At 39.3% G+C, this 288358-nt stretch overlaps 4 protein-coding genes and 1 pseudogene across 4 annotated transcripts in view; 2 read left to right on the top strand and 3 right to left on the bottom strand.

Moving 5' to 3' along the window:
• LOC148801389 (eukaryotic translation initiation factor 6-2-like) overlaps positions 1 to 6216 on the top strand; it is a 7828-nt gene extending 1612 nt beyond the window's left edge. Inside the window, exons 3-8 of the mRNA XM_088901970.1 lie at positions 1004 to 1100; positions 1196 to 1281; positions 1374 to 1418; positions 5005 to 5135; positions 5688 to 5798; positions 5882 to 6216. Of these exons, the coding sequence (XP_088758096.1) occupies positions 1004 to 1100; positions 1196 to 1281; positions 1374 to 1418; positions 5005 to 5135; positions 5688 to 5798; positions 5882 to 6139 (728 nt within the window). The 3' untranslated portion in view covers positions 6140 to 6216. The remainder of the gene's footprint in view (positions 1 to 1003; positions 1101 to 1195; positions 1282 to 1373; positions 1419 to 5004; positions 5136 to 5687; positions 5799 to 5881) is intronic.
• An 11905-nt stretch (positions 6217 to 18121) lies between these two features.
• LOC104610251 (WD repeat-containing protein 26 homolog pseudogene) lies at positions 18122 to 19080 on the bottom strand (annotated as a pseudogene).
• Positions 19081 to 55203: 36123 nt separating this feature from the next.
• Positions 55204 to 57315, top strand: LOC104610250 (Protein kinase superfamily protein). The gene has a single exon (XM_010276785.3). It carries the CDS (start codon positions 55560 to 55562, stop codon positions 56625 to 56627), a length of 1068 nt encoding a protein of 355 aa, XP_010275087.1. The 5' UTR covers positions 55204 to 55559; the 3' UTR covers positions 56628 to 57315.
• Positions 57316 to 141971: 84656 nt separating this feature from the next.
• SAR1 (SUPPRESSOR OF AUXIN RESISTANCE1) lies at positions 141972 to 247164 on the bottom strand. Its single transcript, XM_010276784.3, has 28 exons — positions 246858 to 247164; positions 241257 to 241506; positions 228571 to 228703; positions 228172 to 228436; positions 214219 to 214279; positions 212221 to 212378; positions 200218 to 200300; positions 189100 to 189204; positions 188903 to 189000; positions 169404 to 169524; positions 164741 to 164923; positions 164460 to 164652; positions 163702 to 164276; positions 155314 to 155476; positions 154784 to 155061; positions 154501 to 154688; positions 148068 to 148144; positions 147629 to 147954; positions 146944 to 147012; positions 146518 to 146836; positions 146216 to 146347; positions 145931 to 146039; positions 145784 to 145855; positions 145515 to 145638; positions 144282 to 144389; positions 143808 to 143942; positions 142586 to 142759; positions 141972 to 142494 (listed from the first exon to the last, which is right to left on the bottom strand). Exons 2-28 carry the CDS (start codon positions 241442 to 241444, stop codon positions 142453 to 142455), a joined length of 4479 nt encoding a protein of 1492 aa, XP_010275086.1. The 5' UTR covers positions 241445 to 241506; positions 246858 to 247164; the 3' UTR covers positions 141972 to 142452.
• Positions 247165 to 264084: 16920 nt separating this feature from the next.
• LOC104610248 (Tetratricopeptide repeat (TPR)-like superfamily protein) lies at positions 264085 to 266155 on the bottom strand. Its single transcript, XM_010276783.3, has one exon. The coding sequence runs from the start codon at positions 265766 to 265768 to the stop codon at positions 264287 to 264289; it is 1482 nt and encodes a 493-aa protein (XP_010275085.1). The 5' UTR covers positions 265769 to 266155; the 3' UTR covers positions 264085 to 264286.
• Between the last annotated feature and the right edge of the window lie 22203 nt (positions 266156 to 288358).

The raw sequence follows: 288358 nt of genomic DNA, 5'->3' as shown, positions 1-288358 counted from the left end.
CTAAAGACTGTACTTTATTTCTTTTACAAATAATTTCAACTTATAAGTTGATCATTTTGGTGCCTTCAAAATGCTGATTATTTTCTAATATCTTAATCACATGGTATTTAGCCTTCAACATAAAGCTATGGCATGAAAACATCTTGCCTTCTCTCCTTATCAAAAAAAAAAAGGAAAAAGAAAATAGGGTATGAAATTCTTCTAAAACTTCTATAAGATTTCCTGCTTAGAAACCATATCGCCTTGGGTTTTATCTTTGTCCATTAGAAAAGTTGCATTTTTGAACTTGAAAAGGTCTCTCAGTCCAGGTTGTGTTCTCTTTAGGGTGACTCTATCTCAGTTTTTTTGGAATTACAGCGACTGATTTCACAAATGATTGGAGATCAATTATTTTGAGTTATCTTTGTATATCATTGTAAGTCATAATGATTCTATTTGAGTAGTTCTTATTTTCAGTTGTGTATGGAGGGTGACTCTCTCCCTCCCCTTGCATATTCATATTACCATATTACTTTTTGCCAGCTTATCAAAAAAAAAAAAAAAAAACCAAAGAACTCTCATCAGGGATAGGGAGGTAGTGAATACTTCAAAGTGGAAAGGATTGCCTGATTTTTCTCATTCAGCCCCAGTTGTCACCTCCCCATTAACTGTGATTCTTGTAATCAGGTTTTTACTCTCAACTCCTATTTGGATGACTAAGAAAGAAAAGAAGAGTCAGGAAATTCATAGGTCCTTAGTGCATCATTGCCCTATATTTGTCATCATCTGATGGACTGGACCCTTATTCTTAGTGAGTTCAAGGGTCTAAATTGCAGAATTTTTGTTTATATCTGGTCTCACATTTTGGGTGTATCGGGTGGTAACTTATGAAGCTTTCCGCTGTGGTCTTTCTGTATGTCTCTGTTTACACTCTTATTTATTAATAGTTTTTGATTACCCTTCCAAAAATAGAATCTGGTACACCTTCAAGAATTGGTCTTAACAACCAATCAAATCTGTTCAGGGCTTCAGTTTGAAAACAACTGTGAAGTTGGGGTTTTCTCCAAGTTGACCAATGCATACTGTTTGGTTGCAATTGGAGGATCAGAAAATTTTTACAGGTCAATACATCTGTGCTGTATGAACCCTGATTCATTTGCAGTATTTTTCTCCTTAGTTTTAAGACAATGCTAACGGCTTTTTGAATCTCCCACAGCACTTTTGAATCTGAACTAGCTGGTGTTATTCCTGTGGTTAAAACATCCATAGCAGGCACTAGAATTATTGGGCGGCTATGTGCTGGTAGGAAACTGAAGCTATTTAGGTTAGAAGCTCATATATTATATATTCTATCAATTTTCATAATTCATCTTATACCTTACCTCTGTTGGCAGGAAACAAGAATGGGCTCCTCTTGCCACATACTACCACTGATCAAGGTAACTTCAAAACTGGAAAAAGGTTATTCTTGAGGATATTGCTGTATTTGTCTTCTCCATAGTTAACTGTTGATCAACACTGTTGGGGAGTTGGGCATCATGTGTGAGGAATGAGAATTGAGATATTTTATCTGGTGTGCATCTGCTACTATGTTGTGGTATCTTCATTAATTTTTTTTTTAATGAGGCAATAGTGCCATTAGTAAGAAGTGCTGGTAGAGGTGATTGTAACTACCGGATGTCAGTATCTTTATCCGTTGATGGTGAATAATTAGCGAAATTGCAGTGATTCAATTCAACTGCAGGAGCATCTGAACCCTAATGGCACACTAGGAGAGGATTGATTTGTTCCTTAGGCTTAGTTTGGGAAGAGGGCAAATACAAATATGTGCAGTGCAAATAACTTGTCGATAAAATATGTACAGTGCAAATACAAGGTTTAGAAATAACTTACCAAAATAATAAATACAAGGTTTAGAAATATGGTATAAAAGGTTTTGTACTGAACATGTTTGCATTTGAACTCCTCCCATACTGTGTGGTAATTCCTTGGATGACTACCTGCAATGTAAGCCCATTAACATTTGTTTATTAAGTATAGTTGTCAAAGGCAACATCTAGGTGACAAGGCACTCTTGGAGGGTCATCACACTTAATCTCCTACTACTTTTGTAGTTTATATATGGCACCATGAAATGCTTTTATATTCTTTATTTTTTTTTAGATTATAATAATAAAATTATGCATCATTTAACTAAAATGTTCATTTTGTGGGCTTATATACTAGTTTCCTTTTATTATTTTCTTATTTGTTAGTGATTAATCAACACATCTATTGGTGTATGCTGTCTTGAACCCTCAAGGACTTCAAAACCTGAACCAATAAGGAAGAACTTTCTTTTCTTCTTTTCCTAGGACAAAAACAGGGGGTCAACCCCGACATTTTCTGAATTTTCTTTTTTTTTTCCCTTCTTTTTCTTCTCATGAATATGTTGATTTTCATATGTTTTAATATGAAGCTTATGTTTTTTTTATGAAATTTATAGATTATTGTTAATGAAAGATGGTTGTTTCTTGTTGGTTGTTATGGAACCCAGCGAATTACTGTATGGTTCATGTTTTTTATTTCAAAGATTCCATTTCCTAGCCTTGGTTTATAAGGGAAGAATTTGGAAATATTTTAGCCATGTATTCAGGCTGCTGTTATTTGGATTGTTTGGGAAGAAAGGAATTCCAGATTATTTTCAAGGAAGGAGAGGAACAATGAAATTATTCAAGAGGTGATTTGCTTCAGGGTATTCCATTGGCTTAAATCTATGGGTCTCTTCAACAATGTTTCATTAGACGATTTATCAAGAAAGTGGAAAGAAATTGCTTTTTCAGCCCCGGTTCAGGAGGTACCAGTTCCAGTCCCCCCCTCCTGCATGTGGATTTTACCAAATGGGATGAGAAAGGGAAAATAATTTCCTTGTTCTCAGGCCCAGTAGAAGAGGGTGACTCTTTTTAGAGCTGAGATTTCGGTGGGCTTTGAAGGTGTTCAGAGAGCCAAGTACTTAAATTTGAGGAAGTTGATTTTGAAGGAGACTCCAAGCTGGTGGTAGGATGGCTAAAGGGAGACAAAATTTTTTTGTGGTTGTACAACAATGAGAAGAAAATATTCAAGTGGCTGTCAAAAGACATGGAAGTTAAAGTGGTTTGGGTTAAGAGATGTGCAAACTCTGTGTGTTAGCAAAGCAAGGGGTGAATAAGGAGAACTTGTTTTGGGCTCAACTGTAATCTTTTCTGCTCTGGTTTTCTTGCTTGGGGGAGATAAGAGAGGTTATTTCTTCCCTTTGTATTCTTTTTTCTAATTAATGAAATCCTTTGTTATTGATAAAAAAAACCACATTAAAGTTCCGACCTCTAGGCAAATCATTCATCTTTATCCCATTGAAATCTTTATTGATCTGAGCCCAGTGAGCAGCCCTTACGGCTGTAAATTCAATGATTTCCTCCACTTGCTTGTATTTTTCAAAGATTCTTCCATTCTGTTCAGACCACAAACCCTATCGCCTTGCCCTTTACTCACTGCCACTATTATTTCTATTCTTTTTTCAATTAATATGCATGCTGAATGGTATATAAAATTAATGAACTAGCCAAAAGTCGGTTCTTTATATTATAAAATCCTTATCGCCTAGGTGTTGCTTAGGTGCCTGCTTAAGCGACTAGGCAACTAGGTGGTCTAGTGTCGCCCAGAATTGCTTAGATGTCTTGACAACTATTGAATCGAGTTGAATTTTAATAGCAGTTCCTTTGAAAACTGAGTTGCTTTCAGGATAGGAGTCTTTAGAAATGGTAGGGCCTAGGGGTGTTGTAGTGGCTTTATTCTCTGGACCAATCGGGGTTGCAAATTCTTCATCAGTTGAATTCTCTGATCTTCTGCAAGGCTTAAAGTTGGCAAGGCTTCTAAGTTTGAGACACTTAGAGGTGGAAGGTGATTCCCTATTGGTAATAGGGTGGTTGATCAACAATAGTGTTAGGCCATGGACCCATAAACAAGTAATGAGGAAAATAAGGAGGCTAGTGGGTGAGGTTGAGGGTACTTTTGGAATGGATCAATGGATTAGTAAATGCAATGGTAGATTCACTTGGCATAGCAAGGTGTACAAAGTGATCAGTTTTGTTGGGCTAATCTTTTCTCTTAGTGTGTGTGTGTGTCCCCCCCCTCTAGCCGTGCTTTCTTTATATTGAACACATTTGTAAAGCTCTTTTTTGGTAATAAAATAAAATTTATTGAAATAAAAATTAATTTACAGAGGAGAGTGACCAGAAATCACTTGAAAGAAGAAAGGAAAAACAAGAACTTCTACTCCCACCTGACCAACCAGACCTTTGTTTTGTTTTTTCTACTCGCTAAAACATTCTTCCTAAGCTCCATTGAACAAGAATGGTTCTTAGTAGTCCTTTCCAGTTCCAGCACTGTGTTCTTCTCAAAGAGTTGGACATCAACCATTGCAGTATCTCTTTCACTCTCAGCTTCTTTCTGTGTGGTTGCACTCTAGTCATTGTGGTCTTTCTGAAGCAACTGTTTAGTTGCGCTTAAGTCATTGTAGTCTTTCTCAAGCTCTTCACTGTGTTATTGATATAAAAAATGTTAAAAACTTTGAGCCTCCATGTGGTTGTGGTTTTTTGGATGTTTCTCTACACAAGCTCATTCATGTGAATGAGTGCTTTGTAGGAAGTTTTAATTTTTTAGCATCAATTAGATTTTTCAATTCTTTCTTATTTTGGCTTATCTAACCACATATAATGTTTCTTGAGCCTTTAAGATGACAATATTTTGAATCTTTTTTGATTATCCATGCAAGTCCAGTTCTGAATTTAATTGTTACTCAGACCTGAAATCTTCCATGTCAACAACGTTTCTAGTTCTTTAATGTGATGATGGACCTACTTGCATGGAGAATTCAAGATATTATCATCTTAAATTTACAAAAACATAAAATGCTATTTACAGAATTTGTCTCTATGGATATGATCTATTTCATATCTACAACTTGTTTGAAAATAAAACACGATTTTTTTTGTTTACCTTTTATTGCAGAACTTCAGCATTTGAGGAATAGTTTACCTGATCATGTTGTTGTACAGCGCATTGAAGAGAGATTGTCAGCGCTTGGGAACTGCATAGCTTGTAATGATCATGTTGCTCTTGCACATACTGACCTTGACAGGGTAAAGTTATCTCCATTTTTTATAGGTTTTGCATTTTCCATTTACTATTTGTTCTGCCAATTTATGTGATTTATAAGGTTGAATCAATTTGAGGCTAGGTTTATTGTAAAAATTCCACTTTATGTTTTATGCTTGTTCGTGAAGAATCATCCCTTCTAAGGGCTAAGGATGTCATTAGGAATAACATTATGTGTCTGAGGACGTAAGGAAAAATATTGTGAATGATTTGAAATTAGGTTTTCTCCATATTTGTGGAAGATACCCTTTCTCAAGGGCTAAATAGATCCATCAGAAGGAAAAATGCTATGCCATTTGAGGTCTTAGGAAAACACCTATTAGAATTTAGATGGATCGGGGTGTAGGAGGTGTGCAGCAGTGGTTTTTTGTTAGCTTGAGATTCATTTTGATTCAATGGGATTACAATCTTGTAATAGTTAAGACTGAATTATTTGGCATGGAGGCATACTATCATTTTCTAAATTTGTGTTATATCATATTAATTTGCTAGAACACTTATCCACCGTGCTCTTTCTGGTTTAAAAAATTTGCCAGGAAACTGAGGAAATGATTGCAGATGTTCTTGGAGTAGAAGTGTTTAGGCAGACAATTGCAGGAAACATTCTTGTTGGTAGTTATTGTGCCTTCTCCAACAGAGGTGGATTGGTATGTTACGTAACAATTCTTTATAGTTTATGACTAAAAGGCATCATGAATTTCAGCAGTTCTTCTGAAAAATGTTAAAACAGGTCCATCCCCATACATCGATTGAAGACTTGGATGAGCTTTCCACACTCCTTCAAGTACCTCTGGTGGCTGGGACTGTAAATCGAGGAAGTGAAGTCATTGCTTCTGGCATCACAGTGAATGACTGGACAGCATTCTGTGGGTCAGACACCACAGCAACAGAACTCTCTGTAATCGAGAGTGTCTTCAAGTTGAGAGAAGCCCAACCAATTGCAATTGTCGATGAGATGAGGAAATCATTAATTGACACCTATGTCTAGTTTCTCATCTGCTTTTTCGAACCAATTGTACCAGAGCTTGTCTTTTTAATATTACAATTCTATTGTGTTTGAATCAATTCAAATTTTGCTACTTTTAATATGGATAAGCGATCATATTCCTGCTAAAGAATGAAATTAACATGTTGAGTTGCTGATGCAACAAACAAGGTTCAAAGTATCGTTACGTATCGGCCCATATTGGGTGTATCGGGGGTCTGACCGGTTCACGGGATGGAGTGGTCCTAAACCGTCTCCCCCGAGCTAATTTTGAAAAAAATAAAATAAAAAAGGAGTAAAAAAGTAAGTATCAACGCGTATCGGTCGTATTGATGTTTTGAACCTTGGCAACAAACAGGATGCCTAACATGCAAATGCACAAAAAATATGAAATATCATCATCATAATCATCATCATCATATGTATGCTTATTTGTTTATGCTCCATGTCAATATTACCTTTGTTTCTTGTATAGTGTGGATGCCGATACGTAGTTCTGGATTTGTGCACATTACGCAAAAGGGGGCTTACCCTTTGATGGATCCACCTAGGAAACATCGGTAAGGGGCCAACTAGACCTGCAATTGGGTTCAAGTCAGTTTTCGGGTCACTTCAAGTTGAGTCAGATTTCGGGTTAGGGTTGACCCATGGGTCAGATGGATCAATAGTTCAACTATCTTAATCAACTGGTTTTCGACCAAATCAATGGTTACCAAAAATACAGATTCAATTGTTTGGTTCAAATGGTTTGAATAGTTCAACTGTGTGGATCAACATTGGTTTGAAAATAGGAGAACGAGCAGCAACCTGTCTCCCAACTTGACCCGGATACTTTTCAGGTTGGGCCGCCTTTGAGTTAGGATCACTGGACCCTAACCTGCTTTTTTCAGATTGGGTCAGGTCAGGTTCTTGGGTTCGGTCGACCATCATGATCCAACGTGTATTTTCATGATGCATCTGGTACCATTTCATCACACCTACATCTTGTTTTTCCTTATCTGTTGGTTTATTTGACAACCATTAACCTTGTAGCCTCATTAATAGTCCATTCAAACCACCTTTGATCCGAAAATTGAGGCGTAGGTGAAGATTGAAATCACCAAATCCATGTTTTAAAAACTAACCCAAAGGGGTAGGGGTGAGCAAACGGTCTATTAACTTAAAAATCAAACTGAATAAATCAAGATTTTTTGTTCTGTATTTGGTTATTTTGGTTAAAATCGAATTTCAATACTATATATTTTAATATATAATGTAATACAATATATTATATTTTATACATATTATATATGTAATATATGTTAATATAAATTATAGGTAATAAAGTTTGGTTAATTTGATTTTTTCGGTTAACCAAATTTCTAAACCGAAATAACCAAAAACCAAAAAAACTGAAATCTTGATTTTTTGATTCAGTTTTTTGGTTTTAACCAAATAATGCTCACCCCTAGAAAGGGATGGACCAATGACTATCACAGTGTAAAAGTTGAATAGTATATATAAAATAATATAGCAACCAAACTAGTTGAATAGTATATATAAAATAAATATAGCAACCAAACTTGCTAAACAAATTAATGTTTCAACCATTGGGTTTACAAGTCATTGGCCCTATTAGTTTTTGAACCACTCTTGACTGATACAATACAACTGGTCAGCTGAACACAATGTTTTTGAACCGTTGTTGACCCGAATGGTCAAACTGTTTTGCCTGGGAATTGTTTAGGCAACTTGTTCTGTTTTACCTCAAATTCGGTCCTAGCTAAAAAATTGTTGAATTGGTCAATAACCCATTCAATGTTTTTTGACCATTATTTTATCTTAATTATTATTATTATTTTTTAATTTTGTAGAACATGCCATTCATTTGAATTAGGTTGTTGAACCATCGATCTGTGGCCAGGTTTCAATTCTAGGTCGTTTTTTAAAACATTGGCTAAACAAGTTAAAAAAACATTGCTTCTATTGGTTTTCCCTTTTAAAATTAGTGAGTCTAAACATTGCTTCAAAGTATCAATATCCTAAAAGAGAAATGGTAGGATGTAGTGGAATTATTTAGATATGCATGGATAGGATAGGGACCTAAGCTAAAATTTTAACATGAACCTACCATTTTAACCCAAAACCAAATAATTAATCCATGAATGGTAAATTTGTTGCAAATTAATATGTATAAATCTTAAATGATACATAGTAAGTTTATACATATCGGAGATACAAACACATATCAGGTAAGCTTAATATTCAAGATATTTAATTCTTACACATTTTTACAAGTATTTATACATAATTTGTATATCTTAATTAAAGTAAATTGCAGATAGGTACTCTGTACTTGAGGGTAGTGTCACTTTGGGGCCTAAGCTTTTAAAGATACCGCTTTAATATTTGAACTTTTAGAAATATACATTGAAGTCTAACTCTATTTTTGCGAATGTAAGGATTCTCATTCTTAACGTAGGGCCCATCAGGAATGGGAAAGGGATTCCAAATCCACCCAACTAAACGGTCGGTTCTGATTTTGATTCCAGACCACTATTTTTGCGAATCAAGTGGACCTTAAAATATATGTTTCTGGAAGCTCAAATACTAAAGTGCTATATTTAAAAGTTTAAGCACTAACCTAAGGCCCCTATTTAAAAGTATCTAAATAGGTATTATTCGACACAATTTGATATCTATTAGTTTTGGAGTTTACCAACATGTGGCTAGGTGGATGGCCCCATTTGGTGTCATTTCATGATTGAGATTGACTGTATATCCATCCACATTAATCCATACTCAAACTTTCATGGCTGTTATAAACCATTACAATGCATGATTGAGATTGACCATTAAAAACTAGGGTACCTCTGAAATTTTTGGCTGTTGTTGAAACCTTCTCTAAAGTTTAACAATTGCAGTCATTTCCTTTGATTTTTTTTTTTTTTTTTAACATAGTTGCAAGTTGATATCTTCTGTAAGAATTCTTTAAAAGAAGGCATGAAAATGTTTAAAATACCCATACGCTTACCTTGACCGAAATGTTTATTTTCCAAATTTTCTCTATATATGAATTGTTACTCCAAACCCTTGCAATCTCTGTTCTGAAATTGATTTGGTTTTTAAATTTGGCCTTAGTGGAACCAGCCTTGGAACTGAACTTAACTTGAAATAAATCCCAAAGTACTTTAAAGATGTGAATATTTGAATCCAAATACTCTTGGTTACAAAGACCATGGTTTCACTTGACTATTTAGCCACTTGAGTGATTTTATCATTTTTCTTCAATTTAATAGTTGAATGTGTATAATAAGTAATGTAAAATGTTTTCAAAATTTAAATTATAATGACAATTTTTAACCTATATATATATATATAACCTATAGAATAAGCTATTCAATTTAATCAAGATTTTAAAAAACAACCTATTCCATTTTTTTTTTCAATAAAGAACACTTTTCATGGGTCCTAGAACCAACCCTAGAACTACCAAGGCCACAAGGCCCAAAACTGACTCTGGAACTGGTCTAAACGGAATAGGTTTCAGTTCCAAAAAAACTTGGAAAGGTTATACCTTGAAACAAAAAACTGACCCATGCTCACCCCTAATTCATTGGCATTTTTACCACCAGAAAACTGAACCCGTCTTCAATTAAGTTTTATTGTTATATTTTTGTTATGTTGGATTTATTTAATTTCCCTTATGATATCCACCTATATCTTAATTTTTACCACCAGATATCCCAATTTGCACAAATTGGATTCTTCACCTTTTTCCTCTTTAGGCATACTCTGTCTAATTTAGGAATTTCGGAACTACTGTTAGACTTTTCCCATAGGCATGCTAGATGGATTTTCATGGTAAGGACTAAGCTTGGCAGAGTAAACAAACATGCCATTTTGTGTAATTTTTTTTTTTGGGAAAATTCTCAAATCAGTACCCTGTATTTTGGCTTGAGTGACAATTTGGTCTCCGAACCTTAAAATGCAACTCAGTACCCGAACTATCAAAATGTGACAATCCAGTACCTTCCGTTAATCAGTTCGTTAATCAGCTGTTAAGTGATATTTGAAAAGTCAAAAATGCCCTTCGAATGCCATCTAATTCTTTTTACCAACCATCCAAATGTTGACAAAAAACTAAAGTCCCAAATCCAAACTTCTTCTATTCAAAATAAATTGGTGACTTTGGAAGAATCTAGAATTTGGGACTATTCATTTTATTGTCAATGTTTGGATGGTTGATAAAAAGATTTAGATGACATTCGAAGGGCATTTTTAACTTTTCAAATGTCACTTAACGACTGATTAACGGCAAACAGGTAAAATACAAGGTACTAGTCGGAAAATTTTCCTTTTTTTCACTATTCATGAGTTAAGCAGCCAGGTAAGCTCTTGGTGCTAGGGAGAAGAGGGTTTGCAGGTTAGCAGACTCCCTCGTACACTGCCTACTATTAGCTTCAAAGTATCGAAATGATACATCTCGTATCGGGTGTATCATATCAAATTGGTCACCAGCCGATGGACCTGTTTTAAGGTTAATCCCAAAACTAACTGTTTTAAATTTAAATGTTAAATGATGTTTAAACCTAATCCCTCTCCATTTTATTAAAAAAAATCTAAAAATATGATATGCACGTACAAAGTATGGATAGACCCCTTCCGCTGTATCGAAGTGTACCAACACTATTCACCTTATCTGCTCAGAGAAAATTTTTAAGCCAAAAAGGCAAAGTTTCATTCATAAAATGCTCATATTACAATTAGAGAACAAACTAAACTTGTTGTGCAAAGTAGTAACCATGAGCACCAGAAATAGCTCAAGAAAATCTCTTCAAATGGCATAAAGTCAAGAAACGTAAAAAAGGAGGCATTGGGCCTCCAACAGAGAAAGTAATAACCGCAGCTTCCTCGGCCACATCAATAGAAGCAGTCAAGGTTCAAAAAATCGGGAGCAAAAGAATTTGTAGAACTAAAACTTTATAATCGTACCAAAATAATTCCTAAAAGCAATAGGACTTTTGCTTAAAAATGTGGTTTACTCCTAATTACAGTAAGTTCCCTGATAGAGCTATTTGCATTTAATAACTCTCCTTTTTTCATGTCAAAATCCTGTGATATATACTATGTTTCTTCAAACAGAATGCTATTGTGCTTTCACCTCTTTCCTTTGAAATATGTTATCTTTTATGACAAAGTTTCACAGCAAATTACACTGTGACTTGTGGCCAGAATCTTAAGTACCTTACACTTCTTATCTTCAGTTGTGCATAGTAGATCTTACATCATTCCTTTTTCAGAATAAAGGCATCATTTTTATTTGGATCATATCATCCAAAGTCCCTATTTTTGTTGTATTTATTTCTTTGTACTGCTATACCTGTATATTTTTTTCAAGGGGGGTTTTCTCTGCTTCTGGAATCAATACAATTACTTATTAGAAAGAAAGAGGAAAATCTGGATAACTTTTTTTTGATTAACAATTATTAAAACAAAAGAGGTGAAACCCCGATTCCAAGAGAAAAGGCCTGAAGACCAATACAAGAAGCAGCCCAAAGCTGCTCTAACACACACAATCTCTTTAATCATGCTTACAAATTAGTCATGGGTTTGCACCCCTGCAAATCAAATCCTCCCTAGCAACCCATGGTCTTGCTAAAGCATCAAATCTAGGGTTGTCCTTTGCATTTGGCTCAACAATGTCATAATCTATGGTGGAAACGTCTCAAATCTAGGGTGAAAACCCCGTTGCAAGGAAGGGATTATTTGAGGTGGAGGGATGGGGTCGAGGAAGGGATTTTCAATTGATTAGGCCTGGTTTCACCCTTTAATATAGTTTTCTGATTTCTGTATTGAAAAATTGATTATTTAATATCTGATGAGCTTGGGCACAATTAAGAGAGAGAGAGAGAGATTGAAGTTGAAAGGTCTCTGCTCACATGTTCCATACATGTGCATACCTTCAATTCTCAACCTTGACTCATGGAGATGACTCATGTGCCTTTTATCTCCCATGTGATATCAAATCAAAGGGTGATTCCAGGTGTTTTAATGAGAGAAAAAAAAAAGAAAGAGAGAAATTGATGACTACAATGGAGATGAAATCAGCAGTTTTACCCATGACTGATGGATTTCACAACATAATACTGTGATAAAAGCACCATCATCAGTAGGCAAGAAACACTGTAAGTCTGTAACAAATTCAAATTTCATAAGGGGAAAACTTTTTTTTTTTGGCTTTTCAGACTGTAACTGGCCCATCTGATGCCGTAAGGCTCATTTTAGGAGTACAAATATAACTATGTAGGGTGCAAAACCTTGTATTTTGTATGTATTTGTACTCTTTCTAAACTGGACCCAAAGAATACAAATACAAATATATTTTGTACATAATTAAATTATTGTCTCATGTTTAATGCATTTGTAGATGCAAGGTGTTTATTTGTTATCTAGTATTGATTTCAATTACTTCAGTTCAATTTGTTTGTCCTCTGGACTTTAATATGATTGTCATACCATTGTCCCCAAAATTGAAATTGACCTAAGAACTGATATACTGATCTAGGTACACTTGGCGCCTAATGGATGATTAGAAACTCTACCAAATGGATTAAAATTGATAATGTTTATAGGAAATTCCATCATACAAAACTATAAAAAGAAAAAAATCAAATTACAAAATAAAGTCCAAGAAATGGATTATTTCTTGACTTAATTACTTGGGGAAGATACATTCTCTTTTGGGGTACAAGGGAACATGGGATGCATATTAGGTATTTTGCATGAATAAAGATGAGTTTTAATAACTGAAATTAGCAGTGAAAAGGTAGTTCTTTTCTATATCTTTGATGCCAATTTCCTACTCCCTGTTCAAATTCTTATGTTTTGGTCTATGTGTCATCAGGTGCTACTTATGGGAGAAGGAAATTGAACTTAAGGAGATGAAAGAGCAACTGAATGAACTCGTACGCCTACTACAGCAGAGTGAAGCACAGAGAACAGAAATTGAAAAGCAGCAAAAGCTGACAATGGAGAATGGAGAAATTGAAAAGCACAAAGAAAAGAAATTGAAAAGCAGCAAAAGCTGAGAATGGAGAATGGGGAAATTGAAAAGCACAGAGAAAAGAAATTCTTTTGCAAACCAAGAATTTATCAAATTAAAATTAAGATGTATTTGTGATTCAAATATTTTGAATGGAGAATGTTTTCTTAAATTTTATTTGTAATTGATGTTTTTCTATTTTCATATTTTATTTCGACTTAAATGAATACAGAGAAGAGAAAGCAGGTAATTTGAAGAAAATTAGAAAAAATAAAAAAAATAGGTTATTTGAAAAAATATATATACTTTTAGTGGTAGTTGTGACTGCCGCTAAAAAACACGCGCCAAACTTATAGTGGCATCCGAATCAGTATTAGCGGCAATCGCGGTTGCCGAAGTTAGCGGCAGTCGAACCAACATTAGCAGCAATCGCAGTCGCCACTAAAAAACCTTTTAGTCATAGTTTAAAATTTATACCGGCAGCCATAAAAACTACCACTAGAGATTCTAGCGACAGTTCTTTTAGTGGTAGTTTGCCGACTGTCGGTAAAGTCGGCAACAGTAGTTTTGGGGATTTTTCTTGTAGTGATTCGAATCTGATCCCACACTGTTCATGTTGAATCCGATTCGATCCGAAGATCCAATCGAATCTGATAGGACTCGATTTGAATTTAAATCCTATCGATAAGTCGGATCTTTGAATCTAATATGATCCAACTTGTTTTCTTTAAAAATTAATAAATTATTAAAAGAAAAATAAAATATACTATTTTAAATAAAGTAAAAACAAAAAATACAAATTTTCTTTAATTATTTTCATCATATATATACATGTTTTTTATAAATAAATAAATAATATAACAAATTTATAAAAATATAATATAAAAAGTATATTTATAAATAAATAAATAACATATATAAATATGTATTATACATATATTTATATTTATATTTATAAATATATAATATATATCGGATCGGATCTTCTCAGATTGGATAGGAGGGTGATCCAAATCCAATGTGACTTTTTATCAAATCCTATTATCCGATCTGATCCAATTCGAAGATCTGAACAGAGAAATCCTCGGATCAGATCATCATCCGATCCATTTACATCCCTACTCAGCAATGAATGGAGGGCAAGAGTGTGCGTAAGAAATGAGAAAATTAGAATGGCAAGTATATTTAGAGTTAGGCTTTTGATGGAAAGCTGTAAACATGACTGTAAATCACTATTGCGTAAAATGGAATACATATGAATCGTACGCTATAAATCAAATCACATAAATCAACAAAATAGAAAATCTGGCACAGGAAATAAAATATGTGGAAAAGTATGGATAGGCCCAATGCAGATTTTCTATTTTCACCACAACTGTAAACATTCAAAACGTCGATAACCCAATGCAGATTTTTTATTTTCACTACAGAACTCTGTAAACATTCAAAATGTCAATAGCCCACACTTTATGCACCAATACGCCTGTGAATTGGTATTAATTCTAAGCTGACACTTACCCTAACAATAATTTGGACTTACAAATTCTAACCCTGGGCTGAACCGTCATTCTCCATCAGAAGAAATACTTGAGATCAGTTAGGATGCATGATGAAGGATAATAATATACTTTAAGCAATGCCTAAAATGAATTTTATAGCAGCGTTGGAGAGTCTTGCTAACTTTATTGCTTGTTCATAGCCTTTTGTGAAAATTTTCAAAGAAAATGTTATCTGAACATCTTATCTTTTCTTTCATTTTTTATTATTTTTTCAGGAAAATTACTTTTAATGCAAACATTAGCGAGGAATCTCTTTAATGTAACAGCTTACAGGTCTCTAGAAGCTTTGCACAAACTAAAAACCCACTAAAAACCAACTTTAGCTTTTCATTGATTGCCAGATAAAAATTGACATGCGGAACAAATTTACTTTACACAAAGTACAAGATATGGGTCTAACACTTAGAGAATTTTATATCGAATTAATGAATCAATCAATGAATCATGACACAATATGAAAATTAAATTATGATATATAATAAAATTATCCCAATACATGTGTGTGAAATGTTGATTCTATTTTTATTGGCTGAGATTAGGAAGAGTAAGGAAATGACATCCAATTCATTCAAAATTATCATATAAATCAATTGGATGGTACGCTTAGCTATGTTCAAGGTTCAAAATATCGATACACCTGATATGCTAGTAGGGGTGTATCGGGCAAATCGATACTGTTTTTTTTTTTTTACTTTTTTTCTAAAATTGGTTCGAGGGCCGTTTTAGGGCTCCTCCACCCCCTGAACTGGTCAGACCCCCGATACACCCATTATATGGGCCGATATGTGTCGATACTTTGAACCTTGGCTATGTTAGGTTTGGAGGAAAAGGTAGGGAAAGATAGGGAAACCAATACTAGGGTTGTAAAGGTTTTCTTACCTTTCCTTACATTTTCCTTCAAACCAAATATAGCTTTGATGTTTCCATCAAATTCATCCAATTGTACCAAAAAGGAAACAAATTCATTCAAAATCATCATATAAGCCACTGAAACAATGAATTGAAAACTTTTATTTTTATTTTTATTTAAGGGTAAATTGCTGAAACCTTCCTTGAAGTTTCTGACTGTTTCCGAATCCTCCTTAAAGTTTGGCAATTTAAATCGCCTCTGAACTTTTTTATACAATTGCAAGTAGATCCCCTCTATTAAAATGTTCTAAAAATGGGCACAAAAATATTAAAACAACCCATGCAATTATGATTGAGACTGCTCTTTACAGAAGAAGAAAACAATAAAAGCTTATAAACAAAAAGAAAATAGAGAATTTAAAATTGCAGCTTTACATTTGAGGATCAATATGAAGGGGAATTGAAAAATTAATCAATTTCAAGAAAGAGGTTGGAAGGGCTTGAACTAGTCATTCATATGAAGAGAAAATTAGAAAATAAACATTTTGATCAAAAGTAGCTGTAAGGGTATTTGGACATTTTTATGCCTCTTTTAAAAGACTTTAACAAAAAGGGTCTACTTGCAATTATATCAAAAAATTCAGAGAAGATGATAATAATTATCAAAACTTTAAGAGATATTTCAGCAACAATCAAAAACTTCACGGAGGTTTCAGCAATTCACCCTTTATTTAATATTACACAATGGTCACCTTAAAAGTTAAAACAACTGGTACATGGTAGCACTTTATGTGAATCTCCCGACGAAGGTGCTTACCCAGTAAGTTCATTCTTCCATATTTGGCAACTGACTAGCATTTTCTATTAATTCTCAGATACCGACACGGCTATCAACACAACAGCTCATCCATGCATGCCTAACTTTTCTTGCTCTCAGAAGCTGAATTAATTCACGACAACCTGGTTTAGATCAACAACCTTAGCAATTGAATATTTTATTGTGTAAGCTTATGTATTTCTTTGAGCACGAATCTGATTTGGATTAATTGTTTTTACTTTTTACACATATAATCGGTGTTGAATTCCTTGCTTGGGTCAACCCAGATAAGATCATTAATTTCAGCCTATTTAATTCTGACCAGAAGGATTAAATGATATAGCAGGTCTCATCGTCCAAAGGACCGGAATTTCTTCCCGGCCGGTAATCTGATAAGTACTTGCTACAGCGGCCCCAGTAGATTATACACCTGAACCGAGCTGGGGACGAACGTTTTGACTGGTGGCTTCTGAGGTCCATCGTGCACTGTTTGTGGTTCCTAAATTTTCAATCTTTATATCACCTTAATTTAGGAAGGTTGCTTCACTCTTAAGATACCCTTAAAGAAATTCCCTTGTTGGTAAGGAAAAAAGAATTTGGGCTTTTGAAACATTATGATTCTTTTATGCATGCTCTTAGGTTTTTTTGGGTGCCCATGACACATCTTCCCTATGCCCCTTCTTTTCTGGCAAAGGATTTCAAGGTTGGCCCTTCTCTAAAAATCAAAGCCTTTTGTTGAAAAGCAGCATTGCAAGTTACCAACCCTTGTAAGATGCTCCAATATAGACAGAAGTTATAGTGCCTCTCACTTCAAGTTTCAGGAGTGGGGAAAGCACTAATCACCTGTTGCTCTTTCCCCTATGTTGCAAAAGTGCCATTCCTAAAACCTTTTAAAATAACTGGTACAATCCTCAACTTGGTGATGAAACTTTTCTCCTCCAATGTAATTCAAGCTCATACCAAATGAGGTAAGATTCCTTGGCACTGCATCATAGAAGTTGTATGTGGCAGTGAATGCAAGAATCCTTGAGGATAAAGAGCAAGAGGTGGATGATGTAATTGATTTGATTAAGCTTTTGAAGCAACTGGTATTATCCCCAACTCAGAGATGAAACTATTTTCCTCCCATATAATTCAATCTCATACCAAACAAGGTAAGATTCTTTGTGTTGTACAAGAGCAGTTATATTATGGAGTATTTGGTATGAATGAAATGAAAGAACCATAGAGGACAAAGAGCAGAAGGTGGAGAATATGATTTGGCAACTACTTGAGAGTTAAGATGCTTGTTCTTCTTCAAGGTGTCAGACTGGTATCCCATCTCAACTTTTCAAATCTGATAGAAGAAGGAAACTGCCAAGTAGTTGTCTTACAATTGTCTTCAACAGATTTAGGTCCTTGTACTCTTGATCATTTGATTAGACTATTAGAGAAGAAAGGTAAGGATATTGGTGTCCAACATGAACTGCTTTGCTTTTTCAAATGGACCACAATATCTGAAAATAGCCTTGCTGACATGTAGCAAGGGCTGGGGTTGAAAGAGAAATATTGGCTTGGGGGCGCAAGCTCAGGGTTATTTTGTAACAGAATGCGATTAAGGAGGTTATTTTACAGGGCAGCCTTGGACTGTTTTTTGCACTGGTCCTAACCCTTACATATCCATACAAATGGAAGTGATGTTTCTTTCTCGTTGGTAATTCAATCCAATTGGAGTAATTGTATCAAAAAATAAATAACTAAGACTGACCTATGATAAAAGTTGATGACATCTTAACCATCTAATCATTGTCATTGATAAATCACCAATCAAGCCAAAAAATAGAAATAAGATAAGAAAGCATGTTTGGCATAAAAAGAAATAACTGACCTCATAGCCTCTGCAAATATAAGTTCTTACCTGCAGTGTTTGAGAAGGGATCTGATCTTTTTCACATTGGTGATCTGAGTACAGTGACAATGAACCACTCAAGGAGTTGTGGAAAACACAAGATTCACATTGCACATTAAGAGCCTGTTCAACTAAATGCTCCAATCTTCTTTCTGGTATCATAACCATGGGAGGAAGCAATTTCTGCAATTTCTCCACAAGCTTCGACCTTGATTTTGCACTCACACTGCCTTGACTGGAACACCCAAGTAACACAGACTGTGAAAGAGACATAATGCACATAGAAAGCTCATGCACTCGGTTTTTGTTAATTCCAAGAGGTTCTATCTCTATCCTCAGTGTCTTCAAAGCACCCATGACTTTTCCCTTGTCCAGGAGCTCAAAGAACTTGTACTCAAAAATCAAAAAAGATGCAGACTTCACAGTTCCTTCATCAATAAGACCAATTTTGTGTAATGTAGCCACACTCTCATCCCAGTTCCCATCAATTAATTGCTGCCTAAACAAATCCACCATGGAGGAGTGCAAGGGTATCCCTGACTCTTCCTCCAGAAGAGCCCCACTCCTGTCATAACCAAGGGAGTACAAGGCCTTGGTAATGATCCTGACAAATTCCACTCTTTCAATAAGTCCTTGAGTACCAACCATCTGTTCGTCCCCTTGGGAAGGTAGAGGTCGAGGCATCAAGTCTCCCGAAGAGCCAGTAAGGGTCTCTGCAAGAGATGAATTATTCAACGGGCTCCTCAATTCTCCAGAGGATAATTTCACACGTTTTGAGGGTGGTTCATCATCCTCTACACCTCCCATGAAATGCCCAAAATCAGCCCATATATATCCAACCCCAGAAACAGGCTAAAATATTTAGCTGAAAAGCAGGGGAATTTGATCTCAGACGCCTCCAGATGAAACACCAATCAGAGGACACGCAACTAAATATAAGCAGTGAAATCATGGAGTTCAAATCGTAAGGAACGATTTGAACAAAACAGACAACCAAGGAAAAATAAATTGTTCTGGGCACCGATTCAAAAACCATTCAAAGAGAAAAACAAATATTTACCAATTAACTCAAAGGGGGCTCAAAGTCCCAAACCCAGAAGAGAAATCTCAAAGCATACAGAGAGAGAAGAGGCCAAAACTATCGATAAAGAAAAAGGAAAAAAAAAAAAAAGGAGCTTCGCGTTAATATTGATACATGTGTCCTGTTTTACAAATAAAGGAACAGAATTGATCAAAAGCGATCAAATAAATCATCTGCTGGGTTTGTATAGTACAATGGATAAAACGTAAAAGTGCAGCCAGCTTGTTTACTGCAGATATAAAGGAAAGGGTGTTTGGGAAAGGACATTGGGTGGGATATCTTCGAGTGGAGGAAAACAGTTCCTGGAGACAGTAGAAATAATTTAAATAATGACAAATTAAAGAAATGGAAAAAGAAGGCTGAATTCCAGAATAAATTGATACATTCAAAGCATTTTGTGTGTGTGCGCTTTTGTGAGATATGATGAAATTTATAACTCAAAAACGGCATACATTTTCCGCCCAACACATCCCCTACCTCAGATGGACCTGGTGTCATTCTCTTTAATAATAGTTTTGTTCCTAAAAAAAAGTTGTTTGGATAAGCTCATAAGCTACAGGATTTGTGATTTCAAAGCCCAAAAGCATAAAGCCATGATATTGGGTTATGTACTTCGAGGCCGAAAAGTGTTTTGGCTTTATATTATTATGTTTTTTACTTTTAAACATTTTTTGCCAAATGCTCAAACCACCTTTTTACTCAATTTTTGTTTCTCACAGTTTAAGACTCAAAAGTAAAAGATTATTCAAACAGAACCCATTTACATATAACTCAAATTTTCCATTAGCACATCAACGCTGAGATTAGAATTTGAGAAGAATCAAGATATAACTTTACATTACACAATTTATAAATTATGATTATTTGATGTTTTCTTTCCATGTTAAGTTTTAAATTTCCATATAACAAATTATAGTGTCACTTCACCCTTTTTCTTGCTAAAAACGGCCTAAACACAACATGAGTTTTCATAAATTAATTTAAGGGTCGTTACTAGAACTTATAGTTTTACAGGGGTGTCAATTGGACTGGATTTGGTCCAATTCGATCCAGCCCAATGTGAGACCATTATAAATGAATCAGGTCCAATCCAATCCAATGAATGTTTTGGACCAATTTGGACCGGTCCAATTCAATGTCTTGATCATCCAATCTATTCAAATTCATTTTGATTTAAATTGGTTTCAACCCAAACCCGGTCCATTGACACGTATATTCTTATCTTATATCAATGGACCAGATATTGGCTTAATCGAACCCAAACCAATATAAATTTATTACGGACTGACTAGGTCCAATCCAATCTAATAAATATTTTGGACCGAATTGGTCCAATCCAATATGTCTTGTTGGTCCATCCAATCCGTCCAAATTGATTTTAGATTGGATGGGGTCCAATCCAAAGCCGGTCCATTAACATCCTTAGACCTACCTTATAGTTTGTATTTTACAAGAACACCCCTTATAGTTTGCAACCTATTTACTTAATGGACCTTTCATTAAGAACTATTTGTTTTGCCTTCTGAAAATAGTAACATGATCGTCTAAACTAAGTGGAAAATGTTTAAGGGCATGGACCCATGGTTGCTTATTCCAAAAGTACCCTTAAACACTATTTTATATAGAAAAAAAATTTGACAAAATAAAGAAAATTAGTTGATCGTGCTTTACTAAGGGGAAAAAATGAAATTTTTGTTTTTAGTTTCTTTTGATTAAATTTATTTGAATGGATGTTAGGGTTAAAACTATCATTTTTGACTTTCATATAATTGAAAATCGATTAAATAAATTGATTGCAAATTATAGGGGATGTTTTAGTAAAACACCAATTATACCATAGGTTTTAGTAAAATCATGAAAATATAGGGAGTGTTTTAGTATTGACTGGTTATAGGACATAATTACATTTTATTAGTTTTGTCTTGTTAGGTAGTGTTTTAGCTTCATCATGTTTGACCTTTAACACTTGCATCAAGGTTTCTATGAATTTTATTCTACTTGATATCTTGGATTTGATGGGTTGAAAGAAAGGGGTGATTGTTTCAACTTTCAAATTCCAACTTAAAGTCCCACGTGAGTTTGAAAAATCAGGATATATTTTGAAATTTTGAAAGAAAATAAAGGGTAAAAGAATCACAAGATATATTTAAGTCTTTTTTAAAAATTCAAAGTACATCTTAAGTCTATTTATGAAAACTCAGGGTATGTTTAAGTCTTTTACCCAACACTTTAAGGGACCATGTTACCACTTTCCTTTACTTGGTGAAATATCTTTATATAGTACCTTGCCATCTTCTCTCGTAAAATACACTAGCAAGTAAATTCATGCAATGCATATTGCTGAATAGAAATCAGGTAAGGTTAGGCCTAGGCCAAGGTCCATGTTAAGGTTTAGTCTTAGATTGGCCATAACCTAACCCAATTAATCCATCTAATTTACAACCCTTACTTATATTAAAGAGATACGGTGGCTTGGGGTGAGCACTATTCGATTTTGGTTTTGGTTAAATCGGTTCAGTTAATTCGATTTTTAGTTTCAATTTTTAGAATTAAAAATTCTGTTAACTGAAATAATCGAATTTTCTATTATTATATATAATATAATATATAATATATAATATGTAAGATGCAATATATAATATATAATATATTATATATTTATATATTAATATATAATAAAATGAAATTCAATTTCATAATATATATTTTATAATATATAATATATTATATGTTACAATATAGATATATATAATAGAGTATATATTATTAAAATTTGGTTTTAACCAAAAGAACCAAAAATTTCAATTTTGGTTATTTCGATTTTTCTATAATTTGGTTTCGATTCAATTTTTAATTTTTTAGTTCAGTTTTTAAACCAAATGCTCACCCCTAGGGATGGCAATTGGCGGGTTTGGGTTGAGTTCTCAATCTAATCGTCTAACCTACTAACCCATTTAGGGAAAATTAAATGGGTTGGGTTCAACCCAAACCCTCCTTGACCCTGATGTTGTCCAATCCGAGGTGTCTCAAACCAAGATCGCAGTTAGCTGATCCTACCAACTAGCGAAGCCGAGGTGGAAGGATGAAGCCGCACACCAAGAACTGAAATAAGAAAATAGTTAGAAGCCCGAGGAGTTATTCCCCAGGTAGGTACTCTGACGCTCAAGTTAGTCAAGAAATGGTGGATGATCGGGATGAGCAGTTGAGAAAAACATGCTGGTCCGAGTAGGAGGCTGAATAACAGTATGGGTGCTGAAGAGTCAAAAGTCCTTTACCTTGAGCAGGAGTTACCTTTTTATAGCCGAAGATCTGTGTCCTGTTCAGATGAGGCTTCCGGGGTTGCCAAGATGAGGTTGTCCGCCGAGGTCTTCGAGATAAGACCTAATCCCCGGCAAAGCTGTCATCCTTATCCATACGGGGCTCTCCTTCTTGGTCGCACTTATCCATCTTGCGTGGCACCGACGTGGTTGAAGAGATTAAGACGGTCGTAGAGATGACACATGGCACCCGGGGCCAGCTCAACCATAACCCAAACAGACCCAGCCCAATCCGTCTGACCCATTAATCCTATAAATACACAAATTACCATGGTTTTAAAAATTGAATCAGAAATAGAACCACTTTGGCCACCAGTTTCCAAGTCAGCAGTTCGACTATCCAAGTCAACCAATTCAAACGTTTCAAGAGTAAATCTCATCTACCCTTTGGATTGGAATATTAGGGTAGGATGGATATAAATATTATGAAAGAGTGAGAGTGAGAGGAGGGTCTGTCAGTTGAGAGAAAGGGAAAGAAGAAGAATAATAGAGGAAGAAGAGGTGTGGCCGTGTGGGCGACCTATAGCAGCAACAACAACAATGTCTTGCAGCAGCAACAGATTTCTCTCTCAAACCGCTCTTGCAAATATGTAATCTAAGACCTCTGACAGATCTCATATCTGAACTAACCTCTCAAATCTCTCTCATATATCCCACCTCTCTCTCTCTCCCCCTAGGGATGCAAACGGATCAAATCGGATCGGATTCAAACTAGGGTATATTTGAATCCGATTTGACACTGTTCATGGCTGACCCAATCCGTTTGTATCTGATAGGCAAGGATTTGAATTCGAATCTGATTTGTTTTGTTTTCTTAAAAATTAATAAATTATTAAAAGAAATATAAAATATACCAATTTAAATAAAGAAAAACAAAAAATATAATAATTTTTTAATAAAGAAAAACAATATAAATAAGTAAATGACATATATGTATTATATATATTTATATAAATAAACATATAACATATATTGGATCGGATAGGGGGTGATCTGAAGATCCAAATAAGTGTGACCCGAATTTGACTAAATAGGATCAAATCTCGGATTGGATTGAATCATGATCCGATCCATTTGCACCCCTACTCCCCCCCTCAAATCTTAGAGATCAATCTGTTTCTCTGCTTTTTTGTTATTTTATTTTTGAAAATTTTAAGTAAAGTGTATTGGACCGCAAACCATTGCCCAGGTTGAACGGTTCAGGGGTTTGACCATCTGGGTCAACGGTTTGTTGTCCAATTCAATGTTTTTTGATAAAATAATGGGTCAGCAAGAAAACGAAACTGGTGTCTTGACCGGTTTCCGAGCCGAATGGTTCTACCATCCAGGTCAATGATGATTTTAAATTACATAAAAATATAACATAAATTGCAGAAAATACAAAGTTATATAAAAAACATAGAGATAAAAAATAAAAAAATATAAAAGGAATACAAAAATGAAAATAACAAAATTATAAAAATATAGAAAATAAAAAACAAAAAAATATATATAACAAAAGTTATAAGCAAACATAGAAAATGAAAAAAAATAACACAAATTATAAACAAACATAGAAAATGAAAAATTAACAAAAATTATAAGAAAACATGCAAGATGAGAATTGATAAAAATTGCAAACCATATAATGGTAATGCGAAAGAAGAGCATGAACAAGGAGTAAGGAATTGCAGGTTCCGATAACTAAAAGGACAGCTGCACCATCCCCCTGACAAAGAGGCTGCCATTGGTTGATTCAGCACTGACCAATGAAGACGAAGACTCTTCCCTAGATGTCAAGCAAGAAGGAATAGAAGTAGAAGATGAGGAAGAATGAGAATGTCATTCTTCACATGCACGAGGAGACAAAAGTGAAGAACAATAGTTATTTTCCGATTTATTTTAATGTTCAACTATTAATGATGCTTTAAAAGGATTGGTTAGAGTCAAATTTCTTTCTTGAGACAAGTAGAGTTGTAGAAGAGAAGATCAAAATGAATCGATCATTAAAATAGATATATTTGAGTATGTGTGTTAACTATGATCCACATCACCCGACCTCCGAGTTAATGGTTGGGTTGGGCGGATTAGTGGGTTAGGTTGAAAATTTTCCACCCTAGGAGAGGGTCAAAAGGGATTAAGAAAAAATAAAGAAGGAATGAGGGATATGAAGGAGCAACATTGAATAATGGCCTTTTTGACTACAAAATTAAAAAGTTTAGACTAATCAAATCCACAATGTCTAGCTTACCGGTCTACTGCATGTCTACATCCCTACTTAAAAATTAAGCAATTTTATAATGAGTTGCACTTCAATGAAGATGGCTCTCACATATAACTGAAAGATTGGGTAGATTATATGCTTCCTAAATCTTGTGAAGTAGGGATATTCATGGTCTGATTTGATTCAGTTTGGAGAAGATGTCAGATCAAATCAGTAAATTATGGTTTGAATTTTTTTTAAATAAAACCAAATCAGATCAAACCATTCTATTATAGTTTGGTCTGGTTTCTAATATGGTTTGGGCTATTCTATCGTGCTTAACCTAATTAGAAAGCCCAAATAATTTGCATGTCTATATAAATAACAAATATAGTTCAAATATCAAATTGAAATGTTAACAAGTGTCACCTATTACTATAATATATTGAATGTTAACAACTTCTTGAGCATCAAATTATAAGTTAAAAATTGAAAGAAATAACAATAATATATTGAATGTTAAATGAATACATACCTACATACATATGTTTAAATATTAATAGATATAACATTATTAATAATTCGGTTTAATATGATTTGTAGTTTGGTCTGGTTCCTAAAATTTAAAAACCCATATTAAACCAAAAAGTTATGGTTTGAGGAATTCTCACACCAAATCAAACTGTTTTAAAACCAAACCAGACCATTCTATCTCTTGGCGCTTGTCAGATGATTGGAGATGGATCTAGAGCGAATGCGTGCGCAACTAGCTTGGTCCATGGATTCCCACTATCAACTACTATTATGGTGAACTCTCTCATTAGATCTGACACTTGGTTTTGGAATCATAGCAGAATTGCTGAACTCTTTAATCCCCATAGCTGATCGGATCTTTAAGCTCCCCTTATAGCAATGTGTACCCATTGCACATGGCACTATTCCATGGGTTCTTACCCCAAGAGGCAATTCCGTCACCAAATCGGCTTATCTAGAACTGGTCAAATAGTTGGGAACGAACTCTTTAGTTGGTAGGGATAGAAATTATGGTCTTTCAAACTCTCCCCCAAGAGTTCTTACCTTCATGTAGAGATGTCTATCAAACTTGTTTGGTGTTCGTGCTACCCTGCATGACTAGGAGAAGTTAATGAATATATCCCTCATGCCCTGCTTTGCACTGATGCACAGGAACCTATGGAGTTCTTAATTGGGTTTGGTGGGCCTCTAATCTATCTTTGGGATCTGATGAAGTTATTTGATTAATTGGATTTTCATCTCTAGTGATAGAGATTTGGAAGCTTACTCACCGTTTTAGGAAATATGGCCTTTATGGAAAGCTGGGAATAAATTATTGTTTGAATGAAGTTGAAGAGAAGACCAGCCAACCATCTTCCATCATCGCCTCTACTGCTCTAACCATGCTGAAAGATTACAAAGTGTATGGAGACATTGAACCAATTAGGGAAGATCGATCTTCCCACCTTTCCAACAGTCCTTGACAACCTCCCTCGGTTGGGTATATTAATGTAAATGTGGATGCAACTATTTCAGTTACCATCACTAGTATTGGTGTGGTTTGTGGTGACTTGTTGGTGGGTCTGGGTCATCATGTGGCCGGCTTATCTGAGTGTATTCTCCCTTTGTAGGTAGGGGTGTCAATCGATCGGTTTTGGGTTGGACTCCGTTTAAATCATCAAAACCCATTTGGACGGATTGGATGGACCATAAGATATATTGAATTTGGATGGATTGGATGGACCAATATGATATATTGGATTGGACCTGGTCCGTCCATAATGAATTTATATTGGATTGAGCCAATATCTGATCCATTGATAGAAAATAAGAATATAGGTGTCGATGGACCAGGTTTGAGTTGAAACCAGTCTAAATTAACAGGAATTTGAACAGATTGGACAGTCTCTGGACTGGTCCAAAATGGTCCAAAATATTCATTGGACTGGATTGGATCAGGTCCATTTGTAATGGACTCACATTGGACCGGATCGGATTGGACCAAATCAACTCCAATTGACACCCCTATTTGTAGGTCAACTTTTGGTGAATCACATCACAAGCTTTCCTAAACTAGTCTTTAGTTGCCTAGGTCTCTTAATTTCGGGAGAATTATATTAGAGGGAGATGCTTTTTGGTACTTTTTCAATGCCAATGTTTGAGATATTGATGTCAGTGGAAATGTCAATCATCCAAATATAAGAAACATGTCGAAAATGTTGAAAATATTCTAAAAGTTAATTATAGGCATGTCAACAACATTGTGAAATACACAAAAATATAGAATGTTGTCTTAGGAAATGATAAAATTAGCATAGGTATACTTTTTAAATTATTGTTTTGTTCCCAATCATTAAACAAAGATAAGAAGCTAAGGTTGTAGACAAAATAATACATTGTAAAGTTGTCTCTTAAATCTTAGAGTCAAAAGCACATCATAGAACGAGGTCAAACAAAATTTAGGCTATGTTTGGGAGTGCTTATGTTAAAAATATGTGCTTAAAAAGTGCTTATTCAAATAAGCACTTATTTGCATTTGGCACCCAATTTTAAAAAAATAAGCATTTTTCATTTTGGGCATTTGGTAGTCTTTTTCTCCAATAAGCGTATTTGACTATTTTGTCCTTCATTTTCTTTCAATTTTTCAAAATATACCATTGTGAAAGTACTTTTATTAAGGTCTTATTCTATAGGGATAATTTTGGAAGAAAAAAATTGAATAACGTCTTATTGTATAAGCACTTAAAAAAAGCTGGAAATTTGGACTTAAAAAATAAGCACTTATTTAGGACTTATTTCCCAAACACCAATAAGTGCTTAATGATGTGGTCCCGGCCCAAATAAGCGCTTATTTCGAATAAACACTGATTTTTAAGCACTCCCAAACATAGCCTTAAACTCATAGAAAAATGCAAATGGTTCTAATAGATCAACCAAATAATCAATAATGCTAACAAAAATCAATATTAACTTCATGTTTGAAAAGAATATCGAGCTAGCTCAAAGTATTAATCATGTCTATTAGGTGGGTAATAACTACACATTTCTACAATACTACTAATTAAGCACATGCATTGCATGTGAGAAATTTTTCTTCATATTAATTACTTGAATTTTAGATATATCATAGTTAAGATAGAAATTTGAAAGTTAATAAAAGTGACAATATGATTAAAAATAAACTTAAATGCTTGTACCAAATAACGATTATTATTATTATTATTATTAAATTTTGTGTTCCATTTCTACCATAAATAAAAGAGAAAATCTATGATGCAGAAAAGATATGGTAACCCACCCATGAATTTTGATAAATAACACCATGTTCCTTACCACGTTTATGATTCTGATTTATCAGTCAATTGTTTTTCGGATATCTTATCTTTTCCATATCATAGTCGAACCCTAAATAAAAATAACATTTATTTTAACAATTATTTTTATTTAATATGATGAATATATAACATTATAAATGTTCTCAAATGTTTTTGACAAAATTCTGTACATTTTCATTTTTGGTGTTCTATCTTTTTTTAAATATTTATTATTCAATTATGACATCATGGGTTTCTTAGAAAAGTTGGACCATTGACCCACCACTTAAATAAGAAAATAGTTTTGCTTTTGGATTAGTTTTAAATTAGGAAAATTATAGTCAGAACTGGCTATACATTTAAAATTAGGCTACAGGTTAGTCTATAAATCAACAAAACTCTGACAATCGGCTCTACATTTCAAATTATAAAGAATCCCTACCATGTCATTGGAGGCTTATGTGGCTATTGCTAACATGAGACTCTTAAACCATGTTGGACACAATAAAAAGTTTATACTGAAATTTCCCTTTAATGCTGGGTGATTGGAAAATAAGAACATGGTTTTTAGCCTCTCTCTCTTTCTCTCTCTCTCTCTTCCACTCTCTCTCACTCTCACAGTCGTCTCTCTCTACTCAACGGCTTTATGATTTGAAAATAAATAAAAATGGTTTTCGGTTTTTGTATTTATGTTCTCTATATCAATTTCTCTCGTTCTTTCTCTACCTATCATTCTCCCTCAATGTCTCTCATTCTCTTTCTCGAGCAATCTCTTTTTTTCTCATAATTTCTATCGTTCTCGCTTAGTTTCTTTCACACTCCTCTTGTTCTTTTTTTTTCTTACACACTTATATGGTATTAATCAAACCATATAAAAGAACATGAGACCAACTTGGTATAGTTCAAAAATCATTACACCAATTTGATAAAAGTTCACAAGAAACTCTTGGCTATGAAATTTACACTAACTTGATAGAAATTTATAACTTGATTGTACAAGTGGTTGGTCCCTTTAGTTCTTTTATACGATAGAGATTGAGGGAGAAGGAGATATTAACCAAGAGGGAGAGTGAGGAAGAAGAATGAGAGAGATTGAGAGATTGAGAGAGAGAGAGAGAGAGAGAGAGAGAGAGAGAGAGAGAGAAACCAAGGTTTTGATTTGGCTACATACCAAAGTTGAGAGAGTGGGAGATCGAGAGATGACTAAGAGAGTGAGAGAGAAGGGGGGAGATCAAGAGATAGAGGGAGCGGGAGAGAAACTGAAAACCTATTTTCGGTAGAGGCTTTTTTTTGGGCCCAACATGGATTAAGAGTCCCATGTTGTCAACAACCACATAAGCCTTTGATGGCATGGCATGGGTTTTTATAATTAAAATGTAGAGCTAGTTGTTAGAGTTTTGTTGGTTTCTGGACTAACCTACAACCTAATTTTAAATGTATAACCGGTTTTTACTATAATTTTTCCTTTAAATTATATATTTTGTTTACATTATATAAATAGTGTTTACTTATCACACTTAATTTTTGTTTGTCTATGACATCATTTGACCCAAACCACTAATCCACCACCCAAAAAGAAAAATAGTTTGATTTTTAGGTTGATATTAAATTTTGTATTACATTTCTATTGTTCCACGATCTGACTACTCCCAGCTGTAGGGCGATCTGGCTTCCAATCGAGCAGCGAGCTGGATGAATCTGCAAGATAGTGAATCAGAGAACCTGGGGTGGCTAACCCGGCAAGGTTGCTCTGATGCTTAACTTAGTATATGTGAGTTGAATGCTTTGGGAATTTGAGAGCTTGAGAGCTAGAGAGTAGAGTAATCATGCGTACCTGGGCCCTGGAGGGGTTGTTGCTCTTATATAGTTGAGCTGCTGTGGGTTTCACAAAACGGTTCTGGGATCTTCAGCCTAAGTGGATGAGATCCGTTTCCGCTTTAGTCGGGGAGTAACGTATTAGCCAATGAAGTCCATCGTTTCTGCCCGATCCAGGCGGGGAGAGGATAAGGCCTGCCGTTACGTAGCGTGATCCCGTGAGGTTCGGAGTCTGCTGGAGAAACTTCTGGAGTCGTTACATGGCGATTCAGGTTGTTATCCCCGAGCTGATACTCTTGAACTGGATTAAATGCCGAGGTGCCCCGATGCCGAGGTGAGTTTTGGGCTGAGGTGGCTGAATACTTGAGCTCAAACGTTGCGAACTAGGCTTGCCAGGCTAAGCTTTCATCCCTTAGTCAGGTCGTGTCCACGTGTCCCCTTCTCACTAGGTCGGGCCAAATAACCCTTCATCAATTGCCCCCACTCCCCGAGCCAGGGGTTTCAACCCGGTGCGGGGAGTTCATGACGAGTCTAGGTGGATTTGGCACGAGGTCTAGGCGGCTTGACGGGTGAATCATTGGTTGGACCTGTTCGGTCGCCCGGCTCAACCAGGAATAACCCTGGTCGTGTCTAATTTACGCGCGGACGTCACGTCGTTTTATAAACTCCACGGATGTCAAAACGTGCGCTAAATCAATTTCAATCTCGGGGGTCGTGCAACCAGTTTTCCTAGGAGCCATTGGATCGTGTTGATCTCGACCGTTTATCCCTGAATACACTGGCTATAAATAGGGGCCAAGGGGCTCATTTTCTTTACCACAAGCCCGCTAATCTGCAATCTAAGGTCACGCTCGAGTCCTTTAGTTTGGTGTCTTTCCGAGGTCACCTTCATTTCTTCGGTCTTTCTTTTGGTGAGTCCCCCTTTGCTCTCCCTTTTTCAATTCCGTGTCTTTCTATCATGTCTAGTTTCAGTTTTGATAGCCTCTTAGACGGAAGCGATGAATCCACTGGAGCCGAGCACCTCGGCTCAAGCCATAGATCATCGTCCTACCGAGGAGGTTACTTCAGGTCAGGATGCGGTCCACGGTCCTCCCGAGGTGAACTCACCTCGATGGGAGCGAGAAGCCTCTGGTAACCTGGCTTCCACCTCACATTGAGGTCAGCTGCTAGATAACTTTGGCTCGTCGACAATGACGACGGACAGGCTCCTAACCTTAGTAGCCCGGTACAGACTTCCCAACGACCTCGTCTATAGCATCCCTTTAGGTAACTTCCCTTGGGAACACAGTCACGACGAGATCGTGATATTTGAGGAACAACCTGCAACTGGTCTTCGTCTTCCACTTCACCCTCTCATAGTCGAGATCATAAAGTTGTTCAACATCACCATAGAACAGTTGCACCCGAACTCCATCTGCAACGTCATAGGGACCATTTTTCTTTTCCACGACTACAATCTTCCTCTTGACCTCGACATTTTTTCTTCTATTCTTTTCATCAAGAAGAATTCGTCTTGTGTTCTGCTCGAGCACAGACGAACTTATTACATGTCACCTCGTCCTGGCTTCAAACTCTTGCACGAGCTCCCAAACAAGGTCCCGACCTGGAAGAGGCACTATTTCGTGGTCCGCAACACTGAGGGGTGGCCTTTCCCAACTCATTGGAGGGCAGCCATCCAGGACCCCAGTGTTAGGTTGGACCTGAAGACAAGAGAGGCACTCCGATCTTGGGCGGAGCTCGGCCTGAAGTTTGAAGACTTCGTGACCGAGGAGAAGCTCGCGTAGGTCGGTCTGAGTCCTGGTAGGTCGTTGTTTGTTGTATTTTCTCTCTGCTTTACTTCGGTATTGTATCTGATAGCTCATTTTTTGTCACAGCTATCATGGACATCCCCGCCAACGAACTCTTCGGGAGTATGAAGAAGGGGAAAAAGAAGAGAGCCTCAAAAAGGGTTCGCATTGAGTCCCCACCAGCTGCCATTCTAGAGCCTGAGCAGCCATCAACTGCCAATCAGCCTCCAGTAATAGATCTGGTCGAGGAGGACTCGGGCAAGCTCTCCCCACCCCGCATGCCCAAGGAGACTACGTCTTCGGAGCCCGCCCCGGCAGCTGCCGCTTCTTCAACGACGATGCAACTCAGAGTATTTTGACTCCAAAATTTGGCCTCCTCAAGAGCAAGGGTGCAATATTTGCTAAGGAGGTTGCTAGCTGGGCTAAACTGCCGGTTGCTTAGCTCGGAACTTGAGCGACTACTCACTGCATGGTGGTAAGTTCTTGGACTTGTCTTCTTCAATCTGTCTTGTACTTGGATTTTTATATTCTAACGCTTGTTTTCTTCTCTTGGTAGGTGAATTCCACAATCCACGCCTTGGCTTATCAGTCTGAGGTGAACTTGAAGCGAGCCCTCGCAGCCGAGGAGTCTTCCCGTAAAGCTCATGCCGAGCTAAACTTAGCCTGTAATGAAAATTAGTAGCTGAAGAACAATGCGCGGTCTAAGAAGGAGCTGCTCACGTTGCTGATGTTGGAGAAGAAGGAGCTCGAGGAGCGTGAGGCGGCCTTGAAGAGGGAGCTCGAGGAGTGAGAGGCAGCTTTGAAGAGGGAGGTGGAGAACCTTGAGGCTCATGTGAAGGAGCGAACCGAGATACTTCTTCAGGCAATGGAAGAGGCCAAGGCTAAGGCTGTCGAGGAGTACAAATCTTCGGCAGAGTACCAGAAAGAGATGGTTGAGGTGGGGACGGCGAGCTACCACAAAGGTTTCAAACTTAGCAGGTGGCTGACCCGACATGAGTTCCCCTAGCTCGACCTCAGTGTCATAACCTTTCAAGGATCACAGAGGAGATGGCCATCGAAGTTGCCCAAGATTTGGAATCCGAAGCAGAAAGTGATGGCGACCTGCTCGATAAGGATGGGGAGACTAGTGTTGGTGAGAGCCGCATGGAGACGGATCCTCCTGCCGAAGCCTTTAACAAGGATGAGGAGCCCCAAAGTGACTAGATGCCTCTTTTCTTGGACCCCCTTCTGCAATATACCGAGCTTGGTGCATTGTAAATTTTTTTTTTGTACTCGACATGCCATATCAATGAAATACAAATATTTTTTGCAATCTTTGTGCAAGAATTTCTTTTTCTTATAAGTGTAGATAATTGGTGAACTAAACCAAATAGGAGTAGATTTTTTCAAAGTGTAGGTTACCTCGAATTGTCGAGCTAATGAGCTAGACTCCAAGTAGGGATAACTTCGTATCGTTGTACGCCGAGGTGGGCGAACACTGTAGGGTATATACCCGACTTGTTTGTACATGGGCTACTCATTTAGGTGTTGGTTATCCCTTAGTGCCGAGCCATCAGGCCTGACTTCAAATGGGATTAACCTGTTATTATGCGCCGAGGTGGGCTAGACGTAATAGGGTTTATACCCGAATTGTCTATGCCTCAGGCATGAGAACTAGTCTGCCTATGCCGAAGAGGCGACTAGGACTTATCATAGTGTCGAGGTCTTATGTCAGCTCGGCACTATGGCCCTTAGGCTTCTAGGAGTGACTCGCAATCCTCTCTCCAGTTCAGTGATCCTTCTTGACTAGTTCGGTGGTCACAAGTAGTACCTTCTTAGGTTGTCGATGTTCCACACTCGAGGTACATGCTTTCCTTCCAAAGTCTCAAGCTCGTACGTGCCTCCCCGAACGTCCGTCTTACTCGGTACGGACCTTCCCAATTTGGTCCGAGCTTACCACTATCGGGCTCAGGTACCATAACCTTTCGAAGAACTAGGTCACCGACGCGGAAGTGTCATTTTCTGACCTGGACTTTATAGTACCGAGCTACTCTCTATTGGTAAGCTGCAATTTGGATGTAAGCCAGGTCTCGTACCTCTTCTACCAAGTCTAGGTTGGTACGGAGTTCGTCATCATTCGTCTCTTTGTCATAAGCCTCCAAGCGGAGTGTGGGCACCTCGATTTCTGTTGGGATCACTGCTTTTGTACCGTAAGTGAGATTGAAAGGGGTTTCACCTATGTTGGTCTTAATGGTAGTTCGATAGGCCCAGAGGACACTAGGCAGTTCGTCTACCCACAACCCCTTGGCTCGAGCTAGACGAGCTTTCAGTCTGTGAAGTATTGCTTCGTTAGTGACTTCTGCTTGCTCGTTCGCTTGGGGGTGTGCCACCGAGGTGAAACTTTGTTGAATTCCCATTTCGACACACCAATTTTGAAACTTGATATCCTCGAACTACTTTCCATTATCGGAGATGAGTATCCGAGGTAGCCCGAAGCGACATACTATGTTCTTCCAAAAGAAATTTTGTATGTTGCGGGTTGTGATCGTTACCAAAGGTTCAGCTTCCACCCACTTCGTAAAGTAGTCTACTGCTATGACTAGAAATCTCCACTGTCCTGTCGCTGGTGGGAATGGACCAAGGATGTCGATTCCCCACTACACGAAGGGCCATGGGCTAGTGAGGTATTTCAGATCAGCAGCAGGTCGATTGTGGATGTTGCCTTCCCTCTGACACTTGTCGCACTTCTTGACGAGCTCGAGTGCATCTGCCTTCATCGTGGGCCAATAATAGCCATGCCGCAATGCCTTATGTGCGAGAGCCCTACCCCCCAAGTGTCCGCCGCACAAGCCTTCATGGGTGTCACAGAGTACATACTCGGCCTCTGAGGGTCACAAGAAGCGCAGGTAGGGGAGCGTAATGGACCTTCTGTACAATTGTCCGTCTATAAGGACGTACTTAGCTGACTGGCACTCTACCCTTCGGGCCACATTGCGTTCTACAGGTAGGGTTTCGTGAAGCAGGTAACTTACGAGTGGGTTGGTCCAGCTCGGTTCCGCTTGTGCCACGGGAGCGACCTCTCCTGCACCCCCGAGAATGCTAGGCCGAGGTGAGTCCTCTATATACACGGTCCGCATGGTGTTACTACTTGTGTTGGCTAATTGGGACAAGACGTCGGCCTCAGCGTTCTCAGACCTTGGAATCTGTCTGATGAAGTAGGAAACGAAGGTGCGCAGGATCTCTCTAACTTTGGCCAAGTAAGCATCCATAGTGGGGTCACGGGTTTCATACTCACTGGTGACTTGGTTGACCACGAGCTGTGAGTTGCTGCATATGATGAGGTGCTTTCCCTTCATTTCCCTTGCTAGGTTTAACCCGATGACCAATGCTTCGTACTCTGCTTTATTGTTTGATGCCTCGAATCCAAATCGAAGTGTGTATTCCAGCTTCACCTCGCTTGGGCCGTACAGAATCAGTCCTGCACCGCTTCCCTGCTAGTTGGATGAGCCATCAATGTGGAGAATCCAGGACTCCTCGTCCCAGGTTGGACTTGCTCTGACCGGGACTGGCGCCACACTGGTTGAAGCTTCTGTCATGTGTTCGAGATTGGCCAGCTCGGGAGTTGCGGTACTGAACGTGCATTCCGCCACAAAATCGGCCAAGGCTTGGGCTTTGATTGCCGTCCGAGGTTCATACCAGATATCATACTCACTTAGTTCGATAGACCACTTCGTCAATCTGCCAGACACCTTGGGCTTGAGCAGAATCTATCTTAGAGGCTTGTTGGTGAGGACGACGATAGTGTGAGCTTGGAAGTACGGGCGAAGCTTGCGAGCTGCTATGATTAGCGCGTACGCTAATTTCTCGATCTCCGAGTACCTGGTTTTCGCAACTTGCAAAACTTTACTAACATAGTAGATGAGTCGTTGGACCCGATCTACTTCTTTGATTAGTACCGAGCTTACCACCTCGTTACTCGCGGAGAGGTACAACTTTAATACATCCCCCTCCTCGGGTCGAGTCAAAACTGGGGCGGTACATAGGTATCTTTTCAGCTCGTCGAATGCGAGTTGACATTCTGTTGTCCATTCGAAGTCCTTACTCTTTTTTATGACTTAAGGGTAGGCAGCGATCTGTCGACTTGGACATAAAGCAGCTCAGGGCGGCTATCAGGCCAGTCAGCCTCTGAACCTCTTTTATTTTGCGGGGTGGTCTCATATCTAGGATGGCCTTTATTTTTTCTGGATTGGCTTCATTGCCATGTCGGTTGACTATATAGCCTAGGAATTTACCCGAGGTGACTCCGAAGACACACTTGTTTGGATTTAATTTCATATTGTATTTCCGCAAAATTTGAAAAACACTTTGTAATTCATTCAACAGGAAATTTGAAAACTGGGTCTTCACGACCATGTCATTAACATAACATTCGATTTTATTGCTGATTAATGGCTCAAAAATTTTATTTACAAGGCGTTGAAAGGTTGCCCCGACATTTTTTAGTCCGAAGGGCATGACAGTGTAGCAATACAACCTGAGCTCAGTTATAAAAGCAGTTTTCTCTTCATCGGCAGGGTCCATCCTAATCTGGTTGTAACCGGAATAGGTGTCCGGGAAGCTCAGCAACTCATGCCCTGTGGTCACGTCCACTAGGCAGTCGATCTTGGGCAGCAGGAAGCAGTATTTTGGGCAGGCTCTATTTAGGTCGGATAATCAACGCACATGCGCCACTTGTCGTTGGCCTTTTTTACCAGAACTGGGTTAGCTACCCGGCTCGGGTAATGGACTTCCTTGATGAAGTCTGCCGCTAGGAGCTTCCTGACCTCTTCATCGACTACCCTCCAGTGTTCTGGGGCGAGATTGCGCTTCTTCTGTCTTACTGGCCTGACTAAGGGGTCGGTATTCAATTTAGCCTGATTGAAGCACCGATCAAGAGAGTTTTGGCCGGGTCATTGGTTGAGACCGGGATGTGGACCGTCTCCTTTGTTGGGGTAGCTCGCTCATCAACATATTCTGCTAGTCGCTCAAGCTCGACATCATCTACTAGCTTTGCTTTCCCCTTGAGAGCAGCTACGTAACATTTGCGAGATTCAAGCTGGTCACCTCGCACAACTCCTACTCCATAGTCCGTTGTGAACTTCATCGCCAGATAGTAGGTGGATACTATGGCGTTATAGGGAGAGGGAGTCAAAACCACCAGAAATGTGTTCTCAAACCTCACGATATTTGGCCATGTGCCGACCTCTACGGGTACCGTGACTCGTCCAAGAGGTCTGACCTCCTCACCGCTGAAGCCTACCAGGGGAGTGTCTGCCGGATTTAGATCGCTTTGCTGTATCTGTAGCTTGTCAAAAGTTTCCTTGAACAATATATCCGCCGAGCTACCTGTGTCCACCAGGATGCGCTTGACTTCAAAGTCGTTGATCCTCAGTTTTACCACTAGGGCATCATCATGATGATACTGGATCCCGCGTGCATCGTCCACTGTGAAGTATATTGGTTCTTCATGCCGAGGTCGCTTTGGTGGATTTTCCTCTTCATTTTCTAGCTCGCGGACTGAGGTTTGTCCGACTGCCGATGTACACCCCATGATGATGGACCCACCAGTAATCATGTTGATTACCCCGCGGATCGGTTTTTTCCTTGGGCAACTATTGCGTCGGTTGCTCATTTTGCCTACTGGTCTTGGGGGCATTCCTTCTCTGGTCCCCCTGTTGGTCTGCTTACTGATCTACTTGGCCTCTTTCTTCTTGCTGTATGAAAATTTTTAAGTATCCACGGTGGAAAAGCACCTCGATCTCGTCACAGAGGTTCCTGCAATTTTCTGTGTTGTGCCTGTGGTCTCTGTGGAAATGACAGTAGACATTGCGGTTCCTTGTTGCAGGATCTCCTCTTAACTTAGGAGGCCTTTGACGAAGGAGGAGTCCTTAATGGCCATTAGGATTTCTCCTTGCTTAGCGTTCAATGGTGTGTAGTTCATTCTTTCAACAGGTGGGGTCTTGGAGCGCCAACCTGATTTGCGAGTTCACGAGGGAGATCGACTTTTGGATTTGTTTCTTCCCTTGCTCGGGGACTTGCTCTTTCTTCTTTTTTGTCCACCATTACCTGTTTCTTCCTTGTCTCTTTTCCTTTTTTCTGTTGGGTTGTCAGCCTTCTGATTGATTTCCTCTTCGGTATCGATGAACTGATCAGCTAGCTTGAGGAATTCGTTGATGTCCTTTGGTTTTTTGGCCACCACATGCCATTTAAACTCCCTATGGGTTATTCCTTTCTTCATTGTCGTGAGTCTTACCGCTGGGTCTAGGTCTGGTATCTATAGGCAGGTGTCATTGAAGTGCTTAATGTAGCTTTTGATCGATTCTCTTTCTCTCTAAACTATGTTGAGAAGGCTTTCATGTGACCTCAGACACTTCTTGCTAGTGATGAAGTGCGAGGTAAATAAATCTGTGAATTGCGACCAGCTTTTGATTGATCTCGGCACGAGGTTCCGATACCAAGTTCGAACTACCCCTTTAAAGGTAGTGGAAAAGGCCACACACATGCAAGATTCATCAGCCCTAGCTAGGTGCATCTGGGATTGGAAAGAGTCCACATGGTCATTAGGATCGAAGGACCCATCTTACTTGTCTAAAGGAGGCATCTTGAAGTCTTTAGGCATCGAGGTCACCAAGAGCTCGGGAGACAGGGGAGACGACTTGGAAAGTAGGGGAGGAGTGGTCTTTGTAGCCACCGAGCTCACTTCTTCCTTACCTTTGGCTTGCCCTTCTTGTTGGCTTGGCTTTGTTAGCTGGTTGTTCTGAGCTGAGGTACGGCGTGCCTTGCGACGTCTCCGTTGTTGTTTCTTTACTGGCTCGACATTGGTGCTGCTGACTTCAGTGTGCTCCGGTACCGCTCTGTCGCAAGGTAACTCCTAGTTCCTTATGGGATTCTAGGGCTGGCTGTCACGGACGGAGAGGCCCTATCTCAAGTTCGCACCTTGAACCCCGAGCTGGTTACCTACTAATGAACCGTCATTTTCTTGCTGTGAATGCCGAGGAGGATTGGTCCTATTCGGTTGAGTATCCCTGGACCTATTTCCGAGGTTCCCTTGCGAGGCCAGTGGAGTAAGCTGACCATCTCTTCTCCCACGAGGTGAGACCTGACTCCTGAGAGGAATCGAGACTTGGGAGGTCTCTTCGCCCCGGTTGGGAGATTGGCTTATATTCTGGTTAATCCGAGGCCGGTTCTGATTCTGATGGGCCCCTGGGTGCCGAGGTGGAACTGGCTGCTGGTTCTACGGTAGTGGAGGGAATTGGTGCTGGTACTACTGGTGAAAAAATGCTGCCGGTACTGTTGAAATTGTTGGACCTACTGCATCTGGATCTGGATAGCTCGGATGCACTGAACCAGGTCGTTGAACTGGGACTGCCCGACTCCGGGGGTAACCACAAAAGGCTAAAAAAAAGTTGCGCCTACCACTGGGGGAAGTGGGGTGTTCACCTGTGTGGTGTTTGGTGGTGCGGTTAGCGTTGGAACTCTAGACGCAGTAAGCGAGATGGTGAACTGGCCGGTGCACACCGTAGGGAGTTGGGGTTGTCCCCCGGAGACGTTCATCTCGTTGCTTTTCCCGACATGACTGGAAGATGCCGATGACATAGAAATAAGGTTGGTAATTATAAAGAATGGGGATGACTTTTCGGTCGTTTCCCACAGACGACACCAATTGTTGTTGCGCGATCTGACTACTCCCAACTGTAGGGCGATCTGGCTTCCAATCGAGCAGCGAGCTGGATGAATCTGCAAGATAGTGAATCTGAGAACCCGGGGTGGCTAACCCGGCGAGGTCGCTCTGATGCTTAAGTTAGTATATGCGAGCTGAATGCTTTGAGAATTTGAGAGCTTGAGAGCTAGAGAGTAGAGTAATTACACGTACTTGGGCCCTGGAGGGGTTGTTGCTCTTATATAGCTGAGATGCCGTAGGTTTAACGAAATGGTTCTGGGATCTTCGGCCTGAGTGGATGAGATTCGTTTCCGCTTTAGTCAGGGAGTAACGTATCGGTCAATGAAGTCTATCGTTTCTGCCCGATCCGAGCAGGGGGAGGATAAGGCCTGCCATTATGCGACGTGACCTTGTGAGGTTCGGAGTTTGCTGGAGAAACTTTTGGAGTCGTTACATGGCGATTCGCCCGAGCTGATATTTCGGTTCTTTAGTTCCGAACTGGATTGAATGCCGAGGTGCCCCGACGCCGAGGTGAGTTTTGGGCCAAGGTGGCTGAATACTCGAGCTCAAACGTTGCGAACTAGGCTTGATAGGCTGAGCTGTCATCCCTTAGTCAGGCCATGTGTCCCCTTCTCGCTAGGTCGGGCCAAATCACCCTTCATCAAATTCTATCATTGAAAATTTTTTTCTTATGTATAATACTTATTTTTGTTCAATATAATGACTGCATAATATTAGAGATGTACCCAATTTTATTTTTTATAAATATATAACATTAGATATGTGCCCAAAATTTTCTTTATTTTTGTGATTCTTTGTATTTTCTATTTTTAAAAATTTTATTATTTGACTATGACATCATTTCATTTCTAGGTAGATTTTAAATTTGGCAATCCATTTTCATCATTAATAAAATACTTCTTACATTTCATACTTATTTATTTTAAAATTTTTATTATTTAATTATGGAATTATTTATTAATCTATTTGACCCCAAATGATCGAATTGCTTTCCCACCACTAGGAGGGAAGAAAACGGTTTTGTTTTCAAATATAAGATTTAGTGAGAGAGAATAGAAAAATATTTTTATTTCCAATTGGTTTTAAATTTTACATTCAATTTCCAACATTAATAAAAACTTTTCTTATTTATCATACTTATTATTATTTAATATGTATGTTAAAAATGTTCCCACTTTTTTAATTTCTATATATATTTTTTTATTTTATTATTTAATTGTGGCAACATGGATTAACCCATTTGACGTAAAATGGTTTGATTTGTTACTACCACTTAGATGAAAATTCTATTTTTTCTAGGTAGATTTTAAAAGAATAAGCTTTTATGTTATTATAATTATTAATTTATTAAGTATGGATTTAATTAATAGAACTTAATGATGAGAAGAAACAAAAATGACTTAAATATAAGATTCATTGAACATGAATGCAAGTTAATAAATTAAATGTTGGATTTATTGAGAGGAAATTGAATGCATTGAATATCATAAAATTACCTCTTTTCAACTTATTTAATATCAATAACCGATTACCCTATATTCCCTCACTTTTTATCAATAAATTTGAATGTAGAGGGATAAATTTTGTCCTTAAAAAAATTTTAAAAATATTCTTGAGGTCATTCATGCTTTTTAAACTAGTATAGATTATCACCAATTTACATTATAATTTATTTGTTGTAATCGGGTTAGTATTAATAGTGTTCATTAAAGAATATATCGATTTTAATAAAATTTTGTATTGGTACCTATGAAAATGAAAATATATTGTGAAAATATTAGGAAATTTATTAACATTTAAAATCATATTAATTGCTTCTTGGGGGAATCTTCCTCTCCCATATGTATGCGACTGAAAAGAAGTGGCTTCTCCCTTCTTTCAATTCGATCTTGGTTCATGGTGCCAAGAGGTTGCTCATGCCCTTACCAAGCTTGGCCTTTTCTGGCAATTAGTTACTTCTACTTGTCTTCTTTTGAAGCATTTGTAAATTCAAGACATTCATGAAGAATGAAATTCTGACCTTGGGTTACAATGCTGACACCTCAACATAGACAACAATCAAACAGGGGGTGGAGAATTAAACATACCACTCCCCAGCAGCAGTAGTAGGCACATAAGATTAACTAGGGAGAATATGAGCCACCTCACTCACATGCACTACTGCAACTGTTTCAGTGACTCAAAACACTTTAACTCCCACACACAAGATCCTCAAAAAGCAAAGCACACTGATAAGGAATATTACAGGAGTAGACATAAAAAAGGATTGACCAACTCCAAATAGTCAGTCATCAGTTCAGAACACATCATTTCACACTGCACTTACTCTTTAACAGAACATAAGCTTCCAAAGTCCAAAGACAAAGAGCCCATTCAGCTTTGATTGAGCAAAGTTAACTGAACACCAATTACTCGAGTGACTCATTACTCCATTAAGGTCAGGAGAAAAGGGTCAGGGTGGGGTTGGGTCGACGGTACCATTGGGTCATTGTTTTAGATTTAGGGTTGGATCATTATTTTAAATCTAGGGTTGAAAGCAACATTTTCTCCCTCATCTTTCTTTAGGCTATGTATATGTTTTCCTATCTTTTCTTTCCTTTCCCTACCATTTCCTTTAAACCAAACATAACCTTAAGGCAGCGGCGAACGAAACCACCGAACCACAACCACCATTCAAAGTGGCTTTGTCCAGCCAATCAGCGAACAGAACCACCATTGAAAGCGCCTATGTCCAGCATATTGGCAAACAGAGAACAACCGGCCGACACTTCCGTTTTAGCTCATTGCATTATCTTCTTCCCCGATTCAACAGATCTCTCTCTCCCCGCCTTCTCTCCCTTCTCGAACTCAGTGGCTGCATTCATTAAATGACTACACGATAATTATTTTTCGAAGTAGGACTCTGTTAAACTTCTCATCACCTTCAATAGCCATAGTTTATTGCTCATAAAAATAGATCCGCTATTAAACCGGCGGCTTTGCCATTGTTGTCACCATTGATACTATCAATATCCATAGCCGTCCGACAAAGACACAGGGTTGCAGAATGCAAACACCAACTTGTCCTTGCAGGAACAAACAAGAGTACTCCGTTTTTTTTTTCCTTCTCGGTTTTGACTCAACGAGGCTCTTTCTAGATTTTGACATAACAAAGGATCATCATGTGAGAAAAGCATTTTTTCTTTAATCTTTTATGTTTTATATATTTTTTTATTGTTCTACATTTTTTTTTGCAATTAATACTTTTTTTTTACAATTTTACTTTCATTTTCCTCAAACATATATTATTAACAATTTTATCAATTTCTGTTTTTGGCAGATATAATATAATATGCAAGTTTCTGCATTTTCTTCTAATTTCAGTAATTTTTGTATTTTTATGATTTTTTTTGCAAACAAAATCTGCAAAATTTACATTTTCTGCAAATTTTTGCATTTTTCTGAAATTTCTGCAATTTCTTGCAATTTTCCTGTATTTGTTTCTGTAATTTTTTATGTTTTACATGAAATATATATTTTTTGTGGTTTTATGCATTTTTTTCCTTAAAAAATTGAACTTTTGTGGCGAATGGGCTAATTGGTCAATATGGGTGGGTTGGTACTCAACCCACACCCAACACAACCCACCCATTTGCCACCCCTAGCCATTCCAATGATGTGGGAAATATATGGTATGGAAAGAGTTTTGACCGATCAAAATACACCCATGAATTTTGATAAATAACACCCGATTCACTATCACGTTTATGATTCCAGTTTATTGGCCAATTATTTTTCGGATATCATATATTTTCCATATCATAGTTGAACCCTTCTTTCTAATCTAACATTTATTAGCTACCATATTTATGATTCCAGTTTATTCGCTACCACATTTGCCACCCCTGATTCTCACATTGTCTCGCCATTTGATGGAAAAGTTCTTTACATTCTAATCTAACGGTTAACAAGACATTTCAACAACCTGAGTGACAAAAAAAAGAAAAGAAAAGACAAATACGACTCTAAGCTATTTAGGTGTGTTTGACAAGGTTGGTTGTGTTTTTGAGAACAAAAACAACTGCTAAATAAAAAAAAAATTATATTGTTTTTGGTGATGTAATAATTGTTTTTGTTTTCAAAAATAAAACCAATCATATTGTAAACACCCCCTTAATTAGGTATGCTTTAAAACTGTCTAAGGACCTTTTCCTTTCTTTTCCTTATCTTTTCTTTCAAACCAAACACAGCCTAAAATAAATATCTTGCCATTTAAATCAAAGCAAATGGGTTTATAATAGTGGATGTAACAGAGACTGAGGCTCAAATTTGTCTTCAGACCTAGTCTCTCTAATGACATTGACACGGCTTACACGATTAGGCTCCTATCAAAACTGCTTGGTAACTATTAGGTCAGAAGACGCCAAGTAGTTTGGTGGACTAGAGAGTGGAGAGTGGAGGGAGACTGGTCGATGGGCCTTATTTAAGAATGGGCTGGACTCTTTTCACAAATCACCTGCAGGCCTACGTTTGATAGAAAATAAGAGAGAAACGGAAAGTTGAGAAACACCTCTTAAAAAAATTGTGAGATTATTGAAGAGCTTTCCCTTAATTTTCTTTTTCTCTCATATTTTCCTCGATCTTTACGGCTTTACTCTGTGGCTTTGTCTTCTATTGATGCTAATTCATTTTCTACTGCCATTTATACCCTTTATACCCTCGAAGGGGCTATCTTTGTAATTTTGGGGGTCCTCCGGCTCCTTGGTTTATAATACAAATTAATTTACTTCCTTTTCAAAAAGAAAAACAACTTATATCCTAAATTATAATGCGGAAGTAGAGGCAAAACAGGTGCATTTTGGCATCCTTTATCAGAGCTAATTCATTCATTGTTTGAATACCATTTATGCCCTCAACAACAATGCCAATGCCAAGATAAAGACAAAACATGGGTACTTCTGTCCAAAGAAAAGTTCATAAGCCTTGAAAGTGAAAGGCCATTCCTACTTTTTATGGTATAAAATAAATATAGCTAGACTGATGATATTAAAGGCTGACAAACACATGGTTATGTTAGGTCCTACTCGTCATTTTATGAGAACATGCCTTTATTCCCCTAAAATATCATTTGGTTTCAGCTTGGCTTTACATAAACAATCTTTGTAACTTATTTCTATCAATTCAAATATGGCAAGACACTTTTTACAAGGGATTTCATCATAATATTCTACCCTTTATAGCTTCTTTTTGATTTTTTGCAGTTACCACTTATTTCTTTTCTTTTTTATTTTCCTACTCCATGGCCCAACCCTCTCTACCCATTATAACACCTCCAACCTTAGTGACAGCGGAATTTGATCCCAAATAGCCACTGCAACCAGCCAGAGACTTGCCATGCAACTTAGCCAGTTGGCATCCTCTTTTTTACACTTACGACTTGTGCTCAACAGTGGATGATGAGTACTCAAATACTCAATTGCCTTTAGCTTTTTAAAATCCTTCCATCCAATTATCATTTCAGACTTCGTTGCAAATATTTATCTTTCAATAGATGTCTGTATATCATGATGCCCATCTACAGGCTGACAGATTTGATATCACGAAGGTGTTGTTCTCATTTTAATAAAATGTTGAACTATATGGAAGACTGTAAATTCGTATGTCATGGAGTTTGCCTATACATCATCAGGTTTCAGACTCATGAGGAAAGATGTTGAATATGGTGCACCGTTGATGCAATTTATAGGAATTCTTTCAAAAGTTTGTGCAATTAAATGATCAAATGGTCCGATCTATATATAGCTAGGCTTGATGAAACATAGGAGGCGTTCTTCAATGTGAATTGTTTTTATTGTGTGAGTTTCAAAGGCAACAAAATCGTCTGGTTTAAAAGCAAAATGGTTCTTAACATAAAAGCACAGGAAATATGTTCTTGAAGCTGCATTTGGTTGTTACGTTGCATATTTATTTATTTTTTTTTCGATTCATGAATGCAAATACGGTTCACATTTTAAACCATTTTTTTACTTATCTTGTTTGTTTGCAATCAGTGCAAAATGTGGGCCCATCATTAAATGTTCTAACTATCTTATGCTCCAATGCCTTAACTTTGCTCAAAAAGTTAATTATAAAAGAACACAAAATTGTATCCCAAAAATAAGTACGGTAATGCTCTCTTCTCAGAGTACAAAAGTGTCAGAAAATATATTTTTGATATGATAATAATTACCTTTTTACATATCAAACAAACGCTTGCAAATGCAAACCGGGGTACATAAATACCCCGGTTCAACGTTTGTATCGCAAACAAACGAAGCCTGAATTTCTGTTTTGAAAGAACACGCTTTCATCTAGTTATATAATATCTTACACTGTACAATTTATTTTGTTTATAAAACCATCATTTTGATGGTTTCAAAAGCATGACCTGCTCTAGAAAATTAGGCTGTGTTTGGAAACGATGCAAATATGTAGAGTGTAAAACGGTTCATATAAATTGCAAAGTTGGGTTAGTTTTGTATTGACAAATTTACCTTCTTACCAAACAGACTTTTAACTGTATTGGATGCAAACACAAATTCCAATAAAGCATATGCTTTTTTATCAAAAGCCCACTTGAATGCAAATTTACTTCTTTTTTATTGATGTACTTTTACATCTTATTATCAATATAAATATGCATTGATCTGTCATTTGTCAATGCAAAAATGTAATGTGGCTAAACACAAAGAAAAGTGAACTAGAGTGCAAATTTACCCTGAACTAGGATTTACACTCTATTTGTATCCAAACGCAACCTTAGGCTACACGGGGTATGGCGGATTGTGATCAACCGGCTCCAACATTGTGGTATAAATTAAGGAGGTTTTGGATGACATGCCTTAGTAGGTTGAATAAATGCAAATTTGGAAAACATACTAAAGAAACACAAATTTAAGGGAAGAAAATGGTTAGTTGTAGAGTTGTTTTCTTAGTGCCCATTTAGGAGGGATTAACTGTGTAAAGGGAAGACCAATCCAATTTTTGAAGTCCCATGTCAGAGGCGCATAAGAAGAGTTCTATATAAATATGAACTCTATCATATTATCTCATCAGCTGTTGTAATACTATCTCTTCCTCTAATTTGTTGTACTTTATCTCCTATTTTATAGCCTTGTAACTATTTCACATATAAGTCCAAAGCAACACAGATGTCTCTAGTGTGAGAGACATTTTATGGTACCAGAGCACAGGTCGAGCATGGCTTCTTTCTTTGCAACTTCAAACCACAGCAACACTGGTGTAAGCGGGATGGTAAGGCTGTAAAGAGATGGTCTCCTCGAAAGGCGAATATGATTGACGATTGATGAGGGGAAGAAGGAGAATTGCTGGAGAGCGGGGGAACAAAAAGGCTATGGAAGCCTGTAGGTTAGGGATCTAGAGACAAGTCTCGTGCGTGGGTTCTTGGGTCTCTCCCTTTTATAGAGGAGATCCTGAAGCCATAAGGAGAAATATCCAAATAAGGACTTTTCCTTGATAAGGAAGAGGATTAGAATCTTCTAGTTCTGATTGGGAACACCACATTGAGGTTTTGTCACGTGTCCAGTAAGAATCTTTTGGGACTAGGATTTCCTCTTCCCTTTGGGATTCTCACGTGCTATGTTTTGGATACAACCCTTTATGGGTTTTCGGAAGCTACATGATGAGGACAAAGTTCTTCTGGAAGCGTTGACTTGTCTAAGTGACATGACAGTCACAATGGAGTGAGCCATTTGTAGCCCATTGCTGAGAGCAAGGGAATATGCTTCGTTCCCCTGGCTCTATCTGGTTGTTGGGCAATGTATTCAACTTATCGCAGGTGTGGGTGACTCGCATTTGCTTCCTAGATCACCCATCGGCCATTCGGAGGGCCTAAAGCGACTCAATATTTTTAGATTGCCGGTAGTCGTGCTACTTATTACAGATGATTTTCTATTGTATCTTGTAACATTACTATTCTCATTGCGACTTAGATTCTCTGTGTATTTGTAGTTCAAGGTTCTTATTGCAATCTCTGCAACACCAAGCTACATGTATTTACAACTGGATTTTTTACAGATATGGCCTCTATGCAAAACTCAAATTTCTTTCTCAGCATTATTACTCCCTTAATCTCCATCAAAATAGCTAGCTAGATGATGACAACTACCTTGTTTGGAAATCTTAGTTCATGCCCATCCTCAGAGCAAGATGACTTCTAGGGTTCATGATCAATAGCATAACCAAAGCACCACCCAAGACTCTTGACATTGATAAGGATTGGATGTCAATCCTAAGTTTGTCAACTAGGAGACACAAGATCGGTTTCTCCTCAGTTGGATCATTTCTCGTCTCTAATAGAACTTGTCATGGCACATGTAGACTATGTAGCTGATGAAGCACGATCTGGTAGCTCCTAGCTAGATGGCAGTTCGGACGTCGGTTGCCTAGCTAGCTGGTTGAACTGTAAGGCAGGAAGGATCAGAGAACCCGGGGTGGCTAACCCAATGTGGTCACTCCGATGCTTAAGTTAGTATTCTAGCTGTATGCGAGCTGAAAGCTTGAATGTATGAGAGCTAGTAAGCAATAATCGTGCGTACCTTTTTTTCCTCCTTTGTGAGGTTGAGGGTGAGGCCCATATATAGGTGTTGCTTGGCGTGGTCTTCAAGCAATGTGCTCGAGATCTCCGGGAGGTCGTGCCTAACTGGCTTGAAGTCCTCGGAGGTAGCCGTGCACGTAGACCAGTCTTCGCGCCTTTTTCGGTTTCCTCCAGAACATTCGGTACAGGGGCCAACTTCCTAGAAACTCGGGAGTGTCGGGATATACATGCCAAATCGGTCAGCGAGCACGTCTCACAGGTCTTCACCTGGACCTCAATTAGGTTGGCAAGCCCTCGAAGGAGGTCGCTCCTCACGTTGAGGTCACTTCGGCTGGTGATGAGGTGCTATAGGTTGGGCCTAGACGAGGAGCTGCAAGCCACCCTGAGTTGTGGACGAGGTCACCAGCTAAGTTCCCATCAGGTCGGCAGGGTAGGTCGCCAGGGAATGCTATGGGCACTGAACTTGCTTGATTGTCACGAGGGGGGGTTCTCAAGGTTCATCATGGATGGTCTTGCCCCCTAGAAATTGATTCTTCGTTCTTGATGTTGGTGCTGCTTGAAAATGTCATTGAGTTAATAAAAATGGAAATTAGAAGATGAAACCTCAGCTTTCTAAAAGGTGAGAACTTAGCTTTTTGTAGTGTTTCCCACAAGCGGCGCCAATTGATGGAGCGTGATCTGGTAGCTCCTAGCTGGATGGTAGCCAGATGCTAGTTGCCTAGCTAGCTGGTTGAACTGCAAGGCAGTAAGCATCAGAGAACTCGAGGGGCTAACCCGGTGTGGTCACTCCAATGCTTAAGTTAGTATTCTGGCTGTACGCGAGCTGAAAGCTTGAATGTATGAGAGCTAGTAAGCAATAATCGTGCATACCTTTTTTTTTTCTCCTTTGTGAGGTTGGAGGTGAGGCCTATATATAGGCGTTGCTTGGTGTGGGTTTCACGCAATATGTTCGAGATTTCCAGGAGGTCGTGCCTAATTGGCCCAAAGTCCTCGGAGGTAGATGTGCACGTAGACCAATCTTAGCGCCTTGTTTGGTTTCCTCTAGAACATTCGGTACGGGGGACAACTTTCTAAAAACCCAGGAGTGTTGGGATAGTCATGCCGAATTGGTCGACAAGCACGTCTCGCAGGTCACCACCTGGACCTCAATCAGGTCGGCAAGCCCTCGAAAGAGGTCGCTCCTCATGTCAAGGTCACTTCGCCTGGTGACGAGGTGCCACAGGTTGGCCCTAGACGAGATGCTGCAAGCCACCCTGAGTTGTGGACGAGGCCGCCATCTAAGTTCCTACCAGGTTGGCGGGGTAGATCGTTAAGTCGGTGGTAGAGGCAGGCCACCAAGTCGGCAGTAGAGGCAGGTCGCCAGGTAAGACTCCATTACTTTGGCTAAGGCTAATCATCGCCTAGTTGGTGCCGATGTGTCATTCAACTGTTCTGAGATACCATGTATCTTGATGTCACTGGAAGGCCAAATCCGCCCTCATCAGTAGCAATACCTCCTATGAGGTTTGGTTGGTTTATATATGCTTGAGAACTCTACTTTGCAAAATCTATCTCCCGAGTATTAATTACAACTGAGATTTGAACTCAATGAATTGAAGAAAGGTATTGGCAATCGTTTGGCAACAATAGGTGAAACCTTGTCCAATATCAATCTTCTGTAACAAATCTTGATCGTGATCACACTAACAAGTTAATAATGGAAAAAGCATAACCTGGGTTCTACAAGTTCCTCTAATTAAGGGGCCAAAATACAAGAGAACATATTTACTTCCACTTGGATGCCTTCTCTAGCAACTCAACCTTCAATGCTAGGTTGTGTGCTTCTTCAACTAGCTAATCTTGTCCCACTCTTTAATCAGAACGCAATTACTAGTTTTACTAACTTCTCATTAAGAACTTCCATCATGCATATTGACAACTTGCAATTGACTTCTATGATCCAATCTAGAAATTAGTCTTCAATATGCAAGTTGCTATTGAATACATGGACATCCACTTTTAGTCTATAATGTCCTCATAGTTCTACTGGTTTCACCACATTTGATGTCATTGATCTCATCTTCATCGGTATGATCTGATCTCCTTTGAGGGAAGGTTGTTATTCTGGATGCACAAGGACTAGTCGGTAGTGTTCATATATATCTACCAGGTTGTTGTTCGGGGGAAACTCCCTGTCATGATTCTTGTTGACAGGTCAGTTCATGACGGAACCCAAAAAACTGATTCGATAGTCCACTTAAGAAAGAAGAAAAACTTTAAGGCCCCGATTCGCTGGGTAAGTTATTTATCTAGATAAATGCATTTACCCATATAAGTGTTTCCTATAATGACTGTTTTAGCCATAAAAGGCATTATTAAAGTGTCAATTTTGTCCTTCCAATTATTGGCAACTTTCCCCTAAGTAAGAAAGTTATTTACCACCTTGGAGATGGGTATCACTTAGTTGGGTAAGTGATACAAGTAAGTGATACGTAAGGAAAATACATTTTCCATGGACCCTACATAAATATGAAAAAAGAACATGGGTTTCTTGTCTCTGGAAATCCAAAAAACGAATAGACCCCAAGAGTCACAAGGAGATTACACTCATCGCTTAGAAATCTATGATTGTGTTTGGTATATATATATATATATATATATATATATATATATATATATTGTTTTTCTAACACAAACGTTTTGAGTTATCAATACAAAATTGGGTACCATTCTTATTCTTTAAGATACGTCAAATTTAGTGTTTCTATTATAAATGCCAACACATAATCCAATGCTTATATTTCTTTAAGTAAAAGTGGTTATCGGATGTGATGTGACAAGACAATTTCTCACAAATTTGTATTAACCAATATAAAGTGTTGCAAGTAGAAGTGGCAATGATACCAAATACAACCTATATCTTTTCATGCCAAGAAAATGAGAAAAAATCACACCCTCCATTGGTTTTAGTGTGTGTGTATATAGATTTTTAGCTGTGACTTGCTTGATGTATGGGCTTTGTTAAATAAAGTTGAAGCAAAAATAGCCCCTTGTGTCCAATCCGTGCATTATGTTTTATTGGTTTAACTAATTATGATATTTTTTAGGATAAATTGTTGAAACATCCCTTGAACTTTTTGACATAGTTGAAAGTAGATCCCATTTGTTAAAATCCTTTAACAAGAGGCACAAAAATGTCCAAAATAGCTATGCAATTACTATTGAAACTGGTTTCTACAGTAAAAACAATACATACTTTATGAATAACAACAAAACAAAGAAAAGAGTTTAAAGTTATAGTTTTAACTTTGAGCTAATGATATGAAGAGCAAATTTGGAAAACAAATCAATTTTAGAAAAGCAGTTGGAAGGGCTTGGGGTAGTGATTGATATGAAGAGAAAAATTGAAAAATAGATATTTTGATCAAAAGTAAATACATGGGTATTTTAGACATTCTCGTGCCTCTTGTTATAGGATTATAACAAAAGGGGTCAATGCAACTGTGTCAAAAAGTTTAAGGGAGGTGGTTGCAATTATCAAACTTTAAGGGAGGTTTCAACAAAAATAAAAAATTTTAAGGGAGGTTTTAGCAATTTACCCCTTTTATTAACTAAATTTTAGACTTTTATTTGTTTGTGGGTTGGGCTAGACTTGCTCTGGGCTTGAAGTATTAGGCTCAGATTTGTCCGTGAAATTTGTGGGTCTGACGTGGGCCCAGGCCCAGGTTGTGTTGAAAGGATCACCCCTAAGCAAAGTGTGCTTGATTTATTAGTCATTTAAAAATAGAAAATTTCAAAAAAAAAATTCAATTAATTTCCAGCAAGAGAATTAATTGAATGAATTATCGGAGGAAAGAAAGAGTTAATGGCATAACTAATGGATAGAGATAATCAAAAGAACTAATGGGAAAGGGAAGAAAGAGCTAATGAGGAGAGACGAGAGTCTTAAAGATTATTGTCTATTTAAGTTGTTTTGTTCAATTTTAAAAATAAAATTAAAAAAAAAGCCACAAAATAGAGAAGGGTGGGGAAGAAAGGAGAGACATGATTATGTCTCATGCTTTATTTTAGTATTAACGGTGTCACACGGGAAAAAGATGTAAAGGCTTATTATGCTTAAAACTTATTACTCTGTGGCAGTAATAGCAGCTTTTGCACTATCTACTGAGCTTTGTAATGAAGTTGAGCAATGTACGAGAAATTTCTTCTGGAACTAAAGCCTATTGCTTGGGATAAGCTGCAAGTAAAAAATCGTGTACGTTGGAGAATCATCACTAAATTAAGGACAACACATGCTAGGTGAAGCATTTTAAAGGAAAGCATTACCCCTGTGGTGATCAGGCTACAGATTCTTTGTTGTCGAAAAGCATTTGCAAGGCCAAATAGAGTTGTCAATGGCGGGTCTATCCCACAGGATCAAACCAATTATGCTGGTTTTAGTTCTGTAGTTTGTGTCTGGTTTATCCGATATGTTGTCAGATAATTGGGTCAGGACAAATGTTTTTGAACCACCGTTGATCCGGATGGTTGGACCGTTTGGCCTGGAAATCATTTAGGAAATCAATTCCGTTTTATCTCAAATCCAATCTCTGGTAAAAAATCGTTAAATTAATCAACGACCTGTTGATCCAGGCGGTTGAATCATTGACCCATTCAACGGTTTTTGGCCATTTTTTATTTTAATTATTTTTTAATTTTGTTATCAGAATGAGCCATACATTCGAATTGGACAGTCGAACTGTCGACCTAGAAACCAGTGGCCATAACAGTTTTGGTTTTGAGTCATTTTTTAAAACATTGGTCAAGATAGATTCTTACTATTCTGAAACATTTTTGTGATTTCCTAGTTATCTTGTAATTTTTGGTACATTTTATGTCTAAAAGGGTAAATTTAATAGATGGTATATAAGATAATTTTGGATAAAAATGCATGTTTTTTTGCTACAAAAATTACTTATTTTATTAACACATAAACAGTTTGGAAAGAGTGAAATAAAAATATGCACAGTGCAAAGCCTTGTATTTTATATTTCTAAACCTGTACTTGTACTGTACATATTTGCATTTATACTTGTCCCAAACTAAACCTAAGATTATATTATTAAAAAGAAAGTTCCAAGTTATTATTATTATAGATAATTATAGATGTCAAGTATAATTGGATGTAATGGGTCAGACCCAATTATCCCTATTAATAATTGATTTGGTTTTGAGTCTATTTTATAGAACAGATTAATAATCAGTTTAGGACTGGTCCGTCCTGTCCCAAATCAGACCCGACCCATTGACAGTTCTAGGGCCAAATATGTATTGATGGTGGGGTGTTGTAGGCAAATAGCGGATGGTAAATGTATTCAGATTTGAAGAAACTATAATCAATTTGAATGGATTGGGTGACCAATAAAATGTATTAAATTGGACCAGTCCAGAAGATAAAATTAATAGTGTCAATGGACCAGGTTTGGCTTGGATTCAATCTAAATTAAAACCAATTTTAACAGATTAGACCATACAGACATTGAATTGAATCAGTCCAGAATAGTCCAAAGTATTCATCGAATTGGGTCAAACCGGGTCCGTCTACAATAAATTTATATTGAACCGGGTTGGAATCGACCGATATCCAGTCCATTCACAACCCTAACCATAGCCTCCATAGGTCTCAAGTACGAAGGAATTCACTGAGAGTAGGCCTGCAATTGGAATTCCAGAATTGTATTTCATATGCGACCCAATTGGAAGGATGAATGGACGTGTCTCTTGCAGTTGCATGGTACTTACTACTTTGTGAGATTCCTCTACCTTTTCCACTAAGTGGAGGGAGCTCAACCCCAAAATTATTTGGGTTTTGAGGAGCCATCACTCAAGTTCTATTAAAAATGAGAACTTAAAAAAATCCGGAATTTTATAAAAAAATTCTTTTTTTTTTGCTACTGCTTAATCCACAAAGTTAGGAAAAATAATAAATTTGATTCATACAAAGTATGCAACATATAAAATATCAACATATAATAAACAAATAAAAACAAAAAAAGTGAGAGAACAAAAGCGTGCCATCTCAGCTAGAGAATTTTATTTGACGAGTAGGTAAAAGGGAAGATTCTGGTGTCGATTTGACATGAAGTTAGGTATCTACCAATTCAAAGTAAATATCTTGATTAAGCAGACAATGAGGTGGTCCACCAGACACAAACTGATATATTCCCATTTCCCAGAAATCTCCCTCAAGATATTCTTATATCTTTGTATTAGCCAGCTGGTAAAACTTCAAGATCAAACAAAGAAAATAAAAAGTATAGGGATGTATGTACCAGCAGGGCAAGAAATGGGATAGGTATTTATGGATACAATGGCTTTTAATAAATCGAATTTGGGTTATTGTAGTACTTCAATAGACAAATTAAATAAAGGGTAAATTGCATATAAGTAAGGTTTTTAAAATCGAACCAGTTAGGGGTCTGGTTCTCGGGTAGAGGCCCGATCGTTCAAACCAAACAAATGACTTGTATGTGATACCTAAGAGATGGCAATTTTTCCTCAATGTGGAAAAGTTATTTATCCACCTAAGAGATGGGCATGTGATACCTAAGAAAATAAACTTTTCTTACTCCCACATAAATCTGAAAAAAGAACACAGGCATTGACCAACTTTCCCCCTCTTAAAATCTAGAAAAAGAACGCCCGTTAAAATTAAACGAAAATTTTGACCACCAAAAAGCACTGCTCAAATATTTTAATTTCTTATAAAAATGCATTTCATTAAAAACTTTGAAAATTCCCAAAGTTCCTTCAAAATATTCTAAAATATTTGAAGTTTCTGAAACTTGGCAAAATTTAAAATAAAATTTCCATTACTCGTGTTAAAATTGCGAACTGCAAACTGCAAAGTGCAAACAGCGAACAGCACAGCTTTTCTCTATCTTTGTTCCTAATTTGGTACTAAAAGAAAAGGTATTTTGTAGTTCTAGTAATTGATTGGACTAGTCAGCATCTTTGCCCTGGTCCAGACAACACTCGAACAGTTCCGCCTGAACCGGGTGGGACCGCCCTAGCTCCACTCAGAATTAAGATAGGGATAGAGTAGAGGGCAACCATGAATTACCAACCAACCTAGCTTATTGGTCTTTTTCAGGTTTGCCCCTCGTTAAATTCTCTTCCATCAAAAGAATATAAATGCATGCGTAAAGCAGATGAGGACCCAACACCAGCTCAGGAGCATCTCGTTCCACCTTGTCAGAGACACTTTGCCTTTTGCTGCTGAATCCTTTGCTTTTCTTTCCTCACCAACTTCTTTTAACTCATGCTTTCACAGTCTTTTTCTTCACCTCTCAAAGCCTCTTTATTCTCTGATTCCGGGACAAACCACTGAGCTTTCTCTTGACTTCCATGTTCTGAGCTCAGAGCCATTGTCCCTTCCCCTTCCTCTTCCCACAGAGCTGCAGCAGAGGCAGAGATGACTGATCCCAACTTCAGTCTAGTTTCTGCATCAACGCTTTCATTCTGAAGAAAGAGAAGAAGAAGAAGAATGGAGGAATTCAAATATGGAGAGCTTCAAGCAGCCACTGATGACTTCTCTCTCACAAGGCTCATAGGAAAAGGAAGCCATGGATGTGTGTACAAGGGTGTTCTCAGAGATGGCAAGCTGATCGCAGTCAAGAAGCCGTCTCTGGGTCTCCAAATTCTTCAAGACAACTCGAAGATCGACCATGAAATTGAGATCCTCTCGGCATTGCGCAGAAGCCCACACCTGGTCAACATGGTTGGAATAAGCCATGACCACTTAACTCAGAAGAAGCTCCTGGTCATGGAATTCATGCCCAATGGTTCCCTTCATGACTTGCTTCATAACGTCTCCACCCCACCAAGCTGGCCCAAGCGCGCTTTCATGGCGCTCCAAATCGCCCGAGCTGTGCAAGCCCTTCACGAGGCTCAACCTTGTGTTATTCACAGAGACATCAAGTCTGCCAACATTTTGTTCGATTCCAATTGGAATGCTAAATTAGCAGATTTCGGCCTCGCAGTCCGACTCGGAGATGTTAATCAACCGGTTCCCCCTCCGAGTCAACCCGCTGGTACAATCGGTTACTTGGATCCTTGTTACACCACACCTGGGAAACTAAGTACCAAAACTGATGTCTTCAGCTACGGCGTGGTTCTGCTGGAAATCATCAGCTGCAGGCGAGCCATAGATGTCGAATGGGAGCCTGCATCCATCGTCGACTGGGCGCTACGATTGACAAACCAGGATCGGATGATTGAAGTCTGCGATTCAAGGGTTGCATTGCCCTCTTACATGGAGACTACCGTAAGGTGTATGCTTAGCTTGGCTGCTCGTTGTGTGTCGTCCAAGGAAGACTTCCGGCCGGCGATGAGAGAGATCGCCACCGAGTTGAAAACTTGTCTGGCGGAACGAGTTCGACTCCCTGTGTGGCGGAGCCTCATTTGGACCATCCTTTTGAGAAGAAGACGGAGAAAACCAGAGAAACGGATCACCACGGTAATTCGTTCAGTGCATCAGACAGATGCCCATGTTGATCATTCAGCAAGGAAGCTGCTGGTAAGAGAGGTTTTGGCCGATGCATCCCTCAATTAAAATTTTAAAATTCAAAATTTAACCAGGTCTGCTTGAGTTGACTCGGTTCGGTTCGTTCGTGCTGCCGAGTCAAGTCTTGCTACGACAGAGAGACAGTTACAGTCTTGTCGTAGCGCCGCGCTGAAACAACGAAATCAAAACATATGATGTATTACCATGGCCCCACTTTGAATTCCTGGTGGGGCCACTTCAATACATCTATGGCCACGATTCTCGATTTTAGCTGTTGTATGACGATACTATCGTAGAGTGAACCGGTTCTCCTTTCAAATTATTATTTTTGAATTTCCATTTTCTATTTTTAATTTTTATTAAAAAAAACTAATGTAAAAACACATGCTACGCACATGCATAATTTAAAGATTAAAATTTACAAAACGCCGGCAAAGTGTCTCAGACCTTTAAGTTTAATGAGCTTGATACGTCAGCTCTCTTAGTCTAAGGCCCAACTTACAGCCCATGCTTATTTATTAACCATTCCAGCGATTACGTGGCAATTCTGGCCAATCATTCTCTTGATCTTATTAATACAGTGGTTATTTGGTTATTGTTTACTTTTTTGCTTTTGATAGTTACAACGGCCAAGATGGCCCTATATACATGTAATCCCTTATTGAGAAGGAGGACATACACATATCCAATATTCTATTATCTACACAATTCGAAGTCCTTTTTTGAGTTGGTTCCATATTCCTCTTTGAGTGGTGCTCCGACATTATAGTTAGAGACATCGTGTGATGTCGCTTCTCTATTTGGCATATAACACAAAAGATCATGGCGCCTTTGAATTACTTTATATGTTCCACGAAGATGATTCATGTCCTTCAAGTGCTAAATAACTAGTTTAGAAACAACTAGTGGGGTCAGTGTGATGCATGGGACTCCTTCTTGTCCCTTGCCCCTGTAGTCAAGGCACTCTACCTCATTCCTATCTTGTTCCCGGTGGTGGGGCGGGTTCGAGGTGAGACACTCATTTCCTGTTAGGGATGAGAAATCCTCAAATTTTCCTCACCCTTAGGCAATTACCTAAAAATAATATAATTTGTGGATATCTTATAAATAGGATTATGGGAATTTGAGGGTATTTTATAAATGGAATTGTGGGATCGTAAGATTATAAAAATATGAGGAAAACTTAAAGATATTTTAAAAATTAATATTAAATCTACTGATATTTTACTAATTTATCATCGAGTAGGGGAATTATAGCAAACCTCATCCCTTCCCCGTCCCTAATTTGGAGTAAAAATATTTTCCCCGTCCGCACACTATCTCTTCACCATCCCTATTTAAAATTCAAGAACACTTGCTCCGTTTGGGGTGGGGTAGGGTAGGGCCCTAGTTTTACAGGGAAAATTGCCATCCCTACAATTCTAATAATTTTTTATAATTTCCAAAAATTATTGAAATTGTTGTTGATTAGAAAAAATGTATAGTAAATTAGTTATTTACAGTAACAATAAATTAATGTCAATTAATTTAAGTTATTTACTTTTTAACCCTAAATTATTTACTATTAATCAATGTGACGTAATTATAGTAAATTAATGTAATTATGGTAAATCATTAATTTTAATTAAAAGTAAATCATTTGTTGTTAATTAATGTAAATCCAAGAGTGGTTGAAGTCAACCAAGTGGTTTAGACTGGTGTGGATAGATTTAATAACTTTCCTAAATTATTTCATAATTATTTATTAAAATAAAAATGGTGGATTGTTAATTAAACAAATATGAAACAATTTCTAATAGATTAATTTCTTAGTTTAATTTTCCTAAATTTTAATAATTATTTAGTTGAATAATAATAATGGACTATTATTTAAATAGTTTTGGAGAATATTTTTCATAGACTAATTTCCTAATTTTTAATTATTATTTATTAAAAAGTATGGATTATTACTTAAAGAGTATCCTTGAATTATTTGGTAATTGTTAACTATAATTGTTGATTTTATAGAAATTAGTAAATTATGCTAATTAGTAATAATATCTTTTATGAATAAATAATTGTTGTATAAATTTAATGAAGATTTATTAAATTACAATGATTCATGTAAATTCCGCTAAATATTAAAAAATTGAACATTTATTAATTAACCAATGGTTAGTTTTATTAATGGTTGGTCGTTTTTGAGTGGCCAAATCCCTAACTCGACTAGATCAATTTGGCTAACCAAACAATCTCCAACCAAACTGAATTACCTAGTGGATAATCCTAATTTCAGCTAAATTAATAGTCTAATCTCTAACAAATAACAATGGTTTAATCTCCAATAATTATTGAAAATTTATAGCAAAAATACGCAATTGCTGAAAATATATTTATAACTGATGCAACGTGATCCGGGCACTCCTAGCTGGCGGACGTCTGGCTCCTAACTGGCGACGAACTGTACTTGAGAAGAGGAAGGTGAAGGATTCCCGGGGAGCTCGCCCGGTGGGAATACTCCGATGCTTAAGTTAGAACTCTAAGAGCTGTAAGAAATGCAAAGAGAGCTGAGAGTGCAGATAGCGCTAGATCAGTTTAATTACCTCCGCCCCTTGGAAACTGGGGCCTTTAAATACAGATGTTCTTGTCAAATCGGGCGTAACCGCCACTGGCCCTCTATTGTAGCCGTTATTTGCCAGGGCTGTGTAGGTAACCGCTGCAGAGTACTGCCCAATGAGAGACACGACTCGGAAAGGACAAACATGCCGCCACCTGTCGAGAGACGTGGGTGCAGCCCGCTGGGTTGGCAGGGACTGCGCCGTTAATCAGGAGACGTGGTGCAGTCTGACGGGTATGGTCTTGTCAGATAAGAAGCTTCCTGAAAATGCCACGTCCCCCAATAGCGGGCTACTTTGTAGCGAGCTCCTGGAGGTATCCCGAGGTGATTCCGCCTGAGGTTGCCATTGAGGCGGTCCTCTTGCCTAAGTATTGGAGTGAGCTGACTATCCAAGCTCACGAGCTGGGATAGACTTAGCTTGGAGTGTTCCCTTTCAGCATACTGGGGTCCTTGAGCTCGCGCTGTAGCGAGCTCGTTCCGTGGCGAGCTGTAATATAGCGAGCTGACCTACGAGGACTTTAACGAGCTCGTTACTCAGTTGTAGCCAGGCTATCACGCTGAGCTGTTACTTATGCCGAGTCACGTCCACGTGTCGCCTTCTTAGGAGGTTGGGTCAAATCACCCTCCATCAATTGCCCCCCACTCCTCGGGCTAAGGGTTCTACCTTAGCGCGAGGAGTTCATAGAGTGTGACGGGTGGATTTGACCTGAAATTCAAATTGGATTGACTGATCGCATTAAATACACACGCGGATGTCAGACGATTTCTGGACTTTTCAAATGCCAAAAAGCGCGCCAAAACGACTCTCAGTTTTGGAAGACGTGTAGCCGGCATTACCTTGATCATGGAAGACATGCAACCCGTCATATTTCAGTTTCAGAAGACGTGCAGTCAGTTTCATTATGAACCGTTGGATTCGCCTTAATCTGAGCCATCAGTTTGTGGTCACAGTGGCTATAAATAGGAGGGCCCCAGGCCTCATTTCTTTTACGCCAACTTGCCTTGCTTTCGGATTTGAGGTCACGCCTTTACCTAGTTGCTCGAGCTCTTCTCCTGTTTACACCGTCCTTCCGGTTCAGCTTTTTCCTGGTGAGTCTTCTTGCTTTGTCAGCAATGTCTGAGTACCCATACAATATCTTTCCTTGGGGCGGTAACCAAGATGACGCCCCTTCGAGCTCAGGGGGAGCTTGGGGGCAGGCTCCGGAGGCTCGGGAGGCCTCCGGCGAAATGGCTTCCTCTTCCCGGGGTAGGGATCCAGATAGCTTTGGTTCTTCCTCCATGTCGATGGGGAGACTCAGGATCTTGGTCCTTCAATTTGACCTTCCCAGAAATCTCGTCTACAGTCTCCTACCCGGCGACTATCCTTGGGAACACGGTCATGAAGAAATCGTGATCTTCCAGGAACAGCTCATTGCTGGCCTTCGTTTTCCTCCGCATCCTTTGATAGTGGAGGTTTTAAACCATTTTAATGTTACTATAGACCAACTTCACCCCAACTCAATCCGAAATGTAGTTGGGACAATTTCTTTGTTTTATGAGTATTGTCTTCCTCTTGACCTTGACATCTTCTCCTCCATTCTATCTATCAAGAATGCCTCCCCCGGAGCCCCTCCGGAAAGACATTCTTATACTTCTCTCCCCGTCCCAGCTTCAAGCTCCTTCACGAGTTGCCGAACAGGATTCCGGCTTGGAAGCGGGATTATTTTGTAGTTCGCAACCCCGAAGGGTGGCCCTTCCCGACCCACTAGATGGCCGCCATCCAGGATTCAGGTGTTGACTTGGATCCAAAAGTTCAGGAGACGCTGCAATCCTGGGCAGCGATTGGCTTCCTTTGCTCAGACTATTTGGTCGAGGACAAGCTTGTGCAGGCCGACCTGAACCCTGGTAGGTTGCCTTTAGGTCATGCTCTCTTCTTTCTTCTCTTTTTTTTTTTAGCTGGACTAATGCCTTGTGATTTTACAGCCAACATGTCTGGTGTAGATGCACATCGCCTTCTGTCGAGCAACCAAAAGCGCAGGGCAAAGAGTTCGTGCCCTGACAGAGTGTCCACTTCCGGGAGCACTGAGTTCGAGGTTGTAGACCCAACCTTCGTTCCACCATTGCCAGAGGTCCCGCCAGTTCTGGTCAAGGGAGTAGCTACGGAAGGTGGCAAAGGAGAAGGGGAGGTCCCGCCCCAAGGGCAATACCCTCCGTCTGTGCAATCTCGTCCCATCGCCTTCCTGCGGTTCCCTACCTAGGGGAAGGAGGAAAGCGTTACCAATTACATCGTGGCCATGCGGAGGAGCCGACAGGCACTACCCACGAGGAGGTCGCCGACTGGGGAGGGATGGACCCTAGGTAGCTTGCCAAGGTGGCCTCGGCTCATTGCATGGTGGTATGTGGGTGCTTCCCCCTTTTCTCTTTTCTTTTCCTTCCATTTTTTTTTACCTCGGCCTTTTGCTGGCAGGTGAACTCCGCCATCCACGCCATGGCCCTCCAGACTAAAATTCACTCCAAGGATGCCCTCACTCAGAGGTCGAACATGCAGAAGCTCCGTGGCGAGCTCGACCAGGCCCGAGATGAAATCTTCCAGGCTCGGAAGGGGAGCGAGGCTCAGGGGCTACTCATCCGGGACGAGGAAGCACAGATCGCCCGACTGTCTGAGGAGAGCGCTCGCTACTGGGAGGAGTTGTCGAGGGTGACAGCGGAGAGGGAGCTCCTTTGCCAGCAGGTCCAGAACTTGGAGTCCACACTCCGGGATCAGACTCGGAATTTTGACGCCGCGGTGGAGGCAGAATGAGCTAAGGCGGTGTGGGACTTCAAAGACTCACCGGAGTACCACGACCTCCAGGTGGAGTATGACTCGAGCTCCTACCATTCGGGATTCAAACTCTACTGATGGCTGGTCTAGAAGAAGTTCTCCGGGCTCAGCCTTGAAGGCATAACAATGAAGGGTCTGCCCCAGAGACGGCGGACATGGCAGAGGAGGAGGAGCCCGACTCTCTGGAGGACGACGAGGACGTGGAGGCGGTGGAACCTTGAGGTCGGTAGTTCTTGTTTTTTCTTCTTGACTGAATTCTGAAGTGGTTGTTCCCGGGTGTCTGAACCCGGTTTTATGCATTCCTTTTTTTATGAACTCTCTCGGGCTGTTAGACCCGGTTTTTTCCTTGTTTTTTGATGAACTTCTCTTAGGCTATTAGGCCCAATTTTTTGTTTTTTTTTTTGTTTATAAGAACTAGTAATGAGATGTTTCTTTCTTCTGCTAAGTGTTGTGTGCTCTTCACTTTTATCCGGAGTGACTTTATCACTCAAACTATTAAGGCTAAATGCCCGAAGTGGGGTTTCTCAGTCATTGTTACTCCAAACTGTTTCCCGGCACTCGGGGAGAGTTTATGGTATACCCCAAGGTGGTTATCATAGTAAGCATATGCCCGACCTGTATGCACCTGGGTTAAGTTGACGTAGGTTGTCCCTTATCGGGTTCAACTAGTACACCGAGGCGAGCTACACATCATAGGGTTCACACCCGAGCTGCCTATGCCTTCGGTATTAATACTTAACCTATGCCGATGAAGCGGTTAGGTCTTATACGGTGCCGAGGTCTTCGTTAGCTCGGCGTTTTAGCCCTTAGGCCGGGGAGTGACTTATAGTCCACTCTCCTAGAGTTCGCCCATGCCATGGAGGCGACTGGGTCTTATGGTGCCGAGGTCTTCGTTAGCTCGGCATTTTGGCCCTTAGGCTCTAGGAGTGACTTGTGGTCTACTCAGTAATTTATAGGTAATATTGCCTTAAGTTTACAATATTCCATGCCCGAGGTACTTGTTTCCCTTCTAGGGTTTCGAGCTTGTATGTTCCTTCCCTGAGCACCCGCTTTACTCGGTAGGGTCCTTCCCAATTTGGCCCGAGCTTACCAACACCGGGCTCAGACACCATAACTTTACGAAGGACAAGGTCGTTGACGCAGAGGTTCTGCTTCTTGACCCTGGCGTTATAGTACCGAGCTACTCTTTGCTGGTAGGGCGCGGTCCTAATATATGCGAGGTCCCGTACTTCATCAAGTAGGTCGAGGTTGGTGCGTAGCTCATCTTCATTTACCTTGTCATCATATGCTTCTAGACGTAGCGAGGGAACCTCGATCTCAGCTGGGATGACTGTTTCAGTGCCGTAGGTGAGGTTGAAGGGGGTCTCGCCTGTAGCAGTCTTCACTATGGTCCGATAAGCCCATAGAACAATGGGTAGCTCGTTTGCCCATAGTCTTTTAGCTCGGTCCAGGCGTGCCTTCAGTCCGCGGAGGATAGCTCTATTCGTGACTTCCGCTTGGCTGTTTGCTTGAGGGTGTGCCACTGAGGTAAAGTTCTATTGAATTCCCATGTCTTGGCACCAGTTCTGAAATTTAATGTCCTTGAACTGCTTACCATTGTCAGAGATTAGTACTCCAGGTAACCCGAAGCGGCACACTATATTTTTCCAGAAGAAGTTCTGCACGTTCCGAGTTGTGATCGTTACGAGGGGTTCAACTTCTACCCACTTAGTGAAATAATCAACTGCCACCACTAAGAACCTTCTCTGTCCTGTCGCTGGTAGGAATGGTCCGAGTATATTGCTCCCCCACTGTGCGAAAGGCCACGGGCTGGTGAGGTACCTTAGGTCGGCGGCAGGTTGGTGGTGGATATTGGCGTGCTTCTGGCACTTGTCACACTTCCTGACGAGCTCGATCGCATCTGCTTTCATTGTTGGCCAGTAGTATCCTTGTCATAGCGCTTTCTGGGCGAGAGTCCTGCCCCCCAAGTGTCCACCGCACAAGCCCTCATGAGTATCGTGGAGAACGAGCTCGGCCTCGGAAGGTCGCAAGCAGCGCAGATAGGGGAGCGTGTACGACCTCCGGTACAGCCGTCCGTCTATTATGACGTATTTGGCCACCTGATGCTTCACCCTTCTGGCGTTATTACGGTCCGCAGGGAGGGTCCCATGCAGCAGGAAGCTCGCGAGCGGATTGATCCAGCTCGGCTTTGCTTGCACGACAAAAGCGACCTCCTTTGTCCCCCCACCCCTGATAATGCTAGGCCGAGGCAAGTTCTCTATGTACACGGATCTCATGGTATTATCAGTGGTGCTGGCTAACCGGGACAGGGCATCGACCTCAGCATTCTCCGATCTCGGGATTTGCTTGATGAAGTGTGACTGGAAGTTGAGCAGAGCCTCTCTTACTTTGGCTAAGTAGGCGATCATGGTTGGTTCGCGAACTTTGTGTTCACCTATGACTTGATTGACCACAAGCTGGGAATCACTGTAGATGACGATATGCTTGGCTTTCACTTCTTTGGCTAGAGCCAGCCCGGCTATTAACACCTCGTACTACGCTTCATTGTTGGATGCCGTGAACTCGAAGCATAGTGCGTACTCCAGCTTTGTACTGCTTGGGCCGTGCATAACAATTCCGGCTCCGCTGCCCTGTTGGTTTGACGAGCCATCTACGTGAAGGATCCAGGGCTCCTCATCCCAGTTTGCGCTCGACCTAACTAGGAGAGATGCCACACTGGTTGCTACCTCACGGTGCTCAAGCTCAACCGGCCTAGGAACTTCAGGCTCGCCCGAGCTGGGGGCTTCGTGCTCGACCAGCTTGAGGACTTCGGAGCTGAAAGTGCATTCTGCGACGAAGTCTGCTAGGGCTTGGGCCTTGATAGCAGTTCGTGGCTTTTATTGGAGGTCGTACTCGCTGAGCTCAATGGCCCACTTCGTCAGTCTACCAGAGACCTCGGGCTTGAGCAGAACTTGCCTCAGAGGTTTGTTGGTAAGGACAATGACAGTGTGGGCTTGGAAGTACGAACGAAGCTTCTGAGCTGCAATAACTAGTGCATAGGCCAACTTTTCTATCTTTGGATATCTCGTCTTTGCTCCCTGCAACACTTTACTAACATAGTAGATAGGTCGTTGGACCCGATCTACCTCTTTTATCAGTACCGAGCTGACCACCTCGTCACTTGCCGAGAGGTACAACTCTAAAACATCGCCCTCCTCGGGCCGGGTTAAGACTAGTATACTAGCGAGGTACTTTTTGAGCTCGTCCAACGTGAGCTGGCACTCTTCAGTCCATTCAAAACCTTTGCTTTTAATTGCCTTGAAGAAAGGCAGGCAGCGGTCTGCCGACTTGGACATGAAGTGGCTTAGAGCAGCTATTCGGCCATTCAACCTCTGAACCTCCTTCAATTTCTAGGGTGGTCTCATGTCTAGGATGGCCTTAATTTTATCCAGGTTAGCCTCAATGCCGCGCCGGTTAATGATGTACCCTAGGAATTTACCCGAGGTGACACCGAAGACACTTATTCGGGTTCAACTTCATGTTAAATTTACGCAAAATTTCAAAACTGAACGCAAGTCTTGTATTAAATCATGCAAAAATTGGGTTTTGACGACCATGTCGTCTACATAACATTCTATTTTTCTACCAATCAATGGCTCAAACAATTTATTTACAAGTCTCTGAAAGGTTGCCTCGGCATTTTTTAATCCAAAGGGCATAACCTTGTAACAGTACAGGCCGAGCTCGGTTATGAAGGCAGTCTTTTCTTTGTTAGCTGGGTCCATCCTGATCTGGTTGTAGCCCGAATAGGCGTCTAGGAAACTCAGCAACTCATGCCCTGAGGTCGCGTCCAACAGATGGTCGATCCTGGGGAGTGGGAAGCAGTCCTTTGGGTAAGCTTGGTTCAGGTTGGTATAATCGACGCACATGCGCCATTTACCGTTAGCCTTTTTTACCGGAACGGGGTTGGCCACCCAGCTCGGGTAATGGACTTCTCTTATAAAGTCGGTTGCGAGGAGCTTCCCGACCTCCTCGTCGACTGCCCTCCATCGTTCTGGGGCTAAGTTGCGTTTCTTCTGTCTAACGGGCCTAACAGTTGGGATCGTAGAGGCTCCTCAATGGAAGCACCGATATGAAGCGTTCGAGCTGGGTCCTCCGTCGATGCCGGGATGGAGATAGTCTCTTCCGTGGGTGCAGCTCGCTCCTCGCATTGCTCCGTAGGTCGCTCTAGCTCGAGGTTGTCGGCCACCTTGGCTTTCCCTTTGAGGGCGGTGACGTAGCATTTGTGAGACTCAAGCTGGTCACCTTGCGCTATCCCAATTCTGAAGTCCGTGGGGAACTTCATCGCCAAATAGTAAGTGGAGACCACAGCACGTAGGGCATGGGTGATCGGCCATCCTACTATGGCATTGTACGGTGAGGGAGTTGCGACCACTAAGAAGTCGTGGTTGAGCCTCACTATGCTAGGCCAGGTGCCGACTTCCACAGGTACTGTAATCCTTCCCAGGGGCCTGACTTCCTCTCCGCTGAAGCCTACCAGGGGAGTATTTGCGGGCTTCAGGTCGCTTTCTTGGAGCTAGAGTTTGTCAAATGCTGCTTTGAAAAGGATATCTGCCGAGCTGCCAAAGTCAACGAGGACACGCCTGACTTCAAAGTCATTAATCTTTACCTTTATAATGAGCGCATCATCATGGGGGTAGTGGACCCCGCACGCATCGTCCACTGTGAAGAAGATCGGGTCTTCCATCCTTGGCCGCTTCGGGGGGTTCTGCTCTTCCGTAGCAGCCTCGCGAGCTGATGTTCAAGTTGCAGCTGAGGTACAGCCCGCAACGACCGAACCTCCGACAATCACGTGGATAGTCCCCTGAACTGGTCTTTCTTCAAGGGGCTGCCTCTGCGGTTGTTCTGCCTGCCTGCTGGATTTGGGAGCGCCTCTACTCTACTCCCCATGCCGACCTGCTTTATTATTATTATTATTTTGTACAAAATTTCTCAAGTAACCACGACGGATGAGCTCCTCTATCTCGTCGCGGAGGTTTTTACAATTTTTGGTGCTATGACCGTGGTCTTTATGGAAATTACAATACAAATTCTTATTTCTTACAATAGGATCTGCCTTCAGTTGAGGTGGCCACTTCACATATGGGGCGTCCTTGATCGCCATAAGGATCTTGGCCCGCTTCGCGTTCAGGGGGGTGTAGTCTGTTCTTTCGGTTGGCAGAGCTCGGAAGGGCTGACTCGGCATTGCTCCCCAAGCTGGGTCTTTCTTCTTCTTACCATTCCCTTGAATCAAGGACTCGCCTTCCCTTTTTCTTTTCTTGGACGCACTTACGTTTTTCTGGTTGATCTCCTCCTCCGTCCCTATAAACTAATCCGCGAGCTTAAGAAACTCGGTCATAGTCTTGGGCTGATTAACAACCACGTGCCATTTGAATTCTTTGTGGGTAATGCCTCACTTGGCCACGGTGAGCCGAATTGCGGGATCCAGGTCAGGTATTTGCAAACAGGCGTCATTGAACTGTTTGATATATCTCCGAATGGATTCCCCTTCTTTTTGGACTATGCCAAGGAGGCTCTCCTGAGTTCTCGGGCACCTCTTGTTGGTGACGAAATGAGAAGTGAAGACTTGCACGAACTGCGCCCAGCTTTTTATTGATCCGGGCGTGAGATTCTGGTACCATTGTGCGGGCCACTCCTTTAAAGGTGGTGGAGAAATCCACGCACATGCAGGATTCACTGGCCCTTGCCAGGTGCATCTGGGACTAGAAGGCATCAACATGGTCATTCGGATCGAAGGATCCGTCATACTTATCCAGGGGAGGAAGCTTGAAGTCCTTTGGCATTGGAACAACAAGAAGTTCTGGAGATAGGGGGGAGGGAACTGAAAGGAGAGGAGTAGCTTTTACTTCACCTGAGCTTACCTCCTCCTTACCCTTGAGCTCGGGCAGGTCGCGAGTGGCTGTTCGGCGAGCTTGTCGGTGCCTCCGCTACTACTTCGCCGGCTCAGCGTTGGTGCTGCTTGCTTCAGTATTACCGAGCTCGATGGGCTCGGACTGCTGATGATAGCTGTGAACCGAAGGGCCTTGCCTGTAATCCGTGGCTAGGACCTCAAACTGGTTTTCGGCGAGTGGGAGCTCGAACTGAGAGTGTTGAGGCGATGCGGGCCTGACTGGCTGGGAGGCCCCCGACCTGCCTGCAGGCTGCGAGGCGGGGGTGACTGGTCTCTCTTTCCTGCCATGGAACGAGGCTCGACTCTTGGAAGGATTCTGGGTTTGAGAGGTCTCTCCCCAGCGAGGATGTTCGCTCCGACGGGGGGGGCTTGGCTTGCTTCGAGGCTGGGTGCTGAGGGAACTGCTGTTGATACTGGTACTGAGAACCTTGATGCAACACTTGTTGCTGATAGATTTGAAACTACTAGAACTGTTGCATTTAAGGTTGCATAGCTCGCATGCACTGCACCAGGTCTTCAAGCTGGTTTTGGTTGGTCACTAGGGGAACAGCAGAAGGTTCAGTGAAGGTATTTCCAATCATGGAAGGGAGCGGAGCGTTCACAGGTGCCACTGTTTGAGGCACATTCAGGTTGGGAACTCCGTCCACAGAGAGGGGGACGGTGAACTATCCAATGCAGACACTGGGGAGCTGGGGTCGCTCCCCAGAAGCGTTCTGGTCGGCACCTCATCCGGCATTGCTAGAGGAAGCCATGGATGCTAAGTTCTTAGAGAAAGTTGTAGAGATTAGAGGAAGGCTTTTTGAAGCGTTCTCAAAGACGGCGCCAAATGATGCAGCGCGATCCGGGCACTCCTAGCTGGCGGACATCTAGCTCCTAACTGGCGACGGACGGTACCTAGGAAGAGGAAGGTGAAGGATTCTCAGGGAGCTCGCCCAGTGGGAATACTCTGATGCTTAAGTTAGAACTCTGAGAGCTGTAAGAAATGCAAAGAGAGTTGAGAGTGCAGATAGCGCTAGATCAGTTTAATTACCTCCGCCCCTTGGAAACTAGGGCCTTTAAATACAGATGTTCTTGTCAAATCGGGTGTAACCGCCACTGGCCCTCTGTCGCAGCCATTATTTGCCAAGGCTGCGCAGGTAACTGCTGCAGAGTACTGCCCAATGAGAGACACGACCCGGAAAGGACAGACACGCCGCCACCTGTCGAGAGACGTGGGTGCAATCCGCTGGGCTGGCAAGGACTGTGCCGTCAATCAGGAGACGTGGTGCAGTCTGACGGGTACGGTCTTGTCAGATAAGAAGCTTCCTGAAAACGCCGCGTCTCTCAATAGCGAGCTGCCTTGTAGCGAACTATCCCATAGCGAGCTGCTTTGTAGCGAGCTCCTGGAGGTATCCCGAGGTGAGTCTGCCTGAGGTTGCCTTTGAGGCGGCCCTCTTGCCTAAGTATTGGAGTGAACTGACTGCCCGAGCTCGTGAGCAAGAATAGACTTAGCTTGGAGTGTTCCCTTTCAGCATACTGGGGTCCTTGAGCTTGCACTGTAGCGAGCTCGTTCCGTGGCGAGTTGTAATGTAGCGAGTTGACCTGTGAGGACTTTAACGAGCTCGTTACTCAGTTGTAGCCAGGCTATCATGCTGAGCTGTTACTTATGCTGAGTCACGTCCACATGTCGCCTTCTTAGGAGGTCGGGTCAAATCACCCTCCATCAATAACGAAAATACAATAAATAACTAATAAAAACATTTAATACCTCTAAGTTATTGAATCGATTTCCACTATTTCAATAATATTTATTTTTTTCATTTATTTATATTTTATACTCTTATTAAAGTTACTACAGAATTTTGTTATTTAATCTATTTTTTTATTTTTTAAATAGTGTTTAAAATATGATTTAGTATTCAGTTTTTTATATTGAAAACATTTATAATTTATTTAAAAATAGTATATAAAAGATAAATAATTATTATAAAATAGTATATAAAACAAAAATAATACCTTGCCTCATCCCAAATGGGGCAAGTTTTCTCGAATCTTGAATAGGGATGGGGAAAATATTTTTGCTCCAAATCAGAGACAGGGTTTGCATATAATTCCCCAAACCTGATGGTAAACTAGTAAAATATCAGTAGTTTTAATATTGACTTTTAAAATATCTCTAAGTTTTTCCTCATATTCTTATAATGATCTCACAATTCCATTTATAAAATGTCTCGAAATTGTCATAATCCAATTCCTAAAATACCCCAAATTCTCATAATCCTATTTATAAAATATCCACAGATTAGATTATTTTCAGGTGGTTGCCTCAAGTTGGGGGAAATTTGAGGATTCCCCATCCCCGATGGGGAATGGGTACCTCACCTCCAACCTGCCCCCGCCACTAGGGACGGGGCAGAGGTAGAGTGTCTTAACTACGAGGGGCGAGGGACAGGGAGGGGTGCCACATCCCGTGTATCTTATGGGCCCCTGCTAGTTATAATTACTTTTGTGCTTTTGACAATTTTTTAAAGTTATAACATAATTTTATTATTTAATCTTTTTTTTGTTTTTGAAATAATATATAAGACATGATTTAGTTATTAATATTATTTAATTATTTAAATAATACCATTATTAAAAAATTTTAAATGTTAATTATTTATTAAATTTAATAATCCATGAAATTATAATTTATACTATTAATACATAATTTCGTTATTAATTTTGCAAAATATAAATTATTATTAATTCCAAAGTTATGAAACCTAATATAATTATTATTTTACTCTTAAGAAAATTTTTAAAATTTATTACATAACTTCATTATTTTAACTATTTAAAATTTAGTTGTGTTAAATATTTCATTATTTAAAAAATTAAATAATATGTAAAATATTTAATCTTTTTGTTATTTAAATTTTATTTCTTTAAAGTTATTATGAATTTCTTTAAATATATTGTTATTACATAATTTCATTATGAATTTCATAAAAATATAAAATCATTAATAATATTAATATTATTAAACCTATTATAATTATTTTTTGTGTTTTAATAAATATTTTAAAGTTATTAACACAATTTCATTATAATATTTAAATAATTGTTAAATATTTTAATTGAAACTTTCTTTAGATAGTTATAGATGAAAAGTGGGGGAGAGGATAAATATGAGTTAGAGATAATTTAGGAGATAAATTGGAATTAGGGAGAGATAAAGATAATTTAGGAGAAAGTGGGGGATAGTTAGTTTCCTAATAAAAAGGAGAAAAAAAAATGGAGATAACCCATGTTAGGTGGAAACTCCTAATGCTTCTAGAAGGAATCTTGCACCCCCTCTAGAGTTGCTCGGTTTTAGTAATGGAGCAAGGAGAGGACTGCTGACATGGCAAGCTCTACTTTAGCATATATATAGATATTGCTATTTCATGGGCACCTCCCAAGTTGCTCATAATTATGCAACATTAATCGAAGAAAAACCTAAAGACAATCTCTCAACCCTCGGAATTCTGCAAATTGGGTGATGTTCGGCATTGATGCCAATTCCTCTTTGTTGATTTTTCAAAAATTGATGATTTCTTAAATCAACAAATTTTCAAAAAATCACCAAATTTTGTTGTTTGGTATCATTTCTACCGTGTAAGCCGGTTTTGGGGAATTTGGATTTGAATTTGTTTGGTATTGATTCTCAAAGGTGATTATTTTTCATTGGAATTATTATTTAATGTATAGTTTAGATACCATTTAATGATTCAAATCGTAGATCCATATCAAACGGTCTAGATTACATACAACTACAACGATTGTAAAAATTTCCTAAGAACGGTTGCAAGCAATGCATAAAATTATAGAAATTTTCAGAAAATAACAATAAATAACAGAAAATGACAAAAAATTGCATAAACTTGCAGAAAATAATATAATTTTGCAAAAAATGCAGAATTTTGTAGAAAATTACAAAGCTGTGCAGAAAGTTGAAGAATTTTGTAGAAAAATAAAAAAAAACAGATATTTGTAAAAAATATAGAATTTTGCAAAAAATAAAAAACTAATAGTAAATAGCAAGAAGTTATAGAAGATCGCAAAAATGGTAGGAAATAGCAAAAAAACCGAAAATCACATAAATTAGCATAAAATAACAGTAAATAGTATAAAATGATAGAAAATTGCAAAAAAAAGCATAAAATTGCAGATAATAACATATTTTTGTAGAAATTGTAGAGCTTTGTAGAAAATTGCAGAAAATAACATAATTTAAAAAATACAAATGTTTTGCCCAAAATTGCAAAAAAAGTAATAAGAAATAATAGGAAATTATAGAAATTTGCAAAAAATAGTAGAAAGATGACAAATTGCAAAAAAAATACAAAAATTAGAAAATTGCAAAAACATCTAGAAAATAATAGTAGATAGCTAAAAATGACAAACAATTGCATAAAATATAGCATACTGTGATATTAGTCCATTACTTAATATGATATTAAGTCCACACAACTACAAGTGCAATGTATTTATTGTTGCGTTGTAGTTTTGTAATGTTGTAAGTTATGAAGCACGTTATGACAATGAACCATTGCATATTTAGGTCACAATTAGCATCACATGTTATTTAAAATGGGGAATTTATCTTTAACTACCCCAAAGCAATGCTTGATTACATTGCGCAATAACAATTATGTGTAGTTAAACAAATCCTCCTTTGACCTAAATTTACTATTATGCCCTTGAAAATGAGATAAATGGCACTTGCGAACAGTATAAGGAGTAAGGAAATTGGGTACACTAGAAAAAGCAGCATCAACAAGGTAATATTTACTTTCATTTTATTTAGTGGTGAGAATACTTAAATAAGTGAATAAATGAAAATTTATTCAAATTTTTAATTTCAATTACTTGGAGGAGGCACTAAAAACCCTACATTTGGCCCATCAATGGCTTCTGCAATGATCCTAGAGTCATGTGTTGAGTCTTCCTGCCCCATGTATACAAATGTAAATAGCATGCCAAAATTACATATTGCTAACATATTTAAAGTGCAAGCCTTCTTCCTACTCCCATAAGGAATCTTCTATACAATTGTCACACTAGCTAAAACATGTGTTTCATTCATAGCCCCAAGTAATTCTAAAGGCATAACCTGACATCATTACAACACTATATGGAAGAAAATTGAAAATAACCAAAATTGATCGATCTCTAATGGAACAAATACCTTAAACATTGGGTAATATCACTTTGAACTCCTAATAAATGTTGAAACTTCGGTGAATGATGGTGAAGTTATAAGCTCTTTCCTTAACTTATGTATCGCTATAATTAACTACATTCTTGAAGTGTGTGTTGATTGTCCAAGAAGAATGTTGGAAGCGTTCATCCATAATATGGTTTCTCTTATTCTAACCAATCATGAACAGGAAAAAGGAAAGAGACTCCTCAATTGTGGTGTTTGTGTGTTTCTTATGATACTTTTTATTTAAAGGAAAAAGTAGGGAAAGGAAGGGAAAGACAAGGAAACCTATACAAGGTTTGTAAGGTTTCCCTACCTTTCCTTTCCTTTCCCTAATTTTTTCCTTCAAACTAAACACAACTTTAGATATTCCCTCTTCCTAAGAAGATTTGCAAAGTTCTTGAACACATGTCTTTCCATCCTAAATGAATTGTAACATTTGGATGTTCAAGATCATTTAAGACTTCCAAACATATATGTATCAACTTCAAGAAAATGCCATGCATGGTTGTTTAATAATCTACGGATTATATGCCTTTGCTAATAAAGGGACTATGCAACATCTATGAACTATCATCACTTACATCATTTATGCATTAAAACATACATTTTGATTTTCATGGTAATCTAATTTTATCACATTGTAAATCTACATACAAATTCATACAAACATTAGCAAATATACATATTGCTAAATGGATGTAATGCAATAAAGCAACACTTTAACAACAAACTATCAAATTAACTTCAACATACAAGTTCTCAATTTAAAATTGTTTAAAGTATGTGGTGCCACATAGGCCATAAACTAAAGTCAATAAATAATAAAGGTTAACATATAGTTTTATACCAACATAATTGTAATCCAAACCAATGATTAAAGTATTAGTATCGGGTATTGTATCGAACCACTTGGGTTTCGATATGGGTACAAATATGGCTTGGAAATACATGGATATAGATGAAAAATATGGAGATACTTGGATATGTTGGAAAATGCATATAAATTTCATAAATATATTAATAACACTATATTTAAGGTCAAAATAACTATTATTAATGTATAAATACATATAAAAGGTATATTCTAATGGTATATGTGAAGAAATATATTACAATTAATATAGCAAAATGCAGTCATACAATTTTGTTGATAATGTACTAATCAAGAGTCCTAAGACATATATATAGACACACACACACACACACACAAAACATATGCAACTATTATATGTGAATTTTTATATCAATTATTTTCTATTTTACTACTTTTAACATTAATAAAAAAGTTAACTAAAAATTAATTCTTAAGTGTTTGGTAAACAATATTTTTATTTTTGTAAACAATAAACATGTTATTATAAAATGTAATTAAAACATCAATTAATAATTTATAAAAATATATAATCTTAACCTAAAATATATCAAGTATATTAAAATTATAAGATACATATCATGTGAAAATTCATAATTTTAATAATTAAAATAATTATTCATTTATTATTATTTTTGTTTGTATAAATTCTATGAAATAAAAAATCATTTTTTGATATAAAAGTAGATTTGTGGATTTGACAAATTTAATTTATATTATAATCTCGAGCATTTTGCAAATAATATTTTTTATTTTTTAGAATACTAAATATGTTTTTATTTAATGCAAATTAAAATATTAATTTATAATTTATAAAAAAATTAAGATACATATCTTGTTCAAATTTATAAAGTTTAAGTACTAAAATAATATTCTAATGTTAATATTTTTATTTGTATAGTTTTCTTGAGATTAAAAGTCACTTTTTTATTTAAATATGGATTTGAGAAATTATTTATTTCATTAGTTTACAATATACTAATTTTAAATATTATTGTTTTAATATTTGGAGTTTTTGAACATAACTATATGCTATTTGTTTGAATACATGTAAATTTTAGAATTGATAAAAGTTATTTCATTTCATTTATTGTCATAAGATAAATGTTGGCTTAGTGGTTTAAGGTTGTGTTTAAGGCTTAAGTTCTAGGTGATTTAGTTTTAAATCATGCCAATTGCATTTTCTCAATATAGAAGCAAAAATAAAAATGCGAATCACGTCTATATTGGTCAATACAACACAATACGAGCTGACAGGATTGAGGTGATGCAAGCCTATTTGTGATACGCGCCATATCAGATGTATCATACTGATATTTAAATCATTGGTTCAAACTAACAAAAGCAGAGGAATATATCAGCTACAACACATTAATTGCATGCACCAAAGCAAACTTTAATTCCATTGTCATTATGAGGAAAGCTTCCCTCCATTTTACGTCATACAACAATTCAATCACCTTGAAGTAACAGTAGTAGGGGAACTATGAGACTTCAAAATTTTCATTGAGAATCATAACAACTTCCTTTGTATTTGCATCTCCCTTTCCTCCTCCTCGTTCTTTCTCTTCTATTCGTATCTTCTTTGACACCATCCATGAACCAATGGCACACTCAATGCCTTGAATAGATTGTTTTTCCTTTCTCCAAAGAGTTTGGGGCGTTTTTAACTCTCTAGTGTATGGCATGCCATAGTCATCAAGAATATCTACATGGGTACTATTTATTTGTTAGTTGGAATCAACAACTTGCTTAGAGTCCTAGATGGCTAAATAGTGCCTATTGTCGGTTGCTTGCATTTCATTATAGACATATTCTATCCTTTTTCAAAACTGGCCATTCTTCATCCTAAACTTCCTTGTCTACTTGTACTTTTGCAAATATTTATATACCAATATAACATGGAAACGAGTTTGACTTCAGTTAGTGCAAAGCCTATTCAAATAGCTTTTACAACCTTGCATTGGGAATATCTCCATACTTTTGTGCTATATTTCGTGGAGAGATATTCCCAATGTAAGGTTGCAAGAGATTGTTCAAACGGTGTGAGCACAAGCTTGCGTTGACTGAAGTCGATCTCCATGAAACCTAGATTACTAGGTTTACTGTAACACTGATATTGGGACATAGTTTATGGTTTTGTTGTAAAACTTGGCACAAATGATTATATTTATTCTTGAACTGCAAGTAGACACAATTCTTATTATAGATATTAATTATTGAAGTAGTCTCTAATGTGAGCCCAATGTTGCTACCCTATTATTAGCCTTCACCATATTCATCACCAACTTGATAAAGGTTTCTTCCTTTATGTCAATCCATGGGGCTAATGAATCCACCACCACTTTGCTATCATCGTCAACGTTGCTACCCAATTCCATCATGTTTGTCACACCACAATGCATTATTGCCAAACCATCACAAGTCTTTAGTGAAAGATAATTACCCATGATTCCAACCCTAAATACCATTTCATCCTTCATAGCATTACAAAATAACATGGAGTCTAATTAGTTTCCAAGAACTACTCTGTATAACCTTCATTTCAGCCCTAAATACAATTTCTAGCATTACAAAACAACATGGATCCCACATTACAGTCTATGTGTGATTGATATCTATGTCGAGAAATCTTTTATTTAGTAGCACATAACTAAAAATCTACAAACTTGTATAGAATTCTCTTTTAATTAAATTAATTAAATGAAAAATAAATATGGAATACATAAATTATAAGATAGGTAAATTAATAGGTAAAGAAGCATTTACAAAGACTAATAAACAAAGTTAAGCCCTAAAATGCTTCTAAAGTCAAACAATAAGTCAATTTTACCCTTAAAATCTTCATTGTTAATGATACATGTTGATGAATACACCCAAACCTCCTCCACAATTTACACAACCAGCTCTCAGAGAGGCAAAACTCCATTTGAAAAATATTGGCTTCCATTCTTACCATGTATCATTACTTTGATATATTAGTTTAACTGAAATATTAATTTCCATTCATACACACATCCTAGAACAAAATTGAAGTTTGGAGGTGCAAGCACACAAGTTTTTAGAAATGTACAAAAATTCACTTTTTGAAATGGAAAATGTGAATGCCTTAACTTGAATTTATTTTTTAATAAATATGCTAGGTACTAATAGAGGCCCAATTGCTTTATCTACCAATATTGCCTAAATGTTAGAACTATTCCTTTTGTTGAATATGTTTCTTTTCAACTATTGAGCAATCTGATAGATTGTTCAAATGAGATTTCTATTTCCAATTCAACAACAAACATCTTAATGCCAATCAAGTTTATAACTAATGATATTCCATTTGTAGTCAACTCTAAGATCTCCCTGATGTTCGATAAATAGGAAATATTCTTTTACTTCTCTTTGTCATATATACGTAGTATGTGAATGAAACTCTTAGGATGAAATTTTAGTATAATCAATATGTTTTCTTAATGTTGTTTTGCACCGATTTATTCATCTATATTGAATGCTTCTTTTTTTATTTCAACAATTTTCCAATTATTTACATAACATAAAAGATGTATTATCAGCACCTAGTTTTTGCTCGGTCCCTTCTCACCCACTTTTCACACTCCAAATGCTCAATCAGACCTTACCAACATCTTTAGAATATGACAAAACCCTAGGAAACTAAATTCTAACTCATATAATCTCAAGTCCACCGTCAAATCCGCAACATTCCCTTTCGATGGTCCCGAATGTGCCACACCACCACACCTGTTACCTAATCAGACCCCATAACATGAAACAAAGCCATTTGTCATCCAATCACACTAAATTTCAACCTTAAATTCATTGATTTCGCCATTTATCCATTAAAGATTCCATTTTGATGAACCTAGCATTACGATAATTCTCGAGCCTAAAACCTATGATCCACACGTCCCTAATACGATCAAATCCTCACAACAACCGCGTAATTCAAATCCATGCCACTCCACCAAAGTCCAACTTAAAATTCCCTTATTTACCTATCCATCAACCCAAGATTCCATTTTAAGCCTTCTCATCGACCAAAATACTTATAACTTAGATCCTCACGATTCCCACATTGCCAAAGCCATCGCACACTTCCATTAGACTCCAAGGACCACAGGATACCCACCGTCCAAATTTCAGATCCAAAAGTCCCCATTTTGCTGTTCGTACGTAAAGATTTCAAATCGATCATTCTTATTGCTTACTACTCTCAAAATCTTAGATATCCATCACGACAGCTCCCCCGGGACACTCAAATCTTCCTAAAACCTTCATCAGAACCTTGATCGACCATCCACCAGATTTCAAATCCAAAAATGACCATATTGCCCTTTATCCACAAAGATTCCAAACCGACGATCCTCATTAGCCATCACTCCCCAAATTTAAGATCTTCATCGATAGCTCCCCCAAGACACTCAAATCTTCCTAAAATATCCATCATGCCCATGATCAACCACCCACCAGATTTCAGACCCAAAAATGATCGTTTTGCCCTTCATCTAAAAAGATTCCAAACCGACTATTCTTAGTGGTCGTCACTCTCAAAATCCAAGATCTTCATCGAGACACTCCATCTAAGACCCCCAAACAATAATAAAACCTCTGTCAACTTCTTGATTAACCATCCATTCAACTTCAGACCTCAAAATATCCATTTTGCCCTCCATCTAAAAAGATTTCAAATCGACAATCCTCATTGGTCGTCACTCTCTAATTCAAGATCTTTATCGAGACAACATCCAAGACCTCTAAAACCTACCGAAACCTTCATCAACTTCCCGATCAACCATCTGTCAAACTTTAGACCTCAAAATGACCATTTTGCCCTTTATCCAAAAAGATTCCAAAACGACAATCCTTATCAGCTATCACTCTCCAAATTCGAGATCTTTATCGAGACACATCATGTAGGACCTTCAAAACCTCCATCAACTTCCCGATTAACCACCCACCAAATTCCAGACCTAGGAATACCCATTTTACCCCCAATATAAAAAGATTCCAAATCGATTATTCTTGTCGCTCGCTATTCTCAAAATCTTAGATCTCCATCACGACAACTCCCCCGAGACACACAAATCTTTCTAAAACCTCCATCAAACCCTCGATTGACCATCCACCAATTATCATACCTTAAATTGACCGTTTTACCCTTTATTTAAAAAGATTCCAAATCGATGATCCTTATTGGCCGTTACTCTTCGAATCCAGGATTTCCATCACGACACACTAGTTGAGACCTTTGAACTATACCAAAACCCTCATTAACCTTTTGATCGACCATTTGTCAAATTTCAGATTTCAAAGTGACTATTCTACCATTCACTTTAAAAAAATTCCAAATGAACTATCCCTATTACCCGATACGTTCCATATTTAAGTTATCTGTCACCACGCATCATTTGACACCTCCAAACTCCATCAAAACCTCTTGATTGATGATTCGTTACATTTTACACCTTAAAATGACCATTTTACCCTTCACTTAAAAAGATTCCAAATTGACCATCCTTGTTGCTCGATACTCTCCAATTTCAAAATATCTATTGTCATGCAATTATCCGACACCATTAAACCCTATCAAAGCCCCTTGATTGACAATCCAACAAATTTCAGACCCTAAATGGCCATTTTACCCATCGTCTATAAAGCTTCCAAACTGAGGGCATTCATTGGCCGCTACTCTCTTATTTCAAGATCTGCATTATGGTACACCTACGATACACCTAGACCACGCCATCACCTTCCTAAACACCTGAATAAACCCTCCTCCATTTTTAGATCCAAAATGACCATTTTACCCTTCCATAAAGAAAAATCCCGATTTGATGCCCCTGATTTCTCGACACACTTCAGATCATGATTTCTCACTCTGACACACGCCTTGAGGCCATCAAACCCCATCATTGCCCTTTTCGGACACCTTAGAACCCCTTTGGAAAATATTGTTACAAAAATCCCCATTTTGCCCCTCCATCTACGAAGATTCCAATTCATATGATCTCGTTATTTGAAATAAACCCTAACATCTTGAGTTTTAATCTCAGCCCTTGAATCTTACACATTACACCCCTTGGACTTGCCCTCTCATTGCAAAAAAAGCCCCTTTTTGTTTTTTCACTTAAGTCTCTTCACATTTCTGGAAATCACCCCAAAGCCCTCACTAAACCTAGAATCAATCATAGCCCTATATTTGAGCCCCCTTGCTTCTCTACCCTAGGATCGGCCTAACCCTCACTTCCACACCCTAAAACCCTAGCCGCCCCCTCTAGTTTTGGTTCCCAATTTCCAATTTTAAAATTTAAATTTCAAATCCCCCTTATTCTAGACATTAAATGGGGTAGAGACAAGTAGGAGTTGTTAGACAGTGTATGCCCTTATCTCCAATCAGAATGATGTACATTATGACATTTAATGTAAATGAATAAAGTACATATTTGATTCATGTTATTATGGTGTGTTTCTGTGTAATACCCTTAAACTGGACACTTATGAGACTCGTGTTAGTTTAGAAGCTTTACAGTCGTTGGATAGATCTGGGGAGATTTATCCTGCCAAGGCTGACACTGATGTGCCACCAAGTTGGTTGGGGTGGCTTGTCTCAGCTGCCAGGGTGAGACTTGAGGTACATGCAGTGTGGGTTTTCTTGAAACCTCGAACTGGACCAGAATTCCAGTATTGCCCTGGACCTTGGAGATAGATGGGCAAAACTGGAATGTTACACCTGACCCCTAGACTCGACTATGATACTGCAGTAGGTGTTGGATTGGGCTTTCTTTGATATGCCAATCAGTGAGATCCTTAGAGGGGGTCAAAACCTAGGTATGTTGGGACAGTCCGAGAATTCATCTGAGTGGGTGATCATAGTGACAGGATCAGCCTCTTTGTCGGACAAAGTGAATGATCGGGGATGCACTCTCTTTAATGGAAACCTAAATTTTCGGTAGTTGATTTCAACCGTTGAAATTTATTTTGCAATATATATATATATATATATATATATATATATATATATATATATATATATATATATATATTATGGTTTCAAAATGTTTGCAAAAGGTTTTAATTCCCAGGATCCATGTGAGTAGAGAGTGCAGCACTGTACCTTGTAGCTGAGGGAGAGGTCCTCTCTTGTTGGGCAGTGTTTGATCATTATGGGCTGAGAGGTTAAGTGTAAGACCATTGAGGGTAATACCTGATGGGCTAATCTTGCATCTGCCCACAGTCCTTGGGTTTTTATAAGGTGGCTTGACCCAAGGACCATTCAGTGTAAATGTTGGGCCCAATAAGAGCCCATGGTGATGGGCTTAGGGGTTCACTGTTTCCTACAGTGAATTCTGCCAGGCCTTGTAACAAAGGCTGGGCTGAACCCATGTGGCTGATGTGTAGATCAATGTTTGGGTCCCACGCAATACAAGGATGTCCAACTGGGCAGCAGTTTGAAGGATAAGTGAGCACATAGACTTAATGGGCCTAAAACCCGATTCGAACTGGCTTAATGAGATTAATTAAAGAGGGGCGGTTTCTGGGATTTAGATCAGCATATAGGATAAGGGATTGTCCCTATCCACTCAGAGAGTCTAGATCCAAATAAAGATTTGGATCAAGAAACTCCTAAATAGATTATGAGGGCTGATTTTTATCTGCAGATAAGATAAGGGATTATCCTTATCTCTTAAAGAGAGTCCAAATCCAAATACAAGATTTGGATTAGGAAACTCCTAATGGGATCAGGAGAACCTCTCTTTAAGGCTATAAATAGAGGAGCAGGGCGAACCTCCAGTTCATCCATCAGTCTACTAATTCAAGAGAAAAGATAGCATACAATTGGACTGCCTCTATTTCTACTCTTGTTCTCTCCTACTATTGTCGCCATAACCAGTTCGATCTCCACTATGGGAGCGATCAAGAAAGGGTTCTTGATATCATCTTTTGGCAGAAAAGGTGATATGAAGTCATGCTCACTCGCCCTCCATCAGATTCTTACTGAAGAATCAGGTTCTTACTGAAGAGCCATCCTACTGATTCTGCTTCATCCTGCACCGTATCATCTTCGGTGGAAGCAGTCTTTGGATTCATCATTGGGCGTGAACACCTTCATTGGGGGTTACTATTACTTCGTATCAGGTATAACCCTCCACTCCCTTTTGGTTTCAGATCTGGTCCGGTTTAGGTTCAAGATTGATCCTTGAAAATGCAGTTTTCTAAAATAGGGAATGCGATTCCCACATGGGAGAGAGAAATTTTTGAAATTTCGCCCAACCTTCTTGCAGGGTTCGGCCATCCAAATGATGGATCTCTCATCCCTTCAGGAGTGATTTAAGGAGCCTTGTCTAGAAGACCCCACCCATTAGACTAGCACAAATAGATCCTAGCCCTCCAACCACTTTAGCCAAGCCCTAAAACCTTAACCATTCTCACTTAAACCCTAACTAGACACTAATCCAATTCGGTCCATTCCCAACTGACCAAACCAACCTCTCTCCATTTGGCTTTAAAAGAAAACCTAAGAAAAAATAAAAGATAAAAAAAAGAGAGAAAAACCTTCTTCCAATAGAGACCATGGAACTCTCCCTCTCACAGGCCTCCTCTCCCTCACCACCAAACTCTCCCGCTCATGGATCACTTCTCCTCCTTCCTCCTCCCTTCTACTCTCCTCTCCACCTCCTAAGCTCTCACATAGTCACTCACTCAATCCCTTCTCCCTCACCACCTAACTCTCCCTCTAGCTCATCTCTCCTCCCTCACAACCAGCTTGAAACCGATCTTCTTTTTCCCCCTCTCACTCACCTCTTCTCCTTCCCCCCAAACTCACACCCTCCCCTTCTTCCTCTCTTCTCTCTCCCTTCTTTCCCTACCACCGAACCATGATCTCTTCGTTTCTCACTCTAGCTAACTTAAACCACCGAACTAGAAATCCCTCCATCAACCATCGACCTCCATGAAGAAAACTCTCAATTTCTGCCAAAGAAGAAGGGAGAAGAAGAATAAGTGAAGAAGAAGGGGAAAGGAAAAGAGAGGGAAAAGACCACCATCCATTTTCGGCTAAGGAGAAAAAATCAGAGAGCAGCAAGGTGGGTCATTCAAAGCCTATCACTCCCAACAGTGCTATCGACTTGAGAGAAGCCACAAGCAGGGTAAACTTTTCACCGGATTTACAATTGCTATTTTCTCTTATTTTATGGTTTATTTCTTTTTTTTTCTCTCTTTCATTAGGTATTTTTTTGCCTAGGAAGGTATTTAGCCAACTTAGAGTATATTTTCTTTTCTTGAGAAAAGGTTAACACAACTAATCAGTTTATTTCTTCTCATTCCCTTGTTTTTTTTTTCTTTTCTATTTCTTTGTGTAAGCAAGAGTGTCTAGGCCGAATTTCTGTAATATGCTAGTCCACCATGGTACTTGATGATTTATGTTTTGAGGTGACTAGTATGCCTAGCTGAATTCATCTTGATAATTTCATAACCAGTTAATAGCTGTTTGATTCCCTCTCTTTGTTGTCCCTTAAGTTCTTTATAGATTGTTTGAAGGTTTCACCTTAGGTTTGTATATGTCTAGGTTTGTGTGGTTGTAGGCTGAATATTTGATATAGAGACTAGTTTTTTTTATTTGTTCTATTAATGTTTGATTAGTGTAAATCTTAAGTTCTTTTGATGATTGGTCATCCTTATCCACTGTGAAGAGTCATTCTTGGGAGATAAGCTCCTTGAGACTTAATCTCTCTCTCCTCCTCAAGTAGGACCATGGAAGGCTTTGGATATAGGAGGGATGGTTGTGTATACAACCAGCTCTTTGCTCCTCTAAGAGCATCCCATGCCCAGAAAGAGGGAGAGGATGAGATTGTGCCTCATGAGAGGGTATCCCCTTCATGATAGGACTTCCATTGGACTGAGGGAAGACCTTAAGTTTTTATTGAAATTGGCATTCACAAGATAAGAAAGGGAGAGGGGTGCCTAACACCTTCCCTCTCCCTCCCTAGTCATTGTCTTGAGATTGGGAGTCATTTGTTTTATTTTATTTTTTTCATGTTTTTTCTCAAACAAGGGAGGCCCATCACTCCCTTGTTCAAGTTGTTGATGGGTGGCGGCTCCTCTCATGGCCATGAAGTGACACCCAATTTCAATGGGATGTTCACATGTATCATTAAAGAATTCAACTTAAATCTAACAAATAGTAGAATAGCCCCCTAATCCTATTATTCTAGGCTTGCCAAATTAGACAATACCTGAGTTAGATTCTAACACATGTACTAGCTAGAATCTATGTAAAGTAGATCCTAGTTTTGTCAAATACAAAACTTTTATAGATTCTCTTGACACAAACTTGGAATGTTTTTTCTATCAATTGGGCATTCAAAATGAATATCTCCATGGAGATTTTGCACAAGGAATATATAGTTCAACTATTTGATTAATTGCTCAAGGGGAATTCAATAAAGTAGATAAATTAAAAGGTGGATTTAGGAGTGGTTCTACCGAAGATGGCGGCGAGGTTAATTTTAGAATTCCTGAAGTGATGAGGCCAATTGTCACACTTGCAAGCACTAAAAAGACGTCAAAAGCCCAAGTGTAGCCCTATAGGTGAGGTTTCTAATGGTTAAGTGAATTGAGAAATCAAGGAAGCCAAGGTGGTAAGGATGCAAGAGCAATTGAGTGGATAGGATTGCATAAGAGAGTTACCTGTGGCTCTAGGTCCATATCTATGGTCGAAGTCTCCCTTGCGTGGGTGTGATGAGCGCTTGGTAATGGCTCCGCATATTGGGCACAATTAAGTGAGAGGCCATTAAGGCATTGACCACGTAGTCAAGCATTATCCCTCGTAAATGTACTGGGGAACGCTCAGCCGAGGTCGTAATACCTACTATTAAGGCTCTGCATTAACCCATGGGCGAAAGGATGAGGATGCCCCCTGGGGTTCATTAGATGACGAGATTACCCTTGGAGGGTTATGCCACGTGTCATGAATCAGTGCCAAGGGAGAAATTGGATATATCACTTGTCCCTACTTCCGAGCCAAGGCCGAGGTGAAGGTTGCCTTGGCAATCTTGGGATTGACCTCGGGCGATGGAAGTAGAGAGAGTCAATTTTATCCTCTTGTTCTTCGAATACCACATGTGTCTTCATTCGTTAGTAAAGGTTACGGTTCAACGCATGCTGGAGCACCAGTTTGGGTCCATCAAGATTAGCAGGGAGCGATGAATCGAGATCGTCTTGCTTGGTATCGTTTCGGTTTTCGAAGCTTATGCCATGTGGTGGGTGTGAGTGTAGGAAATTGAAGGGACACGATCTTAGATGTTGGATGCGGAAGATCACAACCATTGAAATTTTCTATAAAAGGAGAGGTTGAGAGACTGAACACCCATCATTTGTGCTTGGGTTGTTGCTTTGGAGCTTCCAAACCATCTCATCCTTGTATCCACATTCGTTCTTTGAAATCTCTATCATCTCCATCGTCCTCATCTCCTCGTTACACTTATCGGTAAGTTCTTGTCTTTACCATGTCTTCCAGTTCTAGTAGGGAAGTTTACGATCTTCCACACCTGGTGAGGCTTTTTCTACTTCTTATGAGTCTAACTTGAGCTTTGAGAGCTTTGATCAGCCTCCAAAGGTGGAGGTCCTACAGAGGAGGGTTGTAGTTCATGGGGCCGAACATAACCGAGTTGCCAGCCCGTCACTGGGGAGAGTGAAGGGTTGAGCAAGACAAGGGTTAAGTAGGGTGAAGCCTCTAGTTACATTCCCTGAGACATTCTAGAGGACAAGGGGGGCAAGACCTAAGGGAATGAGGAGGCTGATGTTGAGGGAGATGTGTTGGAACCGGATTGTGTCCATCCTACCGATGAAAAGTAATATAGAAAGTATCACATCTCTAACTTCTTTACTGTTAGGGTTCCCAAGGTTGGTGAAAGGTTGTGGTTGACTAGTAAGGGCGAGATCTATGTCCATGAGCATTACTTGCAGTTTGGGCTTCGCTTCCCTTTACATCCTATCATACCAAAGCTTTTAAACCATTATAGGATTACTCTCAGTCAGTTTTCCCCAACACAATTAGGACTATCATTGGAGCCCTTTGGTTGACCCATTTCTGAAAGGTTCCGCTCACTTTAAACCTACTTACAAATCTTTTTGTCTAAAGGAATCACCCCTCTGGTGAAGGGTGGTGGTACTTTTAGAGAATAAGGGGGAGGCTGTTGGATAATCCGTCTTCTGTGCAGTTCTAAAAGTGTAAGTATTTATTCCAATCATGTCCTGAGGGCTGGCGCTTCAGCACTCGATGGGGGAACCTAAATTCTACCTTAGAGAAGGCCATGCCATTTTGTTCCAAGGAGGGACATACTGATGAATTGCCTCAGGCTTGGAGGGTCAGTTAAAGCTGACGACTTATTGAAGGAGGAAGCTCTAGTGCAGACTAGTCTCAGTCCGACCAGCCTTGGTAGAGACGTCTCCTTAATTGATTGATTTCTTGTTAGCCGCTAGGCAATGCTTATTAACTTGGCATGCTAATTGTTTTCTCCTTATGACAGTTGAGGACGTACAAGAGGTCGTAGTGGATGAGGTTCATGTGGCCGAAGGTGATGGCGTTCCTCCAAAAGTGGTGATGACTGGGGCCAAGGGACAGATTGAGGGGGTTTAGTCTTAAAATTTTCTTCATGGATGTAGTTGGGTCTGCATGCCCTTTTGTGATACTTCTTGGGCTGAAGGGCTTCTTCTTCTTTCCTTCTAATTTCTTTTTGCCTTCTTTTTTGTAAATGGCCGTGGTTCCCTACAAACAATCAATGAAATTAAACCAGCCTTGGTGAAAACATTTGACTTGTTTCAGATGAGCCTTGGTGAAAACATTGATTGGTGAAAACAATCAATGAAATTAAAAGCACAATATATCATCATAGATAATTTAAACTGGAAGATGAAAGGACGGTGAACAGGAACTTCGTATTTTTTTTTACATAATGAGTACATCAGTCTTATATTAGGTTGCATGAATTCCAAGTACGAGGCACTGATCTTCCATTGAGATGTGCTAACTGATAGGTTCCTAGTCCTACCACTTTTGTTATTTCGTATGACCCTTTCCAATTATGGTCAAGATTTGTTCCAAGATAGTGACTTTTTTTTAGGACAAGGTTATCTTCTTTGAACTAGCACCTTCTAGTATGTCTAGGTTACACCAAAGTTCTTCATTATTCTCAGCTTCATTATAGGCATTGGTCCGAGCGGTTCACTAGCCAATCTCTATAGGGATACCTGCTTTTGTCCCAAAGGCAAGATTGAAGGGGGTCTCTCCTATGGCCATCCGAGGTGTAATTCTGTAAGCCCAAAGTACACTGGAAAGTTCTTATGTCCACATACCCTTTGCTCTATCAAATTTAGTCTTCAGGTTGTAGAGTATGGTTCAGTTGGTCACCTCGGCCAAGCCATTAGTCTAAGGGTATCCGACCAAGGTGAACTGTTGTGTCACTACAAGATTTGCGCAAACCTCCATAAATTTAGAGTCATTAAATTGTCGCTTGTTATCTATGACTAGAGTATGAGGGAGGCCAAAGTAGTAGATGATGTCTTTCCAAAAGAAACTCTAGATATTATTTGATGTGATGATTGCAAGTGGCTTGGCCTCGACCCATTTGGTGAAGTAGTCAATCCCCACTACGCAAAAGGCCATGTGCTACTAACGGATATGATGGATGTTGCTTGCTGATGGGGTGTATTTAAGTGCCATTAGCATCGGTCACACTTTTGAACTAGCTAGGTTTCATCCTCCTTCATGTATCTCTCTAAGGACATAGTTCCCCTCGCCGGTACGTAGGCATCTCAAGTAGGACAATATTAAGGACCTTTTGTATAGCTTGTCTTTAAGTAATGTGTACCAAAACCGACTTGTGTGTGATTTTTCGTGCCCCATTCTTATCTTCTGGTAATTGATTGTGGTGCAGGTAAGATAGAATGGGGTCCATCCAATTAGATTCTATCTGAACTGGGCATAAGCTTCTCATTAATGCTTGGCCAAGCTAATTCTTCAATTATATTGTTTGGCTAAGGTCTGACCCCATTAGCTAGCAAGCTTAGATAGGGTGTTAGCTCGAACACTCTTTGACTATGGCACTTGCTGCAATGTAAAGCATTGAAGCTGCATGACTATCTCTTTGAATTTGCTTAGGTACTTTGCCATACTAGGTTCTCTGGCCTGATGCTCATCATTCACCCAGTTTACTACCAACAACAAGTTGCTAAAGGTCCCGACTTTTTTCACTCCTAACTCCTTTGCTAGATGCGGACTAACTAGCAAGGCTTCATATTCGACTTTGTTATTTGAGGCAACGTAGCCAAACCAAAGTGCATACTCCACTATGTTATGATTTGGGCTTAGAAGGATAAGGCCATATCAACTTCCCTTTGTGTTGGAGGATCCATCTACATGAAAGTCTAGGTAGGTTGGAGATCTTCAAGAAATGGGGCATTGCTATTGCTGAAGGTACATTCAACCAAGAAACCTACTAGTGCCTAGGATTTTATGGAAGACCTCATCTTTTATGCAATATCATACTTTGATAGCTGTATGGTCCACTTTGTCATTTGACTTGATGTCTTAGGCTTTTACAGTATTTGCATCAAAGGTTGGTTAGATAGGACGACTATGGTTTGAGCTTGGATGTATGGTCTCAATTTCCAAGATGAAGTCACTAGTGTAAATGCAGTCTTCTCCATGTCAGAGTATCTTGTTTTGGCGTTGTGGAGGACCTTTCTGACATAATACATGGGCTTCCATGTCCCATATCTTCTCAAGCCATCATTGAATTAACTGCTTCATCTCCTATTAACAGGTAAAAGTAGACTTCTCCTGGATTTGGTCTGCTCTGTAGTGGTGGGGTGGCCAGATTATGTCTTCAGCTCTTCAAAATCTCTTTGGTAGTCATCTATCCACTAGAAGTCCTTTAGTTTCTTTATGGCCCAGAAAAAGGGTAGGATAGCTTGAATCTATACTTTCTATACTTTCTTGATTGACCTTGAAGGTTCTATGTGGAGGATAGCTTGAATCTTCTCGGGGTTGGACTCAATGCCTCGTTGTGTAACTACAAAGTCAATGAATTTTCTTGAGGTCAACCCAAAAACACACTTCATGGGGTTCAATTTCATCTTATATCATTGTAACACACCAAAGACCTCGTCAAGGTCAGTAATGAGTTGATTGTTTTTAAGACTCTTCACAACCATGTCATTGGTGCAGGCTTCAACATTGTAGTCGATTTACTCCTTGAATATCTTGTTAACCAACCTTTGATAAGTTGCATTGACATTCTTCAACCCAAATGGCATCACCTTGTAGCAGTATGTGCCATGCTTTGTGATGAAGGTGGTCTTTTCTTTGTCATTGGGATGTATTTTATTTTGGTTCTAGCTGGAGAAGGCATCCATGAAGTTGAGGACTTTGTACCCTTAGGTAACGTCGATGAGGCGATCAATCCTTGGCAAGGAAAAACTGTCTTTGGGCATATTTTATTGAGATTTGTGAAATCAATGCATATTTTCCATTTCTCCTTAGCCTTCCTCACCATAATCATAATAGCTAAGCAATCAAGGTAGTGTAACTCTCTAATGAACTTGGCTTTGAGTAATTTGTTCAAGGGAGGAGGAACCCAACTTGTATGGTTCTTTTGGGCTCGACCTCGTCTAGTGATACATTTATGAGGTCTTCTACAAGTTGCCCTCGACTAGCTAGTTCATCTTTAAGGTCAGACCCTTTGATAGGTAGGGTTTCTCTTGTTTTTCCTTTTAGTGCTACTACATAGCACTGCTTGTCTATTTCTTGATCTACCTTGACTACACAATGTCACATTCCATGGGCAATTTCATTACCAAGTCTTATGAGGATTCCACAATCTTCATTGCATGTAGGGTCAGCCAGTTGTTGATTGCATAATACGGCTAGTTGACCTTAACGACTAGGAACCCGGTTATTAGAGTGGTATGTTGAGGCTTGGCCCTTCCCGTGAGAGGTAGGGTGTTTCCTTTTGGCTTCACTACTGCCCCAGAGAATCCAACCAAAGCAACATCAATAGGCTGGAGTCAATCCAAGGGCATCGTCATCTTCTCAAAAGCCTTGTAGAACAATATGTTAGTCGAGGAACCATTGTCCATGAGGATTCTTCTTACTTTAACTTACCTTTAGATATGTTAGCTGAGGAACCTTGTAGAACTGTACTTTTATGAAAATACTTTGAAGAAAGTACCCTTATGAAAGAACTTTTATAGAAGTACTTTTGTAAAGTGCTTCCGTAAAGTTCTTTCATAAAAGTGCTTTCATAAAAGTACTTTCACAAAAGTGCTTTTACAAAAGCACTTTTATAAAAGTACCCTTATGAAAGCACTTTTACGATAGTACTTCTACAAAAGTGCTTTTATTATAAATTTGTTTTGTAAAAGTGCTTTCATAAAAGTACTTTTATAAAGTTTAACTAGGAATAATTTTATAAATGGTATTTTAAAATTCAACTAGGGATAATTTTGAAAAAAAATTGAATGAGTGCTTACTGTATAAGCACTTAAAAAAGCTGAAAATTTGGGCTTAAAAAATAAGCCCTTATTTTTAAAATAAGCACTTATTTCGGGCTTATTTCCCAAATACCAATAAATGCTTAATGGCCCAAATAAGCACTTAATTTTAAGCACTCCCAAACATGGCCTAAGTGTTATAGAAAAAAAAGGGGGCACTTGACTTAAAAATACATGAAAAGAGTGCTACTTAGGGAAGAGCATAGAGCCTCCCAACTTTTAGCCCAATTCGGATTAAGCAGTCCCAGGTTGCAGCTTGCTTCCATGGGCCTGTGTCTTGGATCTATCTTGTTTCATTTTTGCAAGTTGAAGATCAGAATAGCTAGGTTATTCATCAGGCGGTACAATAGAAGGTTCGACCTTTCTGGGATTAAATTAGCTTATTCTTAAACTATAAGCCAAAGAGAATGCAAGAGAGAGATGGATCCTGTAACCTGTGCTCGTTGTAAATATGCAAGTGGGGAAAGCATTGGCAATCAAAGGTTCATAGAAATAAATGGTCTGGCTCCTTGTGAAACAATACTTGCAAAGGAGATTCATGATGCAATATATCCATAGGTTTCCTATTCATCAAATAAACAATTAATGGTGGAGAAGGCCTTGCACCAATAACTCTTAGGGACTAAAACTTGGGCGAGGAGAGCAAGACCATTTTTGACTATTTGTTTGTGTTGCTTCTTAGTAGCTAATCAATTCTAAGCTTGAATGTATGGACATAATAACTGATGCACAACTTCATTAGACTGGAATTTCTTTATAGATTTGCCAATTTGCTTCTAAACCATGGATTTAAAATTAAGAAAAATGGAGGAGTATCCGACTTGCTTTTCATAGGATAGATCCATTAATAAAAGCCACTGACTCACTAGGGAGGGACCTCATATATCTGATACAACTAATTCAAAAGGTGCTCAAGTTGAAAAGTGATTTACCCATAACACATGAATAGAAAAATGAGAAAGATTTATTAGAAATTGGAAAATTAATACTTAGGTGAAGTTGACGCAAAGAAGATTTGTTTTTGAGTTTTGAGAAGCTTTGTGGTAGCCTTGAGTTTGAGAAACTCTTCATATATAGTGTAGAGGAAGCTCACCCAATGTTGTCAATTGATTTGTATATATGTTTTAATTTCTGGTAAATATTGGGTCATTGTGGAATCGACTTTTTGTAGAGAGGAAAAATCATCTTTAATGTTAATTGCCCTATCTGTTGATTTTGATACAAATTAAGATCTTGTCTAGTATCAACTAGACTTGGTGAATAGTAGTGGAGCCAACCACATAGGCTAGTATAGATTCAGATAGTGTAGTGAGTGTTGGATTTTAATCTCATTAGAGATTAAATCCAATGGGGTTTGATTGTGTTAGACAGTTGTATGCCCTTAGCTTCAATCAAAATTATGTACATTATGAATTTATTATAAATGAATAAAGTACACATTTGATTCATGTTCCTATGGTGTGTTTCTGTGTTATACCCTTAAACTGGACACTTAATGAGACTTGTGTTAGTTTAGAATGTTCACAGCCATTGGGTAAGTCTGGGGAGATTTATCCTGCCAAGGCTGACACTGGTGTACGACCAACTGTTGGGGTGGCTTGTCTCAGCTACTAGGGTGAGACCCGAAGCACATGCAGGTAGGATTAATAGAACCTTAGAACCGGACCAGATTTCTAGTATTGCCCTGGACCTTGGAGATAGATGGGAAAAACTGGAAAGTTACACCTAACCCCTAGACTCGATTATGATACTACACTAGATGTCGGATTGGGCTGTCTTTGATGTACCAATCAGTGAGATCCTTAGTGGGGGTCAAAACCTGGGTATGTTGGGACAGTCCGAGAATTCATCTGAGTGGGTGATCATAGTGACAGGATCAGCCCCTTTGTCGGACAAAGGTAATGATCGGGGATGCACTCTCTCTGATGGAAACAAAGACTGCCGGCAGCCGATTTCAATTGTTGAGATTTTGTTTTGCAAAATATATTTATATAAAGATATATATATATATATATATATATATATATATATATATATATATATGTTATGGTTTCGAAATGATTTGCAAAAGGTTTTAATTCCCAGGATCCATGTAAGCAGAGAGTGCAACACTGTTCCTTGCACTCGAGGGAGAGGTCCTCCCTTGTCGGGCAGTGTTTGATTATTATGGGCTGAGAGGTTAAGTGTAAGACCATTGAGGATAATACTTGATGGGCTAATCTTGCATCTGCCCACAGTCCCTAGGTGTTACAAGGTGGCTTGGCCCAGGGACCACTTAGGGTAAGTGTTGGGCCCATAGAGCCCATAAGATGGGTTTCAAGGGGTGCACTGTCCATAACAGTGTATTCGGCCAGGCCTTGTAACAAAGGCTGGGCTGAACCCATGTGGCTGATGTGTAGATCAATGTTTGGGTCCCACGCCATACAAGGAAGCCCAACTGGGCAGTAGTTTGGAAGGCTGAGTGAGTACATAACCTTAAATGGGCCTTAAGCCCATTTCGAACTGGGCTGATTTGATCAGTCAATTAAAAGGGGCAAATTCTGAGATGGATCAGCTGATAGGATTGGGCCTAGACCCTATCCACTTAGAGAGTCCAAGATCTAAATGATATTTAGATCTGGAAGCCTCATAATTAGATTAGGAGATGGCTGATCTGATCTGCAGATAAGATAAGGGTTATCCCTTATCACTTAAAGGGACTTCTAATCCAAATATGATTTAGATTAGCAACTCCTAATGGGATTAGGAGCTGATCCCTTTAAGATTATGAAAGGAGAAAGGGGCGAAAACAGTTAGTGATTGATGTTCAATTCTCTTTAGAGCTGAAAATCACAAGAAGAGAGATTTCTGCACCCTGCGAATATTCTCTTGCCGCCTCCTTCCTGTCGCCGCCATTACCTTCAGTTCGATCTCCAGTTCTTGGGAGAAATCAAGATCTGATCTTGATTCCAATCTTTTAGGAAAAGATTGGTTGGAGCTGTACTCAGAAGCCATCCAGTTGATTCTTGCGAAGGGTCAAGTTCTTTTGGAAGAACATTGCTGATTCTGCTCCATCCTGCACTGCACCATCTTCAGTGGGAGCAGATTTTGGATCCTTCCTTGGGCGTGAACAACTCCATTGGGAGATACTGTTTCTCCGTATCAGGTACATCCTCCCTCCTACTCCTTTTGGTTCAGATCTGGTTTGGTTCATGGTTCAAGATTGATCCTTGAAAATAAGTTTTCTAGAATAGGGAATTCGATTCCTTGCAAAGATGGGAGAAATTTTTTTTGAAATTCACCCAGTCCATTCCGCAAGACTTGGGCATCCATGTGATGGATATCCCATCCCTTCAGTGGTATCAAAGCCAGGTTCAAATCTTGAATCAATTTAATTCAGATCTGAACCTACGCAAATGGGCAGAAAGTGTTCTACCCGATTTGTGCAGATGTGGGTTTTGGGAAATTTGTTCCCAAAATTAATGGGCGAATAATCTGAAATTAATTTTATATAGATCTTATTATTGTTTAGAATAGTTCTTTATGATTTTCTTGATTTATGGGCTGTTCGTACAAGAGGAGATCGAATTCTTGGTTTGCGTAGGGAACCTGCAAGATTTGCAGTTTCTTGATTTATTCATTACATTTGGTTTGTAAATAATTTTTTTTTTATTTTTAGACTCAATGTATTAGGTATTCGATCTGATGTAATTATAATAGAAATTAGGTTTTCTATTTATTTTATTTTTTTGGATCGAAGATGGCAGCGCAAGGAAGGAGATTTCGCAGATGGGACATTCGCTACCTGCGATTTGCAGTTTATGAAACTGCATTATGTGATCTAACCTCTGTTTTGCAGGATAGATTGTATGAACAACCCTGGATTGACTGATTCTTGTTTTCTTTTATCAGTTCTTTTATTTCAGATTATTTTCTTGAATTAAAGATTTAATTAAAAATCAAACCCTAGACCCATTCGAACCAAGATTGGTTCAAATTGTTTGGACCGAATCTGGGGTTCGATTAAGGCTATATATCAACCCTAATTTTTGTTTAATGGGCCTAAGGATTGATAATTAATTGGATATTTAATTCGGCCCAACCTGTAAGGCCCAGTTTTAAATTGTTAAAACTGCCAAAAGCCCACTTCAAAAGAACAAGCTATATGGGCCGAACTGGGTAACCCTGATTCAGCCCATATACCTAGATGATATTAATTGTTAATATTATGGTTTAAAATGGGCTTCAAATGGGCTTTTACAGATAATTAGTTGATTGGATCAATTCCTCCCTGCATGTGATGTATGGATGTGTGATGTGCTACGTTCATGGGCCATAAGTGCTTGGCCCATGCAGATTCGATAGTGGCTCTTGTGCACACCATGGCTGAATGCACATCATTGCCATGGTGTCCCTCCTGGTCATTGGATGACCTCCCTCAATGGTGGGCCCCACACCTCCTAAAGAGGTTACGTGCGGAACCCTAGCCGATTTAGGCCCACCGAAATCTGGCTTTATGAAAGTCAGTGGGAGCCACTTTGGTTTGACCTAAAATAAACTAGGGCGTAATTCTTGTTCCCTCCAGTAAATATGAGTGCACGTGATAGGGAAATTCATGTGATAAACTCTCTAAAGGCCTTCCATCATTAGCATTAGGATGGGTCCTTCAGTAATGAGGAAACGCACCAAAAAATGGGCTATCCATTTGCTGTTGGGCTTGTCCAAGTGTTTCATAAGATGAAAGCAGCATCATAGACCGATGTGGGAGGGGCTTCACCAAAAAATGGGAACTCTCTCATGGTACCTTGGCGTTCACGAATATGATGGGTGAGCACTCACTGGACAGAAAGGTTTACCTGAAAACGGCTCTGAACCTTGTTTGACAGAGGCCAAAGGGAAAACTCATATGATGAGTGGATATGATCCTTCACAGAAAGGTGGTGGGGTTTTGCAGCTGAAACAGTTGGCTCTATGCACCCTATGTGGTTTCCCACATTTCCAGAGACAAGTCGCTGTCTCCGTCCCTGAGAAGGAGGGAAAACTCAGAGATGAACAAATGAGAATGGAACATAGATTAAAATCCATGTCTATGATTTGAACACGAATCAAGTAAGGTTGTGGACTGATATTTGTTGTTTTATCAGAAAATGGCAAATGGACAATTTGCAAAGCTTCTTGACGACAACAAGTTTAAGGGCCCAAACTATGCTGACTGGTACCGTAACCTAACGTTGGTTTTAACATCTGAAAAATTGGATAAGGTAGTCAAGTCTCCTACCCCGGAACGTCCGGGTGATAGGGCTTCTGAAGCCCGTAGGAGAGAATTCCAAGATTGGGAGGATAAAAACTCCCTAGCCCGCTGCTATGTCATTGCTTCTTTGGACAACTCAATACAGAGGCAGTTCGATCAGATCGAACTCGCTAAGGACATATTGGACAGTCTGAAAACAATGTACGAAGAGCAGAACCGTTCTACTTGGCAGAAGGTCTTGAAAATGTTCATGACCGCTCAGATGTCCAAGGGGCAAAAAGTTCATGACCATTGTCTTCGGATGATGGGATACATTAACGAGCTGGAAGCCGTTGGATTCGGGCTAGATTTTGGCACTCAAGTAGATGCCATTCTGAACTCCTTGCCCTCTTCCTTCAATGGGTTCATATTAAACTACAATATGAACAAGCTGAATGTCAGCATCCAAGAGCAGAGCAATATGTTGCAAAGGGCCGAGGACTTACTTAAGAAGGATGAGCCTATGGTGATTCTTGTTGAAGCTAACAAAACGGGCAAGAAAAAGAGGAAGGCAAAGAAGCCTCAGAAGAAGACTACCAAGCCCAAGAAGCAGAAGAAGGACAGGACAACAGATGCATGTCACTTCTGCAAACAAACCGGCCACTGGAAGAGGAACTGTCCTCAGTACCTGGAATCCAAGAAAGGTAATTTCGAATCTTGTGTCATAGAAACTAACTTATTGGTGGCTTCTGCGTCCTGGTGTATTGACTCCGGGGCTTCAACTCATGCATGTAACTCACTGCAGGGGTTCAAGGTAAGCAGAAGGCTGAATGATGGAGAAGTGATGCTCTACTTGGGGACTTCTGCAAGCGTTACAGCTACAACAATAGGCATCGTAGAATTAAAATTTAGAGAAGGAAATATTGTACTTAAAGATTGTCTTTTTGTGCAAAATCTAAGAAGAAATTTGATTTCTGTCTCAAAACTGTGTGCGGATGGATATTTTGTCTTTTTCAGTAATACGATTACTATTAAAAGAAACAATAAATTCATCGCATATGGGGAACTGGAGAATGGTCTCTATGTTCTACGTCCTTCTCTAGAAACTAACATAGCCGAAACTACGTCAGCCGAAATCCCCAAGAAAAGAGCACGTGATACAGTTAATCCCACGTGCTTGTGGCATTACCGACTTGGCCATATCGGTATTGACCGAATCACAAGACTGGTAAAGGATGGTCCTTTGGATTTTCTAACTTTAGAAGATCTTCCCACTTGTGAGCCTTGCCTTCACGGTAAGATGACAAAGAGGCCATTTAACGGTAAGCCTGAAAGATGTACAGGCACGCTAACATACTGATGTATGTGGTCCCCTGAGTGTTAGGACCCATAACCAACACGTGTATTTCATTACATTCACCGATGACTATTCTCGGTATGGTTACGTGTACCTAATGAGACATAAGTCTGAATCCTTTGAAAAGTTCAAAGAGTTCAGACAAGAGGTCGAGAAACAGTTAGGGAGAGAAATTAAGTCCCTTCGATCAGATCGAGGCGGTGAATATCTCTCTGACAAATTCAGGGACTACTTAAAGGTAAACGGGATAGTATCACAGTTAGCTCCTCCTGCTACACCATAACTTAACGGTGTTTCAGAGAGGAGGAATAGGACCCTATTAGATATGGTCTGGTCACTTCTCACCCATTCAGAGTTACCCACATCCTTTTGGGGATATGCATTAGAGACTACGATATACGTTCTGAACCGGGTTCCAACCAAATCGGTTCCTAAGACTCCCTATGAGCTTTGGACCGGAAAGAAACCAAGTGTACGACACTTGAAGATTTGGGGTTGTCCGGCTCACGTTAAAAGAACGAATCCAGACAAATTGGAATCCAAGACCAGCCGTTGCCTATTCGTAGGCTACCCAAAGGGCTTAGTGGGCTACCTATTCTATGATCCAAGTGAGCAGAAGGTGTTCTGCAGTCGGAATGCACAATTCTTGGAAAATGACTACATCTTGGACAATCTTCGTCAAGAAATTGTTCTTGATGAGGAGAGCTCAAATGCAGTGGAAGGTGTCCCACAAGTTTCAGGTAGTAACCAACCTAGAAGATCTACCCGGGTGTCCAGGCCACCGGTCCATTTTGGTTACGATCAGGATAGTTACCTGGTCGAAACCTTGACTAGTGAAGAGGATCCCGTAACTTATACGAAAGCTATGTTGGACATAGACTCCCTTAAATGGGTAGATGCCATGAGAGCTGAGATGGACTCAATGGAGACCAATGGAGTCTGGACTCTAGTGGATCCACCCTCCGGGGTAAAAGCAATTGGTTGCAAATAGATCTACAAGAGGAAGAAGGGCCCCGATGGCAGGGTTGAGACCTACAAAGCTCGTCTGGTAGCAAAAGGATACACTCAGAAAGAAGGCATCGATTATGAAGAAACCATTTCGCCCGTGGCCATGCTTAAATCCATTAGGATCCTGCTAGCTATAGCAGCTTACTATGACTATGAGATTTGGCAAATGGATGTCAAAACTACGTTCCTAAATGGAGATCTTACTTAAGATATGTATATGCAGCAACCGCAAGGCTTTGTAGTTGCGGGTCAGGAACACATGGTCTGTAAGTTGAATAGATCCATATATGGACTCAAGCAAGCTTCTAGAAGTTGGAACATCCGATTTGACTCTACAGTCAAAAAGTTTGATTTTGAGCAAAATCCAGATGAACCCTGTGTTTACAGGAAGACCAGTGGTGACAAGGTTACGTTTCTGGTTCTGTATGTAGATGACATTCTGCTCATTGGGAATGATGTGGGAATGTTAACTACGATAAAAGTATGGCTATCACAGCAATTCTCCATGAAAGACCTTGGAGAAGCCTCCTATATACTGGGTCTTCGGCTCTATAGAGATAGATCGAAGCGGATAATAGGATTATCCCAATCTGCTTATATTGACAAAATAGTCAAGAGATACAGCATGGAAAACTCCAAGAAAGGAAATGTTCCTTTTAGGCATGGAGTCTATCTCTCCAAGAAAATGTCTCCAAAGACCTCTGAGGAGATCGAGAGCATGAAAGACGTTCCCTATGCCTCAGCCGTAGGGAGCATCATGTATGCCATGCTGTGCACTCGTCTAGACATCGCCTAGGCAGTGAGTGTAGTAAGCAGATTCCAGACCAACCCAGGGTAGGAGCATTGGACTGCTGTGAAATGCATACTTAAGTACCTTCAAAGGACAAAAGAGTTTTGTCTGGTATTCGATGGTAGTTCACTACAGATCCAAGGGTATACAGATGCGGATTTCCAGTCGGATCCGGATGATAGAAAGTCTACATCTAGATATGTTTTCACGATAGGATCGTGTGCTGTTTGCTGGAAAAGCAGCAAACAGGGGTCCACAGCAGACTCCACAACCGAGGCCGAATACATTGCTGCAAGTGAAGCTGTCAAGGAAGCCGTGTGGATGAAGAAGTTCATTCATGAATTGGGAGTAGTTCCATCCAGCACATCACCCATCCCATTGTTGTGTGACAACAATGGAGCGATTGCTCAGGCTAAGGAGCTACGAGCCCACTCGAAGTCGAAGCACATCGAGAGGAAGTACCACGTACTCCGAGAGATTGTTAATAGAGGGGATATCTTGATTCAGAAGGTAGCATCAACGGAGAGTGTAGCAGACCCATTGACTAAGCCACTGACACAGAAAGTGTTCGAGAAACACGTGGAAAGTATGGGACTCCGGCTTATACCAGATTGGACCTAAGTGCAAGTGGGAGCTGTTAGACAGTTGTATGCCCTTAGCTTCAATCAGAATTATGTACATTATGAATTTATTATAAATGAATAAAGTACACATTTGATTCATGTTCCTGTGGTGTGTTTCTGTGTTATACCCTTAAACTAGACACTTAATGAGACTTGTGTTAGTTTAGAATGTTCACAGCCATTGGGTAAGTCTAGGAAGATTTATCCTGCCAAGGCTAACACTGTTGTGCGGCCAACTGTTGGGGTAGCTTGTCTCAGCTACCAGGGTGAGACCCAAAGCACATGTAGTGTAGGATTAATAGAATCTTAGAACCAGACCAGATTTTCAGTATTGCCCTGGACCTTGGAGATAGATGGGCAAAACTGGAAAGTTACACCTAACCCCTAGACTCGATTATGATACTACACTAGATGTCGGATTGGGCTGTCTTTGATGTACCAATCAGTGAGATCCTTAGTGGGGGTCAAAACCTGGGTATGTTGGGACCGTCCGAGAATTCATCTGAGTGGGTGATCATAGTGACAGGATCAACCCCTTTGTCGAACAAAGGTAATGATCGGGGATGCACTCTCTCTGATGGAAACCAAGACTACCGGCAGCCGATTTCAATTATTGAGATTTTGTTTTGCAAAATATATTTATATAAAGATATATATATATATATATGTTATGGTTTTGAAATGATTTGCAAAGGTTTTAATTCCCGGGATCCATGTAAGCAAAGAGTGCAACACTGTTCCTTGCAGTCAAGGGAGAGGTCCTCCCTTGTCGGGCAATGTTTGATCATTATGGGCTGAGAGGTTAAGTGTAAGACCATTGAGGATAATACCTGATGGGCTAATCTTGCATCTGCCCACAGTCCCTAGGTGTTACAAGGTGGCTTGGCCCAAGGACCACTTAGGGTAAGTGTTGGGCCCATAGAGCCCATAAGATGGGTTTCAAGGGGTGCACTGTCCATAACAATGTATTCAGCCAGGCCTTGTAACAAAGGCTGGGCTGAACCCATGTGGCTGATGTGTAGATCAATGTTTGGGTCCCACACCATACAAGGAAGCCCAACTGGTCAGCAGTTAGGAAGGCTAAGTGAGTACATAACCTTAAATGGGCCTTAAGCCCTTTTCGAACTGGGCTGATTTGATCAGTCAATTAAAAGGGGCGAATTCTGAGATGGATCAGCTGATAGGATTGGGCCTAGACCCTATCCACTTAGAGAGTCCAAGATTTAAATGAGATTTAAATCTGGAAGCTTCATAATTAGATTAGGAGATGGCTGATCTGATCTGCAGATAAGATAAGGGTTATCCCTTATCACTTAAAGGGACTTCTAATCCAAATATGATTTGGATTAGTAACTCCTAATGGGATTAGGAGCTGATCCCTTTAAGATTATGAAAGGAGAAAGGGGCGAAAACAGTTAGTGATTGATGTTCAATTATCTTTAGAGCTGAAAATCACAAGAAGAGAGATTTTTGCACCCTACGAATACTCTCTTGCCGCCTCCTTCCTACCGCCGCCATTACCTTCAGTTCGATCTCCAGTTCTTAGGAGAAATCAAGATCTGATCTTGATTCCAATCTTTTAGGAAAAGATTGGTTGGAGCTGTACTCACAAGCCATCCAGTTGATTCTAGCGAAGGGTCAAGTTCTTTTGGAAGAACATTGATGATTCTGCTCCATCCTGCACTGCGCCATCTTCAGTGGGAGCAGATTTTGGATCCTTCCTTGGGCGTGAACACCTCCATTGGGATATACTGTTTCTCCGTATCAGGTACATCCTCCCTCCTACTCCTTTTGGTTCAGATCTGGTTTGGTTCATGGTTCAAGATTGATCCTTGAAAATATGTTTTCTAAAATAGAGAATTCGATTCCCTACAAAGATGGGAGAATTTTTTTTTGAAATTCGCCTAGTCCATTCCGCAAGACTTGGGCGTCCATGTGAAGGATATCCCATCCCTTCAGATTGGTCAATTACATGAAAAACATGCATGCACAATGTCTTGAGATATAACTTTTTCTCTTACTAAAACTAGTTTTTAACTTGTCCCACATTGGAAAATTACAAGACTTGTTTTGAGTATTTAAATAGTAGCTCATTTACACTCTTTAGAAATAAAGAGGAGAATATGGAGGCTTTGTACCGCGCAACGCGTACGCACGCATGTGCGTACGTGTGTGCGGTGCAATGAGGCAATTTAGAGGTACACTTTCTATAACACTTTGGGCACGCCCGCATGGCTCACGAAGGGCACATTTGACTTTTGGTGCGAAGCTGACCCCATTTCCCAGGCTCTGTTGTATCCTAGGAACAGATTTGCCTATAACCCAATATTAAACTTAGTGGAACTAAGTGGGAGCAAATATCGTTCTAAAGACAGTGTCTTCAATCACGTCTCAGAGCTTCTCCTCGAAGTTTCAGCGACCCCATTTCCCAAGAATTCCACTTTCACTTTAAAGATACATGCTATAAAAATAACCCAGTTTATGAAAATTCTTATCTGGATGGAAATAAAAAAAATTCAAAATTAGAAATAGAAATCAAATCTTCTTTTCTGTAAGGAACAGACATAAGATTTATCAACAAAAAAGATATCTAAGTTAACAATAACTAATTCGAATAAAAAATTCGATACTAATAAATTCTATCGAATATAGTAATGAATTGTATAAAAAAAAGTAATCATTTAATTAAGATATCAATATTTTAATTTTATAATTTATACTTTTCGTTTATAAATTAAAAATTCAATATTAAATAGAACTTGACCAGATTTTAGGTGTGGTCCATTTTTGGATATACATACATTTTCACAAAGAAACTGTCCCGGGCTAATTATTGTGGATGATTCTTCACAATAATCGTGATGGAGAAAATACCAATTCAAATTGAATGGACTAAAAATTGACTTCGATCAAGATGATGAACCAAGATCTTGTTTGACTTGATCAGTTCGATGGAGAAAATTTCAATTGATGGCAAGACAAGATGATCTTCTTTTTGACAACATTGAAATTATACTATCTTCTAGATCCGAATCTGCAACTACTTCTTGAACCCACTGACAAAGACTCTAAAAAGCTGAAGAAAGAAAGAGCAAAATGAGAAGAGGATTCACTTCTATGCCGAGGACATATACTGAACGCCTTATCAGACCAGCTTTACAACTTCTACAAAGAACTTACATCTCCAAAAGAAATCTGGAAGGCTTTGGAATTCAAATGCAAGGTGCAAAAAGCAAGTACGAATAAGTATCTTATTGCAGAATACTTTGACTTCACCATGAACGACCATAAGCCCATACTGGAGCAAGTTCACAAACTACAGGTGATAAAGATTGTAGTGTGTAGAATGAAAGTCAACAAGTTTAAAAAGCAACTACAAAGAATCAAAAGCATACACAAGATTTATAGAGGTTTTTCCAACCCAGGCATATGTCCTCTACCTTGGCACACCACTTTCTACTTAACCAACTAGGCTTTACGGGTGCCAACAAAACCTTTACAATAGTTTAACTTTCCAGGTACCAACAAGACCTTTACATTAGTTGGACTTCCAAAGTGCCAACAAAACCTTTACACGGATAGACTTATTGGTGTTCTCCCAACCTTTATAGTGTTCAACCATAGAACACTCAACAACTATCAAAACAAACTATTCATATACTAGAATGAGCACAAATAGCATTTTCAAGCTTTTCTTCAAGGGTAAATTTCTTTTTTCAGAATCTCTTCACTTTGAACTTCTTAACACAAATCAATTCCTTGAGTTTTTCAGATCAAATTCATGCATATATGACATAAATGAAGTTTAGAGAGCTTGTGATCATTATAGAGTTGTTAAGAAGATAGAAGACACTAAACCATTCTTGTAATTGTATAAAGATTGTTCCCAACATACTTGAAGGCTTACCATAAGAGGAAGAGTCATTGAGCCTTTAAGTAGTAAAAAATCTTATTTTTCTTCGTGAAGTGATCTTCTAGTATGAGCAAGTAAACAATTGCTTCAATCCTATCAGAAGTAGGTAGTCGACTATCGGATTCAAGTAGGTACTGGCTAGAGCCAATGTGATACCAATCTCAAATGCCACAAGTAATCAACTACTAAGTCCAACCTTAAAATTTTTAAGGTTTGGGAATCGACTTCTTAAGCTTCCACATTGAATTTTCACAGTAAATCTCAATATAAGGTTTAGGGAAAACTTAACTATCTTTTCTCACTTAATCATTGGTCTCTAAGGTTTTTGTAATACTAAGGTAATTCTTAATTAGACCTTTGTTGTGTATCTTGAAAATTATTACATCAAGTCCTAAAAATATAAAACACTTAAAAACTTTAAAGCTTGATGTTTTCCCCCTCTTGTCCACAATACCATATTTCCTTTGCTTGGAAAGAAAGTTTGATCCAGGTCCATCATTTGATACAGTTGTACCTCTACGTCTTGGATCATTAGTGATCTCAATGAATTTGTTATCAAGTCTTTTCAATTCAATTGATGAATCTTCTATACATTTGTATACTTGTTTTTCACAAGATTAGTACTCTTAATGAGTTTGTTATCATCAAAACACATAGGGTCAACAAAAATATATGCTATAGATTGAAAATACAATTTGAGAATTTGTGAGTTGTGTCAATTAATTGAAAGGGGTTGTTTTATTGAAGAAAGAACTCTAAGAAAAAAATAAAGAAAGAAAAAAGAGTACGACTAAAGGGTTAGTAGAAGAAAGCTGATTGTGGTACTCTCTTTAGACCAATCATCCTTTTTATTTGTTGAACATAACTTAATGTACAAATACATGAGCACCCTTAGTAGGGAATAAAAACATAATGCAAGCCCAACAGTTCAACATCCCCTCAAGCTAAGCAAAGATGTAAATCATTCTCAACTTGCTTACATATTGTTCTAGCTTATGCTTTTGAACTCCCTTGATTAAAACATGTGACCTGCTCATCAAAGGCAGCAGATGGGAATAAGACCTCTATCTATACCACTTTCTATCATATAAAATGCCTACCCACTTCAATATACTTTGTCCTGTCATGTTGAATAGGATTGTGAACTATATTATTAATTACCTGGTTATCACAATACAACATCAATGGTTTCTCATGAAGAATGTGTAATTCATCCATGAAAGACCGAAGCCATAATAATTCAAATACACTATGAGCCATGGCCCTATATTTTGCCTCAACCAAAGACTTTGTCACCATTGTGTGTTTGTTACTCCTCCAAGACACTAACTTTTCAACCACCAATGTACAATATCTTGATGTAGACTTTCCATTGTTGATAAAATATTCCAAATCAACATTTATGCATGCTTTTAATTTCATATGCCCAAGGTTAGCAAATAGGATCCCCTTCCCTAGTGACATCAACAAATTGCATGTCTCTTGGAGAATGCATAAATTGACTAATTACACTTACTACATAGGAAATGTCAAGCCATGTCATATACAAATACAATAGTTTCCCCCATATTTCTGTAGAACACTCCACTATCATCCAATAGTTTACCCTTAGTGGTAGAGAGCTTATATTTCAAGTCAATAGGAGTGGAGGCAAGTTTAACACCAAGCTTTCTAGTTTTAGCTAGCAAATCTAGCATATATTTCCTCTAGACTCAGTTTGGAAAGAGTACAAATACATAAAATATAATACAAAATACAAGTTTTTTCACTTTACATATTTGTATTTGTACTCCTTCCACACTGAGCCCTATAAAATAGAAATACCATCTTTAAAGCAAGCAATCTCTATCCCCAAGAAATATTGTAATGCTCTAAGATCTTTTATCTCAAACTCTTTGCTAAGAAAATGTTCGAGTTTGGAAATTTCCTATGCATCATCACCAATCACAATATTATCATCCACATACACAATAGGAATGGTCACCCACTTATCCCTCACAAAAAAAAAAGTGTGCTATGACTATGTTCGAGTGTATCCAAAAGGAACATGAGCATTACGGAACCTGTCAAACTAGGCACATAGTGACTGCTTAAGTACATAAAGGGATTTCTTCAATTTGTACACCTTACCCTATATGGCTATATTTCATCACCATACACTCAGAAGGGAGAGATATGTACACTTCCCACATATCCCCATTCAAAAAGGAATTCTTCACATCAAATTGGTGCAAAGGATAATTATATTTTATTGCCAAGGATAATAGACACATTAAATTCATCTTGGTTACTTAAAAGTCTCTACATAGTCAACACCATACATTAGAGTGTAACCTTTGACAATTAATCGGGCCTTGTATCATCTAGTGGACCCATCTGCATGATATTTAATTGTGTACACCCACTTACACCCAACTAGTTCCTTCCCTTTAGATAGATTTTCAATATCCCGGGTATTGTTCTTATACAATGCTTTCATCTCAATCATGGTAGCATATTTCCATAATGGTTTAGATAATTCATCTATCATAGACTTAGGAACAAGGTGAGATGAAATGGAAGCTAAAAGGAAATGATAAGAAGGGGACAACAAGCTATAGGAAAGGAAATAGTAATAGACTTGCCTATACTTGTTTCATTGATACCTCTGAAGGAAGAAAGGAATAGAAACCATAGGAGGTGCAGAGGAATGAATAGGAATCTTAGTAGCAAGAGGAGGATGCAAGTGGAGGTTTAACAATACAAGACTCAATAGGAGAAGGAACCTTAATAAGACTGTAAATAGGAGACTCAACAACAAATGGGACTAGAAGAGAAATATTGAATAACTCAATGGAATGATCCCCCATAGAAGGATTAGTGTAGAAGGAAACCAACTCTACAAATGTGAAATCCTTAGAAATAATAATCCTTTGTGTGGAGACATACCCCCAAAAGATGCATTTTCTAGAATTGGGTTCTATGTCTCTGTGAACTAGGAATATGAACATAACAATTGCAACCAAAGACATGTAAAAAAAAGGTCCTCATTAGGGTAAAACAAACTAAATAGAGATTTAAAACCCAAAAGCCAAAATGGCATATAATCAATCAAATAAGTATCTGTAAGAACTACATCACCCCAATACCTTATTGGAACATGAGAAGAAAACAAGATTCTCCTAGAAACTTGCACAATGTGGCAACTTTTCCTTTTAGCCAATCCATTTTGTTGTGGTGTATGGGAACAAGAACTTTGATGAAGGATTCTAAATTCCTCAATATATGCATAAAGATTCTTCTCAAAATTTTCCTTAGCATTGTCAAAGCAAAATATCTTGATACGAGTTTTAAATTAAGTGAAGAAATTCATGAAATTTCTTAAGAAAGTTTGGGAACTTAATCACAAGATTTCATCAAATAAATCCAAGTGTATTGGGAGAAGTCATCAACAAATAAAAGGAAATACTTGTATCCACCCATAATAAGTAATATGGACCCCACACATCAGAGTGAATGATATCAAAATGAAATTTTGATCTTTTATTGCTCACTGGATAAGCACTTTTACAATGAAGACTAAACAAACTGACATTCTTGACAACTGTGGAAACAAAAGACTCAAAGCATAAAACAACATAACACCAAATGGAAGTTACATAGCATAATGTGGCCGACTAACAGACTCTACAAGGATGGACTCCAAAGTTACCCTTTGAGGTTAAATCTTTTTAGACACATAGTAAGTATATCTCTTTCACCTCAAGGCCACTCCAAATCACCTTCTAAGAATTTAGGTCATGTAAAACACAATGTGAAGGGAAAAATGTTATAAACAATTTAATAATTTAGTTTAACGATTTACAAAAAGAAGGTTTGTGCGAAGTTTAGGGACATTAAGGATAGAGGTTAAGGTTAGGGAGCCAGTGATTCTAATGTCTCCCTTTCTTTAATTGGAAGCAAGAGAATTATTTGCTAAGGATATCTTATTATGTCCAGATAGTAGTTGGTAGGTGCTAAAAAGATTTTTTCTTTTTTTTTTTTGTATTGCATGATTGACAAAAGCACAAATACCTAAGTGAGCAAAGGAGATGGAGAAAGAATTGCTTGTAGAACTAGATGACATCATATTCTCCAAATGGTTCAAAAGCCAACCATACTTCTCAAATTCAGCTCTCACCAATGTAGTTGTTTCAAGATGGACTTTTTTTTTTCATTAGGACTGTTGTCACCTTCATGTACTATAGCTAGTTAGCCATGTTAGCATTCCCATTCTTCCCGTTCCCAACCTTCTTGTTGTTATTATTTTGAATCTTATTGGCATAAATTAAGGATGTAATTTCCATTAAGTTTCTCTAATGTGCTTGGATTTCTTGGAGTGATCACACACCATATTTTCTCATCTATTGGCTTTGACTCCACTCCATCATGAGCATTGTACTTTATCAATGCTCCCTGAACCTGTACCTATCTTCTACTCTCTTCACTACTACTCATGGAGTATACCTATGATAATGTAACACCATCCTTAGCCAAAATGTTCTACCACACAATATCATATTCTATATTCAAGCTTGTCAGGAATTTGAAAATCCTATTAGTCTCCACAAGTTTCCTATAAATCTTTTCATCCATAGTACTCTACTACAAATTTTTTTCCAGCAAGTCTATCTGATTTTAGTAAAGAATAATAGATAGACAAAGGTTTCTCCCACTATCAAAGACTGTTAACCTCACTCTTTTACTTGAATGCCTTAGCCACATTCATTTGCTAAGTATGTGTTTTAGCCACATTATCCCACATCTCCTTGGATGAATTTGTCCAAAGATAATGTTGACTAATATGTGACAACATTGAGTTTACAAGGCACCCAATAACTATTTAATTTTCCTACATCCACTTCTCATTAGTAGGGTTCTTCTCATATGGTCTTTTCTTACTCCATGTAAGATATCCCAATTTGCTCCTACTGTAAACATGTATATGAATTGATTAAGACCAAACCAAGTAATTTGTTCCATATAGTTTTATAGTAGTCACAATGTTCAATAAGTTGGAAACAACCCCAACCAAACATGCTCCATACTCCATTTACTATTTCAAATCATCCCCAAATTGTTCCATCAGTGTGATTTCCCACCAAAAGGATGACTAAAAACAAAATAAAGGTAGAACAACCCCTAAACATCAACCTATAGTCAATTCTTCTCCCAAAAATTAGTGTTGCACCAACCTTATAACCTAAGAGAAAGGAGAGAATTGAAGCCACTCTTGGTAGGTTTTCCATAACCTTTCCCAAAGTCGATTGGTCTCAACTCTCAATATTAGTCCAAATAGCACCTACAATGCCCAAAGCGCCAGGCTCAATCACCCTAGTTAATTTCTAGGCATCCAAAAAAACAACAAAAATCTCAAAATCCTCTTTCAACTAGGTAGAAATGACAGATATAGTGAACACCTCATCTTTCCATAGAATAGGGATTGATGTGTGTATGGATTTAGGAGAAAAAAAAGAAGACGAAAACAACTCCTACCCTAATACCAAGATAAAAAAAAATAAAGAAAAGAAAAGAGTATTTTAAGTGTGTGAAAGTATAAAAGATGAAGTAGAAGATATTAGGTCAAGAGACGTAGAGAAAAATGGTGGAACTAAAGGGTTAGGAGAAAAAGTTGATCATGGTAGGGATGCAAATGGATCGGATCATATTCAAATAAGGGTATATCCAAATCTGATCTGATGAATTGCAAGTCCGATCCGATCTGATCTAGTTGGATATCACAAATATTGATTCGGAATTCAATCTGAAAAGGGTGGTGGATATCCAAATCTTATCCTATACGATTTAATTTAAAACAATAACAAATTATTAAAAGAAAAAAGAAAATATAATAGTTTAAATAAAGAAAAAAAAAATAACAATAATCTTTCAACTATTTTCATCATATGTATACATGTTTTTTATAAAAAATAAATAATATAAAAATTTACAAAACTGAAATTATATATGTGTGTGTGTGTGTGTGTTAGACAGTGTATGCCCTTAGCTCCAATCAGATTGATGTGCATATACATTTATTGTAAATGAATAAAAGTACATTATTGTTTCATGTTGATATTGGTATGCTTCTATGAAATTATCCTTTATACCTGATACTTATGAGACTTGTGTTAGTTTATAATGTTCTAAACCGTTGGATAAACTTGGGGAGTTTATCCTGCAAAGGCCGACACTGATGTGTTGTCAAAGAAGTTGGTGTAGCTTGTCTCAGCTTTTAGGGTTAGACCAAAAGCACATGCAATGTGTTTGGTTGAAACACTAAACCCGGACCATTTTCCAGTTATGCCCTATACCTTGGAGATTGATGGGCAAAATTAGAAAGTTACACATAACCCCTAGACTTGATTATGGTACTGCACTATGGTGTCGGATTGGGTTGTCTTTGATATGCAAATCAATGAGATCCATTGAAGGTCAAAACCTGGGTATGTTGAGGCAGTTTGAGAATTCACTTGAGTGGGTAATCATAGTGATAGGATCGGCCCCTTTGTCGAACAAAGTGAATGATAGGGCTTACACTCTCTCTGATGGAAACCTAAACTTCTGGTAGTGGATTTCAGTTGTGTTTCAGATTTGGTTTTGCAAAGTATATTTATATGATATATATATATATATATATATATATATTATATTTTATGAAAAATATTTTCAAAAGATATTAATAATTCCCGGATCCATCCGAGCAGAGAGTGTGAAACTGCACCTTGCAGCTAGGGGAGAGGTCCTTCCCTGATAGGCAGTGTTTTCTCATTATGGGCCAAGAGATTAAGTGTAGGAGACCATTACAGGGTTGATTACCTAGTGGGATTTATCTTATTAAAGTCCATTATCCTTGGGTCTTCATAGGATGGCTGAATTCAATGATCATTTAAGTGTTGGGCCATTTTGAGCCCATAGTGATGTGCTTAGAGGTTCATTGCGTTTAGTAGTGAATTTGGCCAAGCCTTTTCGCAGAGGCTAGGTTGAACCCATGTGGATTTATGTGAGGTCATTGAGGGGTCCCACGCCATACAAATCAGGCCTAAGTTGGCCATACAACACCCTTGGGTTGTGATCCTTGTAGTTGATGGGCCTAAGGCCCATAATTAATATCTTTGTAGTTCATGTGACATTGGGCGAATTTGGGTTTGGAATTGGGTATGGAGCACCCATCATCTTAAGAGGATAAGGTTTACCTCTTAAAAGGGTTTAGATCCAAATTAGATTTGGATAATCTCCAAATTTGATTAGGAGAAGTGCTCCATAAAGAGATAAAAGAAGAAGAGGGCGAACTAAACTAGAACACCTCTCTCTATTTTGTTCTCTCTTCTTTTTGTTTACCAAGAAACCCTAATTTGACCATAGCTATTTTGGGACTGATAGTGATCAGTTTTCTTCTGATTCTTGCAAGAAAAATCTAGAGTAATTTCATGCTCACCTTCCCTAGTTCGATCCAAGCACTTGGATTATAGTTTTACTGAAAATAGTGTTGCTGAACCGGCTTCAAGAATACACTGCGTTATATTCAGTGGAGGCTAGTTTTAGGACTGATTTGGGCGTGAACTTCAACCTTAGGATCTGTGTTTATGGTATCCATATCAGGTATACATCTCCTTCTTTGGTTGGATTCAAATCTGGTCTGGTTCAATGCAAGACCGATCAAGGAAAATGCAGTTTCTCAAAACTTAAGGAATTCGATTCCCAGAAAGATTCGGAAATTTTTGAAATTTTGCCCAACCATCTAGCATGCTTCGGCTATCCATATGAAGTTATTTGAACCCGATGAAATAGGATTGGATTTCAAAGATCCATTTCACCCCTAGATTGTGGTTCTCTCTCCAACCCATTTGCTAAAACCATAACTGTAAAGATTAAAAACAATGTGTCATCCCAACAACTCAACATCCACATTATATGCATTTGCCCCATTCTCCTTATTAAAGTCACATTGACTATTAAGGGGGCGTTTAGCAAGTCTTTCAACGGAAGATCTTCTAGTTGCTAAAGACCCCGAAGACCACAAGAGCTTTCATAGGTAGATCTAGGAAGTCCGAAGATCATTTGGTTGCAGTAATTGTAACAGATCTTATAGAAAGCTAGGAAGACATGAAGATCGTTTGGCAAAGTCCATAACAGTGATGAATAAACATGTGCACAATACACATGTGAAATATCAAGTGTGAGACCCCATAACATTCAAATATGCAAATAGTACTCTTGGGTCCCACTTATACAGTTATTTACACAAAATATTAAAGTGGGCCCATTAATGCATTCACCATAACAAAAAAAAAATCAATGTAGGCCCCACTCTCATCTTTGGCTTACACATACATCACCTGCTTGACCCCACTCATGTGTTTACCAATACAAAATATTGAACTGGGACCTACTCATGCATTCACCTATACAAATAAAACAATTTGAGCCCCACTCTCATTTTGTGCTAGCACATATATTATCTGTTGGCCCCATTTATACATTCACATGTACAAAACATTAAAGTTGGCTTCACTATGCATTCATCTACACAAAAATTTAATGTGGGCCCCACTCATGGGCTTACACATAAATAACTTGTTGGACGTATTCATGCATTCACCCATACAAATATTCAAATGTGGGTTCACTTATGCATTCACATGTACAAATGTTCAAATGTGGGACCCACTTACACATATTGTAATTGTGGACTCATGTGCATTTATTTAAAATGTTAAAAAATAGGGAAAATTCCCGATAGGTACACTGTACTTTAGGTCGAATGCCAATTTAGTATCAGAACTTTAAAACGTGACATTTAGTACCTGAACTTTTGAAATGCGACAACCTAGTACCTACGTTAATGGACCGTCAATTATGTATATCACATGACCTCATGTGCCATTTAAGACTTTTGAAAATTCCAAAATTACCCTTGAAAATAAAATACATTGTTCATCATCCTCTTTCTTAAGAAAATGAAACAAATCCCAAGCTAAGCTCTCAATAGTCCAAACCATCATTTCATGATGAAAACACAAGATCTAGGGCTCGCCGCTAGCCGCCACCATGGCTACTGGGAGGGGTGGTGTTCTTAGTACGCCATCGTAGCTGCCACCATGGCCCACGCTTGATGCTCCTAATCAAGAGAGAAAGAGAACTATGGCAGGGGCAAAATAGGAACTATGGAAGAGGAAAGAGAAAAAAGGATGCTTGTTTCATCATCGTTTTTCCTGTTTTCCATCATTCTGACATTAACCCTAAAAGGACAGAAGTGTAATAAACACGAGATAGACTTGTTATTGAGCTTCCCGTGGCACATCTATAATTGAGGGCTCCTTTAACCACTCAAATGTGCGACAGTGAGACATGGCTTGCTTTCCCTCATCATGCTGTTGTTGTTGTTTCATGAGAGATGTTTCATGAAGATCATTTTCACTCACACTTGAGTTTCTCCGGTTACTTTTGGCCTTCGTAACAAGTACCCTCGAAGAAATTGTTTCAATTGCACTAACAAAACACTTACAACTACTCAATCCACTCTTGTCGAGAGAACTTTGATTTTGCGTTGTTTTTTTTCTCTATTTTGGCCTCATCAAGATTGTTTCTGCCACCACAAGTACCATTCCTGGTATTATGATTGCTACTATTGTTACTGGTGAGGGGTGATTTGGCCTGACCTAGAAAGTAAAGGACACGTGGGCACGACCTGCCAGCAGGATGACAACTCAGCAAGGAGAGCCTAGTCAGTAGTTTGGGAGCCCGGGTGTTCGGGCACCTTGGCACAGAGCCACCTCGACAGCAAAGCCACTTCGGCACTCAAGTACTAAAGTGACACGTAATCAACTCTAGAAGCTTCTCAACAGACTCCGAATCTCCTGGGATCACGCCGCGTAACGGTAGGCCTTATCCTCTCCCCACCCGGATCAGACGGTAACGATAGACTTCATTGACTGGTACGTTACTCTCCCTCTAAAGCAGAAACAGATCTCATCTACGTGGACCGAGGATTTCAGAGTCATTTCGTGAGACCCATGGCAGCTCAACCATATAAGGGCATCAACCCCCCAGAACCCAGGTACGTGCGATTAAGTGCATTCTAGCTCTCATACTTCTCAAAGTTCTCAGCTCATAATTATTATTACTGACTTAAGCATCAAAGTGACCTCGCCAGGTTAGCCACCCTGGGTTCTCTGATTCCTCCCTTTCTTTGCAGTTCAAGTGACCTACTTGGCGATAGGCATCCGAGCTGCCCTACAGCTAGGAGCATCTAAATTGCGCACCATTAATTGGCGCCATCTGTGGGAAGCGATCGAGAGGTCATCTTAATCCTAGTCTCAATCTCACTCTCAATGGCATCCTCCAGCAATACCTGAAAGAGTCTCGACATGAATGTCATGGGGGGGCAAGAGCAACAAGCGACCATTCCCCAAGGTCCCTCGATGACCATTAGCCAGTTCACTATTCCCTTGACAGTCTCAGGGGTTCCATCACTGTCCGTACTACACACCACCCAACAGGTGAATGTACCGCTCCCCTAAGTGAACACCACATTCTCGGAGCCCTCTATGATTCCCCCTAGGGTCGGGCATTCCCAGTTTAACGACCTCGTTCAAAGTGTGCAACAGATTCATCAGTTCCAGTAGTTTCATCAATATTACTTCTACCAGTAGTACCAGCAGTAGTTCCCACCACTGTAGCCGAACTAGCCAAGAAGTCAACATCAAGGACAGACTCAAAACCAGAACTAGCATCGGGCCCATCAGAGCGTCCTCCAGTCTCCTCCCTGCGGTGAGAGAACTTCACAGGTACCGGTCCCTCCCTCAGGACGAACCCCACCACGGGGTAGAGTAGATGAACGACGTACTCCCCCAGTCTCACAAAGGGGGAACTCAAAGGACAGGCCCGAACTTAGCCAGCCCGAGAGGCATAGTCGACAGCTTCTGCAGCAAGAGAACGTAGATTGTCAGCTTGGGGCCCAAGGTGCGGGCTCGAGAGGAGACCCCTCGTCACCCGCGACAACCAGCACCGGTTACGCGATGAAGAAGAAGTGGCGAGAAGGACCCCCAATTCACCTCGCCCCATCTTTTGGAGCAAAATCGAGATACCTGACAACACTATGGCTGGCAGCATAAACGCAACACCAGCAAAGAAGCAGCAATGGCGACGACGCAAGACTCGCCATTCCTTAGCCAGGAATAGCCCACCAGCGAAGCCCAACCAATCGGTAAAGCGAAGTAGAGAAAGAGAAGAGGTAAGTTTGGTGGCCACGAGAATGGCACCTGCTCCATTGAGCCGGTCATCCCCCTTGTCACCCGAGCTCCTAGAGGCCCCAATGCCGAAAGATTTCGAAGTACCACCACTGAACAAGTATGATGGGTCTTTTGACCCCAATGATCATGTAGACGCCTTCCAGCCCCAAATGCATCTTGCTGGTGCCGATGAGGCTTGTATGTGCGTGGCTTTCTCCACCACATTTAGGGGCATAGTTCGGACCTGGTATAGGAACCTTGCGTCGAGTTCTATTAGAAGCTAGGCGTAGTTCACATACATGTTTACAACCCACTTCATCACCAGTAAGAGGTACCCAAAATCGTAGGAGAGCCTTCTAAACATGGTGCAGAGGGAAGGAAAATCAATTTGGAGCTACATCAAGCACTTCAATGATACCTGTTTGTAGATACCAGACCTTGATCTAGCAATATGCCTTATCGCAGCTCGAAAGGGAATTACTCACAAGGAATTCAAGTGGCATGTCGTAGCAAACAAGCCAAAGAACATCACTGAGTTCCTCAGGCTGGCCGACCAGTTCATCAACACAGAGGATATTAACTAGAAGACAGAAAACCAGCAAGGTGAAAAGAGAAAGAGAGAAGTGGAAGGAACGAGCAACAATAAACAGAAAAGAAAAAAGAGCAAGTCCCCAAGGAGAAGAAGCAAATCGTCGCGCTCAAGGAGCAAGTCCCCCTCCCGAAGTTACAGGTCGGGTTGGCGATCCAGGACCCTGCCAGTGGAGAGAACTGACTACACTCCCCTTAACGTGAAGCGAGGAGAGATCTTAATGGCCATTAAGGACTCCTCCATTGTCAGATGGCCACCCAGGCTATGGCGAGATCCAGCGACCAAATCGAGGAACTCATGGAGAATTGCAAAAACCTCCACGACGAGATCGAGGAACTCATCCGCCGCGGGTATTTGAAAAACTACATTTTGCACGAGGAGAAAGGATATGCGACCGATAGGGAGATCAGAAGAAAGATGCCCCGGAAACTAGTAGGTAGAACGAGAAGCCACCTCGCCCACTACCAGAAGAAAGACCGATCTGCGGGGTGATCAATATGATCACCAATGGATCCATTGTAGCGGGATGTACAGCAGCAATAGGGAAGACTTTGGTCCGAGAACTGGACCAATGGATCCATGGCTGCCCTCAAGGGAAAAGCAAAGTTGGCGGATGATGTCGAACTGGTGCAACCAAAAGACTACATCGAGGAGCGAGTTGCCCCGATGGAAGAGACAGTCCACATATCGGTTTTCGAGACCGAGCCGACCAAGACTCTCTAAATCGGTGCCTTGATAAGTGAACCGCTCTGAACACAACTAGTAAGTTTCTTACTCAATAATTTACATGTTTTTGCCTGGTTCATGATAGAAATGCCCGGAATCGACCCTAGTGTGATAACTCATAAATTTAATGTGGACCCTTTAGTCAGGCCAATTAGACAAAGAAAACGCAACCTCGCCCTGGAGCGGTGGAGGGTAGTCGATGAGGAGGTCGAGAAGCTCCTCGTTGCAGACTTCATCAAGGAGGTCCATTACCCGAGCTGGGTCGCATGTGCATTGACTACACCGACCTGAATGGAGCCTGCCAGAAGGATTGCTTCCTCCTATCCAGAATAGACCGCCTAGTAGACGCGACCTCAGGGCATGAGTTGTTGATTTTCATGGATAGCTACTCCGGCTACAACCAAATTAGGATAGACATAGCCGACCAGCATAAAACTGCTTTTGTAACCAAACTCAAGCTGTACTGTTATAAAGTCATGCCCTTTGGTTTGAAAAACACTGGAGCAACTTTCCAGCGACTTATAAACAAAATTTTTGAGCCTTTGATTGCCAATAAAGTGGAGTGTTATGTCGATGACATGGTCGTGAAGACCTAATTTTCTAGATCTTTAATCGATGATTTAAATGCTGTTTTTCAAATTTGAAGTCAGTATAATATGAAGTTAAACCCAAATAAGTATGTCTTTGGTGTCACATCGGGCAAGTTTCTCGATTACATAGTGAACCAATGTGACATCGAAGCTAATCCAGATAAAATTAAGGCTATTTTAGATATGCAACTGCCCCAAAAAATCAAGGAAGTCCAACAACTAACTGGTCAGGTAGCTGCCCTAAACCGGTTTATGTCTAAATCAGTGGACCGGTGCCTACCCTTTTTTAAGGCAATAAAAAAGAATGAAAATTTTGAATGGACCGAAGAGTACCAACTTGCGTTTGATGAGCTGAAAAGGTACCTAAGTGCCACCTTGGTTTTAACCCAACCTGAGGAAGGAGATGAATTGAAGTTATACCTCTCCGTGAGTGACGAGGTGGTTAGCTCGGTATTGATTAGAGAAGTAGACCGGGTCCAATGACCATTCTACTACGTAAGTAAGTCTTGCAGGACGTGGAAACCTGATATCCTGACATTGAGAAGCTGGCGTACGCGCTAGTAGTAGAAGTTTGGAAATTGCGCTCATACTTCCAAGTCCATACCACCGTCGTCTTTACTAATAGACCTCTGAGGCACATCTTACTTAAGCCCTATGTGTCAGAGAGGTTGATGAAGTGGTCCATCGAGCTGAGTGACTACGACATCCGGTTTGAGCCACGGTCAATGATCAAAGCCCAAGTCTTGGCAGACTTCGTAGCAGAATGCATGTTCAGCACGCCGTTCCCTAAACTGACTGAGCCCGCTAACGTGTTAGAGGCTTCAACCAGCGCAGCACCGATCCTAGTCAGAGCAATACTGACCTGTGACAAAGAGCCCTGGATCCTCCACATAGACGGCTCGTCCAACCAGCGAGGAAGCGGTGCTGGACTGATATTGTACGGTCCGAGCGAGGTGAAACTAGAGTACGCTCTCTAGTTCAGATTTGAGGCGTCGAACAATGAGGTGGAGTATGAATCACTAATTGTTGGGCTAAACTTAGCGAGGGAAATGGGTACAAAATATCTCATCGTGTGTAGTGACTCACAACTGCTAGTTAACCAAGTCAATGGTGACTATGAAGCTCGTGACTCAACTATAGCGGCCTACTTAACCAAAGTCAGGGATATCCTACCAGGCTTTAGCTCTTGTTTCATCAGGTAGATTATGAGGTTTGAGAATGCTGAGGACAATGCCTTGTCATGACTAGTAAGTACCAGCGACAACACAATGCAAACTATGTACATAGAGGACCCACTCGTTGATTATCTGCTCCACGGGACCCTACTTGTAGAACGCAATGCAGCTCGGAGGGTAGAAAGTCAGTCAGCTCAGTACGTCCTTATAGATGGATGGCTGTACAAGAGGTCCTTCACGCTCCCCTACCTACGTTGCCTGCAACCCTTGGAAGTTGAGTTCGTACTTCACAATATCCATGCGGAGGAAACTTGGGGGGCAGAGCACTCACCCAAAAGGCACTAAAGCAAGGCTATTATTGGCCCACTATGAAGGCAGACACACTCGAGCTCGTCAAGAAATGTGACAGATGTCAGAGGCATGCCAACATCCTCCATCAACCTTCTATCGATCTAAAGTACTAGATTAGCCTGTGACCCTTCGCGTAGTGGGGAATCGACATCCTTGGTCCATTTCCGCTGGCAACCAGGCAGAGGAAGTTCTTGGTCATGGCAGTGGACTACTTCACGATGCGGGTGGAAGCCGAACCATTGGTAAGCATCACAGCCCGAAACATGCAAAATTTCTTTTGGAAAAACATAGTGTTCCATTTTGGACTGTCCAGAGTTTTGATCTCGGATAACGGGAAGCAATTCGAGGACATTAGATTCCAGAACATGTGTGCTGAGATGGGGATTCAGCAAAATTTCACTTTGGTAGCATACCCGCAAGCAAACGGACAGACCGAAGTGACGAACAGGGCTATCCTCCGTGTACTGAAAGCTCACCTTGCGCGAGCTAAAGGGTTGTGGGTGGACGAGCTGCCTAGTTTCCTTTGGTTCTACCGAATTACCATCAAGATTGTGACTGGCGAAACACCCTTCAACCTCACATATGGGATGGAAGCCATGATTCTGGCAGAGATGGAAGTACCGACGTTGCAACTCGAAGCATACAAAAAAGAGGTAAACAATGACAAACTCTAGACTAACTTAGATATGATTGAAGAGGTATGCGACTTGGCTCACATTCAAACTGTGGCTTTCCAACAACGAGTAGCTCGGTATTATAATGCCCGAATTAGGAAGTGACTATTCTGAGTCGGCGACCTACTCCTCCTTAAGGTAATGGTACCTGATCCTGACGTGGGTAAGCTCAGTTCGAACTGGGAAGGTCCATATCGGGTGAGACGGGTGTTCGGAGAAGGAACCTACGAGCTCGAGACTATGGAAGGAAAACAAGTAACTCGAGCTTGGAACATTGACAACCTAAGGAGATACTATCTGTGAAACCCCAATGCAACTGAAAAACAACTAAGCCCACAAGATCACCGAGCTGATCCTAAGGACGACGAACTGGAAAGAGGACTCCAAGTCACTCCCAAAAGCATAAGGTCTATGGTGTCGAGCTAATAAGAGACCTCAGCATAATGTAATACCCAATCACCTCTTCAGCACGGGCAGAGAATTCCTAGTCACCTCTTCAGCATAGGCAGCATCCTAAGACCCAGTTGCCTTTTCGGCATGGGCTCACTAAGACCTAGTCGCTTTGGCATGGGCAACCAAAAGCCCCAGTCTCTTTGGCAAGGGTAAGGCAAAAGTAGCTCGGGCACAGACAAGTCGGGCATATACCCTACAGTGTCTGTTCACCCAGGCGTACAACGATGTTGGATTATTCCAATTCGAGTCTAGCTCGCTAGCTCAGGAGTAATCTATACTTAGAAAAATCTTTGCTCCTATTCGAGTCTAGCTCGCCAGCTCGGGAATAATCTATACTTAGAAAGATTTTTTGCACACAAGAAATTTTTGAACTATTGTATTTCATTAATGAAGCATTTCGAGTACATAGCCAAAAAAAGGAACAAGAACACGAAGATTACAACTATATAACCGAGCTCGGAGAATTGGGACATCAAGTATATACAAGGGGGTCCAAGAAAAGAGGCATCAATCAACTCAGAGCTCCTCATCCCTAATAGAAGCATCGGCAGGCTGGTCGGTCTCCATACAATCCTCAGCGGCACCATCTCCCTCTCCCTCTTCTACTATCTCGTCATCGAGGAGGTCGTCGTCGCTCTCCTCTTCAGAGTTTGGGTCTTTAGCAGCTTCGACGGTCATTTCCTTGGTGATCTTCGACGTCGTGATGGCATTGAGGTCAAGATGGGGGAATTCACGCCAAGTCAACCATCTACTGAGTTTAAAGCCCTTGTGGTAGCGCGCTATCCCGGCCTCAACCAACAATTCGTGATGTTCCACCGAAGATTTGTACTCCTCGATGGCCTTGACTTTGGCCTCCTCCATTGCACTGAGCAGAATATCAGTCTGCTCCTTGACCAACGCTTCGAGGTTTACGTTCTCTCTCTTAAGGGTCACCTCGGTATCCTCCAGTTCCTTCTTCTCTGCCATCAACAGAGTCAGCAATTCCTTCTTAGCTCGTGCATCTTTTTGCAACTTGTTGATCTCGCTACGAGATAGGTTCAGTTCGGAGTGGGAACTTCGGGAGGACTCCTCGGCCTCAAGAGCTCACTTTAGGTTCACCTCAGACAGGTAGGCCAGAGCATGGATCGAAGAATTCATCTGCCAAGAGAAGAAACAAAATCAAAGTATGAAGAAAAAAACTATGAATAATATAGCCCAAAGGTTGAGTACGTACCTGAAGGAATGGAAAGATCCATCGTATGGATGCCGGGATAAAGCTGAATAGAATGGGCGAATTTCAAAAATTTCTATCATTCCTATAACTAGGAATCACATTCCCTATTTCAGAAAACTAACTTTCAATGATCAATCTTGAATCAAGAACCGAACCAGATCTTAACAAAACAGTAGGAGAGGGAAATACCTGATATGAAGAATTAGTATCCCCCAACAAAGGTTTTCACGCCTAGAAAAGTCACCAAAACTGCTCCCACTGAAGATGGTGCAGTGTAGAATGGAGCAGAATCAACAACGTTCTTCACAGGAACTAGATCCAACACAAAAACCCACTGGATGGTAGGTGAGCACAACTTCTTTTCAATTCTTTCACAAAGAACTGAAATCAAGAACGCTTCTTGATGACTCCCACGTGAGTGGAGATGAATTGCTAAAGGCGGCGGCAACAGGGAGAAATTAGCACAGTCTCACTGTATGCTGATTTCTCTCTTCTGTGTTGTATCTGTATATCAGATGAGGTTTTTTTTAGGCTGCCGCCCCCTCCTCCTTATATAATCCTAAAGGGATCAGCTCCTAATCCTATTAGGAGATGTTGATCCCTTTAAGTGATAAGGAAGAGTCCTTATCTAATTGGCAAATCATGATCAGCCCTCCTAATTTGATTAGGAGTTTCCAGTTTTGAATCATATTCAAATTTGGACTCTTACTAAGTGGATAGGGACTTTCCCTTATCCTTTAAGGCAGGTACATATCTCAGATTCGCCCCATTCAAGCCAATCTAATTAACCCAGCTCGTATTGGGCTTTTGGCCCATTAAGTGTATGTGCTCACTTAAGCCTTCCAAATTACTGCCTAGTTGGGCTTTCTCTATATGGCATGGGACCCAAACGTTGATCTACACATCAGCCACAAGGATTCGGCCCAGCCTCTGTCACAAGGCCTAGCCGAATTCACTGGAAAGCCTAGTGAACCCCTTGAGCCCATCATATGGACTCTATGGTCCCAACACTTACACTAAGTGGTCCTTGGGCCAAGCCACCTTGTAACACCCAAGGACTGTGGGCAGATGTAATATTAGCCCATTAGGTTTAACCCTCAATGGCCTTACACTTAACCTCTCAGCCCATAATGATCAAACACTGCCTGACAAGAGAGGACCTCTCCTCGACTGCAAGGTACAGTGCTGCACTCTCGTCTTACATGGACCCCAGGGATTAAAACCTTTTGCAAACAATTTTGGAAACCTATAATATATATTATATCGCATAAATATATTTTGCAAAACAAAATTTCAACGATTGAAATCAACTACCGACAGTTTTGGTTTCCATCAGAGAGAGTGCATTTCCCCGATCATTACCTTTGACCGACAAAGGGGCTGATCCTATCACTATGATCACCCACTCAGATGGGTTCATGAACCATCTCAACATACCCAGGTTTTGACGCCCTCTAAGGGTCTCACTGCTTGGCATATCAAAGATGGCCCAATCCACCACCTAGTGTGGTACCATAATCGAGTCTAGGGGTTAGGTGTAACATTCCAGTTTTGCTCACTAATTGCCAAGGTCCAAGCCAATATTGGAATTCTGGTCCGGTTCAAGGTCTCAAGCTGATCCCACACTACATGTACCTCGGGTCTCACCCTGGTGGCAGAGACAGGCCACCCTAACCAACTTGACGGCACATCAGTGTCAGCCTTATTAGGATAGGTCTCCCCAGACCGACCCACTGGCTGTAAACGTTCTAAACCAACATAAGTCTCATAAGTGGCCGGTTTTAAGGGTATTACAGAGAAACACACCACATAACATGATTCAAATATGTGCTTTATTCATTTACAATAAATGTCATAAGTACATCAAACTGATTGGAACTAAGGGCATACAAAACTATCTAACAACTCCCACTTGCACTTAGGTCCAATCTAGAATAAGTCGGAGCCCCATACTTTCAATGTGTTTCTCAAACACTTTCTGTGTGAGTGGCTTAGTCAATGGGTCTGCAACATTCTCTGTTGAAGCTACCTTCTGAATTAGGACGTCCCCTCTACCATCAATCTCCCGCAATACGTGGTACTTCCTCTTGATGTGCTTGGACTTCGAGTGGGCACGTGGCTCCTTAGGCAGAGCAATGGCCCCATTGTTGTCGCACAGCAACGGGATGGGTGATGTGCTGGATGGAACTACTCCCAACTCTTGGATGAACTTCTTCATCCACACGGCTTCCTTGGCAGCCTCACTTGCGGCAATGTATTCGGCTTCGGTTGTGGAATCCGCCGTGGACCCATGTTTGCTGCTTTTCCAGCAAACAGCACACGATCCTATCGTAAATACGTAACCAGATGTAGACTTTCTATCATCTAGGTCTGACTGGAAGTCAGCATCGCTATACCCTTGGATCTGTAGTGATGTACCATCGAATACTAGAAAAAACTCTTTTGTCATTTGAAGGTACTTAAGTATGCATTTCACAGCGGTCCAATGCTCCTGCCCTGGGTTGGCCTGAAATCTGCTTACCACACTCACCGCGTGAGCAATATCAGGGCGAGTGCACAACATGGCATACATGATGCTCCCCATGGCAGAGGCATAGGGAACATTCTTCATGTCCTCGATCTCCTCAAATGTCTTGGGAGACATCTTCTTGGAGAGAGCAACTCCGTGCCTGAAAGGAACGTTTCCCGTCTTGGAGTTCTCCATGCTGTACCTTTTAACGATTTTGTCAATGTAAGCAGATTGGGATAATCCTATTTTCCGCTTCGATCTATCTCTATAGAGTCGAAGACCCAGTATATAAGACGCTTCTCCAAGATCTTTCATGGAGAATTGCTGTGAAAGTCATACTTTGACCGAGGTCAACATTCCCACATCATTCCCAATGAGTAGGATATCATCTACATACAGAACCAAGAATGTAACCTTATCCCCACTGGATTTCTTGTATACATAGGGCACATCCGGGTTCTGCTCAAAATCAAACATTTTGACGATAGAGTCAAACCGGATGTTCCAACTCCAAGAAACTTGCTTAAGTCCATATATGGATCTATTAAGTTTACATACCATGTGTTCCTGATCAGCAGCAATGAAGCCTTGCGGCTGCTGCAAGTAGATATCTTCAGTAAGATCTCCATTCAGGAATGCGGTTTTGACATCCATTTTCCAAATCTCGTAGTCATGGTATGCTACTACAGCTAGCAGGATCCTAAGGGATTTAAGCATGGCCACAGGCGAAAAAGTTTCCTCATAATCGATGCCCTCTTTCTGAGTATACCCATTCTGAAGGGATGAGAGATCCATCCTATGGACGCCCAAAAGATTGCGGAATAAGGGGCGAATTTCAAAAATTTTTCTCTCCCTTCAACTGGGAATTGTATTCCCCATTTAGAAAATCATATTTTCAAGGATCAATTCTGAACCATAAACTGAACCAGATCTGAACCAAAAAGGAGTGGGAAGGATTATACCTGATACGGAGAAGTAATATCTCCCAACGAAGGTGTTCACGCCCAAGGAAGGATCCAAAGACTGCTCCCACTGAAGATGGCGCAGTGTAGGTGGAGCAGAATCAGCAGTGTTCTTCTCCAAGAACTCTGTCCTTCGCAAGAATCAGCAAGATGGTACGTGAGCACAGGTTCCTTTCAATCATTTCTCAAAGGACTGATGTCAAGATCCAATCTTGACTTCTCCCACAAGTGGAGATCGAACTGGCAAACAGGGCGGCAAGAACAGGGAAGCGGCAAGAGAGTATTTGCAGGGAGCAGAATTCTCTCTTCTTGATTTCAGCACTAAAGAAAACCTGATGATCTGTGTGTGTTTTAGGCTGCCGCCCCCTTCTTCTTTTATAATCTTAAAAGGATCAGCTCCTAATCAGATTAGGAGTTGCTAATCCAAATCATATTTGGGTTAGAAGTCCCTTTAAGTGATAAGCGATAATCCTTATCTTATCTGGAGATCAGATCAGCCATCTCCTAATCTGATTAGGAGGTTTCCAGATCCAAATCTTATTTAGATCTTGGACTCTCTAAGTGGATAGGGTCTAAGCCCAATCCTATTATCTGATCCACTTCAGATTTCGCCCCTTTATTAACTAAATAAACAGCCCAGTTCGAAATGGGCTTTAGGCCCATTAAGCTTATGTTCTCACTTAATCCTCTTAACTGCTGCCCAGTTGGGCTTCCTTGTATGGCATGGGACCCAAGCATTGATCTACACATCAGCCACATGGGTTCGGCCCAGCCTTTGTTACAAGGCCTGGCCGAATACACTGTTAAAGACAGTGCACCCCCTGAAACCCATCAAATGGGCTCTACAGGCCCAACACTTACCCTAAGAGGTCCCTGGGCCAAGCCACCTTGTAACACCCAGGGACTGTGGACAGATGCAAGATTAGCCCATCAGGCATTATCCTCAATGGTCTTACACTTAACCTCTCAGCCCATAATGATCATACACTGCCCGACAAGAGAGGACCTCTCCCTCGGCTACAAGGAACAGTGTTGCACTCTCCACTCATATGGATCCCGGGAATTAAAACCTTCTTGCAAACATTTTAGAAACCATAATATATATATATATATACTTTTATATCCTATATAAAATACATTTGCAAAACAAATCTCAATGGTTGAAATCGGCTGCCGGCAGTCTTGGTTTCCATCAGTGAGAGTGCATCCCCGATCATTACCTTTGTCCGACAAAGGGGCTGATCCTGTCACTATGATCACCCACTCAGATGAAGTCTCGAACTGTCCCAACATACCCAGGTTTTGACCCCCGCTAAGGATCTCACTGATTGGTACATCAAAGATAGCCCAATCTGACACCTAGTGCAGTATCATAATCGAGTCTAGGGGTCGGGTGTAACTTTCCAGTTTTTCCCATCAATCTCCAAGGTCCAGGGCAATACTGGAAATCTGGTCCAATTCAAAGATTCAATTAATTCTACACTGTATGTGCCTAGGGTCTCACCCTGGCAGCTGAGACAGGCCACCCCAACCGACTTGGTGGCACCACAGTGTCAGCCTTGTCATGATAGGTCTCCCCAGACCGACCCACTAGTTGTGAACATTCTAAACTAACACGAGTCTCATTAAGTGTCCAGTTTAAGGGTATTACACAGAAACATACCAAGGGAACATGAATCAAATATGTATCTTTATTCATTTACAATAAACTTATAAAGTACATAATTCTGATTGAAGCTAAGGGCATACAAAACTGTCTAACAGCTCCCACTTGCACTTAGGTCCAATCGGGTACTAGCCGGAGTCCCATGCTTTTCACGTGTTTCTCAGACACTTTCTGTGATAGTGGCTTTGTCAATAGGTCTGCTACATTTTCCGCTGACGCTACCTTCTGAATCAGGACGCCCCCTCTACCAATAATCTCCCGCAGTACGTGGTACTTCCTCTCGATGTGCTTCGACTTCGAGTGGGCTCTTGGCTCCTTAGCCTGAGCAATGGCTCCATTGTTGTCACACAACAATGGGATGGGTGATGTGCTGGACGGAACAACTCCCAACTCGTGAACGAACTTCTTCATCCACACAGCTTCTTTGGCAGCCTCACTTGCGGCAATGTATTCGGCCTCGGTCGTGGAGTCTGCAGTGGACCCCTGTTTGCTACTTTTCCAGCAAACAGCACACGATCCTATCGTGAAAACATATCCAGATGTAGACTTTCTATCATCTGGGTCTGACTGGAAATCGGCATCTGTAAACCCCTGGATCTGTAGTGAGCTACCGTCGAACACCAGACAAAACTCTTTTGTCCTTCGAAGGTACATAAGTATGTTTTTCACAGCAGTCCAATGCTCCTGCCCTGGGTTGGCCTGAAATCTGCTTACTACACTCACTGCCTGAGCAATGTCAGGACGAGTGCACAGCATGGCATACATGATGCTCCCAACCGCAGAGGCATAGGGAATGTCTTTCATGCCATCAATCTCCTCAGAAGTCTTGGGAGACATTTTCTTGGAGAGAGTGACTCCATGCCTGAAAGGAACATTTCCTTTCTTGGAGTTTTCCATGCTGTATCTTTTGACTATTTTGTCAATATAAGCAGATTGGGATAATCCAATTATCCGCTTCGATCTATCTCTATAGAGTCGAAGACCCAGTATATAGGAGGCTTCTCCAAGATCTTTCATGGAGAATTGTTGCGAAAGCCATACTTTCACTGTAGTTAACATTCCTACATCATTCCTAATGAGTAGAATGTCATCTACATATAGAACCAAGAAGGTAACCTTATCTCCACTGAACTTCCTGTAGACACAGGGTTCATCCGGATTCTGCTCGAAGTCAAACGATTTGACAACAGAGTCAAAACGGATGTTCCAACTTCTAGAAGCTTGCTTAAGTCCATAAATGGATCTATTAAGTTTACATACCATGTTTTCCTGACCCGCAGCAATGAAGCCTTGCGGCTGCTGCATATAGATATCTTCAGTAAGATCTCCATTCAGGAATGCAGTTTTGACATCCATCTGCCAAATCTCATAATCATGGTATGCTGCTATAGCTAGCAGGATCCTAATGGATTTAAGCATGGCCACAGGCGAAAAGGTTTCCTCATAATCGATGCCTTCTTTCTGAGTGTACCCTTTCGCCACAAGACGAGCTTTGAAGGTCTCAATCCTGCCATCGGGGCCCTTCTTCCTCTTGTAAATCCATTTGCAACCGATTGCTTTTACCCCGGTGGGTGGATTTACTAGAGTCCAGACTCCATTGGCCTCCATTGAGTCCATCTCTGCTCTCATGGCCTCCACCCACTTCTAGGAATCTATGTCCAACATAGCTTCCGCGTAAGTCACGGGATCCTCCTCACAAGTCAAGGTTTCCACCAGGTAACTATCCTGATCATAACCATAACGGACTGGTGGTCTGGATGCCCGAGTGGATCTTCTAAGTTGGTCGCTACCTCGAACTTGTGGGACATCTCCCACTGCTCCTGAGTTCTCCTCATCAAGAACAACTTCCTGACGATGGGTGTCCAAGATATAGTCGGTTTCCAAGAATTGTGCATTTCGACTACAGAACACTTTCTGCTCACTTGGGTCATAGAAAAGGTAACCTACAGAGCCTTTTGGGTAGCCTACAAATAGGCAACGGCTGGTCTTAGATTCCAACTTGTCTGCACTCGTTCTTTTAACGTGTGCTGGACAATCCCAAATCTTCAAGTGTCTGACACTTGGTTTCTTTCCGGTCCAAAGTTCATATGGAGTATTCGGAACCGATTTGGTTGGAACCCGATTCAGCACGTAAATTGCAGTCTCTAATGCGTAACCCCAAAAGAATGTGGGTAACTCTGAGTGTATGAGAAGCGACCGGACCATATTTAATAAGGTCCTATTCCTCCTCTCTGAAACACCGTTAAGTTGTGGTGTAGCAGGAGGAGCTAATTGTGACACTATCCCATTGTTCTTTAAGTAGTCCCTGAATTCGTCAGAGAGATATTCGCCACCTCGATCTGATCGAAGGGCTTTAATTTCTCTCCCTAACTGTTTCTCGACCTCTTGTCTAAACTCTTTGAACTTTTCAAAGGATTCAAACTTGTGTCTCATTAGGTACACGTAACCATATCGTGAAAAATCATCTGTGAAGGTGATGAAATACACGTGTTGATTTCGTGTCCTAACACTCAGGGGACCACATACATCAGTATGTATTAGGTCAAGTGTGCTTATACATCTTTCAGGCTTACCGTTAAATGGCCGTTTCGTCATCTTGCCTTGTAAGCAAGGCTCACAGGTGGGAAGATCTTCTACAGCTAGAAAATCCAAAGGACCATCCTTTACCAACCTTGTGATTCGGTCAACACCGATGTGGCCAAGTCGGTAATGCCACAAACACGTGGGATTAACTATATCACGGGCTCTCTTCTTGCGGATTTCAGCCGACGTAGTTTCGGTTATGTTAGTTTCTAGATAAGGATGTAGAACATAGAGACCGTTCTCCAGTTCCCCGTATGCGATGAATCTGTTGTTTCTTTTAATAGTAATCGTATTACTAAAGAAGACAGAATAACCATCTACACACAGTTTTGAGACAGAAATCAAATTTCTTCTTAAATTTTGTACATAAAAACAATCTTTCAGTACAATTATTCCTTCTCTAAAATATAATTCCATGGTTATTATGGCCGCGGCTGCAACAGTTGCAGTAGTCCCCAAGTAGAGTGTGACTTCTCCTTCACTCAGCCTTCTGCTTACCTTGAACCCCTGCAGTGAGTTACACACATGAGTTGAAGCCCCGGAGTCAATACACCAGGACGCAGAAGCTACCAACAAATTGGTTTCTATAACACAAGTTTCGAAGTTACCTTTCTTGGATTCCAGGTAGGCAGGACAATTCCTTTTCCAGTGGCCGGTCTTCTTGCAGAAGTGACAGGCATCCGATGCTTTGTCTTTCTTCTGCTTCTTGCTTTTAGTGGCTTTCTTCTGAGGCTTCTTTGCCTTCCTTTTTCTCTTGCCTGTCTTGCCAGCTTCAACAAGCATGGCTACAGGCTCATCCTTTTTAATCAGTTTTTCAGCTCTTTGCAACATATTGCTGAGCTCTTGTAAGCTGACATTCAGCTTGTTCATGTTATAGTTCATGATGAACGGATTAAAGGAAGGAGGCAAAGAGTTAAGGATAGCATCTATCTGGGTTGCAAGGTCCAGCCCGGATCCAAGAGCCTCCAGTTCGTTGATGTATCCCATCATCCGAAGACAATGGTCGTGAACTTGTTGACCCTTGGACATTTGTGTGGTCATGAACTGTTTCAAGACCTTTTGTCAAGTAGAACGATTCTGCTCTTCATACATTGTCCTGAGACTGTCCAATATGTCTTTGGCAAGTTCGATCTGATCGAACTGCCTCTGTATCGGATTGTCCAAGGAGGCAATGATGTAACACCGGGCAAGGGAGTTTTTCTCCTCCCATTCTTGATAGTCTCTCCTTCGGGCCTCAGAAGCCCTATCTCCCGGACGCTCCGGGGCAGGATTCTTTGCCACTTTGTCAAGTTTTTCAGAAGCAAGGACCAGCATAAGGTTCCTATACCAGTCAGCATAGTTTGGGCCCTTCAACTTGTTGTCATCAAGTAGCTTTGCAAATGATCCGTTTGCCATTTTCTGATAAAAGAGCAAACATCAGTCCACGACCTAATTCGATTCATGTTCATTTCATAGATATGGATTTTAATCTACGATCCATTTCCATTTATTCATCTCTGAGATTTCCCTCCTTTCTCAGTGACGGAGACTACGGGTTGTCTCTGGAAATGTGGGAAATCACATAGGGTGCATGAAGCCAACTGTTTCAGCTGCATAACCCTACCACCTTTTTGTGAAGGATCATATCCACTCATCATATGAGTTTTCCCTTTGGCCTCTGTCAGACAAGGTTCAGAGCCGTTTTCAGGTAAACCTTTCCGTCCAGTGAGTGCTTACCCATCATATTCATGAACGCCAAGGTACCGTGAGAGAGTTCCCATTTTCTGGTGAAGCCCCTCCCACATCGGTCTATGACGCCCCTATCATCTTATGAAACACTTAGACAAGCCCAACAGCAAATGGATAGCCCATTTTCTGGTGCGTTTCCACATTACTGAAGGACCCATCCTCGTGCTAATGATGGAAGGCCTTTAGAGAGTTCATCATATGAATCTCCCTATCACATGCACTCATATTATCTGGAGGGAACAGATAATTACGCCCTAGTTCTATCTTTAGGTCAAACCAAAGTGGCTCCCACTGACTTTCATAAAGCCAGATTTTGGTGGGCCTAAATCGGCTAGGGTTCCGCACGAGACCTCATGATGAGGTGTGGGGCCCACCACTGAGGGAGGTCATCCAATGACCAAAAGGGACACCATGGCAATGATGTGCATTCAGCCATGGTGTGCGAAAGAGCCATTGTCGATTGAGCACGGGCAAAGTACTTATGGCCCATGTACGTAGCACATCACACATCCATACATCACATGCAGGGAAAAATTGATCCAATCAATTAATTATCTGTAAAGCCCATTTGAAGCCCATTTTAAATCCATAATATTAACCATTAATATTATTCAGGTATATGGGCCGAATGGTTCAACCCATATAGCTTTAAGGGTTAAGTGGGCTTTTAGCAGTTTTAACTGTTTAAAAGTGGGCCTTTACAGGTTGGGCCGAATTAACCATTTAATTAAATATCAATCCTTAGGCCCATTAGTGGGAAATTAGGGCAGACTTTCAGCCTTGATTAAACCCTAGATTCGGTCCAAACAGTTTGAACCAATCTTGGTTCGAATGGGTCTAGGGTTTGATCTTTAATTAAATCTTTAATTCAAGAAAATAATCTGAAATTAATCACTGATAAAAGAAAAACAACAATCAGTAAATCAGGGTTGTTCGCACAATCCATCCTGCAAAACAGAGGTTAGATCACAGAATGCAGTTTCACAAACTGCAAATCACAGATAGCGATTCTCTCATCTGCGAAATCTTCTTCTCTACGAAATCTCCCTTTCTGCGCCGCCATCTTCGATCCATAATTAAAATAAATAGAAATCCTATTTCTATTAATAATTACATTAGATCAAATACCTATACATTGAGTCTAGAAAATAAAAAATTATTTACAGACCAAATGTAATAAATAAATCAAGAAACTACAAATCTTGCAGGTTCCCTACGCAAACCAAGATTTCGATCCCCTCTTGTACGAACAACCCATAAATCAAGAAAATCATAAAGAACAATTCTAAATAATAATCAGATTTATATAAAATTAATTTCAGATTATTCGCCCATTAATTTTGGGAACAAATTTCCCAAAACCCATATCTGCACAAATTGGGTAGAACACCTTCTGCCCAATTGCGCAGGTTCAGATCTGAAACTAGATGGTTCAAGATTTGAACCTGGCTCTGATACCACTGAAGGGATGAGAGATCCATCCTATGGACGCCCAAAAGATTGCGGAATAAGGGGCAAATTTCAAAATTTTTTCTCTCCCTTCAACTAGGAATCGTATTCCCCATTTAGAAAATCATATTTTCAAGGATCAATTCTGAACCATAAACTGAACCAGATCTGAACCAAAAAGGAGTGGGAAGGATTATACATGATACGGAGAAGTAATATCTCCCAACGAAGGTGTTCATGCCCAAGGAAGGATCCAAAGACTGCTCCCACTGAAGACGGCGCAGTGCAGGTGGAGCAGAATCAGCAGTGTTCTTCTTCAAGAACTCTGTCCTTCGCAAGAATCAGCAAGATGGTACGTGAGCACAGGTTCCTTTCAATCATTTCTCAAAGGACTGATGTCAAGATCCAATCTTGACTTCTCCCACAAGTGGAGATCGAACTGGCAAACAGGGCGGCAAGAACAGGGAGGCGGCAAGAGAGTATTTGCAGGGAGCAGAATTCTCTCTTCTTGATTTCAGCACTAAAGAAAACCTGATGATCTGTGTGTGTTTTAGGCTGCCGCCCCCTTCTTCTTTTATAATCTTAAAGGGATCAGCTCCTAATCAGATTAGGAGTTGCTAATCCAAATCATATTTGGGTTAGAAGTCCCTTTAAGTGATAAGGGATAATCCTTATCTTATCTGGAGATCAGATCAGCCATCTCCTAATCTGATTAGGAGGTTTCCAGATCCAAATCTTATTTAGATCTTGGACTCTCTAAGTGGATAGGGTCTAATCCCAATCCTATTAGCTGATCCACTTCAGATTTCGCCCCTTTATTAACTAAACAAACAGCCCAGTTCGAAATGGACTTTAGGCCCATTAAGCTTATGTGCTCACGTAACCCTCTTAACTGCTGCCCAGTTGGGCTTCCTTGTATGGCGTGGGACCCAAGCATTGATCTACACATCAGCCACATGGGTTCGGCCCAGCCTTTGTTACAAGGCCTGGCCGAATACACTGTTAAAGACAGTGCACCCCCTGAAACCCATCAAATGGGCTCTACGGGCCCAACACTTACCCTAAGAGGTCCCTGGGCCAAGCCACCTTGTAACACCCAGGGACTGTGGGCAGATGCATGATTACCCCATCAGGCATTATCCTCAATGGTCTTACACTTAACCTCTCAGCCCATAATGATCATACACTACCCGACAAGAGATGACCTCTCCCTCGGCTGCAAGGAACAGTGTTGCATTCTCCACTCATATGGATCCCGAGAATTAAAACCTTCTTGCAAACATTTTGGAAACCATAATATATATATACTTTTATATCCTATATAAAATACATTTGCAAAACAAATTTCAACGGTTGAAATCGGCTGCCGGCAGTCTTGGTTTCCATCAGTGAGAGTGCATCCCCGATCATTACCTTTGTCCGACAAAGGGGCTGATCCTGTCACTATGATCACCCACTACCTGGAACATGTCCCACTACTCCTGAGCTCTCCTCATTAAGAACAACTTCTTGACGATGATTGTTTAGGATGTAATCCTCCTCCAAGAAATGGGCATTCCGACTACAAAACACCTTCTGTTCTCCTGGGTCATAGAATAGATAGCCCATAGAGCTTTTGGGGTAGCCTACAAATAGGCAACAGCTGGTTCGGGATTCCAATTTGTCCAGACTCATTCTTTTAATGTGTGCTAGACAACCCCAAATCTTCAAGTGTCTAACACTTGGTTTCTTTCCGCTCCAAAGTTCATATGGAGTGCTTGAAACCGATTTGGTTGGAACCCTATTCAGCATGTAAATCGCAGTATCTAATGCGTATCCCCAAAAGGATGTGGTTAACTCCGAGTGTGCGAGAAGTGACCGAAACATATCAAGTAAGGTCCTATTCCTCCTCTCTAAACACCGTTAAGTTGTGGTGTAACAGTTGGAGCTAACTGCGATACTATTCTGTTGACCTTCAGGTAGTCCCTGAATTTGTCAGAGAGATACTCGCCACCTCAATCGGATCGAAGGGTCTTAATTTCCCTCCCCAACTGTTTCTCGACCTCTTGTCTAAACTCCTTGAACTTTTCAAAGGATTCAGACTTGTGTCTCATTAGGTACACGTAACCATACCGCGAATAATCATCGGTGAAGGTGATGAAGTATACGTGTTGGTTACGACTCCTAACATTCAGGGGCCCGCATACATCACTATGTATAAGGTTAAGCGTGCCTGTACATCTTTCAGGCTTGCCGTCGAATGGCCGTTTTGCCATCTTACCACGAAGGCAAGGCTCACAGGTGGGAAGATCTTCTACAGTTAGAAAATCCAAAGGACCATCGTTTACCAACATTGTGATTCGATCAATACCGATATGGCCAAGACGGTAATGCCATAGGCATGTGGGACTAATGGTATCATGAGTTCTCTTGGGAACGTCAACCGACGTAGTTTCAGCTATGTTGGTTTCTAGAGAATGATGCAGAGCATAGAGACCGTTCTCCAGTTCCTCGCATGTGATGAATTTGTTGTTTCTTTTAATAGTAATCGTATTACTAAACAAAACAGAATATCCATCAACACACGATTTTGAGACAGAAATCAATTTTTTTCTTAAATTCTGTACATAAAGACAATCTTTAAGTACAAGTGATCATTCTCTAAAAAACAATTCTACAATTCCGATGGCCATAGCTGCAACACTTGCAGAAGTTCCCAAGAAGAGCGTCACCTCTCCCTCACTCAGTCTTCTACTTATTCTGAAACCCTGTAATGTGTTACATGCATGAGTCGAAGCCCCGAAGTCAATACACCAGGAAGCAGAAGTAACCAACAAATTGGTTTCTATGACACAAGATTCGGGATTACCTTTCTTGGATTCCAGGTAGACAGTACAGTTCCTTCTCCAGTGGTCGGTCTGTTGACAATGGTGACAGGCATCGGATGCCTTGTCCTTCTTCTGTCTCTTGGATTTGTTGCCCTTCTTCTAGGGCCTCTTCTTAGACCTCCTCTTCTTGCCACGCTTGCCTGCTTCCATAAGCATGGCGACGGGATCATCCTTACGAATCAGTTCCTCACCTCGTTGCAACATATTACTGAGCTCTTGTAAGCTGACGTTCAGCTCATTCATGTTATAATTCATGACAAACTGATTGTAGGACGGAGGTAAAGAATTCAGAATGGCGTCTACCATGGTGACGTGGTCTAGCCCGGACCCTAGGGCTTCCAGCTCATTTATGTATCCCATCATTCGAAGACAATGGTCATGCACTTGTTGTCCCTTGGTCATTTGAACGGTCATGAACTACTTCAAGGCCTTCTGCCAAGTAGAACGATTCTGCTCTTCGTGCATAGTTTTCAAACTGTCCAATATGTCCTTGGCCAGTTCGATCTGATCGAACTGCCTCTGTATTGGATTGTCCAGAGAAGCTATGATATAGCAGCGGGTCAGGGAGTTCTTTTTCTCCCACTCAAGGTAGTCCCTTCTGTGGGCCTCAGAAGCCCGATCACCTGGACGCTCCGGGGTGGGGTTTTTGGCAACTTTATCCAATTTTTCAGAAGTCAGTACCAGCATGAGGTTACGGTACCAGTCAACGTAATTAGGGCCCTTAAGTTTGTTGTCAACAAGAAGCTTGGCGAATTGTCCATTAGCCATTTTCTGGAAAAATAGCCAGACATCAGTGCACAACCTAATTTGATTCATGTTATCTACATAGATATGGCTTTTAATCTATGTCCCATTTCCATTTGTTCATCATCGGGATTTCCCTCCTATCTCAGTAACGGAGACAACGACAATTATGTCTCTTGGAAATGTGGGAAACCACATAGGGTGCATGGAACCAACTATTTCAGCTGCATAACACCACCACCTTTCTGTGAAGGATCATATCCACTCATCACATGAGCTTTCCCTTTGGCCTCTGTCAGACAAGGTTCATAGCCATTTATGAGTAAACATTTTTGTCCAGTGAGTTCTCACCCATCATATTCGAGCATGCCAAGGTACCATGGGAGAGTTCCCATTTTCTGGTGAAGCCCCTCCCACATCGATCTATGACGTCCCTATCATCATATGAAACAATCCAACAGATCCAGCAGCAAATCAGTTGGCCCATTTTCTGGTGCTTCTCCTCATCATTTGAAGGACCCGTCTTCATGCTAATGACAGAAGGCCTTTAGAGAGTCCATCATATGGATCTCCCTATCACATGCACTCATATTTCAGGAGGGAACAAGTTATGCCCTAGTTTTAGGTCAAACTTGAGTGGCTCCCACTGGCTTTCATAAAGCCAGATTTTTGGTGGCCCAATTCGGCTAGTGTTTCCCCACGTGTCCTTTTTAGGGGTGTGGGGCCCACCACGAAGGGAAGGTCATCCAATGACCATAAGGGTCACCATGGCAACAATGTGCATTCAACCATGGTGCGCGCAAGAGCCACTATCGTATCTGTATGGGCCAAGTGCTTATGGCCCATGAACGCAACACATCACACATCCATACATCACATGTAGGGAAGAATTGATCCAATCAATTAATAACTGTAAAGCCCATTTAAAGCCCATAATATTAACCATTAATATTATCTAGGTATATGGGCCGAAATTAGGGTTGAACAGTTCGGCCCATACAACTTTATCCGCGAAGTGGGCTTTTAGTAGTTTTAACAATTTAAAACTGGAACTTTACAGGTTGGGCCGAATTAAACATTCAATTAATTATCAATCCTTAGGCCCATTAGTGGGAGAATTAGGGCTAACATTCAGCCTTAATCGAACCCTAGATTCGGTCCAACTAGTTTGGACCAATCTGGTTCGAATGGGTCTAGGGTTTGATCTTTAATTAAAGATTTAATTCAAGAAATTAATCTAAAATTAAATACTGATAAAAGAAAATCAAGAATCAGTCAGATAGGGCTATTCGCACAATCCATCCTGCAAAATAGAGGTTAGATCATAGTTTGTAGTTTCATGAACTGCAAATCGCAAATAGCGATCTTCCCATCTGCGAAATCTCCTTCCTTGCGCCGCCAACTTCGATCCAAAATAAAATAAATAGAAAACCTAATTTCTATTAATATTACATCAGATCGAATGCCTATACATTCAGTCTAAAAAAAAAATTATTTTACAAACCAAATGTAATAAGAAAAAAACAAGAAACTGCAAAATCGCAGGTTCCCTACACCAAAATCACAGGTTCCCTGCAAAATCGCCTATACATTCAGTCTAAAGGCGGTGGCGGCAGGGAGAAATTGGCACAGTCTCACTGTATGCTAATTTATCTCTTCTGTGTTGTATCTGTATATCAGATGAGATTTTTTTTTGAGGCTGCCGCCCCCTCCTCCTTATATAATAATCCTAAAGGGATCAACTCCTAATCCTATTAGGAGATGTTGATCCCTTTAAGTGATAAGGTAGAGTCCTTATCTAATCTGTAGATCATGATCAACCCTCCTAATGTGATTAGGAATTTCCAGTTTTGAATCATATTCAAATCTGGACTCTTACTGAGTGGATAGGGACTTTCCCTTATCCTTTAAGGCTGGTCCATATCTCAGATTTGTTCCATTCAAGCCAATCTAATTAGTCCAGCTCGTATTGGGCTTTTGGTCCATTAAGTGTAAGTGTTAACTTAAGCCTTCCAAATTGCTACCTAGTTGGGCTTTCTCTGTATGGCGTGGGACACAAACGTTGATCTACACATCAACCACAAGGGTTCGGCCCAGCCTCTGTCACAAGGCCTATCCGAATTCATTGGAAAGCCCAGTGAACCCCTTGAGCCCATCATATGGACTCTATGGGCCCAACACTTACACTAAGTGGTCCTTGGGCCAATCCACCTTGTAACACCCAAGGGCTGTGGGCAAATGTAAGATTAGCCCATCAGGTTTAACCCTCAATGGCCTTACACTTAACCTCTCAGCCCATAATGATCAAACACTGCCCAAAAAGAGAGGACCTCTCCCCGACTACAAGGTACAGCTCTGCACTCTCCTCTTACACGGACCCTGGGGATTAAAACCTTTTGCAAACAATTTCGAAAACCTATAATATATATTATATCGCATAAATATATTTTGCAAAATAAAATTTCAACGATTGAAATCAACTACCGGAAGTTTTGGTTTCCATCAGAGAGAGTGCATTTCCCCGATCATTACCTTTGACCGACAAAGGGGCTGATCCTGTCACTATGATCACCCACTCAGATGGGTTCATGAACCATCTCAACATACCCAGGTTTTGACCTCCTCTAAGGGTCTCACTGCTTGGCATATCAAAGATGGCCCAATCCGCCACCTAGTGTGGTACCATAATCGAGTCTAGGGTTAGGTGTAACATTCCAGTTTTGCCCACTAATTGCCAAGGTCTAGGGAAATATTGGAATTTTGGTCCGGTTCAAGGTCTCAAGCTGATCCCACACTGCATGTACCTCGGGTCTCACCCTGGTGGCAGAGACAGGCCACCCTAACCAACTTGGCGGCACATCAGTGTCAGCCTTATTAGGATAGGCCTCCCCAGATCGACCCACTGGCTGTGAACGTTCTAAACCAACATAAGTCTCATAAGTGGCCGGTTTTAAGGGTATTACACAAAAACACACCACATAACATGAATCAAATATGCACTTTATTCATTTACAATAAATGTCATAAGTACATCAAACTGATTGGAGCTAAGGGCATACAAAACTGTCTAATACCACCATGCAGTGAGTTGCCGCTCTGGCCCCAAGCTGAGCGACCGGTAAATCAGCCCAACGAGCAACCTCCTCGGCGAAGACCGCATCCTTGCTCTTGAGGAGACCGAACTTCGGAGTCAAGATGCTCCAAGCTGAGGTGTCGCCACTCGATGGAGTGGTCGCCTGAGTGTGTTAGGGCTCGGAAGATGTGGTCTCCTCGGGCAAGTGAGGCGGGGAAGCTTTACCTTGGTCCTCTTCAACCAAGTCGATCACTGGCTGCTCGGCAACTGGAGGGTGCTCGGGGACGGTGGTGCCGATGTCGGAGGTGGTGGTCTCTTCGTGGAGACGAGCCTTCTTGGAGGCCCTTTTCTTCTTCTTCCCCTTCAGCGGGGATGTCAGCCCTGGCAGCTGCAAAAGGCGACGAATAGAGTAAGTACAAGATCAATATAAAACAAGACAAGGAAAACAATTATAGCAGTTTTGATGACGACCTACTAGGAGGACTTAGCCCGGCTTGCATGAGCTTCTCTTCGGTGACGAAGTTCTCGAACTTCAACCCGAGCTTCACCCAAGATCGGACTTCCTCCCGTGTCTTTTGGTCCAATTTATGCTGGGGTCCTGGATGGCAGGCCTTTAGTGAGTTGGAAACGGCTACCCCTCAGTGTTATAGACTATAAAATAACACCTCTTCCAAGCTGGGACTTTGTTTGGGAGCTCGTGCAACAATTTGTACTCAGGGCGAAGAGACATGTAATAGCTTCGCCTTGCTCGGGGACTACACATGCCAAATTTTTCTTTATAGAAAGGATCGAGGAAAAGGTGTCGAGGTCTAGGGGTTGGTTATAATCATGGAAAAGGGAGATGAGAGATGGTACTAACAATGTTACGAATGGAGTTGGTCTATGGCGATGTCAAAGAATTTGACGATCTCAACTATGAAGGGATGGAGTAGGAAATGCAGCCTGGCTACGAGCTGCTCCTCGAAGACCACAATCTCGTCATGACCGTGATCCCAAGGAAAGTTGCCTAAGGGAATGTTGTATACTAGGTTGTTGTGTAGTTTATAATCGGCGTGGCATCCGTGTGCACCTGATATGTGATTTGGGTCATTTCTTGGTCGAGCCAAGCGGTCATACAGGTGCAACCAAAGGTCCACCCTCCGTACCACCTAGACATCATACCAAATCCACCTGGCCTCGTCATAAACTCCCCGCACCAGGTCAGGACCCCTAGCACGAGGAGTGGGGAGCAATTGATGAGGGGTGATTTGGCCCGACCTAGTAAGTAAAGGACACATGAATACGACCTGCCAGTAGGATGACAACTTAGCAAGGGGAACCTAGTCAACAGTTTGGGAGCCCAGGTGTTCGGGCACCTCGGTACAGAGCCACCTTGACACCAAAGCCACTTCGGCACCCAAGTACCTAAGTGACACGTAATAAACTCCAGAAGCTTCTCAACAGACTCTAAATCTCCCGGGATCACACCACGTAACGGCATGCCTTATCCTCTCCCCACCCAGATTGGACGATAACGATAGACTTCATTGACTAGTACATTACTCTCCTTCTAAAGCGGAAACGAATCTCATCTATGCGGACCAAGGATCCCGGAGTCATTTCGTGAGACCCACGATAGCTCAACTATATAAGGGCATCAACCCCCCAGGACCCAGGTATGCGCAATTAAGTGCATTCTAGCTCTCCTACTTCTCAAAGCTCTCAGTTCATAATTACTATTGCTGACTTAAGCATCGGAGCAACCTCGCCAGGTTAGCCATTCTGGGTTCTCTGATTCCTCCCCTTCTTTGCAATTCGAGCGACCTACTTGGTGACAGGCATCCGAGCTCCCTATAGGTAGGAGCATTCAGATCGCGCACCATCAGTTACAACTCTTGTTTCTGTTCCAACGCTTTTGGTCATCCAACTCAATCTCCGACATCCGTACTACGCCCACTCGGAAAAGTCCCCATATCATCAATCGCCTATCCTGATTACCTACATTCCCCAGCCGAGCAGTAGCACTCAAATACTACAATGGAGTTTTGGGCTAGGGTGGGTATGAAAATGGTTCTTCACTCTTGGCTTGTATCTGGTGGCATTGACAGAGCTGCTACTCAACGAGTTGTGGCTTCTGCAACTACTGCTTCTATTGGTTACGCTAGTGAAACCACAAGAACTATGCTCCAAGGACTCTGACCTCAAACCGCAATGCTAAAATTTTGACTATCTTGACGCAATTCGGCCAATCCACTATCAGAGCTAACCGAGAGTCGTAAAGGTAGGATTTAGCCCTAAATGAACACGTCGTCGGCTGCACACATTTCTAATTCTGTCAAAAGAGAGGCACCCTATGAACCAAACTCAAAGTCCTCTTCGGCTTCAAGAGCTTTAATTTCCTCACTTGAATGCTTCTCTCTCTTGATTTCCATTTTACCTCGCTACCTCTATTCGCCATCTCTAGAGCTGGAATTCTTTCAATAGAAACACCTGTCGTTTCCTACGAACATGCAAGTGGAAAAAGATGGGAAGAAAGATTGAAGAAATGTATAGAGAGTGATAAAAGATATTTGAATCCTTAGACAAATAGAGTCTAGTAAAGTGGTCAAACTAAAAAATAAAAAAGAAAAACCTTTAACGAATAAATTAAGAAGAAAAAGTGGGGATTTACAGTGCAAGATGAGCCAAATTAACACGCAAGAAGCCTTGAAGAACACAACTGTAATTGCAGGGGAGGGGAGCTGTTATTAGCCTATTACCTTCCGAGTAATGACCACTCGGCTCGCTTTCATATATTTGAATTCTTATGCTTTGTGTTTGGTTTGGTTAGTGGGAAGTTGGGATCATTGTTTCTTTATTAACAAAAGGTTGATAAAGAAAATTAGATGGCACTTGAAGGGCATTTGTATCTTTTCCCGTGACACTTGACGATTGGTTAACAACAGGTACTAAATTGTCACATTTTGAAAATTTGGGTACTAAATTGTTGCATTTTAAAGTTTGAGTACTAAATTGGCAGTCGACCTAAAGTACAAGATACCTATCAGGGATTTTCCCTAAAAAATATGTAAAAACACTTGCGCATGGATTGCCACTTCTTGTCATAGTCTAAACACTTGCACATGGATTGGTGTTTGAATCTCTTTGACACTTCTTTGAGCTCCATCTTATCACATAGTAGAAAACTAGAGTCCTGTGACATTAGGTGTTGTGAGGAAGTGAGAGAGATGACTTTCTAGGGGATAGGGAGTGGGGGATTTTAGTGAAGTTTAAAGGTTTTAGAGGTCAACTGTCCAAAGATTTCAGTTATGGGGATAGGTACTCTTCCTAAAAATCACTAGAATATCTTGATGTGAGGTCATGCCCATGTATTTCAAAAGTAGGCTGCAATCAGGTAGATTTGCAATTTCTATAAAGCTGTAAAGTGAACTTTACAGTAAGTTTATCTGAGCTAGATGTCTCTCTCTAGAACCAAGATCACAATGGTTCGATAGCCATTGAGACCTGTCAAAAGAAGCAAACCTTGGAAGGTGGGTACCTATTGTTGGATTTGGATCGATGATTGGTTGCATAGCTGAACAAGGGAAAGCAAACCTTTCATCTCGTGATGATTGGGCAACATCATTCAAAATTAAACCACTTTATTATTGAAGTCACCAAATGCACTCCTGTTTGGGATAACGAGTATATTTATAAATGATCCTCACCAAATGCTTTCTTCAAATATCGGCTGGAGACGATCAATGCACAGTGAACAGAGCAACCTGACCTATCATGAGTGAACGCACCAGTGTTCTATACAATGAGGTTCACATACATCATAGAACCCAAACCTGATGAATATGGAATACTAGCGTGTTCACTCATGATAGGTTGCCCAGCCTGCTGTGCATGATTCTGTCTCCAGCCAATCCGGACTGCCTTAGGCAAAAATAAAAGAAAGGCCCTAGTTTCTATAATTTGGTGAAACTCTGCTGCTTATGTCTGAAAACAGCTTACAAATTGAAACTGATATTCTCGATGGTCATTACAATTTACAAGATATTGCAGGTTTACACTGGGACTTGACCGTAACACAAGTATGTAATGGGGAACCGATACTATGCAAAGCAGTGAAATGAAGCTTTCTTCCAAATTGTTCTAATACGTTGGTTATGAGCAATCAAAACTGCAAGGACTTGGTGCATGGACCTTATAGGCACATGACTGCTTGTCAGCTGCTTATCCCAAAAGAAATGAAGGGAAGGGGGCTTTCCTGATGGTTTTGACAGGCCAGCAAGCCAAAAAAATGCCCGGACCCTGTGAGTAAAACTGCCAGAAGACTTGTCATTTGTGTTCCCCTTGTAGCACCATTTACTTGGCACTGTAACGGTCGTGAAATCCTGGATGCTGAAATGTGCAGTGGAGAGCTACTATTGAAATTTACAATCAGAACACAGAAGACAGTGCATCATGCGAGTCAACCTGTACCTGTAAACACATGGAAGAAAATATGGGAAACTTAAAATTGCAGCTTAAGAAAATAAAAAGTCCAAAGAGAATTAAAAGGATCAAGCAATACTAGTTTCAGATGGTTCAGCAAAGCTCCATGCAACAACTTCTTGAGCTTATCACATTGCTCAATCATGTGCCCTGAACTTCTCAACTCCTCAATTTGGCACCAAAGGCGCTCAATTGACGTGTATGGGAACCAAATGGCAGACATTTTTTTTCGGTTAACTATGTCGGCTGGTCTCTGCAACAAAGATTAAACAAGGAAAACTTTCTTTAGCGTGCATAGCATGTGACAAAGGTACAAATGGCAGGCAAAAATGTAAAAAAGACAGCTTTCTACTACATTATACTCCTCGTTAAAATGCATGATACAATTCGAATTTCATACTATGTTTTTTTTCTCTTGTTTGGTTTTCATTTGTCTGGATACGACGCAAAGATGTGGCTGAAAGAATCCAAATCCAAATGCTTGAAACTAGGGGCGCAACTTGAGCAGGTTGGGTGGGTTGAAGGTCAACCCTAGGATGCAGACCTTGGGCTTCAGCCTGCCTAACCCGAGATCAAATCCAAGTTCACCAACTAGAGACTGATAAGAGCCTGACTCAATATAATTTGGGCTGGGCTAAGGTTGGGTTGGGTTTGCTTGGGCTTGGTTAGCTTTAAAAGAATTTATGAATGTATTTATGTACAACAATTTTAAAGGTTTATGTGTCCCAACAGTCTTTAAAGGCTTCTGGCATATTGGTCAAGCGTGTAACAATTAGTATCAGAGCTTATCACCACATTTCAATTTCAAACTACAGAAAGAGATACCTAGGAAAAGGGTTACCTAGAGCAGAGTGAAAGATGTCATGGAAAAGACTACCTAGAGTAGAGTGAAAGCCGTCATGTAGAGGGCTACCTGGAGCGGAATGAAAGCCACAAAAGGGAAAGGGCTACCTTCTGCAGAGTGTGAGCTGTCGTGGAAAGGGCTACCTACCGCTAGACCACAAAGTATATGTTCAATATCATTCTTTTATTGCATATTTATAGTTTATATTAAGTATTAACTAATTTATGAGATTGCATCAATATCTTAAGTTTAGAACGTATCTTTCTTCTATTGACTAGTTACTGCCTAGGGACTGAGTAGAGAGGCCAAAATGACTAGTCATTGCTTTACCTCATTGAGAAAAATTTGGGCACTCCCTTTTTTATCAATTTTGAGGCTTTCCGTTTACACGTTCTTACCTTGAATTTTAACTGAGTACAAGACTTTTGTTTATATTTACAAAAAAGGTAATAATTACCAGAGATGCAAATTCCTCAATGTACTCGATCAAAAGATTTGTAGCTTCTGCATACCGACCATAATCAACATATAGTCGAAATAGAGATGCAGGATCTGCTTCTTGTCCAGTCATCCCCCAAGCCCTTTGACGAAACTGTTGCATCCAATGAGCAGGAAAGTAGGATGTCACAGCAATCTCATAAATCATGATAGTAAGAAGCACACAGTTTGAAATGCAATACACAATTTATCCAGGAAAAAACATAACATGACATTTGCAAAATGAAGGATTATACATTTTGAAGTAGCACCTTAGTATATAGGCATGCAAGGACAATAATACAAGCTTCAAGAAAGGAAAAAGAGAGAAAGCCATTGCAGTGCTATCTTATCTTTCATCTTAAGGGTACTCAATCGAGAATATGATTATGGCTATCTTCGTGTTCTGAAAATTAAAATTGTTTACTGTTAATCCATAAGAAAAAAGAAATACCTTGAACATGTGTACTAGCCAAAGAGGCAATTCAATCTGAGGATCAGTATGCAGAAGTGTTTCTGCAACAATTACCGGTAACCTTGTGTGTAACTTCTTATATTTTTCCTGAAGTTTGTGAACAATCAAGTGGAAAACAAATAAAATTAGTAATCAGAGGCACATAGACACATGAAATAGCACAAATGCATGATATCTTATAATCATAGAAAATAGTCTATAATGCAGAAAATTTGCACCATATACTGATTTACACCGGTTAAAATAATCAAAGCTAATATCTAGAAAGGAACAGAATCAAATGTAAAAACAACTCTAGAAATACCCCAAGTTGACCAATCAGTGCCTCACACCCAGATCCTACTTGGGCCTACTTTGGAAAGAATGAGCTAACTCATTAGCCAATTCAGTGGCCCCTCTCAAAGTGAAGCCCTCCCTCTAACTCTACAATTCGCTCAGTCTGGTAAATCTTACTCTACTGCTTTTTTCTATTTTTTTATCTGGTTCTAACAAGTAATGAGGTTTTTTTCCATACCTGACTGTTAATATGGTGAACTATACTGTTACTCTTACAATATCTGGATTTATGGCTTGTAGGAACAACCAAAGCTATAATCACAATACACAAAAGGCAAGTGAGAAAGGAATACAGCAACAGAGGGTATTGGAATCTTTGCCATCCACAATAATAATGTTGGAAGACAAAGAAACAAACAAGGAGTTAAAAGAATCTCTATGTATTTGGGGCTATATCACCTGAAGGAGAGTGAAAAGAAGAATACAGTGGCTAGGGGAACTAGGGCAACATGATGATCATTATACATACTGTTTTTTCATCTCTTTCTCATAAAATTATGACAGTAACTCAAAAAAAAAAAAAAAATAACATCACCACCTTATTGTACCTGAGGCTCAGTTTGGAAAGAGTACAAATACAAGTGTAAAACCTTGTATTTTGTATGTATTTGCACTGTTTTGTATTTGTACTCTTCCAAAACTGAGCCTGAATATCAGCACTCTAATTTGCCTCCAACACATTGATGAATTTTCAATATAGGATCTTGACATAGACACAATAGTAGAAATGCTAACAGCAAATATCAACTTCATGGAGAATGATAGGAAGAACAACCCAAATTGCAGTTCACACAATGAAATCACAACTCTACGGTAAACCAATGCAACATGTCATATTATACGATACAACAATAAGCTGAGACAAAACAAACGCACAAGATAAATCTTGAGTTGTTCCCACTGGAAGTTCCCACTTGACTGCTGAGATAGAGATGCGCCTTGAATAAATGTTTCATTGGCTGATGAGGTCAGAACAAGACCTTGCATTCTGAAACTTTTCCTGGAAGATAAGCAAATTAAGCAATTCATACATCAAATACCTCTCTCATTTATGTGTGGATTTGGAGGGGGGGGTCTTTCTTTTGTTTGTTTTTCTTTTATTTATGGGATGGGAGTGGTGCAGAAAAGGGAAAACCATGTCTTACCCATTAAATGTGGAAACTACTCCATTTGGACAACATTTCAGTGCTATAGCAACAAAGATTCGTTCCAATTCACTGCAAAAAGATACCATTATTATATTCCAAGAAAGGGAAAACTTTATGTAACAGAATGGCACAACGAAGTTGCACCTCTTCAATCCTGAACCCTTCCAAAATCTCAGAAGAATTGTAAATGCTATATCATATAAATTTGTCTGAATCAACAGGTCCACAATATCTGATGAGAGTTTTTGATTTCCTGAAAAAGAAAAAGAGAAATGCAGCAAAGAAAATTTGAGTTTATATTTGTAAAAATAAATTGTTGTGATGCTTGAAATGTACAACCCTTTTTTCCTTATGGTCAATCTCCTTTCAACTCTATAGACCCACTCATTAACACATGCATGTATGCAAATACCACATTTAACTCCTCACCTGTAAATGTTGATTTTGCATTTGCACATGAAAGTAAATACTGTGCCAATGTCAAAACAAACTCATTTTCCAGCTTTTCAATATCAATATTATATTGTACCTTCTGTGATTGAACATCATTGCTGGTAACAGCTGAAAAATGGACAACAATCATTACTCAATATAAACCATAAGAACATGAATGAAAAAGAATTTCCAACACAATAATTACAGCTAATCAAAATCCTTCTTGTATGCTGTGCAACTAACCGCTTAAAAACAATGAAATAAAAGTAGTTCCATGTTGAAATACAAAAACCTACAGTTCTCATTGCAAAATGTACGGGCCCTTTTGTGTGGATAATGCTCATCCAAACAAGAGTAGCCTTCAATGTGAGGGTCGATCCAAGAATATGTGGGACCAACAAGATGCAAGGCATTGATAACTGCAGATAATCCATTCAGCCTCTCATGCAAAACTATGGAAAGTTGTTGGTCATCCTTCGGGGTAGCTTCATTCATCAAGCGAGTTGTATATCTGTACATATAACTAGCTGCCCTTCTCCAGTTGTGCCGATGCATTTCAAAAGAATAAAGTAACTTGTATGGATTTGGTTTTGCTGCAACATCTGAGCGCTCTGCCTGAAGAGTTAAATGATATCAATCTTGAAAAAAATCAGAAAGAGAATAATGGTAAAACACCAAAATGAATACATCTTAAAAATGATGTTTTTCCAACTAGGGCATACCTTTAAAGCAAGCTCTTGCTCAACTTTTTCCATTAGCCCAATAAATGGCAGTTGTCCATCACAAAGTGTCTGCAACAGTTAATAATGGAAAAATTCTATATGTCAAAGTAGGATGTTGTGTGGGTTCTATACCCATGTCAGGACAAATGAATTTACAGCCACACACTAAATAGATATGATAATACACTATCATAACAAGCATACTAGGGAAGATGACATGTCAAAGTGTTTTAAAATCCTTACATGGTAGGAGGCACAGTATCATTATCATAGCTAATCAATACAATATATAGGGAAGATGACAATGTCAAGCCCACTTATAAGGGTAGAGCAATATTGATTAGCTGGATAAGTGGATCCTGGTGAGATTGACAAAATCAAAGGCTGAAATGCGTAGACATAAGAGAACAATGGTAAATTTACCATGTAGAATCATGAATTTTGCTAATCATACTAAAATCAGATAAGATGCACAAGCAGCAGGCTGAGTTTTATATGCAGATGAAGCTTATATAGTCACTCAGCAATATATGATATCTGTTTCAATGGGTATTTGCCATGTATTAAATTTCTATCAAATTTACCTCAGGCAAACTTCAAAGAGGAAGCTGTCCTAGAACAAAAGCATATTACAAACCACAATAGAGAATAACAGAAGACTTCCAAATATGTCACAATGGATAACCTTACTGATGCCCTGCTCACAAAGAACAATTATGAAACGCCTAAGACAGATGTATTTGCTATCTTCATCTGGATTTGAAATTATAGCACAATATGCATCATAATAGCGGTGAAGATCTAGAGTAAACTTGAAGACATTTGCCCAAAGTCGCCCTCTAATAGTTGTTGCAGGTTCATTAAAAGGATCCCCATCACAGATCTCATCTTTCAGACCAAGAACTTCATCTACTTGCTCAAGTGCAGCAAGAGCAAACTGGCAAGCACCTTCACTCATATTATATTGCTCAAAAATCTGCATTGCCCACTGATAATAAAGAAGCTTCCAGACTGATGCAAAGGCAGAAAAAAGATGAGAAATGAGAAATTAAAATAAAATAAAAATCATTACAAAATACCGGTTTCACACAGAAAGTAAAAATAATTCTTTTCACTGAACTCACTATGACCAGGATTTGACAGTCCTGTTTGAAAGGACAAACTCTGTAAAGCTTGTAATGCTCCTTGTCCCGATGATGCTCTGAGATGAAAGCAAATTATAGTAATTAATAACAAGAAACTGGAACTGTGTAATACACATCTGATTAGGGAAACACCACATAAATGTTGGAGCTGAGATTGAAGAGAATCCATAGAATTCCAATAATTTTGAACTAACTATTTCTAACAATTCCAACAATTCCAATTACTCCTTTGTAATTTTTGAACTTACTATTTCTAACAATTCCAATAATTATTAGCTATGAAAAAAAATCCTGATTCACCATTTTTTGTAATTGCTGGTTTCTTAAGATTAAGCTAAAAAGTGGTTCTTTTTTTATTTCTTTTGAAGGGATACACAACGGGGGTAGCCCATCCCCCAACCCAGGTGCAAGCAGGATTCGATGGTAGCCCATCTGAACTCCTTGTAAAGCAGCAAGGAATTCAGCTCTAATGGAACCCCCACATCTACTGGACCCAAGAACACAGCAACAATATTACCATTTGCACCGCTAAGTACTCCTGCACCAACTTCATTTTAGATGAACTTTTTTCTACCTATCCCCAATATCTCCAAATGTCGTACTTACCTACATATTTTTGTATAAGACACTACATAGTATTTTTATAATTTTTATTTTATGACATTTATAATATCACAAACATACTAGTATATTAAATTATTCATTTTGAGGGTTTTCAATATTTTTACAATTATTATACCAGTTATTTTTTATTAATTTTGTATTTGTTTGGGTTCAATCAACACAGAAGTTAGAGATGTAGACATCAACCCTTACAATTTCAAACCTATATTGATAAGCAAAGAAGAACTTGGAGATTTTATCCAATCAGCACAGAAGATCAATCAAGGAATTATCATTATTATTATATATTATATCACATAATAATTAGTATTTCTCCCCCTCGAATAAAAAGAAGGGTCCGCCCCATATAATTTCTGTATTTTCTTTTCTTTCTTCTTTTTCTTCTCATAAATAAGTTGATTTTCTATGTTTTTGCATGAGGTTTATACTTATTTCATGAGGATTATGATAATTATTAGTCAAAGATTACTGCTGATTACTAAAAAACTATGAAGTATGAAGCTATCATAGGTTTGCCTTGGCACCTTGAAAACTATGCTTTTTTCTTTTTTGACAAGTGACTGTGCTTTTTTTGAAGAGAAAAAATAAAATTTCATTAGAAAAAGGAAAAGGAATACAAGAGAAAGGTGATAAGACATCACCCGAAGCAGCACACCCAAAGGACCAATCAATCAGACCTCAATAACCCCATAATAGAACCCAATAACCACACAACTTCCAAACATTAAGATTCACCCAACCAACTTCGAACAAAGACAAAGGAAAAAAAAAAAATCCCACAAAAACATAGAGAGATTTGACCAAGGTCTCAACTTGTCTCCGTTGATCTTCCTCCTTTCAGAATAGCCAATAGGCAGATTTGACCAAAAACCACCCATCTTTGGTTGGGGCCCAAATTACCTTATCCTCCATGACAGATGAACATAGAGAGATTTTAATGATTTCTTGGACCCCGTGGCCGGTGAATAGAAGTCACAGTCTATCACATGGTTTAAAAATGTAACTAATTTCCCTAATATTTCCACGACATATTTCCATTTCCATGGGTAGTGGCACGAAATTTTACGAGAATTGATATTTCTCTAATGAACATTACCAGCACTATGTGGAGTACAAGAGAGAGTTTCCACAACATATTTCCATTTCCACTTCCATGGGTAGCAACATGAAATTTTACTAGAATCAACATATTCCCCAGTGAACACTAGCATTACTACATGGAGTCCAAGGGATAGTATTATAAGTTTATAACATAAGTTGATCACAATATTGTAGATATGTGAAGTAACAATGTTATCGTCCGCCTAACTTACATGATTACCACTTGGAGCTAGCTCAAAATTCATTTCAAACACGAAGTTAAATATTAGTTTTTGTTTGTGTAATAGATTATTTAGTTGATCTAGTACAACCATTTACATTTTCTATGAGTTAAAATTTTGCTTAACTCATTCCATCATGAAGCTCTGAATCTGAAGGTTTACAAGACAACTTCAGAATGTATTCTTTTGTCTTTAACATTAGTTTCTTAGCTTTGTTTAATGATTTGGAACAAGACAATAATTTAAAAAGGTGTGCATATGCTTTCTTTCATCATTTCATAAGATATAGTTCTATATTTTGCATATTTTACAATGTCCCCACCATGTCGATAATTTTTACAATATTTCCATACGATATTTCTGACATTTCCAACATGTTTCTTATATTTGGATGACCGACATTTCCACCAACATCGACATTTTAAACATTGGTCTATCAACACTCCACTGGTGGAGGTACCATGGATGAGATCACGGGACATATACCCATCAAGAATCTGAGATCATTAGTAGAGGCGGATGTCATTTTGAAGACTAGCAAAGATGAAATCTATGATTTCAGCCAAATCTTGATCTTCGAGCTGTCTCCTATGTGCCAAATAAGGGCAGGCCTTATAGTTTCTCTACCCTCTATGAGGGTTCTCCAACTTTAGCAAGAAGGGCTTTGTTGAACAAGATCATATCTTTAAAACCCAAGCCCCCCCAACAACCATTGGGCTTTAGCCAAATACCTCCAACTCAACCATTTAATTCCCTTCTCCAAAGACTTCTACCCCCAAAGGAAATTAGCACAACTTCTCTTTAGCTTTTTACCAATCCCTTTTGGTATGTTATAGTGGGACATAGCGAACATAGGAGAGGCAACTACAACCGACCTGATAAGGGTCTCTCAACCTGTATGGCAGAGAAAAAAGTTCGTTTTTCACTACCAAAGTCAATGGGCAAACCAAGGTATCTTGATTCCCTTCTAGCTTTAAGAATCTTCATCATCCATGAAATGACTCTTCTCAGTCATGGAGAAGTAGCTGTGAAGAATGTGTTGGATGGTCGCAAAATTCTGGAAATCAGCTTTTATGAAAATGAGAGTATCATTGACAAATAACAGATGACAAAGGGTCTGACCATGCATATTTAGCTTGATCCCCTGAAGATAGCCATCCTAGACTACATTTGTGATCATGCATGACAAACACTGATCCACCATTAGGAATATGGGGAAATGGGGTCGACTTGCTGCACTCCCTGGCCCAGCTGAATTCTACCTTTCACCACTCCATTGATTAAGAAGCTGAAGATCTGTGAAGAGATACATTGCTGAACCAGATGGATCCAATCATTGCAATAGCTGATTTCAGTCATAAGAGCCAAAATAAATGGCCATTCTAATCCAGCATATGCTTTTTGCATGTCCAACTTGTTTGCCAAAAAAAAAAAAAAAAAAAAAAACCTTACAGCCAACTAAGCAAATTAAATGACAGAAAGAAGCAGATCCATTCAAGATTGCAAAGTGATAGCATGGCCTTTTATCAGTATGTTTGTGGATCACTGGAAAAGTATAGAAGCATCTCATTGTGGACCTTTATGACACACATTGAATAGGGAGCAGCTCCTTTATTACATTATATTTGTCTTGTTGGAGTTCTCCTTTTTGTCCTTTCTTGACACAGTATCAAAGCAGGGATTTAGGTAATCTAATTCGTTTACTCCTTTCCCTCTTGGTTCAAACTTCTGTTCCTCTGATTTTTCACAAAATCCAGAGAATCAGACCTGGTTGGACTACTCCATTAAGTGTGGTCTGATGGATCAAACCATCACTATTGGTGCTTGTGATCAACTGGTGAGGTGAAACCTACAAGTGTTTCATTTGTACTGTGAATGTGAAGTGTTGGACTCTTGAAATCAGATCTCTTAAGTAAATTCCAGAGTAAAAGTACGACTATTTTTGACATTCAACTAGTTGATTGATCTCACTCTCTTATTGATTAGGAGACTGTAGGCCTTTCTATGTGGTTCTTCTATTCACATATTTTTCTCCTAATAGATTATTTGGTTAATCTATTAGAGTCATTTACATTTTCTGAGTTTGAATTTTTCTTGAACTCATTCTAGAATGTAGTTTTGACTCTTAAGGTTTTCAGAACCACTTCATAATGTATTCTTTTTTATTATAACCTTAGATTTGAGCTTTATTTAATGATTTGGATGAAGATAATAATTAAAAAGGTGTCCTACACTTCCTTTATCATTTCATAAAATATCATACTATATTTTCACATATTTCACATTTCCATTATTCTTTTTCAACATAGAGTAATCTGGTCCCATCCTCTGGCCTTGCCTGCAACTAATCTTCTGTACCTTTCTTCCTAGAAAATAGCAAAAGGTAAGCAAGTCCAAAATAATCTTCACTTTGGTATTTCCTATCATTGAAGGCCAACAAGCAAAAATGTCTGCCAGAGACCTAGGATCCCCCACACTTGTCTTGAACAGACCATAGAAAAATCCCCATGTGAATTTTGAGTAAGGGCAATCAAAGCAAAGATGTAGGACATTACTTTCAACTCCTTCACATAAGTAGCATCTTTATGCTAACTCAAAACCTCTACTTTAATATGATCCAATGTTAAGATACTATCCAAAACAACCATCCGTGCAGAAGCTTCCACCCTAGGTGGGATAGGGTTTCCCTATATGCCTCTCACCTCCAATCTTTCTACCTGGTTTCTCAAATGAACTTAATAGAAAGACTTCACAGAAAATTTTCCATTACTAGATTCCTTCCATAATCTCAAGTCCCACCTTTCACCCTATAACTCAACTGACTATAAATTAGAAAGCATATCACACACTCTTCAATATCCAAATCCAACAAATGTCTTCTGAATTTTGGGCACCACACCACCCTCTCTTGAATTGAACTGATATAAATGTGGGCACAATTCACAGAATTTTACAATCCCTAGCCAATCATCTTCCCAAAACTCTATTGTTGACCCATTTCCAACCTAAGAGACAAAATTCAGTAATGCAGATTGAAATCTTAGTAGATGTAAAAAGCACTCTATTGTTGTTTAGTCAAGTGTGGAGGCTGACTACATGGCAATGACCTATGGGGTATGTAAATTGCTTTGGATGAACACCCTACTTCAAGAAATGGGATGCCAGGTGAAGCAACCAATGAATCCCAACTGTGACAAGGATGTGATCAGTGTTACCCACAATCTTGTTCAGCATGACTGAACCAAAGATAATTAAGTTGTTGGGCATATTATTTCAGAAAAGTTAGCAGCAAAGGAGATATCTTTGCCTTTTGTAAGAAAAGAGGATCAATTGGATAGTGTATTGACCAAGGCTGTTGGGAAATCATCACTTTATGATGTTCACTCCAGGTTGTGTGTGTAAGATATCCAGATACCATCTTGAGGGGAAGTCTTTACAAGTACAATAACAATCTAATGTTCTAATACATTATGGTAATACTATTATGGTCAGTGTACTCTTCTTAAATTAATACAGATTAGGGATAAACTGGTATTTATATCTATTGCCTCCTTAAATCTCTTCTATTTCTTCTCTTTCTTTTTTCCTCTACCTGAATATCAAATCTATTGCCAGTTTGCCACTACACAGATTACAACAAATACCACTGAGTTAGACTTAGTTATGGACAAGACAAACGCGATTTATTAAATATAATCAACAAATAGATTCATTTAATTAATCGATTTTAGGACAATAATTACTTAATTATTCAATTATACAATGAGATTCACTAGATTTTCATACATTTTTTACTGCCTAAGGAAAGTCCTTAATTTTTTAAATAAAATGGGAAAAATATGACAAAACGCTGATTTCAAGACTTACAGTGATTTATGTTTACCAATTAGGTTTCGAGGAAAATGTTAATTTCCACAAATCATGACTTTTTTAGTTAAATTACCAAAGAGAATTTTCAGGTCATATAATTACTAAGATTCAACATTTTAACTTTCCAGAAAATAGTTAATATTAGGATTTAGAAGTTCAGTTTCATTTTACAAAATGAAACCTAAATACTGAGTAACTTTAAAGAATTTTAAGGATTTTAACTGCATATTTATTGCAATAGATTGGAGGTTTAAAATCAGGGAAAGCTGGTTATCATTCCCATGTTTTATACTCCATTCTTAGAAACCTGTAAAATTCATTAAGTTAATGAAGATTACACATGTAGATATGCTCCCTTCTATTATACAAATTTCTAAGAGCACATCAACTTGTTGGTGTTATAATTAAGACAATAACTAATGATAAAAAAAAAAAACATAAATTTTGAAAAGCTGTTAGTCCCCACAAACACTTGTATGCACAAGAAAGTAAACAACAGCACCACAATTGAAACATAACAAAAGTAACACAAATAATTAACCACTGAACTAGCAAGGATCATTTCAAAATAAGTAAAAATGCATAAAACTTAGCACCTAAAAAAACAGCGAACAGCTTCACGAACTTTCCTTTCCTTTGAAGTTCCTTGTAATCCACATTGCGCTTGTGCAAGAAGGCAGCACCCCAAAAGATGATGGTGCATGCACCATATGCCATCAGAGCCCTGGACACTCTGGGGTATCCTTTCTTTACATGAATGTCCATCAACAATAGCAAATAGGTTCTTAAAGAAACAAAAAAAAAAAACAAATTCTAGTTAAAGCTTCAATGATACATAGATCTTAATATTAGTACAAAATGTAAGAAAAAGATATTAACCTCAACAGCTTCATATTGTCCATGCCTAAGCAGGATCAATGCAATTTCAGTTGAACGGCTGAAGAAAGATGAGGATTCTTCCCCTGTCTTACCCCAAATAATCCAGCTGCTTATGTTCCGTAATGCACTGATAATGTTGTTCGGGCTAGGAAAAGATCTTGAAGAAAGGTAGTCCCGATAATCGGAGGAACATTTTATATCAGGCAAAAGTATGCAAGCCAGTGTGAAGTTGCAAGTACCAAGCTTCTCATTCCATGATATATTATCATTATTGCTGTCTAGAACCACAAATATAAAACATGGTAACCATCATGCCAAAACTTGAAAGTACCAAGTTTTTCATTCTATGGTATTATCAGAAACAGCAAAGCTTTTTATATCTACAATATGGTTAAAAGGGATGAAGATCAATTTATAACTGTGACATGCATCTTTATATAAATACAGCAATAAGACAAACAAGAAAAAACAGAAAAAACATTAGCCACTAGTAACACTAATACATTAGAAACCCTATAGCATATGCTCACCAATATGTAGTGATGAAAGTTGAGAACTGAAATCCTGCAAGGCCTGTGATTCAGATGGAGTAGTTCCTAAGAAATGGATCACAAGCCATTCTGTAAGAATTTCTTGAACCATTGGAATCAACTCAAGTTGAATTTTAGAGATATCTTCATGTGCCATAAGGACCTGAAATTAGGAAATATAGAAAACCAAGAATGGAGAGCTTCATAAATAAAAAATACAGTTTCTTTTGAGAAAAAAAATGATTAAACAGTCATTCCTTTATAGTAAAATATTGTAATCTATGGAATTCGGAATGTCTCAAAATAACAAGGAAATGATAAAAATATATTGCAAAAGGGTGCTTCACATTTTACAATGGTTAAATAAAATATTTGCAACTTGATCTTTTTTTTTTTTTTGATCAATAACATCAACTTCATTAAATTAAGAGAAGAGAGGGAAAAGAATACAAAGGGAGATAAAATAACTTAGCTCCCCAAAAACAGAAAACATAGGGAATGAAAAGAAAAATTAAAAACTAGCCCAAAGAACAGCCTCCCTATTCACTCCTTGCTTGGCCAACCATCCGCAAATGAGTTGGCACTCCTCTTCACCCAGCTGTACTGAATCTCAATGTCCCTACCCAGCCATAAGAACCGTTTTTTCTCAGTGTTAAAGTTCCACAAACCACTGTCCTCTGTCTTCAACCAATTAACCACCACCTTCGAATCACCTTCCAGAATCAAGCGGCTAATATTTAATTCTTTTGCTCTTCGAATTCCTTCAAGCGCTGCAAGGATCTCAGCCCTAAGAGAGTCACCTTCTCCAATAAGGCCAGAGAATAAAGCAGGAGGGGGGAGGGGACCAAAACAGACAAAGAGTCCTCTTGCATCTAGCAGTGGAAGCAATCTCTTTCCAGTTTCTTAGCAAGTCATCCATAGGACAATCTGAAAACAACTCCAAAGATTTTAGCCAGTGGACAGCTCTTAAAAGGATTCGATCTAACAAATCTTCCAATATTTTTTCCTTGTCAGAAAAAATGCGTGAGTTTCTTTCTTCCCACAAAGACCAGCATACCGCTGCCCTAATACACCTCCACATAGTCTTCCCTCGCTTCTTAGGCCAACTGAAAAAAGGAGAAAACAAACCTTGGACAGTCTCCGAAGGATACCAAGAACACCCCAAATGGGAGAAAACCCACTCCCAAACTGTTTAAGCAACCTTATTGTTGGTTTCTTTTTTATCTTTAAAACCCAAAATGGTATTTGGGTTTTGTGCAGGTTGCTTAGCCATGACAAAGCAAATACGTTGACTAGTAGATCCCACTGAAATTTATAATAATTCCTAAGATTACTGATCATTATCATCATCATCCAAAACTTATTCCAACTATATGGGTCGGCCACAATAATGTTGTTTCACCATTACATTCTGTTTAGTGCCATACTCAATGTTAACATAATGGCTTTTAAATCATTGCTTACTACTACAGTTCTACCCATGCCCTTTTTGGTCTACCCCTAGCCCTTCTAGGTCCTTCAACTTGGGACAAATTACTTATTCTTACAGGTGATGTGGCTGGTCTTATATGCACGTGACCAAACCATCTTGATCTACTTCCTCTCATTTTAACACCTATTGGAGATACTCCAAGTTTCCTTCAAATAACTTTATTACTGATCCTATCTTTTCTAGTTTCCACTCATCCATCTCAGTATACACATCTCTGCCACACGTATTATTTTTATCAGCTGTCACACTTAATTTTTTGGACACATTGCTACTTGACTGCCTAACCCTCTACCTCATAAATAGCTGGCCTTACAACTGTTTTATAGAATTTTCCTTTCAATCTAAGTGGTATTCAATTATCACATAAAATTCCAGATGCACCACTCCATTTTGCCCATTTGCCCACCCTACTCTATTTCTTTGGGCAACATCCTCCTCAATCTCTCCCTTGTTATCAATTATGAAAGCAAGAAACCGGAAAAGGACATTGGATTACTCAAAAGATTCTCTTGGTCTCCAATCATAGGTGTGCCCTGATTTGAACTCCTATTATTATTAAATTTACAAATCACATATTCTGTTTTAATCTTACTTCTTTTAAAACCTCTTGTTTCTAAGGTATGTCCATAAGCTTAATTTCACATTTAATGCTTCATTATTTTCATCAATTACAACAATTTCAACAGAAAAAAGCATGCACTATGGGTCCTCCTCCTAAACATGCTTACTAAATTCATCTATGATCAATGGGGCTAGGTGTTGAACCTTGCTGAAGCCCCATTGTATCTGTGAAATTTGATGTCCCTTCTACAGGTTTTTAACATTGGTTGTTGCACTTCTTTTTTTATGAATAAGAAGATTTTATCAAAGAAAAAAGAAAAAAAAAAAAAGTTACTACTGTTTAGGGAGAGGCACAAGCTGCAACCTCTCCCAAGAGACTAAAAGAAAGACAAATTACAACTGTGCCCAATACAATTGTTCCCTATTTTCCCCTTGCTTGACTAGGCTGTCAGCTACAGCCTTAGCTGATCTCCCCACCCACTGTATACTTACACATATATTCCTGGTCAGCCACTTGACTGTTTTCACTTCATTGTAATAGCAGGTTCTGCAATCACCCCACCACCACCTTATACATATCCTTAATTAGGTCTATATATCTATTTGGCATCCCTTTGTTTTCCCAGCTCCAACATATTATCTCTGCAGAAATTCTATCATATGCTTTCTGTAGATCAATCAACAACATATGGAAACTCTCTTTTCTCTCTGAACTTTTTTATTAGTTGTAGCAAAAGGTAGATAATTTCCATGGTTGTGTGGGGATTCTGTGACTATATATATCTTATTAGTATAGTCCCTATTGTGCATTACATCACTTGTTACTTTTTATTCTTATTTCTCTTTCAGCCCTGTATGAGCATTCTAGTAATTGTACATATCTTTTAATATATAAGAGACTCTTTGAGGTGGGGATTGACTATTCTGGACACCTCCAAAGATTAATCTTGTTCTCTTCTCTATTCAGCCAAGAGTATTGACATGGTATCGGAGTGGGTTGCTCTCTGATCTATTTTCTCTTCTCTCGATCCTCACTGAAAGCAGTAATCCTATTATTCTATTAGGATTTACTGCCCTATCTTCTGTGAAAGAGATTAGGGCTGTTTTGATCAACTCTAATTACTGCCCAGTCTACTTTGTGCAACGAGCAAGTGAGTTTTTATTAGATCTCTCTTGGGAGATCTTGGGTCGAGGCCAAATTTCAGATCTAGTGTCGCTTACATCTAATCTATTCACCCTACAAACAGCATCTGATTTGGTGAAGTTTTTTAAGGAGTTTTAATCTTCTTCTTGGGGTGGCAATAGTGTACAGTTTCCTTTTTTGGACTCCAACATCTTTGGACTTCAGGTCTTCTACACCAGCCTATGATCTAAGCTTTTCTCTCCAGATGAAGGATTCTCTTAAGAATTTTTAACCCTACAATAGGGTTTTGTTTTGGAGTTTTTCTGAGGGCTGTTTCGATTAGCACAAAGTACCCCATTTTTCCTGGAAAAGACGCCTGATCGATTAGTAAATCAGTGTTTTCTCTCAATCATCTGATTCAATCAAGCTATAACCCTAGGGTTTTCTTGCTTCCCATTTAATTGTTTCAGATTTCAGATTGATATTAAGGGTTTTTTATCCCTTCTTGGATTCGACAGACCTGCAACTTGCATTTTTTGGACTGTCAACATCGAATTCTGGTATTTTTTGAGTTCCTTGACTTCCTCTACACATGGAATACTTCTCTATCCCACATGGACAACGTGGACTATTGTTGAATCTGGTTTTCTCTAATATTTTTGTATCTGGAGTCTGGACTGTTGTTTCATTGCTAAAGTGGCCTCTGGTAGAGTTAATATTGTTCCTTTGAAACTTGATGGATCAACTGATCAACCTATGGGACTGACACTGCTTTTACAGCACATGGAAATAAGGTATCTTCTACTGGTGATGATTCTTCTGTTAAAGGTGATTCCTTGGCATCTATGGTTAAGGAAAACATTCAGCAACTAGTAACATCTACTATTTCTTCTGCCTTTTCTGCTATTGACTTATTTGGTTAGTTCTATAGCTATGTTTTTCTCCTCATGTTCCGACAATCGACTCTGGAGCTACCAACCATATGACAAGAGCCTACCCTAACCAACCAAGTAACCTTACTAAAACTCATCACAAATGGTAAAATGTTAAACATCATTGCCAACCAGTAACCTTATTAAAACTCATCATAATGTTTGGGACTTATGTCATAAACATTTAGGTCACATACCTGCTAAGAAATTAAAGTTTTTGATCGAGTCTCGTTTTATTAAGAATAAAGTCCCTTCCTTACAAACCTTTGATACATCTTGTGTTTCCTGTTGTTTAAGAAAGAATCGTACTTTTCCCTTTCCTCACATAACTGAGCATGCTACCTCTTCCTTTGAGCTTATGCATAGTGATGTTTGGACTGTACTTATCACTTCTAAATTTGGATACAAAGACTCTGTATCATTCATTGATGATTGTAAAATGGTACACATGGATATACTTTCTTCACCACAAGTCAGAGGTGTTCCAACATTTAGATTGTTCCATGCTATGTTATGAGTTTAGTTTCAATCACAAGTGTGTATTCTTCGTTCAGATTAAGGGGAAGAATATACTAATGGAGACTTCCTATCCTATTTGAAGAATAATGAAATACAAGTTTGATTAAGTTGTTCAGATACTCCTTAGCAAAACGGTGTGGCCAAGCACAAGAATGAACATATAGTTAGAGTTGTGAGGACATTGATGCAAGAGTCCCATGCTCCAACTTATTTTTGGGTGGAGGCAACCAACACAGTTATGTTTTTGATCAACTATATTCCTTCCTCTATTCTTGGTAATATGTCACCCTTTCAAAAGTTGTTTGGTTGTCCTTCGAATTTATCTATGCTTTATGTTTTTGGATGCCTGTGCTTTATTCATCTCCCCCCTTGTGAAGGTTCTAAATTGTCTACACAGTCTATCATGTGAGCCTTTGTGAGTTACAATCCTAACCACAAAGGGTTTAGTTTTATGATCCCTCTGTTCATCATATTCATATCTCATGTAGTTTTGTTTTTCTTGAGCATATTTCCTTTTTTGTTGGAATTACTGAACTGCCTACACCATCTGTCTTTTGTTTTTCCAAACTTTGATTCACGGGATGTTCCACCTCCAACTAAGAAGGACCTTTTCATCTTCTCTCACAAGCGGATACGTGCTTCAGTCCCTACGTCGATTCAGATCAACATCTCACCACTACTCCTATAAGTGATACTTCTATTTCTACTACTACTTCCATTTCAGATAATCCTCTTACCTTTGTTCCTCTTCACCATTCTACTTGCATCCCTAGACCTCCTAACCGCTATGGTTTTCCTTCAAACCATAGCACTCATTAAAAGGAAGCCATGGATGCAGAGATTCATGCTTCATTTATCAAGAAAAAAATAAAAGAGATTCAAGCTTTACATTAGAACGACACTTGGTACCTTGTGATTGTTCTTCTAAATGCCTCCATTTTTGGGAATCATTGGGTTTATACCATTAAGCTGAAATCCAAAGGATCCGTTCATTGATAAAGGCTCGATTAGTTGCCCAAGGATATAGTCAAGAGTATGGCATTAATTATGAAGAAACTTTTGCTCTTGTTACTAAGATAACCACAATTTGTGTTCTCTTAGCATTGTTTGCTGTCCAATCTTGGACCATTTGCCAGTTAGATGTGAGAAATGCCTTTCTTCATGGTCAGCTAAAGGAGACAGTCTACATGAAGTATCCTCCTAGATACTATAGTGATTCTTCTTTAGTATGTCACCTCAAAAAAATCCCTATATGGTTTGAAACAGGCTCCCTAGACATGGTTTGAACACTTTCGAGATGTTGTAATTGTTGTTGGATATAGCCAGAGTTCCTCTAATCACTCTCTCTTTGTTAGGCGATGACCTCAAGGTATTACCGTTCTGCTATATGTTGATGATATGTTGACTAGGAATGATGATGAAGATTTTAGTGAGTTGAAGTCCTCCATAATTCCTTTCACATGAAGGACTTGCACCCTCTCACCTATTTCTTGGGTCTAGAAGCTCATCGTAGCGACTAGGGGTATTTTGTTTATTCCTCTGACCTCATTAAACTTGTTGGCATTACTAATGAGAAACATGTTGATACCTCTTTTATCACCAAGACTGTAACCTCACCCAGAATTTGCTAACAGCCGAACCTACTTTACCCTTCTAGGTCGGCAATCCACCCAGAAGAAACAAAAGAACAGCTCTGATAATCTTCCAAAGAATTAAACACCTTAGTGTGCAAGGCTGAAACTGAACTATCTGCTGCCCTAGAATGGGCGACAGTCAAGAAATTAGGGTCTTAAACCTAGAACCAGTCGTAGGTCAAGAAACAAGCAAAGAACTAGATCAATAACCAGAAAAAGTGAGATCTCCCAGCCGCACCTCTTAAAATAACCAGAAAAAGTACTCTTTTAATAGATCAATCACAAAGAACAGTCCAAGAAAAGAAATTTCTCAGTCGCACCTCTTAAAATAACCAGAAAAGGTGTTCTTTTAATAGATCAATCTCAAAAACTTAACTTACTTCAGTGAAACTCTGGCCGCCACCTTCAAAATCAAGTCTGAACCCTAATCTTTAAAGTTCTTCCTGTTGTCTGACACTTCCTGATTGCTGGACATCCTCCAATGCTAGCCGCACACTGCCAACAATCTCCAAGACTCAGCCGATGGTCTTGCTTTGCTGAAAGCTTCCAATTCTAGGAAGTTCTTATGTAGTCAGCCATATTAGACTACCACAAGAACTCCTATGTTGGCTCTGATACCATGTAGTCGAATGAGACTACAATCAGGCCTAATTTTATTGTTCAATTAACAAGGAAAAATTGAGAAAGAAGAAGAGGATAAGAGGAGAGGAGAGGAGGAAAAGAAGAGTTTGAAGGGGAGATTAGAAAAAGAGAGGATCTTAGATCTTCCGCCCCTCTCTTACTGTTTATATTAATTCTTAAATAAAGATAAAAGGGCTGAAATACCCTTACGGCTTACATGGAAAAAAATAAAAGACTAATAATTAAAAACTGACTTAAAGACTTGACTAAAATAACTACCAACTACCAACTAACAACCAACAGCTGACTATAGTCATACGAGTGCAGTAGTGGGGACCACATCAGTTTTCTCTACATGCACCTCACACCTCGGGTGCAAAATGCCCCTTGTGTTTCTTTGCACCTTGTGCTTTTAAAACACTGGACTAGAAAGTAACTTGAAGTGATCAAACAGTAGATTAGACATTATATAATCACTATTCATGTTTGGAGCAGTCGGGGCATTTAGGGCCTATCAATACTAATGTTGGAAGACAAAGGAGCCAGCAACAACTAAAAGGTATGTATCTGAGGGGAGGAAATATGGGCAGGCTAGCAATAGAGACCTATAACCAACCTTTGGGGGACTCTTCTGATGAGGAAGAAATCTATGAAGTAGTTGGGCAGCAAGCTCTTCAAACCTGGAACCAGCCAATGGATAGATATCCAGGTGTGGTATGCAAGGAGATGGACAAAATTATTGCAAGGATATGAGACTTCTTTATTATCATATTTCAGATGGATCGGAGGATTCTGAAGCAGATGCTCCACTAACAAAAGCTAGTCATTTGAATCTAAGCCCTCTTCACAGCATTATGGGGTAATTCAAAGGAACAATATTAGAGGTTATTTTAAAGAAAATGGAGTGCATGGAATTTCCACTAATTACAAGCATTTCTTTTACAAAGAACTAGGATTTGCTTCATTAATATTGAAACAATATGAACTCTGTTGATTTTGCTTGCAATCACGATGAACCATAATTAGACCTTAGGTTTTTTTTCTAGGAGGTAAAAGTTAGCATATACATATGTAGTTATCTCTAAAGAATACAAAGCGCTTCCCTTTGGACTTTTAACTTTGACCAGAGACACAGCAATTGGATCGTATGTCTGTTTGGAGTCCTCAGGATTTAGTCGGAAACAGGTAAATCTAGGTTCATTAGAAATATTTTCTCCTAGTAAATTATTACATAAAGGAGATACATAATATTGTATTAAATTTTGATTCACAGATTACTACTGCTGAACAGGAAAACAAGATTAATATTGTATTAAATTTTAATTCACACGTATGTCAGAAAGTGGAAACCTAAACGAACCAAGTTGTGTACTACCTTTAGAATCACTAGGTTATGTAGCATATTATGTAATTACAGCCAGGACCCAAATTATAGTAAATAACACAAATTTTGGTTTATCTGGTCTACTTTGTCAGATATCCCTTTCAACAAATAAAAAAACTGACCTGGCCACTGATATTGACAAGATAGCCCAATAGCAGAAGGATGCCAAATGCAGATTCAAACATCATTTTAGCAACTTGAGAAGCAGCCTGAACCAATATGGATGTATTCATGCTAAAGTCTGCACTAGAATCCAATCTTTCTAAGCTCTTACGAGGGACAAGAAATTTTAGGTAGTTTTCTATGGCATTCAAAACTCTGTCCCATGTGGTTGCTTTGTTATAGACAGCATGAATCATCAACAGCACATCAACTGAGAATTCCCTCTGCCTTTTGTGATCCGCTAATTCCTTTTCAAAGGCAGTATCTGCTCCAACTAGGGATGATATGTTGACTGCCTCTATTGATGAACTATATCCAGTTTCAAGAATCTTAAGTAAGCAAGGAACAATAACTTCAGATGAGATAATTGGTGCACTGGCAAGTGACTCGTAGAATACAGAAGCAGCTGCTTTGCCCAATTGTTGGTTAATTTTGCTAACACATCTAAGTACTTCAAAAATAATCTCTCGATCAAGATCATTGTCTGGCAAATCTAACCAAGAACTTACAGAATCACCATATTCATCAAAACAACCTGCCAACAAGGCAAAATTTTGAGGGCAATTATGAAAATATCATAGATAAGCAGCTGCATATCCCCTAAGTTACAATTTCGAATTATATATATATATATATATATATATATATATATATATATATATATACCCTAAAGTACAAAAGGTAAGGATCCATAGAAAAACAAGGACATCAAACATACCATAGATAAGAAGCTCAATATCCTCTAAATGACGGAATAAGGATATTGAATTTCTCCTGATCAAACCAACTGTACCAGTTGATGAATCAACCAGCAAACCATATGGTTTATTGTATTCACACCAATAATGGAAATAACGATTACAAAATTTTCTCCATGAATGGACTACTGAAATTGGATTTTCAGTGATTCCCTGGAATAACATCAAAATGCAAGCAGTGAGTAATCTGAGAGAGGGAGAAGGAGAGGGAGGGAGAGAGAGAGAGAGAGAGAGAGAGCACCTCACTCTCAATTAATGAAATGATTTCCCCTTTCAGACTGTCAACAGTTAACGACTGTAACACAACATCAGATGGTAGCTTGTTATAATCATTTATGGTTGCACTTAAAGCAACACTTTGCTGCACTCCAGGACGAAGCAACCTCCGCAAGAAAATAGAAGAGAAAAATGGGGCAATCTGATCCTGCAAGATAGCCAACTTTCTTCAAATATAAGAAATACTTTACCAGTTAAAACACAATAAATCCAATTTCAAAAAATGATCAAACCAATGTTTTAAAACATGGAGGCGTGACATGAGATGTTCCACTACCTAGAGGTGCAAGGCATAGTTCAGAATGTAAGAGGCATAAACATCCCGAACACAAGGAGGCATAAGCCTCCTTAAGAGGACGGGGGATGAGAAGGAAGAACGAAGAGGAAGAAGAGGCAGAAGAATCTCATTTTTCTTTATTTTTAATAAAAATCTTGTATATTAAGAAGAATAAAGATGCATAACACTAGTTAAAAGGGGGGATCTTGTCGAAGCGTTGGCAAGTGAGCCAGAGCGGAGCAAATTGGGTTCCATTGGAAAGAGGGGCTGGGGTGCTCAAGGTTCGGTTAAATGAACCGTGGGCTTATTTTTGAAACCGAACTGGGGTTACCGACCGAAACCAAACCAAAGCCGATCAATTAACTGGTTGACCAGTTCGATTAACCGTGGGCTTATTTTCTACAATATATATTATAGAAAATATATAAATATATGATAAAAAACTAGATATATATATATATAAAATATTATATTTTAAATAATAAATAATATATTATATATTATATATTATAAATATATATTTCTATATAATGCATATTTATTAATTTATAATGTATAGAAAATATAATAAATATGATATACATAAATATATGTAAAATATAAATATATATATATACCGGTCGGTTCGATTGTCGATTTTTTGGTTCACCCCTACCCCCAGCCAAGGGGTTCGGAGGCTTAGCTCCCAACCCACTTTCTTTCCCTTATCTTTTCTTCTCGTCCCTTTCCTTTTCTTTTCTTTCTTTATTCACTTTTTTTTTATCCTTCTTTCTTCTTCTTTCCCTTCCATTTCTTTTCCTTTCCTTTCCTTTTTTCCTTTTTTTCTTTCTTTTTTTCTTTTTTATGTCTTTTTACATAAGGTGTGCATGAGGCGCATGAGGAGTATGCCTCATGAGAAAAGCATATGAGTCGCACGCCTCTTTCACCTGAGGCGTATGCCTCAGAGGTGTCAGTGCCTCTAGCATAAGTCTTAGAGCGTCTTGGGGCGCCCCGCCTGGACGGACGCCTTCCACGCCTTTTAAAACACTGGATCAAACTTTGCAGAGGATATGAATAGGAACATGAAGTAACATATAAAGAAATAGAAGCATAGGATATAATGAAATCAAGTCATAATTGCAAACAAGATATGATTTTCTATGAGGAAATAGTTATCAAGGTTCTCCATGACATCTTAGCATGCATTAACAAAGAATATCTTCCCTTCATATGTCTTTTGACAAATTTCATTTCGATATTGACTATGAGGTTTTGTCACATAACTTGTATAACTATGCAAAAATCATCCAAAATTTGAAGAAACAAATAAATCATATCAAAGTAGTCATATAAGTTGTGTAATTATGAATAGAGTGACATTGGGAAACTACGTCAAACGCAACCTAGATTGTAACTAATCATCTCTAGAAACATCTATCATTCAATATCTTAAGACCATAATGACCAGGTTTTCCCTAGCCTTAGAAGGCCATTAAAGGATAAATTAAAGATCTCTCGTTTAGCCCAAGATGCAATATTGTGGAGCAAACACAGAAAGGAAAGCTTCTCAGTTACGTCTTTCTACATTATTTTGTGCATGACTGCTCTCTCTAGAAAGTTGGTGTAGTGCAGCAGATAGATGTTGAAAAGGTGAACATGTTCCCTGAGAAATGGATCATACAAAAGTCCTGATATCTTATGAGGCGCTTACTTTTTAGTTTACTTTCTTCTGGCTTTATATTTTCTGGATTTATAATTCTTGAGATTCTATCATCTGAGTTTCTATTCTCTGTGCATATCTATACTTCTTTTTCTATTTTGACTCTAATTTAGTAGGCAAGCCATCTGTAACAGATGTGCAAAGGCTGACTATAGGGAACAGATTTAGTTGAGAAATAAAGCATTATTTCCTTTTCTGTGGTTCTATTATTCTTCTTTCTAGCATTGATCTTTGGGGCGTACACCAAAGATTATTTGATCATCAACCATCATCCACAAAGTCACATGTCACACCTACCAACCCAAGTCTGAACAGAATTTAGAGAATAAATTACACTATTTTCATTATTCATATTCTCCCTTACATTGAAAGTATTCAACATGAAGAGATAGGTTTCCAGATGACTTCATGTAACAATGAAGAAGAAATAAGAGCCAATTTGCAGTTATTACAGGCTTACAGTTTACTTTATGCTTTTTGTGTTCAGCTCAATTTCAGAAGCCGTTTACAGACCTGCTCAATCCCATACATTTTTCCATGAAAGCATCATTTGTCAGATGCGAAAAAGACTAAATACTACAGCACCACCATCCAAGGTTCAAAATTTCGGTACGTATCGGGCCGTATCAGGAGCTTCCCAATATGCCCCTCCAGGGGGGTGTTTTGGGGTCTAACCTGGTTCAGGGGGTAGCCCTTAAACCGACCCCTCTGAACCAGGTTTAAGAAAAAAAACTAAAAAAATGGGATCAACTCACGATACAGTCCGATAAACCCCTACTGTAAGGTATTTGAACCTTGCCACCATCCCATCTACTGTATCAATATTTTGAACCTTGCCACCATCCCATCTACAGTAAAGTATTTGAAAACGAAAAAATGAAGGACGCTCTAAGGTAAAAGGAAACTTTAGATGATTTTGCGCTAATATCAGATCCTTCATCCTTGATTGACAAACAATTCATCCAGAGTTTGAAGATGTAGAAAGAGTTCTTCCAGAATGAAGCTCTAAAATACTCATCATGTTCTACTTGATGAATGTTATGTTGTTGCATTTGTTATTATATTTCTATTCGCAATTGCTGAATTTTGGGGAATTATCTGAATCTCCATCCTGTAATCTTTAACTCTAATAATTTTTTTATTTTATAACAAAAAATCTATAGTATTTTAAGAAAAATTAAAACCTTCTCTCTAAAGTTGTATTTCTTAGGTAGTCAACAGTCTCTATAGTCCATAAAAGCAAAAGATTTTGAAGACTCAAGGTCCAACTTAACCAAACATTTATTTTCTATAATTAAGTACTAGTAGTCCCAGCCAAAGAAAAAAGATAAATACTGAAATATCTAGCCACCAAAAAAAAAAAACTCTCTACATGTTAAAAGATGAAACTACCATTAATGTTTAGCAGTTTTTTTCTTATCAATAGCAAATTCATTAATTCAAAATATGAATAATTACAAAGAGGAAGACAAACTTTCTTATCTTCCAAATACAATTTGAGCCCCCAAGAAAAGAAAAAAGAAAAAGGAGAAACAATTTGAGCCCCCAACTAATCTTAACTTCCATCCCTCGCACCAACCATTTAAATTTCCTCCTCACATTGCTGTAATTCCATAAGCCACTGTTGTCTTTGTTCAGCCACCCTACCACCACCTCCGAGTCCCCTTCAATCATGAGTTTTCTGATATTCATCTCCCTAGCTTTCTAGACTCCTTCCATAACTGCATAGATCTCAGCTCTGAGGGAGTCACCCACACCAATTGGGCCTGAGAACAAAGCAGAAACAACCCCATTCTCATCCCTAAAGACATCCCCAATCCCTGGTGTTCAGGCTTCCCCCTACTACTCCCATCAAAGTTTAGTTTTAAGCATCCAGCAGGTGGGGGGGTCCAAGTTAAACTCGTAACTGTTTTGATCTGGGTACAGTTTGCAATCTCAACCCATTTCCTCAACATGTCATCCACTGTATAATCTGTGAATCTAGGGACTTCAACCACTATACAACCCTTATATGGATTAGAGCCCTCAGTTCTTCAACACCTCTCTCTACTTCTGAGAAAATCCTGGAGCATACTGCAGCCCTCAAACCTCTCCACATAGTCCTTCCCATTTTCCTATGCCACCTGAAAAAAGAAGGGGAGAATAGACTTTGCAAGTTTGATGAAGGATTCCAACTACACCCAAAGAGGGAGAAAGCTCACTCCCAAATTGACTTTGCAAATTGGCAAGACACCAGTAGGTGAAAACCAGTCTCCCCATCAGCTTTGGAAAGAACACACTAGTGAGGCGACAAGCAAGTATTGGGTCTCTTCTTTTGGAGTAGATCACCAGTGTTGAATCTTTCCAGATAGGCTTCTCAGCAAAAACTACCAACCCTAGGAGGAATTGGTCTACCCCAAACCTCATTAACAGAAAACACCCCAACCATCTAAAATATATCTCCTCAGTAGGTGAAAAATGGTAAAAAAAAAAGAGAATGTGGAAAAGAACATGTAACCATAAACAGGAATTGGATAATACAGTTCCTCTTAAATTAAGTCTGAATGGAGTTGTGTGAACAAGAAAAGAAAACAGAAGTTCCACCTTCAAGGTTCAAAGGTAATATACCACAAAAAATAATAATAAATAGAAAAAAGTATATAATCCATGTACCTTAACTGAAGGAAACAAGGAGTGGTTGGCCCAAATCACATCATCTAAAGAGTGTTCATGACCCTGGAATAATTCATCAGCAACAAAGGATTCCTGCAAGCCATAACTGTGTGTTTCCCCCCTAAAAATAAAATTTCACATTGACTATTAAACTGACATCTTGTTAAACAAATAATATCTACACCGCTATAAGAGAAAAGAGAAAAGTAATGCACGCTAGACACTGACAAAGAAAACAAAATGGAGCTTAAGTACAAAGTGCTGATGTAGAAGAAATGACTGGATATGCAAAATGTCTTGGAGAAAGTAGCAACTGATTTTGAGCAATTGTTGCTCTACAATTTACCAGACTGTTTTCTAGTTAACCCCAATATAGTGATTAACCATCAACAGACATTGTAATCTAAAGAAAACAACATAAAAACCAAAAAAGGAGGTAGTAGCAGTCAAAATTGATCAAACATCAAGAAGATATTATCAAAAAAAAAGTGATAATAGGCCTCATAGCTGGGGCTGTCAATGAGAGGCCGGGTCTGACCTGACAGACCCAAACCGATTGGGCCAGTTCTGGTTCTGGAAACTGGAACCGGCGGGTCGGCTCCCAGTCCTGATAATAGGGTTCTGATTACTATCGGTTTGGAACCGGTTCCACCTAGTCCCGAACCGATTCAGACCTGACCCGATATATATATATATATTAAATAATGTATGATATATAAAGAATATTTAATATATTAAACATAAATAATTATTTTTTATTTACTATAATTGGGTCTGTCAGGTCTGACCCGATTGTCCCGAGAACCATCAGTTCGGTTCCAGGTCCAAAAATTACAGACCCCACCGGGTCTGGGTCCGGGTCCTCAGCATTTCATGTTGGGTCGGTTCTGGTTCCAACTTATTCCGGCCCAGACCTGACCCGTTGACAGCCCTACTGATAGCATTGCCCAAGCCACACAAGAATAGAGAATACAATTCCCCAAATGAAGAAAATAAGCTTCTATTAAGAAATTGCAATTTCTGTCACTGTCCATAGGCTATATCATCATCAACATCTAAGCCTTGTCCCAACTATATGGGGTCAGCTACATGAATCCTATTTTGTCTGTCATTCAGCGCTCAATGTCAAAGTGACAGCAAGATGACAATAGCCTAGTGTAATGGTGATGATGGCAATAGTGACAGCAAGATGACAATAGCCTAGTGTCGCTTCCCCCAAGCACTAGGAGAATGAATACTAGGCAGCACTAACCAAGAGAGTGTCTCTGCCAGAGAGATTCTTCAAATGCTGTCTTGCCAATCAGTTTGACTCTGAGCAAATCAAACGTGAGGAGTTAAGTAGATGGGCATCCTCAACATGGAGATCCAAAGGGGAGTCTATGTAAAGTCTCTTGTACAAGGACAATTCCCATTCAATTTATCTTCGCACAAGGAGGCCAACAAGATCCTTACAGGTAGGCAATGGAAGATGAAGTGTTTACTATTACAACTGGTCTTGTGGGGAACAACCTTCACAAAGATGATGCAGAAGAAAAAAAAAAGCCTAAAGACTTCTGGATCAGAGATTTTGGCCTTCTGCTCTTCATTTGGTGTCCAATAGACTTACATGCCATTAGAGACACCTTGGTGGTTTCATCAGCACTACTGATAGCTTACAGGAGCTTGCTACCTATAAATGGGTCCATATGAAGGTTGTTTTTCATAACCCTCTCTCTTAGACTATAAATGTGGTGGTCAAGGTTAAGTGAACCCTCTATACCATCACCATATGACTGAAATTAGCCACTTCAACTATGTTGCTCCCCAATAATCTCAACTCAACCAAAGATGCTCTCCAACTCAATCCAACTGATAACAACATAAAGTCGCCCTTTCTACCATCACGCATCATCATCCATGAATGAGTAGAGGCCACCAACAAGTCTGCACAAGATCTGACCAAGGAAAAAGGCAAACAACCTATGGTTCTCTCTTCCAAAACCCTACCTCTTCGTGAAGATTTTTCTCTCTCCATCACCCCTACCATGATTGAACATCTTGAAAGTGATGCATCCCAGTTTGTCGAGACTTGAGATCTAGCCTCCACTGATGAAGCACTTGAAGCCTCTCTTCTAGCAGTGGATGAAATCCCCAACCCTAGCGCTTTGATATTTGCCTTATGCAAACCTCGATTAGCTGACTTAACAGGCCTCCTTAATTATCAAACCGGTGCTATTGAAAGTTTTATCATTTGAGGAGTACCCTGGCATGCCATTTAAAGGTAGAAGATGATGCAAAAGGATTTCTTATGGAAATAGAGCATTGCAGAAGCCAGCATAACGCTAAGCGAAAAAATGTGATCAACGATGGAACAAGGGGATACTCTGCCTCACCAGGTGCCTCAAAAACAAGGCTGGAAGCTTCAAGGGAGAAGACTGGAGCAGGAAAAGATGTAAGACCTGATTGTGCTAATTGAACATGACTAGCCTTCATATAATCTCATTGAATATCTAAGGACTCTCTTTACATCACAGATTGGTAATCAGTTCATTTCTTCACAACTAGAAGTTGGATATCCTTCTCCTTCAAAAGATTACACTTCAACATGTAAGACCTTATCATGTTGATGGCATTTAAGGTGACAAAACATTTGATAGGTGCTTCAGGTAGGCTACTGGTTCAACTGAGGACCTCATGATAATCTAGGACAATTTAACACTTTATAAAGTGTCATAGTGGATAGATGAATTTTCTGAATCTATCAAGTTATTGCTTGAGGGTGGCTTTTTCCATTAAGTAACCATTACCTGCAGGCCTAATAAAAATGCTCTAAGACCTTTGCTTTGGGAGGAAGTATATAACATCAAATCTAGGTCATCTCTTCCTTGCTACACAAGGGGAAATTTCAACACCATCATATTTACTTTTGACAACAAGAAAGGCTCCTCGTTGTGCAGAGTGGACTTTTTTGCTTTTTGAATATTACAATACTTTACCTTCTTTCTCAAAAAAGAAAAAAAAACAAAAAGAAAAGAAGAAGAAGAAGAAGAAAACCTCAAGGAGAACTACCAGCATGTGAGTGTAAGGATTAACTTCTTTTGTAAATCAACATGACTTGATGTATCTACCTCTGAGGGGAGCAAGATATACCTAGACCGACAATCAAGCAAATTCAACCCTTAACTCCTTAAGTAATTGGATTGTTTTCTCATTTATACTAATTTGGAGATCCACTTTCTAGCTTCTCATCAAGAAGTTCTTCCTCAACATCTTCTAATCACTTGCCACTCCTTTAGATTGAAGGCGTTTTCTTTCAAGCCCTAGGGCCTTTCCTATTTGAAAATCATTGTCTAGAAGCAGAGGGCTTCAAAAATAAAATTAGATATTGGTGGAATTTCTAAAAATCTCAAGGCAGCAATAGTCATGTTTCTACAAAGAAGATTCACAGCTTGAAGGGAAACATCAAGGTTTTGAGAAACGCTTGCTTACTTGTAAGTCCTAAGTTGAAAGAAGCTTGCTTAAAGAGAGTTTCAGAAATTGACAGGAAAGAGGAGCATACTAGCATCTCACAAGAAGAGATTTTAACTAGAGCAAGTTCACAAGAAGAGCATACTAGCATCTTCAAACTGAGGTAAGAAGATTGGGTTAGTGGTTAAAATCAGTGTTTTAAAATGTGGATGTGCAAAACAAGGCATTCCACTACCTGGAGGCATGAGGCATAGTTCAAAAGAGGGGAGGAAGAAGAAGAGGAAGAAGGATTTCATCTTGTTTTGGGGCTGCATTAAAAAGGTGTTGGAAGGATCTGGGGGCAAAGGCCCAAGCCAAGGGGGTCCAAAGGTGGAGCCTCAGGCCCAAACTTTATTTCCTCTTCTCTTTCCATCCCTTCCCTTTTCTTTTTTTTTCCTTTTCTTTCCTTCTTTCCTTCTTTTATCCTTCCCTTCCATTTCCATTCCTTTCAAGCTTTTCTGTTTTCTTTTTTTTTTTGTCTTGTGGTATGAGGCATGTATGAGGTGTATGCCTCTAACATGTGTTATGCAAAATGCGTATAAGGCATATGCATCAAAGGCATCAACACCTCTGGCATACGCCTTAGAGCATTTTGGGGCCACCTCACCTGGAGGTGTGCCTCCAGGAGTACGCCTCCCATGCCTTTTAAAAAATTGGTTAAAAGAGGGAAACAACAACACAACATTCTTACAAAAAACTAGGAAATCCTAGAATAACAACAAATATCATAACATGGCAACGATCTTGCTAATGATCTAGTGGATGTAAATGAATTGTGGTGCATTTTTTGAAAAAGCTTATACAAGGATAAGTGGCTTAGGACACCCACCATGATGCTTTTCAGTTCAAACAATTATCATAAGCCCAACAAGCTGCATTTGAAGCCTTGTTTAGCAAAACAGAGGTCTGAGAAGCTATCAATAGTTTTAACAGACACAAGGCCCCAAGACATGATGGCTTCCACTTGAATTTCTAAAAGAACAATTGGGACACTAAAATCTTCATAAAGCATTGGCAGATTTCCACAAGAATGGTTCTACTAAGGTCTCTCAACAACACATTCATTTCCCCAGTACCTAAAACGGGGGAACAGCAGACATCAAGTATTTCCATCCCATCAATTTAATAGGAAGCATCTACAAGATCCTAGCAAAGCTGCAAGCATCGAGGCTCAAAGTAGTTCTGTAAAGCATCATATCAAATATCCAAGGAACTTTTTTTGTTGACAAATAAAGGTTAGATCATAGTTTTCAAGGCACTAAGGTGAGGCTAGGCAACAGGGGGGCGCCTAGTCACCTAGGCAGGTGCCTACGCAATGGATCTTTTTTAAGTAAAAACATATATCCTAGGGTAGTTCCCTAGGTTCCATAACGATCTTTCCTTAATAATTATCCATAATTTTCATAAGAGAAGTATAAATTTCATTTTTAAGTCTAGAAAATCAATACTTTATGAGAAGAAAAAGAATAAATGAAAGAAAATTCAAAAACTATAGGGGCTGAACCCCTACTTTTATTATAGGAAAAGAAGAAAAGAAGAAGAAGAAGAAGAAAAATGTGTTGATTAGACAAAATTTTAAGTTCTTCCCTTGCTTATTGGTTCAAGTTTTGAAATCTTTGAGGGTTCAGTCAAGGATCAAAATCTAACAAGATTTGGGACAAGGGGACCCACTCACCCCACTTCTCTTCATCTTTCTTATTGAGGAGGCTTTGGCAGTCCTCACAAATAAAGCTTTGTATAATGATATCATAATGGTACATAGATCAGAAATAATAAGAAGGAAGGAAGGAAGGAAGGAAGGAAGGAAGGAAGGAAGAAAGAAAGAAAGAAAGAAAGAAAGAAGAGTGATTAGGGCTAAGAGAATCGCCGAACCTGTGTTAGGAAAGAATTAGAACATAACATATAAAAGCAATAGTACAAAACTGCCCCTCAGCCCAAGTACTTAATAAAACATACATTAAATAGCTCTCTAAACACTCCCACTCAAGCTGGTGTATGTGGAGACTCTATAACTTGATGTACCTTATTAGTATAGTCCCTGTTGTATATTACTTTTACATCTTATTCTTCTTTTCTCTTTCAGCCATGTATAGGCATTCTTGTAATTGTACATATCTTTTAATATGTAAGGGACTCTTTGAGGTGGGGGTCATTCATTCTTGACACCTCTAAGATTATTCTTGTTCTTTTCTCTATTTGGCCAAGAAGTGTTGACATGGTATCAGAGCAGGTTGCTCTCTGATCTATTTTCTCGCTCTTTTGAACCTTACTAGAAGCAGTAAACCTGTCGTATTAGGGTTGTCTTGATCAACCCTTTTCTGTTCTTTCTTCTTTGTGCAACCAGCAGGAGAGATTTCTTTAGATCTCTCTTGGGAGACATTGGTTTGAGGCCAAACTTCAGATCTGGTGTCGCCTAGACTGATCAATTCTCCCTACAAACAGTATCTGATTTGGTGAAGTTTTCGAAGGAGTTCTGATCTTCTTCATGGGGCGGCAACACTGTACAGTTTCCTTTTTTTGGACTGCAACAGCTTTGGACTTCAGATCTGGTGTCGCCTAGACCTGATCTATTCCACCTACAAACAGCATCTGATTTGGTGAAATTTTCGAAGGAGTTCTGATCCTCTTCTTGGGGCGGCAGCACTGTACAGTTTCCATTTTTGGACTGCAACCGTTTTTCGACTTCAGGCCTTCAACATCAGCCTGCGATTTAAGTTTTTCTCTCCAAATCGAAGGGTTCTCTCAAGCTCTCCTTAACCCTACACTCAGTTTCTGGTTTGGAGTTTTTAAGGACTGCCTCAATCAGCATAAGGTACCTCCTTATTCGTGAAGAAGACGTCTGATGTGTTGGTAAATCACAGATTTCTCTCAATCGGCTGAATCGATCTACCTATAACCCTAAATCTGGTGTTGTCCTAGGGTTTTCTTGCCTCCAATTTATTTGATTCAGACTTCAAATTCATATTTGAAAGGCCTTAGGCTCGACAATCTTAAAAAAAGAAAAAAAAACTTGCCTTTTATTGGGCTGTCATCTTGAGTTCTTGATTGCTGATTTTGGTTCTCTGATATCCTTGTGCCTGGACTGTTGTTTTCTTGCTAAAATGACCTCCAGGCGTTTCTTTTGTTAAAGGTGATTCTCTGGCATCTATGGTTGAGCAAAACATTCGACAACTGGTAACATCTACTATTCCTTCTACTCTTTCTGCTACTGCCTTACCTAGTGAGTTTTCCGGTTATTGTGCTTCTCCTTCTCATATTTGGATCATTGACTCTAGAGCTACCAACCACATGACAGGAGCCTACCCTAACCAACCAAGTAACCTTACTAAAACCCATCACAAACATATTGTTACTGCCAAAGGTGAAAAGTTAAACATCATTGGTAGTAGTGATCTGTCTCTTAAGCTTTCACCCACTGCATCTTTCCCTCTTACCAAGACCCTTCTTGTTCCTAATCTCACTACAAACTTGATTTCTGTTGGCCAATTAATTGATGAAGGTAAAATTCTCATTTTCTCTCAGGATGGGTGTTTGATTCAGGACTAGAACACTGGGAAGGTGAAAGGGAAGGGGCATAGGTTGGGCCATTTGTTTGCATTGGAGTTTGAGAAGCCTCAAACTGCAGCATCATCAATTTATTTCAGTTCCTCCACTTCTAGTTCCTTTCTGAATCATAGAAATAATGTTTGGGACTTATGGCATAAACGTGTAGGTCATTTACATTCTAAAAAATTAAAATTTTTGTTTGATTCGGGCCTTATTAAGAATAAAGTTCCTTCCTTTCTTGTTGCTTAAGTAAGAGTCGTACCTTACCTTTTCCTCACATATCTAAGCATGCTACCTCTCCCTTCGAGCTTATGCATAGTGATGTCTAAACTGCTTTTGTCTCTTCTCGGCTTGGATACAAATATTTTGTGTCGTTCATTGATGATTGTACCAGGTACACATGGATATACTTTCTTCGCCACAAGTCTGAGGTGTTCCCAACATTTAAGTTGTTTCATGCTATGGTGCAGGTTCGATTTCAATCACAAGTGCGTATTCTCCATTCAGATTCAGGAGGAGAATACAATGATGGATTTTTTTATCCAGATACTCCTTAGCGAAATGGTGTGGTCGAGTGCAAGAATGGACATATCCTTAGTGTTGTGAGGACATTATTGCAGGAGTCCCATACTCCACCTTCCTTTTGGGGAGAGGCAGCCAGTACAACTGTGTTTTTTATCAACTATATTCCTTCCTTAGTTCTTGATAATATGTCTCCCTTTCAGAAGTTATTTGGTCGTTCTCCAGATTTATCTATGCTTCATGTCTTTGGATGTTTGTGCTTTGTTCATCTTCCCTCTCGTGAACGTTCTAAATTGTCTGCACAGTCTGTCATGTGTGCCTTTGTGGGTTACAGTCCTGACCACAAAAGATTTTTTTGTTATGATCCCTCTATTCGTCGCATTCGTATATCACGTAATGTTGTTTTCCTTAAGCACATTTCATTTTTTGCTGGAATTGCTAGACTATCCGCACCACCTTTTTCTATTTTGCCAATCCTTGATTCACAGGATGCTCCACCTCCTTTTGCTGAGGACTTTCTTGTCTTCTCTCACAAGTGGTTCCGTGCTCCAACCCCTGCGCTTGCGACTCTCCTTCCTCCTAGTTCAGATCATCATCCTACCACTGCTCTTGTAAGTGATACCTCTACTCCAGACACTCTTCATACTTTTGTTCCTCTTCATCATTCAACTCGTATATCTAGACCTCCTGACCGCTATGGTTTTCCTTCAAACCATAGCTCTTTGTCTACTATCCTATCCTCTATAGATGTTCCTCGCTCCTACCAAGAAGCTGATAGTAGCCCTCATTGGAAGGAAGCCATGGATGCAGAGATTCATGCTTTACATGAGAATGACACTTGGCATCTTGTGCTTGCTCCTCCAGATGCATCCATTGTTGGGAGTCGTTGGGTTTACAACATTAAGCTAAAGTTTGATGGATCTCTTGATCGATACAAGGCACATTTAGTTGCCCAAGGATATAGTCAAGAGTATGGTATTAACTATGAAGAAACCTTTACTCCTGTTGCAAAGATCACCACAGTTCGTGTTCTTTTAGTAGTGTCTGTTGCTAAGTCTTGGACCATATGCCAGCTTGATGTGAAGAATGCCTTTCTTCATGGTCAGTTGAAGGAGACGGTCTACATGAAGCCTCCTCCTAGATACTGCAATGATCCTTCTTTAGTATGTCGCCTCAAAAAAACTCTATATGGTCTAAAACAAGCTCCCCGGGCATGGTTTGAACGCTTTCACGATGTTGTAGTTGTTGTTGGATATAGCTAGAGTTCCTCTGATCACTCTTTATTTGTTAGGCGACGACCTCAGGGTATTACCATTCTCCTACTATATGTTCATGACATGTTGTTGACTGGGAATGGTGTTGAAGGCATTCGTGAATTGAAACTATTACTTCATAATTCCTTTCACATGATTGACTTGGGCCCTCTCACATATTTCCTAGGACTGGAAGTACATCGCAGTGATCGAGGGTATTTTGTTGATACACCTATGGAGCTAAATCTTAAGATGTCTAAATCTGAAGGTCCATTACTTCCTGATGCTGCCTTATATCGCCAGCTTGTGGGGTCCCTCATTTATCTCACTATGACTCGGCCTGATATTTCTCATGCTGTCCAGGTTGTTAGTCAATTTGTTTCTGCTCCTCGTTAGCCTCATATAATTGTTGTTCATCGCATCCTTCGATATGTTAGAAGCACAACTTCCCAGGGACTGTTCTTATCCTCCTCTCCTATTCAGTTGAGAGCATATGCTGATGCGGATGGGGCTGGTTGTCCAAACACTCGTAGGTCCACTTCTAGGCGGTTGTTTTTAGGGTGATTCACTCATTTCTTGGAAGTGTAAGAAACAACAAACAGTCTCCAAGTCTTCCACTAAGCAGAGTACAGGGCCATGTCTTCGGTTTGCAGTGAGATTGTTTGGTTACAGTCTCTCCTTATGGATCTTGGCACTCAAGTTCCTACTCCTATTCCTCTCTATGCAAACAATACGAGTGCTATCAAGATTGCATCTAACCCTGTCTTCCATGAGAGGACCAAGCACATCAAGGTGGACTGCCACTTTATCCGAGATCTCTTCACTATTGGGTCTATATCGCTTCTTCATGTACCCTCAGACATGCAGATTGCTGATATCTTCACCAAAGCTATGACTAGAGTTTGACATCTCTTTCTTATAGACAATTTGATGCTTATGTCGAGGCATGAGTTTGAGGGGGGTGTGGAGACTCTATAACTTGATGTACCTTGTTAGTATAGTCCCTATTGTATATTACTTTTACAACTTATTCTTCTTTTCTCTTTCAGCCCTATATGGGCATTCTTGTAATTGTACATATCTTTTAATATATAAGAGACTCTTTGAGGTGGGGGTCATTCATTCTTGACACCTCTAAGATTATTCTTGTACTTTTCTCTATTCAGCCAAGAAGTGTTGGCAGTGTGTGCATGCCAAATAAGCTCAGCTTGCTAAAATGAAGTCCACAATGTAAAGCTTTAGTCCACAACTCTGCTAGTTTATCTCCCGTCTTCACAAATGGACAATCATCTACTTTAATATGCAATTGAGGTGCATAGGAAGTTTCATGGGAATCCCTATCACCTGAAGAAGACTCTTAACCCACACTAGCTCTCCTATAACTCGACTCATAACTCTTTATTCAGTTCAGCCTCAACACTAGACTTCGCAACCACACTCTGTTTCTTACTTTTCCAAGAGATAAAGGTTTCCACCCAAAAAGGTACAATATCATGTGGTAGACCTTTCTGTAGGTGATCCAACTCAATCTGCATCTGTAAAGCATGATAGATTCAAATGTCCATGATCGCTAAAGATAATTCCCATGCCTGGAAACCCTTTTAGATATTGCAAAATCCTAAATATTGCCTCAAAGATAGGAACACAACGAGCGCTCATGAATTGACTAACAACTCTAACAGCAAAAGGAATATCCAGCCTTCTGTACTGACCAAGATTATCTACCAACTCCCCCTGATTACAAAACAATTTAGAGTTTGGATCCATTGGTGTTGTAGCAAGTTTGCACCCCCAACATCCCTGTCTTCTCAAGAAAATCAAGATTATTAAGTTATGAGATCATTTCCATTGTAGTCTCTAGCTGAACTGGTCTTTCCTCAAACAACTTCTCAATTTTTAGAGGGTTAACACGCTGACAGCCTTACTAGAAATGAAAATGCCATTTGGTTAATGATTCCGGTTACTGTATATTGACCATTTGGAAGGAGAGGATTTGAAGAATCTTTGACTCTAAAGTCATTGTTTTGTAATTAGTATTCTGAAATTTTGTGAAATAGTACACAATAATGTATTGTAAGGGGAGTTTCTCCTTAAGTAATCAAATATGATTTTCCTTTTCTGCACATTCTAGGCTGAATATTACATCTACAGAGTCACCTATCAAATACGATCCGAGCAGGCTAGAGATGTCCTCTAACAGATATCACACTGCTCCCTATCCTACTACCTCTACAATACTCAAGTCCGGATCTATTGGGCACCAGCTATCGCAGATAAACTCCACTCTAGAGTTGTACGAACCACTCTTATCTAAAGTAGTAGGTGTGTAGGGGTGTGAAATCCAATTTTTTGATAAAGGTATAAAATCCAATTAGTATGGAAATCCAATTAGGGTTTTCCATACTTAAGAGCCCAAGTCAAAACAGGAGATGAATAGTTTTTCTTCACCTTGAGGTTGGAATCTCCATTTCTCCTCTCCAACATCACATTTCCAATTGCTCTCAAGTCCCTAGAAATTATCGCATAGACCCCTTCATGTAAAGGTTGGAATCTTATTGGAAAACCACACACTCTATCTAAACCAGTCACCAGCACATAGGATTTAGCCAAGAGTTCCAACACCACTAGGAAACCAACAAAAAACTGAGTATGAAAACAATTTCCAAAATAAATATTGTACATAATATTTGTGTTGCTCCAAAACTCTTTCAAAGAAAAACACTGAGAAGACCACAAGAGTGAATCTGAGAGTCCCAATTTGATCAGGACACATCAAGGAAAAACCCGAAAAACACTTCCCCAGGAATCATAGTGCCACAAGGACTCTTCCCATTTTCATTCCAAAGTCATCTAAAACTAGAATATTAAACTCCTAGTGCAACTAAAATTCCTTCACAAGAGCCCCAATTCAACTATGAGTAGGGGTGGATCCGAGCAGAGCCAAGCCGAATACTACAAAGCTCGAGCTCGGCTCGAGACAATTCTACAAGGCTCGAGCTTGAGTTCGATCTCGGTTCCATCTAGAACTTAGAGCTCGAGCTCAGCTCGAGTCAAAAATTCATAAGCTAAGCTCAAGCTCAGCTCGGCTCGGCTCGAACTCGATTTTGAGAAAAAATATTTTATAAAAATAAAAAATATATATAAAAAAATTATTTTATATTTAAAAAATTAAGAATTATAATAATTAATAATTATAATATTTTTATTATATACATATTACTTTCTATAATTTTATTATATATATTATTATATATAAAATATCAAATATATATATACATATCTATATATATTCGAGCCGACTCGTGAGCCTCACGAGCCGAGCTCTAGTAGGCTCGAGCTTGGCTCGTTAATAATCGAGCCACTGAGTTGGCCTCGAGCTCGATTAAAATCGAAACAAACCGAGATCGAGCAGCTCGTGAAAAGCTCGGCTTGTTGCCATCCCTAACTATGAGCATAGTTGTCAAGGCATCACCTAGGCGCCCTTGGTTGGGTGCCCAACACAAACGCCTTGCTTATAGCAACTAGGTGCCCTTCTAGGCAACTGGACGCCCACCTAGGCAAAAAAATGACAAGGCGATCACCTTATATAATATTGTCACATCTTACTAATATGTGTGTTAATACATTTTATTACACACTATATATATCACCTATACTTTGTTTTAATGTTTTACAATTGAAATTTAAAAGAACAAAGGGTTTTGAGGAGATTAAAAAGAAGAAAAAAAGAAAGAAGGAAAGAAAGAATAGAAGTTTAGAGAGGTTCATTTTTTCTATTCTTTCTCTCTTCAATTAAATAAAACAGAAATTCCATCCTTGTTTTTTCTATTTTACTTTCCATCTTGAATATTTATCATATAAAGTTAATAACTTTCTTTAGCCGCTAATTAATATGAAATTGTTCTATTAAATGCTTATTATAGTAGTACTATTTTTGAAATTAATATATGTAAAACGATTTTATCTTTTTGATGTGATGATTTGCCACATTTATAGAAGAAATGTAAAGTTCTTAACAAAGAGAATTGCTATTTTTTCAATTAATATGCATGCTGAATGGTATATAAAACTAAAAAAGAGTAGTCACTCAAGATTGAACAGACACTTAAAAGGAGAAGAAAAAAATAAGAAAAGAAGAGGGAGAAAAGAAAGAGAGAGAGAGAGAGAGAGATTTTGATAAAAGAGAGTTGGGTTGATGTCTTTAAACAGCCGCCCCCCTCTTAAATTTATATACATAGTATCATACTTGTAAAAGGACTGAATTGCTTACATGGCAAGATAAGATAAGATAACAAGATAAGATAAGATAAGATAAGATAAGATAAGATAAGATAAGATAAGATAAAGCTGAAAAAAAACTAATCCTAATCTTATAAAAGACAGTCCTAACCTTATCATAAAGAACTAATCCTAATCATAAATTATTGTTGACAAACGAACAGTGGGGACCACCTTAGTGAGGTCCACATTACTGTTCTCTACACTCCCCCTCAAGTTGGGAATAGATGTTTGTCATTCCCAACTTGCATAGATCTGCTTCTAACTTCTCCCTTGAAACCGCCTTGGTGAGAAGGTCTGCCAGCTGTACGTCAGAGGTGATGTATGGAAGACATACTTCTTGAGATGTAACCCTTTCTCCGATAAAACGTCGATCCACTTCAATATGCTTAGTCATGTCGTGTTGTACCGGATTATGAGCTATATAGATGGCAGCTTGATCATCACAGTACAACATCAAGGGTTTCTCATAAACAATACCTAACTCCTCAAATAATGATCTCAACCATAGGATCTCAGCTACACCATTTGCCATGGACCTATATTCAATTTCAGCACTGGAACGAGAAATAGCATTTTGTTTCTTACTCCTCCAAGAGACAAGGTTACTTCCTACAAAAGCACAATATCCAGAGGTAGATCTTCGATCATCAACACACCTAGCCCAATCAGCATCTGTGAAATCTTCTATCTTCATGTCATCATTATTCTTGAATAAAATGCCTCTGCCTGGGCACCTCTTCAAATATGCTAGTATCCTCTCAACTGCAAGGAGGCGAGTAGTCCTAGGAGAGTGCATATACTGACTAACCACACTGACTGCATAACTGACGCCGGGTTGCGTGAGACAAAGATAGAGAAGTTTTCCAACCAACCGTTGGAACATAGCTTTATCTTCAAGGGGTTCTCCACCCTCTACACTGATCTTGTGATTTTGTTCAATGGGTGTGTCAACAGGCTTAACACCTAACTTTCCTGTTTCTTCCAACAGGTCAAGAACATACTTTCTTTGAGAAACAAAAATCCCATGCTTGGATCTGGCTACCTCAATGCCCAAAAAGTGTCGTAGTTCTCCCAGATCTTTTACCTCAAACTCTTGATGAAGGAGTTGCTTAAGGGACTCAATCTCAGTATTACCATTTCCTATTATTACAATATCATCCACATATAGCAAGCAAGGTTAAGGAAGAATCCACTCTCTTAATAAACAAGGTGTGGTCTAATTGAGCCTATACATATCCGAGCCTTTCAAGGGCTTGTCTAAATCTATCAAACCAAGCTCTAGGGGACTGTTTTATTCCATACAAGGCATTACTCAACCAACAAACCTTCTTTCCTATCTCTATACCATAAAATCCAGGAGGTAACTACATGTAAACCTCTTCTTGCAAGTCTCCGTTGAGGAAGGCATTTTTAACATCCATCTAATACAACGGCCAAGAGTAACTAGCTGCAAGAGATAATAAGACTCTGATAATGGTCATCTTTGCTAATGGTGCAAAAGTTTCCAAGTAGTCAATACCATATGTCTGAGTAAATCCTTTTGCAACTAATCGGGCCTTATACCTTTCAATAGAACCATCAGCATTATGTTTCACAGTGAATACCCATCTACATCCAACCGGTTTCTTAACTTTAGGCTGATCAACTATCTCCCAAGTATTGTTTCTGATGAGGGCATCCATTTCTGCTTTTATTACATTTTTCCATTCTAGTACTTCCAATGCTTCCTATATTGTTCTGGGAATGGGAACATTGGCAATGGATGCGAGAAAAGACTTATAGGAGGGAGACAAATGATCGTAGGACAAAAACTGAGAAATGTTGTGAGCTGTAGATGTGGTGCAACGACGCTTGCCCTTACGAACTGCTATGGGAAGATCAAGATCATCTAATGAAGGTAAAGGCTCCATGGTGGGATGTCTTTCATCTGTAGTATCTGTGGTACATGGATCTGGCTCTATAGAAGGAACTGGGGCTACTATGGTACCGGGATTTGGATCTGCAAAGGAGATTGGGACTGGCCTGCACTGTTGATGTCCGAAATCAACCTGTCTCCATCGTCTGTGATAGACTCTCACATCCCTATATCTCTGACAGCCCTCCCCATTAACACCCCTCTTCACTTAATGGGATAGGTAAAAGAACTCCTAACGAGTTAACCCCATCCTTACTACTCTCCCCCTGAGGAGAAACCCTTGGATAATAGGGTACATCTTCAAAGAAAGTGACATCCATTGAGACAAATCTTTTCCTAGAAGTAAGTTCATAGCAACAATATCCCTTTTGAGTTTGTGCATAACCAAGGAAAATACATTTTGAGGCCTTAGGATCAAACTTGGAACAATGAGGGGCCAAGAATCTGAACAAAGCATATACAACCAAAGGTTTTAAGGGGAATGGTAAATAACTCTTTATCAGGATATAAGAGGGTAAATGGAGATTTCATGTCAAGAACCCGTGAAGGAATCCTATTGATGAGATATGCTACTGTAAGAATAACATCCCCCATAAACGTATAGGCACATTGGAGATAAACATAATGCTTCTGGCTACCTCCAATATGTGTCTATTCTTTCTCTCAGCAACCCCATTTTGGTGTTGTGTACGAGGACAAGTACTCTGATGGATAATCCCATGTTCAAGCAAATAGGAGGCTAATGGGTTTGCAAAGTATCCTTTCGCATTATCATATCTAAAAATTTTGATTTTGACCCTAAATTGGGTTAAAATCATCTAACGAAAGATCCAGGTTAATGTTGAAACCTCATCTCGAGAACGCATAAGATAAATCCACGAAAAACGAGTATAATCATCAACAAACAGTAGGAAATATCTGTACCCCCCCATGGCAGTGGTATGGTATAGTCCCCAAACATCAATATGCACAATTTCAAAGGGAATATTACTTCTATTATTACTTAATGAATAGGTTGTCCTGCAGTGTTTTGCAAGTTCACAACTCTCACATTGCAAACTAGACATCTGGATAGATTCAAATAAACTAGGAAACAAACTCTTCAAAGCCCGAAAAGATAAATGACCAATCCTATTATGCCAAAGCATAGCCTGATCAACAGATTGAGAAACACAGGACCTCTTAGTCTCACTATCTTCCCAATGAGGACTCCCTCCAAGCAGATAGACTCCATTTGCCTCACGGCCAGTCCCAATCACCTTCCTTGTCTCCAGATCCTGAAAAACACATCGATCCGGAAAAAAGGTTACTGAACAATTCTGGTTTTTTGTAATGCTACTAACTGAAAGCAAGTTAGTACTAAGCTTAGGAACATGCAAAACCGAAGATAAGGAAATAGCATTAGACAACTTGATGTCTCCCTTGCCAGAAATAGGAACGAGGGAGCCATCAGATGCTCTAGAATCTATTATCCATGAATGTTCTGTATTATCTATAACTGAGGCATGGTGAGCTGAGGCCCGATTACCTGAATGAGCAAAAGCTGAGGTAGGGGGTGCTGATGGTGTCTAAGGAGGTGGAGCTGAATTACCAACATCATTTTCCAGCTGAACTACAACAGCTCGGACAGCAGCTAGAGTATCTAGAGGATTCCCTCTTGTGCTAGATGAGGTTGTACTATCAGTGTTAACAGCCATATTTGCATTCCCCTTTTTGTTTCTGAATTTTGTTGAAACTAGATGTGGATGTAACTTCCAATAGGTCTCTTTAGTATGTTTAGGTTTCTTGCAATGCTCACATACTAGGTCCTTCTTAGCTTCCTTCTTCATGTCTCTTTCCTTATCACTCCCAGATTTGGGTTAACTGCTGCTAGAGCTGATTCAAAAGGTTGTTACTGTAGCATAACTTTTCTCCTAGTCTCTTTGTTGTGCACTAAGGAATAGGCCTATGACAGAGTTACATTGCCTCTTGTCAATAGTTGCTGCCTCACAATATCATATTTCGAATTTAGACCAGCCAAGAACTCACTCTATTAGTTTCAATCTGCTTTCTGTAAATCTGTGCATCCTTCTGACTTTCCCATTCAATTGATTCAAGGTGGTCAATTTCATGCCACAGGGATTTCAAGATTGAAAAATAAACAAAAACTTGTTTCTCACCTTGCTTGAGATTTTTAACCTCACATTTCAGCTCATAAGCCCTAGCAACATTACGGTGCTTACATTTTGGCTAATGTGTGGTCGCATGGAATTGCACAGCCATGTCATCACTAAATAGTTTTCCTGAATCCACTTAGCATAATTTGGATCCTCCTTATTTGGTTCATTCACATCTCCCAACAAATAGTTCAGTTTTCCTCTTCCCCCAATGGTCATCATGACTGATTGGGCCCACTCTAAGTAGTTTGAACCATCAAACGTTACAGTTGTAATCTGGAAGGTGTTTTCAGTCATGCCAACTGAACCAGTCCCAAAAACACCCTCCCCTTGGTGCTTTAACTCCATTCTTGGTTAGGGGTTAAGCAAAAATCACCTTCTATTTACTGTAACAATAAGCCTACTGGGTCTAAAAAAACTAACGACAGTAGGTCTAGAAGAAGAAATCAGATTCAAAGAGAGAAAAAAATTTCCAATTCACTGCATCACTGTATCAATCAGCCTACTAAATCTGAGAACTAATAGCAGTTGGCCTGGGTACAGAACTCCAAAAACAAAGATCAAAGAACAGAAATCTGATAGCAGCCAAACTTAAAAACAAGTCTAATCTCTTGTCCAGACACAGTAACAGTCCTGGATTTCAGGGTTTTCTCTTAAAACCATATAAGAGAAAAAGAAAAAAAAAATTCTATATAGTTGTACCTCACAAATTAAGCTATCCTTGTTACTGCCCTCAAGAAGGAATAAGACCTTACCCAGTAATTTCTGAGAAAAAAAAAACTGATCTTGATTCAAAAAATTCTTGCGGAAATTCTGATCGCCAACTTCACTTTGCTCAAAACTGATCTTGGTTCTGATCAACCCAAGAAACTTCTGAAACAGAACTGATCTCGGAGAAAACTCTTCTTGATCGCCAACTTCAATCTTGATGAGAGAACCAAAAAAAATCTGATTGGCACCTCCAATCTTGACCAAAGACCTAACCTTGATAAATTAATTCTTCCCTGATTCTTCCTGATTACAAGGACCACTTTCCAATCCTTGGACAGTTGCTGAAGACTTCTTGTAATCTCTAAGAATCAGTCGAATGAAAAATCTCAGCCCTAAATAATTCTAAAGTGATCGGCTAAATTAATTCCACATGAGAAACCCTAGATCGAATGCTCTGATACCAAGTAGTCGCTCAAGATTGAACAAACACTTAAAAGGAGAAGAAAAAAGAAGAAAAGAAGAGGGAGAAAAGAAAAAGAGAGAGAGAGAGAGATTTTGATAAAAGAGAGTTGGGTTGATGTCTTTAAACAGCCGCCCCCCTCTTAAATTTATATACATAGTATCATACTTGTAAAAGGACTGAATTGCTTATATGGCAAGATAAGATAAAGCTGAAAAAAGACTAATCCTAATCTTATCCTAATCTTATAAAAGACTAGTCCTAATCTTATCATAAAGAACTAATCCTAATCATAACTTATTGCTGACATACGAACAGTGGAGACCACCTTAGTGGGGCCCACATTAGTGTTCTCTACAGAAAGTAGCCAAAGTTAGTTATTTATGTTATAAAGTTCTTATTGCTTAAGCACCGCCTAGGCGACTAGGCACACAATGTCGCCCAGAATCGCCTAGAGCCTTAAACGCCTTAAAAACTATGACCATGAGTCTTCTGATACCCATTCCTGATGTTATGGGTGGTACTCCAATATGTGGTTCTCGAAGTAATAAACACAACCAAGATGTAAATAAATATGGTTTTAAATATCATATACATGTAAGGTTTAAAAGCAGCAAATGAATTCCAGGTTTTAAGATGAACCCGGCCAGCTACAAAGATCACCTAATAAGTGATCCAGGTTTCATTCTTAGAAATCAAGGCCTTGAAACAACAAACTAGATGTATTTTGTTTTGATTTTTTTTAAAAAGGTAAGGTATTTTATTAAATCAAATAACAGTACAAAGGAGCCTAGGCCAGTAAAGGCTGCCTAGAGCCACCTCAGATTACAAAACAAAACAAAAACAAAAAACAAAAAACATGTTACACAAAACAAAACAAAAACAAAAAACTAAAGGAAAACTCAACCATGCACAACGTGCAAGTCGGGTATAAAGTGCACAACTTCTGGGAGGCCAATAAGTCCTAGGACCTCCCACACAATACAAGGATCAAACTATGTTCATACAGAATGGTAGAAACTTGATATATGAACCAAGACTAACATTAGTTACATGCTTGTCATCTTTTATATTACATGGCTAGAAAGTTGATATATATGCCAAAAATATAAGAAACGCAAGTATGATCATAGTAATATATATGCCTCAATAGAGTTTGTTATGCTTACAGCTTATCATCGGTGTGAAACAAATTGTACAACGTCAGCACATCATCTTTAAGAATCCAAACTTTGTTAGAAGTAATAATCAAGTCAACAATCCGCCCCTGATGGAATCATGAATTAGTACAATGGATACAGTGAAAATGAGCCCTCCTTAAATTATAACAAAACAACAAAAGATCAAAGAATGAGAAACTGTGTACCTCCTCAAACGGGATTGTTTTTATGAAAGGCTCCAATGACAATGTAATTTTGTCCCCAAGACAAAATTGAAGGCTACAAATAGAAATCATTGCCATTTGCACTTCCTTCACGTTTTTATAAAGAAAAAACCCAAGTATTACTACAAACCATGTAAGCACGATACAAGAAGAATTCAATTATTAATGGAGAATACAATCAAAATCCACTTTTGGCTCAACCATAGATGTTTATTCCATGAAACAATTGATGATACAAATGGATATCCCCCATTTTCATACACGTTAACTTTTTGAAATAATAAATACCACATATTCATTTGAATTTGAGAAGGGGGAATAATAAGTTTAAGGACAAACTATGAATATTGCTGAAAAGGAAGAAAACAGAAAAGAAACAAGCAGAGACCATCTATTTCAAATGGAAGGATTCAATTTTAACAGAAACACCCAACCAGATAAGAGGCACACCATAGTGTCATAGGCTAAAGTTGATAGATGGTTTTGTGACAGTGACAAGTCCCTCAATATCACAGCATTCAACAATTTGAGTGTTGTCAAGGTATACTAGCAAATTCCCTTCCAACCGATACTCGTAATTAGCAATGTATTAGACAGAAGGAGCTTCATTCAATACATAAGGGTAGTCATTCCATATCTAAGCAAAAAAGATTTTTATTTTGCATAGGTAGTTATGGCATCATCCATAAGCATAGGTGATCAGTTTTAAATGCATATCAAGAAGAAATGCATCATCAAAATTGTTGTGTTGCTGCTTTGAATAAAGGGAAATTTCACAGTAGTCTGTGGTGGAAGCGGAGTATCCCACCACTGACCACTACCAGTGGTGCGGGGAGGAGTATGGACCCATGTCAATATTGGACCCGACATGAATATGAACCTTGTCAGGGTTTTGGTTCCCATACATATCTTATTGTATCTTGCACAGCAAGTTATCTTGTATCCTATGAGGCAAGAAAAGAGAGAGCATGAGAGACTAATAAAAAGTCAATGCTAGGGTACTTTTGAGTGTATTTGGCAGAAGGGTTTCTTGGGGAGAAGCTGTGTAAACTGCAGCTACAATTTCTACTACTGTTTTACAGTGGATTTCTTCTCCTCTGACACCCGTGGACATAGGATATAAGCTGAACCACAAAAATCTCTGTGTGCTTTGAATACCCTGTTTTTATTCTTGCTTTCTTCCTAATTTTCTCTACTTTCCAATGGTATTCTCGGGTCCTGGTTTTGTTCATTGCACAACAAAAATAACTATCTAGACACACAAATTGATATCACATCCTGGTTTGCATCCCCCTGCATACTGGTATAATTGTTATTTTCTGTTATTTAATATATGTTGTTTATGTAGTATATTGTACGGTTTAGCAGTATACGAGCAGTTTTGCCCTTTTCACAATGTTTTATAATCACCCTAATATAAATAAAAAAGAGGAACACTAACCCACTCGTCTTTCTGACTTCAAACATTCTCTTATTGTCTCCTTTGTCTTTTACTCTCTTTTCTAGAAGAGGAACACTGACACATGCTCTTATTTATTTTTGTTTGCTCTATTTCACTCGTAGGGTTGACAAAAGAAGGCGGACCATCGGATCACAGCCACATTTCTTTCTTCTCTTCTTATTCTTTGTCCTTGGTTGTAAAACCAAGTGTGGTTTTTCTTTGTCAAAACTGAACAGTGGTTGGAGGATGTGAGCAGGTTCCTTTTCTTTTTTAAAAAGGTTTTGTTTTGAAAGGTTTGGTCACAGTTATTGTTTTACAAGAGCTGTGCACCATGCAGGTGGAGATCTGGAGATCATGGATTTTGCTTGTTTTATTTTGGAAAAAGGTAATGTAAATTTATTCATCATAACCGAAAAAAGGCTGCAATTCAGACCCAAGAAGGCAGTCTGAAAAGCAACCAAAATTACAACCTCCATCAGGAGCAAGACTGAAACAAAACAGACATACTAAGATCTTTGAATTCCCCAGATGTGGAAATCCAAGAAATCAACTTGTCCACAGCTCTCTGAATTACATGATCAACATCCTTATACCTATTACAAAAGATTCTACTATTCCTTTCAGCTTCCAGGAACACAAGTGATCCTTAACTGATCACAGCAAAACCCAGTTAGCACCCAGAGCTTTAAGAAAATGCAGCCAAATCTGAAGAGAAAATGGACAATGAAGAGGATTTTGCTTCTTTCCATCAGGTTTGTGTATAGAATTGTAGAACCTGTGCTTTTTCCTTCCTCCAAGCTGAGTTACAATGGTGGTAAGACTCCTAGCAACTGTCTTCTGGATCTCCTATAGCAGTACAGGCATTTTGTTCCTCACACTAGTAAGGTCTAGTCATGTTTGGGATAGGGAGATAAGTGGCTGAACAGAGATGGTAGACGAGAAGGGTTCTGATGATTTACACCCATCTTGGCCTTGGTAGTGTTAGTTTGAGTTGAATTCTTTTTATTGGAAGTACATGACTGTTAGCAAGTGAAGCAAAGAAGAACAATAGACAGTTGGTGGAAGTTGCCAAGGGTTTACAATAAAGAATTTTTGGGGTGATGTAATCCTTAAAATAGTAGGATACTAATCAACCATATGCTAAGCAGGATTCTCTAGTATATGGCTTCTCATCAGCTCCACTATCCAAAGTCTCCACTTTTTTCTATCCCTCTTCATGTCTTTGGGCAATTGAAGGATAAGAGATTAGCGAGTGATAACATCTCTCTCTCCATTAGATTTACAAAGTGTGCAACAGATTGGGGATACATAGAAAGGGTCTTCTTTTTTGTAGGGTGTCAAAAGTGTAAATATTCCCAGCAAAAGGCTCCTATTTTGGGTGGAAGGAATGGGCCTACACAAAACCTCCTTAAAAGGAAAAACAAGAGAGATAACTCTCAATGACTTCCTCTATCTATTTTACATCAGTAGGCGATCAAGACTACAATCAGCCTTGAATTCTAATGGATTTCAGATTAGAAAAGGTAGAAGAGAAGTAAGGAAAAGAAGAAAAGAGAGGAGAAGAACAGGAGAACACAGAGGTTTGAAAGGAGGGACAGATTCTCCCATTGATCTGCCACCGCCACTCTCTTAGTATTTATAGGTTATGTTCAGTACATAGAGGAAATGACAGAACTGCCCTTAATACTTACATGACAAATAAAGCAAATAACAAACTGAAATAAATAACAACTAAAATAACAAGCTGACCACCAACTAACACTAACATGACTGAAACAAATAATTAAACATACTGTCCTACGAACACAGTGGGGACCACAGCTGTGAGGCCCACATCAGCACTCTCCCTCAAGTTGGTAATAGATATTTATCATTCCCAACTTAGATAGGTCTGCCTCTAACTTCTTCCTTGGTACAGCCTTGGTTAGGATATCTGCGAGCTGCATATTGGATGTGATATACAGGAGACACACTTCCTGTGATGAGACCCTCTCTCGGACAAAATGTCGATCAACTTCGATATGATTAGTTCTGTCATGCTGCATCGGATTGTGAGCTATATTAATAGCCGCCTGATTATCACAATACAGCATCAAGGGCTTCACATAATCAATACCCAACTCTTCAAGTAGTGATCTCAGCCATAGGATTTCAGCCACTCCCTTATCCATTGACCTGTATTCAGCTTCGGCACTAGAGCGGGAAACAACACTTTGTTTCTTACTCCTCCAAGAGACAAGGTTACCCCCCACAAGGGCACAATATCCAGAGGTAGACCTCCTGTCATCAGCACTCCCAACCCAATCAACATCTGTATAGAGATCCACCTTCATGTGATTATCGTTCTTGAACAGTATACCCCTACTCGGGCATCTCTTCAAGTATGTTAATATTCTCTCTGCCGCAAGATGATGAGTAGTTCTAGGTAGACCTGTTCATGGGCCGGGCCGGGCCGGGCTCGGGCCAGGCTTTTACTGTGTATTAACAAATTCTTTTAAGGCCCGAGCCCGGCCCTCATAAAAAGCCCGAAGCCCGAGCCTGGGCCCGGGCCCGAAATTTAGCCTATATTATTATTATTATTATTATTAATGTTGAAGCAGCTGAATAAAGAGAGAGATAGATTGAAATTATAAAGAAAAGGATAAAATGTATATATATTAAATTATAAATATATATTTTAATAAATAATATATTATTTAAATATTTTATATAATATATAAAATACATATTATATATTTTATAAAATATATAATACTGAGTCGGGCCGGGCCGGGCTCGGCCGGGCTTTTTTGACAAATCCCGAGCCCGGCCCGAAACACAGTCGGGCTTACTGTGTTAAGCCCGAAGTCAGGCCCGTGGGCCTAATTATATGACCAAGCCCGGCCGGGGTGCGGCCGGGCCGTCGGGCTACCCGGCCCATGAACAGGTCTAGTTCTAGGGGAATGCATGTACTGGCTGACAACACTAACTGCATAACTGATATCTGGCTGAGTGAGGCAGAGATATAGGAGCTTTCCAACCAACCGTTGGAACATAACTATGTCTTCGAGAGGCTCCCCGCCCTTTCACTGATCTTGTGATTCTGTTCAATGGGTGTATCAGCAGTTGACACCTAACTTTCCAGTTTTCGCCAATAGATCTAGAACATATTTTCTCTGAGAGATAAAGATCCCTTGTTTAGATCTAGCAACCTCAATACCCAAAAAGTACCATAGTGCACCAAGATCTTTCACCTCAAACTCTTGATGAAGGAGCTGTTTGAGGGACTCAATCTCACTACTATTATTTCCTGTCACTACAATATCATCCACATATACAGCAAGCAGGGTTAAAGAGGAATCCACCCTTTTAATGAACAGTGTATGATCTGACTGGGCCTGTACATAACCAAATTTTCCAAGGGCTAGTCTAAATCTATTAAACCAAGCTCTAGGTGATTGCTTTAATCCATACAATGCCCTATTCAGTCGGCAAACTTTCTTACCTGTCTCTCTATCATAGAATCCAAGAGGCAACTGCATGTAGACCTCTTCCTGTAAGTCTCCATTCAGAAAAGCATTTTTAACATCCACCTGAAACGAGGGTCAGGAATAACTTGCTACAAGGGATAATAGAACTCAGATGGTGGTCATCTTGGCTACCGGGGCAAAGGTCTCCAAGTAGTCTATACCAGAAGTCTGGGTGAACCCCTTTGCAACCAGCCGGGCTTTGTACCTTTCAATGGAGCCATCAGCATTATGCTTCACAATAAATACCCATCTACATCCAACTGGCTTCTTTCCTTTGGGTAGGTCAACTAGCTCCCAAGTGTTAATTTTCAACAGGCCATCCATTTCAACTTGCATTGCATCTTTCCACTCTGGAACTGATAAGGCTTCTTGCACTGTTCTGGGAATAGGGACATTGGCAATGGAAGTGAGATAGGACCTGTAAGAGAGAGATAGACGATCATAGGATAAAAATTGGGAAATGCAGTGAGTTGTAGATGTGGTGCAATGCCGTTTCCCTTTACGGACGGCAATAGAGAGGTCAAGGTCATCCGCAGGAGGGGAAGTGGCAACAGTGGAAGGTGTCTCAGTGGGCCCTGGGACTGTAATACCTGGATCTAGAGCCGTAGAAGGAACTGGAGCTGGCCTGGACTGCCGGTGACCGGGTTCAACCTGCCTGCATCGCCTGTGATAGACTTTCAACTCCTGATCCCTCTGACCACCCTCACCATTACAGCCTTCATCACCCAATGGAATAGGTAAAGGAACAGCCTCAGATGTGTTAACCCCACTCTCACTGTGCTCCCCCTGAGGAAAAAGACCCAAATCCCCACTCTCACTACTCTCCCCCTAAGGAGAAACCCTAGGATAATAGGGTGTCTCCTCAAAGAAGGTGACATCCATGGAGACAAACTTCCTCCCGGAAACAGGATCATAGCAGCAATAACCCTTTTGAGTTTGTGCATAACCGAGGAAAATGCATTTGGAGGCCTTAGGGTCAAACTTGGAATGATGGGGCCCGAGATGCTGAACGAAGGAGGTACAACCAAAGGTTTTATGAGGAACAGTAAGCAACTCCTCGTCTGGGTATAGAAGTGTAAAAGAGGGTTTCATATCAAGGGCCCAAGAAGGAACCCAATTAATGAGATATACTGCCGTGGGGATAGCATCACCCCAGAAGCGAATAGGTACATTGGAGGTAAACATCTAGCCACCTCCAAGATGTGCCTATTCTTCCTTTCGGCAACCCCATTCTGCTGTGGTGTATGAGGACAAGTGCTCTGGTGAATAACCCCATGATTAAGGAGGTAAGAAGTTAATGGCTTAGCAAAGTTCCTTTGCATTATCGGATCTGAGAATTTTGATTTTGGCCCCAAACTGGGTTAGAATCATCTAATGAAAGTTTTGGGTCAGAGCGGGAACCTATCTCAAGAATGCATTAGATAGACCCAAGAAAACCATGTATAGTCATCAACAAACAACAGAAAATATCTGTACCCACCCATAGAAAGGATGTGATATGGCCCCCAAACATCAGTATGCACAATATCAAAAGAATTATTACTCCTTTTATTACTCAAAGAATAAGATGTTCGACAATGTTTGGCAAGCTCACAACTCTTACATCTCAACTTCGACATCTCAACAGACTCAAATAAAGCAGGAAACAGACTCTTCAAAGACCGAAAAGATAAATGACCTAATCGATTATGCCAAAGCATAACCGGACTCACAAACTGAGAAACAAAGGACTTCTTATCCACTGGCTCTTCCCAACGAGAACTCTCTCCGAGCAGATAGCTCCCATTCGTCTAACGGCCAGTCCCAATCATCTTCCTCGTCTCCAACTCCTAGAAAAACACATCGGTCAGGGAAAAAGGTTACTGAACAGTTCATATGTTCGGTAATACTACTGACTGAAAGCAGGTTAGTATCAAGCTTAGGAACATGCAAAATAGAAGATAAAGAGATGGTATCAGATAACTTGATGTCACCCTTGCCAGAAATGGGAACAAGAGAGCCATCAACAATGGATACTCTATCTCTACCAGAGGATAAGTGATATGTAGTGAACAAGGATGGCAAGCTAGTCATATGGTCGGATGCACCTGAATCTATTACCCAACAGTGTTCAGTATTACCTGGAGCTGAAACATGGTAGGCTGAGGCTCGAGTACCTGAATGTGCAAATGCAGACGTGGCAGGGACTGATGGTGACTAAGATGGCTAAGCTGAACTCCCAACTTCCTTTTCCAACTGTATTAGGGCAGCCCGAATCGCGACTAAGGTCTCTAGGAGTGTGCCTTTTGTGCCTGCTGAGGATGCTGAATCAGTATTCACAGCCACATGAGCATTACCCTTCTTATTTCTCAGTTTTGCTGGGACCAAATGAGGGTACAACTTCCAACAAGTATCTTTTGTATGCTTGGGTTTCTTGCAATGCTCACATACCAGATCCCGTTTGTCTTCCTTCATCTTGTCCCTTTCTGTATCACCCCCTGACTTAGGTTTAACAGCTGTCAGGGCTGGGGAAAAGGGCTGAGGTTGCATCATAACTTTCCTCCTGGTCCCTTCACTATGCACCAGGAAGTATGCTTGAGAGAGGGTCACACTATCTCTAGCCAATATCTATTGCCTCACAATGTCATAATCTGAATTCAGGCCAGCCAGAAATTCAAATACCCTATTCGTCTCGACTTGCTTTCTATAAGTCCGTGCATCTTTGGGACTTTCCCACTCAAGAGTCTCTAGATGATCAATTTCATGCCACAGGGATTTCAAGGTAGAGAAGTAGACAGAAACTAGTTTCTCTCCTTGTTTAAGACTATTCACTTTACACTTCAGTTCATAGGCTCTAGCAACGTTAAGGGGTTGGGAATAGGTTTCTTTCATAACATCCCATATCTCCTTGGCTGTCTTTGCCCACAAGTAATTTTGGCTGATATGTGGCTGCATAGAGTTACACAGCAATGTCCTAACCAAGTAGTTTTCTTGAACCCACTTGGTATACATTGGATCCTCCTTGGAAGGTTCTTTCACATCTCCCAAGAGATAACCTAGTTTTCCCCTTCCCCCAATAGCCATCATGGCTGATTGGGCCCATTCCAAGTAGTTTGACCCGTCAAATCTCACAGTTGTAATCTGAAACCCAATTTCAGATACACTACCATAACTGTTGTTCCCAAAACTACCTTCTCCCTGATTTTTAAACTCCATTCTAGGTCAAGAATCAGTAATTACGAACTATTAGGGTTACTATAACAGAAAACAGCACTTGAACAGTCGATCACAATCAGAAATCAGTATGGAATCAATGCAGGTCTGATCTGAAACCAATCTGCAATCACGGTATATGCATGAAACTAGTGCAGGTCTGATCTGAAACCAATCGGCAATCACAGTATATGCATGAAACCAGTGTAAATCTGATCTGAAACCAATCGGCAATCACAGTACCAAGCAGTCCGTACAAGTTTTCACCCCCTAAAAGAGCTCGGAACCAAGAGACAGGTCTGAAACCAGCTTAGAGAGCAATCTGAGATGCTGGAACAGAATTAGGGTTTTAATCGTAGGTCTGAAATAAGTGCTCAGCCGCACTTTCCAAGGGGTCCACAGTTAGGTCTTGCCGTAGGGTCAATGTGAAACCCTAAAAACTTATCACCTCTGAGAGAAAACCCTTAAAATGAACACTTTCCAAGAAGATAAAAGAGTTCAGCCCAACAGTTAGGTCTTGCCGTAGGGTTAATGTCAAACCCTAGAATAGATCACCTCTGAGAGAAAACCCTAAAAACTATCTTGACTGGTAGCAATCTCTAGAAAATAAATAAGACTTACCCAGAGAATTCTATTCGCTACCTTCCAATGTTGCCTGAACCCTAGCCTTCTCTGATTCTTCCTGATTACCAACACTCTGCAAGCCGTGCCAAGTCTTCGAACAGCTACTAAACTCTTCTGGTAACCTCCAAGAATCAGCCAATGAACACTTCTTTATAAACTTCCAGCCCTAGATAGTTCTCATGTGGTCGGCTGGACTAGACTCACATGAGAAACCCTAGATAGGCTCTGATACCAAATAAGCGATCAAGACTACAATCAGCCTTGAATCCTAATGGATTTCAGATTAGAAAAGGTAGAAGAAAAGTAAGGAAAAGAAGAAAAGAGAGGAGAACAGGAGAACACAAAGGTTTGAAAGGAGGGACAGATTCTCCCATTGATCTGCCGCCGCCACTCTCTTAGTATTTATAAGTTATGTTCAGTACATAGAGGAAAGGACAGAAGTGCCCTTCATACTTACATGACAAATAAAGCAAATAACAAACTGAAATAACAAGCCAACCACCAACTAACACTAACATGACTGAAACAAATAATTGCACATACGGTCCTACGAACACATTGGGGACCACAGCTGTGGGGCCCACATCAGTGTTCTCTACAGCATCTTTCTATGAAATTCTAAACATAGAGAGATAGTAAATTGACAAAATTATAAGCATAGATTTTATCAAATATCATCATTTAAGTAATGAAATTAATATATTTAAAAGATTTTAATCTTTTAGATATGATGATTTGCTATTTTTTCGATTAATATGCATGCTAATTGAAAAATAAAACTACGGTACTGGCCAAATATTAGTTATATATTATAAAGTTCTTATCACCTAGGTGTTGCCTAGGTGTCCTAGTGTCGCCCAAAATTGCCTAGGCGCCTTGACAACTATGTTGGCAAGGAAAAGTGATCTTTCACTAATGATCCAACCAATTCCAATTCCAACCAATTACGACATCTTACTGAAGTAAGGGTGCAACTAATAAAGATTGTGTCTTCCCCTGAAAAAGGTGGCTATCCTCGTTTGGTCTTCCTTTTTCTCTCCAAGGGAAAAAATTAATGTGGAGCACCAGTACGGCAGCCAATCTTTAGACAGTATAGGAGGAAAGAAATTCAAGAATTAAAAGAACCAGACTAAGGAAGCAGCTTTTTATCAGCACGAGACTAAGGATCATTGACAGAGACTACTTTGGCAAGGGTGACAAATTGGAGGAAACCATGTCTAGCATTGCTTGTTTCTCCAATGATTATATCATAAGGAGGGCAAACAATTGCAGAATCCTCAACTATGATAACATGAGCAAAATAGCCCACAGACACTACCGACATATCCTCTCATTTTGATGGGTGTTCTGTTTTTAAAAGCAGACATGGCACTATAATGGCTCTTTATTCAGGTCCTCTTGGATGCGAGGACTCAACAAGGCACAATTATTGACAGCATCACAAGGATTAAGATTTCGCCAAAACATCAACTACAATAACATTGTGGCTGAAAGAGATTCTATGGTACTAGTTGACTGGTTTACCAAATATCAACAACAAACTCGGAACATGGAAAAGTAGATATCTGATGAGGGAAGTTAAAAGGCTGGGAACTGAACTGAATGTCTGAATGCAACATTTTTTTGGACAGCGAGAAATGCCAATAGTATGGCTGAAGCTTTGGCTAGACAAGGGGCCCCAAGGCATCTATTCGGATGGAAAGTTACAATCGAAAACTAATTGTAAAAATATAACACACGATTTATAAATAAGTACAGAGGGAGCTAAGCAGGATGGCCAACAATGAGGTGTATGGAACGTAGCCCCTGTACATTAATCATTCTTTAATACTAATAAAAAATCCTATTGACACCAAAATTATGAAAATTCTGTTTTAGCATAGGCCAGAATGAAATGGAGCAGGTAATAGAGTTGAACTTGTGTCTTTTCATACTCAGCAAAGCCATACACAAATGCAGTTGCACTTTTTTATGTCCCAAATACAGCTACATGTCAAATTAGAGGATTTGGAGGTTCTTTTCTCCAGTAGTGTAGCAGTATAAACATACCATCCATACCTTGAATATATGATAAAATATTATAAATTACCAACAAAGACAGCTTTAGATGATAATAAGCAATGTAACAAAATCGATCTCAATTGCACTACCATAAGCATTCAACATTTGTGGGGGAATAAATAAGATTCTTTTAGCCATATAACAATCATCATAATGGACTGTCAGCACAAACACGAAAATGCAATGCAAATTAGGGAACATGACATCATGGAATATTTTACACAGAGAAAAATCAAGTAGTACGTTATTATTGCTCTTGCAGCTGAAACATACCAAGGAACGGTATAAGATAGCTAGAGGAATTAAACTCTTATCGTTGTTAACTTCACCAACACATAACTTTGAGATTGTAGTTCCTGAAAGGAAAATCATGGTAATAGTAGTAAAATCAATTTTAGATCTCTCAGACTGATCAAAAAAAAAATATGTTTTAAAACATAACTTCTAGGGATAAATTGCCACTAAAAAGAAGGCCTCGCAAGAAGTCACAAAATATAAATGAACTTCACCTTTTGGTAGGAAGTATTCTGCAACCACATTACTTAATGTTGAAAATGAGTAAATAGACTTGCAGGTTGAAACTCTAGCCTTATCTCTTTTTAGAAGCCAGACCACACTCATTGCATAAGTAGGATTAGAGTTACTGAGTCTTCTTTAAGTTGAAATAAGGTAATGGTAGTTCAGTTTGAGTCCTACTAGGATTCTTATCAGCCTAACAGTGTCTAACAGTTTGACACCTAGGAGTATTATGAATGTAACAGTTTTATAGTTTTCAAGGCGGCGCTCACCAAAGTGTTGCCTAGGCAACAAGGCACCCTTGGCTGGGTGCCTCAGCCAAACACCTTGACTTACATCAACTAGGTGCCCTACTGCCCTTCTAGGTGACTAGGCACCTAGAGTTATTGACTCTTTTTTAAATTGAAATAAGGTAGGTAATGGTAGTTCATTTTGAGTGGGCACCTCACCCAAACACCTTGACTTATATCAACTTTCCATCTTGAATATTTTTATATACACTTATTAGCCTTCTTTAGCTACTAATTGATAACAAGACTCCGTTTGGTTTGCAGACAGGATCGGAATCGGAACAATAGAATCTCAAAGAATCGGAATCCCCTATTCCCAACGACTATTTGGTTCAGTCCAGAATCGGAATCGGATTCCAATTGTTGTTGTTAGGTACATTTGGAGTTGGAATTGGAATCAACTGAAATTTTTCAATTTTGCATTAGTCTATTTATTATGTTACTATTACTTTACTAATAATTTATGAATATATAACTATTATTGTATTAGTACTTTGTTATTATTATCTTATTAGTAATTCATCAAAAAAAAAATTAGTATCTTATTAGTACTTAATAAATAATATTTTAGTATTTAATTAATTTATGAATATTTTATTAATATTTTATCGTTTTACTATTACTAGTAATATCTCTATTATTATATTTTATTAATAATTTATTATTTTATTATTATTTTTGTTTATTATATTAAAATTAATTTATTAGTATTTAATAATTAATATGTTAGTATATTATTATTACTTTAATTATATTATACAAATATTTCATTTATATTTAATTACTATTATTTAATAAAGAATAACTTTGTTTTCATTATTACTTTGTTGTTATCATTATTAATTTAACTAATATCTTAGTACTATCATTGACTTATGAATATTTAATTAATATATTATTATTTTATTATTTTTTCTTATTATTTTAATAGTATTCTTTTATTTTTATTTATTACTTTAAAACTAATTTATTATTATTTAATAATTAATAAGTTAGTATTTTATTATTACTTTAATTATATTATATTAATATTTTATTTGTACATAATTATTATAATGAATATTTAATAAATAATATATTTGTTTTTTATTATTAATTTATTTTATTAATATATTTTTATTATTGTACTATTACGTTCATAATATTTTATTATCTAATTACTAATGTGTTATTATTATTTCATGAATTGTTCATTAATATTGTATTATTATTTTATTATTACTTTAATTATATTTTATTTATACTTTATTATTTTCAATTTGTTAACATTATATTATAGTACTATTAATTTATTACTATTTTACAATATTTTTGTTAATACTTTATTCTACTATTTTTTATGCTATTACTAATATGTTATTACTTTTTATTATTATCTTATTATAAATTAAAAATATTTTATTATTTTATTAATATTAGGGTTTGGGGTTTTGGTCATGAGTTCTTTACTTTTTGACAGACTCTAGAATGGGATGGGGGCTTAGAATTGCCATTCCCCCATATGGGGGAATCCCATTCCCCCATATGGGGGAATCCCATTCCCCAAGATTGGGAATCGAAAAAACATTCCTGCCAAACAAACAGTTAGAATCAGAATGGGCTATTCCGATTCCAATTCAATGCACCTATTCAGGAAACCAAACGGGCCAAATTGCTCTAAAAAATACTTATTATAGTATTATTTTTGAACAATAATGAAATTTATATATTTAAAAGATTTTTATCTTTTAGATATGATGATTTGCCAGTTTTTTTATCAGCGACATAAGAAAATATTCATTCATTAAGGGTCTGTTTGGTTCACAGTTGGAATTGGAATCGAAATCCATTCGAATCAGAATTGGAATGGTCTATTCCCAGTCTGTTTGGTTCAGACAGGAATCGGAATGGGAATTGGAATCAGCTGAAATGGGATTTCAATATTTCATTCCCAAGGGAGGGGGAGGGAATGGCCATTCCCGCAAATAGGGGAATGGGATTCCGATTCCATCCAACCTAACTGTTGGAATCAGAATGTCCCATTCCAAACGGGCCTTAAATTTAAAAAGAAATGGATTGCAACAAGTTGTGAGAAAGAGAAAAACCATTACATAAACAGCCACCCAATACTGTATTACAATTGTGCCCAATACATATGTTGTTATTGGACTCCTGCTTTAGCTAAACCATCAGCCATTTTCTTTGAACATTCATGTCTCTAGACAACCATTTTAAGTGTCTGAAAACCTTTATGAGCTGCCAAACAACCTCCTCACCTTTTTTCAGCCATCCCACTGTCATCTTTGAATCACCTTCAATGATCAAACTACCAATTCCCATCTCTTTAGCTTTCTCAACCCCAAAAATTACAGCTAAAAATTCTGCTCTTACCAAATCACCTAGTTCAATTGGGCCTAAGAACAAGGCACAAAATAAAACAACCCTTGTCTCTAATCACCCCTCCAATTCCTGAGGGGCCTAGAATGTCCACACTACTTCATCGAAATTCAGTTTCATCCACCCACCCACTAGGGGTGACCAGACCTCTAGGAGCTTTTTGTTTCATAGAGGAAGAGCTTGCTCTCGCCCCCCAGCTCCTGAAGATATCCTCCACCTCGAAGTCCGAAAAGAGTTTCAAGGTCTTTACCCAATCTGCAGCTCTCATAGTTAAATTCTATCACTGTCACCTTACTCCTTTGCCTCCCCCAAAAATTTTTGAGTTTCTTTCTTCCCACACTATCCAAATAATTGTTGCCCTTGTACATCTCCACAGAATCCTCCTTCTTTCCATGCTCCTAAAAACAGAAGGGCTAAGCAACCTTTCCAAACTGGCAGGAGGGTTCCACCTGCAACCAAAAGGAGAACTAGGGAACTAACCAAAAGTTGGTTCTTTATATTTTAAAATTCCTATCACCTAGGCAATTAGGCGCCCCAGTGTTGCCCAGAATCACCTAGACACCTTGAATTATGAATTTAGAGCCTATAAATATGTATAGATGTTTTACACAAAGATCAATAAAGTTTTAGTGAGTTTTCATGAGCTTATGCTAATTATGGTGAGTGATTCCCATACCCTAGATTGATTCTGGGCACCCCATGAGAGATTCCGGGAATGCTTTTTTTTTGAAGAATCAAGAAAAAAATTTATTAAAAGTAAAAAGAGTTACATCCTAACATGCTTTGTTGTCTAGATGACACACCACATACATGTTAAGTACTTGAAGGGAGCTCCAGGCCATGGACTACTATACAAGAGTGGAGGAACTCTTAGAGATAGAGGGGTACACAAATGCTGATTCGCCTGGATCTATCTGACAAGAGGATCCACTACAAGGTATTGTACCTTCCTTGGTGGCAACCCGATGACTTGGAAGAGCAAGAAACAAATTGTGGTAGCTAGAAGCAGTGCTAAAGCTGGATATAGGGTCATGGCTCATAATACATGTGAATTAGTGTGGCTGAAAAATCTTTCGCAGGAGATGGGATTCTCAGTTAACAGACCTATGAAGTTGTATTGTGATAACCAAGTTGCAGTCAACATTTCTTCTTCTAACCTAGTCTTTCACGAGAGAACAAAGCATATTGAAGTTGAATGCCACTTTGTAAGAGAAAAGGTGATCAGTGGAATGATAAATACTCCTCATGCGAGTTCAAGACTCCCTCCCTCCCTCCCTATCTCTCTCTCTCTTCTCCACTCCCAACCACCATCGTCGTCTCCGCCCCATTCTCTACCTTTGCAACTAACGTAAAATAGAACATCGTTACAACTGATTTAAAACTAATTATTAATTATTTTAATCTTTACTAATTATTTAAATATTTTAATAGTTTTTAAGATATTAATTTGCTAATCACTAAATATCTTTTAATTGCTTCATAGACTTTATTACTATTTTTATTATTATTTTAATTCTTAATAATTTATTTTTAATTTATAAATTTATACGTACTTTCCAATTTTATTCTTATGTTAATAAATTATGTTTAACTCCAATGTGCCTATTCATTTCTGGGGCGATGCTATTCTTACAGCAGTGTATCTCATTAATCGAGTTACTTCACGGGTTCTGGACATGAAGCCTCCCTTTACCCTTCTATACCCCGATAAAGAATTATTTACTGTTCCCATTAAAACCTTTGGTTGCACTTGCTTTGTTCAGATTCTTGGACCTCATCGTTCCAAATTTGATCCTAAGGCCTCCAAATGCATTTTTCTCAGTTATGCACAAACTCAAAAGGGTTATTGCTGCTATGAACCTACTTCTGGGAGGAGATTTGTCTCGACGGATGTTACTTTCTTTGAGGAGGTACCCTATTACCCTAGGGTTTCTCCTCAAGGGGAGAGTAGTGAGAGTGGGGTTAGTGAGAGTGGGGTTAACTCATCAAAAGTTCCTTTACCTGTTCCATTGAGTGATGAGGGATGTAACGGGGAGGGTTGTCAAAGGTGTCAGGATTTGAGAGTCTATCAAAAGCGGTGGAGGCAGGTTGATTTCGGTCATCAGCAGTCCAAGCCAGACCCAATTCCTTCTACGGATCCAGATCCAGGTACCACAGTCCCTTTATCAGATCCAGGTCCCCCTGAGATACCTTCCACTGTTGCTACTTTACCTTCTTTGGATGACCTTGACCTCCCCATTGCAGTCCGTAAAGGCAAACGGCGTTGCACCACATCCACAACTCACTGCATTTCCCAGTTTCTGTCCTATGATCGCCTGTCCCCCTCTTATAGGTCCTTTCTCACATCCATTGTTGATATTCCTATTCCCAAAACAGTGCAGGAAGCCTTGTCAGTTCCTGAGTGGAAAGATGCAATGAAGGTTGAAATGGATGCCCTTCTGAGGAATAATACTTGGGAGCTAGTTGACTAGCCTAAAAGAAAGAAACCGGTTGGATGTAGATGGGTATTTACTGTGAAACATAATGCTGATGGTTCCATTGAAAGGTATAAGGCCCGGTTAGTTGCAAAGGGATTTACTCTGACTTATGGTATAGACTACTTGGAGACTTTTGCTCCAATAGCAAAGATGACCACTATTCGAGTTCTGCTATCCCTTGCAGCCAGTTATTCTTGGCCCTTGTTCCAGATGGATGTTAAAAATGCCTTCTTCAATGGAGACTTACAGGAAGAAGTCTACATGCAGTTACCTCCTGGATTTTATGATGCAGAAACAGGTAAGAAGGTTTGCCGGTTGAATAAAGCCTTGTATGGACTAAAGCAGTCCCCCAGAGCTTGGTTTGAAATATTCAGACAAGCCCTTGAAAGAGTGGACTCTTCCTTGTTCATGATTTGAAAGATTCAAACAGGCCTAGTCAGACCATACATTGTTCATTAAAAGAATGGACTCTTCCTTAACTTTGCTTGCTGTATATGTGGATGATATTGTAGTGACAGGGAAAGATAACAGTGAGATTGAGTCTCTTAAACAACTCCATCAAGAGTTTGAGGTGAAAGATCTGAGAGACCTACGATACTTCTTAGGTATTGAGGTTGCTAGATCTAAACATGGGATTTTTATTTCTCAAAGGAAGTATGTTCTAGATCTATTAGCAGAAACTGGAAAGTTGGGTGTTAAGCCTATAGATACACCTATTGAACAAAATCACAAGATCAGTGCAGAGGGTGAAGAGCCTCTTGAAGACAAAGCTATGTTCCAACGGTTGGTTGGAAAACTCCTCTATCTTTGTCTCACTCGACCAGACATCAGTTAGTTAGCGTTGTTAGTCAATATATGCACTCTCCTAGAACAACTCACCTCCTTGCAGTTAAGAGAATATTAGCATACTTGAAGAGATGTCCAGGTAGAGGTATATTATTCAAGAATAATGATCACATGAAGATAGATGTCTATACAGATGTTGATTGGGCTGGGAGTGTTGATGACAGAAGGTCTACCTCTGGATATTGTGCCTTTGTAGGAAGTAACCTTGTCTCCTGGAGGAGTAAGAAACAAAGTGTTGTTTCTCGTTCTAGTGTTGAAGCTGAATATAGATCTATGGCTAATGGTGTGGCTGAAATCCTATGGCTGAAGTCATTATTTGAGGAGTTGGGTATTGCTTAAGAGAAGCCATTAATGTTGTATTGTGATAATCAGACTGCTATTAATATAGCTCATAATTCGGTACAGCATGACAGAACTAAGCATATCGAAGTCAATCGACATTTTGTCAAGAAAGGGTTTCGTCTCAAGAAGTGTGTTTCTCGTACATCGCCTCCAGCATGCAGCTCGCAGATCTTCTCATCAAGGTTGTTCCAAGGAAGAAATTAGAGACAGACCTATGCAAGTTGGGAATGACAAATATCTATTCCCAACTTGAGGGGGAGTGTAGAGAACACTGATGTGGACCCCACTCCTGTGGTGTATAATCCCATGATCAAGTAGATAAGAGGCCAGTGGCTTGGTAAAGTATTCTTTCGCATTATTGGATCTGAAGATTTTGATTTTGACCCCAAACTGGGTTAAAATCATATGATGAAAGATCTGGGTCAGAGCAGGAACCTCATCTCGAGAGCGCATAAGGTAAACCCAAGAAAAACGGGTATAGTCATCAACAAACAACAAGAAATATCTGTACCCCCCCCCCCATAGAAGGGATGTGATACGGGCCCCAAACATCGGTGTGCACAACATCAAAAGAATTACTACTTCTTTTATTACTCAAGGAATAAGATGTTCTACAATGCTTTGCAAGCTCACAACTCTCGCATCTAAAATTTGACATCTGAACAGACTCAAACAAATTTGGAAACAAACTCTTCAAAGACCAAAAGGATAAATGACCTAACCGATTATGCCAAAGCATAACCGGACTAACTGACTGAGAAACAAAAGACTTCCTATCTTCATGATCTTTTCAATGAGAACTCTCTCCAAGCAGATAGATCCCATTCGTCTCACGGCCAGTCCCAATCACCTTCCTTGTCTCCAAGTCCTAAAAAATACATCGATCAGGAAAAAAAGTTACTGAACAATTCTGATGTTTTGTAATACTACTGACTGAAAGCAAATTAGTATCAACCTTAGGAACATGTAGAACTAAAGATAAGGAAATGGTATTAAACAACTTGATGTCTCCCTTGCCAGAAATGGGAACAAGGGAACCATCAGCAATGGACACTTTATTTCTACCAGAAGATAAGTGATAGGTAGTGAACAATGATGGCAAGCTAGTCATATGGTCAGATGCACCTGAGTCTATTACCCAACAATGTTCAGTGTTACATGGAGCTGAAGCATGGTAAGCTGAGGCCCGAGTACCTGAATGAGCAAAGGCTGATGTGGAAGGAGCTGATGATGACTGAGATGATTGAGCTGAATTCCCAACTTCCTTTTCCAACTAAGTTAGGGCAGCCCGAACAGCAACTAAGGTGTCTAGGGGCGTGCCTTTTGTGCCCGATGAGGATGCAGAATCGGTATTGACACTTTATTTCTACCAGAAGATAAGTGATAGGTAGTGAACAATGATGGCAAGCTAGTCATATAGTCAGATGCACCTGAGTCTATTACCCAACAATGTTCAGTGTTACATGGAGCTGAAGCATGGTAAGCTGAGGCCCGAGTACCTGAATGAGCAAAGGCTGATGTGGAAGGAGCTGATGATGACTGAGATGATTGAGATGAATTCCCAACTTCCTTTTCCAACTAAGTTAGGGCAGCCCGAACAGCAACTAAGGTGTCTAGGGGCGTGCCTTTTGTGCCCAATGAGGATGCAGAATCGGTATTGACAGCCATATGGGCATTACCCCTTTTGTTCCTCAGTTTTGCTGGGACTAGATGAAGGTGCAGCTTCCAACATGTGTCTTTAGTATGCTTGGGTTTCTTGCAATGTTCACACACTAGATCCCGCTTATCTTCCTTCTTTATATCCCTTTCTGTATCACCCCCAGACTTAGGTTTAACTGCTGCCAAGGCTGGTGGGAAGGGTCGATGCTACATCATAACCTTTCTCCTAGTCTCTTCACTATGCACCAAGGAGTAGGCTTTAGATAAGGTCACACTGTCCCTTGTTAGTATTTGTTCTCTCACAATATCATAGTCAGGATTCAGACCAGCTAGGGATTCAAAAACCCTATTAGTTTCAACTTGCTTTCTATGAATCTGTGCATCCTTCTGACTTTCCCACTCAAGTGTTTCTAGGTGGTCAATTTCATGCCACAAAGATTTCGAAGTAGAGAAGTAAACGGAGACTGGTTTCTCTCCTTGCTTAAGGTTATTAACCTCACACTTCAATTCATAGGCCCTAGCAACATTAAAGGGTTGAGAGTAAGTCTCTTTCATGACATCCCAAATTTCCTTGGCTGTTTTTGCCCACAAATAGTTCTGGCTGATATGTGGCTGCATAGAATTGCACAGACATGTCATAACCAAATAGTTCTCCTAAACCCATTTGGTATAAATTTGGTCCTCCCTAGATGGTTCTTTCACATCTCCCAACAGGTAGCTAAGTTTTCCTCTACCCCCAATGGCCATCATGGCCGATTGAGCCCATTCTACGTAGTTGGATCCATCAAACTTCACAGTTGTAATCTGAAAGACATTTTCAGACATTTTACCATAATTGCTAGTCCCAAAAACACCTTCCCCCTGATTCTTGAACTCCATTCTTGGTCAAGAATTAGCAATAAAAAACTTTTGAAGCTACTGTAATAGAAAAAACAGCACCTAAACAACTGATAACAACCAGCCTAGGTCTTCCAAAAACAAGGAAAAACAAAATTCTGTATGAAACCAGTTCAAATCTGATCTGAAACCAACAACAGTTCTGAATTTTAGGGTTTTCTCTCAAAACCCTAGAAAGAAAAAAAAGGTTTTCCAGCCGCACCTCTCAGAACAGACCAAGATGATTCTTTCAAGGTTATTCTCAAGCAAAAAAAACTTACTTTATGAAAGAAAATCTCTGGCCGCCACCTTCTGTCTTATGCAGAACCCTAATCTTGGGGATTCGAAGCCTTTTTTAATTCTTCCTGACTACTAGAACTCTCCCAGCCTTCTACAATCTTCTTAGTAGTAGCCGCACAGTACTAGTAGCCTCCAAGAATCAGTCGATCCTCCTTTGTTGAAAAACTTTTAAACCTGGGAAATTCTCATGTAGTCAATCTAATTAGACTAACATAAGACCACCTTCTCTACAACCAGTTTTAGGTTTTGAACAGAAATTCTGATTGCCACCTTCATTCTTGATAAAGAACCTGATCTTGGACTCTTTATCTTTCTCTGATTCTTCCTGATTATCAAGAACACAATCCACTCTTTGGACAGCTGCTACAGTCTCTGATAACCTCCAAGAATCAGCCGAAAAAGGGAGAAACCCTAATCCTTGCTCTGATACCAAATAGTCGATCAAGACTACAATCAGTCTTGAATTCGAAAGCAAAAAGAAAGATTTCAGAAGAAAAGAAGAAGAAAGGGAGAAAAGAAGTACACGAAGGGTTTTTGAAAAGAGAGAGAGGGTCATATATGTTGACTAATTGTAAAAGGGCTGAATTTCCCTTATTGCTTACATGGCAAATAAACTAATAAAAAAGCTGAAATAACAAGTTGTAACAACAAACTGAAATAACTACCAACACTGACACAACTAACAAAAAACATATTCTATGCTGCCAATACGAACACAGTGGGGACCACAGCAGTGGGGTCCACATCAGTGTTCTCTACATTTTTTTTATTAATTATTAATTATTTTAATTTTTATTAACTATTAAATATTTTAATAGTTTTAAGATACTAATTTGATAATTATTAAATATTTTTTCATTGCTTCATGGACTTTATTACTATTTTCATTATCATTTTAACGCTTAATAATTTATTTTTAATTTATAAATTTATATGTATTTTTCAATTTTATTCTTATTTTAATATAATCTTTTTTATTTTTTATAATTTACTCATATTTTTCAATATTATTTTGAATTTAATAAATTATTTTTTATGAACTAATGCAAATTGAACTCCAAAATACCAAATAGTCTGTTTTAGGGGTAAAATAGTAAAATCACGAAATTATAGATGCTGAAGGTTTGATCTAACACAAACAACCTTATCTATTTAGAGCCTCTAAAAAGTAGAAAAGCATCTATGCCTCTTTTGAGATTTCAGACACTGAATATCATTTTAACTTTTACAGATTTCAGATTTATCAAACGCCACCTTTTTACCAATCAACCAATCTATCTATACATGCAAATACAATTATACATACAGACATAAATACACACACACACACACACACAGATTGGGTATTTGGGCCATGTGGGCCTTAATCTTCTTGCTTGAATTTTTTATTTTTAGTTGTATTTGTGTTAATGGGCCTGTTAACTTTTAATTTGTCTTTACGAGCTGGCTGCCCTAATAAAAATTAAGGAACTGGAGAGACTAGAGAGATCATCTAACTCTCTCTCTCTCTCTCTCCTCTCAAAAAGTTATTTGGCAGGGACACAACCCCCCTAAAGAGTTTCTTCTTGACAGGTAATACATTTGAAGATTGATGGTTGTAACTTGTGAGGTTCTTCAGTAAAGAATAACTAATTAGTGTATTTCTCCCCACATGTGCTCTTTGTGTAAAGCAAGTTGCACAACCATAAGCAATTTGCTAATGTCCTCCTCAGGCACCAATATTTATAATCTAGAGTTAGGGCTACCACCTCAACCCAGTTGCTATCCAATCCCATGTAAGTTGGATGTTAGTTAGGTTTAACTCCTGCACATGCTCCATTATGTAAGAGTTGGTGGTTTTGCCAAAGAGCCCACTATTACAATAGGATATGGGCCTAATATTGGTACACTCGGATCCTTAGGCCATGGGTCAAATCCATTTAAACCTAGCCATTGAGCCTATGGAGGCCCATGTTAGCTTTTAAGGCTTCTTTGTAGGAAAGAACCTATTTCATGGACTGAAAAGGTTTTTTTTTTTTTTTGATAAATGACTGAAAGGTTTTTTTATGCCCACAAGTTTCTTTTGAGTCTAATCTGAGGGTTTGTTCTATTTCCCAAGGGTATGGAGAGTTAGGATTTTTTTATCCTTTTGTAGGGAGATTTAAAATGGATCAAATGTGTATATATTAGGTCTCTTAGCCTTTTTTAGGTGCAGGTAGGGAAGGTTTTTTTTTTCTTGTCCCTACATCCTTCCCCCATTCTTCTGTATTCTTCTCTTTTCTTTTTAAAAGAGGTTGTTACCTATGGGGAAAGAAAAGCCATGACCAGGTGGCCCTACAGTTAAGTGTCCCAAAAAATAGCATAATCATGATAACTTCAATATTGATTCACTTCCAAATAAATGTTAGGAAACAAAAGTATGGAATCTAAATCAGCAAGTTATACCAAAAGAAAAAAGAAAAAAAAAAAAAAAAAAACTAAGGGATTGTTCGAGAATGTTAATGGTTCCGTTTTAAAAGCAAAACTACTCGCATTGTCAAAATCCCCCTAAATCAGCAAGCGGGTAAGAGAGACACAAATCCGAACAAAAATTAAGCAAGGATGGTAGAAGTTGCCTGTCACCGTTGGAATGTTAAATGTATAACTCAGAATCCTAGTGTAACTTAGAAGATCCCACACTCGTAAGTTCCCATCAACATGAAGCACAAAAATCAATTTGTTTCCATGCACCTCCAGTACTGCTAAATCCAGCACAGCTCCAACTGTCCTACCCCTACACGTTGTGCAAAATACATGTAATACTACAATTTAATAAATAGCAAAAAGTAATTGATTGCATTAAGCTAAAAAGATCATTGCTTTGACCTTACAAATGAGCAGCATAATAATCCAAATAAAAAAGATAACCAATTAAAGTTGTGATAAGATTAAAATAGAGGGGAGAATTCAATGTCTTACAGGCACTATATATGGGACTTACTTTTATGGCATGGATTTATATTCCATTCAATTCTAGGAATTGCATGCTATTTCTTTCAGTGTGGTAACATGACAACAATTAGTGCGCTGTTTTTTACTGTCACTATTAGTGCAGTGCTCAAGTACAATATTTAGTTTTAATTTAAAGAAATACCAAAGCTTGATTACAATAAATATTACAAGGAACTCTAAAGACGTGTTAGATGCAATTCAATGGATTACTCTCAAGCATAAGAAGCATTACTGAAAGAAGAAGGTAGTAATTTTAACGGTTTATCTCATCATCAAACTAAGCTTTTATCTGAATCCAGTCCACCCCTCCCAAGATACCAAATAGCCAACACCAGAACAAAATAAAAATTGCATTTGTCATCGTAAGAAACGTGTTTAGGGGAATAATAGGATGATGAAAGCAAACTATATGAAAGGTGTTTAAAGATACAGTGAGCAGTACACTTTCTTTTACCTTTACTTCAGCAATAGGTGCTAAAGAACGAATTTTGGGCATGTTGCTTCATTGACTGGAGGTGTAAGAAGCTCAACTGAAGATGTGGGAACAACTTGCTCATGATTGTGCCTATACCATTTGTACCACCACTGTATGACAGAGGCAGAAATAAAGGTAGGAGGATTAACAAGTGGAGGAACAGGAATAGAAGCGGTAGGAGAAAATGAGGACTCAACAGGAGGAGCAAGAGAAGACTCAACAGGAACAATAGAAGACTCATCAACAGATTCAACAAGGGCATGAATGGGAAAAGCAAGATCAAACAATTCAATGGAATGCTCACCTTAGAAGGAAAGCTATAGAAACTAACTCTACAAAAATGACATCCATTGAAACAAATCAGGTACCATTAACAGGATCATAACAACAATAACCCTTCTGTGTGTAGGCATAACCAAGGAAGATGCATTTCCAAGCCTTAGGTTCAAACTTGTGCCTTTTAGAGCTAGGAATATGGACATAACGAGTGCACCCAAAGATACAAAGAGGAAGAAAAAATGTTAGTATTAGGGAAAAGAAAACTAGAAAGAGACTAAAGTCCCAACACTCTAGATGGCATATAATTGATTACATAGGTGCTTGTAAATACTGTATCCCCCAAAAACTTTGCAAGGACATGGGAGTCAAACATAATATTTCTGGCAACTTTTCAACAATATGATGTTTTTCCATCTCTACCACTCCATTTTGTGGAGCATAGGTACATAAGCTTTGAGGAACATCCCCAAAATTTTCAAAATAGGAAGAGAAACTTCTCAAAATAATCCTTAGCATCATCAAAATGGAATATTCTAATACAAATATCCAACTGAGTAAGAACAATAGAATTGCTTTACAATTTTTGGAACTTCATCATGAGATCGCATCAAATAAATCCATATATATTTGGAAAAAATATCAATGAATAAGATAAAAGCCTTGAAGTAATTCCTACTACCACCACCTCTTCTATCACATCTTTTTTTCTATATGAAGCGTAATTATAGGAAATTGATAATTTCAACCATAGAACATTAAACTATTTTTCCCCTTTACAATAGTTTTTCAAACACTTTTAGTGTTTACTGTAAAAGAACAAAAATTAAACTACTTTCTTATACAAGATTACATTTAGAAAAAAGAATACCTAGCCATAAGACCCCACAAACGACCAATCCCAACATCATCTCGCAATTCATGCATGAAACCTGCACACCAATGGCATATGCCATACATGGAATATAAAACCATCACAACAATATGAGAAATGATATACAAAATACAAAAATAAATAAATAAATGCATGGTTTACAATATCCATAAATTCCATAATATTTCTGTTGTTAGACAGTTTTGTATGCCCTTAGCTTCAATCAGAATGATGTACTTTATGAGTTTATTGTAAATGAATAAAAGTGCATATTTGATTCATGTTCCCTTGGTATGTTTCTGTGTAATACCCTTAAACTGGACACTTAATGAGACTCGTGTTATTTTAGAATGTTCACAGCCAGTGGGTCGGTCTGGGGAGACCTATCCTGACAAGGCTGACACTGTGGTGCCACCAAGTCGGTTGGGGTGGCCTGTCTCAGCTGCCAGGGTGAGACCCTAGGCACATACAGTGTAGGATTAATTGAATCTATGAACTGGACCAGATTTCCAGTATTGCCCTGGACCTTGGAGATTGATGGGCAAAACTGGAAAGTTACACCCGACCCCTAGACTCGATTATGATACTGCACTAGGTGTCGGATCGGGCTGTCTTTGATGTACCAATCAGTGAGATCCTTAGCGGGGGCCAAAACCTAGGTATGTTGGGACAGTCCGAGAATTCATCTAAGTGGGTGATCATAGTGACAGGATCAGCCCCTTTGTCGGACAAAGATAATGATCAGGGATGCACTCTCACTAATGGAAACCAAGACTGTCGGTAGCCGATTTCAACCGTTGAGATTTGTTTTGCAAAATATATTTTATATGAGATATAAAAGTATATACATTATGGTTTCTAAAATGTTTGCAATAAGGTTTTAATTCCCGGGATCCATATAAGTGGAGAGTGCAACACTGTTCCTTGCAGCCGAGGGAGAGGTCCTCTCTTGTCGGGCAGTGTATGATCATTATGGGCTGAGAGGTTAAGTGTAAGACCATTGAGGATAATGCTTGATGGGCTAATCTTGCATCTGCCCACAGTCCCTGGGTGTTACAAGGTGGCTTGGCCCAGGGACCACTTAGGGTAAGTGTTGGGCCCATAGAGCCCATTCGATGGGTTTCAGGGGGTGCACCGTCTTTAACAGTGTATTCGGACAGGCCTTGTAACAAAGGTTGGGCCGAACCCATGTGGCTGATGTGTAGATCAATGCTTGGGTCCCATGCCCATACAAGGAAGCCCAACTGGGCAGCAGTTAGGAAGGTTAAGTGAGCACATAAGCTTAATGGGCCTAAAGCCCATTTCGAACTGGGCTATTCATTTAGTTATTTAAAGGGGCGAATTCTGAGATGGATTAGCAGATAGGATGGGGTCTTGACCCTATCCACTCAGAGAGTCCAGATCTGAATGTGATTCAGATTTGGAAACCTCCTAATGAGATTAGGAGAAAGTTAATCTAAACTGCAGATAAGATAAAGGTTTATCCCTATCACCTAAAGAGAAGTCTTTCATATTTGGATAAGCTGCTCCTAATTGGATTAGGAGCTGATCTTTTAGGTTAACAAAAGGAGGGGGCGGCAGCCTTTAGGAGACACACAAATCATCAGATTTTCTTTAGTGCTGAAATCAAGAAGAGAGAATTCTGCACCCTACGAATACTCTCTTGCCGCCTCCCTGTTCTTGCCGCCCTGTTTGCCAGTTCGATCTCCAGTTGTGGAAGAAGTCAAGATTGGATCTTGACATCAATTCTTTAAGAAAGGATTGAAAGAAAGTTGTGCTCACGTACCATCCTGCTGATTCTTACGAAGGACAGAGTTCTTGGAGAATAACACTACTGATTCTGCTCCATCCTGCACTGCACCATCTTCAGTGGGAGCAGTTTTTGAATCCTTCCTTGGGCATGAACACCTTCGTTGGGAGATACTACTTCTCCGTATCAGGTATAATTCTCTCCTACTCCTTTTGGTTCAGATCTGATTCAGTTTAAGGTTCAAGAATGATCCTTGAAAATATGATTTTCTAAATAGGGAATGCGATTCCCAGTTGAAGGGAGAGAAAAATTTTTGAAATTTGCCCCTTATTCCGCAATCTTTGGGCGTCCATGGGATGGATCTCTCATCCCTTCATTTTGCAACATATTTCCATTTCCATGGTTATCGACATGCAATATTACTGGAATCGACAGATTCCTCGATGAAAGCTACCGGTGCTATGTGGATACAAGAGATGGTATTATAACTTAAGTTGATGACAGTAGTTTAGATGTAGAGTAGCAATGATGTTTCGCACCTAATGAACATGATTACCACTTTGAACCAGCTCGAAATATTATTGGAAATTTGGAATTGACATATTACCCAATGAAAGCTACTGATTCTATGTGGATTGTGAACTACAAGAGATACGATTATAGCATAAATTGGTGACAATAGTTTAGATATGTGTAGTAGTGCTCTTGCCCACCTAATAGACATGATTACAAGCAACCTCGAAATTCTTTTCAAATGCGAAGTTAAATCTTAGTAATAACTTGTAAGATTTCAGAAAGTTCAGGAGATGGAGGGGTTTGTGGCTGCAGGGCAATGGAGGAGAGCTTTGAATTTTGAAGCCAAGGACTTTCTGTTTGAAGAACTGAGAATCAAGGGAGTGCTGAGTCTGAAAATCAGGGAAGTAAAGAAGGCTATACATTGTTGCTGCAAGGTATAAAAGTGATCAAATGGTTTAGGGACTTTGTGATGGAAGCAAGCTCCAAAGGTAAGCAAAGGAACTGGAAGGAACTGAGTACTGGAGACGGAAAGAGATACGTATTAGAATGTAGGAGACTAGGAGGAACAACAAAAGAGGTTATCTAGCTTTACTTGAATTCTTCGGGAAAGGCAGAAAACAGCTAGTCTGCTTTCTCGAAGGAAGACAGGGACTTGGAGGAAGGAAGTTGCCAGACTGATGAACGAGTTCCCCCAATGCCTGCTAACAGCAAATGTTGAGACCTCGAAGGAGGCAGAAAAACTTAACAAAAAATCCAGTAAAGACGAAGACCTGGAGCAAGAGTTTGTGGCCATGGTGAAAAGTAATGGGCAGAGCAGGATGACTGGCTACACCAGGAGAGAAGAATGGGAAAACAAATATGTAATCCAAGCCAAAAATCATGTTTAAGTGACTACAGGAGAATTGCAGACCTGCTAAAGCTAGGGGTGAGCATAATTCAGTTGAAACCGAATAACCGAACAGAATTTTCGGTTTTGGTGTTTTCAGTTCGGTTATTTCAAAAAATCGGTTCGGTTTTGGTTTTAAAAATCGGTTTATCAAACTTCGGTTTTCGGTTTCGGTTGTGAGATTTAGTAGTTCGGTTAACCGGAAAAAAAAAAAAAACAAACAAAACAAACAAACAAACTTTTAGAGAGTAAATTGGTAAACATGCAGATATAATGAAAACCCAAAGGTTATTAGCCGTTGGTCAAAACCCAAAAACTGAACTTTTAGGGATAACTTGGTAAATATACAGATATAGTGAAAAGCCCAAAGGTTATTAGCCTTAGGCCAAAACCCAATAGTATGTGACCATCGACCTTCATCTTCCTCTAACCTCTAAAGAGTAAGACTAAAGCCCTAAGTCCCTTGCAGCGGTCGACGAGCAAAGTAGCAACAAACTACGAGTTCCAGTTCCACTACTCCAAGGTCCAGCATCCAACAAACTAACTTTTCCAGCAGCAAGTGATAGAGTCCGGCGAGTCTTCTTTGATCTTTATTTTTCCGGTTCTTTTTAGTTCCCTCCCTGTTTTTTTCTTAGCCATTGGAATCTCAAAGTACAAGTATTTTTTCCATTTTCCCTTTTAATCTTCAGTTCTTCCTGGTATTTTTGTTAGCCACCGAATCTGGACTGTGGAAATTTTTAGCCACTGGATTCTTCAGTTATTAAGTGCTTTGCTTAAACTTTGTGGTGTAAATTTCAGATGCACTTGCACAAATGCAAAGGAAAGATCGGGAGTAGCAAGCAGATTCGGTTTTAACCAAATCAACCGAAATAACCCAAAAAAATTTCGATTCAATTTGTTCGGTTTTTGCAAAGTTCGGTTTCGGTTCAGTTTCCCAAATAGGTATATCGGTTTTTGAAAATTCGGATTACTCGGTTCGGTTTTTAACCGAAACCGAATGCTCACCCCTAGCTAAAGCTATTCTTGATCTGATTGAAGATCGATTAGAACTTTCAGCGGTCAGTCTTCAATCCGACTTTCATGAAAATGATGAGACTACAATCTTTAAGTGGAGTCCAATGTCTAACTCTAAAGAATTTTTTACTAAAGATGGGGTGATGGTCATGGTATGTGTTCTAGGCTTGCCTTTTCACTTGAGTAAGCAGAATGTTGCTGAATCAATTGCTCACTTGTGTGGAGGGAGCCTTGTTGGAGTTTTCTGGGGGAGGGGGGGACTGAATTACGTTCAAACGTTGATAGAACTTTCAGTAATAAGAGTAAGACTGGAGTACACAAAAGAGTTGAGGCAAGTGTAAGGTCAAAAACGTGGAGAACAAGGTATCAGACTAGAGGGCAACAGGTCTAAAGCTCAAGTAGCAAAAGGTGGTAAGAACTCTTTCAAAATCAGTGAAAGAAGGGGACGAAATGTTTAAACCATATAGAACCAAGCAAAGGGGGTCTGAACCAGTCTTATTGAGGTCGGGTGTAACACTTTAAAGGATCACATGCCAGCGCAGGTGATTTTGAGTGGACCACTAAGACAAGCTGGGCCCAATACAGACAGAAACCATGGGCCAAGTGCTAAAGGATTCATTGTGGCCCAATCTGAGACTTGTGACTCAACTAAAAGTCACATGTATATTGGCTCTAAAGGCACAACAAGTGACCCACTTAGAGCACATGTGGTCAAAGGGGGGCAGCTCCAATAGATGGTAAGACCCGTCTATCTTCATCCTCTTTGAGCTCCTCTCTGTTACACGCTCTGGGTGCAAGTTCGCCCTCAAGTAGCTCCTTGCAATGGATTCCAGCCAAGAATGTGAAGCTATTCTCATCAGAGAAGAATCCCCAGGTGCTTAAAATGTCAAGATCTTGAGCATCTAAAAGGTGAATGGTCCAGTGAAGAGGGTAGTGATGATTCAGATTCCATCGATACAGTAAGCTTGGGAATGTTGACTTGCAGGAAAAGATGGATGTGCTACAGAAAGAGAGCTTCCACACAGAAATACTTTTTCTAGAAGAAGGAAGCTTTGATGGGGAGGTTATTACACCCCCCTTCTTCAAGAGAGCTGTTACAACCTCTCAGTTCAGAAATGAGGCTAGTACAAGGAGACAGGACTTTCCAGTGGTCTGTGAAGATAGGCCAGAAGCAGAAGGGAGGGAACTGGGACAAGATCCTTTGGTAATTAGATTAGACGACACTGGAACTTTAACTGTAACCAATTCATTGCAAAACCTGTCAGGGGCAAGGACGTGGCACCAAGGGGCAGATGTGGTATCCAAGGGTGGGGTTGAGGGTGGTAACCAGAAGCGTGAGAAGGATGATCCAAGACTTCTTGAGTTTTTGGGAGAGGACGTAGAGAGAATTTGGACGCTAATTTGTACAGAATTCAAGGAACTTGGGCAGAGGGAAGGATATTTGGAAAATAGCTCTCAGAAGGAGAGGTTGGTTAGTCAAAGTTGACATTATTAGTGTTTTTCTTCCCCCTAAAGAGATGTAATTTCTTTCCACCCTGCCAGCCTTTTTGTGAATCTTTCCACTACTTGATACCAAAAGCTATTGGAATTTGGGTTCCCCCCAAAGGTAATCCCAAGTGCAGTATCGGCCAATCCCCTGCCTCACACCCCAATAACCTAGCAAGATTTTCTACTTCCTCTTTGTCTCTATTTAATCCCACTACGCGGTTCTTGCCCCAATTTACCTCTAGGTTAGAAACCCTTTCAAAGTGAGTTACTAGACTTTGTAGTTGAGTTAGTTCTTCCCTTGTCCCTTCATAAAATATAACAATATCATCTGCAAATTGTAAATGTGTCACTACCACCTCTTTCCTTCCAAATTCTCCAACCTTTTATCCGATTTGTAACATCAACCCTTGAGATCAAAACACTCAAAACATCTGCAACTAGACTAAAGAGGAAAGGGGAGAGAGGATCTCCTTAACAAAGGCCCCTTCTATCTGGAAAAAAGTCTCTAGCTACTCCATTGACTAGTATGGAATAATGACAAGAGGAAATACAACCCTTGTCATTGCAGACCAAACATTTTTCCTTTCTCCTCTTTTTAAAATCTATACATTCATTATCAATGAGAATTTGATCGATTATTTGTCTCCCAAAAACAAAGGCCCCTTGGTTTAGAGAAATCAAAAGGAAGGACTCTTTTGATCCTCTCAGCCAAAACCTTAGAGGTGATTTTGTACATGCTCCCCACAAGGCTTATGGGTCTAAAATCCCTTGGATGAATTGCATCTACTTTCTTAGGGATCAAGGCTATAAAGGTTGCATTTGCCCGTGAATTGAACTTGCCCCTTTCAAAAAATTCTTCAAAGACTTCCACGAGCTCAGCCCCTACAATCTTTTTTTTTTTTTGAAGAATCAAGAAAAAAATTCATTAAAAGAAAAAGATTACATCCTAACACCCATGGTTGTCTAGATGGCACACCAAATACAATCACAAAGGATTCTGCATTACAAGGCTGTAAATCAAGAAAATTCCATAAATTTTCAACCAAATCAGCTTTGGAGACTTGATCAAATTGCCCCTTCCTGCTATCAAAATTCAAATCTTCTAAGTATTCTTCCTTATTCTTTTTCTCTTCTCTTTTCTTTTTTTCAAACTTCTGAAATGCTAATTTCGCGAAGCCTTCCCCTCCCCAAAAGACTAATCCGAGAGACTTTCCAATCTCGACCTCCCTCCCCACCAAAATATTGATATTCACCTTCCCATTTTGTAATAATTCCTTGCCTTCTTGGTTCTTTTGAATCTATTCTGCTCTTTCTCTCTCTATTCATGTCCCCAGTCTTTGAAACTTCGCCATCTTTTCCTTGGTTTTCTTCTTTTGGTCTCTGTTGTGTACCTTGAGTTTCACTACCTGCATCACATTCTAAACCATATGCACCATTGCTTTTGATTAGACATTTCTGAGGTCTAGAGTTTGCCTTTTGTAAATTCTCTTAAATCTGCCACAAGGACCACTCCCGACCAATCCTTCCTTGAGACGATGAAAAACCTTGGTTAAATGAACAAGTTGTCCGTTCTATAACCTCTCGTTTTCCGTACATACTCTGCCTTTTGGTTCTCTGAATTAATTTGTCCTGGGTCGGTTACAAGTCTTCTCCTGCCTAGCTCCATCCCCTGCTTTCCGATTAGAATTGAAGTCCACACTCCTTCTTTGTCTGCCCCTTCTGCTTTTCCATCACTCGTTACCTTCCCCGTAACCCGCACCATCTCCCTGCTCTTGGATCCACATGAAAGCACCTTTCTCTTTGATAAATTTCCTTCCTTATCACAGTTTTCTTCCACTTCAGCTCTTTCCACCACTCCATCACCATCCTCAATCCCATCGAAAAATTTAAAAATTTCCTTCTTAGAGTGAATTATTAGATCCTTGGCACCGACTTTTTCTTGTAATCCCATCGAGCCTGGTTCTCCAAGATCACACTCAACCTCAAAGGGTGTCAGCACTATAACCTCGAGATTGGAAGAACCAAGAATCCTTTCGAGATACCTAAATTTCTGAAAAGGATTTCCTACATCTCAAATCATGGGAGGAGTTTGTTCGCCACAAACCCCTTGAGTTCCACCTACAATCCTCTTCCTACCATTTTTGTCATATCTAGCGACCACCCAAACCCATCTTTCTTTGGCCTTGGTTGAAATCCTCCTTCCTATTGTTCCACTCCTTTTAAACTTTGGTTTGGTAAGCCCATGAAACTTTTTCTCACCAACTACCTTTCTCCTAAACTGAATCTCCTTCCTGCCACCAATCTCTTCGGCGTTGTAACCTTGATCTTCCTTCAACATTTCTTTTTGGCATGACAAGGTCTTTAGTCAAGAACCTAGTTAAGAGGTAGTCGATGGTGGTCTTGTGCCATGCTTCTTAGCCAATCCCACAGTTTCTGTAAATGAATCATCTAATCCCGCATGCATTGAACCATTGTAGGTCCTATCTTGTAAACATGGGGAGGACCCAAGAGAGATGGCAAATGTATTTGAATAGACCCCACCGCTCAAGTTTATCAAAGGCCCAAGCAACAAATGATTACTATTGTGGTCACGTGAGTTTCTAAACCCCGACGTGTGACTCTTTTCAACCGCTGGCGGACCAGCCAAATTCAACTAAATTCTTTTCAAATCTCTTCTCTTTAAGCAGTGGACCCCACCCACCCATAAGCTTAGCCCCTTTCGATGTATCTTCCCCATGTGATCCTCTTTCCCCATGCGAATCTCTTTCTTCATTAACCTCCTTTGTTCCCCTTTCTCTTCCTACAATCAAGTCTAGAACTTGAAACGCCTCATCTGAAATCCTCAATGCAACCTTTCCTGTTTCCACATTAGTGCTCACTTCATTGTACTCATTCACCCATGCCTCGCCATTTGTAACCCATTCGACCAAGTCATCATTCTCCTTTGTCTTCCCCAACCAGAGTGTCGCTTCCACTTCCGAGGCCACCCATACTCTGTTCCATAGACCTCTGGCGTACAGCATGAAGGATCTCGGAATCAACTCTAGCAGTCTGGCTTGACTCCAGAAATCTTCAGGCATATCGTTCTCGGATCATGTTTGTTAAACAAAAGCAACGTACCTCCCATCGTTGTTACTATCTGCTCAAGTATGCTCCTCTACCAAAGATTGAAAGGCAATCCCAACAGGTTCAACAGGAAACAATTACCATTTATCTCTAAAGAGTTGCAAGATGGCAACCATTTCCTAATTGCCACAGTCCCCTCTTGTGTAACAACAGTCCCAACATCAACCTTCGCCTTACCTACATCCAGAATGGCATTTCTCTCATTGAAAGGTGAGAACTGTTGTATACTTGAAACCTAGTTTCTTTGTTACGTCTTCTAAAATTCTTGCCCAATTCTTCAATTTGTTTTTTGTCGTAACCACTAGCTTTTGCCATTGTAACTAAAGCACAGCGGGGATGTGTTGTGGGACATTGTGGGGCGCAGATCTAAACTCCTTGTGATGTGCTCCATAAAAGAAGGCCAAGCAAGTGCCTCTCTCCTCACGTGTGTGTCCCTTGTAAAGTAGGGGTGAGCATTGTTCGGTTAAAACCGAAAAAACAAATTGAAATTTCCAATTTCGGTTTTTTCGGTTTGGTTAATTCGGCTTTAAAATATTTCGGTTTCAGTTTCGGTTTTCACGATTGGAAACTCGGTTAACCGAAATAACCGAATTAACCAAAATTTGTTATATACATATTATAATAAATATTATTAATATGTAAAACATAATATATTATAATATGTATATCATATATATTATATAAAACATTAAAATATATAAAATACGTTAACATATACATATATTATAATATACACAAATATATTAATATATAATATATAGTATGTATTAGTATAATATTAATAAAATTCGATTTTAACCGAAAAATTCGGTTTTGGTTTCAGTTCAGTTTTATATTTTAAAAATTCGGTTTATTCGGTTCGGTTTTTAACCAAATAAACTGAATGCCCACCACTACTTGTAAGGATTGTGGTGAAACCCAACCCCACTTACTCTTATCCTGCTCTTTTGTTTCTTGTTTTTGGGAAATTGTTTGTTCTCTCTTTGGATGCAGATGGGCTCCCCCACAGGATGTGATAAGTCTATTCAGCCCCTCCTTCCTGAGGCAACAAAAGAAAAGCGGAAAGTGCTTATGGAAGGCAGCAAGAGTTGTTGTGGTATGGACTATATGGGAGGAAAGAAACCAAAGACTCTTCTCTGAAAAAAGTAAATCAAAGGAGGAAGTCATTGAAGCCATAAAAATCAGAACTGCACGTTGGGTGATGACCATCGAACAAAAACTTCTCCACGAATAACATTCTAAGAAACTGGACTGAAGTAGCACAAACAGATGTACCCAAAGAAGTTGTGAGAGCAGAATGGAAGCCACCTGCACTGAACAAACTAAAACTAAACTTTGATGGGAGTTCCTTTGAAAACCCGGGAAGGGCAGGTATAGGGGGTGTGATTAGAAATCATCTAGGTATTGGTGACTCAATACAGGCTGAATCTCTGGCTCTACTTCAAGGTTTAAAGCTGGCTGAGTAGATTGGAACAAAAGATTTAGAAATAAAAGGAGACTCACTACTGGTCATTTCTTGGGCTAAACACATCACTTCAGCACCCTGGAAGCTCAAATTTATCTACAGAGAAATTGACATACTTGCAAGGAGGTTCAACTCTCAGTTTGGTTGGGCCAAAAGGACTGCAAATGGGTTGGCAGATACCCTAGCAAAACAGGGGGCAAATAGATCTACCTTGTACTGGGTAACTGTAACTGTTTGTATGTGCTTGTAGATTGGGTTAACACAGTGCTGCAACCTAACTATTGTAATTCAATATTTCTCTATTATTAATAAAAGTGTTATTTGCTGATCAAAAAAAAGCTTGTATTTCCGTCACCTTCCTTTAACCATCGAAATCTAGATTTTTGTCTCCAGCTTATTTCCTCTCTTTTTAAGAATCTCTTCCAGATCTTGTTTAAGGCTCCATCTTTTAGCTCTTTCTTCCACTCTTAGACCTCTTTCCCTTTCAAAACCATCTAACTCCTCAATTCTGTGTACTATACCAGCCTTTCTTTCCTCTAGATGCCCAAAAATCCCTTCTCCTCCCCCCATCATTCTCTCACTTTTGATTTGAAATCAGGATGGAGGAGACACATGTTTCCAAACCTAAAGGGGCACAGGCCTCCGCCCACTCTTATTTGGGAAATCCTGCTTGGACAGTGATCCAAAGTAGTTCTGGGTACGGCTCTAACCACCAAACCCATCCATCCCTCCTCCCAATCCAATGAAAAAAGAAATCTGTCTAGTTTGCAGCAGATGGGTGATTCGTGAAAGTTGGACCAGGTAAACTTTACTTGTAATAAAGACGGTTCTCTCAACTAATTGGAATCCACAAAATGGTTGAACTTTCTCATACTAGAGGTAATCCTATGACTGGGGTTGTTTGTTTCATGTAGGAACCTAGTGACATGTAGAAGTATTAGGTAAGGGGGCCCTCTTTCACCCTTCCTCTTCACTTTAATAGCTGATGTAATGATCTCAAAGGCTAACAGGGAGGACGTAGTTAAGGGGTGGAGAATAGGCAGAGATGGTATTCCAGTCACCCATCCCCATTTTGTAGATGATTTACTAATTTTCTGTGAGGGAGGTGATCTAGAGAAGGTGAGAAATCTTAAGGAATTGGTTAGAAGCTTTGAGAGGTTGTCAAACTTGAGCATCAATCTTGGAAAGAGTTGTGTAGCTGGTGTTAATTTAGAGCTTAGTGAGGTGGAGGTTATTGCAAGATGCTTAAAGTGTTCCATTTCTTCCTGGCCCATGACCTATCTGAGGCTTGCGTTAGGAGCAAACCCTAGGAAGAGTAGTTTTTGGTGCCCAGTGGTAGAGAGGGATCTTAATGATTGATGGAAAAAAGAAGCAACTAAAAGATGTCATTAGGATTCCAGGTCCAAAGCAAAATGGTCGAAAGAAACACCCCCAAGAGACGGAATATGGTCCAAGACAAATGAGACATTTTCATAGTCCCCACCTCAAACCCAAATCCCAAGAGATCCCAACAACTGACAAAGTAGCACAGTAAGAAATTTTGTTGTATTTGTTGTGGAACAAAGAACAAAGTGTGAAATATTTATCTATAAAATAAAGATTTCCCAACCCAAAGGTCCTCCAAAATTTTCCTTTTTCCCTAGATGATGCATCAATTCTTGTCTATGGTAGGAACAAAGGTGAGATAGAGGAAATGGCCAGCCAAGGGGCCTCCAAGGTGGTTACTCATCACAACCATTAACTGAAATACCATGAGTGCTTTTAAGTACCTCATATTACAGTTTGTCTATCAAAGAGGAACCACCACAAAGACTTACCAAACAAAGATGAGTTCCTGAGGATCAAATTACCTAGATCCAAGCCCATGTCTTATTTGCATTTACACACATTACCCCAATTGATCAAAAGGTCCTTTTTGGGGACAGCTAAATTCCACAAAAAAAATATATATTTCATTATACTTTCCTTCCTTTTCGCTACCATGACTGGAATTTTGGAAATTGATAAATAAAAAGGGATGCTTATAAAGGTGGATTTTATAAGGTAATTCTACATCCAAGTCTCCAACGGTGATGTAATTCCTCTTCCAAGAGGCCAACTTCTTTGTGAACTTATCCACAATTGGTTTTCAAATTCCAAAAGGTATTAGATCTTAGGTTTCTATTTATGGGGACTCAAAGTTAGTTTAAAGACCAACTAGAGGAAGGGCATCATAACAGATCATCATACAAATCAACCTCCATCCTGTCCAAATTCACACCAACTAAGCAGCTCTTCCCAAGCTTCACTCTCAAACCAAAAATAGCCTCAAAACACTTCACAAGGAGTTGTAGATTCATAATCCCCCTACCCCACTATCTTCACAAAGGATAATAGTATCATCACTGAATTGCAAGTGGGATACCACCACCCTCCCTGCCTATTCTAAAGCCTCTTATTAAACCACGGTTGTCTGCTCTAGTAATTAGGGAACATAGGACATTTCCACTAAGATGAAGAGAAAAGGAGATGGTGATCATGACAAGGCTTACTTAGATACAGATTAGGATAATGAAAACACTTTGTGCTCTGGGGAGACCAGAAAAAAAAAATGCTGAATGAGGCAAAGCTAATAAAAACAAAAACTTTCAAAACAAGCCATTATACAATGATTCTTGGTAAAATATGGGTGGTGGGTGTGAGAAGGAAGGATAGAGAGAATGGGATCAAGATAAATTTGATGAGGACATCATATTAGACAAAGCCATTCAAGTTGATAAAAAGATACATGCAGAGTTAGGGATAGCAATGGATAGGGTACCCACAAAAACTGCCCTTTCCCATTCTCGAACCCGCCTAAGCACCAATGATCCCATACCAGCTTAAATGTTCCTCCCAATTTCCCAAGCTTGTTAATCCCATTATAATCTGCCTCACTCAATTATCCTATAATGAGGTTAAACCCAACATGACCTGTCTCACCCTCCTATCATTTAATCAAGTGGGTATAAACAGGTCTGGTTGGAGAGTGCCAGAAAATCATTAAAAGCGGGGGAAAAAAAAAGAAAAAAAGAAATGCTCACTACTCAGCATCCAATGTACATAGCAAGCTTCAACATATTAAAAAAACTTCAAGTTCAATATTAAAATACATGAAAAGTTCTTAGGTTCATTATCAACAAACAACACTCAAGAAGGGGAAGAGTTTGAATCCTCTTTTAACCCTTCTTACTATGTAAATTATTTATTACAAAATATATAGAATATATTTAAAATATATATAAAGGTTTATAATTGGGTACCAAGGGCGGGTACCATGTTAAATATAATTGGGTTCAGACATCAGGTACCCTAAGGTTAAAACCCAAACTCATCTCAATCCCTATAGGGTTTTAATCTAAAACCTAAACCCATCAGTTGGGTTAAAGGGTGTACTATTGTCTCTTTCTCTCTTCAGTGATTCCTTATCACCTCCTTTCATATCTTCTTTATTATTTTAATGCAACTATCCTTTACTATAAAAGGGCGTTGGAAGGGCTGGACCTGATAAAAACCTAACCTTTAGCAATCTTTTCCACAAAGTGGCTGCCCAGTCTCAGACTCACATTCTAAAAAGTAAAAAACTTTTATCCCAAGACTTTACCATTGCACCAAGTAATGTCCCCTCAAATATCAGATATGCTACATGTATATAAAAGGAAGATATAAATGGAACATTGAAGGCACCTGCGGCACTTTGGTCAAGTATGCCAAGTTGAAAACAACCAACTGATCCATCACTCCTCCCAATGACTAGGCAACCCATTATTGCTGTTATGGCTGTTATTGTTTCAGACTGTTGATGGGTCCGTATGTTGAACTCTATAAGCTCACTCCGAGGAAAAAGGGAGCAAGATGCATAAGCATGAAGGTTTCTCAGTTTGAAAAGATAAGCAATTCCTGAAACCGTTACAGCATAAAGAAGATATGGGCTCCCAGTGGTAACTTGGTTCTGCATGAACAGGTCAATTCTTCAAAACCTCAAAAGTTTCATGGGATGGATACAATATAAACAACTTAAAGTCAAAAAAGAAAAAGAAAATTAAGGATTAGCTTTAGGAAAGTCAACTAATATATTGGAGAAACCTCATCTTTGCATATAAAAGTAAAGGGACAAAGTGCATCATGGAACATGAGACGCAGCCCGATCCTTGGAAATTCTTTGCATGCAGAGACTTCCAACAACTCAAGTGCATGGGGCAGCTTCTTGTGTATTCTCCTGTTGCATGGAATTAATGTCAGTTTTAAATACTGAAAGGTGGACAAAGAGATTAGAGGCAAGACACTGCTGCACATAATTTGGGTGTCAACCAACTACAAGTTAACAAACAAAGAAATTTGTGAAGGAATGCGCCTCTCCTTGAGAAGATTCCAGTGTACACTTTGTTGTTTATTGATTATTAATAAAATTTTTATTACTTACCAAAAAACTCTGATAAATTATGTCTCTTTACAGCCGATCCATGGGAAGAGAGTTCACTACCTATGGTTTAAAATGTTCCAAACTTCCCTAATATTTCCACGACATATTTCCATTTCCATGGGCAGCGACATGAAATTTTACCAGAATCAGCATATTCCTCAATGAACACTACCAGCACTATGTGGAGTACAAGAGATAGTACTATAACATAAGTTGGTGACAACATTGTAGATATGTGGAGTAACAATGTCATTGTCTGCCTAACATACGTGATTACCACTTTGAGCTAGCTCAATATCCATTTCAAACATGAAGTTAAATATTAGTTTTTAATTGTGTAAAAGGTTATCTGGTTGAAATATTACAACCATTTACATTTTCTGAGATTAAATTTTGCTTTAACTCATTCTATTGTGAAGCTTTGAATCTTAAGGTTTAAAGGGCAACTTCAGAACGTATTCTTTTGTCTATCACTTTAGTTTCTTAGCTTTGTTTAATGATTTGGAACAAGATAATAATTTGAAAGGTGTCCCTATTGCTTCTTTTATCATTCCATATTTTGCATATTTTACAATGCTTCCACCATGTTTATAATTTTTACAGTATTACCATACAATATTTCTGACATTTCCAACATGTTTCTTATATTTGGATGATCGACATTTCTACCAACACCGATATTTTAAACTTTGGCACTATCTTCTTCACCAGGCAAGAGCAGGATAAGATGTTTGCCCACTCTTCTATATAGGCAACAGCAAAATCAAGCTTTACTTGTGTCAACACAAACATCAATTGAAAATAAAGGCATAAGCATGGCATTCATTGTTCCCAACTTATCATGATGCAAACCAGTTTTTTTATTATAAAATAAAAAAGAAAATTTATTATTAAAAGAGAAAGGTAATACAAGAAAGGTGCTAAGTAATCACCTATTCACCCACAAGCAAGAAAGAAAAACCATCGGCTACCAAATGTATGCAAAATTAAAGTGCCACCAACAACTCCTTGTTGAAAAACACAGATCAGCCAATGGTTAAAGGTAATCCTAGACAAAGTTCTCCCTAATAATCCATTCCAATGTTCCTTCCATGCTTTTCAAAACTGGACCGGACCGGACGATTGGACCGGAAAAACCAGGAACCAGTCAAGTGACTGGTTCCGTTTTCCCCAAAACCCGGATTCCCCCCAAAACCGTTGATTTTGGTCAGTGAACCGCTGAACTGAGCGGTTAACCATTCGAACCGTTTTGACCTTTTTTTATTTTTTTATTTTTCTTTCAGAATGGGCCAAGTGTTCGATTCGAACAGTCGGACCGTTCGACCCGGTAACTGGACCCTTGACTGGATCAGTCACCGGGTCGGTTTTAAAAACCATGGTTCCTCTAATCAACTGAAACTAAGGGCATGTTCGTTTGCTCTGACATATGACATCTGAAAGTGTAATAATTACATTAAGAGGTATATTGGTATTGGTGAACCTTTCTTTCCTCTGAACTCTAAATGCAGAGAATGGTGTTCAGAATTTTGAATTCTAAATTTTGAATTCCAAAAATTGTCAAATATCCATTTTAACCCCATATATGAGAATTTTTGTTTGTGTTTTGAGGATATCATTGGAAAACAAAAAGTTGTAAGACTATTCATTAAAAAAACCAAAAAGTTGTAAGATTCCTCTTTAAGAAATAAAAGATAAGAGGAAACGAACACCCATTTTCCTCTTAAAGTTGTAAGATTCCTCCTACAATATATGAGTTAAGAGCAATGTTTTAAAACGCGGAGGCGTGACATGAGGCATTCCAATACCTAGAGGTGTGAGACGTAATTCAAAACGCAAGAGGTGTAAGCCTCCTTAAGAGGAGGGGGGTTAGGATGAGGATGAAGAGGAAGGGAGATCTCATTTTTTTCGTTATTTTTAATAAAATTGGGCTGCATCGAAAAGGGGGTGGGGTGTCTAGGGGGCAAAGTGGCAAACCACTTTCTTTCCCCTTATCTTTTCTTCACTTTTTTTTATGAATAAAAATAATTTATTAATCCAGAAATTAAGGCAATTCAGGAAACCCATGAAGAGGCACGAGTTGTTACCTCTTCTAATTGTTAGTGTCGAGTATGTAGGGGTATCTCATTTGCTGATGTGTAATATTATGTTAGAACTAGTGTCCCTCACTTAAGTAGGGGCACATGTGTCTTTTCCATTATGTTAGTAATATAAAACATATCTGGCCGAATGGGAGAGGTAATTTTTCTCTCATTCGAATCAGACTTTTCTTCTCCTTTCTCTCTCTCTTTCTTTCTTCTTTCTTCTCCTTTCTCTCTCTCTCTTTCTTTCTTCTTTCTTCTCCTCTCTTCTTAGCTGTTATCAGACTAACAGAACTCAAAGGCAGGCCGAATTATAATATGGTATCAGAGCTCAACTAAGCAACTCGGATCTGCCCAGATTTCTGTTTTCTGTGCACCCAGTCTAGGGTTTTCTCTTGGTTTCTTTGTCATCGGTTGGAGATAAGGGAAAGGGCTGAAAAGGAGTGGTTGCCCTCTTCGCTTAGAGGTTTCTATGCCTCCAGTTGTGATGTTCGTGGTCGGTTGTTGTGGTTTCTAAGAAGCCTTCCCCTAATCGATGAAGAGAAGAGGGCTGATTTGTGTGGTGCAATGGGTGTCTTGTGTGGTCTAATTTTTGTGTAGTCTGATTTTTGGGTGATGAGGTAAGAGATTTATGTGCAATTTTTTTGTTGTGAATCAAATAATACATATGTTTCAGATTGTATGGTGGGTATTCAGACTGTAGTGTGCTAGGGTTTATGCTGTTTTCAATGTGATTCGAAGGGGGAGTGGTCCGCATATAGTGTGGTGAGATTTCAGGTAGTCGGGTAGGGCTTGTGGTGTAAAGAGTGGAATCTTCAGCAATAACAAGTGTTGAAACCAGTGTGATTAGTGTGTGGTGTGGTCTAGTGTGCAGTGTGTCGAATTCAGCAATAACAGAATTCAGCAATGGGAGACAGTAGCGATAGCAAGTCTAATGTGATGGTCCCTACTAATTACCCGAATGTTCAAATGACCTCCATTAAACTAAATGGAGAGAATTATGTACCTTGGACTAAATCTATAGAAGTTTTTCTTAAGGCAAAGAAGAAGGTGAAACACATAAGAGAAGAAAAACCCTCCACTGATTCTCATGAGTATGATGACTAGGAACAAGAGGATGCACTGCCAAAGATGTGTGGGACCATGCTAAGAAGTTGTAGTCTAGCCAAGACAATACAACTAGAGTATATCAGCTGTATCCAAGGAATTAAATATCGATACGATACGTCCGATACAGGGCGTATCATATTGGTATCGGATTAGAGCGATACAAGATACGTTACGAATGGAAACGTATCTTGCAATCACGTGTATCAGACCGATACGAGTGTGTATCGACCAGTAACGCATTGTATCGGTCGATACGCACCGTTACCGACCGATACGCAGCGTCTTTGATTAAAAACTTAAACTCTAAGCTAATAGAGTGATTCGAACAAGGAACACTGCACGCATGGCATGACCGCACGAGAGCCTTAAGCACTTCGTCAAACCACATGGCCATGCCATGCTTTGTGATATTTAACAAAAAAACAAAATTTTATTAACGCCTATCCAAATAAATAATCAATATTTATGTTTAACAACCCCAATTAAAAATTAAAATAAATAATATTTAAAATTAATATTTTATAAACAAATGGAATAAATAATATATTAATTCTACATTTACATTAAAAGTACAAAAAAAAGTATTTATATCAAAAGATGATTTTAATCTCAAGAAATTTATACAAAGAAAATATTAATAGTAGAATAATTACCTTACTACTTAAAATTTATAAATTTGCACATGATATATATCTTACAAATTTTATATATTATTATAATTAATAATTAATAATTTAATTTACATTAAATGACAACTTATTTATTATTTACAAAAAATAAAAATTTGTTTGCAAAATATTAAAAAATATGAATTTGCATATGATATATATCTTAGAAATTTTGACCAACTTTATATATTTTAAGTTAAAATTATATATTTTTATAAATTATTAAATGAGAATTTAATATTTGGTTAACTTTTTTGTTAATGTCAAAATGTAAAAATAATAAAATAGAAAATAATTGATATCATAATTACGATAAATATAACAAGTCCATCTTGCACTCTTAATTAATGCATTGTATGATATATTTTTATGTACACTTTCTTATATATTTATACATTATTAATGACTGTTTGACCATAAATTTGGTGTTATTAGTGTATTTATGAAATTTACATGTGTTTTCCTAGTTTATCCAAGTTTTTCATATGTTTCATCTGTATCCATGCGTTTCCGAAGCGTATTCGTATCCGTATCCGTATCCAAGTTGTCCGATACGATACTCGATACCGATACTTTAATCCTTGGCTGTATTAGGAATACTTTAATCTGCAACAGGGCAATCAGAGTCTTGAGGAGTACTATGCTAGTATGAGAAACATTCGTAATGAGTTGAATGTTTATCACCCCCTAACTTCTAATGTCAAAATTCAGCAACAGAGAGAACAGCTTGATGTGACTCGATTTTCGGAGGATTTCCATTGGATCTACTAAGAAATCTAATGTTTCCGATAGATCAGCCTTTGTAGTATCGAGGGGTCGTGATGTTAGAGGTGGAGCTCGGGGAGCTCAGTCTGGCCGTAGTAGTAGCAGTGGTCCGGTATATGGCCGGAGTGGTGGTGGTGGACCTACATATAACCGTGGTGGTGGTCATACTGGAGGTATAGATTCAGGGGGAGCCCGTGGCAGAGGACATAGTTCGGGTCCGAGGAGGCATACTCATTGTGGTATGGATGGACATACCATTACTTATTGCTATGACTTGCATGGTCCACCCTCAACTTGGGCCAATCATGCCATGACTAGTGACAGCACTTCAGATAGGAAAGTCGTTCAGTCGATTAGATGCTTTCTACATCCACAGATGTTCCCAGTAAGGAGATGATGAGTGTCCCCCGTGATGAGTATGAGAGGTTTGTCCAGGCCACATCTCAGCAGAACACGGCTACTCTCGCACACTCAAGTATGGCTTGTCTAGCATCCACACCCAATCCCTAGATTATTGACTCTGAAGCCTCTGATCACATGACTGGAACTCCAAGTGTGTTTTCTTCCCTCTCTCATTACTCAACATCACAATCTATTATACTTGCTAATGGTTTCACATCCTCCATTTGTGGTGTTGGCAGTGTTAACATGACCCCCTTACCTTTATCCTCAGTTTTGTATGTCCCTAAATTTCTGTTTAACCTTATGCTTGTTAGTAAGTTGACCAAGTCACTCAATTGCTCTATTACTTTTTACCCTTCTTCATGTGTTTTTCAGGATCTCAAGACAGGGATGAAGATTGGTGGAGGGCATGAAGCTGGTGGATTGTATTATCTTGACGGTGGTGGAAGAACATTAACAGCTATCCAGTCATCTCTCTCTCCTCTCCAGTGGCATTGTCGATTTAGCCATCATTCGCTGAAAGTTTTGAAGTCTTTGGTTCCTTCGTTGAGTCAACTTTCTGTTTTAGATTGTGAGTCATGTCAATTGGGGAAACATCATCGTGTTCCCTTTAATCCTAGGGTTGATAACCGTGTGTCGAGTCCTTTTTCTTTGGTTCATTCAGATGTTTGGGGTCCTTATGAAGTGATGTCATACAATGGATAAAAATATCGTCTTTTTTGTCGATGATTATTCAAAGATGACGTGGCTCTATTTAATGAAAGAAAGGAGTGAATTGTTTACCATTTTCCAAAAATTTTGTATTGAGATTCGCAACCAATTTGGTATTCACATTAAAATTTTTCATTCCAATAATGGTCATGAATATTTCTCTTCATCATTTCAAGAATACTTGGACCAACATGGCATTATACATCAGACCTCATGTAGTTGCACCCCACAAAAAAATGGGGTAGCTAAGAGAGAATCGTCATCTTTTGGAAACAGCTCGATCTCTCATGCATTACATGAATGTTCCCAAGCCCTTTTGGAATGATGCGGTGCTTACTTCTTGCTTCTTGATTAATCGGATGCCCACGTCTATCCTTGGTGGTCATTCCCCATTCACGACCTTGTTTCCCACCTTGTCTCTGTTTCCTCTTTCTCCTTGGGTTTTTGGGTGTGTCTGCTTCATCCATAATCTAGGCCCCGAGAAGGACAAGTTAGATGCACGATCCATCAAATGCATCTTCCTTGGCTATTCCTAGACCAAGAAAGGGTACAAGTGTTACCATCCTAGTTCTCGACATTCTTTTGTGTGTGTTGATGTTACCTTCTTTGAGTCTACGTTTTTCTTGGGGTCCGATGATGTTTCTTCCATCTCATCACCTCCTCTTCCTCTTCCAATTGCGGGTTATGTTCCTCTTGTTCCAGCTGTGACCAAGTCCTTGCCTCCGGTGCCACCACCTGTTGAACGGCCACCTATCCGTCAAGTATATACGCATCGCCCACATGTACCGGTTGCTCCTCCTCCAGCTCCATCAACGTCGACAAATCCGGCAGTTGTCCACACACCAGCCCCAACCCCAGTATCTAATCTTGATCTCCCATTGCCTTGCGGAAAAGTAAACACACTTGTACCCTACATCCTATTTCTAATTATGTTTCACTCACTCATCTTTCAACTTCCCATCGCTAGTTTATCTCTTTGTTATCCTTTGTTGTTGTCCCTAAGGATGTCCAAGAAGCCCTTGCCTCTCCAGAATGGCGTCGTGCAATGGAAGAAGAACTCTCAGCTCTAACTCATAATCAAACTTGGGACCTCACCACTCTTCCTCCTGGGAAGCAGGTTGTTGGTTGTAATTGAGTTTACACTGTTAAGTACTTACCTGATGGTTGTTATCAGACTTTTCTTCTCCTTTCTCTCTTTCTTTCTTCTTTCTTCTCCTCTCTTCTTGGTTGTTATCAGACTAACAGAACTCAAGGGCAGGCCGAATTATAATACTAACAAAGTATTACATCAATTAAGAACAAGGATAGACAGAAATAAAATTACATAGCAGCCCAAAACAAATGATCCCTTGAAACCCCTTGCTTAGCTGGTCCATCCACTAAGGAGTTGGCTGATCTTTCCACCCAAAGAAAGGTAACTGTCATATTCTTTGTGAACCAATTGACTTTCCTCAATAAATCTCTATACTGCCACATAGCTAAAGCTGGCTCTGTCAGCCATCCCACAACAGTTTTGGAGTCTCCTTCAATTATCAAGTGCTGAACTCCTAACTGTTGAACAATCTGGATGCCTTGTACAGCCGCTAAAATCTCTACTCTATTTGAGCCTCCTGTTCCCACAGGACCTGAAAACAAAGCTAAAATGTTGCTCTCTTTATCTCTCAGCACCCCTCCTATCCCAAAGGGCCTGGGTTTCCTTGGCTGCTACCATCAAAATTCAGCTTTGCCCAAACTTCAGGTGGAGGCTTCCACACTGCAGCTGCCTTGTGCCTCCTCGTATGACTAGTGGCTACCGCCTTCCAGTTACTCCAAATGTCATCAAAGGAAAAGGTATGAAAGAAGTCCATAGCTCTTAGCCAATGAATGGCTCTAGTCAGAATACAATCCTCAACAGTTTGTATGTTTCTTTCCTTTTCTTTGAACACCCTAGCATTCCTTTCTTCCCATATTGTCCACAAGGCTACTGCTCTAATACATCTCCACATCATTTTTCCTTTTTTTGTAAGCCACACAAAAAAAGAAGGATCGAACAGTTGACTTAATTCTGTGGACAGATTCCACCTACACCCAAACAAAGAAAAAATCAAACTCCAAATAGCACTAGAAAAGGAACAATATACAAATAGGTGGGAGCAATCCTCACCACTAGCCCTGTAAAGTACACACCAGTTAGGAGACAAGCACATGAAAGGCCTTTTCTTCTGCAAGCAGTCCAGAATATTGATCTTTCTATAAAACACCTCCCAGCAGAAAATTATAATTTTAGGAGGAACAGGTCTAAACCAAATCTCCTTAGATGGAAAACCCAATTGTCCCATGGAGGAGCAAAGGGACTTAAAAAATGAAGCACAAGTGAAAAAACCTTTTGGATGAGGGGACCATAGTCTCACATCCGAACGAAGAGGTTCCAGAAAAACACTGCCAAGAAGAGACAACAATTCTGAAGCACTACTAAGTTCAACATCGCTCAAACCTCTCCTAAAACCAAAGTCCCAGCTTAAGGAAGAGGGTGAAGTAATAGATGGAAGAAAATGAGACACAGCTTTTTCCTTGTAAAGGGAAAGAGAATAGAGAGCCGGGAATCCGTCCTTAAGGGCAACAGTACCCACCCAAGTATCTTCCCAAAATAAAACAGAGTCACCAGAATTAACATCATACCTGACCAAGTTGAGAAACTGAGGGAGGACACTCTGAATTGCTTCCCAAGGAGATGCCAATGTAGCTTGACGTGATACACCCACATCCCATCCATTTTCCTGTCTATCATGTATACTAGATGCCACAATCTCTCCCTTTCTCTAGGCCACCTCCACAACCACTTCCCTAAGAGAGCTTTATTCCTTAGAGCTAACCTTCCTAATCCTAGTCCACCCTCATCTTTACTCCTACAAACTATTTCCCAATTGATTCAATGATCTTTCTTTTCCTCCCGAGGCTCCCACAGAAAAGATCTCATTATCCTCTCCAACTTCTTAGCTTCCTTAATAGGAATCCTAAAGATAGAGAGAAAATAGACCAGTAGGTTTGCTAGGGTAGCTCTCAATAAAGTCACTCTACCCCCTATGGAAATGTAGTTCTTTTTCCAAGAAGCTAATCTTTTCTCAAACTTTTCCAAAATTGGGGTCCAAAATCTACTCTCCTTTGGATTAGCCCCTAGAGAGAAACCTAGATACTGCAAAGGCCAAGAAGAAATGGGACAACCTAAACAATTTGCCACAGACTAAAGAGTCCTCTCATTCAAATTAACCCCTACCACACAACTCTTATCCAAGTTTATCTTCAAATTGGAGACATTCTCAAAGTGTTGTAACAATGCTTTGGGATTCCTCACTTCCCGCTTATCACCCCCTTCACAAAATATTATGATATCATCGGCAAATTGCAGGTGGGTTACCCGGACAATGTTCCTTCCAATCCTCCAACCTCTAACTTCCTCTCCCCTATCTGCTTTAGAGATTAATCTACTAAAGACATCTGCAACTAGGGTGAAAAGAAAAGGGGAGAGAGGGTTGCCTTGTCTAAGGCCTCTACAAGCTGGGAAAAAATCTTTCACCACCCCATTAACCAAGACGGAGTAGTGGCAGGAGCTAATACAGCCCTTTACCCAATTACACCATCTAGCTCCAAACCCACAGCACCCTAGGACCTCTAGCAAAAAACTCCAATCCACAAGATCATAAGCCTTCTCCAAGTCTATCTTACATAAAAAACCTTGAGTTCCAGACTTTCTCATGTCCTCCACACACTCATTTGCTATTAGGATCTGATCCGTTATTTGCCTTCCCTACACGAAAGCACCTTGTTCTTGGCTGATGATGGAGGGTAGTAATACTCGAATTCTCAATGACAACACTTTAGCCAGGATTTTATAGATGCTTGTCACTAGACTGATTGGCCTATAGTCCTTAGGGTTCTTTGCATCTGCCTTTTTTGGGATTAGGGCTAAGAAAGTAGCATTGACTCCAGGGCTCACCGTTTTTTTACCTGCAAATTCCTGAAACACCCCAACAAGGTCTTCTTTGACCGCATCCCAACAATCTTAATAAAAAGCCATTGTAAAGCCATCTTGACCATGTGCTTTGGATCTATCCATTGAAAACACCGCCTATCTTATCTCTTCTTTACTAAAGTCTCTTTCTAACCAGTTTGCTTGTTCTTCAGAGAATCTAGTCCACTCCAAGTCTTCCAAGGTTGGCCTATTATTCAACAGTTTCCTGTAAATTTATTTGAAATTATCCACAAAACATTTGGCTATCTCATCTTGATTTGCGATTTCCTCCCCATTTACCTCTAACTTAGCCACAAAATTTTTTCTTCTCCTCCCATTAGCCAATGCATGGAAAAATTTAGTATTCCCATCCCCTTCCTTAATCCATTTGTGTCTCGACTTTTGCCTCCACGAGATTTCCTCTCTCTTTAGGTTTCCTCTCAAAACCTGCTCTTGCTCACTCATCATCCTTTGAGCTTCTTTGGAATCAAGTTCCTCAATCCTGGACATCAAGTTAATTTTTTGCTCCTCTATCCTTCCAAAGTGTTCCCCATTCCACTACTTAATTTTGGACCTCAATCTTTTCAATTTTTTATGGAATCTTACTCCCTTCCAATTCACCCCTCTTAAGTCTTCTCTCCACCATTCCCCAATCAAGTGCACAAAATCCAGGTGAGTTAGCCACATATTCTCAAGTCTAAAAGGCCGAGGACCAAAAGTTAAGGTTTCAGGACTTAGTTGGATAGGGCAGTGATCAGAGGTAACTCTAGGTATGGCTCTAGCCATCAAGTTCGTCCAATGGTTCTCCCACTCTTCAGTAAAGAGGAATCAGTCTAATTTCGAGCCAAGAGGGTTTTCTTGGAAATTAGACCATGTAAAATTGGCTTGTAAGAGGGGTAACTCCTTTAGACCACAATTATTAATAAAATCATTGAACTTCCTCATGCTGGTTGTAATTGTCCTTTGGGGATTATTAGATTCGGTACAAAACCTAATTACATTAAAGTCCCCCCCCAAGACACCAAGGACCCTCCCACAAACCTCGTATGGCATACAATTCTTCCCACATCTCATTCCTCTCTCTATACGAGTTTGGTCCATAGACATTGGTAAAACCCAGGTGAAGCCATCCTCCACATTCCTAACCTTTAAAGACATAAAAAGTCTTCCTATTAGCTCCTCCACTAATTCTACAGCATCCTCCCTCCATAAAGTTACTAGACCTCCAGAGGCTCCATAGGACAGAGCCGAAGTCCAACAAACTCCTCTTGATCTCCATACACTTCTGATCCATCTTCTATCCAACTCTGCCAGCTTGATTTCCTGCATCAAAACTATGTCAAATTTCTCTCTCCTTAATAAATCTTTAATTGCCCTTCTCTTTCTTTCACTTCCCAAGCCTCTCACATTCCAACTAATGATCTTCATTAAACACTTCTTTCAAAAAAACCCTTTCTCAAAGACTCCACCTTACAGCAGAGTCTTTCTTCTTTCCCCTCTCCCACTAAATTCAATATCACCCTCAATATCTGAAGTCGATCTCTATTCAGATCTCTTTTTCTTTTTTCTTCTATTATTACCCTCAATCTTCCTCATTAAGGCACTAGCTTCATTAACCTCTCCCCCCAGATTGGAGCTTCTCTTTCCCTTTCCTTTTTCTTTTCTTTCCTTTTCTCTTTTTTTCTTCTCTTTCTTTTTCTTTCCCTTCCCTTTCTTTTCCTTTCCTTTCCTTTCTTTTTTTTTCTTTTTTATTTTTTTTCTGTCTTTTTATATAAGATGTGCATGAGGCGTATGAAGCGTACGCCTCTAGCACGCCTCATGAAAAAAGCGCAAGAGGCATACACCTTAGAGCGTTTTGGGAGCGCCTCGCCTGGACACGCCTCCAGGCGTACGCCTCCCACGCCTTTTAAAACACTGGTTAAGAGGACAAGAACAGGCCGTCAGGCCCTAAGAAACTGCTCAACTTAGAGCAAATTGCACTAGTGTGAAGATTGGACCAAGTAAATCTAGATTGCCCCGATAGGATGCCTCTCAAGTCAAAGGTATCAATAAAATCATGAATTTCCTCATGCTGGTTGTTACTCTCCGGCTCTCCACCTAGTATTATTCAATTCTTCTGCAAATCTTACCACATTAAAATCACCACCAACAAACCATGTCCCTTACCATAAACCCCTAATATTTGCCAACTCTTCCCACATCAAGTTTCTTTCTCTATAAGAATTGGATCCATAGACATTTGTTAAAACCCACTCAAACCCATCCTAAACATTTTTTAGTTTAACTAACACGGTGAAGTTCCAAGTTATTATTCCCCCAGAGGCACCCCAAGAAGGAAGGAAGCTCCAACTTATTTCTCTTTCACTGCAAAAGCTTCTAACCCACCTCATGCATTTTAGACTCTTTGACTAGAAGAATATCTGGTCCTTTCTAAGACAGTCTATGTTTTGGGCTCAGATGTAATTCTTGGGGTTTAGACACAGGGCGTCTATTTTTATCCTTCACAACTTCTAGTTGTGCTTCATTATTTTCCTTAATGAATTCATTTTCTGAGTTGCTGATTAAAAAAACAAAAAGAAAAACACATGGATTTAGCATCCAGGAAATGGATTAAAGAAAATCAATACCATATAAGATACGTGGGAGGATCTCCAATGATGTGGCAAGAGGCAACATCCTCTGTCAGGGGAGCATAGTGATGTGCAGCAGCAGAATCAGCAGTTGTCCATGCTGAAGGAACAGAAATTTCAATCCACTTCACAGCATCACTGCCAACAACAGGAACCTCCATTCCCCCTAAAGACTGGTTGGTCATATCTGGAGAAGGAATATGCTGGCACTTCTGAAGCAACAAAGAGAAGAAATGCAAGTGGTAACCTGCATTTGATACAAGAAAAGAATAAAAAAAGGAAAAAATTAGTATTATTATCCCGTACAGCTAAACATGGGAATATTATTTAAAACATATGAACAAAATCATAAAAAAAATACTAATACAGCTAAACATGGGGTAAGGCTGTGTACATCAGTCCCTCTCCAGACCCCACATTGGTGGGACCCTCTTGCACAGGGCTGCCCTTATTTATCTCATTCAGCTAAACACAGGAATACTAGTTAAAACATGTGAAAAGTTCATAAAGAAATACTAATAATACAGTACACGAATTAATGACCCTTCAAGCTAAGAGTGCAATTTCGGTTGGCTCAAGTTGAGAATTCTAGTGTATTCAGATCTCAATGTAGAAGTACCTGGCTGGAGCAGCTACTTTATATCTTACATGGAGCATATTACTAGATACTCTATTCCAAATCACAGAAGCAGTCATTAGTCATTAATAAGAAACACTCCAATATCCATATCTATATTTAGTTTAGTCAGTTGAAGGTCTTTATTGATATTTGAATGGGTCTGGCCCAAAATCCCAGGCACAATGCAGTGTAAATTCTTCAAAGCGGGTAAACACTAAAAATATGAAAATAAAAACACACAAAAAGGACTTCAATATCCACTCCACGTTATAAAAAATTATAAAAAAAAAAAGCTAGCCCTCCTAGCACTCATTGCATGAATACAATAAGAAATATTAAAAAGATATTAAAAAAACAAGAAGCAATAAGAAGTAAAAAAATAACACTTAATAGGCTGCTGACCTATAGGATGGTTAAGCATACTCCACCTTCTGCCATGTAAACAATATTCTTTTCACAAAATTAATAAAAAAAGTAAAGATCTTTCTTTTTGATAGCTTAGTATAATTTTTTTTTAATATTATCAAAAATACATACAAAATTACAAGCACTTCTTGGATAGGGTAAAGATTACTACCACCCCCAAGTATACAAGCTAGAGATTATAGTTGAGCACAATACAAATGATCCCTACTAACCCCCGTTAGGAAAATGCATCAGCCAGCCCATTTGCCGACCTCTGCACTCATGTATTTTTTATATGCATGCTCCTTATCAGTCATTTGATTTATCACATTTCAACATAAAACTGAAGCATCAGTTATATAAGTAACCAAGTATAATTAAACATCAGTAGATCACTTGCAATTCACAATTCACAATTGACAACTCACAACTCACATAAATTGCATGACATTAACACATATTACAGTCTTATCTCATATTCAAATGAATTTAAACAATAGAAGCAATCAAAATAAGTAACAAAAAATTAAAACAATTAACAGCAAGCAATTTTTACAATTTTATACGTACTAAATAAATACTAACAATCAACTTTATTATTTAATACGTGCAACTAAATAGCTGAGGACGTAAATAACAGATTTTGCTAAAAAATAAATGCAAGAATAGGGCTGCTGATTTGCAAGAAGTAGCAAAAGAGGGCCAAAGCCCTGATTTCCTGTTCATAACAGGAAGAATATATGAAGACTCTGTTGCACATCTTCAACAAAAGAAGAAGAAAAGGAGGTCAAAACCCCTGTTTGTCGTCTTAAGAAGAAGAAGAAGAGAATGAGGAGGAAGGAAGATACAAAGAAAAGGGCAGCCAAGGCCGTGCAGAACAAACCGAAAAAGAAAAGAAAAAAAAAAAAAAAAAGCCATACCTGCTGGAAACCCTAAAAGCAAAATCCAGAGCAGAAGAACTCAGAACTCCGAATGCACTTCATTTTGGAGGTATTTAGGCACCCAAACAAAAACCAGGGAAGAAGCAGATGGTGATACCTTGAAGCAGGAAATGGAGAGGGTGCTATTGGATGGGAAATACCTTTCCTTGAAAAAAAAAAAACTCCTTAAAAGAGTAGAAAATGAGTGTGGTCTTGGGTTGAACCGTGATGCCCGTGACGACTAATTGAGCCGCCACAGTGAAGCGGCGATGATTGAACGGAATTAATATCTGCTCCCCACAGCATATCCCAACCGTGTATTGGGAACATCTCGGTTGAATGTGCATGCTTCAGATCACTTGGGATAGGGCTGTCAATTGGACTGGATTTGGTCCAGTCCAACATTGGTCCATTTACAAATGGACTGGACCAAATCCGGTCCAAACCCCATACAAACCGGATCCAGTCCAGTCCAATTGAAATGCAAATGAACCGGATTGGATCCAACCCAGTCCAAATTAAATGTTTTCCTCAAAAAATGTTTTCCCTACTTAAAAAGTCAACAATAAAAGGATATGATCTCATTTCACAGAAGCAGTTTACTGCGTCATCTGATTTGAAAGCAATCGGCAAAGAGCAAGTGTCTGAATTGGACCGGGCCACTTACATGTGAAAGTAGTTGGGTCAAATTTTAAGGTTCTGTTTGCTGGGTCGGTTCAGTTGTGGGTCACTACCATTAACGTCACTTGTGACTTGTGGTCTTCTGCAACACTTACACCAGAAGGACGACTCTTTCCCATTTCAGTCAGCCATGCTTTTTTGACTTTAGGACTTCATATTGACCGACTCGTTCACATTTTACGACCAGATAAGTGGTGCAGCATGGATGCATAAAGGTTGGTTCTTGGAACATTCTCAGTAAACCTGGTCCGGTCAGTTGAATAGCCCAAGTTTCTGGACCATATGTTACTTACCCAGATGAATCAGGAATCTTGCATCCATTTGTTTGACCATCTCTGTCGGGTGTGTTAATAGGTAAACATGGTTTGAATGTCTGGTCAGACCTGCTTAGCCCAGAATACTCAGACAAGTATGTAAGCTAGAAATAGGATGGTTGGAATCAGGGGTGTTCATCAAAAACCAAAAAACGAAATTGGATGATTGGAAGAAGACAGTAGGAGCTGGAGCTGACTCTATTCCATCCACAGATGGTTTGATAACTGTAATGAAGAATATATTGTAAAAAATGGTGAAGATGAGAAGAACAAAAGATGAATATGCAAGATAAGAACCAGAGCAAACTCTACCAGAGCATTGGATTTCTGATCTCTAATGAAAATTTCATTAAAATATAAAATAAAGAGAGATTACAAGGCTTGGTGTTACCCCATACTGAGAAAAAGATAACACAAGGTTTAACAAATTCTACCCCACAAATCCAATTGGGAAAACACAAAATAAGCTAACAGAACTTAACTACATGAAAATGCAAACCAAGAAATCCCATTTCAGTTACTAGAAACACCCACCATCTCTTTTTAACAAGAAATGTCCTCAATGATTTGAACACCTCTGTTTTACCTGAACTGATTCCACTTCCTAACTAACCTCTCTCAATCAAAATGCCCCCAAATCTCTTATGAAGAACCAAACCTTGTAAACTGTTTTACCTGGTGTTTGCTTCAAAAGCTGTGCTCTTTCCCAGGATCCCCCCCCCGGCCCCATAGAATTGGAAGCTAGGATCAGGCTTATCTCCTAAGTCACAATTTTATTTATTATTTTCAGTAATCCTTAGCTCACAATTGGTTAGAAGAAAGTTAAAAATCATATCCCATCCTTCTTTCACTTGCAAATGTTATTTGAACAACAGATTACAATATTTTAGAGTGAAACTTTGCTACTTGTAGCAACATCCGATCAAGCAAGGTCCTCTTCACCTGAAAAAATATCCCAGACCAGGCCAAATGTATATTGCTTGTACAACAACTAAAACCCAAAATTACTTCAAATAAATAAAACTAGTGACTGTAATGTCACGCCCACAGACTATACTTTAATTGTGTATTCAATTCACAAGCTTTCAATTAGTCAAATTACCTGAACTGAAACGAACTCAGAACAGAGAGTGCATGTCACAGGGAAAAAAAAGATTAAGAGAACTTCAAGAAGAACAAAAGCTTGAGGGGAAATATGTGCTTGAAGAAGAACTTTAAGAAACTTGATGCTTAGATATGATTAGCATTGTCGTATCAGGTAGAAAGGGATTAGGACAAGCTTGTTGCATGGCTACTTAAATTAGCACAGTTGATAAAACTTAGGAGCAGTAGATAGGAAAATGTCATAACTATCTATATTCTATAGTCAACAAGATAGTAATGTCCTTGATCAAAATGATAACTAAATTTCGATATTATTCTTTATGTATAAATTGAGCATATAGGGAGCTTCAAACCATCGCCAGCATTAGATGGATTTAAATGAAACACAGAACACAGCACATATGGAAGGGTGTGACTATTTTCAAAAGAAAAGTGACACCATCTTGTACTTCTAAGTTCTAACCTTAGGCTCTAGTGAAAGAAGTTTCTATTACAATGCAGAAGACAATTTGCAGTTGTATATTTAAGTTCCAAATTCCATAAGAAACTAAAAGTTGCTACTGGCATGTTTTTGTCAAGGTTGAATAGATTTTCCAATTACATGTCAGTAGCTGCAAATGCGTGGGTATTTTTTTTTAATTATTATGTACGTGGATAATGTTACAAAACAATACAAAATAGAAAAAAAATATATTGGACTTGTTCAATCCAATCCATTGACTTATTGGACTGTTCAATATGTTCAACCTGGACCGGATTGGACTGGTCCAATCCAATCCACTGTCCTATTGGACTTTCCAACTTGTTCAATTTGGTTTTAATTCAGATTGTGTCCAACTCAAACCTGGTCCATTGACAGCCTCACATCCCCACTCTTATATTCTACCAATAGACTAGATATTGGTTCAAAACTTCAACCCAACCTAGACCACTATAAACCATTACAAATGGACTAGGTCCAATCCAATCCAATCCAAATTTTATAAGCAAATATTTAATAAAAAAATATAAGAAAATTTTAAAAACCAATAGCATTGTTGTGAAAAATTCTTAGTTTTATATTTTATATTTTATAAAAATTAAATATTTTATATTTTATAAAAAATAAAATATTTTATATTTTATAAAAAATTTATAATCTCAGTTTATAAAATATTTTAAATTTATAGAAATTTTAAAACCAACCCAATCCAAATTTTATATTTTATAAAAAATATAATCTCATTTTCAAAATTCTTAGTTTACCATTGTTGTGAAAACCAATAGCAATAACAACCCCTTGCCCATTGTCGGGATCAGCTTACTAATTTGATAAATAGAATTTAAAAAACATTCCCTCTATAGTTTTACTTTGAAAAACAAAATGATAGTATGATTTCAAACTTAAACATATTCAAATCATAATGGTTAATCACTCAATTACACAAAAAAAGAGAAAAAATAAATTATTTCAAATGTAGAAGATAAAAATCCAAGCTATATTTCTAAAACATAAATGAAAGAGAGAATGGTGATTTCTGTGCTAGGTTCTAATGACAGAGGATAGATGAAATACCTAAATGAACAAATCGCAGAGGTCAGAGGAGAGGCTGTCGCCGCTGAAAAGGGAGTGCTGTGACTGCTGTCGCTGCTGAGGAAAGTGAGAGGGCGCTGAGAGAAGAGAGAGTGTTGTACTGCTCGCTAGAGAAAGTGAGAGGCGCTGAGAGAAGGAGTGCTGTCGTTGGAGAAAGTGAGAGGGCGAGAGGAAGATCGCCGGAGAGAGGGATATACCGCCGGCGAGACTTTGAGATGGAGCGCCGAACCCTAGACTTTGAGAAAGTGAAACGTCCGTTCAAACTTCAAACGAAAATTAACGGACCAGTGGGCTGTTCGAACTTTTGGGGTTTGTCCATTTTCGATCCATTTTATGAATGGACGATTTGTGTTCGGACGGTCCGAGTTCATATCAATTTTAGGATCCAAATCCGTCCATAATACTTTCGATATCGACGGAATCCAACCCGAAACCCGTCCATTGACACCCTTACTTGGGATCTACTACCCCACAAGTTGTTCCCACGTCCTAAGCATTAGGGTGGCAACGAGCCGGCCTTTTCACGAGCTATTCAAATTTGATTTGTGAAAAATTCGGTTTGACTCGATTTCAGCTGAGCTCGAGCCTAATAGAACTCAGCTCGTGAGGCTCGCAAACCAGTTCGAATATATATATATATAATAAAAATATTATAATTCTTAATTTTTTTAAATATAAAATAAAAAATTATATATAATTTTTATTTTTATAAAATATAAAACGAGCTGAACTCGAGCTTTTGAACTCTTGACTTGAGCTGAGCTCGAGCTCAAGGTTTTGGCTCGAACCGAGGTCGAGCTCGAGCCATGTAGAATAGTCTCGAGCCGAGCTCGAGCCTAATACTATTTGGCTCGGCTTGGCTCGAATCCACCCCTAAGCACTACTATCCTATATTAGGAACGTCTCCCCATGAATGACAACGGAGTCTCAATGCACATTTGTAATTTCTCATAGGTCTCTAGATGTGGCCATGTGGGAATTAGTTTGCATCCGCCCCTCACAAAATGCACCCCCAAAAAACGCCCCACATGCATATCTCAACGTGCATTGAGGACATCTCCCGCATTTGTCATTGGGAGATGTTCCCAATACATGGTTGAGATGTTCTATGGGACGTTTTTGGGGTGCTTTTTTGTGTGGGGGCAGATGCAAATTCTGTGGGAACTACTGATAGGTAGCAGATCTAAGCATGTTCTGGATAAGCTAATCGGAGTAGCTTCACTCAAATGTGGGTCCATTTGATTTGCAGACAATACCAGAATCAAAATCCCCTAGAATTGGAACGGAATCAAGTTACGATCTCTTTGTCCCACATTAGTAGTATGGGAGGCCTACGTGAGATGTCTCGGTAGTATGGGATGCTGCTATGTGATATATATGGGCTTGGGTTCCCACCCTCTAACAGCTAGGTTTCAGCTTTTAGGGTGAGTTCTCCCAAGTCATATATCAAATCATCTATTCCTAATGCCTACTTGGTTTAATCAGAAATTGGAATCGGATTTTGATTGTTGCTATTTGGTTCTTGCGAGCTGGAATTGGAATCAATTAAAAATTTTCAATTTTATATTAGTCTATTTATTATTTTATTATTACTTTATTAATATATTATGAATATATAATTACTATTTTATTAGTGTTTTGTTATTATTATTTAATAATTAATATCTTAGTATTTATCATTAATTTATGAAATAAATTATTTTGATTTATTTTATTATTACATTAAAAATATTTCATTACTATCTATGCACGCATTTAATGTGAACAGTCAATCAAGTTTGAACTTCGGTCAAATCCACCTGTCCCACTTCATGAACTTCTCATGCTAAGGTAGCACTCTTAGCCCGAGGAGTGGGGGGAAATTGATGGAGGATGATTTGACCCGATCCCTTGAGACAATGACACGTGGACCTGACTCAGCACGAGCAATAGTGTTGGACAGTTTTTTATGCCCTTAGCTTAAATCATAATGATGTACTTTATGAGTTTATTGTAAATGAATAAAAGTGCATATTTGATTCATGTTCCCTTGGTATGTTTCTGTGAAATAACCTTAAACTAGACACCTAATGAGACTCGTGTTAGTTTAGAAATGTTCACAGCCAGTGGGTCGGTCTGGGGAGACCTATCCTGATAAGGCTGACACTGTTGTGCCACCAAATCGGTTGGGGTGGCCTATCTCAGCTGCCAGGGTGAGACCCTAGGCACATACAGTGTAGGATTAATTGAATCTTTGAACTGGACCAGATTTCCAGTATTGCCCTGGACCTTGGAGATTGGTGGGCAAAACTGGAAAGTTACACCCGACCCCTAGACTCGATTATGGTACTGCACTAGGTGTCGGATTGGGTTGTCTTTGATGTACCAATAAGTGAGATCCTTAGCGGGGGTCAAAACCTAGGTATGTTGGGACAGTCTGAGAATTCATCTGAGTGGGTGATCATAGTGACAGGATCAGCCCCTTTGTCGGACAAAGGTAATGATCGGGGATGCACTCTCACTGATGGAAACCAAGACTGCCGGCAGCCAATTTCAATCGTTGAGATTTGTTTTGCAAAGTATATTTTATATGAGATATAAAAGTATATATATTATGGTTTCTAAAAGATTTGCAAAAAGGTTTAATTCCCAGGATCCATATAAGTAGAGGATGCAACACTGTTCCTTGCAGTCGAGGGAGAGGTCCTCTCTTGTCGGGCAGTGTTTGATCGTTATGGGCTGAGAGGTTAAGTGTAAGACCATTGAGGATAATACCTGATGGGCTAATCTTGCATCTGCCCACAGTCCCTAGGTGTTGCAAGGTGGCTTGGCCCAAGGACCACTTAGGGTAAGTGTTGGGCCCATAGAGCCCATTTGATGGGTTTCAGGGGGTACACTGTCCATAGCAGTATTCGGCCAGGCCTTGTAACAAAGGCTGGGCCGAACCCATGTGGCTGATGTGTAGATCAATGCTTGGGTCCCATGCCATACAAGGAAGCCCAACTGGGCAGCAGTTAGGAATGCTAAGTGAGCACATAAGCTTAATGGCCCTAAAGCCCATTTCAAACTGGACTAATTTAATAAGTTAAATATGGGTGAATTCTGAGATGAGTCAGCAGATAGGATAGGGTCTTAACCACATCCACTCAAAGAGTCCAAATCTGAATGTGATTCAGATCTAGAAACCTCCTAATGAGATTAGGAGAAGGCTGATCTAATCTGCAGATAAGATAAGGGTTTATCCTTATCACCTAAAGAGAGGTCTGATCCAAATATGATTTGGATCAGCAGCTCTTATTGGATTAGGAGCTGATCTCTTAGGGTTACAAAAGAAGGAGGGGGCGACAGCCTTTAGAAGAATCACATAATCAGATCCTCTTCAGAGCTGAAATCACAGAAGAAAGATTTTTGCAATCCCTGCAAAGATCTTTCTTGCCGCCTCCTTCCTGCAGCCGTCAGACATCCAGTTCGATCTCCAGTTGTGGGTGAAGTCAAGATTCGATCTTGACATCAGTTCTTTGAGAAAGAATTGATAAGAAGTTGTGCTCATGTGCCCATCCTGTTGTTTCTTGCGAATGACAGAATTCTTGGAGAAGAATACTGCTGATTCTGCTCCATCCTGCACTGCGCCATCTTCAGTGGAAGCAGTCTTTGGATCCTTCCTTGGGCGTGACCACCTTCGTTGAGAGATACTTTTTCTCCGTATCAGGTATAATCTTCTCCTACTCTTTTTGTTCAGATCTGGTTCAGTTTATGGTTCAAGATTGGTCTTTGAAAATATGATTTTCTAAATAGGGAATGCGATTCCCAGTTGAAAGGGAGAGAAAATTTTTTGAAATTCTCCCCTTTATTCCACAAGATTTGGGCGTCCATACGATGGATCTCTCATCCCTTCAAATAGCTCAGCACCGCAGCCTGACTGTGACTAAGTAACGAGCCTGCAGGACAGCTCGCTACGTCATAGCTCGCTATAGAGGGAGCTCGCTACGGCGTGAGCTCGAGGTCCCCCGAGCTACCGAAAGGGAATACTCCACGACTATCCCAACTCCCCAGCTAGGGTAACCAACTCGCTCCAACTCTTAGGTAGAAAGACTGCCCCAAAGGCAATCTCGATGAGGGTCTCCTCGAAGTGCCCCTGGAAGCTCACTACGAAGTAGCTTACGACAAGATAGCTCGCTATGTGACAGGGTAGCTCGTGACTAAGCAACGCAATGCTCTCAAGGAAGCTTCTATCTGACAAGACCGTACCCGTCAGGTTGCGCCACGTCTCCTAACTGACGGCGCAGTCCCTGTCCATTCGACAGATTGTACCCACGTCTCTCAACAGATGGTGGCGTGCCTGTCCTCCCGGGACGTGTCACCCATCCAATTGGGTAGTACCCTGCAATGGTCATCTGCGCAGCCCTGGCAGGTTACGGCTGCGACAGAAGCCCAGTGGTGGTTATGCCCGATTTGACAAGAACACCTATATAAGAGCTCCCTAGTTAAAGGGAAGGGCTCTCTCTTGAACATCTGAGATCCCATCTGAAATTTACTTGCTCTCGAGCTAATCTGGAGAACTCAGTGATCCAGCGCGACCTACACTCTTAGCCTCTTTACACTCTTACTTTCTTCCCCAGCGTTCTAACTTAAGCTTCGGAGTATTCCCGCCAGGCGAATCCCCCGGGAATCCTTCATCTTCTCCTTCTCAGGTGCCATCCGTTGCCAGTTAGGAGCCAGTTAGCAGGCAGGTAGGAGTGCCCGGATCGTGCCACATCAGGTAGGTTTAGAGCACTTCCAAGCATTCAAACAACAAAGAAACAACAAATCAAAGAGATTAGATGAAAAAATTTGAAAAACTCACATATTTTCGCAATATTTTCCAAAACTTAAAAAATGTTCCTAAATCTTCTAGTTTGATGCATTTTCGGGAGAAAGAAGCCTTCTTTCCCTAGTTCGAAAATTTTAACTTCCGCCTGTATCATTTTGGAGTCATATCGGTCGATACACCCCGATACGATACCGAAATGGTCGATACGGTACCAATATGGGCGAATAGATACAAAACATAGGATTTTATAGCATATCCCGTATCTTACCCTAAAAGATACGATGCGATACTTTGAACCTTGCTTCACAATGGGGTCCTGTGCAGTTAGCTAGAAAAGCAGCAAACAAGATTTCGAAGACTCCCTATGTGCTTTGGACCGGTAAGTAACCAAGTGTGAGACACTTGAAGATTTGGGGTTGTCCATCTCATATTAAAAGAACGAGTGCTGAAAAATTGGAATCCAAGACTAGCCTTTGCCTATTTATAGGTTACCCAAAAGGCTCTGTAGGGTATTTATTCTATGACCCAAGAGAACAGAAGGTGTTCTGTAATCAGAATGCCCATTTCTTGGAAGATGATTATATCCTGAACAATCATCGTCAAGAAGTTGTTCTTGATAAGGAGAGCTCAAGGTAGTGGGAGATGTACCACAAGCTCCAATTAATAACCAACCTAGGAGATCTACCCGGGATTCCAGGCCTCCAGTTCGTTATGGCTATGACCAAGAAAGTTACTTGGTGGAAGCCACGACCAGTGAGGAAAACCCCGTGACTTATACGGAAGCTATGTTGGACATAGATTCCATAAAGTGTGTAGATGCCATGGGAGCAGAGATGAACTCAATGGAGACCAATGGAGTCTGGACTCTAGTAGATCCGCCCTCTGGGGTAATAGAAATTGGTTGTAAATGGATCTATAAGAGGAAGAATGGCCCCAATGGTAAGGTTGAGACCTACAAGGCTCGTCTTGTGGCGAAATGGTACACTCAAAAAAAAAGAAATCGATTATGAGGAAACCTTTTCGCCCGTGGCCATGCTTAAATCCATTAGGATCCTGCTAGTTGTAGCAGCATACCATGATTACGAGATTTGGCAAATGGATGTCAAAATCACGTTCTTGAATGGAGATCTTACTGAAAATATATATGCAACAATAGTAAGGTTTCATAGCTGTAGGTTAGGAACACATGGTATGTAAACTAAATCGATCCATATATGGACTTAAGCAAGCTTCTAGGAGTTGGAGCATCCGGTTTGACTCTACCGTCAAACAGTTTGACTTTGAGCAAAATCCGGATCAACCCTGTGTCTACTGGAAGACCTGTGGTGATAACGTTACGTTCTTGGTTCTGTATGTAGATGACATTCTACTAATTGGAAATGATGTAGGAATGTTAAATACGATGAAAGTATGGCTTTCACAACAATTCTCCATGAAAGATCTTGGAGAAGCCTCCTACATATTGGGCCTTCGACTTTATAGAGATAGATCGAAGAGGATAATAGGATTATCTCAGTCTGCTTACATTGACAAAATAGTCAAGAGATACAACATGGAGAACTCCAAGAAAGGAAACGCTCCTTTCAGGCATGAAGTCACTTTCTCTAGGGGAATGTCTCCCAAGACTCCCGAAGAGATTGAGGGCATGAAAGAGGTTCCTTATGCCTCAACCGTAGTGAAAATCATGTATGCCATGCTGTGCACTCATCCTGACATTTCTCAAGCAGTGAGTGTGGTAAGCATATTCCAGTTAAACCCAGGGCAGGAGCATTGGACCGCTGTGAAAAACATATTAAAATACTTTTAAAGGACAAAAGAGTTTTGTCTAGTATTCGATGGTTATTCACTACAGATCTAGGGGTATTCTGATGCCAATTTTCAGTCAGATCCAGATGATAGAAACTTTATATTTGGTTATATCTTCACGATAGGATCATGTGCTATTTGCTGGAAAAGCAGCAAACAGGGGTCCAAGGCGGATTCCACAACCGAAGCCGAATACATTGCCGTAAGTGAAGCTGCCAAAGAAGCCATATGGATGAAGAAGTTCATTTAAGAATTGGGAATAGTTTCGTCTAGCACATCACCCATTCCATTGTTGTGTGACAACACTGGAGCCATTGCTCAGGCTAAGGAGCCACAAGGCCACTCGAAGTCAAAGCACATCGAGAGGAAGTACCATGTACTACAAAAGATAGTTGGAAGAGGGGACATCTTGATTCAGAAGGTAGTGTTAGCGGAAAATGTGGCAGACCTATGATGGGAAGCATGGGACTCCGGCTTATACCCGATTGGACCTAAGTGCAAATGGAAGTTGTTAGACAGTGTATGCCCTTTGCTCCAAACAGAATAATGTACATTATGACATTTAATGTGAATGAATAAAGTACATATTTGATTCATGTTATTATGGTGTGTTTCCGTGTAATACCCATAAACTGGACACATATAAGACTCGTGTTAGTTTAGAATCTTCACAACCATTGGATAGATCTTGGGAGATTTATCCTGCCAAGGTTAACACAAATGTGCCGCCAAGTTGGTTGGGGTGGCTTGTCTCAACTGCCAGGGTGAGACCTAAGGTACATGCAATGTGGGTTTTCTTGAAACCCTGAACCGGACCAAAATTCCAGTATTGCCCTGGACCTTGGAGATTGATGGGCAAAACTGGTTTGTTACACCTGACCCCTAGACTCGATTATGATATTACACTAGGTGTCGGATTGGGTTGTCTTTGATATGCCAATCAGTGAGATCCTTAGAGGGGGTCAAAACCTGAGTATGTTTGGACAACCCAAGAATTCATTTGAGTGGGTGATCATAGTGACAGGATCATCCCTTTTGTCGGACAAAGTGAATGATCGGGGATGCACTCTCTCTGATGGTAACCTAAATTGCCGACAGTCGATTTCAACCATTGAAATTTGTTTTGGGTCCCACTCCATACAAGGATAACCAACTGGGCAGGAGATTGTGGGGGCTAGTGAGCACATAGACTTAATGGGCCTAAAGTCCAATTCGAACTGGCTTAATAAGATTAATTAAAAGAGGGCGGTTCTGGGATTTAGATCAACAGATAGGATGAGGGGTTTTCCCTATCCACTCAAAGAGTCCAGATCCAAATAAAGATTTGGATAAGGAAACTCTTAATTTGATTATGAAAGCTAATCTTTATCTGCAGATAAGATAAGGGATTATCCTTATGTCTTAAAGAGAGTCCAGATCCAAATATAAGATTTGGATTTCGAAACTCGTAATAGGATTAGGAGAACCTTTCTTTAAGGCTATAAATAGTAGAGTAGGGCGAACCTCCAGATTATCTCACAGTCTGCTGAATTACAAAAGAGGGACAACACAGTTTGGCTGTACTGTCTTCTTTTCTCCTGCTCTTGTTGCTCTATCAGTTTGATCTCCACTAGTGGGAGTGATCAAGAACAGTTCTTGATATTGCCTTTTGGTAGAAAACGCAATCTGAAGTCTTGCTCACCTGCCCTCTATCATATTCTTGCTGAAGAATTCGGTTCTTGCTGAAGAATCGTCCTGTTGATTATGCTTCACTTCACACCGTGTCATATTCGGTGGAAGCAGTCTTTGGTCTTCTCCTTGGGCGTGAACACCTTCATTGGGGGTTAGTTATTACTCCGTATCAGGTATATCCCTTTACTCCGTTTTGGTTTCAGATCTGGTCCGGTTTGGTTTCAAGATTGATCATTGAAAATGCAGTTTTCTAAAATAGGGAATGTGGTTCCCACATGGGAGAGAGAGAAATTTTTAAAATTTCGCCCAACCCTCTTGTAGGGTTCGGCCATCCATATGATGGATCTCTCATCCCTTCAGTATCACATACTATGGGAGATTGTTGGTAAAGGGGACATCCAGATTCAAAAGATAGTATCAGCAGAGAATGTGGCAGAACCATTGGCTAAGCCACTAACTAAAAGTGTTTGACAAACACGTGGACAGTATGGAACTAAGGCATGTACAAGATTGGACCTAAGTGGTAAGTGGGAACTGTTAGATAGTGTTTGCCCTTAGCTCCAATTAGTTTGATGTACATATACATTTATTGTAAATGAATAAAAGTACATTGTTATTTCATGTTGTCATTGGTATATTTTATTAATTTTACCCCTTAAACTGGACACTTATGATACCTGTGTTAGTTTAGAATGTTCTCAGTCGATGGATAGACTTGGGGAGTTTATTCTGCCAAGGCTGACACTGGTGTGCTACCAAAGATGGAACAGCTTGTCTCAGCTGCTACGGTTAGACCTGAAGCACACATTGTGTTTGATTGAAGCACTGAACCTAAACCATTTTCCAGTTATACCCTAGATTTTGTAGACTGATGGGCAAAACTCAAAAGTTACACATAACCCCTAGACTTGATTATGGTTAGAGGTGTAAATCGGGCCGGGCCTCCTGCGGCTCGGCACGACCCAACACGATTTTGGACTGGCCCGGCCCAGCCTAACACGACACGACGACTAACGGGACATGCTAGGCCTGGCACGGAGGTTCGTGCAGTGCTAGGCTGGGGGTTCAAGGCCCATGGGCTGGCACGGCACGACCCGCGGCATGGCACGAAGCACGGCCTGCCAAGCCTGTAACGGGCCGCGCTTGGCCCGCTCGGGAATATAGCCGTTGGGCCCCCCTTCCAAAGGGGCCCAATGACTAGTTTTAGCTTTTGGGGGGTTTATAGAAACAGCCCCCAACAACTATAAACAACCATATTAGAGGGTATTTTTGTATTTTGCTTATGGGGCATTGACAAAATCACATAAATGCCCCCCAATAGCTATATAGCAACTAGTTTAGGGGGCATTTTGGGTAAAGTTATAAGTAACTTTAAAATGACCAAAATACCCCTCCCTAACAGCTAAATAACAGATAGTTTTTTGGGTATTTTGGGCAATTGAATTATGTTCAATTCTTATAAATAGCCCTATCCTCCACCATTCTCATCACACCAATTCAACAATTCTCCTAGTTCTCTCTCTCTCTCTCTCTCATACTCATACATTCTCAATTATCTACAATATGAGAAATTCTGATTAGCTGATTGTCTAATTCTGCATTTTCCAATTCTCAAGTCTTAACTTTATCGAAGTTTCGACTTTCAACAAGAACAAGGCTTGCTCAACCAGCTCAAGTATCTCAATTCGGGAGGCTTGGACGTTGAAAGGCTTAAACCGTTGAAATCGAGTTGGGATTTTGAACCGACAATCCGGGTAAGTCGAATTAGATTAAGTTTTATCTTTTTAGAATTAAAAAAAATGGTTGGACCTTCTCAAAACCGATTCCCCAACAACATGTTCACCATGGATGACATTCAATCGCATCACAATAGTATTTCTGTTAGCACTGATGCCGATGCGTTTGATGTCGATGGAAGTGGAGCTTTTACCCCCGGTAGTAGTGATAGTAGGGGAAAAATGAGGGATTCTAAGCTGAGTAGCCCAGTTTGGAAAGTTTTCAAAGTATAGGATATTGAGGGGAGGGGGAAAATGGTTGTTATGGGTCATTTGAGTAGACATCTGCTCACACATGAGCGAGTGGAAGATGAATGAAGAGAAACAACCCAAACACATATTGCGAGGGGGACAAGTTTTGGTACTTTTAGATATTCACAAGAAAAAATGAGACAAGAACTTGTTAAGTATATTGTACATGTGGAACAACCATTTATGTTAGCTGAAGATCTAAAGCTAGAAAAATGGTTGCATAGTTCTGTAAACCCATAATATAAAAAAGTTTCTAGGAATACTATAAGAACTGATGCTTTGAAATTTTTGTATTCATATAAACAAAATTTAATTTCTTAATTAGCAAATCTTAATTCTAAAGTTGCAATTAATTCGGATGTTTGGACATCCAAATTTAATATTAGTTATATTTGTGTTACCGGCGATTTCAATGATTATGCAATAAATATTTTAAAATCTCAATTAAAATCATGCTTAAATGGTAAATTATTTCATATTAGATGTGCATGTCACATCTTAAATTTATGTATTCAAGATGCCTTGAATATTATTTTAAATCATATTTCAAAAATTAGAAATTGTATTATATACATAAAAAGTTCAGGGGCAAGAAAACAAGATTTTAAATATTTATGCCAAAATTATGGTTTAAAATATAAACATTTTATATTAGATGTAAAGCATAGGTGGAATTCTACCTATGCTATGTTAAAAAGTTGTATATCTCATAAAAAAGATTCTTTCTATTTTTATAATTTAAAAATGCCTAATGATATGATATTTGAGGAAGACTGGAAATGGTAGTATGTATAAGAGATTTTTTAAAACATTTTTATGATGCAACAAATGAATTATCTGGAATTTATTATCCAACTAGTTGTAATTTATCGTATCAATTAATGGTAATTAGTGATTGTTTTGCCAAATATAAAAATAATTTGCAATTTCAATGTATTGTTGAAATTATGGAAAATAAATTTAAAAAATATTGGGAGAACATTTATCCCCTTTATTGTTTAACTATAATATTAGACCCTATGATTAGGAAAGATTGTATAGATATTTTACTTGAAACTATTATGAAAATATGAATATTGATATAGGAAATATAAAAGAAGAAATTAATAAATTATTATTTGAAATGTACAGTTTGTATGAATTTGAAGTTGTAGGAAATATTCCTACAACTTGTTCATCTTCTTCTTCTCCTTCTGACTTTGAGCCCAGTAGTAGAAGAGAAAAGCTTTTTTATTTAAAAGTAGAAGGCAGAAATCTGCTAGTTCTAGAACAAGTTCATTTACTGAACTTAATTTTTATTTGCAAGCAAATTTTTCTAATTTAGGTGAAGTATCAAATAATTTTGATATTTTAGCCTGGTGGAGTGAACACTAGAAAAATTATCCGGTTCTCGCCGCCATGGCACGTGATCTACTAACCCCTTTGGTGTCTACAGTTCCATCGGAGTCTTGTTTTAGTGCACGTACCAGGGTGTTGGATGACAAAAGAAGCTGCATGAACAATGAGAGCATAGAGATGTGCATCTGCTTCAAGGATTGGCTAGATGTAGAAGATAAATTACAAGACAAGGGAGGGCATGATACAACACCGGACATTTCACCCGAAGTAGATGATGAAAGTCATGAATGATGATTCATGAATTTGACTACTTGTAAAATTTTTCATCTTTTCAAATTATTGTAAAATTTTTAAATTTTATTCAATTTATTTGATATATATTTTTTAATTTTTTAACAATGTAATTTTGTATTTTCAATTTGTAACCATATTGTATTTTTTATATTTTATTAATTTATTCCATTTTTATATTTCATTCATCCAAGTATGCAATGATCCAATCATTGTATTTGTAATTCACTAATTTGTACCATTCAAATTTAAACGAAATAAAATTCCTATTTTTCTTCCAATTTGTTATTCCATCATTCTTATTTCAATTTGGTTAAGTATTTTTTTCATTTATGTATTAAATAACTTATATTTCTCATTTCTTAATTTTTTAAATAGTTCCTAATTCCAAAAGTTCATAGGAAAGTTAAATATTTTAGTTTTACAATTTTACTTAGAAAAGAAATCAACATTTTCAAAAAATAAAAAATAAAAAATAAAAAAAATAGTGCAGCCCGGCCCGGCCCAGGCCTAGCCGACCCCAAAATTTCCACCAGGGTGGACGGCACGGCCCGTGGTGGCCCGTAGGCCAGCATGGCACGGCCTGCCTTTAGGGTGAGCCGCCCATGGGCCGTGCCGTGCTCATTTTACACCTCTAATTATGGTACTGCATTGGGTGTTGGATCGATCTGTCTTTTTATATGCCAAACATTGAGATCCTTTGGGGGTCAAAACCTGGGTATGTTGGGACAGTCTGAGAATTCACTTGAGTGGGTGATCATAGTGATAGGATCGGCCCCTTTGTCGGACATAGTGAATAATAGGGACTACACTCTCTTTGATGGAAATCAAATTTGCCGACAGTGGATTTCAACCGTGTTTGAGATTTGTTTTGCAAAATATATTTAATTCTCGGGGGTTCATATATATATATATATATGAAAAATGTTTGCAAACAGGTTTTAATTCTCGGGACCCATCCGAGTAGAGAGTGTGACACTACACCTTGCAGTCAAGGGAGAGGTCATTCCCTCTCGGGCAGTGTTTGATCATTGTGGGTTGAGAGGTTAGGTGTAAGATACCATTAATGGCTGATTACCTGATGGGCTATATCTTACTTAAGTCCATTATCCATGGGCCTTCATAGGATGGTTGGACTCAGGGATCATTTAACTGTAAATGTTGGGCCCATTTTCAGCCCATAGTGATGGACTCGGGGGTCCACTACATTTGATAGTGAATTCACCCTGGCCTTTTCATAGAGATCATTGTTGGGGTCCCATGCCATACAAATCAAACCTAAGTGGGCCAGCATCTCTCTTATAATGTGAGCCACTTACTTAATGTCTCTAAGGCCCATGATTTATATGATTAATCAATATGTAACATGACTGGCAGTCATGTGACATGGGCGAATATGGGTTTGTAGCACTCATTCTCATAAGAGGATAAAATCTATATATTGATAGAGTCTAGATCCAAATAAAGATTTGGACCAAACCTCCTAATTTGATTAGGAGTGATACTGCTTAAGGATTAAGAAAAAGAGAGATCGAACTACTTCAGATCACTCTACTTTCAACTTTCTCTCTACTCTTGCTGCCCTAGAAACCCTAGTTCGACCTCAGATTTTGGGGAATGATCTTGATCAGTTTTATCTCTGATTTTTGCAAGAAAAATACAGAGAAAAACCATGCTTACCTCCCTTGTTCAATCCAAAGTGTTGGATTGCAGTTTTGTTGAAAATTGCGTTGCTGAGCCGGCTTCACTTCAAGCTGCACCATTTTCAGTGGAAGCTAGTTTTGGGATTTGATTTGGGTGTGAAATACCACTTTGGGAGTTACATTTATGGAATCCGTATCAGGTATACATCTTCCTCTTGTTTGGTTTCAAATTTGATTCGATTTCAGTGCAAGATCGATCCTAGAAAAATGTAGTCTTTCTAAAACTGGGAATGCAATTCCTGGAAGGCTGAAAGAAAATTTTTAAAATTTCATTGGCCATCCATATGATGAATTTCACCTTCCTTCGCTCCAATATTATTGCATGTGCAACAACATAGACCTCACCTAGAGAAACAACATATGTGGGATCCCATTTCCTGCACGGAGACCTCACGACTATACACCCTTTTCATTGTTAGGTTATATATAGATTATTATTATTATATTTTATTAATAATTGATTAATTAATTATATTCTATTCATATTTTTCTTATTAATTCATTAATATTTAAATAATACATTATTATTTTATCATTTCTTTAATTATAATATATTAATATTTAATTTGTACTTTTTAGTGAATGTTTTATTATTATTCTAAATTTTAATACACTCTTATTCTATTACTGTTATCTTATTATTACTTTCATAATATTCTACTATTTAATTATTAATGTTTATTATTATTATTATTATTATTTTGTGATTGCTTTAATTATATTGTATTAATATTTTATTTATACTTCATTGTTACTATATTTTATAATTAAAATCTTTCTAATTATTAATTATTAATATTTTATCATAATACTATTATTTTATTATTAGTATATATTGTTATTTTTTATTATTTATGCCAACCAAAGGCAGGGTCCTTCTAAATTATTAGGGGTAATCAAAAGGAATTAAAGTGACTAGAAAAACGCAAAAACTCTTTGTACACTTGTTAATAATTTAGGCTATGTTTGGTTGAAATGCCACTAGAAGAAAATTCCAGAGGAGAAGACATAAAAGTCAATGGAGAATCAAGGGGTGAGATGGGGTCTGAACGGAAAAGTTTGCTGAAGAATCTAGGTATATAGAACATGATGGTGGGGGAGAAGTAACTGAAAAGTTGAACACTGATGTGGAAGATTTGATTGAAAACTCTGTTTTAAAGGATAATGGTAGAGGTGGAGGTGACGGGGGTAGAATAGAAGGAGGAGGTTTATGGGCAGACACTAAGGTGCAGGAAAGGAGTCGACGTTAGGACTCAAGAGAAGGAAATTTATTTATTTTTGATCGACAACAAGAAGGAAATTTATTGCTACCTGCCACAAGCACTTATGAAAGGAAATTTATCAAAAAAACAGAACTTGTAAAAGGAAAAGAAGTTGCAGAACTTTTCTGTAGGAAGAATCTGAGGAAGATGTTGGTGAGGTGATTCTGCATGAAACTCATGAGATTGGGAGTGCAATAAATTTGGAGACAGTGGTGAATATAGAAATGGAAGTTAGCAAATCTTTGGGTCTATTTTTTCTTGGAGGGGAGGAATTTGCAAGAAAAGCATTCAAGCAGTTAGTAGGAAATTCTTGTAATAAGTTTCACGGTAAAGAAAAAAATGAAAGACAAATTTGGACCATGGGGAATTCACATGGAAGAAATTGGAAGAGCAAGATGGGTTGGGGATTTCCATTGATGTTGAAGGTGCCATAGAAGAAGATGAATTGTGGGTGGAAGCTCAAACTTTTAAGAAAAATGTGGTCTTTGCATTAAAAGGAATCATTGCTAAACCAAGGATTTAGGGGCAAGTGAGCAGATGTCTAAGCATTAAGAAGGTTCAAATAGAAACAACTCTGAACAGTCCAAGTTTCAAGATTGTTCAGTAGAATGAAGTTGGGTGTGCTAGGGGCTAGTCCTACCAAGAAGATAAAGAAATCTAAAAAACAGAGTGAAGTTTTGCTCTTTAGGAGTTGAGGAGCAAGTAGGCCCTCTATAAGGGTTTTTTTTTTTTTTTGATAAAAAATAAAAATTATATTAATGGAGAGAATAATTACAAAGACCCACTGAGAGGTGTGAGATGAAATCTACCAAGAAGCTAAGTAAGATTACTTGCATCTGCTTACCCATCGGCCGATCTGCTTTCCCACTGTACTTTAAAAGGCCATATTGCTAGTCAACCACTCAAACATTTTCATACCATCTCTGTAAGCCCAAATTACTGTTTCTGGGTTCTTCAACCAACCTGTCACCGACTTAGAGTCTCCTTCAATGATTAAATTCTTAATGTTCATCTTCCTTGCTAGCTGAAGTGCTGAATTCCTTGAAGAGCAGCAAAGATCTAATTGAATCACCCTCCCCGGCTGGACCAGAAAATAAAGCTAGCACACAACAATCCTTAGCTCTAAATGTGCCCCCTATTCCAGAAGGGCCTGGGTTTTGCTTGACTACTACCATTAAAATTAAGCTTAGCAAACTCCCTTTCAGGTAGAGACCAAAAGGATATAGACCTCCTTTTTCTTGAAGAACTATTTGCTACAGCCTTCCAATTCCCCCAACTATCATGAAAGGTGAAAGGTGGAAAATATGCAAAGTTTTCGCCCAATGAATAATCCTCATTATAATACATTCCAACACCACTTTCAAGCTTCTCTAGGAAAATTCTGCCATTTCTATCTTCCCAAATAGTCCAAATCAAGGCTGCGCTTGTGCTTCACCAAATAATTCCCCCCCTCCTATAGAAGGGCTTTGGATGTGGATTTTGGATTTTCTTGTTGATTGGTTTTGAAGGGGGGAGAATCTTCAATTTTCGTTTGGGTGTTAATTGTTGGGATTATTTTGCATTGGGTGGAGTAATTTTGAAGGAGTTCGTAATTGTTTGGTTCGGTCTTGACTCTTGAGGGGCTTCTCTTTTGCTGGGCTTGACGCTTGTGCTTCACTGTCTTTGTAATCTTTTTCTTTTTGTAAATTTTATTTTTTACTACTCAATAAAAATAAATTTCCTTTTTTATTTATTTTCAGAAAATATCCTGCTCCGAAGAATCACTATTTGAATAATGAGCTTTGAGCCAAAAATTAATCTTTTTATCATTTCCTAGAATAATTTCGAGCTGAAAAATGGAATTGGTTTTCCTACATCCAAACTTAAAAATGATTCTCAGAATCACAAAATCCATCAAAATTAATTCTGTGAAAGCATACAACAAACACAGCCTTATGGGCTGCAAAGGTACATTTGAATTTATCCCATTTGGGATGGCTGAACAAGGTGCAATGGAATTTTATTTGGAAAGGTTAACATAGAAATAACACTTACTGGCTCTAAAATTCCATTTCAATTGGAAGCGCCCCAAAGGAATGAAACCAACAGATTTTGATACATGCCTCACCTGGAATGACCAGCAATAGAATCACACCAGCATCTAAATGGCATCCTAATATTGTCGTCCTTGAATCCTAAAAAACCCAAATTTTACTACCCTTAATTTGTAAATATCCCAAGCATCAATACTACGGTGGAATTAAGATCCTGAACCTCCAAATTACCTTCTTGATAAATTAATTTAAAATATCCTATATCAACAGTTCTATATAGAAATTAAAGTTTACGATCAAATATATGCTTCAGACAAAAAATTGATATAGATGTCAATGTAGAAAGTGACTAATAAAGTTGTTAAGTTATTCAAACTTGAAGAACTAAACTTTCTAATATATATAAAAAGCATATACAACCTAAAAAATTTCTCTCTATGATATCAACTCCTGGCTACTTGATAATGATTTTGTCTCTACCAAAAGTTTTTTTACATAAGATGTCTTGCTTCCATTTCATTGTGCAAACTAGTGGCCACTTCATCTTTTCCACATCTCGAAAGCCCTGCATAAAGCTCACCTAGAAGACTCGAATCAGGAACCATGGATCTCCCCATCATCTCCCTCAAGAGATGCAATGCTCCATCAAAATCCTCATTCTTGCAGAAAGTTGATATCAACATACTAAAAATATCTGCATTCAGATGATACCCACTCTTTTTCATGATTTTGTAAAGCTGGAATGCACGCTCAGAGTTTTGTCTCACACACTGTCCACTGATAAGAGAAGAAAAGGTTGAGGCATTTGGGAGTAAGTTCTCCTTATAGAGCTTTTTCACCAGATATGCGGCTTTCTTTGTCTTACCCTCTTTGCAAAGCCCCAAAATCAGTGCATTGTAAGTTAAGATATCAACCTTAATTCCATTCATTAACATCTCCTCATAAAGTCTTCCTCCCATCTCACTGTTTCCCAATTGACTGTACCCATTTATTAAGGTATTATAGGTTACAATATTAGGAACCACATTCACAGCTTTCATCTCATTGAAAATCTTATTTGCTTCTAGTAGTTTCCCTTCCTTGCAGAATCCATGGATGAGAGTGTTAAATGTAACAACATTTGGGTGGCATCCATTCTTCCCCATGTTGCTCTTAAGTTTCATAGCCGAGCGTAGAAGACCTTGGTTACAGTGTCCAGCAATCAATGTATTGTAAGACGCAAGTGTTGGTTTACAACCCATGTTCTCCATCTCCTTAAACACCTCAACAGCTTTCTCTATTTTTCCTGATTTACAAAGAGCACATATAACCATATTGAGGGTATACACATTTGGAGAGATCAAGCACCGCCTCATTTCCTTGTAGAATGCCAAGGCAATGTCTGTCCGGTTTAGATCAATCAATGAGCTCATATATGCATTGCAAGATTCAATGGTTGGAAGGAACCCATAATCTCTCATTTGACAGAAAGTATCGGTGGCAATCCTGAACTTTTTCATATGGGCATAAGTCTTGAAGAGGGAATCAAAAACACGGGGAGATGAATCACAAAGGCGATATGAATAAAGTATAGCATCAAATAACTTGGATGGGCAATAAAGTGTTTTGGGGACTATACTATTTCTCAAAAGAGATTCAGCAGATTTGAACTTATTTGCCTTGGTGAGAATATGAAGAATTATGGAATTGGTTTCAAGCGTGTGGGAGTTGGATCGTTGGAGTTCAACCCAATTGAAGAATTCAAGCGAAAGCACAGAATCCTTTTGGATCCTCAAAAGAGTGTGTTTGATTCTAAATGGGGTCAGACCGGTGGCCAAAGTATTTAACTTAGCCCAATCGGACTGTACAAGGTGGCTGTGAGCAACGTTGACAAAGTCGAGATCTTGGCCTTTGGGGTCGGGAATTGTGCGATGGGGTATTGGAAGCGGGCTCCAACTCCGTCTTCCCAGATTTCGAAGATGTGCTGATGACATAGTGTTAGGATTCTGTGTTGCTAGACAAGCAAAGTTGAAAACTTACAAATTGCTGAACCAGGGATCTTCAAAAAAAAATTTCATGGATTTTGGAGGCGGGAATTCCATTGCGTGCGTGGTCGTGGTGTATCCAAACATTCTTGGCAGCAGGCAATGGCGATGGCAGTTTAAGGACATCCCATTGAGAAGTAGCATTGCGAGATCAGTTCGAAGATGAGTAGCTCAGGTTTGAGACTAAAGATCCTTTCATTGAATCGCTCATTGAGGTCCGTTTTGCAGGCAACCAGTATGAGATTAGGTCAATTGGGAAAAGAAAGGACGGGGCGAGACACGAGACGCGAGAGATGGAAGACGAAGTTGGGGGATGGGTTAGGGACTTAGGGTAGGGCAAAAGAGAAAAAGACTTGATTTGAATAGAAAGACACTTTTACCCTTCGTTGAAACGTTAAAACGAGAAGCAAGGGTGTCAGGGTCATCTCTTCGAGTCCGAATCTGCGCTCCTCACAAATCACTCCTCACTGTGTGTCCCAGCGGCCAGCGGCACATTGTAAACATCTTTCATTGGATTGGGTGGGAGATGTTCCCAATGCACGGTGAAATGTGGCTGTGAGGTCAGTGTGAGGAGTATTACGTAAGGAGCACTATTCCATTTCTTTTACTGAGATAGGGAGATTGTAAATACCAATAATTTTAGGAAGATTGTACATCATATTCCATGAATTTTTATTGTACAAAACTCATCTTCCCTTAGATCATCATTAGTGACCATTAAGAGAAGTTATTCACATCAGCATTAATGCAATTTTAATGATCAAACTATCCCTAATGCCCACTCAGCTTTCTTAAACATATTTTTATGGCTAAAATTCCCAAATCGCCCAAGTGCCTTACACATGACATTTCCTGCTCGTAAAGAGACATTTCGCTCTCTAAGTGGTACTGCTTGAAGAAAAGCTCAAAAAAGAAAAAAAAAATAGTAAAACACCATCAGAAGGTTATGATTTAACTTATTTTGGATCTATTTCTGATATACACACTTCTAGAACCCTTGAAGCTAATAAGGACATCAAATCATTCAATTGAATAGAACCCTATAAATTGAATTGAAGGTCCTTCTTACCAAGCAACCTTGTTTACTTCATTTTACATTCACCCAGCAATGACAAAAGCAATCAAAGACAAGCTAATATTGTTTCACGGTTTAACTTATCATCAAGTAGAGGGCCTTTTTCTAGTCGCACCTAAACCGGCTCTGTTACATTTGCTTTGCATAGCCTCTATCACTAAATTGCCATCATAAATTTCTCCATACATGTCTCAATTAATGGTGTTCAAGGAACTGTTTTCAAATACTAACTTGATTAACCCGTGCACCTTGCATCTAATAGCATCCATAAGTGTGCATCTTGGAGATATTATACTTGGATTTAAATAAATAATTCAGATGCAAGATGCCAATCAGTTGGTTGGTAAGGTCTCCTGCTGGTTCTAGGGGAGACTTGGGATAGAATCCCGCTTGCACTTGGGTTGGGGGATGGGTTGTAACACTTCATAATAATATGGGAAAATTCTCAATTAGTACCTTGCACTTTGGGCCTTGTGCCACTTTGATCTCGGAAATTTAAAATGCGACAACTCAACATCCAAACTTTCAAAATGTGTCAATCTAATACCTGTCGTTAACTAGCCATTAAGTGATATTTTTAAAGACACAAATGCCCTTCGAGTATCATTTAATTCTCTTTATCAACCATCTAAACATTGACAAAAAATTAACAGTCCCAAATCCTTGCCTCTTTTATTCAAGGAAGTTGGGGTCATAGGCCGATTAATGGTAGGTACTGGATTGACATGTTTTGAAAGTTTAGGTACTGAGTTGTCGCATTAACCCAAACCATAAGGTCCATAATCCACTTCCTACATGTATAGGTAGGTATTCACATCTAATCTTCATTCGCCAATGCTGTAGTCAATGAAGTATTGAAGTTCTTTCAAAGGTTTTCTTTATCTTCTGAAATTAATCCATGTGTTAGGTAGAATGATGAGATTGGGGGGGGGGCGAGGATTTTTCATCTTGATAATAATGTAAATCTCTATTTCAGATAGAACTAAGAATTTGGCAAATAGCGAATCTCATGTTAATGGGTAATTTGATTAGATTTTTTCTTTAGGCTCAGTTTGGAAGGAGTACAAATACAAATATGTAGAGTGCAAAACCATACATTTTGTATTATTTTGCAAGCTTTTAAAAACTGACCCGGAAATGGAATTGTTCTAGCTAACGGTTTTCGGGTCAACGGTTCAACTGTCCGGGTCAAACGGTTCAGATAGTTTGCATTAGGGCAAATATAAATGAGAAAGGAGTAGTGGAGAATTGGAGAAGGGGCTACCAGTTGAGAAAGAAAAAATAAAGAAAAAAAGGAAAGAAAGAAAGGAAGGGGAAAGGAAAAAAAGAAAAGGAGAGAAAGGAAAAGAACAAAGGAAGGAGGGAAAGAGGGAAGAAAAAGGGGGAGGAGGGAAGGAGGGAAGAAGAAGGAATAGGAGGAGGATGATTCGATGCTCACCGGTGCCGATAATGTCGACAGTGACGGCGATGGATGCAGATCTAAGATCAATTTCTCTACAACATTTAGATCTGTACTCTTCTACTTTTTCTTCTTCTTCTTCTTCTTATTCTCTCTCTCTCTCTCTTTGTGCTGGATTTCAGATCTGAGTTCATGCCTCAGACCATCAGTTTCTCCTCTACAAATTTCTTAAACTGTGAACTACTGTTTGGGTCAAACGAGTCGATGGTTCAACTGCTCGGGTTAGTGGTTTTCTAATGAAGTCAACGGTTTTTGACCTAAGAATAGGTTTGGGGTGAAACAGAACTGGTTGCTTGGACAGTTTCCAGGCCAAACAGTCTGACCATCCGAGTCAACGATGGTTAAAAAACATTGTTATTTTATATGTATTTATACTGATGTGGGAGAAAGAAAAATTACATGTAATACCGCAAGTATACAACAATAAGCACAACAATTACTAAGCTGAAAACAGAAAAATAAGTTGGATTTTCAGGGATTTCAGACCTGAACCTAAAGTAAAACTCTTATGGAATAGTTCCACTACAGTAACAATGGCTGCAAGCTGGCCTCCCATGCGGACACGCAGCAATGGAGGGATTGGAAGGTGCCAAAATGGGTCGACTCCTCAGAACAAGAGAGGAAGAACAAAAAAAACCCTACAGAAATAACCCCCTTCTCTTTTATAAGACTCACTGGCTTGCTGGGCAAGCTAATTAAAATATTTACACATAAGCCTCTAGAATGTTTCCCTCTCACCAACAACTCCTTAGGAACAAAACTAACTTCAAATGAACACCTAAAAGATAACTTTTGTTACAAAAGCCCCAAGAGACCAAAACCCAACAGAAATGCACCCAACTGCCCCTGGCAAAAAATTTGACTTATAAAATGACAAAAATACCCCTGGTCCCAAACTGTTAACAAAGCTACCCAAAGACAACAATTTGGGATCCCACTACAAAAAACATGCAAAACAGAATACATTCACACATTTTTTTCAAATTTTTTTTCTTTTTTTTTTGCTTCATCATTCCCGTTGGGTTAAAAGGAGCTCAACCCCGTGTGAGCAACAATTTTAGCAGCCTTGCACATGTTTCCATCTAGCTTCATAAACTCCTCTTCACTAACCCAAGAGTGTTGGTAACTCAAACATCTTTTACACCCTTTACTTGTTCAAACTCATTAGAACTACTGGCCCTTTGTTCTAGTCCTCGCCCATCCTTTGTTGCTGGTTATAGATCCCGATGGTAATCAAAAAGGTTTGCTACATTAAAAATGGGTGAAACGGACAAATCAGGTGGTAGCTCAATTTCATATGCATTGTCACCAAACCGTCTCAACACTTGACATAGACCAATCTTTTTCTGCTTCAACTTATGGTAGGTCCCATTGGGAAACCTCTGAGGCTGCAAATAAACCATGACTAGGTCGCCCTCATGAAACTCTTTCATCTGACAATGCTTATCCTTAGCTTCTTTATACCTTTGGTTGCTTTCTTTCAGATTCTGTCGTACATTCTCTTGAATCTCTCGAATGGATTCAAATAAAGCTTCGACATCACCACTCATTCACTACAACCCTGTTATATGAGCTAGATCAACAACACTTTTAGGTAACCGAACATACACAACCTCAAAAGGAGTCTTCCCTGTAGATCTATTAACTGAATCATTGAAGGCAATTTTAGCTTGTGGTAGAATAAGATCCCATTGCTTTAAATAGTCTCCAACTAGGCTCTTCAAAAAGTTGCCTAAGATTCGGTTAACCACTTCAGTTTGTCTATCTGTTTGTGGGTGAAATGTACTACTATATTGTAGGGTAGTACCCATACACTTCCATAAAGTTCTCCAAAAGTGGCTAAGGAATCTTGTGTCATGATCTGATGTGATAAATCTTGGCAATCCATACAACCGAACTTCTTTGAAAAACAAGTTAGCTACGTGAGAAGCATTAAAAGTATTTTGGCATCAATAAAGTGGGTCATTTTAGAGAAACAATCAACCACAACAAAAATAGAGTCATTACCCCTAGCTGTTCTTGGCAACCCCAACACAAAATCCATAGTAATATCAGACCATGGTGCTTTTGGTATGGGTAAGGAAAGATACAAACCTGTATTTTGATGTTGCCCCTTGGATGTTTGGCACTTGTGACGTCTATCAACATAATAGAACACATCCTTTTGTAGCCTTGGCCAAAAGTACCTTTTGGAGACCATTTGAAGTGTCTTCTTGCGACCAAAATGTCCCTTGCAATGTAAATCAGCAATGAGTAATGCCTTCAAGGATCTTGATGGAGTACATAACCTATTGCCCATGAATAAGTAACCATCATTCCACACAAACTTGGCTTGAATATCATTGCCACCTTCTGTATAGCTTCAACAAATAGGGCCAAAATAAGGGTCATCTTGGTATTGGTCTTTGATGGAGTTGAATCCCACAACATTAGTAGACATTGTTGACACCGAGTGAACTCTCCTACTAAGAGCATCAACTACCCAGTTTTGCTGTCCAACCTTATGCTTCAAAACAAAATTATATTATTGTAGAAAGTCAACCCATTTAGCATGTCTTCTCTTTTATCTTCTATTGGGAGTTAAGGTGTTTCAATGCTTCATGTTCCGAATACAACACAAATTCCCATTGGATAAGATAATGCCTCCAAAACTTCAACACTTGCACAATGGCATAAAACTCAACATCATAAGTGGAATACCTCCTTCTAGCATCATTGAGTTTCTCACTAAAGAAAGCAACTGGACAACCTTCTTGGCTAAGGACAGCTCCAATCCCAACATGGAATGCATCACATTCAACTTCAAACAGCTTGTTAAAATCAGGTAAAGCCAATACCAGAGCCTTCGTCATCCTCATCTTTAGCTTTTAGAAGCTTTTCTTAGTTGCGGGAGCCCAAATAAACTCACCTCCTTTCAAGCATTCAGTAATGGGTGCCACAATAGTGCTGAAATTCTTTACAAATTGATGATAAAATGTTATTAGCCCATGGAAACTACAAATTTCAGTTAAGGTCTTTGGTGTTGGCCACTCTTGAATAGCCTCAACTTTTTCCTAATCCACCTCAATCCCCTTGGCTGAAACAACATACCCCAAAAACACCAACGGATCTATCATAAAATTACACTTCTTCAAATTTATATATAGTTGATTTTGTCTCAAGACTTCTAGGATTGCTCTCAAGTATCTTAAGTGGCTGTCATGATCTTTGCTATGGATGAGTATATCATCAAAATAAACTACCACAAACTTCCCCATGAACGACCTTAAATCTTGGTTCATGAACCTCATAAAGGTGCTAGGAGCATTAGACAACCCAAATGGCATAACCAACCATTCATAAAGACCTTCCTTAGTCTTGAATGCAGTCTTCTACTCATCCCCCTTTCGGATACGAATTTGATGGTATCCACTCTTCAGATCTATCTTTGAAAAGACTTGTGAGCCAGCCAATGTGTCTAACATATCATCAAGGCGGGGTATGGGAAACTTGTATTTAATTGTAATCTTGTTAATGGCACGATTGTCAACACATATACACCAACTATCATCTTTCTTTGGTGTGAGCAAAGCTGGTACAACACATGGGCTTAATCTCTCACGGATCAACTCCTTCTTCAAAAACTTTGTTATTTGTCTTTGGAGCTCCTCATGCTCTTTAGGACTCATTCTATAGTGGGGTAGGTTAGGCAATGCTGTTGTCGACATTAAATCTATATGATATTGTACATCTCTTAGGGGAGGAAGGCCATTGGGTAATTCTTCAGGCATCACATCAGCATACTCAAGAAGTAGCTTCTTCACCAACTCTGAGATAGGTGTTTCTTTGCTAACTTCTTTTGTAACCAGCACATAAACAACATCCAAATTCCTATTTTCTTGAGCCAATTTATTTGAGGTGAAGAGAGTAGTGGTTGGCTTTGTTTCCTTCTTTGGAAATGAATCAAGTTGCATTGGTTTAAGAATTATCTTCTTATTATCTTTCACAAAGCTGTATGTGTTTTTGTCCCCATAATGAATGGTCTTACAGTCATATTGCCATGGGTGACTCAAGAGAATATGACATGCATCCATTGGGACAACATCACACCATATTGATTCTTCAAATGTATTACCAATGGAAAATTAACTAGACATTTAGAAGAAACTCTTACCTCATTTCCTTTATTGAACCACAGAATACGATATGGTCGGGGGTGTTGAACAGTCTTGAGCTTTAATTTATCCACCATCTCTTGAGAAACAAGATTCTCACTACTCCCACTATCAATAATCAGGTTACACAACTTCCCACCAGTTGTACAATGTATTCTAAAGATATTCTTTCTTAACCAATCCCCTGGTAGTGGTTCTTGAGTTGCAACCATAGAGTGTTGTATCACTAGAACTTCACCCTCAATATCCCCATCGAAGTTTTCTTCCTTTAAAGCATTAGCTTCAGTAGTTTCAACCACTTGTCCATCCTCAACATGACCTATATCATCTAGTTGTTCATTAGTGAATTCATTAACCATATGTGTTTGCCCTTCAATCCTTTTCTTAGGACATTGATTTGAACGATGTCACAACTCCATACACCTAAAACATCTAATAGTAGGCTGCCCTTGACTACTCTTTGTTGCATTTGAAGTCCCTTGGATTGTAGGTCGTGTTTGGTTGATCACACAACCCCTACCAGCCCCAACACTTCGACCTACTGATGAAGATGTGTCTTGGACAATAGTTAGACTTTGCCCTGAGCTTTGACTCAATTGAGCTTCAACCTTTAGAGCTAGCTGATATGCATCCTTTAGGCTGACTTGATCTTGTATTGGCAACCTCAAACCATTGATATATCTACTAACTTTTTGCTGTTCAGTTTCTGACATATTACTCCAAAGAGTTAATCTATTAAACTCTTTTGTGTACTCTTGCACACTCTTTTCCCATTGCCTTAAATTCTTCATCATTTGGTAAAGAGTTTGCTCATAGTCTGGTGGTAAGAATTGGGATTTCAGATTCTCTTTCATTCTTCCCTAGGAACTAACCTTTCTTTTTCCCTTCCTTTCTCTGTCCCTTTGGTAATTTTTCCACCAATCTAAGGCTGTCCCATGCATCCTGGCTGTTACAAGCTTAACTTTTCTTTCCATTCAAAATAATTTTGAATACTGTCCAACCAGCCTAGAAGTTCTTCAGGTTCCAACTCACCATCAAACTCAAAAATATAAAGTTGAACACCATGACCTTGATTGGATTGTAAAGCTTGCACTATTCGGTCTTCCCACTGCTGGTTATTGTTCTTTCCATGTTGACCACCTTCAGGTTGCTTAATGTCTTCACTTGATTCTTCACTAATAATGTCAGTGAGTTGATCGTCAACTCTAGGAGCTTGTCTTCTTCTTCCTAGCTCCAAATAATTTGCTATGCCACCATCCCTAGTAGAATTTTGAGCTACAAGTTGATCAAGATGTTCAATTTGTTCTTGCAGTCCCCTTATAGCCTCTTGGAAAACTTCTATAGTAACATGTTGTGGTCTTCTTCCACCCCTACCACGTCCACCCCTTGCAGCCATGATAATATAGAAAACACATGAAGGAGATGAACTTTGAAGCAAAACCCAAGGAACGAACTTGCTCTGATACCACTTGATGTGGAAGAAAAGACAAATTACAAGCAGTACCTCAAGTATACAACAATAAGCACAAGAAATACCAAGCTGAAAACAACAAAATAAGTTGGATTTTTAGGGATTTTAGACCTGAACCGAAAGTAAAAATCCTCCTGGAACAGTTCTACTACAGTAACAATGGCAACAAGCTGGCCTCCCGCGCGGACACACATTGATGGAGGGATTGGAAGGTGCCAAAATGGGTCGACTCCTCAAAACCCAAGCTCCCAATGCTTGAAAACCCTATTTGGCACTGAGCTACAGCACAAACAAGAGAGAAATAACCAAAAGACCCCGATAGAAATAGCCCCCTTCTCTTTTATAAGACTCACTGACTTATTGGACAAGCTAGTTAAAATATTTACACATAAGCCCCAAGAATGTTTCCCTCTCACCAACAACTCCTTAGGAACAAAACTAACTTCAAATGAATACCTAAACGATAACTTCTGTTACAAAAAGACCCAAGAGACCAAAACCCATCAGAAATACACCCAACTGCCCCTAGCAAAAAAATTGACTTATAAAATGACGAAAATACTTCTGGTTCCAAATTGTCAACAAAACTACCCAAAGACAACAATTTAGGATCCCACTACAAAAAACATGCAAAAAATATGTGGGCAAATGAAGAATCAAGAGTTCGATGATGCAGAGGTGGTTGTCTTCTTCTCCTCAAGCGATGTTTGAAGAAGCAGAGGTGGCTGTCTTCTTTTCCTTAGGCAACATTCGAAAATGCAACAATGCCTATCTTCTTCTCCACAAGCAATCTATTGACCCTATCTTCCCGGGTAAGAAGGCCACTCACTCTTCCTCTCCGCCACCCCTCTACAACTATTAACTATTGAGATTTAACTTTGTCGAGGCTTCCATATTCTTCTTTCTTTTTCTTTGTTGGAACTTGGATGTGACACCAAAGAAACAATTTGCACAACATTCTTGATTCTTGTGATGGTACCAACTGAACCACCCCCAGTTTGTCAATGCGGATGAGAAATGGAATATGTTTTAATTTTCCACTATCTTTGGTTGGCCAAGAGGAGTGCCAAGTCTAGGAGCATGTGTATTTTTTATTTTCCTTGAGGTCATTAGGCTGCATTTGGCATTCCTTATTTTAAGGACTTATCCCCTTTTGCTCTAAAATGCCCCAATCGATACTGAGTTTTTAATTGCAAAAAGGAGATACATCCTTAAAATAAGGATTACCAAATGTAGCCTAGGTAAGTTAAAAAGGTGGCTTGTGGGTTCTGTATTTTTTTTTGATCATGTCTCTTTAGCACTGAATTTTTTGGGTTCTAGGTTTTGTTTTTTTATCATTGAATCAGGGGCAATATTGGTATTAAAAAAGCATTTCAGTAAGCTATTATCGGCTCTAAATAATGCACATAAGGTGGTCTTGTATATGTTATGTGGTGCCAATCAATAAGACATATATAAGTAGTACTTGAAAAGTTTAGGGTATATATATATATATATATAATTAATCCCTTCTTATTCAGGTGAAGGTTCAAAGTATGGGAAACGCTATGTATAGTAAAAAGGTAATTTTAAGAGATGTATTAGGATCTGTGTTTTGAATATGTATATGTAAGAGAAAAATTAAGATGCACATGAAAATATTATAAATGCTTCAATAAATTATAAGAATATATAAATAACATTAAATATAAGGACTTAATGAGGTACACATACATTAAATTAATATATTTTAATGGGTTTTATGAAAAAATACATCGTAGACTTAAGGGAGTAGGGCAGATTTGAAACAAATACTATTTTTGAAGCTACCCGTATGGTTTATCTAATTGACTAAATTTACCTTTACTGTTTATATATTGTCTTAAAGTACCCATACTATTTTTGAAAAATGACATCATCGTTAAGTGCTAATGGAAAAAATGAAATATCAAATTTGTCCTCCACTATTCTTCAAAATTTTAAAATAAAACCCAATTGACGAAAAATTTTAGGAAGATAGGAAGTAGACCGTTGCTCCATCTCTATCTTTGTCTCCATCTCCATCTCCATTTCTGTCTCCTCTGTTTTCCGTTTCCGTTTTTGTTTGCGTCCTCTTATCGTCTCCCTCACATGAGTCAAAATGGTATCCATTTACTAGGGGCCCGTTTGCTGTGTCTTTCCGCACAGTCTTTTGATTGTTTACAAGCCGCGAATACTAATTTTTGATCTATTTCCATTTGTTATGTGAAAATTTAGCCACCAAAAGACGGAACGCCGCAAAGACGCGAGAAGCCCATTTTGGGATGATTTCGGGAAGCTCTAAATGAAACTTCTCGCGTCTTTTGCGTTTTAATCTCGCACGGAAAGATGTGAAAAGACGCGCATCTGCCAAGGCTACTAAGATCTTCATGCAAAATCTCAATATGTCTTTTACATATCGGAGCTACCAGAAGGTCTTCCCAGAAAGATGCACCGAACGGGCCTGACCCCCGATTAGATGCCAAAGCCTCCATTCTCTCTCAAATGGAGATGACTATTCTCATCCACCAAATCTTACCATACATAACTTGTATTGTATTTCCTGTAAATTGATTTATCCATAATAGTAAGCGCCATTGCAACTGTCTACACCGTAGAAATCATTCTAAGAAATGATCTGTCTACGATTTTGCTTCAAAAACTTTGTAGTGACAAATTCGCTGCTGAATTTCAAAACTTCAAGAGACAGATAGCTAATGAAAACACCCCGACATGGGAAAAGGTTTCAACGATTAAATAATTTTAGAAAAATTCCCAATCTGTATTCTGGAGTTTGACAATTTGGTCCTAAACTTTGAAATAAAACACATGGTTCATCTTCTTCCTCAAGAAGATCAAATTGAGCCTAAGCTCTTTATCACAAACACTACAAATGCGATCTTTTCTAATAGAACTATTCATTGGATGGTTGGAATTACTCCGGATCATTCTTATTTTCTTTTTCTTTTTCAATATTCTAATGAGAACTGTATTGAGTAAATCCCCAGTACAGGAGTTACAATCTGATCTACTTGCGGTACCTGAATCCCCATCGGGTGAAGCTTTAATCCAGTGCATGTGTAGTGTGAATACGTGCGTCCTCAGGAAGAGCTGATTAGCATCGTCGACGTGTTTGAGGATGAGAAGAAAACTGACGAAGGACCTCATATTCCAACTGTTGATTCGAAGGGTCTCAATTCGGAGGACACCGTAGAGCGAGAGAAATGCTGGGAGGAGTTGAAGAAAGCTGCCATGGAGTGGGGTGTCATGTACCTTGTCAACCATGGCATAACTGATGATCTTATCGAAAGGGTCAAGGCCGCCGACAAGGAGAAGTATGCATACGATCAAGCCTCCAACTTGAGTAGTGGGAGATTACTTCTTCCACCTCATATATCCTGAAGACTAAGTGTGATTTGTCTATCTGGCCCAAGACTCCTGTCGACTACACGTAAGTTTATCATTGCAAATCCGTCCTTTTTTGTACTTCACTTGTTCTTTGTTAAGGATAATGAGAATCAAGAGTTCTGCAGATTCGGATCTGTCCTCCTAGGATAATCCCTGTCAGCTACTTAGGATAATCTTTATCCTAATCCTATTGTAACTATCCCACTCTGTGATTATCTGTACATTCTCCCAATTCTTGTAGAACTCCATTGTAATGTAAACAATTCAACTATAAATACCATACGTCTAATGGTATCCCTCACCATCGACAATATTCTTGATCCCAAATTATATTATTGTTTTCAGTTATTTTTATCTTAACTTGGTATCAGAGCCATGACTCACAATGGTGTGCACAGGGCAGCAAGCTCAAACATAGGAAGCTCCAATCAGTTCCTAAGTTCAATGTTGGGTACATCAGCGATCAACGTCCCCAACATCTCCCATTCGCTTCCCATCAAACTGAGTCACGACAACTACTTACCTTGGAGGGTGCAGAAGATTGTAGTCCTTAGAACTCACAAATTGCTTGGTGACGTAGAAGGAACCATGCAAGATTCTCCAACCCATATCGATGGTCCTAATGGATAGAGAGTGATGAATCCAGAATATGATAACTGGGTGCAACTGGATCAACTTGTTCTCGGGTGGATCATTTCTTTTCTCACTGAGATTATGGTGACAGAAGTGATCGGTTTGACTACATCAGCAGAAGTCTGGAAGGCCATATCTACAACCTACTCCGCCATCTCAAGGTCAAGAGCTCTTCATCTAAAGTGACAGTTGTAGAGCATCAAGAAAGGGTCAGAATCGATAATCGAGTATTTCAAGAGAGCCAAGGTAATTACCGACAGCCTAGCAGCTATTTCTGAACTGGTAGGCAAAGAAAATCTTGTTCTCTGCATTCTTTCTGGACTGGGGACCGAGTATGAGTCCATAGTCATTGTGATCACCAATAGGATTGGTTTTGATTTTCTTACTATTAATGAAATACTGGGACTTCTCTTAAATCATGAAGCATGGTTGGAACAACACAATCAACCCACCGCTGATACCCCCCTTCTGCAAATTTTGCCGCACGTGGCAAAAATAAAATTTGGAACTCAAAAAATACAAACCGAGGGGGTGGTTCTGCTCTCTGTAATGGCAGAGGTTGTGGCGAAGGCCGCAACCGTGGAGGTTATCCTAACCAATCTAATGGCAACAGAAATAATGGTGGTGGCCGTTGGAAAGGAAAATTTTCTCAAATAATTTGCCAGGTCTGCAACAAACCAGGCCATGGCGCTCTTACCTGTTGGAGGCGCTGTGACTAATCCTATCAGGGAGAACAACAAACTCCTTCAATCACTACTGCGTATCACACAAGTGTTGGAAATGAAGTTGATCCCACATTGTATCTAGATTCAGGTGCCACTCATCATCTAACTCCAGATGTAGACAATCTGTAGAATTGGTCCGAGTACATGGCTTTGGATCAGGTTACCATTGGTAATGGTTTAGGTTTGCAAATTTTACATTCCGGTTCTTCATCATTGACACATAATAATCATACATTTGCTCTCAACTCCATTTATCATGTTCCTCACATCACCAAGAATCTGCTTTCTGTGAGCAAATTTATCAAAGACAATGATATTTACCTTGAATTCCATCGTGATTTCTTTCTTGTGAAGGATTATACGGGCAGAGTTCTCATCAGAGGAACCAGTAGAAATGGACTCTATCAATTTCTTGGAGGAACTCAAGTCAACAATAAAGCAACTACCTTCATCGGAGAACTTACTACATTTTCAGAATGGCATCAATGACTAGGTCACGTTGCATTTAGAGTAGTAAGTCAGATTATCTTCAAATTTGGTTTACCTTGTTAGAGTCGTACTAGTACTATTGTGTGTGAGTCGTGTCAAATGGGTAAGAGTCATAGACAACATTTGCCAGTTTCACAATTAACTGCATCACATCTGTTAGAAGTTGTTTGTTCTGATGTATGGGGACCAGCCCCAACTATTTCTAATAACGGTTTCAAATATTATGTTATTTTTGTGGATGGTTTTTCAAAATTTACTTGGCTGTACCCACTCACAAAGAAATCTGAAGTCATGGATGCTTTTCTAAGCTTCAAATGACATGTGGAATGTTTGCTGTCCACGAAAATAAAAATCTTTCAATCTGACTGGGGAGGGGAATTTTGCTCTCTCTCCCGGTACCTCGACTTTGAAGGAATTCATCACCATCTGGCATGCCCACACACTCATGAACAAAATGGTACAGTTGAAAGGAAGCATAGACACATTGTTGAGTCCGCATATCTCTACTGGATTCCTTCTCTCTCCCATTTTCCTTCTGGACTGACGTTGCCCATATAGCAGTATATCTGATCAATCGGCTTCCCACTCTAACACTACGCGGTCACTCTCCATAAGAGTTACTGTTTCAACGAACCCCGGATTACATATTTCTCAAAATGTTTGGTTGTGCCTGTTATCCTCTTCTATGATAGTATAATTGCCACAAATTTGAATTTTGGTCACAACAATGTATTTTTTCTGGGGTATAGTGCTGGTCACAAGGGTTACAGGTGTTGGCATCTTGCTAGTGGACGTGAATACATCAGTCGGCATGTCATGTTTGACGAATCACGGTTTCTGGGTATGCAACTCTTCCCAGTTAACCGCTCCAATATTGATCGTACCACTTCTTCTTCTGGTGCCCCCATTGGAACAGTTATAGGTCCACCGAACCTACGAGTAGCAGCTCCATCGTCAGTTGGCATCTCTACTCCATCTGGTGGTGTCTCCTCTCCATCATCAGATCTCCACCGACAATCCTTGGTGCCATTGGAGACCCCTACTGTTCCTACTCTATCCGTTGAGTCTGCTCCCAATAGTGATCCATCATCTACCTCTGAGCCACCTTGCCAAACCAGACTGATTCAAGAACTTCTTGATGCTACCCCTGCTGCACCTCCCCCTCCACAGAGAACTCATACCATGGTCACCAGATCAGTGAGCTCCAAAGCATCCCTTGCGATGGCTACCACCAGGTATCCTATTTCGGTAGATCTTCTTGCTAACATCACACCAAAACAATGTGAACTGGCCACATATTCTAGTGTGGCCAAGCATCCCCACTGGCAGCATGCTATGGAACAAGAATATTGTGCCCTCATAAACAATAATACTTGGGATCTTGTTCCGTACTGTCCCCGTATGAATGTAATCGGAACAAAATGGATTTACAAAAGCAACCATAAATCCAATGGCTCTATTGACCGTCATAAGTCTCACCTAGTGGCGCAGGGTTTCAACCAAGTATTGGGTCTTGATTTTTCTAATAGTTTTAGTCCTGTGGTTAAGCCCGTTACAGTCTGTACAATCATTGCCTTGGCCGTATCCTTTGGGTGGGATATCTGACAGCTCGATATTAACAATCCCTTCTTGAATGTGTTTGTTTCTAAGGACATCTATGTACGACAACCCAAGGGATTTAGAGATCCTTCAAAACCCAATCATGTCTGCAAACTACGCAAAGCACTATACAGACTATGGAAAGCTCCAAGAGCTTGGTTTTCTCAACTAAGTGCTGCTCTTCTTAGTCTTGGTTTTCACTGTTCCCAGGCTAACCCATCCTTATTCATATATAGGCAGAGTAAGGTCTCCATATTTATTTTGGTTTATGTTGATGACATATTAATCACTGGATCCTCGCCTCATGATGTCTCTCGCATCATCTCCTCACTTTCGGAGACCTTTGCACTTAAGGACTTGGGTAATGTGCACTTGTTCTTGGGTATAGAAGCTTACTCCACTTCCACAGGATTGGTCCTTATGCAATGACGCTATATCCTAGATTTACTTTGGCGAAGAAAATTAGCAGATGCCAAACCAATAGCTTCTCCCATGGCTTCGTCATGCAAATTATCTTCTCTCTAGGATGTAGCTCTATCGGATCCATTTGAATATAGAAGTATTGTGGGAGCCCTCCAGTACGTCACTATCACTCGATCAGATATAGCCTATCTGGTCAATAAAGTTTGCAGATTTCTTCATGCCCCCACAGATGCTCATTGGGTTGCTGTTAAAGGATTCTCCGTTACTTAAAGGGCACGTTGGATGTTGGTCTTCATTTCATCAAATCCAATTCTCTTCAGCTTCATGCGTTTAGTGATGCAGATTGGGCCGGAAATCTATAGGTGGATATTGTGTATATTTGGGAAACAATCTCATTGCGTGGAGTGCCAAGAAACAAGCAACAATAGATCATTCCAGTACAGAAGCAGAATTTCGAGCCCTTGCAAATTCGGTGGCATAACTTATATGGTTCCAGTCCCTTCTTGTAGATCTAGGTTGTTCATCCACATTCCCTGCCATTGCTTGGTGTGACAATGTGGGTGCTACACACCTAGCTGCACACCCGGTGTTCCAGGCACGCATCAAACATGTTGAGGTTGATTTTCATTTCTTACAATATTTAATTTTCAAACAAAAACTGCTGGTGAAATTTATCTCCTCCAAAGATCAGATATCCGACATCATGACTAAGGCTCTTCCAACACCACAATTTCTTCATCTTTGTCCAAGCTGCATGATGAGACTTAGGAGAACCTTATTTTGTCCCCTTAATTTCATCCTTTTACACTACTTTAGCACTTAAATGCACTCATTACTCTTGTATTTCGATTCAGGGCAATAAAGAAGGCAATTGGAAGGAAACGTTGCCAATTTGGGTGATTTTGCATAGTTTCGGTGACAATCAGTGATCTGGGCCTAACTCACAATTCCGGACTCCGAATTGGGCAATTCAAGAAGTATTAGAAAGAAGAAAGAAAGGCTCACAACTTTTATGTTTTGGATTTGACTGATTCGATCCGCATCGAGTATGAAACCGGGCCCGAAGTTGGAGCAAGTTCTCAACCAGGCCCATTTAACAACTGAAGCCCAACTCGCAGAAGAACCTGGAAGCAGCCCAAGTAGCAGAGAAGCCCAACTCGGATGCAAGAGTCTAGAGTCCTAATTCGAATGTAATCTCCCAAGAGGGAGAGAGTCTTATTAGATCTAAACTTTGAATGTAATCTTATAAGGATAAGAAGGTTGGGGATTAGATAAGAGATAGGATAGGATTAGTTCAAAGAAGATCAAGACTCCCTAAAGATAAGATGATCTCCTAGAAGGAGTTGGAAAACAACCCTCTCCTTTGGCTATATAAAGAGGGGGGCGAACCAGCTCTAGCATCACTCATTCCAAGATCCAAGATATCATCAAGAGGCCAAGAAGCTCAAGAAAGCAGTTCGGCTATGGAGAAGAAAGGCATGGAGATTGCGCAGATCATGAGTAGCTAAGCTTCTTTTTCTGGTTCAAGGGGGGGAGGTTCGATTGTGTCATTGTGAGGTTCTGTAGTTACTTTATTTTCTTGCTTTCTAATTCAAGTATTCATTGATTCTTGTGCATATTTTTATTGGATGTTGATGTTAATTAATTTGACAAACTGAATTAATGTTGATCTTCCTACTGCTATCCATGATTTCAGTGATCCGTAATTGTCACGAATAATGGTGCAAGTAGCAATTAGGTTGATTTCTTTTTGGGTCAATTGTTCGTGACAGCCTTTGACCAATGTTTTAACATGGTTCAACCTAAAAGGAATCGATGGAACAAGATTCAGTAATTGCAGCTATCTCAATTATTGTTATTTTGGTTTAACTGTTTTCACAAATCTTAATGCTATCACTGTTTAATATGAAAGCTATCGTACCTAGTTAAGAGGTGATAAGTGTTGATCGAATGCTGGGTTTGGTCAATTGAATTAGGAAAACACGAGGTTTATTATGGCTATCCTAATAAATGTAAGGTTAAATGCTTGAATTGCAAGAATGCTGAAATTTACCTAGGATCGATGGCCAATCGATTCAACCTGAACCCTTGAACCAGAATTCGGTAAGACTGATTTTCTCTTGTTTAAGTTGCAATTTATTTTCTTTTCTTTTAATTTTAGTATTTAAATTCTCTCACTCAATTACATTACCCATTCGGCTAAGAGATTATTGATTTGCTCCCTGTGGGATTCGACCTAGAACCACTTTTACTGCAAATATTTTATTGTGGGACTAGTAATAACTTTGAGGGCTTCGACAACCCGTCAAAATTTTGGCGCCGTTGCCGGGGAGCAACGTTAATTTCTTAGCTATTACCTTCTTTTGTTAACCTTCTTGTTTATGACTCGTGCTTCTCAACGAGGTGAACTTCAGTACAACCCCGAAATTGAGAGGACCACCCGTCGACTAAGGAAGGAGGCGAAGCAAAGGAATGATCGTTCACCTAAAAGGGTGAACTCAGATTTCGATCTACCCACTTGTGATTTTCCCATCTTCGAAGAAGTAGAAAGAATGACTGACAGAGAGAGGACATTAAGGGAGTTGGCTGCATCGATTATGAACCAACAGCCCTTATGCATCACGTACCCCACTCTTGAGGTAGCATTTGAACTCAAATCTGGTTTGATTCAATTATTGCCTCTGTTTCATGGTTTTCTAGGTGAGGACCCTCACAAACATCTATAGGAATTTCATGTCGTCTGTTCAAGCATGGAACCCCATGGTATGACCGAGGACCAGGTAAAACTCATAGCCTTTCCATTTACTTTAAGAGATAAAGCAAAGGATTGGTTGTATATTCTCCCTCCCGGTTCAGTACGCACATGGGATGAAATGAATAGGATATTTTTAGATAAATATTTTCCTGCATCCCGGGCTGCAAATATAAGAAAATAAATATGTGGAGTTTGGCAGTTTGGTGGGGAGACATTATATGAATATTGGGAAAGGTTTAAGCAACTTGTTGCTAGTTGTCCCCACCACCAAATTCCTGAACAATTGTTAATCCAATACTTCTATGAAGGGCTTCAACCCATGGATAGAAGTATGGTCGATGCAGCCAGTGGAGGAGCTCTAGTGAACAAGACACCTGAAGCGGCCAGGGAATTAATCTCCAATATGGCCGAAAATTCTCAGCAATTCGGTACAAGGACAGAAGGTACCATTAGAAGGGTTAACGAGGTAAGCCATGCAAATTTAGAAAACTAGATTTCTGATTTAACTGCTTTGGTTAAGCAGCTCGCAGCAGGACAGTTACAAACTGCCAGAGTGTGTGGTATCTGTTCGATCCCTGGACATCCTACGGACATGTGTCCATCACTACAAGATGGTCCGATGCAGCAAGTCAATGCCGTGGGAGGATTCCCGGGCCAGCCCCAACGAAAGTATGATCCTTACTCCAATCATTACAATATGGGGTGGAGAGATCATCCAAACTTAAGCTACGGGACCCAAGGAGGACAGCAGAAATATCAGCCCCAATTTTTCAGTCGACAGCCGCAGTTTTCAACACCCATCACAGCGCAAGGCCAACCCCCGAATTCAGGTATGTCTTTGGATGATATAGTTAAGGCTCTCGCTACTAATACTCAGCAATTTCAGCAGGAAACGAGAGCCAGCATTCATAATTTGGGGAACCAAATTAGCCAACTTGCCACTTCCATCAGCAAGTTGGAGGCGCAGAACTCCGGGAAACTACCCTCACAAACGGTAGTTAATCCGAAAGAGAATGCAAGTGCGGTGGTGTTGAGGAGTGGAAGAGAGTTGCAGTCCCAACCAAGTTCACCATCGAAGGCAGCCAAGGAAGAGGAAGGACAAGGGTCAATCAACAGCCCCATTGAGGTAAAATTGGATCCCCCTCTCCCTAAGGTTACTAATGTTGTACCACCTTTTCCTAGCAGGTTGGCAAGTTCAAAGAAAGAGGAATATGAACAAGAAGTGTTAGAAACCTTCAGGAAGGTGGAGATCAACATTCCCTTGCTAGATGCAATAAAACAAATCCCTAAATATGCAAAATTTTTGAAAGAGTTAGCACTAACAAGAGGAGGCTACGAATTGATGAAAAGGTAAGAGTGGGAGAGAACGTTTCAGCCGTGATCAAGAGGACCCTGCCAGAAAAGCGTGCTGATCCATGTACGTTTACCGTACCCTGTGTGATTGGCAATAAACGAATTGAGCGTGCCATGCTGGACTTAGGTGCATCTATTAATGTCATGCCATACTCGATTTATTGTGCATTGAGACTAGGTCCTTTAAAAGAGACTAGAGTTGTTATACAATTAGCAGATTGTTCTAATGCATACCCAGAAGGGATTGTTGAGGATGTATTAGTGCAGGTTAACGATTTGATCTTTCCAGCTGATTTTTTCATCCTGAAGATGGAAGAAGACACAACCACGAGTTCAGCCCCACTTCTATTAGGTCGGCCATTCATGAAAATGGCCAAGACCAAAATAGATGTGGACGAGGGTACCCTCTCCGTCGAGTTTGACGGAGAGATTGTAAAATTTAATATTTTTGATGCAATGAAATATCCTAGTGAGTGTCATTCGATCTGCTCTATTGATACTATCGATTCGATTGTGCAGGAAGTCTTTGAAGAGGAGGACATGGACGATGAGCTGGAGTATAAGGCACAATTGGACATGGAGGAGGAGATCGATGCATCCTATGATACTCCGGAACCTGAACAGGAGGTAAGTACTTCTGATGTTCAATCGAAAGTTTCTCACACAAGGCTGCTACCCTCTGTTTTGCAGGCTCCGGAGCTGGAACTAAAGACCCTACCTGATCACCTAAAATATGCCTACTTGGGCGAAAAAGAGACACTACCTGTGATCATTGCAAAAGGGTTGACTGGGGAGCAAGAGGAGAGGCTCATCAAAGTCCTAAAGGACCATAAGGAGGCGATTGGCTGGACCCTAGCCGACATAAAGGGGGTCAGCCCCTCAATTTGCATGCATAGGATCCTTTTGGAAAATGATGCCAAACTGGTTAGAGAACCACAAAGGAAACTCAACCCGGTAATGAAAGAGGTAGTAATGAAAGAGGTGCTTAAACTGTTAGATGAAGGGATAATTTATCCAATTTCAGACAGCAAATGGGTAAGTCGTATTCATGTTGTGCCTAAGAAAACTGGGATGACTGTAGTAAAAAATAAAAATAATGAACTAATTCCCATGAGGGTACAAGGTGGTTGGCGAATGGTAATAGATTTTCGAAAACTTAACTTGGCCACCCGAAAGGACCATTTTCCCCTACCCTTCATTGATCAGATGCTAGAGAGGCTGGCAGGTAAGGTTTTCTTCTGTTTTCTCGATGGATTCTCTGGGTATTATCAGATTGTTATTGCGCAGGAGGACCAAGAGAAAACGACATTTGTGGTGGTCACTAGGTGTCGAATGCTTTGAGAGTGAAGACTATCTCAACTAAGTGCCCAATTTAAAGGAAAATGGATGACTCGGATCATCTCCGGTCTAACGGCCAAGGAGCGACCGCCTTAATAGTCTGAACTGATGCCCAACACACCTCAGGAAGACAAAACAGCCCCGAGTGAGCCAACCGGTTCCTTCACTAATTCAGCAGTTTGCTCACCCCTTATGAGCCAGAGTCAACTCAACCCGGTTGTGACCCGACGTCCGTCTCGTGTATGGTCCTAACCAATCAATACTGAGACCTGTCGTACGTATGGTCATTACCCGACGCCGAGATCCGTCCTGTACACGGCCATGACAAGATGATCCATTACTCGTACCACACACGGCAGTGGCTGACACCGAGGCCTAACCTGCACACGAGATCACATCTATGAAGCACACGACTGGGGGGCACATGCATCTCGTATCCATACCATGCTTGGTATCGAGCTCTTTGAAGCTGAAGCCAACGCTTTCGTGTTTTTTGGCCCTCCACAACTCTCTCAAGAGGCGAAATCAGCAAAGTAGCTGCCACTAAGACAAGGGAAGCCTGTCGAAGCCGAGGCCGACACCTCCACGCTTCTGAGCTAGGCTATCTCCAATGAAGCCAAAGCCAAAGCCAAATCCGATGTCTCCGTGCCTCTACAGTAGGCTGTTTCCCAGCGAAGACGAAGCGGAAGCCGAGGTCCTTACCAAAGCAAGCCACTTATTGCCTCCTAGCAATGATGATACACTCTCTTCGCCGAAGCAGAGGTCCTCGCCTAGACCTCCACAATGGCCTCGTAAGTGGGGGCAAATGATGTAGGCGCATATGGCAGGCCCAAGATGAGGACACATGACATAGAGCCTATTGCATCCTGGCCGTCCGCTCATAACTAACATGAGGCAAGTTCAGCTATAAATAGGTGGCATCACTTTGAGGTAATCCATCATGGCATTTATTGCTCTAAGCTTTCTAGCTCCCTGGTGACCTCGTCTGAGCTATTCTACTTAGGCCTCGTCCAATCCCTTTGCTATGTCCTTGCTAAATTGACCATCGGAGTCTCCGCCCCTGGGAAAACACCCGGGGCCTCTGACATGCTTCTTCCTCTACAGGTTGGACTCACAGGCTCTTGGCTCTATTAGCCCTTAGACACATCAGCAAGCCCTCATCTCGGAAGCGTAATTACTTTGTTGCCCTTGGCCCATCCTTGGTAGAAACAATGGGTTTCTACCTCTGGATTTTGTTTCATTGATTCTAAATGTTTTTAAACAAATTTGAACCTTTTTCCTAAAACAAAGTTTGAGTTTTGTTTGAGATTCATAATTGCAATCTAAGAATTCACATTACTTCTCTATAATTTATATGAAGTTCATTAGCCCTTTTGAAATGATTTGCTTCTTTTAATCTCTAGTTGTTGAACTTGTAATGAATCATGATTCAGTTTTTTTGCCCCCTTTTTATTTCGATAGTTTATTAGTGTTTGAATTTTATTACAAAAACGAAGAAGCTCTGATGGCCCACTTTGATGTTTGATCTGGTTTTTCAGGATCAAGTTCTACCCAACATACAGCAAAAGCTGGATGACCTCTGTGAGTAGCTTAATTCCATGAAAGAGAAAGAACACATTGAAATTGGTTCTGACATGTTGTTCACAAACAGCAAGGATTT

This window comes from Nelumbo nucifera, chromosome 3 (genome assembly GCF_055504915.1).
Source record: "Nelumbo nucifera cultivar China Antique chromosome 3, China Antique-T2T, whole genome shotgun sequence".
NCBI classification, from domain to species: Eukaryota; Viridiplantae; Streptophyta; class Magnoliopsida; order Proteales; family Nelumbonaceae; genus Nelumbo; species Nelumbo nucifera.
This window is presented reverse-complemented; position numbering and strand designations above follow the sequence as displayed.

Bases quoted from the DNA above. Each gene is read 5' to 3' on its own strand.
- LOC104610250 (XM_010276785.3), top strand. From the start codon at position 55,560: ATGGAGGAATTCAAATATGGAGAGCTTCAAGCAGCCACTGATGACTTC.
- SAR1 (XM_010276784.3), bottom strand. From the start codon at position 241,444: ATGACCAACCAGTCTTTAGGGGGAATGGAGGTTCCTGTTGTTGGCAGT. The intron at 155,477-163,701 runs GTCAGTTTTTTT...TCCTAATTTCAG, and splicing joins TTGTCAATATCAGTGGCCAG to GTCCTTATGGCACATGAAGA. The intron at 143,943-144,281 runs GTATTTCTTTTT...TGGATGCAACAG, and splicing joins GGCTAGTACACATGTTCAAG to TTTCGTCAAAGGGCTTGGGG.
- LOC104610248 (XM_010276783.3), bottom strand. From the start codon at position 265,768: ATGTCATCAGCACATCTTCGAAATCTGGGAAGACGGAGTTGGAGCCCG.